The sequence below is a fragment of the Artemia franciscana genome, chromosome 1 (assembly GCF_032884065.1).
Source record: "Artemia franciscana chromosome 1, ASM3288406v1, whole genome shotgun sequence".
Taxonomy (NCBI): Eukaryota; Metazoa; Arthropoda; class Branchiopoda; order Anostraca; family Artemiidae; genus Artemia; species Artemia franciscana.
In genome coordinates, this window is record NC_088863.1 from 38,081,892 (window position 1) to 38,328,629 (window position 246,738).

Genomic DNA, 246,738 nt, shown 5'->3' on the forward strand with positions numbered 1-246,738 from the left:
GTTTCTGTCTTGTTGGTTTTGTTAGGTTTATGTTCTGTTTTTTTTTTTTTTTCCTATGACCTGACAGCTTTTTTGGAAATACACACATACATACTGACGCTTGATCTTAGTCACTTGAAAACCGTAAAGCAATAATTTTAATGCTATATTTCCTTTCTAACCTTCCACAGAAAAAAGAATAGTGACTTATTTTACTATAAAAGAAGTAAGCAAGAAAATCTGTATTTTTGCTTAATTTTGGGCTTTTTGGTTCATAAAAGGTGCACAAAGAACCATTTTTCTTTGAGAGTCTGTTGGTATCAAGCTTAAGGATATAGCTGAATTTTCGTTTTCTTAAGCAACATCTGTTGGTGTTTATAGCTTCTATTTTGTATATTTTTTTATGTTTTTCCGAGTAAATGATGCATTAGCAGGTACAAATAGAAGGTAGAAGATAGACTTTTGGAATAGCTTTTGTGCAGTCAAACCTGCTTTTTATTAATAGAAATAGAATTTAAAAAGAACCAAAAAAAGCACCTGGATGAATAGATCTTTCGTCTTCTTATAGATGTCTTATCATGCATTAATCACTCGGAAACTGCATATTTCTAGAGGGGAGTGCCCCGGCGGTTTATCACGAATGTTCGTTTCATGAATGTGGAAAGAACTATTTAACCATTTTAGATCTGAACATAGAAAGTGTTGACAGATAATTCTCAAACTTGGTATGGGGGATACCCCTTGGGTTCATTACAATTAATTCTAATTCACCGGTGTTTTTATTTCACTCGGATACACAAATGGCAACGGTATAATATGGTCACGTTAAGCTTAACTTACTTTACTTGACTTAATGCTCCTTCTGAAATGCTTCTGGCGTCGAGAATGATGCTACATAGCGCCTCCATTTAGACCGGTCTCTTGTGAGGATGTGGACATCCTCCTGAATATTTGCCTTGAAGGCACCTGCCGTGTCCTTCCATCTAGCTGGGGGACGACCTCTTGGGCGTTTTTCTCCATGCAGCACGGAACCAAAGTCAAAAATCGTTCCTGCGTGAGTGTCGGGGGGCATGCAAAGGAAATGTCCGTACCAACATAGTGTTCGCTGGGCGAGTTGGACTGAGAAGGGTTTTGAGCAGTTAACGCCAGGAGGTCCTCGTTGCTAACAAAATCACGCCACCGTAGTCCTTCAATGCGGCTAAAATGTTTTGTTGGGCTATAGATGTTTTGTGGCTCGCCAGGTTTCGGCTCTGTAAAGAAGCACGGATCCCACCGAAGCATTGTATAAGCGCATCTTGGTCCTACGGCTGATAGAATGTTTCCTCTAGAGGGCACTTAATCTTCCCACCACTGCTGAGGCTTTGGCGATTCGGTGCATTAGATCTTTGAGGACTGATCCGTCATTTGAGAGGATAGAGCCAAGGTATGTAAATTCCTCAACAATCTCATCTGGTTTGTTACCAACCATTAGCACCGACGGGGGACGCGGTGAGTTACGGGGTTCAACAAACATCACTTTTGTCTTCTGCCAATTAATCGACAGCCCTATCTTTGAGGCTTCATCAGCAAAGATCTGTAGGGCTTCTGTGAGCTTCAACGGTGAATCGGAGACAAGAGCGCGGTCATCGGCATAGTCGGCGTCTGAAAGTACTCTGTCGTCGTACTGCAACCCAAACAGGAGCCGGTTTATGGTCCGAATCATAATTTAGTCGATGACACAATTAAAGGGCTCTGGAGTAGCAGCACAGCCCTGACGGACTCCAGTGTTGATTTCAAAAGATCAGCTGCGTCTGCCATTGACTTGCACGCAGCTCTCAGTCCCTTCGTGGAGCTGCTCTAAAAGGCTGCAGTACTTCACTGGTAGTCCCGTTGTTTTCAGTATGAACCAGTGATTGCCGGTCAACAAAACCGAAAGCAGCCTTGAAACCCACAAAGGCAACAAAATTCTCGAGTCTTCTCTACCAGCTGACGAATTTTGAATATTTGTTCCGCAGTAAGCCTTCCTGCCATGAAGCCAGCCTGTTGGATTCTCCGATGGCTTCAGAGGAAAGTGGCAAAGCGGTCCAAGAGGGTGATAATGAAGAGCTTCCCTGGCACAGAGATGAGTGTGATACCACAACAGTTGGAGCAGATTCTGCGACTGCCTTTCCATTTCCAAAGAGGAAGAAGGATACCCACTCGCCAGTCTTTTGGAATCCATTCTGTACGAAATACTATGGAGAACAGTACTGGGAGCCAGCGAAGGGTCGCTGTCCCACCATATATTCCAAGGGCTCGGTTGTTTTTCATTCTTTTCAGAGATTTCAGGATTTCTGTAGAGGTGAAAATAGTTTGATATCATCAGAGAAAGTTAAATTATTAAGGTTGTAAGTTATGCCCTGGGGGCACACACAGATTTTACAGGAAACGTGGTCATATAAACTTCGGAGAGGGCTCATTGGATTGGTAATCCGAAGCTCTAGTGCCCTTTTCAAAAGTCAAAGTGATCGGAGGGCGGCTATCCCCCCCCCCCCACACACGTCGTATTGTCCCAAAATGCATTAAATTTTGAGATAGCCATATTATTCAAAATACCATATAACAAGGCTTTTGGGGTTAAAACAAACGTGCAGAGCCTGGGGGTAAGGGTTGTAAGTCATGATTTGGGGTATATAATGTTTTTTTGGAATGGGTGGTCGTATGAACTTCAGATGGGGCTCACTTGAATAGAAATTGGAAGTTACAGTGCAACTTGTAAAAGTTAAAAGTGATCTGCAAGCAACCAGCACCCCCCCCACGCTCATCACGTCGCAAAAGACATCCAATCAAAATTTGGCGATAGTAATTCTGTTCATTGTAGTTGAAAGGTCTGCAAATTATGTCTTTGAGGAAGACACCCCCGCCCCCACAGCTTTCAGGGCAACGGACGTAAGTTATTCCCCAGGGGCATATAAGGTTTTTATAGAAAGGGTTATCGTATATACTTCAGAGAGGACTCATTGGATTCGTAATCTGAATTTCTGGTGCCCTTTTTAAGAGTCAAAGAGATTAAAGGGCAGCTAACCCCCCCTCCCCACGTCATGTTTTTCCGAAATACATCGGATAAAAAATTTTAAGACAGTTATTTTGTTCAAAATAGTCCAAAGATCATATAACAAGGCTTTCGGGGTGAAAAAAAAACCACCAGAGACTGGGGGCGAGGGCTGTTATGTTATGCCGCGGGGCGTTTAAGGTTTTTACCGAAGGGATAGTTTTTTAACTTTAGAAGTGGCTCATTTAGTTTAAAATTGGAAGTTCTAGTTCCTTTTCAAGCATCAAAAGTGATAAAGGGCATTTAGACCCCTCCTTGACAACCCCTCTTTTCACCAAAACTATCTTATTGAAATTATAAGATGCCGATTTTGTTCAAAATAGTCCAAAGAACATATAATAATGCCTCTAGGGTTGATGCAACCCACCGGCGCCCTAGGAACAGGGTTGTTGTCTATACGCCATAACGGCATATAGTTTGTTTTGGAATGGGCGGTCGTAAGGGCGGTATAAGGTTCTTATAGAAAGGAGGGTCGTATATGCTTTGGAGGAAACTCATTGGATTGTTAATCAAAAGTTCTAGTGTCCCTTTTTTAAGAATGAAAGTGACCAGAGTGCAGCTATCCCCCCTCCCAACACACACAAACACGTCGTGTTTTCCCAAGATGCATCAAATAGGTATGTAGAGATAGTCGTTTCATTCAAAATAGTCCAAAGAGCACATGACAAGGATTTTGACAAGGTTTTTGTAGGTTATGCCACCGGGGGATCTAAGGGTCTTATGGAAGAGATGGTTGTATAAACTTTAGAGGTGGCTCTTTTGGGTGCTGCCCACTCTCACATGGAGCCTCAAGGTTGTTAGATGCAACTTGAAGACGGTCAGGGTCGGTCTGGCTTACAAAATCCGGGTTTAGTAGTGAAGAGAAGTGATCCTTCCAGGCAGAAAATTGAGCGCTCTCGTCTGTAAGAATATCTCCATCATAAGATGTAATAGGTCTAGGGAAGGTGGCTTTCCATCTGTAAGATCCAGAAGATATTTGCATGCAGCACATTGGTCACCCTTTCTGGTGCCCTCCTCAAGATCGGCAGCCTTTTTCTGGATACCAGCCTTCTGTCTCTGTGAAGGAATTTATTTCGTACACCGTTTAGACGTCTGTATGTAACCATGTCCTTCGCTAGGCGTGCTTTTTGACACTGTTTCAATGACATTTAGCATTTCCTGCGATATACAGGACTTTTTTTCTGGGCTTCAGACGACCGATAGTACTTTCAGTCGAAAGCAATACGCCGTTTTTGAATAATTGCAAGGCTCTTCAGATTCTAAAATTTGACCGGGACAATCAAAACGGTTCAAGATGGAGAGAACATAGACCTGGCACATGTTGGAGTTTGCGAGATTGTTCAGGTGTAGTTTGGGGGGACGGCGATCACTTCTCTGGGTTTTCAAGCGTAGTCTGAGGTTAGAGACGACAAGCCTGTAGTTGATGTTTCCCAATCCGGCACTTCTGTAACTTTGGCAGTTAGTTATAGAGGAACGCCAGCGTCGGGACACGATTAAGTATTCTAACATCTTTCTTGTTCGTCCGTCATTGGTATACCAGGTATATTTGTGAGTCTCTTTCCTTCGGAAGAGGGTGTTGGTGATCACAAGATAATACATGTTGCAGAGCTGAAGGAGCCTCAGCCCCATTGTCGTTCAAGCAGTCGGGTGTTATAGCTCCTAGAACATTGTTCCAAACGCCGTCTATATCTTTGACAGTGCCGTTGAAGTCGTCAAGAAGGGTTAAAACATCATGAGTGGATGGATTGTTAGGGTTAGATAATACTTTCCAGAGACTACTTATTTCTCTTATACCATAAGTAGCCAGCCCCTTGACTACTTATGGCATAAGAGAATAAAGCAGATACGATACATGTTGATCCAAAGTTGAAGTTTATACTTGGCATACCTTATGCGGCTGATGTCATCCTTCACGCTTTTTTCGTAACGGCATCTCCCTTTGGTTGCCGTTTCAGGGAAATGTACATCGTAGTTAAACCTGAGGGATTCACTAGGAAACCTTTCTTTTTTTGTCGCGTTAGCTCTCTTGGAGGTGAACGGTGGATGACCTTCCCCCGGCTGAGCGAAACACCACTTACTAGGAGTGCAAGGGCTGTGTTCGTCATATAATACTGCAAGGACATATGGTTTTTCAAATCTTTGCACAGTCTATGGTATAGCGGCTAAGCATGTGCAACATACTGGTCAAAAATGTAATAAACAATCCTCATAGGCCACTTTTGACCTTATGTCCGTGCAATACAGTTCAAGTAACATATCAGCCAAGTCCACACCCCTCCCCATCGACTTGTTGTACTCACAAACAGCTCCTGGCCGTTTTACCGCAATAAATTTCATGATGACACTATCCCATCTCTAACATTCATCAAGCGGCTACACAGGAAGAGGCAAAATGTTCCGCTCTGTTGTCATGCCACATTACAAAAGACATCTGACTTTGTCTCTCAGCTCTCAAATATACACAAACCACCCCTATTTCTTCGTTTTGCTGTCAGAGCTGAGAACAGCTTCTCCTAGCCTGTTGCTTCTAATGACTCCGCATGAATCGATTTCATATTCATCTCTTAGATTCTCAATGAACTCGAAAAAGGTGTAAAAGTTGTCAAAAAACACTCTATAGTTTATGATCTTGGGGATGTTCTGTGCCAAACACAGTTCAACATATCCACCTTGTCCCATTGTACAAACGGCAACAGTTCCTTGCCTAGTGTAAATATCAATGTCGTATACTACACCACTTATACCCGCACGAGTGAACACCTTTACTCCCCACGAATGGACTTTGTCTTTCAGATACTGTTTGAGCCCGATTATTTTTCGGAAAAAGATGTTCTATTTACCCAAGTTGTGTATTTATTCTAACGAGATCAACTTGAGCTTTTCCCTAAAGCATCATGTGATGGCCTTGTTTTGAACAGTTCATCATGTTGAGGATGCCTACTTGGTATGGCAAGCATATCGTCGCAGATGTGAAAGTTTGTGCGTAGTTGCAGAAATATATCTGGACTGACTGAATCAGCAACTGGGAAATACCTGATGGTCTTTTTCTAGTACATCTGGAGCGCGGGAAGCTGTACAATACCCATGAGAAGCTGTGTGGCCGAGACATCTTTTTATTTCTTCCAAGGAAGCCTTATGGTGCACGTATTCTTTTTGCTGAAAGCGTTCAAGTTGTTTTAATTGGATAAAATTTGATTTGGTTACAAAAATTAAGAAAACAGATTGACCCGAAGGTCAATTTCGGTATTCGCCGGATAAGTTCCCTTCCAAGTTGTGTCTGTTTGTACCATAGCAGTCTTTAGCCATCGGTACTCTTTCGTCTTCTGTTTTTCACCGCCAGCTGTTTTCCTCGACAAGGTACTGGCTTACCAGATTCAGGATCAGCCGCGTTTTGAAAAATAGCCTTAAACTATCTGGTGTTCTGGAAACTTTGAAATAAAACTTTTCTAAAATGTTAACTCAGCATCACAAAACACTAGAGATGAAAATCGGTCTATTACGTATTACTCATCTGCTGCTATTCCACCTAGAATTGAGGACTGTTGCTGGACTTTTCACTGTAACAACCTGTTAGCAACTGAAAACCAGTGTTATCTATCGAGCAAACACAAATTTATCAGTTGGCTTAATCTGTGAGCTGCGAGATGGTGTGTTTTACACGCTGCTAAGAACGATTGAAGGTGAAGAAAAAATAATTCAGAACATTTCATAGCTATATGGTTACGTACGGTCTGAAAGGGCTAAACACTTTTAAGGTTTTAGGTTCAGCTAATTTCAGACCTGGGGCGGCTAACCTTTCTTAATCACCTGAATTCATTCGTAACAGTGCACGTTCAAGCTTACGCTCAACCTTTAGCCTCTCTGGATCTTTAATTCCCTGTTATTTCTTCACAAGCCAACACTTAACTTGTTTCTTTTCTAGTTCTAGTCTTAGATTCACAACATTATCTCCCAGTAAATTTACCGTGCTTAGGAAATCGTCTTTATCATAGCCTAACTTTTAATTTAATCCTTTAAATAATGGTTACGCCATTTTCACTGGCTTACTATTCTCAAAACGAACATGAAAACAAACCCATAGAACTTAGGAAGCTGGATTCAATTTCCCAAGGGATTTTGTTTCTCCAGGACCAAAAAAATTAATGGTCCTAACGGCTTTATATACAAAAACAAGAAAATTTACAAGCTAGGAGTAAGAACTAAAACAAGAAAAAGAAACTCCTTCGACACTTGTCTCTGAAAATCATATCTTTATTTTTTTGCGAAAATTCATACAGAATAGTTTTGCAAAGCTTCATAGATCTCATTTTGTTTTGTGAATATCTGGGATGAACAGTTCTAAAATACCGATTTAATTCAACTAAGTTTTTGAATCAAGAACAGGCCCTAACTTTTCGCCTGAATTAGCAGGCCTGTTGTACGAAGGAAGCAAGGTTTTCTTACCAGAGGAAATACTCACCTAAGTAATCCGTTAAGAGTTTATTAGTTTCTCGGAGTTTTTGGGGGTATGTGTTCATGTGTGCATAGACATTAAGAGTGGCCCCCTTTCCCCCTCTTAGATAAAAAAATTTCCTCATATTTATAGCGAGCTTTTCAAAATTTATTGGAGTGAACATAAAAGAATTAAGTTGTAAAGTACTAAAATAAACTAACTTAGATACTAAATTAACCTGAGAAATGAAGCATTTTCCGCACCTTGTTGCTGTCTGTATGAGTATGTATTTCCTTGTGGTCTCATAGCAGCTAGTATTGAGTAAAGAGGATATGCTACATGTTTTGATCTTGATTTACACATAAAACCGGTAGTTTTACTCGATTGGTATTACGCCTAAACATATTGCTTCATAACTTGACGCAACTCTTTTTCGTATATCCTACATAAATTTAACCATAAGAAGGAATCTTGGAAAATATAGATTTCTTTTTTTAGTAAGAAAAACAAGAACATGCACCTTCTAGATACCCTTGTGAGAATTGCAATCTATTATATACTTACTGTCAACAGATTAAAAAAAAATGGACCTCCACTGGATCAGAAATTAATCACTCTACTAAAAACGGACACAGATTACCATATATATAAGGAAGGCACCTAAAAATAATTGCACAGGAAACCTTGATTTTATAATTTAATTAACCATAAACAGCTAGCCTTACCACGTAGACAGCGGTACAATTTACACATCCCCATGAAACAGCTTGGGGTAGCCTTCAATGTACTTGGGTTCTATATTGGTACTTCATAAATACTATAAATGTTCCATTTACTACTCTCGGTTTGGATCTAAAAATTCAAGAAAAAAACGAGAAAATCACGTAGAATAATTTTCGACTCGCAAGAATGTAAACTAGGCTAAAAAACCGAAAACCTTTGAGCGAAATTAAGAAACGTCCAACGTCAAAAGCTGCTAAACGTAGCAAACGCAGAGAGGTGTTTTCAAGCTACGAATATGAGGACCGTAAGACCGAACATGCGGTAAAGGAACAGATGAGAGGGGTGGGGGCAATCCTTATAAGTAGGACATTTGACAGCAGGCATTGTTGCAAATCAACAAAACCTTTTGCTTACCAAGAAATTTTAGATTGTTGATTTTTACAGTTTAGGCACGAGCCGACTTTAAAGTTTCAGTGTCTGTGGGTTTCTCTCTATATAGCAGAATTACTTACCATTCAAAATCATAAACCAATTTAATTTTAGGAAGATGGTCTTTACACGTTTGCAAACTGGTCCACGTTTTATTCAGTCTCAGAACATTTTAGGGTGGGAAAACTTATTTGTATGCAATGGGTTACGCAACGTTTAGGAAAAACAATACAACTCAGTGAAATAGTTTCGTAAGTATTTGTGAAGCTCTTATTTGGCAATCAGTCCGTATACATAGATTAAAACTGTTCTTACAATCAAATTGATTCAAAAAACTTTTTCCAAATAGCAAGTTTTTCGAAGGAAAGCAAAGAGCTCCATTAAGCCAAGAATTAGCAAAATAAAGTCAAATAATCTTCCAATCGCAAAATTACTATTTCGCGTTACTAACAATAAATAAATAAAACTCAAACGAACAGAAATTACAATAATTAGCCATGCCAAACTCAAAATGGGCAAAACTCAACATGAGTAGGGCTGATAACCCCTGTGCCTTCTAAAGACTAGAACACAATTTGCGCTTTACTAAAAAAAAACAAAAAAACAAAAAAAAACAAATGACCATGGATTGTCAGTGACATATACTGATATTTATTCCTTAAAGTTTTGATAATTTTCTAGTTATGAAAGTAAGATGGGGGTTATCAGTCCTACTCAGGTTAATTTTTACTCGTTTTGAGTTTGACTCGGCTATTTATTGAATTCTGTTCGTTTTGAGTCTCATTTATAATTAATTTCTGTTCGCTTTTTTTTGGAAACATAATATTTTATACCGTTCCAGTTTTATGGCAATTGGTATTTACCAAGTGACACATAGCAACCGCAATTTCTGTTCGTCTGTCTCTCTGTCGGTCCCGGTTTCGCTAGTTCGGGCACTTCCAGATAAGCTAAGACGATGAAAGTTGGCAGGCGTATCAGGGACCACACCAGAAATAGTCTCTTCATCGATTCGACCATCTGGGAGGGGAGCGAGCGAACAAGATAGTTGAGTAGAATTGCATTTGCAACTAAAACAAATGATTGTTCTTCTTAAGTGTGGCTTGCTAGTCTAAGGGTATGATTCTCGCTTAGGGTGCGAAAGGTTCAAATCCCGGACTACCCCAATTTTTACACAAAGAAGATCCAAAACTAGATACGTAATCAATATAGCGATCGCTGAAAGTTGGCAGGCGTATCAGGGACCGGACCAGATTATATTAGAAATAGTCACTTCCTCATTTCAACCATTTGAGGGGGGGGGGAGTGGAAGGACGGTTAATTCGAAAAAATGAGAGGTATCTTTAACTTACCAACGGGTTATCAGATCTTAATGAAATTTGATATTTAGAAGAAACCTCGTGTCTCAGAGCTCTCATTTTAAATCCTGACCGGATTCGATGACATCGGGGTGAGTTGGAGGGGAAAATCAGAAATCTTAGAAAAGGGTTGCGTGGAGAGATCGGGATGAAACTTGGCGGGACAAACGTTACAATACCTAACAAGAAGAGACTGCAGGAACACTGCATTAGCAAGTTTATCTTTGTAATAAATGCCAATAAACGAAGAACAGCAAAATCGACAACCCAAGTACCGAGTCTAATTTTAGGTTTTGACCTCGTCACAAGTACCATATGAGCTCTTGTTTTCTACAAGAATCCATAATATGGGTTGCTATTTGTATGTAGAAGAGACTTTTACAACCATTATGATCCTGACGCAAACAGTATTTTTTAATTTAATTCTACAGCTTCTCAAGTTGAAATAAAAAATAAACCTTGATATCACTCCCAAAAGATTATATCTATGCTCTTGGACAATGTGGAAACACTTACACTCTTTCTATTTATTTGAATGGTAAAAGCAGAAGCAATATCCCTAAAAGCTTCAACTTAATACCCCAATCGTTCTCGATATATTGCTGAGGCATTTTATTGGCAACCAGAACTACAATGTCTTTTGATTTATTTTCAAGCAACATATAATTTAAAGCATAATGGACCATTAACATATTTGTGGGGAGGGGTTGACATGCCTAATATCCCTAAATACATAGTTACTGGGCTGTTCTACTATTCTGAACAAAATGGCTGTCTCAAAATTTTGAATGTATGCGTTTGGAAAGTGAATGGGCTTGAGAGAGAGGCTGCTTGCCCTCCAATCTTTTGTTACTCTAAAAAAAGGCACAACTTTTAACTTCAAATTAGCTCTTTTAAAAGTTTCACTAATATTTACAGCTGTTATAGAGTGGTCCTGCCTATCATATTGCTTACATGTCATTTTGATAATCTGCATGCATACAGTTTTTCCCTCAATTGAAACTCCCAAACGTTCCGAAAAAGTTCCATCTTAATACCTTTAGCGTCATTAGTTGCATTAACTGTACTTAATACACCATCAACCGTTCCTGAAGCATTTCTGATGCGTCCGCTCGACTACTTGTTAGGGCACAGCATGTTCCGAATTAGCTCCATAGAGTTTCTATTCATTCCAATTTTTCGCCTTAATATCCTTAGTTTTAATAGTAGTAGCTGTAGAATTAACTGTTGTAATTAACCGTAAGCCTAAGCTTTAGTGCAGTAGTAGTAATAATAGTAACAGTAGCATTAGTATGAGTAGAAGGAGTAGCATAAGGATGCAAATATTTTCTTTTGGTTAGTTCAAGATTCCTCACAACAAGCCCTGTTAGTTTCAACCTCACATCATACTCTTTCTAAAATATTGCTGTTACACCCTTTTGACAACCTGTATACAGAGGGCGTGTTCTGATTCAGTTCATCTTCCCCCTCAGAATTTCTTAAAAATTTCACCTTCATGTCCTTAGGCATAGTTGTCATATTAGTTACAGTAGTAGCATTGATATTGCTAGCAATAAGAACTTTAAACTACGCTGAACAAAATGAATGTATCTGGGGAAATAGCGGGCGTGTGAAGAGGATTACTTCCCTTCACAATCACTTTTGATGACTATTAAATGGGACACTAGCCTCTTCAATTTTCAGTCGAATGTGCCTTTTTCGAAGTTTCTAAGACAACAAATGACCATCTCAAAATTTCTGTAAGTTGAATTTTGCGAAAATACGAGGCGTGGGGTGAGAGGGTATCCACCCTCCAATCACTTTCAATCTTAAAAAGGGTAGGACTTCTGATTACCAATCCGATGAGCCTAACCTCCCCCCCCCCCCGAAGTTCGTGCGACCATCTGTTCTACATAAACCTTATATGCCCCAGGGTATAACTTACAACCCTTACCCAAAAGGACTGTGGGGAGGGAGGGGGTTGTCATCCTGAAAGGTATAATTTCTAGACCTTTCAACTACGTTTAACAAAATGGCAATCTCAAAATTTGGATTGGATGTGTTTGGAGAAATGGTGGGCGTGGGAGGGGCGTTAGTTTTTGGTTTCTGATAAAAATGTCACCAAAAAATGTTGGAACTTGCATCCATACCTCTTACGCAAAGGGAACATGGAAAAAATCAAAAAAGCCAAAAACAATAATAGTTCGAATGAAAATTGGGTCTTAAAAAGGCCCAACAAACCATTTTTTGAACTGCTAGAAATTTAAAACTTAAATTCCTGGTCAAGCGGACCCTGATTTAGCCCACAGTTTAGTTTAGTTTTGGGGTACGACTATCCTCAAACTTGTTAAACAATAAAGGGTCAATTTTTTTTCAATTGCCGCAAAGCTTTCAAGGATCATTGACGGGGGTTAGGAGACCATTAGTTTTGTCTGGAGGAGGGAAACTAGGGGGCTTTGTAATGTTCCAAAAAATTTTTGGAACACTAATTAGTTTGAAGTTTGCAACCACAAGCCTGTGGGTCAAGTGGAGTCTAAAAACTAGCTGGGCCTTAGCTGGGCGTAAAACTAGCTGGGCGTAAAGAGCAGGGCGTTGAGGAGGGGATATATATATATATATATACTAGCTGTTGGGGTGGCGCTTCGCGCCACCCCAACACCTAGTTGGTGGGGACGCTTCGCGCCCCCCCCAAGCCCCCCCGCGCGCGTAAGTCGTTACGCGCCATAATAGTTACGCGCCATTGTAGTTGTGTCCCTATGTCCCACCTTTGAATATAGATATATATATATATATATATATATATATATATATATATATATATATATATATATATATATATATATATATATATATGGTTTTAACTACGTAAAACTTGCGAATATACAACATTCTTTGCTGTCCCATTGTCTTTGCATATAAATAGATTGTCAGGTTTACCGACTCTTGAACATGCAACATATAATGGTCCATGGGAAAACAATCTGTATTCAGATCTATACCTCATGATTCTAATGATTGCCCTTGAGCTTTGTTGATGGTTATTGCTAATCGACCATTCCCTGTCCCGGTGTCCCGGTCGTCATTTATATCCCCCTGTTTCCCCCGGTGTCCCCGTTGTAGTTGTGTCCCTGTGTCCCGGTCGTCATTTATATTCCCTGTGTCCCGGTCGTCATTTGTATCCCGGTGTCCCGGTCTGTATATACATTCGTTTTTTAGTTTTGTTTTTCTCCTTTATTTTTTTCCTTTTTTTTTCTTTTTTAGTTTATTTAGATTTTTAGATTTTTTAGTTTTTTTATTAGTTTTTAGTTTTTTTTCTTTTTAGTTTTTTTGTAGTTTTTACCTTCTTTTTAGTTTTGTTAGTTTTTTTTTTTACTTATGTCCTGGTCGTCATTTATACTCCCTGTGTCCCGGTGCTTTGTTGATTGCTAATCGAACATTCCTTTTGTCCTGGTCGCTTTTTCTTTGAGTGTCGTCATTTATTTTTTTCTTTTTTAGTTCTTTTAGTTTTTACCTTTTTTATTTTTTTTTAGTTTTTTAGATGAAAATTTTTTTTAGTTTTTTCCTTTTTTTCTTTTTAGTTTTTTATTGGTTTTTACCTTTATTTTAGCTTATTTTTCAGTTTTTTCCTTATTTTTAGTTTTTTTTTTATTTTTTATTTTTTTAGTTTTTTACCTTTTTTTAGTTTTTTTAGTTTTTTTAGTTTTTTAGCTTTTTTACTTTTTTATTAGTTTTTAGTTTTTTTTGTAGTTTTTGTGTTTTTTACCTTTGTTTTAGCTTATTTTTCAGTTTTTTCCTTTTTTTTAGTTTTTTTTAGTTTTTAGTTTTTTTAGTTTTTTACCTTTTTTTAGTTTTTTTTAGTTTTTTTAGTTTTTTAGCTTTTTTATTTTTTTTATTAGTTTTTAGTTTTTTTTTTGTTGTTTTTGCCTTTTTTTAGTTTTTTTAGTTTTTTAGCTTTTTTATTAGTTTTTAGTTTTTTTTGTAGTTTTTGCCTTTTTTTAGTTTTTTTAGTTTTTTAGCTTTTTTATTTTTTTTATTAGTTTTTAGTTTTTTTTTGTAGTTTTTGCCTTTTTTTAGTTTTTTCAGTTTTGACGTCACCTGATCCAGTTTTTTCAGGTGACGTCACCTGATCCACACATCCACAGACAGACAACTTATTTTTATATATATAGATTGGTATCGAAATTCTTTTTTTAAGAGTTTCGGTTACTATTGAGCCGAGTCGCTCCTTACTTACAGTTCGTTACCACGAACTGTTTGATAAGTTTTGTCGAACACGAACAGAGTTAAACCACAACATAAATATATATAAACAGTAGTGAAAAGTTTATTCAAACATGAGACACATCAAAGGGCGCTGACTGGGAAGTTGATAATACGTCAGAGCAATATATCTCCCATAATGCTATTGTAATGCTTTAAATAGTTGTCTTAGGGCATGCACGAAAGGCAGAGTCATGAAGAGAAGTGTGTGTTTGATGTTCCCCAAAAATATTTAATGGAGAGTACAGGACTTTTCGCTACTGTTTGCATATATATTTATGCTATGGTTAAAACCTAAAATAGCTGTTTAATGTCCGTGCGTTCATACAAAAGATAAGGATCCTCAAGAACCATTATTGGCATATAGGGCGTCAGATCAACGTTTCAGTTGTTGGGTCTTTTTCACAAGGACAAGTAGCAAACTTGTCATTGTGTGTTTAGTTTTTTCTTTTATTTGATTTATGTTTTTGTGTGCTTAGTACTTAGTTTATTAGCACTGATCAAATTTCTTCTAATGGTAAATCACTGGATTTACTGAGTTTACTCGTAATAGTTTCTTAAACGATAGATGAGACTCACAAAAACAAAATCAATTTTTTTATACATTTTTTTTTCAGAATACTGGGGCTTGAGGTGTGTCAACTTCGGCTGCTATTTAATTTTTCAAAAGAGGTAGTGACGTCTAGATTTTAAAATTAATATTTTTCTAAATTGTTGTCAATGAGAGGAGTTGAGGTGGGATTTAAAAATACTAGCAATAACAAAAAACTTCCCTCTAAAAGACTGAAATTGTTGAAATGTGCAAATTTTTAGAATTATTCTAACATTTATTGTAAAAAAAAAGAATATCGGAAAAGCTGTTTCCTCAGATACAATTGTACACATTACTTGAAAATATCCGAAATATTTAGCTCTTCTTAAAGTTTCTACAGGCAACTTTGGTGTCTTTTGAAATATTCTAGGATATCTTGAGAAAATTTCCTTGAGAAATTTCCTCCAATGCGGCTTGAATGCCAAAACATTTACATTTCTTGAGTGAAAATTGCAAAATCCAACATTTTTCACCGCAAGATATATCAGCGACATGTTTGTTTAACCTTATGTTGGTTTTTTCTTTTTCTCTAATTTTAAATTCTTTTTTTAGTTGGAAATAATCAAGTTATTGTTATGTGTATATCATTTGCTCATCTTATTCAGCTTATGCGACATTTTTAAAAGAATGATATCATCTTTACCTTTAAACACAAATTAATGTTACTTGAGTGAAAACCCGTTGAAAATCTCGCTATCAAACTGACTTCAACTCCAGAACATGTTTAAAATGATCAGGTACCAATCGGCTTTACAACATTTTTTTCTTTTTTAATTAAACATGTTTTTTTTAAACATGTTTTTTAATTTTTTTTTCTTTTTTGACTGCATTTTAAAAAGCTAATTTCAAAATTTTTTCGTCCTGGACCAACTTGAAAAAAATACTTGACAAAAAAGTTTTACCTAACGTGACCACACACGAACTGTGCACGCGAGGACAGTGTCAAGAGCACAGTAAAGCCCTGTTTTATTAAGAAAGCCTCATTCTGATTCAATCCTCACTTTCTAAGTTTTATTAAGGAACTAGCTGTTGGGGTGGCGCTTCACGCCACCCCAACACCTAGTTGGTGGGGGCGCTTCGCGCCCCCCCCCCAAGCCCCCCGCGCACGTAAGTCGTTACGCGCCATATTAGTTACGCGCCATTGTAGTTGTGTCCCTATGTCCCACCTGTGAATATAGATATATATATAATATATATATATATATATATATATATATATATATATATATATATATATATATATATATATATATATATATATATATATATATATATATGTTTTTAACTACGTAAAACTTGCGAATATATAACATTCTTTGCTGTCCCATTGTCTGTGCATATAAATAGATTGTCAGGTTTACCGACTCTTGAACATGCAACATATAATGGTCCATGGGAAAACAATCCGTATTCAGATCTATACCTCATGATTCTAATGATTGCCCTTGAGCTTTGTTGATGGTGATTGCTAATCGACCATTCCCTGAGTCGCCATCGTCATTTATATATCCCCCTGTGCACCCCGGCGTCCCCTTTGTAGTTATGTCCCTGTGTCCCGGTCGTCATTTATATTCCCTGTGTCCCGGTCGTCATTTGTGTCCCGGTGTTCCAGTCTGTGATTTCTCTTTGAGTGTCCCGGGCGTCATTTATATTCCTTGTGTCCCGGTGTCCCGGTCGTCATTTATATCCCCCTGTGCCCCCCGGCGTCCCCATTGTAGTTGTGTCCCTGTGTCCCGGTCGTCATTTATATTCCCTGTGTCCCGGTCGTCATTTGTATCCCGGTGTCCCGGTCTGTATATACATTCGTTTTTTAGTTTTGTTTTTCTCCTTTATTTTTTTCCTTTTTTCTTTTTTTTCTTTTTTAGTTTATCTAGATTTTTAGATTTTTTAGTTTTTTTATTAGTTTTTAGCTTTTTTGTAGTTTTTACCATTTTTTTAGTTTTTTTAGTTTTTTTTTTTTTACTTATGTCCTGGTCGTCATTTATACTCCCTGTGTCCCGGTCGTCATTTGTGTCTCGGTGCTTTGTTGATTGCTAATTTATATTATATTTATATTTATATTTTTTATATTTATTAATGTTTTTTTAGTTTTCTTTTTCTCTTATTTTTCAGTTTTTTCCTTTTTTTTAGTTTTTTCTTTTTTAGTTTTTTTTGTTTTTTACCTTTTTTTTAGTTTTTTTAGTTTTTTAGCTTTTTTAGTTTTTTTATTAGTTTTTAGTTTTTTTTAGTTTTTGCCTTTTTTTAGTTTTTTCAGTTTTTTTTAGTTTTTAGTTTTTTACCTTTTTTTATTTTTTTTTAGTTTTTTAGCTTTTTTAGTTTTTTTTTTCTTTTTAGATTTTTTTGTAGTTTTTACCTTTTTTAGTTTTTTTTCTTCTTTTGTATTAGTGTGAAATAATTCAGACGTCATATGCGGACAAACACGACGTCACTCGGCAGACAGACAGACAGACATAACCCACAAACAACTTATTTTTATATATATTTATTAATATTTTTTTAGTTTTCTTTTTCTCTTTTATTTTTCAGTTTTTTCCTTTTTTTTAGTTTTTTTCTTTTTTAGTTTTTAGTTTTTTTTAGTTTTTTACCTTTTTTTAGTTTTTTTTAGTTTTTTTAGTTTTTTAGCTTTTTTAGTTTTTTTATTAGTTTTTATTTTTTTGTAGTTTTTGCCTTTTTTTATTTTTTTCAGTTTTTTTTTAGTTATTAGATTTTTACCTTTTTTTAGTTTTTTTTAGTTTTTTAGCTTTTTTAGTTTTTTTTTTCTTTTTAGTTTTTTTTGTAGTTTTTACCTTTTTTAGTTTTTTTCTTCTTTTGTATTAGTGTGAAATAATTCAGACGTCATATACGGACAAACATGACGTCACCTGATCCACACACAGATCCACACACAGACAACTTATTTTTATATATATAGATGAATGGAAACGATTCCCTCCCTATCCAGCCAAATTAAGGAATGAGTTAAGAAGGGCCTCTTACAGTAGGAAATTTTTATCATCCCTCAACTTGATTATACAGGGAAGGAAACAAAAAAACAAAAAACAAAAAAATTACATATTCCTCTATAGTTAATTAAAGTTAACATCATTCCCTAATAAAACGTAAAAAATGAGAAACAAATTAGGCCTGAAATTCAATGTTGATGCAGCTCTGTGACGCTAAAATTTCAGCAATTAAACTAATATATTTTGGTTCAGGTTTTAACAAAAAAATTACCGCTGTTTTCAAGAAGTTTATCCCAAACTACCCGAGAAGCATCTCAAGGACGGATAAATTATCGGACATAAGTTTATTGAATGAAAAAGCAAATTTATTGCAAAATCAAGACAATTTTGTCATTTTAAAAGTACTCAAATACAAAGCACAAATCTTTTCAAATACAAATCAAAAATTATTCGCAAGGAGCGTTTTCGCAGAATATGACGTTGGCTATTTTACAAAAAAAGATAATAACAACAAAAACAAATAATACCTATGAAAAATTTTTTTTAGTGGCTTCTTCTACATTCCACGAGCATGATGACAGGGTAACCCTTGCAACATGCTCTTCTACCTTCATATTAACGAGTTGTTTCACCATTTTATCACAATCGGGGTCATTATATGGACCTGGAACAGAATAAAAGATTGTTCTTCAAATTAAAATTTACCAATAATTATTAGTAAACTGATTAAGCAAAGCAAAACACTCATGACTACTCATGACGTATAGCCTTGCTTCTCGGATTCTGTGTTGTTGTACTACTTTCACTAGATAATTTTCTAAACAAATAGGACAACGCCATAAACTATCTAACAATTTTTACTTCCGTATTTACTTAAGACTAAAGCTTTTTCTTTCGTTGATATAAGGGTTACATTCTTTTTGCAGTAGTGACTTTAATTTTTTCAATGACGTCATCAACCAGGTCTCAGATGGGAGTCTATCTTCTTGGCAGCACTGTGACTGTACTAAATAGAAGTGAATTACCATCCATACATATGGCACTTGGTCTATTTCTACATAACCACCTGGAAAAGGGTGAAACAATCAGACAATCTTTGACTTCAACTATCAAAGAAATAGCTACATTTTGGTATAAAGCCAGGATTCCAACTAGAGATGTGCAGAATTGTCAAACTAAACAGGAGAAGCTATTTGAAGGATGGTGCTTATTGAAAAAGAATAAAGGTAGGCAGTCAGTTAAACAACAATCAAGAGAAGCAGAGTTTCTATGTAAGCTGGACAACCTTTTTGACATCGCTCACGTGAACACCATGAACATAATGAAAATAAAAGAAGATAAACAGTTTTTACAGGCTCAAAGAGAAAAAGGTAGAAAATGGTTGGTAGGGATAAAAAATTAGCCAGAAAGGAGAAACAAGTTGTAAAAAGGCTAGAAAAGACATTAGCGAGACAACAGACCACCGAAGGAAGAGAAAAGGGGCAAAATGACAGCAAAATGATGGATATGATATTGTCATCTAGCAGTGATGAAGAAGATACAGACAATAGTGACGATGATACTGTGAGCTGCAAGGCAGGACCAACACAAGAAAATAGACAGAGAGGTAGAAAAGTAGTTATAACTCCACAACTTACAGCAACGTTAGACAGAACCAAAATATCTGACCGTAAAGCAATGTTCGTCATTAGTGAAACTGTCAAAAGTTTGGGACATAACATCACTGATCTAGCTCTTAATCGTAACTAAATTCGTCGATTAAGAATGAAAAACCGGTCCGTAGAGTCAGTCGTCTTGAAAGCCGGGTTTCAAGGTAACGTACCACTAGTAGTTTACTGGAATGGCAAGCTCACTGCTGGCTTAACAAGTAAAGAGCAAGTTGATCGACTACCCGTCATAGTTTCAGGAAAAGGGGTCTCCCAGTTATTGACAGTTGCAAAACTAACCAGTGATACAGGTGAAGCCCAAGCATCAGCTGTATACCCTGCAATAGGAGACTGGTGCATCACAGAAAACATCCGTGCAATTTGCTTTGACACAACCAGCTCCAACACTGGTCGACTGGCTGGAGCGTGTGTTCTATTGAAACAGAAGATTGGTAACGAGCTTTAGTCCCTTGCATGAAGACATCCCGTCATGGAGCTGCTCATCGGTGCTGTATTTCAATTTCGTCTTGGATCAACATTTGCTCCTCAAGTTCCAATATTCACTCGTTATCAACAGAACTGGATGTTTGTTGATCAATCCAGGTTTGAAAGAGGAATGTCAAGCGATGCCGTATCTACGTCAGTTCAAGATATCGAGGACAGTACCACTGAGTTTGCTAAGGGTTATCTTAGAGAAAATCAACCAAGGGATGATTATAGAGAATTTTTGGAGCTAGTTATAATCTTTCTAGACTCGGTTCTTGAGAGGGGAATTCGATTCATAGCACCTGGGGCTACACACCATGCACGATGGCTGTCAAAGGTCATCTATAGTCTAAAAATTTGGATGTTCAGAGGGCAGTTTCATTTGAGTAAGAAAGAAGAAAAGGGGTTGCAAGATGTGTGTATCTTCGCAGCACGTGTTTATCTAAGACTGTGGATGAGAGCTCCAAAACCAGCTAGTGCTCAATATCATGATGATCAATTATTAATATCACTGTTGAATAATTTGGCAATCAATTCAGAAATATTCAGAGTGACGTCCATGAAGATGGCTAACCATTTGTGATATTTATCTCGATGGTTTAATCGATGGCAAAGAAACAACCTGACCTTTGCTGACAGACCTAAATGGACCAAAAGCTGCTGCAATATGTAACGTTACCCAGGCAATGTAAATGTAATTTCCAGGTTTTAAGTTTGACATCTTACATAGGCTAATTTCAACTCGTTTCAAGTTTTAAATTCACTCTATACTTTTCACTCATCTATTTCAGTGAAATCCGTCTAATGGGGACACCAAAACATACAAGAAATGAAAGGTTACAAAAAAAAAATCTACTGTATGAGCCACAAGCCCATGGCCACCTGTGTTATTGGTACCGCTCCTACCAGTAGTTTGGGCTGTGGCAGTGCTACAACTTCTATCAGTACTGCTTTTGACAGTATACGATCTACAGGGAATGAGTGCCAGAATATTTGGCCCACAGGGTCCCAGGCCCGCTGTTGCTTTCATTGTATCGCTGAAGGAGGATACTGAGACTCCTCTGTTACCATCTAGGTAAAACAACCTATATAAATTGAGCCTTTAGCGGTTATTCCTAGAATTGATCAACTCTCATCAACTACACATCCCCAATGATCAAGGCCAGAGTGAAGAATTGAATTCCCCGACTCTAGCAGCTGGCGCTCTTATTCTAAAGCTTAATCCAGTTCCTGGGTTAAGCTTTCCTAAACTGTATCTTTCCTTGCAGAAGATCTCAGTGATATCTATACATGAAGCTCTCCCTGTACTAATCGTCCTTATTAACAATCTGAGACTATAGCTTGGTGAAAATAATAAAATGTAGCATAGATAAGAAAAAAGATAAAAATATTACGATTCACATGTTAACGGCTATACAAGAACTTAGCTGTTTTCCATCAAAGATACAAAAGCACGAGAAACCACCTGCAGGATTACGACCCAATCCGCGACATCGAAGGGAGACTTTGTGTACCCATCTACGCGCCGAATCGACGGCTTACTCTCATCGCTGGGACACTACAGACTTTAACCGCTGTAATATCTCCGTAAGTATGGCCGGTGAGTCATAGCTGGTCAGTCTATTCTAAGCACTCAGCTTTTTAGCGATCCTTATTAACAATAGACGCACGGAAAAAATATTAAAAGAATAGACCCAGCTAAAAAGAAATCAAATAAAAAAAAATAATAAAAATAAATAAATCAGACAAAATAAGAAACAAAACTCTCATAGAAAACATTAAGGAAGAATCGCAATCCAAGAAAGATTGTGCTCTAATTAACCCTCCGGGACTGTTATAGTTCTGTAGAAATAAATTATAATAATATTGAAATAAAATTGTGTTAGCAGTACGTTAATACAGTTAAAATATGTTTTTCTTTATTTATTTTTTATTTATTTTACGATTCCTGAACCTTGTTAAACCAACCAAACTCCTGTTATTTTCATCTGACGAACTTCTATTCGAACAAGAAAGACAGAAAAGAAGAAAAGAAAGAAAAAACAAAATATAACTAAAAAGAGACACTAAAACTTCGATGGTAGTCCAGAAATCCTGTATAACTTTTGATTGTCTGGAATTAACAGACACTTTGAAAAAAAACCCTGTGTTCTCTCTTTTACTCCACTATCCTCGCATTGTTTTGTGCAGTGGGTAATAAATAAATTATTATTATCATAAGAAATAGGCTTAATCCCTCTCCTACCTACTATAGTTTAGTCTTGCTTGTCTGCAAAATACTTTTTTATATCTTTTGTACTTGTAAAGAAATTTTTTTTCTTTTTGTCGAGACCAGAGGTGGCTACGTCATTGGTTTGTAAGACCAAAACGGGAACCAAAACTTTTTTAGGGCTTCAAGTCACATAGATGTATTACACACAGGAGTAACGTATGAACAATGGATCTTAAGTTCCACGACTTCCAGAGCATTTTCGTCAATCAGTATCATGTCAGAAGTACTTTAGAACAATGCTTTATTAATTTCTTTATAAAGCTGATATAATAGGAAATAAATAGTTAATAAAAGAAAAAAAAATATTATATTCATAGTCAATCGAGTAAGTAGCACAAAAACGAATAATTTCCCCAATATTTCTACCCATCATTAAGTGACTTCTCTTTCCAGAATTAAATTTAAAATTCAAATGAAGACCATTAGAACTAAAAATGAAGCCGATTAGTAATCGGCTTCCTTTTGACTGCCTGTCACAGCTCCCAAAATGCAAGTTTTACTGTTTAGATCAAATGTGAATAATAGACTCTTCTATTCATGAAACGCTGTGTATAAGGGAACTTTTTATAACATCACTCTCATAACAGAGCATTCGTCCCTGAAGTATTATGGAATAAAGTTAAACTTTATGCTAAAGAGTGGAGGGTTGAACGGACGGCAGCTCTCCTAATAAGCAGGTCATTTTACGATGGTTTTAGATCACTTTTCACTTTCATTCCAAAAAATTATTCTATTCCATTCCAGTTCTTTTTAACATCGTATTGAGAATAGGGAATTTACCCCCAGAATCATAGTTTACCTTAGATCAGTCAGATCACCCCTGTTTAGCTTATTTGGCGATTCTAGCGTATATGGTCATTTATTGATACGTTCCAAATTTTTTCTAGTAGTTTGAGTTAGATAATGTTTCATCAGCGTCAGTTCCGCACTGAAAAAAAAAAACTTGATAATGGCGGGTATAGCCAAATATATAGCCATATTTTAAAGCCAAATATATAGCCATAAACAAAAGGCATAAATAGCATAAAACTTTGGTCAGCATTCATCATAAAACACTTAAATGAAACACTACATTATTCATCAGCGTCAGTTCTGCACTGAAAAAAAAACAAAACTTGATAATGGCGGGTATAAGTACTGTCAAAATCCTATAAAAAAAAAACCGAGGACTTGCAAAAAAAAAAACGCACTTTGAATTTTTTTTTTTACATATAAACCTCCGTTAGAAAAAAAAAATTTTCTACTTACTACCAGCATATATATTATTCCAGTGTGCGGCCGTTTTTTTGTACGTTTCATAAGATTGTTTATACTGTCCAGCGACAATGGCATCTAGCGGATCATCCGGTTCTGGTGAAGCCAGTAGTGCTTGGATGCTCATAAGCACTGACCGGACTGTCATCGATGCAGCCCTGAAAAAAAGGCATAAAGGCATTAAATATGATCAAGGGAGAAAAGACAACAGAAAAAAAAGAAGACCCATTGACTAAGGATATATTTTTCTCACAATTTGATCATCTCATCACGTCGCAATTGTCCATCTATCCAATTTTGGTTTAAGGCAATAGATACATTATGCAAAGAATAGGCGATATAGTAAAACTAAAATCATATGGTATGATAATATAGTAAATATCTAATTTACTAAACGAACAATAATTGTATTATAAGTCTAAGTTTTCTTGAGAACGGCGCAATATTTTTTTTTTCTTTCTGAAAATTGACATACTACCATTTTCTGGTAAAGCGATCTAGATAGATCACGACTTTTGGAAAATTCCTTTTCCCCTCCCCGTCTCCTTGATATGACTGAAACTTGAGTTGACTGAAATTAGAGATTCCTGGAGGTTCAAGGCCTTGAGCATAATAAGGAGGAGTCAATCAATTCGAATAGCCTGTTTTTTAATCAGTTATTTGATCTAATTTTTGATCGATAAACTTATTTATTGCTGAGATTTTTAGTAACTTAGTTTTCTTTATTTTATATTATATTTCATAGACAACGTCTGTTTGTTAAACAGCCAAAATCATTCGCTTAAGTTGTATTCAAAAAATTCCTTGTTATCTTCTTTTATTTGTATGTGCTAAATATTAAAAAACCAACAAAATAAGAGTTGATTTGATTATCAGAACTTTCCACGTGGAGGAAAGGGGGAGGGGGAATTGGTCAGAAAGTGCGAAGAGACACTGGGATAAGGAAAAGATTAATTTCATTTTGCTAAAGTCGAATTTATCAGAGGATATAATTTCCAGCAGTAGTTTAATCGAAGAAGTATTTTTTTTGTTCTCGCGTTGCTGAACAAAGAGGCTTGTAATATTACTGCTAAGATCGTTGACTGTCTCCCAGGAGAATACAAATCGTATAAAAGGCATGATTCTGTGAAGTATAAACAGGAAGGAGGTGTCAAATTCACGTCAGAGTTTCTTCATGAGATTGAAATCGCTCATTTGCCACTCAAAGAATTAAAGAAAACAGATAATTTTTTCAGTTAATTAATACTATATATAATATAAAATAACATTAATTTCTGAATACGTTGGCAATTTTTGATTTTTCGACAATATAAACAAATAAAAAGTCAAATTTTATAAAATATATTTTGTTTTTGGATAAGCCCATGTGACGCTCTTACCCTTAGAAGGCCGAGGAGGTAGCAGCCCTATTCTAGTTAGTGGTAATTTCTGTTTGTTTTGGGCAGCGTTTATTCATTGAAACTAATATCTATTCTTTTTAGGTTCGAATTATTTATTACTGCTCGTCTTGGGTTTTAATACGCATATTTGAAAAGCTTCTTTTTTAGAAAACGTCTTTAAAAAATAATTTCACTTCAGTTTTCAGAGTTATATATTTATAACTGGTTAATATTAAGAGTATTTGTAACCGCTTTAAAGTTATTCTGTTTGAGGAAAAAAAATACTGGATAGCAACATAAATTTTAGACAATGTTTGAGCATTCAGTAAAATTTTTTGTAACCAATAGCTTTCTGCTTTTACTTTTTGACATTAGTTTTAAAACGGAATAATTGATGGATTCGGATGGGAGAAATTTTTGACTATAAGAATTGAAAATCCACGCAGAATTTGTCTTCTTTGAGGCTGAAACCATCCTTATCCCCATCTTGTAAGCAGACTATAATATAAATGTATCTTAATCCATTGTTAGATTTAAAGGATTTTGTTGCCTTAAAAAAAAGAAGAAGAATAAGACGGCATGAATCAATACAACCAGATTTGTTACCTTAATTTTTTGCCTTACTTTTGGTTCTGAAATTTTAATTGAAGTGTCTACACGGCTAGAAGTTTTAAAGCAGACCAGCGTAATTTCTTCTTTTTGAATTGATAGTTCTCGATGAGGTCTGATTTGTCCGGTCTACTTACTGCAAAAGTTTCAAGCCGATTGTAGAAAACAATGGCGTTGTCCAATCCGGGGTGTGACTTGGTCGATCCACTCCATTTTTTAAAACCATTTTTTCTTAATGTTTTTTTTTTTGTCCCAGAGCACATACCCAGTACGTTACTGGCCTATCAAAGATAGAATATTGGTCGCAATGAATAAAAGCAACCATCTTTTCCCATAACTTTTTTTCGCATTGATATCCCTTTGTATCCATCTATATATCTGTATATATCTATATATCTGTATATATCTATATATCTGCATATATCTATACATCTGTTTATATCTATATATCTGTCTATATATCTTAAAAATACTTTTGTTTTAATATAGTTCTACTTGACAATGTATACATCCACTGAAATTTGCGAAGCTCTTGGAGACAAAAAAAAAAAAATTCCGCTTATTTTTGGGCATTCCGGATCGACATAGCCAAAATAAGTTTAAAATGTGTTGTCAAAGTTATGAATGTCATTTTCAAGCTGATTGGAGAGAAAATTAAAGGTTCCATTTTTTGCGGCTCAAATAATTTGGTATGTAGAATGGTCTACACATCCAAAGTCAAGTAACAGGGCTGAGCCCTAGTCTTAGCTGATAAAAAAAAATGTTCTGAATTCATTTTCGGGCCAAACTGTTTTTGTTTCATGTTTTTCTGAGGCTTCCATTGACACAATTCGTTGACTGGCATAAGTTTCAAGAAAAATAGTCTGTTTTTTTTTTCGATAGACCATACAAATCCATACCCCACTTAGAATTGACCATGCAAAACTTAAAAGACAAAACACAATGTGATACGACTGTTGCAGAGATCTTCATTAAAGAGCCGCTTTCAAAAACTTACGAGTTTCTTGCAATACATTCTATTACTCTTAGTGATAGTATACATTTTTTATCCTCTAATTAAAAGCACGGTGAAGTATGCTCCATTGGTAGAGCCAGTTTGGCTGTAACCCTTTGTTCATAACCTTAAGAGATTGCACAGATTTGCCCAATACTAAAATACTAAACTAAATCTAGGGTATAGATATAATACCCCCCTCTCCCACCTCCTGGAGTTATGGTAGTTTCAGACATGAGTTTAGGTATGAGTAGGCTACAGCAGCTCCCTAGACAAAAATCCCATCATATTCAGAAAGTAAATAGGCTAAACCTTTGCATAAGATATTTTACTCTGTTAGAGTGATATACCCTATAATTTGTGTAAATATAGTTAGACTTACCATTGAGTTTTTAGAATATCTAAACAAATGGCCCCAGTAACGGACGATATATTTGGATGCCAGATTTTTGTCAAAAACTTCACCTGAAAGGACACAAGGAATTTTAAAGTGAGAAACACGTTGTCAGACTTATTAAAAAAGTAAAATGAGACTGGAGTATAAACTGTGCTATTAGAGAAAGTATAATCAATTTAATCTCTCCTTTATAGTCGACCTTCTTTATTTTTTTTCAAGAATATCGTTTTTTATAAGTAAAAGCAAAAAAGAAGCAAAAAATGAAGCATAGATATTTTTTCACTCCTATAACACATCTGTTTTCGCTTGGCTTTGCTGCTGCATAACCATGCTCCGTTTCTTCGTTGTTTTTTTTTAAATGTGGAAATATTTCAGTACTATAGCGTACATTCTCTCTTTATTTAGCTTTTCTGTTTATTTTTTCAAAGAAAACTTCAACTAAACTTTTAATGAAGTTGAGTACAAGAAAAAGCAATTTCAGCGCTTAGTCTAATATTTTGATTCTCTAACAGCTGTTCACGAGCTATAGGCTGCATAACACTAACACCATACGAGACCCTTGCAAGCGGTACGTGAAAGCTTTTGGGGCATTGTTTCTATACTCTTGGAAGAAACTACTATAAGGGTGAATTTATATTATGGATTTCTGTCTTGCTTTATCTGAAGGTAACAATATAACTATGAATTTCAAGGGCAAATTGTAGGGCTTATTCCCAAAAAACAAACAGAATAAGTATTCAAAATATAATTTATTAGTTTTTTATAATGAACAAGAGCTAAGAGCTCAAATGGCACTTGTGACGAGGTCGAAAGAGCCAAGAGATCTTATGGTATGAGCTCTAGCAAAGTTCTAAGAATCAATAGATTGCTTTAAAAGGAAAATCAGAGGCCTAACACCGGTCGGAATTTAAAATAAGAGCTCTGAGTCACGAAGTCCTTCTAGATATTAAAATTCATTAAGACCTGATCACCCACTCGTAAGTTAGAAATACCTCAATTTTTTTAATTTTTCCTCTCCTTTTAGCCCCCCCCCCCCAAAATGGTAAAATGGGGGAAAACGACTTTATCAAGTCAATTTGTGTAGCTCCCTGACACGCCTACCAATTTTCATCGTCCTAGCACGTCCAGAAGCTCCAAACTCGCCAAAGTACTTAACCCCAACACCTAACTCCACCAAAGAGAGTGGATCCAGTCTGGTTACGTCAATCACGTATCTACGACATTCATAAGCGTTTTCCAAGATTTCCAGTTTCCCCCTCTAAGTTCCCCCAATGTCAAAAGATCTGGTCGGGATTTGTAATAAAAGCTCTGAGACATGAGTTCCTTCTAAATTTCAAATTTCACTAAGATCCGGTCACCCGTTCTTAAGTTAAAGATATTTCAATTTTTCTGATTTGTCCAAATTAACAACCCCCAACTCCCTCAAAGAGAATAGATCCGTACCAATTATGTCAATCTCGTATCTATAACTTGTGCTTATTCTTCCCATCAAGTTTCACCCCGATCTCTGAACTCTAAGGGTACCTCGATTTTCACGTTTTCCAAGAATTTCGGTTTCCCCCTCCAACTCCCTTCAATGTCACCAGATCTGGTCGAGATTTAAAATGAGAGTTCTAATGCACAAGATCCTAATAGATAACAGATTTCATTGAGATCTGATCATCCGTTCGTAAGTTACAAATACCTCATTTTTCAAATTTTTCCGAATTACTCCCACCCCCCCAACTCCACCAAAGAGAGCGGATCCAGTCCGGTTATGTTAGTCACCTATCTTGGACTTGTGCTTGTTCTTTTCACCAACTTTAATCCCGATCTCTCCGCTCAAAGCATTTTCCAAGATTTCCGCCCTCCCCCCTAATGAACTGGATTCGGTCGGGATTTAAAATAAGAGATCAGAGTTCCGAGGTCCTTCTAAATATGAAATTTCATTAAGAAGCTATCACTCTTTCGAAACTCAAAATACCTCATTTTTCTATTTTTTTTAGAATTAAACCTCCCGCCCCCAACTCCCCCAAAGAGAGCAGATCCGTTCTGGTTATGTCAATCCCATATATAGGACTTGTGCTTATTTTACCCAACAAATTTCATCCCGATCCCTCCATTCTAAGCGTTTTCAAAGATTTTAGGTTCCACCCCCGCCCCCAAATTCTCCTTCACCGGATCCAGTCGGGATTAAAAAAAAGAGCTCTGAGATACGATATCTTTCTAAAGATTAAATTTCATCAAGATCTGATAATTTCTTCGTAATTTAAAAATATCTAATTTTTTTATTTTTCAGAATTAGCCCTCCTCCCCCGAAGATTATTTTTACTACCAAGTTTCTTCCCGATCCCTCCACTCTAAGTGTTTTCCAAGATTTTAGGTCCCTCCAATTCCCCCCGGTGTCACCAGATCCGGTCGGGATTTAAAAGAAGAGCTCTGAGACACGAGAAAAAATAAATAAAATAGCCAACTAGTTCCCCCCCTCTTTTTTTTCATGTGAGGTGCTTTTGGTCGTTACACTAATTTGCTCGCCCTCCGCTGTTTTGGTTTAGTTTCCCTTTTAAGTCATATGTGTTTTTCGTGTGTTTTATGCTTCGTTCTTTTTTTGTGAGTTTTTGGACTTTTTTTTAGTATCCCTTTTAATTTGTAGATATATATGTTTATTTCTTGACTTTTTTTTGTCCCCTTCTCTTTTTTTCTGACTTATATTTTTTGACTTTTTTTCTGACTTGTATTTTTATACATAATTTGATTATTCATTATTATTAGTGTTTTTTGCTTTGTTTGTTTTATTAGTCGACTCCGAAGTCCGAATTCGGCCCCCTGAGGGCTTGTGATAGTAATTTTTTGAAATAAATATCTTATCTTATCCTACGATATCCTTCCAAAAATCAAATTTCATAAGATCCGATCACTCCTTCGTAATTTAAAAATACCTCAACTTTTTCAAATTTTTCAGAATTAGCCCTACCTCCCCCCACCCCCAACTCCTTCAAAGAGAGCGGATCCGATCTAGTTATGTCTATCACGTATCTAGGACTTGTGTTTGTTTTTCCCACCAAGTTTCATTCCGATCCCTCAACTCTAAGATTTTTCCAAGATTTTAGGTTCCCCCCTCAATGCCCCCCAATGTCACCGGATCCGGTCAGGATTTAAATAAGCAATCTGAAACACGATATTCTTCCAAACTTCAAATTTCATTAAGATCCAATCACTCCTTCGTAAGTTAACAATACATCATTTTTTCTAATTTTCAGAATTAACCCCCCAAACAGAGCAGGTTCGTTCTGGTTATTTCAATCATGTATCTAGGACTTCTGTTTATTTTTCCCAACAAGTTTCACCCCGACCCCTCCATTCTAAGCGTTTCCCAAGATTTTAGGTTCCCCCCAACACCCCCCCCCCCATTTCCACGGATCTGATCGGGATTTAAAATATGAGCTCTGAGACAAAATATCCTTCCAAACATAAAATTTCATTAAGATCCCATCACCCGTTCGTAAGTAAAAATACTTCATTTTTTTCTATTTTTTCCGAATTAACCAACCCCCACTCCCCCCAGATGATCAAATCGCAAAAACGACTATTTCTAATTTAATCTGATCCGGTCCCTGATACGCCTGCCAAATTTCATCGTCCTAGCTTACCTGGAAGTGCCTAAAGTAGCAAAACCGAGACAGACAGACCAACAGACTAACAGAATTTGCGATTGCTATACGTCACTTGGTTAATACCAAGTGCCATAAAAACCAAAATCTGACAACCACCATTACTGCAGAATTGACTAGGTTTGTGTTAGCCGTTAATCCTAACTAATCGACAGACGACGCCGACTGCTCTAAACTACTTGTCCATGGTAACTTCAAGCAGAATTGTACAGCAAAGCCTAAGATAGTTCTGGTCTAGGACATGTTTAGTAGAACATAGATATGGGTCTTTCCTAACACTTTTTATAATTTATCTGAACAAAATGACGTACAATGTGGTTTGGTTGGAAGCATAGAAGTAGTCGGAGCTTCAGGTAGACTGAAAAATTTGCAATAGCAACTATAACTGATGATAACTGATGTTAATTGCTACACTCACAGATTTGTCTCGCATTCAGGGACTCTCTTCAGTGACGTACAGTTGCTGGAAGTAAGGAACTATAATCCTTGAAAGTAAAAACCTGCGTTATTTACCTGTTCTTCATCTAAAGCAATCTGCTTCACTGGTGCTGACTCTAAGACTTCTGGGGACTAGCTCCTCAATGCCTCCACAAACGTACCTGACCTTAATAAAAAGCTATTAAATACTTACTTTTGGGGGCTAAACTTCTGGGGACTAGCTCCTCAATGCCTCCACAAACGTACCTAAACTTAATAAAAAGCTAATAAATACTTACTTTTGGGGGGTCGAATGGATAATCATCTGGAATGACAATTTCTAAATTGTATTTGCCACCATCATATGGTGTATTAGGGGGTCCAGATATCATCCCTCTTAATTGAGAAAAATTGTCATGTATTGGTTCCAGCTCAATTGTCCATTTATTCAAAACATAACTGTCCAGAGTCTAGAAAAGACAGAATAAAAATCAAGAAACAACAGAGAAAAAAAAAAAAACACTTCAACAACTACAGACATGGGACTAACAGATATGACCAGAAATAGGAAGACTCCTGACATTCAGTAGCCAATGAAAAGAAATTGAGAGCCCAAAATTAAGGTTAAAAAAAAAATTGTCCCAATTTTGGTTAAAGAACCTGTCATGTATGAAATTGTTAATGCCCTGAAAATTAGGAAAGGGCTGATGTAGTAACTTGACACTTCCCAGGATAATTTTTGGGCCCTCGATTGATTCCTGAAAGTTCCATTCACCTAACTGAACTACTCTCCAAAATGGCAAGAAGCCCTTAATGTGAAAGGTACCATAAAAGTTACCAGCACTTCCTTTTTTTTCTTTTTTTTTTTACTCCACCCTAAACGGCTGCATAATCGGTGATATCAATTCACGAAAACAGGAAGAGGTGGCTTGGCTTTCTTTTCAAATCTGAGGGTAGGGCAAAGATTTTCATTGTTGAAAATCTTTCAATTAACTTTTTTTTTATAAAAGCATTTTTCAATAAATGTTCCGTTTTTCATACATCCCTATAATGTGTTTTTTTTTTATATATTTAAGGTGGGGATGGCAGGGCTAAACCTTAGCGTCTGGTTGATGAGTAGTATGCCGATAACATAGCACTTTAATTACTTTACATGTAATTTGCAGGTTATGTTAACTACATAAATAATTCTTCGCTTCCCTATACAGAAGAAAAAATGGCAATGAATTACTAAGGGTGGTAAATCAGGCCAAAACCTCTAAGAACGCTCTTTAATCCAATTTTTGTGAGAAAAAATATCCTTTATAGATATGTAGAATTATATAGATGTTACTCCTTTTTAATTACAGATTTCTCCTTTTTAGTTCTCTTTATAAATTTTTCTCTTTTAGTTCGTTATATATATTTTTTCTTTTTACTTCTTTGTTTAGATTGAATTTTCTTTTAGGTCGTGAACCCTATTTTTATTTATAGGAAAAAAAGCGTCACAAATTAAAAATATTATCCTACAATTTGACGGTTATCCTTTTGGAGAAGATTCAAAGGAGTATAAAGAGAAACACAACTGGATCAGCAAACATAACCTTGACGTGTTAAATAATATTACTGGCCTCTTAGGTAAGTGACCTCTTTTTCCTAATAGACTCCTCATCGTAAATTATCATTACAGTTCTGTCTAAAGGTCGTAACTGATATTTTCGTTAAATAGTGCAGCCAGTGTAATCTACACCCCAAAGGATAGATTAGGGATGTCAATGTCGTGATTTGGGTCGGTTTTGGGTAGCGATCACATCCAAATACCGGCCTAGTTAGTTGGTAAAGGGCAGACAAAACTTGTCGTTTTTTGAAGTGCTAGGTGAATCTCATCAGGATCATGTCTGTAGTAACGATGAGTTCGTTACTGGTGATTCTTAAAATCACCCTATCAGTGTAATTTACATTCCAAAGTCGTGGTGACTCCAGTCGTCTTCAAGGTAGCACCCAAAAATGTGGCCGTGCGTCTTTTTTCGGTATAAGAAAAGGAATGTCTAAGAAATAATGTTTGATGTATATTATCAGCGCTGTGGTTATAAGCTGTAACTGGTTGTTTAAAAAATCGTACAACCAGTATATTTCGTATCCTAAAGTATAGGTCAAGGTGATTTGAACCAACTTTAATATATGAATCCAGTTCTATTTATATTTCTAAAACATTACATATTTTTGTTCTTATTATGTCTTAATGACTTCCTGAATATCTCCAACTCAAGGAGTGAAAGAGAATAAGGGAATATTAAACATTTTTTGCGGGTATGGAGGTATTGAGGTATTTTACATTTTTTTGGATATGAATGGGGAATGGGAGAAAGTATAACTTCATTTTTTTTCATATTCTTTCTGTAGTTGAGATTTGAATTTAGACCTCATTTAAATTCTTTACATTATTTTCAGAGTTGGAAGACACAGACGCTTTTGATATCTATTGGCCTTGATAGTTCTGACCATTTGGGGTGATAATATGGGTTTTCCCTTGTTCGTTTCATCAAAACAGTAGTACTAATACCGCAGTTAGTTTCAAATCAAATACAAAAAAAACAAACATCAGTGGTACATGGGACGCTAAGCCTGCGAATTAATAATAAATACAGGGTGGGCCAATTGTCACTTTGGTTTTTGGTTTTCGCTGTTTGGGTTTCAATTATTGAGCCTTGATTTTGATAGTTAAGTTTTTACAATTTGTGTACGTTGTATGGTATTGAATTTATCTATTATTTATGCCTGTATTCAGTACTTTTGCATTCTTGGTGCAATACTTCACAAGCTACAATTTTTTATTTTTCATAGCCCTCCCAACTCCTTTGAATAGAATGAAACATTGAAACTGTGTTATCTTTGTTAATTTAGGTCTGAAGAAAGGTGGAACCAAGGAAGAAGTTGTTGACAAAATGATGAGCTTTCTCATGGCTCCGGAAGATCATGGAAAAGTGCCGCCCACACCTGGAAAGAGGGGAAGAACACCGAAGAAAGCAAAAGCGAAGGGAGGTAGCTCTCAAGACGAAGCTATCGACGAATCTCAAGAGGTATTATTTCATCCTACCTACAACTGTACCCAAATTTTACACAACTACTGAAGTTGTCAACCCCTTTAAACTTTCAAACTGGTATATCTCATGAAGGAATTTTTGTACAAAAAATGGATGACATATACTTTGATCAGCTCATCAAAAGCTCTCGACTACCGTCGAAAAAAAAAATCTATCTGTCTTAGTTCAAAAGTTGACTTTTTTGCCGTAGGCCAATTTTCTAACGTCATCACTTAGAAAGGAGCAAAGGATAAACTCTAATTTCTTTAGCAATGAGAGAACTTTTAAAGTTTAAGAGGCACATCTGATACCATTTCTCTACCGCAATCCCAAGTGCGAAAAACCGAATGATAAACTCAGCTGAAATCACGAACAGAAATGGGTAGAAACAATAGATGGCAGCACTTTCGGACCCGTGGGAAAATGCCGCTTTTTTGCTTCTCTAAATTTTTCTATTTATCACTCAAAGAAGATATATTGGCTGTGGGGCAGGGTAACTGTCGCATATATTTAACACTTATAGATTTTAGTCCATCTTCAATTTGAAACTGGTGCCTGCCTGCTTGCCTGCTAGAACGGAGCTTTCCACTCGAAAGCAGAAACATGGTTTGATGAAACGAAAGCTTGGCTGCATATCTTCAGTTAGTCCTCTCTGACATAGGCTATACAACTCCTCTTCACTTCACACACTATAGGCTCTGGCTCAAGGACAAGCAAAAACCATCCTTTTTGGCCCCAGGCAAGAGTTCTACGAAGCTTTCGAAAATGTAAAGTCATATTCATCAATCCGGCCTAAGGTCCACACTTTCCGTAAAAACCGCAGAGGTTAGACCCTTACCACTTTATAGGAATAAGCTGAAATCGGGGTGCTAGGAACAAAAAAAAAAAAAAAAAACCACGACAAAACCAAAGTGTTGCTCTCGCAACACAATGAAGCTATGGCTGTTAATTTTTTGTAATTTTTAATCCTTCACTATTTTATTGAAGTTTTTGAGTGCGCTACATTTTTATTTATTTCTTAATTTTAGTTTTTGAATTATGTTTCGCTAAAAATGGCTATTAGTCATTCATCTGAAATATTTGCTTAAGTTTAATTTGAATCCCTGTCTAGAAAATTCTTATTTTTCATACGATTTTGTCCTTGTTGGTATTTATTTGATTACATTTTGCACTTTGCCCTTTTTTATTCAGGTAGCTGTGCACCTTACATACACTACCACACAGACATTCAGATGTTAGTGCTAAAAAAAATCAATAGAAATTTTAGCCCACATTTTGTAAGGAATATTATCCTTCTAGTTCTTAATGGTATTGAAACAAAAAAGAATCATATTTATAATCTCGATAAAGTATTTTTGTAAAAATTTTATACATGCTTATAATTTTATAAGTAGAAGCGCTCGTTAAATCTCGTTCGCTCCTGAGAGTTGTCCATTAAATCTTGGCGGTGGGTAAACTCAATTGATAATAAGACTTGAGATAAGAATTGACAATAAGACAGGTTGTTCGTCAAATCGTTAAATCTTGTTCGCTTGTTAGAGTTGTCGTTAAATCTTTGTTGTAGCTAAATCCAATTGTGAATAAGATTTGAGATAAGCAGACGGGTTGTTCGTTAAATCATTAAATCTTGTTTGCTCGTGAAAGTTGTTCTTCAAATCAAGCCCAGTTCTTGGCAGAACTTGAAAGATACAGAAGGAATAAAAAAATATACCTTTCCATTGGCTAGCTGCATTAATTGCCTGGTCATATATGCAAAACAAGCTGGAGTCACACGGTAACCACCCAATGGTATTGGATGACCAAGGGCTGCATCAAAACCCGCTGATACCAGAACAATTTCTGGCTGAAAATCCTATTAATAGAAAAAGTTTAATCAATAAAAATTAAAAAATTTAAATAAAGTGACTTAAGAAACAAGAGCCAAGAGCTCATATACCACTTGTGACGAGGTCGGAAGAGCAAAGCGCCAAGAGCTTCTTCCCACTAAGTTTCATTACGATGCGTTTTCCAAGATTTCCGGTTTCCCACTCCATCTCCCCCCAATAGAACCAGATCCGGTCGGGATTTAAAATAAGAGCTCTGAGACACGAGATCCTTCTAAATATCGAATTTCATTACGATCGGATAACGTGTTCGTAAGTTAAAATATCTAATTTAAAAAAAAAATCGGAATTAACCGTCCTTCCAATTCCTCCAGATGGTCAAATCGGGAAGCGACTAGTTCTAATTTAATCTGGTCGGGTCCCTGATATGCCTGCCAACTTTCAGCGATCGCTATACTGATCACTTATCTAGTTTCGGATCTTCTTCATGTAATAATTTGGGTGGTCTGACATTCAAACCTGAGACCTCTTGTACCCTAAGTGAAAATCATACCCCAAGACCACAAGCCATACTTAAGAAGAACAATCATTTATTTTATCGACAAAAAAATTCTTTTCAACTATATTGTTCGCTCGCTCCCCCCCCCCCCCAGATGGTCGAATAGAGGAAGAGAATATTTCTAATTTAATCTATTCTGGTCCCTGATACGCCTGCCAACTTTCATCGTCCTATTTTACCTGAAAGTGCCCAAACTAGTAAATCTCCCCTAACTCCCCCAAAGAGAACGGATCAGGTCCGACTATGTCAGTAACATATCTAGGACATGTGCTTATTTTTCCCACCAAGTTTCATCCCCATCTCTCCACTCTAAGTGTTTTCCAAGATTTCCCCCCCCCAAATCTTCCCAATGACAACAGATCCCGTCAAGATTGAAAATAAGAGGTCTGACTTACGAGGTCCTTCTAAATATCACATTTTATTAAGATCCGATCACTCATTCGTAAGTTAAAAATACCTCATTATTTTCTAATTTTTCCGAATTACCCCCCCCCCCCCAATTCTCCCAAAGAGAGCGGATCCGTTCCGATTATGTCAATCACGTATCTAGGACTAGTGCTTATTTTTACCACCATGTTTCATCCCGGTTCCTCCACTCTTAAGCGTTTTCTAAGATTTCAGGTTTTTTTTTATATCTTCATAAGAAATTCAAAAAAAAACCTGAACTACAGTTCTTATGGTAGTGACTATTACGTTTGGAAGGAGTGTTGAACGGGGAAATTAAATGACACTCGTATTAAAGCATCAACACTCCTAGATTTTATATTATGCATAATTCGAGTGTCCTAGATAAAAATATTAGGAAAATAGATAAATTTAAGCAGTTTAGAGGCATCAAGGTTCGAGAATAGGCTTGAAAACTAACATTCAAAACACTATGTGGCTTAAATTGGGAATAAATGGGATAAGTTCGGTAAAGTGAAGGCTAACCGAGTGAATTACTTTATGGTTACCTTACGACCCAGTTACCTGGTCGTACTATTAGTATTGGATGTAGTGAAGATGTAAGAAGCAAATTAGCCAAGACTCGGAACCATATTCCTAAAAGAGGAATATGGTTCTGTCTACAATCTTGAAATCATATCTATTATATTTCTGAGTTTCAGGCTGACCTAAGAAGATCAATTATATTTCAGTTACAATTTAATCAAAAACGGCGAAATGGTTTATATTTTAAAGCAATTACAGTTATTGAGGCAAATCTATAAAAAGGCAGACTGCTTTCAATCTAACATTCCCTTTCATCACATAAAAAAAGAACATTTCAAGTTACCATTACTTCAAAGCCTGTTAATGTTCTCTTCTTATTGGCGTTTACATATACGAAATATTATCTTTATAGCTAATTAAGAGAATGCGATATGCGTCTATTGTAGCAAATGTATGCCGACAAATTTTGAACAACCATTTTTCTTTATATTAAATAACATCAAATAGCAAAAATTCTTTTTCTACCATTACAATTATCAGAATAATATTAAAATTGTTGCCTTTTTTCTTTTTTTTTGTCAGAGAGGATTCAATTTTTTATACTCTTTATTCTCTTTTGATTTAGTGCCTAATTTAATCTTAAGTCTTCCCCTCCTTTACAGGCCTAGGAACCTTCGGGGGATTAGGGCCAGGTATTCATTGTATGCTTAAATAATCATGAATTAATCGTGACTAATCTTTTATCATAGCCTTAATGTTTTTCATATCTTTATGACATTTTCTGGCATGTTTTAGGTATTTAGCTTTTTATTTTTTTTCGCTTTGCAATTGAAATAGCTTCCGCAGGTGAAGCCGCAACATTAGAGGTTTTTCTGCATGCTAGTAAATATGTTTTACTGTCTTGGTTAAACGTTTTACCCGTTATTTATATATTTTCATTTGATTTTATTTATAAACGGAAAGAAAGTGAGGTCAGAAAAATTATTTAACGCTCTACAACGGGCTCTAACACACATATTTCTTTCGTGAGAGAAGCCAAGTGTTAGCAATTGAAATGAAACAGTTGAGCTTGTCAGATTTAGGTGTACCTTACAATGATAACGTATGACAGGGCAGTAGCTGACTATGATGCGGAAAAAATTATTATCACCATGACAAAGAACATACACAGTATGTGCGATACGCATTACTATCGGACCCGATCAATATCAGCAATCAGAACAAAAGTCCTCGGGTTTTGATGCGCAAATAAATAATAAAGTTTTGAATTAGGCCATTATTATTCAAATCTAGCAGTAAACATAGCAGTAAACTTCTCAGCTTATTCCTGGAAACTGGTAAGGGTCTAACCTGTGCGGTTTTAAGGAAAGTGTGGATCTCAGGCCGGACTGGTGAATATGACATTACATTTGGAAAGCTCCGCAGAACTCTTGCCTGGGGCCAAAAAGGATGGTTTTTGCTTGTCCACGAGCCAGAGCCTATGGTGCGAAGTGAAGTGGAGTTATATAGCCTATGTCAGAGAGGAGTATCTGAAATTGTGCAGCCTAGCTTTTGTTTCATCAAACCATGTTTCTGCTTTCGAGTGGTAAGCTCCGTTCTAGCAGGCAAGGAGGCAGGCACCAGTTTCAAATTGAAGATGGACTAAAATCTATAAGTGTTAAATATATGCGGCAGTTACCTGGCCCACAGCCAATATATCTTCTTTGAGTGATAAACAGAAAAATTTACAACAGCAAAAATGTGCATTTTCACATGGGTCCGAAAGTGCTGCCATCTATTGTTTCTACCCATTTCTGTTCGTGATTTCAGCTGAGTTTATCATTCGGTTTTTTGGACTTGGGATTGCTGTAGAGAAATGGTATCAAATGTGCCTAATAAACTTTAAAAGTTCTCTCATTACTACAGAAATTGGAGCTTATCCCTTGCCCCTTTCTAAGTGGTGGCGTTAGAAAGTTGGCCTACGGCAAAAAAAAATTCAACTATTGAACTAAGACGGATAGAATTTTGTTTCGACGGCAATCAATAGCTCTTGATGAGCTGATCAAAGTATATGACATCCATTTTTTGGTACAAAAATTCCTTCATGAGGTATACCGGTTTGAAAGTTTCAAGGGGCTGACAACTTTAGTAGTAAGGTACACACTGAAACGAAATCTAGGCCGATACAAATTGTGAGACATATAGAGGACTTGTAAGCAACAGTCGGCTGTTAGGTAATAATCACCTTCGGCAATGAAGGGTTAGCAGCTTTTGCTAATTGATGTATCTATTATTTGTTTCCAGTGTATTGGATAGTAAAACCAATTTGGTTCCAGTGGTAAGACATGTAGGAAACTTGTAAGTAATAATCTGCTGTTAGGCTACAGTCAACTTCAGCGATGAGGGGTTTGCAACTATGCTAGTTGGTGTACTCATTTATTTGTTCCAGGTGAACTTGATGTCTATCACGGGAGAGGGACTTGTAAGTAAGGATCTGTTCACTTTGGGCTAGAAATTTTTGCCAATTGGTGTACTTTGTATTCGATCTCTTTAAACCTGACAGAATTAAGCGTTTACGCAACGGGTACAAACAATAACGTAAAACAATAAGATAGTTTCGTAATAATTAGTGTCACCTATGGTATTTTAGTCCTGAAAAGTTATGGTTAGCTTTATGATACCAACTAGATTATATAAGATATGGTTCCAAGTTTTCATCCGTCAAGATGTCTACAATTGAAAAGGATAGTTCAACTGGCTGCAAACTCAATTTAGTCCCTTCTTCCGATATTATTTTGTAGTTGTTGTTTTTTCAACGCTGAGGAATAGCCTTTGGTCATGTGATAACTGATTGCGTTCTTGTTTGAACATACCATTTTAAAAACTTCGATAGGCTGACAACTTCATCATTTAACCGATAGTGAAGAAACAAGCACAAACGAGAATTTAAAACAATGAGATAGTTTCGTAATAATTAATAAAATGTCATCTACGGTATTTGGATCCTGAAAAGTTAGGGATAGCTTTATAATACCAACTAGATTATATAAGATATTTTTCCGAGTTTTCATCCGTCATGATGTCTACGATTGAAAAGGATAAATTTCAACTGGCTGCAAAGTCAATTTAGTCCCTTCTTTCGATAATATTTTGTTGTTGTTTTTTCAACGCTGAGGAATAGCCCTTCATCATGTGATTACTGATCGATAGCGAAGAAACAAAACCAAAGTGTTGCTCTCGCAACACTTAAGTCGGCGAAGCTGGACAAAGGTTGCCACAACACTTCACGTTACCCGGGCAACGTAGGTCTAGTATTCATTGTTATCAACATTTGTTAATGGAGTCCAGTTGAGAAGGAGAATACTTGCCGACGGGCCACTGAAATAATTACAATCAAATCTTTCATTTTATTTTATGTTCATTACGTACATTACTTTTCAATTTATCTTTGCAGGTTTATTATATAAAATGGAAACGTCTGATTTCAACCTGTTCATATAGAAGAACAAGAGCTAAGAGCTCATATGGCACTTGTGATGAGGCAAGAAGAGCAAAGAGCCAAGAGATCATATGGTATGAGCTCTAACAAAATTCTATGAATCAATAGATTAATTTAAAAGGTAAATAAGAGGTTTAATGCCGATCAGGATTTAAAATAAGAGCTCTGAGTCACCATGTCCTTCTAAATATCAAAATTCATTAAGATCCGATCACCCACCCGTAAGTTATAAATACCTAATTCTTTCTAATTTTTCCTCTCCCTTTAGCCTTCCAGATGGTCGAATCTGGGAAAACGACTTTATCAAGTCAATTTGTGCAGGTCCCTGACACGCCTACTGATTTTCATCGTCGTAGCACGTCCAGAAGCACCTGACTCGCCAAATCACTGAACCCCTGCCCCCAACTCCACCAAAGAGAACGAATCCAGTACGGTTTTTCAATCACGTATCAATGACATTTGCCTATTCTATCCACCAAGCTTCATCCCGATTCCTCCACTCCAAGTGTTTTCCAAGATTTCCCCCTCCAACTCCCCCCAATGTCAAGGATCTGGTCGGAACTTGAAATAAGAGCTCTGAGACATGAATTCCTTCTAAATATCAAATTTAACTAAGATCCGATCACCTATTCATAAGATAAAAATACCCCAATTTTCCCGTTTTCCAAGAATTCCGGTTTCCCCCTCCAACTCCAACCAGTGTCGCAGGATCTCGTCGGAATTTAAAATTAAAGTTTAAGCACTAGATCCTTCTAAATATCAAATTTCATTAAGATCTGGTCACCCTTTCGTAAGTTACAAATTCCTCAATTTACAGAATTGGCGATTGCTATATGTCATTTGGTTAATACTAAGTGCCATAAAAACAAGTTTTTTTGACGGAAAGTAAGGAGCGACATTAAAACTTGAAACGAACAGAAATTACTTCGGATATGAAAGAGGATGCTTCCTCATCAACGCCCGCTCTTAACGCTAAAGTTTGACTCTTTCTCTTAGCTCTACTTAAAACAGTAAAAAACTTTAGCGTAAAGAGTGGGGCGTTGATCAGGAAGCATCCCCTTTCATATACGAAGTAATTTCTGTTCTTTTTAAGTTTTAATGTCGCTCCTTGCTTTCCGTCAAAAAAAACTTGTTTTTATGACACTTGGTATTAAGCAAGTGACACATAGCAATCTTTTTTCCCAATTTGACCATCTGGGGGTAGTGAGGGGCCGGTTAATTCGGAAAAAAATAGAAAAGTTGAAGTATTTTTTACTTTTTAACGTCAAAATTTTTTTGACGGAAAGTAAGGAGCGACATCAAAACTTAAAACGAACAGAAATTACTTCTGTATTCAGCATTCTAAGTCTTCTTGCCCTTTATCTGGAGCTGAACTCGATCCCGAGTGTATCTTTAAATATTGCAGAGGAAGTGGTTTTAAAACTCGGCTGCAGGTAACTTTTGTTTGGTGCTCAGATACTTGAATTGACTCATTAATATACTTTTGGGGAACTCTAAGCAAAATCTTTGCCTAAGATGCGATTCCTAAGGGTTCCAAAGTGATTGGACAGCCATAATCAAATGTGCCCGCATTTTTTACGAAACATTTTACGTTTACAATAAGTAGTTTGTGTCATTTGATGCAATTTTTTGGTTCTGTAGGGGTAATGTTGACCCTGGAGGTATACTTGTCAAACTTCCATTACTCTGAGAAAAATAGCCATTTCAAAATTGTGATGTGGATCCATTTGAGGAAAAATGACGACACAGAGCATATTTGACACACAGTTTTTAACCATGCAATAAGATGGCCCAGCTTCTGGTGTTGTGTTGTCAATTTCTTCCCTAATTTTTTGGCATTAAACTTAACCGAAAGTATTTGGTGAAGTCCTATTCTGCCAATTTTCCATTTCTGTGAAAACTTCAAATTTCTCTTTTTTAAAACAAATATGTTTTTCATTATTCTTAAAACAGATATAAATTTGATTGCTGATGGAAGAGAAATAGTCAATAAATAAGATTTAAAAATGAATAACAACCCTTGAAATGTTTTTTTGCACCGTTAATTATTCTCCCAGGAGTGTGTTCATGACGTCATTCCAGCAGAATACCCAAATACAGGATTAATTATGGCGTCAATCGAGCAAATCGGACATCTTAATTTACCATGACGTCATCCAGTGAATAAAAGTAGCTGCACTGATGGAATTGGTTCAGTATTAGTTAGTTAATAGAACAATGCTTTCATTTGTTAAATTTGCTATTTTTGTAGTATGTGCAGGATTATTATACTGGATGATTAAATGGTGGACGGCTAAAGAAGAGCCTTTTTTTAGTACTGGTAGCTTAGCCAATTCAAAAAAAGAAAAACGCAAAGCTTTATCAGAAACTTGTGCTGATAAGGAAGGGCTTGGTGTAGATAATTTGATACTGGAAAAATCACCTATAAGAGAGGCCGAAGAATCTAAAAAACAATCTGCTTCTACCGAAGCAAATATCAAAAAAGAAGAAGAGCGTAAGACGGAGGTGGGGAATTTAGGCATCTCTGAAGCAGTTACTGAAGTGAGCAGTTCTGTAACAGCTGAGTTGACCAGCGATAATAAATTAGCAAACGATTATGCGGTGGGCGTAGGAATGAAATCAGTTGAAGAAGATTCATTTAATACAACAGAAAATATTAGCCTTGCTACTGAAAAATCAGAGCAAAAAATGTCCAAGATTGAAGATAAGGAGACAGAAAAAATATTATCTGTCAGCTTAATAGAAACTTTAATAACTACAGGAGAGGCAAAAAAATCCGATGAAAAATTGGTGTCAACATATGCAACAATTGAAAGAATGGAGATAGTAAGAATGGCAGCTGAATTGAATAGATTTATCAGTACCCTAAAGATAACTACTGAAGTCAGTGATTCAGTAGAAGCTGACCTTACTCCTTTTGACAAACTAGTGAAGGATGATAAGAAAACAACAGAGGACTTTGCTAAATCAAAATATACAAGTGCCATTTTTGTTGAAGATTTAGACGTGGCAATGCTGCAACAAGAAAATATGAAGAAAGAAGGACACATTTTTGACAAATTAGAACAAGAAGAAATGCATACCAAGAAGAAGAAGAAGAAGAAGAGCAGTTCTGTAACAGCTGAGTTGACCAGCGTTAATAAATTAGCAAACGATTATGCGGTAGGCGTAGGAATGAAATCAGTTGAAGAAGATTCGTTTAATGCAACAGAAAATATTAGCCTTGCTACTGAAAAATCAGAGAAAAAAGATAAGAAGACAGAAAAAATATTATCTGTCAGCTTAATAGAAACTGAAATAACTACAGGAGAGGCAAAAAAATCCGATGAAAAATTGGTGTCAACATATGCAACAATTGAAGGAATGGAGATAGTAAGAATGGCAGATGAATTAAAGGGATGTATCAGTACCCTAAAGATAACTACTGAAGTTTGTGATTCAGTTGAAGCTGACCTTACTCCTTTTGACAAACTAGTGAAGGATGATAAGAAACCAACAGAGGACTTTGCTAAATCAAAATATACAAGTGCCATTTTTGTTGAAGATTTAGACGTGGCAATGCTGCAACAAGACAATATGACGAAAGAAGGACAAATTTTTGACAAATTAGAACAAGAAGAAATGCATACCAAGAAGAAGAAGAAGAAGAAGAAGAAGAAGAAGAAGAAGTTTGTTCAAAGTGGAATTCCAATGACGATTAATTTTGACCTCCAAAGGATCGCTAGCTATGGATACAAGCAGGGTACGACGACGGACATCGATGACGGACATCGTAAAGTGAATGGAGGGGTAAAAGGATTACAAAACTGTGATGAGCTTTCATGCTGTGCAAACTCAACTATTCAATGTCTCTTTAGCATACATAAGAATCTTTTCAACGTTCTTTCCCAATTACGAGGCCCTATTTCCAATGAAATAAAACGACTTGCATTTTCGTCCCTTGAGAAAACAGAATCAACAAAACAGCTTATAAAATTACTTCCGTCTAGGTATGGCTTTTCAAATTCATTCTATCAGTGCATGGCTGAATTTTGGGACACTTTGTTTGATTGTGTTGATAATGAAAACATCCCGAACTATGCCAACCGATTGTCATATCAAAGTCCACTTAGTGAAATTTTTCATTTTGAAAATCGAAAATATTTGATATGTGACATCTGCCGATGGAGCGAAATTGAAGATCATCAGATGTGTGGGAAACTTCTTTACTTAGCAGTTCCAGAATCATATAAGGATTGTATTCCTTTCAATAGAGTTCTTAATCCTAGTGCAGTTGACAGAAATTGCCCAAATGGACATGAGCTGACTTCTCGCATAGTATTTACCCAAACTAGTCCCTTTCTTGCTGTGGCTTTGAATAGAAATTTACCCGGTTTCAACCCTGGAAATTTATCCTGTATCGTAAATATTGATTTTGATAAAATCAATTTGGAACTTGCAAAGGATAACAGTGCTGAAGATAGCTGTTACCATGACCTCTTGTTATCATCAGTCAATTATAAAGCTGTTGCTATTGGAGTACGCAAACCTTTTTTCAAACATGCTCATTATTTAGTATATCGAAGGACGCCTGAATGTGGCTGGTATAAATGGGAATATTCGAAAGTGACAGAGGTTGATATGAACGATTTAAATTGTGATGATAAATATAATTTACAGAAAATGAATTTTCTCGTCCTTGAGAAGTGTTAAAGGTTTTGAAAAGCCCTATAAACCAATTCCTCTTCTGGATGACACTGGATTCATGACCAACTGGTGCAAGAGCACCTAGCCAGTTGGGACGAAAAGACGCAAAGAAAATAGAGAACTTTGTAAGCTAAAGTGTATTCTGGTCGAATAAAACAGAACAGTTGAAAAAGAGGTTTGTGTATTTTGTCAGAGATTCAATTAAAAGCCCTTCAAACCGAAGTAAACGATATGCAAACGACTGCTTATTCTATGGTCATAATGTCATCCTCTATGTCAATTTCGTCATACTAAAAACTTTAGTCGATAAGCTATTGAATTATGTGCTTTCCATACCACTTTGGGGCGTAACTGACATTTATGCCAGATTGGAAGGTCTAATCAACCACGCCGCCTTGATAATTTGAACTTCTTGGCGTGCACGGCGTTGCCGGTGATATTCTCGGGGAATATTTTTGGACCAAAATGAATAAATCCAAAAACCTAATCTGGAACGGTGTGTTGAACTATCTGCTCTGGTCAGTGCGTGGTGGTATACCGAAGGATGAAATAGTGAAAACATGCACCGACTTCTTCAAAAGAGAATCTATTAAGGAAGCAACGATTCTCATCTTTTCTATCATTCATAAAAATGTACGCCCTTCAATGCTGTCATGGAATCTTAATAAAATCACACCATGATATTCAGCGTATCCGAGAACCTTACTGTACAGCTTTCAAGCTCCGATCTGCAAAAATGTGAAATTTTGTATTTTTTCCTAGAAGAAATATCACGGATCCGTGTTTTATTTGTTTGTTTTTTCCCCGGGAGGATCGTATCAACCCAGCGATCCAAGAATATCGCGAGAGGGCTCATTCAAACGCAAATTAAAAGTTTTAGTGTCCTTTTTAAGTGACCAAAAAAATTAGAGGTCACCTAGGTTCACTTCCTCGCTCAATTTTTTCCCAAAGTCACCGGATAAGAAATTGAAATATCCATTTAGTCCAGCATAATAAAAAAATCTAATAAATATTTCTTTGAGGAAGACTTGATCTGATTGTTAAAAAAAACAATCAGAAATTACATAAAAAAATAATTGTTTCAACTGAAGGTAATAAACAACATTAAAACTTAAAACGAATGGAAATCATTACGTATATTTGGGATTTTGTCCCCTCTTCAATACCTTGTTATTTAGGCTAAAGTATTTTATCAATTTCAAAAGAGATATTTATTCTAATTAAACGGTCTTTATGATTCAGGGGTCATTTTTGAAGAATTGGAAAAAAAATTCAAACTTTAGCGTAAAGAGCGAAATACCGACGAGGGGGCTAACCCCCCTCATATTAAGTATATGAGGAGTTTGTTCCCTCGTTAATATCTCGCTCTTTACGCTAAAGTTCAATTTTTTTTAATAATGGCTGACATAAACAATAATTTGTTTGTTTTATTCTTCGGCCAGACTTGAGCATTTAATTTTATCTGCAACAGCTTAATGCGTGGTAATAAACTTAATGCGAATAGAAAATATTACATATTTGAGGGGGTTTGCCTTTCCTCAATAGCCTGCTCTTACGCGGAAGTTTTAACTTTTAAAACAGGTTATTATTCTAATTAAACTGTCTTGGTGATTCAGCGGTCATTCTTAAGGAATTGGAAGAAAATTTGAACTTTCTCGTAATGAGCAAGATATTGACGAGTGGTTGAGCCCCATCATATACGTAATATAAATATAAGAAATATAAAGCTTCGTTATGTAAGTTAATTCGTAAGCTATGTATATTTATTACTAATAAAACACTTTCGTAAATAAAATTAAAAGTTCTAGTTAGCTTTTAGCAACCAAAAAAATTGGACGGCAACTAGACCCCCTTCTCCACCCTTTTTTTCTGAAATCGTCTGATCAAAATTTTTAGAAATTCATTTAGCCAAAAACAGTAGAATTAGTATGTGAATTTTTTTAATTGTTCATGCAAGATGAACCAAAATCAAAACATGGATTAATTCAAAAACCTTTAGAAATTAAATACAACAAAACCCAGTTTATCTAACTGAAAGAAAGGAGCGACATTAAAACAAAACGAATAGAAATCATTCCTTATATGAAAGGGGCTGTCCCCCCTCAACACCTCGCTCATTATGTTAAAGATTGATGTTTTCTCACAACTCTGCCTTTTAAAACAATAAAAAAAAATTTTAGAGTAAAGGGGGAGGCTTTGATGAGGGGACAGTCCGTTTCATATTCAGAATAATATGAAATACCCCCCTTGCCCACACGGAAAAGTCTTCCGTGGAAATTTTATCGAACAAAAAGTACACCCCCCCCCCCCCGCCAAACTCCCCTCTGACAGATGATAGACACTGCATATATGACGGAAATATCTAGTATTTTTGGTGAAAATTATCACTGTCTCTTAAAAGGATTTAATCCCTATTTGAACTTTAATTTATTGCAAGGTGTATCCTTTATGTGGTGTATGGTAAAGTTGAACTAGGTGTCGTCTAAACTTTGAGCCAACAATGTTGTGTAATCGTCTTTAATTGGATGAATGTAATCTCCTGACATCACTCAACTAATAAGAGGGGTTTACCGTTAGTGTAGACTAAGTTAAAAAGACTGTGGCACCATCAGTCTTTGTCAAAGCGTCACTGGCAGCCAATGAAAATTTATTTTTCACGAGTAAGACCAGGAATCTACCATTGGTTCGAATTTGAAACCGCTGATCTCAAATTTGAGATATATGGCGAAGATAACAATACTAAGGATTACTAGCTTACTTAATTTCTGAGGGTACTGAGGAACTGTGTCGTGTGGAACCAATCGACTTAGGGATTATTTTTGACGGCCATTTAAATCTGCCAGCTACATCTCCCCCAACGGTCCTCTGCCAGTCTCTTTCTCATCTCCTACCATGCGTCTGGAAGTCTCCCTATGGCTCAGTATCTTCCTTAAATTTTCACTAATATTTTTTCTTATGTCCTCTGTGAGGTTGTCTCAAGGATGTTGCTGGTTCGCAGATGAGGGCGTTTTGAAACGTCATACCTTTAGGGTGACGCAAGGTTTGTCTAAAGAGTTTGGGGCGACGTCTAGTGATGATAAGACTACTGGGGGTTGTACAATTATGCCTGGCAGCCAACGTTCACCACCGTGATTCTTTTATATCTGAACTCTCAAAAGCTAATGGTGTCCCTTTTTGACGAATTTTAATTGTCTATATTCTGCCCAATTAATCTTTTATATATATTTTCCTAAAGAAAAAATCTCTAATATGAATGATGTATTGTTATTTAGTCTTTTTGACTTGGCACTTATTGATTACGGCCTGGCATACCTATTGAGGGAAGATATCTCATTTAGGCTGAATTTTTACCATTAGTGATCATTCATTTCCTTCTCCTAAAACAAAAATTCCATTATAAATATTTGGTGTCATTCTGGGAAACACGTGAAATCTGGCTGTAAAATTTGAAAATCTCGCTTCCATTTTTTCTGTCTCGATGGACCTGCGCTTTTAACTAATGGCCATTAGAGGAACCAATTTGGGAGAGAAGGTGACCCCCCCCCCAAGATTTAGAATAGTATTTAGATCTAGATTTGACTGGTGATCCAATGTTAGATCACGAAACATACCTTTAACTTTATTTTTTGTTATTAAAATATTGTCTTATTTAGTTTCAGCTATTCTGTTTGAAAATAAAAGTTTGACTTTAGATACAGTGATTCCTCATATCCCAGTGATGTCTTTTAAGCCCCCTGGTTAGTATTTCTTGTAAATATATCCAAATATGCTCCATTTACATCGTTGTAATTTTTTGTAAATACATATTTTTGTCAATACATTTTTCATCAGCTTCAATTAAGATCCTCTGACCACACAGTCAATTTCATCAGTCAATCGGTCAATAGGCTAGTTTGGTCTTCTCTTTTTTAGAACTGAGGATGGCTTGGCAGAGTTTCTAACCAAAATGTCGTCTTTTGTCCTTTTCGCTTTTCTTCTGTATACTTGCTGATATTATCCTCTTTATTTCAGTTATTATGTTTTCTTTTCTTGTTTGTCATGCGTAAGTGCTTGTTGTTTTTCAAGCAAATAGATCGATGTAACGTGATTACATTTTTATTATATTTTTTTTTTTGTTTCAGTAGAATTAAGCTTTGATCAAACGTAAAAATTTGATTTTACATTCCAATTAAGTTGTTATAATTTAAATTATAATGTAAGCGTAAAATTTTGTAATGATTAGTAGGGGCTGTGACACTTTTGAAGGGTCTCAAGGAAAAGGAAAATATGGCTTTAATATTATCTTTTTAATTATTGGTTTAGTTTTAATCCTATTTAATAATTTTAGTAGAATTATGTTTGAATTAAATGCTAAAATGTGTTTGAATATTCGAATTAAACTATAGGTAAAATTATAATTGTGATTACAATTTTATCATAAGAATTTAATTTTGTTGTTCATTAATCTACACATGGTAAGTGACTTCGCCATATTATTTCTGAGCAGTTAGTCAAATTAAAATAAGAATCTCATGTGGCTCTCCTTATGGAACGACATCAAAAGACAGAATGTGACACAAAAATTTTGCCAGCCCTTTGAATATGGTTGACCTGTGAAATTGACTAGAGCTGGTGACGACTACAAAAAACAACTGATGTCATCTATCGTTTGACGTTTCTAGTATTTGTTTCAGTCAAGTAATAAGGCAATATTAACGTAACTATTTTGATTGGTAAATTAGCTTAGCATTAAGGGGCTTGATTTCGGTTCTTTATTTTTTTTAAATGACAAGAGATGCCAAACACTAAATGGTGTTGATTGTTATACAACCATACTTAACTCTTGTAGTTAGCTACAATCTTTCGGTGTACCTTAAATCTATCTGTTATATTAAAAGGAGTCAGAGTCTAGACTTGTATCTTGAAGAGATGGCAGATATGTTTCATCGGAAGAATTTTATTCTTCAAGTGGAAAAAGAAAGAGAAAAATGGGCTCTGATATCAATGAAGTGTTTTTCTAACTATTTCCAGTGAGAAAAGAAGAAACAATTTTCCATTACAAATGCAGGAAAATTAAATGGTATCATGTTACACTTGATCAGCGCTATCAATGAAAACCCATCAATGTTCAGAAATTCACAAGTGAAAAATCTTAAGGTCTCAATTAGTATTAAATAAAAATTAATTTAAAAAATGTTTTCAAAGAAAAGTAAAGAGCTCCATTTAACCAAAAATGAGCAAATATAAAATTAAATAATCTACCAAGCATAAAACTGCCATAAAATGCCATCAATAAATAAATAAACTAATAAATAAATAAATATGAAAAAAGACGAAATTGCAATAAATAGCCGAGTCAAAGTCAGGAGCAGCAGAGATTAACATGAGTTAGGCTGATAACCCCCATGTATTCTTGAGATTAGGGTATGTTTTGCTGCTTACTGAAAAGAAAATGCATTTTAAATTTCGGCTTTTTTAACTTTAGTAAGTTGAAAACTATTACAACTTTAAGAAATATATATCAGTAAAGGTATAATAAACTGACAATGCACATTCACTTATTTTTTCAGCAAAGCAAAAATCATATTTATAATTTGCATATAGCCTTAATAGCACTAGTATTATAATAATTATGGTGGTAGAAGGAGAAGAAGAAGTAATATTAGTGTTGCATTGGCTGTAGTAGTAGTAGTAGTACCATTAAAAGTAACAGTATTAATAACAGCAGTGGCATATACATGTTACATACTAGACATGTTCATGTCCCCAAGTTATGAGGAATTAGGGCCCCCGTGTCAGATCATGTAAAATACCGTCAAATCTATTATTTTTTATGGCACTTGGTATTAACCAAGTGACATATAGCAATCGCCAATTCTGTCTGTCTGTCGGTCCCGGTTTTGCTACTTTAGGCACTTTCAGGTAAGCTAGGACGATGAAATTTGGCAAGCGTATCAGGGACCAGACCAGATTAAATTAGAAATAGTCATTTTCCCGATTTGACCATCTGGGGGGGGGAGTTGGGGCCCGGTTAATTCGCAAAAAAATAGAAAAAATGAAGTATTTTTAACTTATGAGCGGGTGATTGGATCTTAATGAAATTTGATGTTTGGAATGATATTGTGTCTCAGAGCTCTTATTTTAAATCCCGACCGGATCCGATGACATTGGGGGGAGTTGGAGGGGGAAAACCTAAAGTCCCGGTTTTGCTACTTTAGGCACTTCCAGGTAAGCTAGGACGATGAAATTTGGCAAGCGTATCAGGGACCGGACCAGATTAAATTAGAAATAGTCATTTTCCTGATTTGACCATCTGGGGGTGGGGGGCCGGTTAATTCGGAAAAAAATAGAAAAAATGAAGTATTTTTAACTTATGAGCGGGTGATTGGATCTTAATGAAATTTGATGTTTGGAATTATATTGTGTCTCAGAGCTCTTATTTAAAATCCCGACCGGGTCTGATGACATTGGGGGGAGTTGGAGGGGGGAAACCTAAAATCTCGGAAAACACTTAGAGTGGAGGGATCGGGATGAAACTTGATAGGAAAAATAAGCGCAAGTCCCAGATACATGATTGACATAATCGAAACTGATTCGCTCTCTTTGGGGTAGTTGGGGGGGGGGGGTAATTCTTAAAAATTAGAAAAAATGAGGTATTTTCAACTTACGAACAGGTGATCGGATCTTAATGAAATTTGATGTTTAGAAGGATATCATGTCTTAGAGCTCTTATTTTAAATCCCGACCGGATCTGGTGATGGGGGCTGGGAGTTGGGAGGGGGAAACCTAAAACTTGGAAAACACTTAGAGTGGAGGGATCGGGATGAAACATGGTGGGAAAAATAAACACAAGTCCTAGATAGATGATTGACATAAACGGAATGGACCCGCTCTCTTTGGGTTAGTTGGGGGGGGGGGTATTTCAGAAAAATAAAAAAAATGAGGTATTTTTAACTTATGAACGGGTGATCGGATCTCAATGAAATTTGATATTTAGAAGGATATCGTGGCTCAGAGCTCTTATTTTAAACCCTACCGGATCTGGTGACATTGGGGGCGGGGGAGTTGGGAGGGGGAAACTTAAAACTTGGAAAGCACTTAGAGTGGAGGGATCGGGATGAAACTTGGTGGGGAAAAAACACGAGTCCTAGATACTTGATTGACATAACCAGAACGGATCCGCTCTCTTTGGGGTAGTTGGGGGGGGTGTTAATTCTGAAGAATTAGAAAAAATGACGTATTTTTAACTTACGAACGGTTGATTGGATCTCCATGAAATTTGATATTTAGAAGGATATCGTGTCTCAAAGCTCTCATTTTAAATCCTGACCGGATCTGGTGACATTGGGGGAAGTTTGGGGTGGGGAAACCTAAAATGATGGAAAACGCTTAGATTGGAGGGATTGGGATGAAACTTGGTTGGAAAAATAAGCAGAAGTCTTGCATACGTGATTTACATAATTGGAACGGATCCGCTCAATTGCGGGGGGGGGGGGGGTAATTCTGAAAAATGAGAAAAAATGACGTATTTTTAACTTACGAAGGAGTGATCGGATCTTCGTGAAACTTCATATTTAGAAGGACCTCGTTACTCTGATACCTTATTTTAAATCTCAACCGGATCAAGCGTAATTGGGGGGGAGGCAGTTGGGGGGACCGGAAATCTTAGAAAATACTTAAAGCGGTGAGATCAGGATGAAACTGGATGGGAAGAATAGAAACCCTGTCTAAGATACGTGACTGACATTCGGGGGAGTTGGAGGGGGAACCCGGAATTCTTGGAAAACCTGAAAATTGGGGTATTTATATCCTACGAATAGATGATCGGATCTTAATGAAATTTGATTTTTAGAAGGAATTCATGTCTCAGAGCTCTTATTTCAAATCCCGACCAGATCTTTTGACATTGGGGGGAGTTGGAGGGGAAATCTTGGAAAAACACTTGGAGTGGAGGAATCGGAATGAAGCTTGGTGGATAGAATAAACAAATGTCCTTGATACGTGATTGACAGAATCGTACTGGATTCGCTCTCTTTGGGGGAGTTGGGGAGAGGGGTTCAGCGATTTGGTGAGTTCGGTGCTTCTGGACGTGCTAGGGCGATGAAAATTGGTAGACGTGTCAGGGATCTGCACAATTTGACTTGATAAAGTTGTTTTCCCGGATTCGACCATCTGGGGGGCAAAAGGGAGAGGAAAAATTAGATATTTATAACTTACGAGTGGGTGATCGGATCTTAATGAATTTTGATATTTAGAAGGACTTTGTGACTCAGAGCTTCTATCTATAAATATAAAAATAAGTTGTTTGTCTGTGGGTCTGTCGAGTGACGTCATGTCATCATGTCGTCATGAAGTTAGTTGTCGTCATGTTTATTATGACGATGACGTCATTAAAAGTATTCAAGAAAATCATTCAAAGTCTAATTTTTAATTGTAAGAAGATCGTGGACAGAAAAATCTTTAATTGTAAAATGACTGAAGAACCTACAATGGCAACAGCCGAGGAAGCTACTCAAAGAGTCTATGCCAAATAACTTGCGGCTAATAGAGAAAGTAAGAAAAGAAAGCGTGCCGAGGAATCACAAGAACAGCAAGAAAACAGGCTTGCGACCAAAGAACGCAAAACCGCGCAGTTAGATGAAAATCCACCTGGACAGCGAGAGTCAAAACATATCAAAACTGAAAATGATAGCGATGATGATTGGGTTTGGGATTTTAACTTGGATAAGGTCATCAATCCTTACCAGATTTTAGTTAAAAAAAAAACAAAGGTTCGGCGATATGTATTTCATAGTGACGCTGAAAAATAAAGAAGAAAAAGAAAACTGAAAAAAGAATAAAGGTAAAAAACTAAAAAGAAAAAAACACTCAAAGAGAAATTACAGACCGGGACACAAATGACGACCGGGACAGAGGGAATATAAATGACGACCGGGACACTCAAAGAGAAATTACAGACTCGGATACCGGGACACAAATGACGACCGGGACACAGGGAATATAAATGACGACCAGGACACGGGTATTTAAGAATATTGTTCAAAGACAAATTTTTAATTGTAAGAAGATCGTTGAAAGAGAAATTTCTAATTGTAAAATGACTGAAGAACTTACAATGGCAACACCCGAGGAAGCTGCTCATAACGAATGTATTCAAGCCGAAGTAGCTGAGTTGGTAAAGCGTTATGTTTCAGGTTCTAGGTCTGAGAGGCTCCAGGTTTGAACCTTGGCTTTAGCATTAATACAAAAGAAGAAAAAAACTAAAAAAGGTAAAAACTAAAAAGAAAATACTAAAAAAGCTAAAAAACTAAAAAACGAAAAAAAGGTAAAAAACTAAAAACAAAAAAAAAGAAAAAAAGCTGAAAAAAAGGTAAAAACTATAAAAAAAACTAAAAAGAAAAAAAAACTAAAAACTAATAAAAAAACTAAAAAAAAACCTAAAAACTGAAAAAGAAAAAAAACTAAAAAAGGAAAAAAACTGAAAAATAAAGGAGAAAAAGAAAACTAAAAGCCGGGGCACAGGGAATATAAATGACGACCGGGACACTCAAAGAGAAATTATAGACTGGGACACTGGGACATAAACAACGACAGGGAGATATAAATGACGTCCAGGGCACTCAAAGATAATTACAAACCGGGATACAAATGACGACCGGGACACAGGGAATATAAATGACGAACGGGACGCTCAAAGAGAAATTACAGACTGGGACACTGGGACACAAATGACGATCGGGATACTGGGAATATAAATGACGACCGAGACACAGGTATTTAAGAATATCGTTCAAAGACAAATTTTTAATTGTAAGAAGACCGTTGAAAGAGAAATTTCCAATTGTAAAATGACTGAAGAACCTACAATGGCAACACCCGAGGAAGCTGCTCAAAACGAATGTATTCAAGCCGAAGTAGCTGAGTTGGTAAAGCGTTATGTTTCAGGTTCTAGGTCCGAGAGGCTCCAGGTTTGAACATTGGCTTTAGCATTAATACAAAAGAAGAAAAAAACTAAAAAAGGTAAAAACTAAAAAGAAAAGAAAAAAAAAATATATATATATATATATATATATATATATATATATATATATATATATATATATATATATATATATATATATATATATATATATATATATATATATATATATATCTATATATTTATTTATATATATATATAAAAATAAATTGTCTGTCTGTGGATCTGTCAGGTGACGTCATGTTTCTGTGTCGACTGACGTCATGTTTTCGACTGACGAAATTACAGACCGGGACATCGGGAAACAAATGACGACCGGGACACCGGCACATAGGGAATATAAATGACGACCGGGACACAAGGAATGTTCGATTAGCAATCACCATCAACAAAGCACCGGGACACAAATGATGACCGGGACACAGGGAGTATAAATGACGACCAGGACATAAGTAAAAAAAAATTAAAAACTAAAAAAAAGGTAAAAACTACAAAAAAACTAAAAAGAAAAAAACTAAAAACTAATAAAAATTAAAAAAGCTAAAAAAAAACTAAAAAAGAAATTAAAATGAAAAAGGAAAAAAAATGAAAAATAAAGGAGAAAAACAAAACTAAAAAAAAGAAAAAAAAACTAAAAAAGGTAAAAAACTAAAACCTAAAAAAGACCAATTCAAAAACGAATGTATATACAGACCGGGACACAAATGACGACCGGGACACCGGGACATGACGACCGGGACACAGGGACACAACTACAAAATTGGCGCCGGGGGGCTCAGGGGCATATATAAATGACGATGGCAACACAGGGAATCGTCGATTAGCAATCACCATCAACAAAGCTCAAGGGCAATCATTAGAATCATGAGGTATAGATCTGAATACGGATTGTTTTCCCATGGACCATTATATGTTGCATGTTCAAGAGTCGTTAAACCTGACATTCTATTTATATGCACAGACAATGGGACAGCAAAGAATGTTGTATATTCGCAAGTTTTACGTAGTTAAAAACATATATATATATATAAATATATATATATATATATATATATATATATATATATATATATATATATATATATATATATATATATATATATATATATATATATATATATATATATATATATATATATATATATATATATATATATATATATATTCACAGGTGGGACATAGGGACACAACTACAATGGCGCGGTACTAATATGGCACGTAACGACTTACGCGCGCGGGGGGCTAGGGGGAGGGGCGCAAAGCGCCCCCACCAACTAGGTGTTTTTATTCTTCCCATCCATTTTCATCCTGATCTCACCGCTTTAAGTATTTTCTAAACTTTCCGGTCCCCCGAATTACGCTTGAAATTTAAAATAAGAGATCTGAGTCACGAGGTCCTTCTAAATATGAAGTTTCATGAAGATCCGATCACTCCTTAGTAAGTTAAAAATACGTCATTTTTTCTTATTTTTCAGAATTACCCCCCCCCCCCCCCCGGATTCGTTCCAATTATGTAGATCACGTATGTAAGACTTCTGCTTATTTTTCCCACCAAGTTTCATCCCGATCCCTCCAATCTAAGCGTTATCCATGATTTTAGTTTCCCCCACCTCAAACTTCCCCAAACGTCACCAGATCCAGTCAAGATTTAAAATAAGAGCTTTGAGACACGATATCCTTCTAATATCAAATTTCATTGAGATCCAATAACCCGTTCGTAAGTTAAAAATACTTCATTTTTTCTAATTTTTCAGAATTAACCCCTCCCCCAACTATCTCTAAGAGAGCGGATCCGTTCCGGTTATGTCAATCATGTATCTAGCACTTGTGTTTATTTTTCCCACCAAGTTTCATTCCAATCCCTCGTGATTATTTTTTCCACCAAGTTTCATCCCGATCCCTCCACTATAAGTGTTTTTCAAGTTTTAGGTTTCCCACTCCCAACTCCCCCCCCCCAGTGTCACCAGATCTAGTCAGGTTTAAAATAAGAGCTCTGAGCCACGATATCCTTCTAAATATCATATTTCATTGAGATCCCATCACCTGTTCGTAAGTTAAAAATACCTCATATTTTCTAATTTTTCAGAAATACCCCCCCCAACTATCCCAAAGAGAGCGGATCCGTTCCGTTTATGTCAATCATGTATCTAGCGCTTGTGTTTATTTTTCCCACCAAGTTTCATCCCGATCCCTCCACTCTAAGTGTTTTCCAAGTTTTAGGTTTCCCCCTCCCAACTCCCCCTCCCCAATGTCACCAGATCCGGTCGGGATTTAAAATAAGAGCTCTAAGACACGATATCCCTCTAAACATCAAATTTCATTGAGATTCGATCACCCGTTCGTAAGTTAAAAATACCTCATTTTTTTCTAATTTTTCAGAATTACCCCCCCCCCCCAAACTACCCCAAGGAGAGCGGATCCGTTCCGATTATGTCAATCATATATCTGGGACTTGTGCTTATTTTTCCCATCAGGTTTCATCCCGATCCCTCCACTCTAAGTGTTTTCCAAGATTTTAGGTTTTACGATCACCCCTGGGGAAAAAAACAACAAAAAAACAAATAAACACGCATCCGTGATCTGCCTTCTGGCAAAAAATGCAAAATTCCACATTTTTGTAGATAGGAGCTCGAAACTTCTACAGGTGTGATTTTCGTTAAGATTCTATGACTTTTAGGGGGCGCTTCCCCCTATTTTCTAAAATAACGCAAATTCTCTCAGGCTCGTAACTTTTGATGGGTAAGACTAAACTTGATGAAACTTATATATTTAAAACTAGCATTAAGATGCGATTCTTTTGATGTAGCTATTGGTATCAAAATTCCATTTTTTAGAGTTTTGGTTACTATTGAGCCGGGTCGCTCCTTACTACAGTTCGTTACCACGAACTGTTTGATCCTACGACTTTTAGGGGGTGTTTCCCCCTATTTTCCTAAATAAGGCAAATTTTCTCAGGCTCGTAACTTTGGATGGGTAAAACTAAACTTGATGAAACTTATATATTTAAAGTCAGCATTAAAATGCGATTCGTTTGATGTAGCTATTGATATCAAAATTCAATTTTTTAGAATTTTGGTTACCATTGAGCCGAATCGCTCCTTACTACAGTTCGTTACCACGAACTGTTTGATTGAGTCATTCAAAATTACTCAAACTGAAATATTGGCTTGAGGAGATGATGTTCCGTTTAAATTTCCAAACAAGCAAAAAAAAAAAAACACAAAAAAGTTCGAAATGATGGCACAGACATTACACATTCATGAACTAGGATTAAATGCGTCACTTTTACCGATGACCTGACGTGTTCCATCTTGAAAACTTTTGTACTAATGAAAAGCGACTACTGCCTAAGGAAAGAACTATGCGCCTTCAACGTAATATATATTTTCCTCTGGCCACTTCGTGTTAAAGGGTGAGGGGTCGTGAAAACCATGGAGGGGATGCCTGCGGCTGGTATTGAAATTTCTAGTGCTCTTTTTAGACAGTAAAAACGGATTGGAGAGCAACCAGCCCCCTGTTTTGTCTACCCAACTCCCCAGAACTCCCTATGCTTTTGAGCAGCTAAGCTGCTCAAAATAGCTGGAAGTCTCAATAAATAAACTTCCGGGGATGACATAACCCCCCAAGGTCCCTGGCATAAGGACCGTAAATATTGCAAATGCCAATTGTTTAAACTTAGCTTTAACAGCGGGGAAGGGAGGCTAGTTTGATGTTGGGTGGGTGATTTGGTCAAAAACCTAAGGGATCGTTCTCTGAGTCCCAAGGAGGAAACATTTTTGTTGGGGGAAGAGAGGGTAGGGGACCCAGAAATGGGCGAAAAAAATTTCCGTGATCAGTTTGGGATTTACAACAAGAAGTCCTTGGACCAAGAGTATTCTAATGTACACAAAAAATCCTGGGGGCAAGCAATCCCTAAAAAGTGGAGCCCAAAAAGACTAAAAATATTTTTTCCAGATCGGCTCAAAACTTATGTCCTGAAATTCTTTAGCAAAGGACGTTCCAATGCATAAGAACAAATATCCCTTCTCCTTAGACGGGCCAGAAAAGGTAAAAAATAACTTTTCCTGTTACTTCTCATGGAAGAATGGTCATAGAAACTTATAATGGGGCTCATTTGATTGGAAATTGAAGGCTATAATGCCAATATCAAGGGTCAAAACTGATTTGAGATTAGCCAGATTCCTCCTTCGCCTTTTCTGCTACTCAACCCCTGGCCCATGAGACTAGATCTAAATTTTGAAACAGTCATTTTGTTCAGAAATGTTACAAAGAGTAGCGAAGGGTCAATCTACTTGACCAGACCTACAGGGGCTGTTCTATTCTAAGTACTAGTCCCTAAAGACGTTGTGCGAACCTGAGTCTTACGCAATACTATAATGCACCTGCAACGGTATAGTACACCTGATTGTTACATAATAGGGTTTGTTTACTTTTGGTTGTTACATGATAGGGTTTGCTTTCTAAGAGATGCAGGTGTCTGTTATGTTATTACTTAAAAAACCCACGAGGCCCAGGAAAAAACCTTCAGTACCCCGTCAAATCATGATTTCTTTGGATGTTACGTAATACGGAAGGCTTTCTTCAAGACATTTCAATACGTTTTTTAAGACGTTTTTTCAAGTCATTCAAGACATTTCAATGTGTTTTTCCTAAGATATTTTTCAAGATTTTTTTGGTTGTTACGTAATGTGGGAATGTTTACCTGTATTGGGATGACGTATCCCAATGCTATTTATTTTTGCTCTACTAAGCGCACCTGCCATTTACACTCCATTAATTAAAATCTTGATACTAGCTAAATCAATGGTGGAAAATAAAACACGCAAACGAAGAAAAAGAGACAAATTTTTCCATTTGATTATTTTTGTGAGGTTTTAATGAAAATGCCACGTTTCTTTGAGCTACAACCATGTATATTTACGCCACCGTGACAATATGTGGCTGGCCCAACCTAGCAAGCGATTCCAGGGGGAAGGGTGGTTATTACTGTAAATTTAAGCCATATTAGCAGATATTTCTGAGAGATCTTAATGAAAGTGCCTCGTTTCTATTGCTGTATGAGATGCACCTGCCTTTTATATTCCGCTAATTTAAATCTTGATACTAGCAAAATCATATTTTGAAAAATGAAACCTTCAAATGGAGCAAATAGAGACACATATGCATTCGGTTATTTCTAAGAGGTTTTAATGAAAATACCACATTTCTTTGAGCCAACACTGTGTATATTCACATCACCGTGATAATATGTAACTGGCTCGCCCTAGCAAGCAATTCCAAAGGGGGAGGTTTGTTATTTGAGGTAAATTTAAGCCATATTGAGAGTATTTTGAGAGGTCTTAATGAAAATGCCTAGTTTCTATTGCTCTATTATATGCACTTGCCTGTTACATTCCATTAGTTTAAATCTTGATACTAGCAAAATTAAATTTTGAAAAATGAAACACAAACGAAAAGAAGAGACACACTTTTGCACTCGGTTATTTCTGAGAGGTTTTAATCAAAATACTATGTTTCTTTGAGCCAAGACTATGTATATTTACGCCACCGTTGCAATATGTGGCTAACTCACCCTATCAAGCAATTCAAGAGGGATAGGGTTGTTATTAGAGGCAACTTCAAGCCATATTAATATATATTTCTGAGAGATCTTAAAGAAAATGCCTTGTTTCTTTGACTTGGGGTTCGATTTCAGTCCCCCTCTGCCGAAAAAATTCTTTCAACACCTCTCATCTTAACTTTAACCTGTAGAAAGTGTTAATCCAAGGTAATTCACGTCAACGTGGCAAGCTTTGGGTGACATACGGCATTCTCTGGCACTGTTCATAATTCCAAAGGCACTTTTCAGATATTTTTATGATAAAAGTATTTCAGATAAATCCGTTGATTTGTCTTTTAGCAATCCACCCCTGACGTAATGCTTTTCAGGGCATTTCACACCACCGTGGCAAACCATGAATGGCAAACGACACTCTCTGGCACTCTTCATCATTCCTAATAGATTTTGTCAGGTATTTTATTATTAAAAATATGCTTTAAATCCATTTAATCGTGCTTTCGTAAGCCAACCTCAACATGTTACACCATGTCAATTCTCACTACTGTGCCACACTTTGACTGATTCTCTGGTACCTCTCATCATTACCGAGGCATTTTCTAGGTATTTTCTTGTTGAAAGTCATGCTTTAAATCCATTGGTTAGTGGCAACATGTCAATCCGCGCCACACTATGCACCCACTCATTTTCCTAAGACATAGTCCAGATAATTTCAGCTTTAAAATCATGATTCAAATGCATTGGTTGGTATTTTTGCAAGCCAACCATCTGTAGTAAAATATGTCAATTAACGCCACCCTGGCACACTATGGCTGGCCTATGACATCCCTATGACATATATTATCATTCTTAACACATTCTCAGATAATTTCTTGATAAAAATCGTGCTTAAAATCCATTTCCCTGTTTTTTGTTTTTTTAATAGCCGATCTCATTGCCCCCTAGCTATGTTCAGATATTTCTTTTAAATAAAACTATATCCAATTCTGCTTCTGCCCCTGGATTACAGTAATTCTAGTCCTAATTTCACATCCCCTGCTTCTGACCTCGATTACAGTAAGTCAATACAGTTCCAATTCCGCCAGTTCAAAAACAAAGGAAAATACACCTTCTTAGAGAATTTTTAGCGATGTTTTCTTAGATAATGATAAAAACTTGTTCTAAACTCAGGAAAATAGCCCTTCTTAGAGAATTTTTAGACATACTTTCTTAGAGAATGATTTAAACATGTTCAAAAAATAGAAAAATAGCCTTTCTTAGAGAAATTCTAGAGATACTTCTTTTGAGATAGATATTAACTAGTTAAAACATGTTAAAATCTCCTTCATAGAGAATTTTTAGGGATGTTTCCTTAGAGAATGATATAAACTCTTTCAAAATATAGGAAAATAATCCTTCTTAGGGATTATTTAGAGATTTTTCTTAGAGAATGATAAAAACCTGTTTCAAAAATAGGAAAATGGTCCTTTTTAGATAATTTTTAGAGATGCTTTCTCAAAGAATGACATAAACTTATTCAAAAAATATTAAAATGCTCCTTTTTAGATTTTTTTTAGAGATATTTTTTCAGAGAATGATATAAATTTTTTCAAAACAAATGAAATTTCTTACATGCCAGCAGATTAGGCTAGCCTAACCGACTTAACTTTCTTTTTAACTTACTACCAGTTAAGAAATTTCCTACATTTTGAAATTTCCTATGTTTTTCCTAAGTTTATATCTTTCTCTAAGAAAACGTTTGTAAAAATTCTCTAAGAAGTTGTTTCAAACAACAGAAGTTGTTTTTTATGTTTTGAACAAGTTTTTATTATTTTGTAAGAAAACATCTCTAAATATTCTCTAAGAAGAATTCTTTTTGCTTTGGTCTAGAATAAAAATAAAATATGAGAGAACCGAATTATTTGTTACTGGTATTTCTGAATAACGTCTTTTTGAGTCTTGCAAAAGATCTCTCAGTTCTAAATTCAAATTCCTGAAACTTTAACACACGGAAGAAAAAAATCATTGATGTAGCTTAAATTTCAACTCAGATAAAGGGAATTGTATTTTCAAACTAAAACCACTGAAAAAAAAAAACTCAAAAAATAAAAAGTTATCTCATTGCGCCGTATGCTTATATATCTCTATTACTCGTCCGTACCGGTTGATACAGCTTAAATGACATGAATTGTATTTTCAGAACTAAAACCAATGAAAAAAAAAATTCAAAAATAACTTTAGTTATCTCAAGTTGCGCCGTATGCTTATATATCTGTACTACTCGTCAGAACCGGTTGATACAGCTTAAATTTCAGCTTAAATGAAAGGAATTGTATTTTCAGAACTAAAACCAATGAAAAAAAAAATTCAAAAGTAACTTTATTTATCTTAGCTCTCTACCGAAGGTCATTTCCCTGGGACCCAGTTACGTAACTTATTTGTATACAAGCAAGCTACATAACTTGGTTTTTTCCAAAGGGAATGAACTTCGGTACGGGGCCCCGTCTATCTTGCAATCTACTCATAATTTGTATGATTGAAAGGCCCCGCCTTACTTATGCCCAGTTTTGGACCCCTTTTTGGTCAACGCCGCCTATGCTGCATCTTTGACCTCCTTTGGTTAACAGTGCAGATGCTACGTCTCGTGACTTACGTGGTTAGCTGTGATTGTGCCCTATTTCTGATGGTGTTAAAAAAGAGTTTGCCAGCTCTGTCTCCCGCCTTTCTGGTCCGCAAAAGTGTAAACCCTCTTCTGCCGACAGCACATATAGACACTAGTGCAAACTAAGGGGATAGTCAGCTGGAAATGGGATAAAAGGAGTTCCCTTCAGTTACTAGTAGTTTCCTCTAGACATGGCTCTGGCCAACTAGGCCCCAATAGGTTGGTACTTTAATTAACAACCTTACTTAATTTCAAGGTGTTAAAATCAAAGTTGAATTCAATCACTAGCTTTTTTATCTGAATTAAGCTTTTATTTCAGATTACCTGGTCCTCCAGGACCAGCTGGGCCTCAAGGACCACCTGGAAAAGAAGGACCACAAGGACCTGTCGGTCCTAAAGGTAATAATTAATATAACTTATTTATTCTAAAAGCTTGACAAGTAATGTCTTTAACCAGTGGTGTAGTTTGGAGGGGGCAAGGGGGGCCATTTGATCCCCCAACAATGTGGAGAAAAAATATTATATAGCCTATATCTCTTGACTATCCAGATATGAACCCTTTGTGCCCCCCCCCACATAAAAATGCTGTATATTTGCCCCTGTTATTGCCTGATTAATGTAGCTACTTGATAGGTAATATTGAAGCTTGTTATGCAATGTCATATTCTTATGCACTTTAATATTTAGATCATTTTTTATTATCTTATAAGGTATATTCTATATGCGAGCTGTTCAAGTTACTTTTTTGTAGCGATTATTTTCTTGGCTAGTCTTATTCTTGTAAAATTTATTCTGCTACGTATTTGAATTATTTTTCTTGTAAATGACCATTCTGTTGGCAAATAGAATCTAGGGGTGAAATAACAGACTCTTGCAGCGGGCCGACAGAAGGTATGCCTATTTGGCGAGTGCTTTAAACTTTAAAATGTTTATAACCGTGCTGGTAAACGTGTAATAACTTCAAATATACTAAATTAATCTCAGATAATCCGTCCATTCTCTTTAGTTCGTCATATTGCTTGGTCATATCTATTATAATAGGTTTTGTTGATTGTGTTAATAATTGTGAAACGTCTATCCAATCGAGTTTATTAATAAACAGTTGGGCAGTAAAGGGCTTCTTTAAATACGGTAGAGTCAAAGGTGAATCTAAATTAATATTTTGTAAGGGAGGGAGGGGGATTGACAAAAATTTTGATAATATTTTTTATTTATTTTTTTGATCAGCAGTTTTGTAGGTAAGAATTGTCTCTCCTTTTTTTGTTTGAAGGACAGATTCGTATGAATGCAAGCTATACAATAAAACTCCTGATGTTGATTCGTAAAAATATAAATAGAAAATCTATAAAATTTTACTAAACCCAAGCTAGGGGAGTCATCCTGAAGCATATGGCTGCGTTCAACTTCAACAGTTTTTCAAAACGACTTTCAATCGCTCCAGAAGCTTCAGATTAACAGGGGATTTAAGAGTAAATAATCGTTGGAATCAAGGCCGTATCCAGCGGGGTTAGAAACTTCCCCCTACCAAAAAAGGGTTTGTTCGACTCGTAAAAATATAACTAAAATGAATATAAAAAAATTTTGATGTGTTTTTTAAAGTTTTTTTCTGTAACTCCCCTCCCCCAAAAAAATTCTTTTGTAACCCTCATCCCCGAAAAAAAAAATAGATACGGCCCTGGTTAGAATGAAGTGATTTGTTCGGTAGAATCAACTCTGGCTGTTGCCGTCATAACCTGTCTGATGCAGGGCAGACATTGCGGCAACCCTCAAGGCAACAAAGAAACAGACAAAGCTCTGCTCTGGGGTGTTGGACATCGTAGCTTAGTGCTGCGATGATTTTTTTTCTTACTCGTGTTTAGAAGACTTTGTCAGAATAAATGACAGGCTGGTATGGAATATTTTAGTAACCATTAATGAAAGAAAAGGTAATTTAAAAAAAACATAATCTAAATGTAGTAGCATATTTAGAAAAAAAGCTGGATATACAAACAGTGAATATGCTACATTGTTTATTTAGGTATTGCTAATCTAACCATGATCTTTTTGTATATTTATTCTGTGTTGTTGTTAATTCTTTGCTATTTTTTTCAGCCATTAACTCTAGAATTAACTCTAAAACGTCCCAACTAACACATGGACTCATGACTAAAGGCCGCAGTTGAGTAATTTGTCTAAATGAAATGATTTTCTTTTACATTCACTAGCTTACCCCTTTGTACCTTAATTTTACTGTTAAAACAAACGAATCGTAAATAGAACTAATCTACTTCTCTCTTCAGAAGAGGACTTATTATCAATGCTAGCCCCTAAACGTGGCCCAAAGGGTCAGAAAGGGGAGCGAGGTTTTGACGGTGTAAGAGGTGCTCCAGGTATTTTAGATTACAAACTTGGGTTTGAAAGTAGTTACTTATTAGCTTCCTCTATCTCTGCGTTTTGTAGAATCTGATGTTTTTCTGCTTCTTCTTGTTAATTTTTACATCAACTTTGCTTCATTTTATATATATATATATATATATATATATATATATATATATATATATATATATATATATATATATATATATATATATATATATATATATATATATATATATATATATATATATATATATATATATATATATATATATATATATATATATATATATTATCTGGTTTATAGCATCATGTCATACTTCTCATATTAGCTATTGGCTAATCAGCATTACGGACACTTACAAATTATATAAAGTAAATAAAACATACTGGACTGCCGTGTTAAGTGTGAAACTTTAGGATTTTTAATTGGAAGTATGTCAGTTTGGCTGTGGATTTTTTTTTTTTTAAATTCATCTTGTCTATGTCGGATCGTGCTTGTACAGTTTCAGCGAGAATATTCTAGAATAATTCGGTAAAATCTGGTGGGTTTCTCCACCTGGTTTTGGTAAGTTTCGTTTCGAGTTCATAACGGGGTTGGGGCCACCAAAGTGGGAGTGGGATCGCAGACTAGAGGTGAAAGTCAGTAAAAATAAACCTCATTAATATAAAATAACATTTATTGTATTAATAAAAATATTCCAATTAAATATATGCAAATTCAAAAATAACTAGCATGTTTAATTTAAGAGCTGTTGATTCGACTCGGCCTTGCTGATGAAATACATAATTATGCTTACATTATAATTTATTAGAAGGGGCTCATGGGTGGCATATTATTCTTAACCTATACTTGAATGCCATGATACCAAAAAATTGAAGAGGTGACACAATTGGCAAAGTCTTTCATTTTTAGCAGAAACTGTTGTTTTTTGCTTGAAAACCCAGGATACTGGAAAACCAATAACTTATCTTTAATTAGTGTGTCCCTTATTAATGCCTATGAAAAGAAATATATTTACTCATATTATTGAGAACCTATTTGAAAATATGGAGCAATGAATATAGAAAAAAAAATGAAAATACGGAAAATATTTTATTTTGACAGTGAGAAACCAAATTAAACAATCAGGTATTATGGAGGAGTCTCCATGACACTTTTTCCTTGAAAAGGAAATTTAAATATATATTAACTAATTAGTCAGTCAGTAACCACTAATTAGCATCAATAATAATGCACGGTCGAAAGAAAATTTTAATGTCCTCCTTTTATTTTTATCCGAATTTCTAGGGCAGGGACAGGGTGGTCTTATAATCTATTTACTATGGTACGGGTAGTCATCGATTAAATTGTCACTTTAGCTCTTTTCGTAATTTTTGATAAAAATGTGTGAAGATGAGGGGGAGCAAGGTTTGGAGAAGGTCTTTTATGGACAAGAACAATGCTTAGAAGGTATTTAAATGGATCAAGTAAGAGGGTATATTGTCCCGTGAATACAAATGCTACTGCTGTCAGTAGAGGCAAATACGTGCACAAGAGAGGACACGGTTACCAGGATTATTCTTATATTACTAATTAGATTTTTCTTATCATTGCCCCCACCCCCCACCCCAAAAAAAACGTGCCTCTGCACCTGGTTGAAGAGTTTAAAAAATATCGGAAAAGGTCATTCAGAGGGAAGTCGAAGAACTAAGCTAAGAATAAAAGTTAAAAAGGGAAAAATAGGTTAACTATGCAGGAAATAGAAGGACCATCTCTCAAAAATATACATTTTAAAATGATTTGGGGGCTTCAGCCATCTACTCATGATCCCAGATAACCCTACAATCTTAGCACTCAAAAGCTAAGGTATAACCACATTGAAACGTAGGGATTACTTGAAGGAAATTTTCGACTCTAAAACATCGAATTAAAACCAACTGGGTGGACTGTGATGAAAAATTCAAGAGCCATGACTAGTTAAAAAAAAAAGCCATGACAGATAGTCTAAGCGAGAGGCAAAGCAGACATAAGCCTAAAATATATACAAATATTTTTGCAATCATCAGTATTTTTTGCTCTTTACGTAATTTATTATCTTTTCATACCGCAGTCCATTCAAAATAATTAATTATTGAAACTAGTCCGAAGAAAACTTACCCCGAATAGTCACCCCGGTTTAACATACAAACAAACGAGCAACTAGGGCTACCTCTGGACAATTCATCTGGAAAACATTTAAAAAATCTTAAAAGCGCCTTCAACAATTAAAACATTTAACAAAATGTTCGAGTTAACACTTAACAAATACTTTGCCTTTCAAAGCACCCATGTCTCAAAACCATACTTGAACTAGACCCAGCTTTGTATTATTCCAAACTTTTTGAACTGTATAAAAACACAATAGGGCTTGACAAATATAATTTTTACATCTTCACTGCATTGATCAATAACTAAAAATTTGGTCAACGCATCGTCCCTACTTCTTATAACCACACTATTCTTCCTCTTAAAACTTTAGAAAGGGCATCTCTTAGTCTAATAAATACCATCATGTTGAGCAATTTGCTTTCTACTGAAACCAAGCTTATGCCTCTATAATTACCACACACATCCTTGTTACCTTTCATATAAAGTAGTTTAATTAAAGCTTTCCTAAATCACAAAGTACTTCTCCTTTTTCAAGAATCATATTCATAATCCTTTCATAGTTGTTTGTCTCTATCTTTGCAATCACCGAACTACAAAAAATATCTCACCACACTATCAGCTCACGAGGCCTTATTATTTCCTAATCCATTTAGTACTGTCTCTAACTCCTCTTCGCAAATAAATCTTCTTTCACTTCCAAAGTGTCAAATGATCTTTCGTTCTTTTCTGTATCATTCTCTATAGCTTTTGTATCACCTAATTTTATGTTTCCTAACACTGGACGATGAATTTCTGAAACTCCTAACAAGTCCAGTTCCAACCGTCTGAACTCTAATGTAAAATTTCTATACGATACTTATTTTTACGACCACAAAAAAACGCAACGGATCACACTGGTACAGGTTAGGGACATACAATTCTTCTTAAGTCTACACAGGTCGCTTAAGCCCACGTGGTGATGCTCTTTTATCAGCAAGAGTCGACATCCTGCACAAAATACAATAAAAAAGCATATTTTCTGAAAAAATAAGTACTTATCGTTTCTATCGCACAGGAGGTATTTTCTCTACTGAACAAACACGCAGATTAAATTTCCACTATTTTTATATGAATTCCAAAAATTATGATATTGGATGTGAATTAGTCACTTTGTTTTTTTTTTAATACCCATTCTGAATACCCATATTCAGAATGTCTTGTTCCTGTCAGATTCCCTATCATCAATTCATCTTCTCAACAAGATAAATTATCAAGGTGATGATTATGACCTGAAAAATATACGCCAAAAGATTGGATATCTGTTTTCGATGGGATGTGGTACTTCATTCCTTCCTTCACATTCCTAGTCATAAAGAAATTTGGCAAATAAGGCTGCTGAGATCCCTCCGGCAAAAAATTTGAGAACAAAGAATTACAGAGATGTTGTTAGAGCTAGAACAAATATTACTTACCAGCGATTTTTGTATCCTCCTTTCAAGTCTAAGGATTTTAATATGATCTACTATAAGTTAAGAACCGGAACGATTTTACTGAACGCTGACCTTTTTAATTGGGAAATCCACCACACCCCACTATGTAGAAATTGCTGTCAGACGTTGGAAAACGTTCAACATGTGCTATTTGATTGCATCCCAGGAGATAATGACTCCAGGAGACTGAGGAATTACTGCCATCAATTAAAGACCCCTCCCAACTTTTGATGCTCAAATCAATTGCTCCCTGTCACATGAATTAGAAGCTATTATTTATAGGTTGTTGATATCAATTCTGAAAAGACGCCATTATTACTAGCAGAACGTTGCTTGTTGTCAACCGGCAGATTTTTTTCTAGGAATATTGCCAGAAGCTTTCAATAATCAGTGGAGTTTTTCCTGTAATATCTAATAGGTGAATGGACATCATACTGATCCACAGACCTCATGAACATAAGAAGAAGAGAAGACATAAGAAGAACATAAGAACGATTGTGCTTAAAGTTAACATTATTCCTTAATGGGGCAAAGAAAGTGAGGAGCTATCTGAAACAACACGTTCATGGTTGGAGCAATAGCTCCAATAAATTTTTTGTCGTATACCATTGAAATCTCTATGGCAAAAATCCCTAACCAACTTCTTTTATTTCTACTTCTTGAATGCCACCTCTTCTATCCCCTTGGGACATGAGTATGAATTAGAAGTTTCTAAAAAAACTTCGTGGTGAAAATTTTTTTCGCCCGAATTCAAAATTGGTTCTGGAATAATGATAAATGTTTTTTTTAATTCATTCTAACTATAAAAATGAGGAACAAAATTAATTTTTTGGAATTGTTATATAGATCTTGAAACCTTGATGTTCCTATTTAGAAAAACCAGTGAGCATGATTATTCCCTATACGAAGAGACTAGGTGCTACGTCAAGGCTGGGAAAGACCCAACCAGATTGTTCAAGATCATGTCTGGTTTGCATTAGGGATGTGTACTTTCACTATCTTTTTGCAATTGTAATGGACTATGCAATAAAACGAAACTCTGGATAGGGCGTAAAAGTAAGCAGTAAGTAACTATTGACTTGGATCTTGTGGATGACGTGATCTTGCTAAAAGATTCTAAACAGAGGTTACAGCAGCTAGTTGACGCAATTATAGAAAATTCATTGAAAGTCAGGCTAACCAACAACGTTGAGAAATCAAAAAGTATATCTATCATAAACTCAGTGCTTATTTTGCATCACAAGAAGACAAATATAAAACAAGTAAAAGATTTCTAATACCTGGGTTACTGAATCGATTGTGACGGCAAGAAAATGTCCGACATTAATGGCAAAATTTGTCAGTCTACCGGAGCTTTTAATAGACTGAGGCCCATAGTGAGGAGCAGCAAATATTTTTTAAGACTGAAGTTATGTCTCTTCAATAACTATGTGATCTCCATGCTTTTCTACGCTAGTGAGTGCTGGAAAATGAAACAACAGCTTGAAAATATAATTCTATCATTGATAAATATGTGCATAAAGAGAATTTTCGTAATATTTCGTAAATTTCGTAATAGAACTGGCAAGCCTCTCATTGCTATTGTTCTAAGAAAACGAGGTGGACCTACTTATGATAAGTACTCCATATTAAAGAAGATCGCCTTCTTTTGAAAGCCTACGAGTGAAAACCAGGGAACACAAAAAGACGGGGTCGCCCAAAGAACACATTTGTGGTGAACTTTTGACTGACATCTCAGGTTTAGAATCTGAATAAGCCTCATCACTCCAAGACGAGCGGAGAAGCTTCATCGACGCTCAATGCAACATTAATGGCATTGGAGGAAATATGGTAAGGCTTTCCAATATTTTGCCAATTTAATTTTTACTTCATCTACACTAACTCAAGGAAATCAACGTTACATCTGCATTAAAGTTATACAGTGTTTAAATAGCCTTTGAAAAAATCCAAACCGTTATTCTTTCAATAGAATGTGTTCATGACTATTGAAATTTTGGGTCTCAACGTGAGTCTTGTCACAGAGCAGTTTATTTTAAGTTTAGTTATTTCTTTTTTTTATCAAGCCCGATTGAATCTTGAACCTTGAAAACTGCATTTTTCCTTTTACCCCAGGAATAGTTATTGGCAAAAAAGAAAAAATTATTTTCGCCAGAAACAATTTGGGCGCTTTTAGCGCTACATAAAATTTTCTCCTAGATTAACTTCAAATTTTACTACTAACAACAGCAACTAATTTTAACAACTTTTCCCGCTTTAATTAATGTTAGGGAAAGTGAGGAAAGAGAATGAGCAAAGCGTGATTTGTATATTTTTATAGATATTAGTGGAATTCTAATTCATCATAGCTCTTCAGGTTTATGTTTACTTTTTTTCACTGAAATTCCTGCATTAAAATAATGAACATAGGCTTACTTAACCATGTGGTCAATATAGATTTAGGATAGCCTATTAAGCCTAGGCGATTGTAATGCTTGAAGCCATTATAGAAGAATTTTAGGCATGTTGTCGACTATTTTCTTCCTAATCCACCTTTAAGGACAACCATAGAGTTTGGTCTTACCATTCAGCACTCTTAAATGTAATATTTTCTGGTTGAGTAAGCTAGTTAGTAAAGACTAAGGTAAAATTCTAGTTAATTGACTTCTTTGCTATCTCAGAAAGGGTTTAGGTTAGGAAAATGAAACTTTCAGGGAGGAATCTACTGTCAAGCATGTCCCAGGAAGATATTTTGAAGCAACTACATCCACTCCTCCCTCTAGAGGGCCCTGATTTTTGATGACGTTTAAAAATATGTGTTATAAAAGTGAAACCTTGCAAATTAGATCTTCTGCTTAGTTGAAGTACAACAAAATTGTTTTCAGCTTCATAACTTTGCTCAATTCCATTTTATAAGGTTTTAAAGATCGGCTATGCAAATACATTTCCCAATTCAAAAAAAAACATTGATATGGCTCAAAATTCTACTCAAATAACAGGAATTGCATTTTCAGAACTAAAGGCAGAAAAAAAGCAACTAGTAACTAAAAATTAAGGTAAACTGTTGTTGAAACTTCAATAGGTATAGACCTGTCATGTAGGCAAATTTCAGGGCCCTCTAAAGGGAGAAGGAGTGGAGGTGGGTACTTTAAAATACCTTCCTGGGACATACTTTAGCCTTTAGTCCCTGAAAGTTTCATTTTCTTGACCTAAACCCTCTCCAAGATAAAAAGAAGTCAATTCACTAGAATTTTACCAAGACTTAAAAATTTACTCAAGAATTTAAAATAACATGGACAATTATGCATTGTAGGTGGGTAGTGGAAATGATCTAAAGTGCTAAAGAGTTTTGCCTTTATTTTAATGTATTATGATGAACAGAGGAGGTGACATGTTATATAATGCAGGGCTTTAATTGGATGAAAATAGGCAGTAAAGTGGCCACCATTTCCTCACAAAAAATCAAAACTTAAATTAATAATTTTTGCACTTCTCATACATTTACAAATATACAAATTTTATATTATATTATACAAATCCCCTAAAAAACAACTAGGCTATGTTGTAAAAGCCACCCCTTTTCACAAAAAAACAAAATGGACTGCCAAAAAAGTAATGATAGGCCTATCAATTTTTTTTGCCTCAGCACCATAGCAAGACTCAAAAACAAAGTTTTAACATTAAAAAGAAGTAAATATTTTGCTTTTCAGTCCATTTGTGACAGCACAATCCTGAAATATCATTTTGACAGCCTAAAGAAGTTAGGATTTTAAATTTGTCCTCCTTGTTATTATGAAATAAAGATTTTCACCTTGCAGTTGGCATTTGTAGTAATACAAACAGATTCCAATGATAAACCTAAATTTAGTTAAATACTTTTTGGTGGTATGTGACAATAGAAAAATCTAACAGACCACACAAAGTGACTAAAGTCTTGTTTCAAATTTGTTTGCAAAAAGAAACAGTCTTAATATTGAAAAATTTATGAAAAACTCAACTATTAAAAATCAATTAGGCTACAAAGAAAAATTACTATTGTCCAGACACAAACCAGAGCAAGCAGTCCCAACCACAAATCCAACACCTTGTCATGGCTGGGGGGGGGGGTGCACCCCTGTGCCCTCCTTGGACCTGACCCTGTTCAGATTGAAAAATCCAGCTGTTATTTGCAGACTGGGCTGCTTTGAGGTGAAGACGCTTACATGAATGAATTTCAGATGTTTAAAGCAAATTTAATATATCTTAAAACCATATAACATGTATTAAAACTATATAAAAGATAACATGTATATGAAAGGGATTGTCCCTCCCTCAATGCCCTGCTCTTTATGGTAAAACTTTGTATAAGAATTCTAGCAAATTCCCCTGATGTAAAATTTCTCATGAGAAATTCACCCCCTAGAAACTTGCCCCCCCCTCCCATGGGTAATTCTCCCCATGAAAAATTTCACTAGCAGAAAATTCCCTCCCCCCGCTCAAAAATGTATCTATACTTCCCTATAATAGGCTACGTAAGCAAGGGCAAATTTTATAGCTTAGGCCTATTCCCATGAGGATTGTGGTATCTCAAAAGGTATAATTGTTTGGCCTTTCAACTATTCTAAACAAAAGAATGCTTCTACTACAAACAAATTACCACAGCACCAAGCCGCCTGAGGCCAACAGGGCTAAGCTCAGTCCTCTTCCATCCCAATCTATTCATTGCTTCCTTATTCACACTCCCAGAAAATTCTCATTTCATTTAAAGCTTTCTTTATGAAATTCTCCCAACCCAACTATGGATGATCGCCTTTCTGTTTAACCCTAGACAGCTAGCCAAAAAGGACAATTTACAGCCATAGAAAGCAGGATGCTATCTCAAAATTTTGATTGGAACATTCTGAAAAAAAAATCTAGTTGTGGATTCCTTTCAGAATTTTGTTGCATAGGCCATAATTCCACCTCAAAAATAGCCTACTCCTTTATATTTAAAATTCCTTTATATTTTTTAAAAATGGCACACTTATATTTGAAGAAAGAAAATTTCTCATGAGAAATTTTAAACCAGGGGAATTTGCTAGAACTCTTATACAAAGTTTTACTGTAAAGAGCAGGGCATTGAAGGAGGGACAATCCCTTTCTTATACATATCATATGTTATATGGTTTTAAGACATATGTTATATGTTACATGGTTTTAAGATATATTAAATTTGTTTCTAAGCATCTGAAATTCATTCTTGTAAGGGTCTTTGCCTCAAAGCAGCCCTACTTGTTGAAAGCCTTCTAAAAACCATGTAACTTGTTTTTGAAGCATTAACAGCAAGTTTACTGAGTGTAACAAACGTATGTAGTCCCTTTAAAGCACTGTTTGCTTGGTCTATCAAGTCTGGCAACGATTTGGCAATAACAGTTATAGCAATGTCGTTGGCAAAAAATGTTAAGTAACCAGGGACAAAAAATCTCATACTATCTACATAGATAAAAATAAAAGAGGACCTAGGACAGAACCTTGTGGCACTCTGCAATTCAATGGGTAAGCCTGTGAAACTTCATTATTTATTAGAACTTTTACACTTCTACCTCGCAAATACAACTCAAACCAACTCAAACACTTATTCCTAATACCTAACTTCGACAATCTATCCAACAAAATTCCAAAATCAACAGTATCAAAAGCTTTCTTAAAATCAATGAAAATTGTCATGCAAAAATAATTTGTTTCCAGTGCGCCGTTTACCTTATCAATTAAATTTAAAGCGGCATGCGCAGTTGAATGTCTGTTTCTAAATCCAAATTGAGTTTCAGACAAAAATCTGCAATTTGTTAGATGCTCATATAGTCTTTTGTGCACTATTTTTTCATATAGCTTTGAAATGATGGGTAGTATTGATATATGTCTCAAATTTGAAAGGTCACTTAGAGTCCCAGACTTTGGAAGCGAGATGACTTTGGCCATTTTCAGCGAACAGGGAAATTGACCCTCTGCCATTGACAGATTTATCAAAAATACTAGTACTGGAAGAATAATCGGAAGCACTGATTTTAGAGTTCATAGGTTGAGGCCATCCGTCCCAGCACTGTTTGATTTTATTGAAGAAACAATCTTCTCTGTTTCTACAGAATCGCAGGGTTCTAATTTCATTTCAAAATCTTGACCTCTTAGGTCCTCAAAAGTTGATTCTTCTATCAGCAACTCGTTGTTCACTGCCGCTTCACTCTGAACAGTTTCATCAATCTTTGAGAAATGATAAGCAAACAAATCACATACTTTGTCAAGATCTCGAACTATTTCGCCACCAATATTTAGGCTGTACTGTTGTGGAGCATGACTACCTCTGGTCACTTCATTAATAATTTTCCAAGTGGCTTTAGGGTTTGATGCATTTTTCTTAAATTCTTCGCCTTAAAAGTTTCTCATTTTCTTTTGTATAGTAGAGTTAACTAGATTACATTGATCCTTAAACTGTGCAGAACTAAACTCATTCGGTTCCTTGATGTGTGCTGTATACAAATCATTTCTTATATCAATTACATAAAAAAAACTAGTTTTTTTAACTGAAAGTAAGGACTGACATTAAAACTTAAAACGAACAGAAATTACTCCATATATGAAATGGGTTGTCCCCTCTGCAATCCCTCGCCCTTTACGCTAAAGCTTTTAATTGTTTTAAAAAGCAGAATTGTGGCAAAGAGCCAAACTTTAGCGTTTTGCCCAAATTATGAGGAATTAGGGCCCCCGTGTCAGATCATGTAAAATACCGTCAAATCTATTATTTTTTATGGCACTTGGTATTAACCAAGTGACATATAGCAATCGCCAATTCTGTCTGTCTGTCGGTCCTGGTTTTGCTACTTTAGGCACTTCCAGGTAAGCTAGGACAATGAAGTTTGGCAGGCATATCAGGGGCCAGACCAGATTAAATTAGAAATAGTCGTTTTCCCGATTTGACAATATGGGGGGGGGAGTGGGGGTTGGTTAATTCGAAAAAAATAGAAAAAAATGAAGTATTTTTAACTTACGAACGGTTGATCAGATCTTAATGAAATTTGATGTTTGGAAGGATATCGTGTCTCAGAGCTGCTATTTAAATCCCGGCCGGATCCGGTGACTATGGGGGGGGAGTTGGGAGGAGGAAACCTAAAATCCTGGAAAACACTTAGAGTGGAGGGATCGGGATGAAACTTAGTGGGGAAAATGAGCACACGTCCTAGATACATGATTGACATAACCGGAACGGATCCGCTCTCTTTGGGGTAGTTGGGGGGGGGGGTTAATTCTGAAAAATTAGAAAAAATGAGGTATTTTTAACTTACCAACGGGTGATCGGATCTCAATGAAATTTGATATTTAGAAGTATATCGTTTCTCAGATCTCTTATTTTAAATCCCGACCGGATCTGTTGACATTGGCGGGAGTTTGGGGTGGGGGAACCTAAAATTATGGAAAACGCTTAGATTGGAGGGATCAGGATGAAACTTGGTGGGAAAAATAAGCAGAAGTCTTAGATAAGTGATTTACATTATCGGAACGGATCTGCTCTATTGGGGGGGGGGGGGTTAATTCTGAAAAATTCGAAAAAATTATGTATTTTTAACTTACGAAGGAGGGATCGGATCTTCATGAAACTTCATATTTAGAAAGATTTCGTAACTCAGATCTCTTATTTTAAATCTCAACCGGATCCAGCGTCATTGGGGGAGGGGTTGAGGGGGACCGGAAATCTTAGAAAATACTTAAAGCAGAGAGATCAGGAGGAAACTGGATGGGAAGAATAAAAACCTATCTAAGACACGTGACTGATATAACCGGACCAGATCTGCTCTCTTTGGTGGAGTTGGGGAGGGGGTAATTTTGAAAATTGAGGTATTTGTAACTTACGAAAGGGTGACCAGATCTTAATGAAATTTGATATTTAGAAGGATCTTGCGCTTTAAAGCTCTAATTTTAAGTTTCGACCAGATCCTGTGACATTGGGGGGAGTTGGAGGGGGAAACCGGAATTCTTTGAAAACTTGAAAATTGGGATATTTTCATCTTACGAATAGGTGATCAGATCTTAATGAAGTTTGTTATTTAGAAGGAATGCATGTCTCAGAGCTCTTATTTCAAATCTCGACCAGATCTTTTGACATTGGGGGGAGTTGGAGGGGGAAATCTTTTAAAACACTTGAAGTGGATGAATCGGGATAAAGCTTGGTGGATAGAATAAGCAAATGTCCCTGATACATGAGTGACAGAACCGTACTGGATTCACTCTCTTTGGGGGAGTTGGGGAGAGGGTTCAGTGATTTGGCGAGTTTGGTGCTTCTGGACGTGCTAGGACGATGAAAATTGGTAAGCATGTCAGGGAGCTGCACAAATTGACTTGATGAAGTCGTTTTCCCAGATTCAACCATTTGGGGGGCTATAGGGAGAGGAAAAATTAGAAAAAAATAGGTATTTATAACTCTACTTGCCTCGTCACAAAGTGTCATTAGCTCTTTAGCTCTCATTAACTCTTAGCTCTTTTTCAATATTGAGACTGTTTCTTCTTGCTAACAAGTTTGAAACAGGATTTTAGTCACTTTGTATGGCCTCTGTTAGATTTTATGAAAGTCGCATACCGCAAAAAAGTATTTAATTAAATTTAGGTTTATGAATGGAATCTGTTCGTATTACCACAAAAGCCAACTGCAAGACAAAAATCTCCGTTTTGGAATAAGAAGGAGGAGAAATTTAAAATCCTGACTTCTTTAGGCTGTCAAAATGATATATCAGGATTGTGCTGTCACAACGGGACTGAAAAGAGAAATTTACTTCTTTTTACTGTCAAATTTTTTTTTTTCGAGTTTTGCTATGGCACTGAGGCATAGAAATTGATAGGCCTATCATTACTTTTTTGGCAGTCTGTTTTAGTTTTTTGGGTTTTCCTTTTTTTGTAGAGTGACTTTTACAACATAACCTAGTTGTTTTTTAGGTGATTTGTATAAGAGAAAGTAAATGTATGAGAAGTACAAAAATAATTAATTCGAGTTTTTGATTTTTGTGAGGAAATGGTGGCCACTTTGCTGCCTATTTTCATCCAAGTAATGCTCTGAATTATATGACATATCACCTCCTCTGTTCATCCTAAAACATTAAAATAAAGGCAAAACTCATTTAGCACTTTGGACCATTTCCACTACCTACCTATGACGCATAATTGTTGAGGTTCCCTTTGAGTTGCGGGTATTTCTTTGTTCGCAAGTTTATCAAAGTAACCCATTATGCGTACCCCCCCCCCCCCAAAGAAAATCCTGGATTAACAATTTTCTCTCAGAAAATTCAATTTAATATAACAAATTTCAATATATTAAACTGTCTAATAACGAGACAAAGAGCCTGAGCCATAGATATCAGCAAAGAATGTCTAAACAGGTTTTTTGGAAGTAACCCAGAAAAATGTATAGATTGGGTGTCCAAGATTAAAGTTTTTTGTCCCAGTATTGAACTTGCAATCCAATTAAAGATTCTGTCCCAGAATAGGTCCGTGTCCCAGTACCGGTTGCTTTATCCTAGGCTTGTTGCATGACAAATCAACAGTACACAAAACAATAAGTAACAATACACAAAAGATAATGTACAAGAACTGAACCCCTGGGTATTGATTGGTTCTGCAATTAACCAACAAACTCCTTAGGCTGAACACATTGCAAAAAAGCAAACACACCAGAATGCACAAAGATGCAAATTAATTAAACTCTTTTTAGAGTCAATGAGTAAAATGAATCATACAAATGTCATAAATATTATGATACTGTATACTGCCATGTATACTTTCATAAGGCAAGCACTTTAAATAAGGAAAAAACTTTGATACTAATTTTTGCACTTTTTCAATAAGCTGTGAATCAGATGTTGGATACAGATATGCAATATTCAACTATTGGTTGTGTCATTGTCTTATACAGCTTTGCAGGTTAAATCTTCTAAGCCTTCTTTTTATACAAAGCAAACTGTAATTGGCTTTAGATGATGTAGCTATTAAACAACTAGTTTTCAGAATCTTTTAAAAGATCCTAAAGCCCCTCAAATATGACATCACTGCAGATTGTATTTTTTTAGGGCTACGTATCTCCTAAAAAAAAATTTGCATTTTTGAAGGAATTATGTTTACATAATATTTCTGCAAATTTGGCCCTCGTTTGGAACTAAAATATAATTTCTCTTTGATAGCAATAATTAAATTGTGACAGAGCATAAAAAAGACATCAAGTGATATTCACTTTACATCATAGCTAAATTATATTGCAAACTGAAAATCTGCCTTTTCAAATATCCATCCCCTCATCTTTTCAGCACAAAAAAGGGAAATCTTGAGAAATGGATATAGTCTACTGCTTATTAGAAACATAAAGGAAGGTAAATATTGAAGGATTCACATACATTACCCACATTTAAAGAGAACATTGGGACAAAATTTAAGCTCTAGTGTAAAGAGTGAGGAATCGACATGGATGAACCCCCTCAAATACGCAATAAAAACATACGAATATAGAAGTTCCTTACGTAAGTTAATTCGTAAGTTAGGTATATTTTTCACTAAACTTTCGTAAAAAATTAAAAGTTCTAGTTGCCTTTTTAAGTAATCAAAAAATTGGAGGGCTAAGCTTCCTCTCTCACTCCTTTTTTCTCTAAATCTTCTGATTAAAACTGAGAAAGCCATTTAGCCAAACAAAATTAATATGCTAATTTCGTTTTAATTATTTATGTATGGATAGCCAAGATCAAAACATGTATTAATTCAAGAACGTCCAGAAATTGAATAAGAAAACAAGTTTTTTTTTAAATGAAAGTAAGGAGCGACATTAAAACGAACAGAAATTACTCCTTACTTTCATTTAAAAAAAATTGTTTTTTTTTATTTAATTTGGATTTAGGGCAAACCTTTCGACAGAAAACGCAGTTGCAGCTCTTTTATTAGAAATAAATGATTGTTTAGATGATGATTTCCATGTGGCTACTGTTTTCTATGATATGAAAAAAGCATTTGACACTTTAAATCATGAAATATTTCTTGACAAAATGGTAAATTCCAGCATAAGAGGGAAAGGATTACAAATTATTAAATCATACCTGTGCGGACGCAAAATCGTAGTAGACGTATGTGGAAAAATGACTAATTTAAAGTCTTATTGATATTGGTGTCCCCCAAGGCTCAGTATTAGGTCCTCCTATTTTTGATTTATATTAATGATCTTCCACGAGGTTTGCATGAGAATATTAGCCATGCAATTCTATTTGCAGATGATACAGCTATAACAGTTAAAGCTAGGGATTCATCGACATTGATCGAAAATCTGACTATAAGTGTTACCTCAGTTAATCGATGGCTTGTTTCCAATAATCTAGTACCGAATTTTACGAAAACTAATTTTATGGTTTTTGGTTGTTCAAAATGTGTCACTCGAGAGATTTCTCGTCAGGAGCTTCAGATTGGTGATCAAAAAATTTGTAGGGTCCAATCATATCGTTATTTAGGAGTTTTTTCTTGATCCTCTTTTGTCATTTCATAATCATATTGAGTATTTAATATTAAAACTTTTCAAAATATTGGGTGGATGTATCGTGTCAAGAATATTTTTCCTTTTACCATTTAAAAAATAATTTACCACTCTCTAATTACTTCTTATTTGAATTACTGCTCAGTTGTATATCTTAATACATTTTGAGAGCATATAAAACCCTTACAGGTACTACAAAAAAAAGGCAATAAGAATACTTTGAAATTTCTTACATCGACCTTCAAAACTTGAAAATGTGTCGGAAACTAAAACATTATTCTTCTTCTTAAATTTGTTAGATTTAAATGATATACGAATATTGAATACTTTCATATGGCATTTTCAAATCCAAAATTCAAAAAATTATTTCTATGACAAATCTCTGTTAATTTTACTACCTCGTTCGGATTGTCGGAGGTCTGGGATGTACCGAATTCCTTTTGTAAGTTCTGAAAGGTCAAGGTTTTCGATTAGGTACTAAATTCCCTTCATTGCTAACAATTATTAAACAAAAAAAAGCAAGCTATTTTAAATGAAAGTACGGAGCGGTATTAAAACTTAAAACGAACAGCAGTTACTCCGTATTTGAAAGAGGCTTTTCCTCCTCAACGCCCTACTCTTTGCGCTAAAGTTTTGTACTGTTTTAAAATGTACAGTTAAGAAAAAGAGTCAAACTTTAGCGTAAAGAACGGGGTGTTGAGAAGGAAAAGCCCCTTTCAAACACGGAGTAGTTTCTTTTCGTTTTAAGTTTTAATACCGCTCCTTACTTTCATTTAAAATAACTTTTTTTTTTTAATTTCTGGACGTTTTTGAATTTATGCATGGTTTGATCTTGGCTCTCCGCACATAAATAATTAAAACGAAGTATGCATATTAATTTTTTGGGGCTAAATGGCTTTTCATAGTTTTAATCGGAAGATTTTGAGAAAAATGGAACGAGGGAGGAGGCCTAGTTGCCCTCCAATTTTTTTATTACTTAAAAAGGCAACTAAAACTTATAATTTTTTACGAACGTTTTCATAAGTAAAAAATATACGTAACTTACGAATTAAATTACGTAGCGAACTTCTATATTCGTATGTTTTTATTGCGTATATGAGGGGCTCACCCCTCGTCGATGCCTCGCTCTTTACATTAACGCTTAAATTTTGTCCTAACTCCTTAAGAATGACCCCTGAATCACAAAGGCCGTAGAATAAATAGTTGAAATTACTAAAAATACTTTAGCGTAAAGAGCGAGGTAATAATTTCTGTTCGTTTTAAGTTTTAATGCTGCTTCTCACTTTCAGTAGAAAAAAACTTTTCATATTTATTTTTTCATTGTTTTTTTAAATAATGCTAGAAAATCCTGCGCCCCCTTCATTGAAAGTCTTCCCCCCTGAGAAGTTCCTCCATGGAAAGATCCTCCCCGGTAACCCTCTCCCCTCAAATCCCCCCCCAAACCAAAAAAATCCCCCTGAAAACGTCAGTACACTTCCCAGTAACCATTACTATATGTAAACACAGGTCAAAGTTTGTAACTTGCAGCCCCTCCCATGGGGACTGCAAGCGAGTAAGTCGTCCCCAAAGACATAGTTATTGGGTTTTTCGACTATGGTGAATAAAATGGCTATCTCTGAATTTTGATCCGGTGACTTAGGGGGGAAATGAGCGTGGGAGGGGGCCTAGGTGCCCTCCAATTTTTTCGTCACTTAAAAAGGGCACTAGAACTTTTAATTTCCGTAAGAATGAGCCCTTTCGCAGCATTCTAGGACCACTGAGTCGATACGATCACCCCTGAAAAAAAAAAAAAAAAAAAAACACGCATCCGTGATTTGTCTTCTGGCAAAAAATGCGAAATTCCACATTTTTGTAGATAGAGGCTTGAAACTTCTACAATAAGGTTCTCTGATCCGCTGAATCTGATGGTGTGATTTTCGTTAAGATCGTATGACTTTTAGGGGGTGTTCTCCTATTTTCTATAATGAGGCAAATTTTCTCAGGCTCGTAACTTTTGATGGATAGGGCTAATCTTGATGAAACTTGTATATTTAAAATCAGCATTACAATGCCATTCTTTTGATGTAACTATTGGTATCAAAATTCGATTTTTTAGAGTTTCGGTTACTATTGAGCCTGGTCGCTCCTTACTACAGTTCGTTACCACGAACTGTTTGATAAGCTGAATGATAAAATTCTGTTTGATCCATCCCAAAAATCTCAGCTAAATTTAAAAAAGCAAATATTAAAGATCGTGTGCTAAAATTTTGATTATTCACCATTGATGATGGAAAATTAAATTATTTGTGTGTTTGTTTTTTTATCCCTGTGTCTGAGATGGCCTCCCACGCCCCTCCTGCCCGATATTTATTTATTTACTTATCCTTGTTACTTCTCTATTATGACTTTTTTCTATTTTGTTTGTCTTTTGCCGTGTTAAATTTTGGAATCATTATTACGATGAGATGTTGATGTTTCTTCTGTGTTTTTGCACTGTTCCAGCCTTACAAGCTCTGCTCTCTATTGGGGCATAATATTGTTTTTGTATTTTTTAAGTTGAATAAAGAAAAAGTTGAAGTTGTGGTAGGTGATGTCAATGCACCCTGCCTTACACCTTTTTTAATGGGAAGTACCGGGTTATTTGTCAGGTTTAGTGTTGTTGGTAGCTTAAGATCAGCTTTTAAATTCTGATACATGTCATATAAAGGATTTAACATACATGGGTCAACACCTGCTAGGCCCATATTTAAAATAATCTGCTCATGAATTAGTGAATCAAAGGCCCTTCTGACATCATGCGCAGTGAGAGAGATATTAGAATCTGACTAAATTATATAATCTGGACTATTAAATTAACCTAGAATGTGGTGCACATTGTGGAGGGAGTGGGAACTTGTTTTTTCATGTTTTAATTTGCAGAACCAAATGATAAGTCAAAGAAATCACCCTGCTCCTTCTAATCTAGGCCTATTAGATGGGATCCTCGGTGGAAGCTGAGGTAGTCTAAACAATCAGTGCAAGCTCTATTATTATTTATGTTTGGTTCTATTCTCTTCTTGTTGGGGCTATGTAAAAATAGAAAATCTTGGTACATAAAGCTAGCTTAGGGCTGTATGTTCTTTATAGGTATGCCCAAACAGAGTAATTGATGAAACTGGTTTAAAAAGATAAAAGTGGGAGAGGGGACAAAGAAATATAATTTATTGATACTTGGTACATCATTTTTGGTTATTTTTTAAAGGGCCTATTGTTATACAAAACCATTTTTATAAGGATTGAGGATGAATTGTAATAAATATGGACCAAACCATATGTTACGTTGGGGGGGGGGGGGCTGGTGGATAAAATTGAATTTAAGTGGTGTTTATTTAAAGGGGATTGTTGGGGGTTTCTTACTACGAGGTAAATGGAACTTTCCTTGTTTAAAATTGAAAGGTTTAAGCTCACTCAGTCTAGATTGAGGAGGTTCATTTTCGTCTTCTGAGGTTTTCGATATTGATGGGCGCGGAGTCCATGTTTCTGTGAATTTTGACCTTTTTATACGACTAATATGAGACTTATAAGTTTTTCCAGATTTAGGTTTTAAGAGTTTAAATGTAACGTTATTTTCATACTTTTGTTTATTCTATAAGGTCAGAATATCGATCAGAGACCTTTTTGCCGTCCGCTTTGTTTTCAGTTTTTAAGTGAACGCAATTTCCTATTTGAAAATTGAGTCCCCCCTTAACATTTTATAAATATTATAAATAAAATTTTATTTTAGTGGGAGTGGGCAATTCTGTTTTTTTTTTTTTTTTTTTTTTTTTTTTTTTTTTTTTTTTTTTTTTTTTTTTTTTTTTTTTTAAGTGAAATTGTAAAAAAGACACTATTTTAATATCTAGGTGAGGGAAAGGATCAAGAAGGTAATTGCCCCCTTGCCTATCAGAACCTCTGTATTTGAAAAGAGTAGAACCAGATTGAGGGGGGGGGTAATTTGGTTATTTGATTTTATTTATTTTGTTTGTTTGGATCAATTAAACTGAGGAAAAAGAATTATATTTCGTATTATTTATGTTTTATGCATTATAATTTGTTTTTTAACCGTTATACAAATTTATAGAAGCCATCAGTCAGTGTGGGCTTTGTTTCCTCCCATGGGAGTCCTTTAAGCTCATAGAAAGAAGGGGTGGTAAACATAATTCATAATCCATGCAACCCTTTAAATTATCTCCAGAATTCTAGCCAACAGTGATTGGTCAATGCACTCCAGAGTCTGTAGAAAATGTTCCAAAAATTCCATGCACTTTAGCTGATAGCCAAGTACAAAATAGATGTTGCAAACAATGTTTCTTTAATTTATATGAACAAATTTAGAACATTATAAAAATTGACGATAGGTCAATTCAAAACATCAAAACTTGTTAAATCTTTAAAATTTTGAGATATCTGGGTTTATAGAACTCCTGTGTACATAGTGGTGGATTGGAAGGGGAGTGTAATACCATCTTTGGCTTAGGGGGTAGTTTACTTTCAATGTTCTTTCTGCAAGTCTGTTGATAGAAAATATAAGGGAATTAATTTACTTAAAAGGAGATTCTGAGGCAGTAAATCTCAATTGTGAATTCAATCAAGTCTTCAGATCCGTCAGTTCATTAAAAACAACGCAAGATTCTAGCATTTCAAAATCCCTAGTGAGGCTGTGCTAGGTTGGATGCATGCTCATGAAAAATAAAGAGCAGTTTACATTTGACAGTTCCGATATTTTTGAATTTCAGTAGGATAGGCACTAATAAAAATGTTAATTGTTAAAGCTCTATTTAAGGAGATGACAAATCTAGGTTAAAAAAAAGAAAATCAGTTAATACTGGAATGGGGCTGGAAACCAAAAAAAAAATTAGTGAATCTTTGTTATTTTTAGCATATGCTGTCAGCCAGGAGCTTATCACTGGTATTTTTATTGGAGAGGGGGAGGGCAAAAGAGGGTCCCCATACAGATGGGCATGGTATATCTTTCAAGGGGAAAGCATTATTGTTTCTGGCCCCTTCAATTGGCTTTCTACCAATTATGTTAACTACTTGTTTTTGGATAGGGTGCTACTTGCTTGTTGTAGGATAGGGTGCTTGTTCATACAGATAAATCGTTTTATCACCAGAATTGACATTTCCAATTCAAGAATCTTGAATTTTGTCCTTACCGAAAAACTTTCCGAAAGAGATAAAGTGGTAGACTTTTTCTATTTAGAATGAAGATATATTCCTGTTTTGGGGGAGGGGTGATTCCTTGTGTCCTTTTTATTCTTTAGTAGTCTACTAAATGTGATATCCACTTCGTTTCTATGGCACTTGCTATCTACCAAGTGACATATAGCGATCGCAGTTTCTGTCGGTCTGTTTTAAGTTTGCTACTTTAGGCACTTCCAGGTAAGCTAGGACGTTGAAATTTGGCAGGCGTATCAGGAACCAGACCAGATTAAATTAGAAATTGTCGTTTCCTCGATTCGACCATCTGGGGGAGGGAGTGGAGGGGAGACGGTTAAATCGGAAAAATTAGAAAAAATGAGGTATTTTGAACTTACAAACGGGGGATCAGATCTTAACGAAATTTGATGTTTGGAAGGATATTGTGTCTCAGAGCTATTATTTTAAATCCCAACCGGATCTGGTGACGTTGGGGGGGGGGACCTAAAATCTTGGAAAACGCTTAGAGTGGAGGGATCGGCATTAAACTTGGTGCTAAAAGTAAGCACAACTCCTAGATACGTAATTGACATAACTGGAACGGGTTTTCTCTCTTAGGGATAGTTGGGGGGGGGAGTGTTAATTCTGAAAAATTAGAAAAAATGAGGTATTTTTAACTTACGAAACGGTGATCGGATCTCAATAAATAAAAATTTGATATTCAGAAGGATATCGTGTCTCAAAGCTCTTATTTTAAATCCCAACTGGATCTGGTGACATTGGGGGGGGGGCCTAAAGTCTTGGAAAACGCTTATAGTAGAGGGATCGTGATTTTGAACCTTATGGGGAAAAAACTGTGGTAAGAAAATGCTAGGGATTGTTCATTTCAAAAATTAAAAGCCAGTAAAAAGAAATTGAGAGCCCAAAATTAAGGTTAAAAAAAAAATGGTCCCAATTTTGGTTAAAGAACCTGTCATGTATGAAATGGTTAATGCCCTGAAAATTAGGAAAGGGCTGATGTAGTAACTTGACACTTCCCAGGATAATTTTTGGGCCCTCGATTCATTCCTGAAAGTTCCATTCACCTAACTGAACTACTCTCCAAAATGGCAAGAAGCCCTTAATGTGAAAGGTACCATAAAAGTTACCAGCACTTCCTTTTTTTTACCTTTTTTTTTCTCCACCCTAAACGGCTGCATAATCGGTGATATCAATTCACGAAAACAGGAAGAGGTGGCTTGGCTTTCTTTTCAAATCTGAGGGTAGGGCAAAGATTTTCATTGTTGAAAATCTTTCAATTAACTTTTTTTGCCCGTGAAGTTGTTTTGCCCATGAATTCATAATGTAAATGCTGTTAACTCTTAGAGTTGAGTCACACTTACCAAGTTGTTTTCTTTTATAAGTTAAAATTTATAAATTATGGATGCTGGTAATTTACCAGCTATTGCAAGGTAATTCGTCAATTTCAGACTTATGGGTGGGAGGGTCAGGAATTCATTTGAAACCGTTATTAGTTTTGCACCCAAAACTACGGTATTTGACTTGACACAAAGTAAAGTCAACTATTATGCTGACAAGGTCCATACATTGGAAGATTGCTTTGTTGCCAGTAAGGTAATTGTCAGATTGTTAGGAAAGAAATTCAGAGGATTTCAGTTGGAGTTTTATTTGACAAATCGTCATTTAATTTTCACTTTACCTCCACAATTCAAAGTTTTCCCCAACAGAGCTCTGGAGTACAAAGACCTCCAGGTGTACCCGCGAACGCCCGACACTGAGTGTCCTGGAGAAGGATGGTTTCTGATTTCTTAACGCTGGCGCTATGCTGGCAGAATAATTAAGTCAATCATAAAAATCAAAGTCAGATGTCGCACGGACGTGACAGCAGTTTCTATAAACTGGGTTAAGTGAACTCTATAAAAAATAAAAGAATAGGTGATTTGTACTAAAGATAGGAAATATTGGAAAAGTAGTAAAAATCAAGAGGTTTATGGGCAAATTGCCCCCCCCCCGAGTTTTCGTGGTTCTTAAGGTTGAAGCCTAAACGTCCTAATTTTTTTTACATATAAATAAATACGGTTCAATCTCGATAACTCAAAATCCTCGATATGTCGTATTAAATTCAATCCCCTCGGAACTAGTCTAAGTCGAAGAAGAAAACATTATTAGTAAAACTCTAATTTTACCTTAATTTTGTGTTATATTTTACCACTGTAAGTTGAAGTGACCTGAAAACTATCCCTACAACTCGAAATTCTGCGATAAATCATCTATTAATTTTCGCTTTACCGCCACAATTCCAAATTTACCTTTGTATCTCGGAAGTTTTTTCACCGGACTGAAGTTAGTCGAAAGCCCATGTGTGGTATGATGACATTTTCTGGAGAAACTTTTGCCTGATTTTTGATTTTCATTCAAGTTTTACCTAAAGAAGTTGTAAGTATATTACAATAATGTTGATTTTGCAGCTTACTTTTGTAATGAAATTAACATTTTAAAGGCATAACGGAAACTTAAATGTTCAATGCATACCTAAAAGGCTCTCATAACTGAAGCAGAGAATTACTCAAGTTTAGGTTTTACATCGCCAAAAAAAGTAATTTTTTTTATTATTTTCTTAGTTTCATAGAAATACCATCAGTTTGATATTGAAGATTTGAAGGTATTTGATATTAACAGAGGGCTCTATTTTGGCTCCTTGGCCTATTCCAGCTTCAAATGCTGCCTCTTTCAGTCTTCAACTTTATGTATATAAATACGTTGCTTATCTTTTGACTTGTGATTATGCAGGAATATTTACGGTCATAAAAAATGATTGAAAGTCAACAAATATAGCCCGTAGAATTATTGTTTGACCACCCTAAATCAAAACGTACCAAGTATATATTTCAGAAATTGCATTTAATTTTTATCAACTGCAAACATTAAGGGTCTGTAAGCTTATATGCTAAAGTCTCTGGCTACTATTTAATTATATAAAAGTGTAATTCAAATTGTGTTGAGTATAATTTTCACAAATGTTGTTTTATTTTCATTAAAGTTGATATTTAAAGGATTTCTAAGACTATTGACTAGAAATCTGATTATAAATATCGAGACAGAACACTACCCCTGTTAATATGTAAGAATTATGCTAACTAGAAACACCTTCAATGGGTTAAATCCCTTAATTAAATCCTTGATCCATGTCTAGTTTCTATTCTCTTTTTTTGCACTTCAGCTTCAGGCTTTGGCTATTTTGTTTCTCTGTTGTTTTTTCGCGGCTACTTTTCCTTGGTTGATTTTATGTTGATAATTGTTCTGTTCTCTATGACAGTCATTTCTTAAACCCACGTTCTGTATTAAATATGGATTAGAAAAGATATTTGACCAGAAGCAATAATTAAGTTTTAACAGGGTGTAAAAAAGGCATCAGGTGAATTGTTAATTTTCATGCTATTTAAATTATATTTTAAACTGAAAATATGCCTTTTCAAGTACCTAATCCCCCTCCCTCTCCTAGGAGCATAAAAAAGAAATCTTTAGAAATACATGCACTGCTGAAATAAAGCACAAAGAAAGGTAAATATTGAATAATTCACATAAATAACCCAAAGATAAAGTTTATCCATAAATTGAATCAACAATGAAAACTTAAGAGTCAATACATGAGAAATTGTGTAATAGGGCTATACGTTATTGGCCTATAGGCTATATATTTGGGCAAGCTTTGGTTAAAATTTGAATTTGTGGCAAAAAAACAAAAAACAAAAAAAAACAGTATTAAATTCAGAAAGAGCATCAAATGGTATGTTCACTTTATTTGTTGGTCAATTGTGTGAATTATTCAATATTTACCAGAAAATGTCCCTCGTTTTCGCCGCTAGATGGCATTCTTGTAGCGCACATTAAGCGGAAGTTTTGAATATTTGATGCCAAAGACAACTGAGATAAGAGGTACAGAAGTTCTTATATACTCTGGAAATTTTGACACCTGGAGTCCTCGTCGAATATTTTCCAAGTTATTGTAGCTATAGGGTCGTAAGTTAGAAGGATTATAAGAGGTATGTTTCTGATATTTTCATCAATAAAATCAAATTAATCAAAATCATAATTTCATCAAAGAACTATTTTTGAAATATGTTTTTTTTTTCAAAGAAGATTAGCTCAAGTTAAAGGCAACCAGAAGAGTCTACCAATTCTGAAGAACATACTCCAAAAGAAGAAATGGAAAAAGATGTTGCTCGTGGTAGAGAGGCTCAAGCAAAGGCGGAAGTTGATGAATCGGTATGTATTTTATTAATAACGAAGTAGTAATCAAATGTTGTGTCTATTTGGTGTGCAACTAAGGGTTCCTTTTAGGGAGATGACCCCCCCCTTACCCCCTAAATACTAAATATTTTCCGATAACTGCAAAACCTTGCAATGTTCCCAAAAAAATATAACACAGTAAAAAGAAAACTCCCCCCCCCTCTGAACCAAACTTTTTACAAGCTTGCCAATACGAGAATTTTTCCCTTGGTAAGAGGGCCACCTTCTGAACTGAAATTAAATATATAAAAAAACTAGTTTTTTAACTGCAAGTAAGGAGCGACATTAAAGCTTAGAGCGAACAGAAATTATTCTTTATATGAAAGGGGTTGCCACCTCCTCAACGCCTCGCTCTTTACGCTAAAATTTAACTCTTTCTCACAACTCTACTTTTTAAAACAATGAAAAACTTTAGCACAAGAGCAAACACTCCTTACGACACTTCGTTACCACGAACTGTTTGATTAATTCGTTGTATAGATAATGGTGTTCGCAATAGAAGGAAATTCTGACTGCAGGCACTTATAGAGAAATATAAATAGGGTGGAGCAAGGGAGAGGAAAGTGTAAAAAATACTCTGGGGGTATACAGAAAATGGAAGACGTTCTAAGAACAACCGCAAGATTTTCTCATAGGTCTTAGCGTTCCTTGCTCCTTGGTTCAGTTTCTATGGTATAGGATTTCAAATTTTAATTAAAAAATTTTAAACTCAGAAGCTGTTTCCATTTGCTAGTTTTTTGAAATAATTTAATAAGATATGTTCAAACAGTGCTGTAATACTGAGCTAGGCATCATCCCATTTTAAATAGATGTACACGGTGAAAAGACTTAAAGGCTGTTGTTGTTTTTTCTGGGTTGGGGGGGGGTGTATTTTGTAAAAGCTGAAAAAACAAAAATGTGTCAATATGCATCAAGTTACTATTGTTTTATAAATTTATTTTTTACAATTCGGCCAAAAATTTCAGAGATAGAGGTGGGCTCAAACTGGGTACCGCCGGCCCTCTGGATGTGATCTTGGGTGTTAGGAAGTTCCCCTCTTGTGAAATTGTGTTCTATAAAAACTTGTACTGTGACATGCTGTCAATTTATAGTAAACTTTCGACGATGGAATTCTCAACGTGGTGCTGTTTTGTTGCAAGGCCGCTTATTATTACGAAAATATTGGATCATTTGGCGCTGCAATGTAAACAGAACCTGGAACAAAACTAGACCTAAAATTATTCTCCAGTGAAAAATACTGATCAAATTTTATTCAAAAAGGTAAAAACCAATGGTGAAACGAAAGAGATGGAAGTTGAACAAAATCCCGACAGTTCAGAACCGGAAACGACGAAAGAAGTTGAAGAGTCAAGAAAAGAAGAAGAAGATCCCATTGAAGAAGTAAAAGGACTGGCGGTAGAGGAGAAAAAAAGAACCAATTGAAGAAAAAAAGGAAGAAATTATGGAAAAAAAACAAGAAAAGAAGAAAAAACAATCAAAATCACCAATTTAACCAACTCATTGTAGTACCAACTCAACTGAGGCATAAATATCCACATAGATGTACTGTATACCCCCTCCAACGAACTTTCCATTTTGTCAAATCTTTTCCAAGGTCTCTTCCTACTTTCTTTCGAATGCAGCCTCATTCTTGTTTGGCCTCTTTTTGTTTGTCCTTTTTTTGGCCTTTTTTAGATCGCCAAAGAACAATGTTTCTACAAACTTTAACCAACATAATATCATAGCTATGAACATGTGAGATTGAGTCTTACTGTCCTAGCCTCTTGTTTGGTATGGGTCGCTCTGAAAGCCTAAGACATTGTCCAGTTCTAGAGGCAATTCTTTTCCTAGTGTTTAAGTTTTCAAGGGGTAGTAGTTTTCAGGGGGATAATTTAGATCAGTTTTGAAGCCCCTCCGTCCGTCTGTTGTGCAGGTATGGCTTGTAAGTTTTGTCTTGCTCAGCTTCGATAACATGTTAAAAGAACAAGGAATTAAAAGGAGTTAAAATTAAGCAGTTAAATTAAAAGGAGGATACAAGGAATTAAAGAAGTTAAAAGAACAAATGAAAAGGAACATCAAAATTAACACACATTTAAATTCTTACACTATACTCCACACAGCAAAATAAAGAAATGCATGCTATCCTCTCCAGATACTGTTTAAAACTTCTAAATAAATTGTTTGAAATCAATCTTTAAAAAACAGTAAAGACGTCCTCTAAAGACTGAGATAAAGCAAAGCGGAGTTTCACCCTCTTCTTGTCATTTAGCTAGTATGGTAAAAACCGAGATTAGAAAAAGCAAAACATGAAGAGCCTCCCCAGAAAAATTCTTTTGGGGAGGGGATTAGCAAGTGCAACCATGATTTTCGTTTTTAGTGTTTTTTGATTGACTGCATTTAAAAATTACACATATGTGTTCATTGTATTTAAACTGCTTCTGCTTAGTTCTGGTTATTTTCGTACTTAAGAATGCAGAAAAGCTAAAAAAAAAATGTTTTGATGAAGTATCACCTCAGAAATACTTCAAATTAAAAGAAAAAATTCTTATGGTAAGCTCGGCAATATGTAAAAGATTGAAGGTTATCAACTAGACCTACGTTGCCTGGGCAACGTGAAGTGTTGCGGCAACCTTTGTCCGGCTTTGCCGATTAAAGTGTTGCGAGAGCAACACTTTGGTTTTGTTTCTTCGCTATCGGTTAAATGCTGAAGTTGTCAAAACTATCAAAGCTTTCAAAACGGCATATTCAAAGAAGAACACAATCAGTAATCACATGATCAAATTCTTCAGCGTTGAAAAAACAACAGCAAAAGAATATCGGAAAAAGGGACTAAATTGAGTTTGCAGCCAGTTGAACTTTATCCTTTTCAATCGTAGACATCGTGACGGATGGAAACTTGGAACATTATCTTATATAATCTAGTTGGTATTATAAAGCTATCCGTAACTTTTCAGGATCAAATACCATAGATGTGCACCAATTTGCACAAATTTGTAGCCCCTCATGAACCTCCTCTAGCAACCCATTCTTGCTTACAAGTCCCTCTTCCGTGAGAGACAAAGAATAACACAATCAGTTATCAGATGATCAAAGGCTATTCCTCAGGGTTGAAAAAAAAAAAAAATATTGGAAGAAGGGACTAAATTGACTTTGCAGCCAGTTGAACTTTATCCTTTGCACACCATAGGCTCTGGCTCGAGGACAAGCAAAAACCATCCTTTTTGGCCCCAGGCAAGAGTCGTACGGAGCTTTCCAAAATATAATGTCATATTCATCAATCCGGCCCGAGGTCCACACTTTCCGTAAAAACCACACAAGTTAGACCCTTACCAGTTTCCAGCAATAAGCTGGAATCGACGGCATAGGAAAAAAAAAACAAAAAAAAATGGGACAAAACCAAAGTGTTGCTGTGCAGTTTACTCTTCGCCTATAGTAGACGTATTTTGTTGAAATGTAAAAAGGAATTGTGCAACAAATTTTCGAATCTTTTTAATTCGACAACAAAAAAGAACTAGGAACAATATCTTGTATAATCTAGTTGGTATTAATTATAAAACTATCCGGAGCTTTTCAGGATCAAAATACCATAGATGACATTCTATTAATTATTACGAAACTACCTCATTGTTTTGTATTATCGTTTGTACCCGTTGCGTAACATCTTAATGCTAGGTTACAGTGATTGATAGACCATCGATATGAACTTTCTTACCGACAGATTTACAGGGATCGAATACAATGTGCACCAATTTGGACAAATTTCTAGCCTAAAGTGAACCGATTTTTACTTACAATTCCCTCTCCCGAGATAGACATCAAGTTCAACCGGAAACAAATAATGGGTACACCAACAAGCAAAAGTTGCAAACTCCTCATCTCTGAAAATGATTGTAACCTAACAGCCGATTATTACTTACTAGGCCCCTAAATGTCACTTTGCAGCCGGTTGAACTTTATCCTTTTCAATCGTAGACATCGTGACGGATGGAAACTTGGAACATTATCTTATGTAATCTAGTTGGTATTATAAAGCTATCTGTAACTTTTCAGGATCAAAATACCATCAGGGACCCATAAATTTCCTGTAATGACTCGCCATCCAGGATCGCTTATTATTGGATGGCGAGTCATTACAGGAAATTTATGGGTCCCTGATTTCATAGATGTGTACCAATTTGCACAAATTTGTAGCCCCTCGTGAGCCTCCTCTAGCAACCGATTCTTACTTACAAGTCCCTCTCCCGGGATATACATCCAAGTTCACCGGAAACAAATAATGGGTACACCAACTAGCAAAAGTTCCAAACCCCTTGTCGCTGAAGTCATTGTAGCCTAACAGCCGATTATTACTTACAACTCCCCTACATGTCTTACAATCGGGAACCAAGTTGTTCTTACCATCAATTACACCAGAAACAGATAATAGGTACACCAATCAGCAAAAGTTGCAAACCTCTCATTGCCAAAGATGATTATAAGCTAATAATCAACTGTTGCTTGGAAGTCCCCTACATATCTCACAATTGGTATCGGCCTATTTTTGGTTCAAGTGTGTACCTTACCACTGAAGTTGTCAACCCCTTGAAACTTTCAAACTGGTGTATGTCATGAAGGAATTTTTGTAACAAAAAATGGATGACATATACTTTGATCAGCTTATCAAGGTCTATCGATTGTCATTGAAAAAAAAATTCTATCTGTCTTAGTTCAAAAGTTGACTTTTTTGCCGGAGGCCAACTTTCTAACACCACCACTTAGAAAGGAGCAAAGGATAAGCTCTAATTTCTTTAGCAATGAGAGAACTTTTAAAGTTTAAGAGGTATATCTGATACCATTTCTCTATTGCAATCCCAAGTAGAAAAAAAGAATGGTAAAGTCAGCTGAAATCACGAACAGAAATGGCTAGAAACAATAGATGGCAGCACTTTCGGACCCGTGGGAAAATCGCACTTTTTTGTTTCTGTAAATTTTTCTATTTATCACTCAAAGAAGATATATTGGCTGTGGGGCCGGGGAACTACCGCATATATTTAACACTTATAGATTTTAGTCCATCTTCAATTTGAAACTGGTGCCTGCCTGCTTGCCTGCTAGAACGGAGCTTTCCACTCGAAAGCAGAAACATGGTTTGATGAAACGAAAGCTTGGCTGCACAACTTCAGATACTCCTCTCTGACATAGGCTATATAACTCCACTTCACTTAGCACACCATAGGCTCTGGCTCGAGGACAAGCAAAAACCATCCTTTTTGGCCCCAGGCAAGAGTTCTACGGAGCTTTCCAAAATGTAATGTCATATTCATCAATCCGGCCTGAGGTCCACACTTTCCGTAAAAACCGCACAGGTTAGACCCTTACCAGTTTCCAGGAATAAGCTGAGATCGCCGGCATAGGAAAAAAAAAAACAAAAAAAAAAAAACGGGACAAAACCAAAGTGTTGCTCTCGCAACACAATTAATTGTTTTGATTTGTCTTCCATAACATGCTTCTGCATCTCGCTTCTATGAAAATAGTCCAAATATAGTTTCATTTCTTTTTTTAAGCCTGCCCAAGCGGGACCCAAGCGGGCAAAGAAAGAAGTGTTTGAAGAAGGTAGAAACCAAACCAAAATGGAACAGTATGGCAAAGGAGAAACAATGGCTCGAATTCCCTTTGTGAATTTTGTCATCAACAGCGAGAAAAAAATGGATCAACTCAAACTATTGCATAAGATTCTGTATTCAAGACTGGGTGGTAAGTATCTGAAGTTAGGTTTCAGATTCAACTGCTGAGTTGTTATGGGTGACTCTTGGTTCACTTTTTTTTTAGGACAGAATTAATGATTCTAGAATCACAGAAACAGCAAATACCGTATTTTTATGTAAAAATTATTGGCTATATGGGAGAGGAGGGGTTCGTATATGCTAAGTTGGATAAGAAAGTAAAAAAAAATAAAAATAAAATTTGTAAAGATATCTTTTCCCGCTAAAAAAAACTTGTTCCGGAAGTTTATACTATATATTTTAAAAATTCACGGAATGCCGAGCATGGGTGGTTAAATACTTGAGAGAATTTGCTTTGATCTCAAATAAAGATTTTCCATTATTTACATAGATTACTATGTATATCATAATAGTTTTCTAGAAAAGGCTTTTGATCATCTATAGGGGAATATACAGGCACGTCATGTTCACCATTTTTGGTATATATACATGTATATATGGGGTGTGTCCCGGTCGTCATTTATATATCCCCCCTGTGCCCCCCAGCGTCCCCGTTGTAGTTGTTTCCCTGTGTCCCTGTCGTCATTTATATTCCCTTTGTCACGGTCATTATTTGTATCTCGGTGTCCCAGTCTATAATTTCTCTTTGAGTGTCTCGTTCGTCATTTATATTCCCTGTGTCCCGGTGTCACGGTCGTCATTTGTGTCCCGGTCTGTAATTTCGTCAGTCGACAAACAACTTCATGACGCATACAGCTCAATTCTTATAATGACGTCAGTCGACAAACGTGACGTCACTCGACACACACACAGACAACTTATTTTTATATATATAGATTTATGTATATATATATATATATATATATATATATATATATATATATATATATATATATATATATATATATATTTAGCTGTAGAAACCAATTATTTCTTGTTGGTAATGTTTGAAGAATTAATCTCCGTTCCGGCTTCTATCAATGAATATGAGAAATTCCTACAATTGGAAACTTTGACCCGAAGCAAACTTGGATTTTTTTAACCTGTAGGATTTTTTTTTTCCATTATTTTTTAGAGGTGTACAGGATAATATTGTGAAGTACACATTGGGAGGTAATAAACAAACAAAAAAACATAGGTTTATTTAAGGCCGGTGGTAGCAATGCAGCCGCCCGTTATCATTATTATATTGGATCCTTTTTTATGACCCTTCTGTGGAAATGATGGCTAATAGAAGTAAATACACGCTTACACACTTGGTGTTGAGTACGTTGACAACCGTTGGTGTTTTTGCAGAAAAAAATGGGTGTTTGCTGAGGGTACAACATGAAAAACAGTAGTGGAAGTCATGAGTTTCTTTTTCTAGGAAGGGAGAGGGAGATTTCAAAAAAGGCTAAATAATTTGATTAGGAAATGTTCAGGAAATTAAAGAAGTTTGAGGCCCCTTCAAGGCCTATACATGTAGTCAATTCACAATAATATTGGTGGGGGAACCAAATGTAATTTTCAATGCGTAGGGGATGGGCAATATTGTCGTTTTTCAATTGTTTTCAAAGAAAATACAAAAAAGCTTTCTTCAATGGACAAATACAGAATAGTTAGTCCTAAACTTGTTCATCCTAAAGGAACAACTGCTTCAAAAATTCAATTTACCTGAAGAATTACATCAATGAAGAAGCAAGGCCTTTGTGGGAGGTAACAAATACATTCTAGCTTCCATCAGACGCCTAATGCTTCATAAGGTAAATTTCTTGTCTCTGTTTAAGTTGCACAAGGAATTTATTTGATTGTTTGTATAAGCTAATTGTTAGGTCAGGTCTGTGAATGACTGATGTGGCTTTGGTAGAATGTTTACTGGCCAATGTATTGAATTATTCGCAAAATGTTGTGTTATTCTAGAGCAGCAGCTTTAAAAAGAAACGGATGGTAAAAATTGCAACATGTCTTTCAGACTTTACGGTAGGGTTGGAAACAAAAATGGTAAAAAAAAAAGCAGTAGCTTTTTCCCATCCTAGAAAATAGTTGAGTTCGGTCAGTGGAACTTTTAGACATAAATTCAGGGTCTTAAATACAACCTGGGAAGGTGGTTTTAATTGCCTACCTACTCTCCTTCTCCCTCCAAAGGGTACTGGCCTTTTATTATCTTACGTTTATTTTGTATAAAAATGGAACTTGAGGAATAGACCCTCTGCTGAAATGAGATGCAAGCAGGGGATTTTGAACCTTATGGGGAAAAAACTGTGATAAGAAAATGCTAGGGATTGTTCATTTCAAAAATTAAAAGCCAATGAAAAGAAATTGAGAGCCCAAAATTAAGGTTAAAAAAAAAATGGTCCCAATTTTGGTTAAAGAACCTGTCATGTATGAAATTGTTAATGCCCTGAAAATTAGGAAAGGGCTGATGTAGTAACTTGACACTTCCCAGGATAATTTTTGGGCCCTCGATTCATTCCTGAAAGTTCCATTCACCTAACTGAACTACTCTCCAAAATGGCAAGAAGCCCTTAATGTGAAAGGTACCATAAAAGTTACCAGCACTTCCTTTTTTTTACCTTTTTTTTTCTCCACCCTAAACGGCTGCATAATCGGTGATATCAATTCACGAAAACAGGAAGAGGTGGCTTGGCTTTCTTTTCAAATCTGAGGGTAGGGCAAAGATTTTCATTGTTGAAAATCTTTCAATTAACTTTTTTTTATAAAAGCATTTTTCAATAAATGTTCCGTTTTTCATATATCCCTATAATGTGTTTTTTTTTATATATTTAAGGTGGGGATGGCAGGGCTAAACCTTAGCGTCTGGTTGATGAGTAGTATGCTGATAACATAGCACTTTAATTACTTTACATGTAATTTGCAGGTTATGTTAACTACAGAAATAATTCTTCGCTTCCCTATATAGAAGAAAAAATGGCAATGAATTACTAAGGGTGGTAAATCAGGCCAAAACCTCTAAACTTTTTAATTACAGATTTCTCCTTTTTAGTTCTCTTTAAATTTTTCTCTTTTAGTTCGTTTTATATATTTTTTCTTTTTACTTCTTTGTTTAGATTGAATTTTCTTTTAGGTCGTAAACCCTATTTTTATTTATAGGAAAAAAAGCGTCACAAATTAAAAATAGTATCCTACAATTTGACGGTTATCCTTTTGGAGAAGATTCAAAGGAGTATAAAGAGAAACACAACTGGATCAGCAAACATAACCTTGACGTGTTAAATAATATTACTGGCCTCTTAGGTTAGTGACCTCTTTTTCCTAATAGACTCATCATCGTAAATTATCATCAGTTTTGTCTAAAGGTCGTAACTGATATTTTCGTTAAATAGTGCAGTCAGTGTAATCTACACCCCAAAGGATAGATTAGGGATGTCAATGTCGTGATTTGGGTCGGTTTTGGGTAGCGATCACATCCAAATACCGGCCTAGTTAGTTGGTAAAGGGCAGACAAAACTTGTCGTTTTTTGAAGTGCTTGGTGAATCTCATCAGGATCGTGTCTGTAGTAACGATGAGTTCGTTACTGGTGATTCTTAAAATCACCCTATCAGTGTAATTTACATTCCAAAGTCGTGGTGACTCCAGTCGTCTTCAAGGTAGCACCCAAAAATGTGGCCGTGCGTCTTTTCTCGGTATAAGAAAAGGAATGTCTAAGAAATAATGTTTGATGTATATTATCAGCGCTGTGGTTATAAGCTGTAACTGGTTGTTTAAAAAATCGTACAACCAGTATATTTCGTATCCTAAAGTATAGGTCAAGGTGATTTGAACCAACTTTAATATATGAATCCAGTTCTATTTATATTTCTAAAACATTACATATTTTTGTTCTTATTATGTCTTAATGACTTCCTGAATATCTCCAACTCAAGGAGTGAAAGAGAATAAGGGAATATTAAACATTTTTTGTGGCTATGGAGGTATTGAGGTATTTTACATTTTTTTGGATATGAATGGGGAATGGGAGAAAGTATAACTTCATTTTTTTTCATATTCTTTCTGTAGTTGAGATTTGAATTTAGACGTCATTTAAATTCTTTACATTATTTTCAGAGTTGGAAGACAAAGACGCTTTTGATATCTATTGGCCTTGATAGTTCTGACCATTTGGGGTGATAATATGGGTTTTCCCTTGTTCGTTTCATCAAAACAGTAGTACTAATACCGCAGTTAGTTTCAAATCAAATACAAAAAAAACAAACATCAGTGGTACATGGGACGCTAAGCCTGCGAATTAATAATAAATACAGGGTGGGCCAATTGTCACTTTGGTTTTTGGTTTTCGCTGTTTGGGTTTCAATTATTGAGCCTTGATTTTGATAGTTAAGTTTTACAATTTGTGTACGTTGTACGGTATTGAATTTATCTATTATTTATGCCTTTATTCAGTGCTTTTGCATTCTTGGTGCGATACTTCACAAGCTACAATTTTTTATTTTTCATAGCCCTCCCAACTCCTTTGAATAGAATGAAACATTGAAACTGTGTTATCTTTGTTAATTTAGGTCTGAAGAAAGGTGGAACCAAGGAAGAAGTTGTTGACAGAATGATGAGCTTTCTCATGGCTCCGGAAGATCATGGAAAAGTGCCGCCCACACCTGGAAAGAGGGGAAGAACACCGAAGAAAGCAAAAGCAAAGGGAGGTAGCTCTCAAGACGAAGCTATCGACGAATCTCAAGAGGTATTATTTCATCCTACCTACAACTGTACCCAAATTTTAACTGGGAGGAGAAAAGGAGAGCTAACTATGGAAAGAGGTCTTGTTAACCATAAAATAGTAGAAAAGAGCATGTTTGTGTCTAACTTTCTGCATTATGGGGGGAGGGGGAGTTTGAACCTCTAATCCTGCCCCTTTTCACCTAGGCATGGTGTCAGTCTTCACCTTTTTAAACGGAGCTGAGGTTTTACATGCCCAAATGACACGTGTTAGCATGTATAAAATTTTTACAAAAATACTTTATCGAGATTATAAATATGATTCTTTTTTGTTTCAATACCATTAAGAACTAGACGGATAATATTCCTTACAAAATGTGGGCTAAAATTTCTATTGATTTTTTTTAGCACAAACATCTGAATGTCTGTGTGGTATTGTATGTAAGGTGCACGGCTACCTGAATAAAAAAGGGAAAAGTGCAAAATGTAATCAAATAAATACCGACGAGGGCAACATCGTATGAAAAATAAGAATTTTCTAGACAGGGATTCAAATTAAACTTAAGCAAATATTTCAGCTGAATGACTAATAGCCATTTTTAGCGAAATATAATTCAAAAACTAAAATTAAGAAATAAATAAAAATGTAGCGCACTCAAAAACTTCAATAAAATAGTGAAGGATTAAAAATTACAAAAAATTAACAGCCATAGCTTCATTGTGTTGCGAGAGCAACACTTTGGTTTTGTCGTGTTTTTTTTTTGTTTTTTTTTTTGTTCCTAGCATCCCGATTTCAGCTTATTCCTAGAAAGTGGTAAGGGTCTAACCTCTGCGGTTTTTACGGAAAGTGTGGACCTTAGGCCGGATTGATGAATATGACTTTACATTTTCGAAAGCTTCGTAGAACTCTTGCTTGGGGCCAAAAAGGATGGTTTTTGCTTGTCCTTGAGCCAGAGCCTATAGTGTGTGAAGTGAAGAGGAGTTGTATAGCCTATGTCAGAGAGGACTATCTGAAGTTATGCAGCCAAGCTTTCGTTTCATCAAACCATGTTTCTGCTTTCGAGTGGAAAGCTCCGTTCTAGCAGGCAGGCACCAGTTTCAAATTGAAGATGGACTAAAATCTATAAGTGTTAAATATATGCGACAGTTACCCTGCCCCACAGCCAATATATCTTCTTTGAGTGATAAATAGAAAAATTTAGAGAAGCAAAAAAGCGGCATTTTCCCACGGGTCCGAAAGTGCTGCCATCTATTTTTTTCTACCCATTTCTGTTCGTGATTTCAGCTGAGTTTATCATTCGGTTTTTCGCACTTGGGATTGCGGTAGAGAAATGGTATCAGATGTGCCTCTTAAACTTTAAAAGTTCTCTCATTGCTAAAGAAATTAGAGTTTATCCTTTGCTCCTTTCTAAGTGATGACGTTAGAAAGTTGGCCTTCGGCAAAAAAGTCAACTTTTGAACTAAGACAGCTAGATTTTTTTTTTCGACGGCAGTCGATAGCTTTTGATGAGCTGATCAAAGTATATGTCATCCATTTTTTTGTACAAAAATTCCTTCATGAGATATACCAGTTTGAAAGTTTAAAGGGGTTGACAACTTCAGTAGTAAGGTACACACTGAAACCAAAAATAGACCGATACCAATTGTGAGACATAGGGGAGTTGTAAGCAACGGTCGGCTGTTAGCTCATAATCATCCTCGGCAATGAGGGGTTCGCAACTCTTACTAGTTGGTGTACCTATTTTTTGTTTCCGTTGTATTTGATGGTAAGACCAATTTGGTTCCAGTGGTAAGACATGTAGGGGACTTGTAAGTAATAATCGGCTGTAAGGCTACAATCATCTTTAGCAATGAGGAGTTTGCAACTTTTGCGAGTTGGTGTACCTAGTATGTATTTTAGCATCCTTACAGATTAACAACTTCAGCGTTTAGTCGCAGCGAGGAAACAAAACCAAAGTGTTGCTCTCGCAACACTTTACTCGGCGAAGCCGAGCAAAGGTTGCCGCAACACCTCACGTTGCCCATGCAACGTAGATCTAGTTTCATCTTAATATTTCAGCTAAGACTGAAAATAGAAGATTTTGATTCGCCCCATATAGTGCTATTAAAAATTCAAACGACTCCAAATTGCATTGTTTGCTTTGTTGAATGCGAGACTTCACAGAATTACACTTCATTGGCGATTGCTACTGATTTATTTCATAATACTTTAGGTCATTTTGTCATATAACAATATACAATAAAAAAGGGAAGGATAAAAAAAGAAGATTTTTTTTTGCCAGCGAAGGCAACAGAATTCTGCTTCGACTACTAATAGCAACCTACTGTTGGGAATGGTTATCCAATTAGTTTAATAAATTCTGTAATTGCAAAACGTATAAAAAATTGTCTGATTGTGACGCAGTAAATGCAAATTAAAGGGAAAATTCAGTTTATCTTGGTCTGCCCTACATTAAAGTGGTTTCAGACCACATTTCCAAAAATCGAAGGAAAAATAATATTTTCATTTACTATTGACCCAGAAACTATCAGTTTCCAAAATTTACCAAGATAAGGCCCTATCCTGATAGGTGAAAACTCTGGTGTCTAAAGAATTCCTTGCTCTTGTGGTCTTTTTTCCTTCGGAAGAACTGATCAACAACTTACGGATAGATTAAGTCAGCACTCTACCTCAATTAATAACACCTTTAAAAAGCGGAAAAAAAAACCAGAAAATTTTGACTCTGCTCTCAAAAAACACATATTTAGCTCCCCAGAAATTTCCTAAGTCTTGTTTTTAGTAGACAGGCAAGGAATTTGAATTTGTAACAATGCTCTTACTGTTTCAACGAACAAAGAAATTGAGGAAAACCCCCTGCCGTATCTTGATACAGGTTTAAAATGATGTTTTTTTAATTAGTAGAATAAGCAAGCTTACTAAGAACTCCCACGCCCGGATGATTTCCCAACTAAGATTTCCCACGCCCGGTGGCACATAAAGTGCCAATGATACGTCTCCACGAAGACCTCTTCAGTATCTTCGGCCAAAGATCATCAAGGGATGTTCTTGAGAGCGCTGTGTCTTTTTGTAGGCATCGTCCAAGTGTAGCCTTCTGTCGGCCCTGCCGTCGAACTCCTGGAGGAGTCCAACACCAAACATCAAGAGGTAGTTGGCTGCTCTGTATTCTAACCATGAGTTCCCAATATCGCCACTGACTGCTTATGACTTCATCAAATGACAAGTGGCTGTTTAGTCTTCTCTCTAATGAATGATTTGGTAATTTTATCCGTCCAGTCGATTCAGAGAATCCGTCAAAGACAATTATTCTCAAAACTTAGGATTCTTTTCTCTAGCAATTTTGTCAGTTCCCAGCTTTCAAAACCATACATTAGCACTGACAGGATATTACTATTCAACTCAATTTCAGCTTCAAAGAGAAAATGGTATTTCTCCAAACGTTTCTGAAATTATCAAAGGCGCTTCTTGCGTGCGTGATACGCGTGGTGATTTCATGCTCAGGGCTTCCATCGGTGCTTACTAGACTCCCAACATATCTAAACATCTACTCCTTCAATTTCATTTCCTTTAACTGTCAGCGGCTCAGCAGGTAGTTTATTCAAAGTATTGTTTATCATTTTCATCTTTTGTGTGCTTATTGTCAAACCTATTCGTTCACTTACTTTAGAAAAACGAAGCCTGAAGGTAGAGCCATGGTCAATGCCTGTCATCAACTGAAGATGAAATAGAAAACAATATTCTGGGGCCTAGAAGATCAGGCATAATCTATTGCTAATAATGACTGTTTAATATGATTGTGTGGTGGGGATTCTATGAAATTAGAACAGTAAATAAGGAAATATAGTTCAAAGGTATGGCTATTAAATAACAAGACAGTGTGTTAAATATGCTGGAAATTTTTTTTTTTTTTTATCTTTATTCATATTTATAGACACTCTTTATCCCCACCACGCTTTTAATCTCGTAGTTCTGGTTTGGAAAACTCTGTCGAGAACGAAACACTGCTGATAAACTTATCTTACCCAAATTCATGTTATCCAATTTTTGGATTTTGGCTACATTTGGAAACATTTTGGATTATTCATCCGAAATGATTTAGGTCTCCCGTTTGGAGACTTTCTCTGAATTATTTAGGTCTCTCATTTGGATCAGATGGCAAAACTACTATAACACTTGTTATCTCAGCATTGAAAGAACAGCTTAGAAAGTAGTATAGACTGCTTGCTCGAGTTAAAAGCCAGTTTCACAAAATAACCCTGGCCAGACTTCACAATGCTTTTTTTGCCTCACATGTCTTCTTTTCAGTCCCTTTGTGGAGTTTTTTTCGCAATATCTGAGAGGAAGAAAATAAGATTTCTGTTCTTCCAAATATTGCTAATTTCTTCTGCAGTTGCTGCTTTGGACTCGCATCCGGTACATTTCGAGTAGATACTGCGTTTTTTATATTTCTTCATAAATGGACCAGCTTGTGAACAGGTTCCTTAAGGGCCGAGGAAATGTTGTCGACTTCCCACTTAACTATAACTTAATTGTGTTCCCTAAGTAGCTGATAGGTTTTTTTTTTGTGAATTTTGTTTCGTTTATTATTTGCATTTTTGTTTTATTTTTCTGTGTTTTTGCACTTCTCTAAGTGCATTCCATATATGTAAAGAGGGTTGAAATAAATAATTATTATTATTTCGGAAACTTTCTCCCTTTCTCTATGTATGAATCAGCGAGCCCAAAGATAAAACTGAGATTGCATTATAGCGCAATATGGCCCCCTATTTTTAAAAATAGGTATGTAAGTCTTGTGGCTCTAATTACACTCAAAAATAGGTATTTTATTCTTCTTAAACATATTTTTGGCTAACATAAGCTTACTGCACACACTTAAAAAGTTTTTTTTCTAGGCTATTTTAAGCTCTTTTTTTTTTAAGATTCTCAAAAATGGTACTTTTTTGGCCGAACTTTTCAGAGTCTGTATGTGTTTTAGGGCGATTATTTCTAATTTCATCTTTGATTTTGCCATATGAACTAACCTTAGTGGAAGTGATTCTCAGTCCCCCCCCCCACCCCCTTCCAAATTGATATGCGAAAGTAAAGTTCTCCTAAGAATCCCTTTTAACTATATATACCGCTGATCGCGGATTCAAAGTTGGGACTTCATACTCAGGGTTTTGCTTGGAGTTTTATAAACCTACTTGATTCATTTTTTAAAAATTTCTTAATTGCCTTGTATTTATTTTGAATATTAACGTTTGATTTAATTTTAGACACCACGGCGTGCTGAGAAACGAAATACTCCTGTAAGCAAGACGTCTAAGTCTGCAGCCAAGAAGAGGAAAAACGAGCCACCTAGCGTAAGTAATCTAAACTATAGAGCTAGAACTAGAATTATAAACTTTTTTAGAACTATAAACTAGGCTGAGCTTTTAGAGTCGCTCCACTGACCCCCGTTCCGGACCAAATAACCAGCGATACCAGGAATCGAACTCTTGTCCTCACGGACAAAGGGTTTCAAATCTAGCTTGCTAATCATAAAAGGAATGTAGCTAAAATTATTGATTGTTAAACAAATGTTATTTGTTAAGTATTTGTTTAGTAAATTTTTGTTAAACAAAAATTTAATCAATAAGATTTGAAAAAAAAGTAATAAGAACTCAAGCTCTGTGTTTCCCATGTAGAGAAGCAGATGTGTTTGCTTTAAATTAGTCTCCTGTATTTGATGAAAATAATTTATTAGCTCTAAAAGTTGAAAAAAAGCATTATTTTCAGATGTTGAAAAACAAGCGTCTACAATAATGCGATCTTTGTGATACTGTTTTAGGGTGGGTGGCAAACCCCCTTACCCACCCCCTGTAACTTGCCAAATTTTAAAACTTTATGTTGTCTTTTTGTTAATTATTCTTTGTATTCTGGAATTATTTAGAAGGGTTTGGAGTACACTATAATTCTTTTAGTGCTTGGGGCTTTTTAGGGTCTAGTGTTTTTGTGTTTAGCCCATATAGCAGAGAAGAACTTTCAAGAGATAATATTGCTTTATGTAAGATACCCCCCCCCCCTCCTCTCTTTGTAGGTATTAAATAAAAAAAACAAGATTTTTTAAATTAAAGTAAGGAGCGACATTAAAACTTAAAACGAACAGAAATTACTCCGTATATGAAAGGGGCTTTTCTTCCTCAACGCCTCCCTCTGTACGCTAAAGTTTGACTCTTTCTCTTAGCTCTACTTTTTTTAAAATGAAAAAACTTTAGCGTAAAGAGCGGGGCGTTGAGGAAGAAAAGCCCCTTTCATATACGGAGTAATTTCTGTTCGTTTTAAGTTTTAATGTCGCTCCTTACTTTCATTTAAAAAAACTTGTTTTTTTTATTTAATTTCTGGACGATTTTGAATTCATGCATGTTTTGATCTTGGCTCTCCGCACATAAATAATTAAAAATAAATTTGTATATTAATTTTCTTTTTGGCTAAATGGCTTTCTCATAGTTTTAATCGGAAGATTTTGAGAAAAAGGGAGAGAGGGAGGAAGCCTAGCTGCCCTCTAATTTTTTGATTACTTAAAAAGGCAACTAGAACTTTTAATTGTTTTACGAAAATTTTCATTTGTAAAAAATATACGTAATTTACGAATTAACTTACGTAACGAACTTATATATTCGTATATTTGTATTGCGTATATGTGGGAGTTCACCCCTCATCGATACCTCGCTCTTTACACTAAAGCTTAAATTCTGTCCCAATTCCTTAAGAATGACCCTTGAATCACAAAGGCCGTAGAATAAATAGTTGAAATTACTAAAAATACTTTCGCGTAAAGAGCGAGGTATTACGAGGAGGTAAACCCCTCATATGCGCAATAATTTCTCCTCGTTTTAAGTTTTAATGCTGCTCCTCACTTTCATTAGAAAAAACTTCTCATATTTATTTTTTCCTTATTTTTTTAAATAATGCAAAAAAATCCTGCACCCCCTTCATTGAAAGTCTCTTCCCCCATGAGAAGTTTTTCCATGGAAATATCCTCCTGCGTAACCCCCTCCCCACCTCAACTCTCCCTCCCAAACCAAAAAAAAAATCCCCTGAAAACGCCCGTACACTTCCCAGTAACCATTACTATATGTAAACACAGGTCAAAGTTTGTAACTTGCAACCCCTCCCAGGGAGACTGCGGGGTAGTAAGTCGTCCCTAAAGACATAGTTATTAGGTTTGTTGACTGGTGAATAAAATGGCTATCTCAGAATTTTGATCCGGTGACTTTTGGAAAAAAATGAGCATGGGAGGGGGCCTAGGTGCCCTCCAATATTTTGGTCACTGAAAATGGGCACTAGAACTTTTAATTTCCGTTAGAATGAGCCCTTCCGCGACATTCTAGGACGACTGGGTCTATACGATCTCCCCTGGGAAAAAAAAAAAAACAAATAAACACGCATCCGTGATTTGTCTTGTGGCAAAAAATGCGAAATTCCACATTTTTGTAGATAGGAGCTTGAAACTTCTACAATAAGATTCTCTGATACGCTTAATCTGATGGTGTGATTTTCGTTAAGATTGTATGACTTTTAGGGGGTGTTTTCCCCTATTTTCTAAAATGAGGCAAATTTTCTCAGGCTCGTAACTTTTGATAGGTCAGACTAATCTTGATAAAAGTTATATATTTGAAATCAGCATTAAAATGTGATTTTTTTTTATGTAGCTATTGGTATCAAAATTCCATTTTTTAGAGTTTTGGTTACTATTGAGCCGGGTCGCTCCTTACTACAGTTCGTTACCACGAACTGTTTGAAACGGAGCGAACTTTAGTAGTGTTACGTTTTGCCTGTCTTCATTTTATATTATTTTTCCGTGTGTTGTTTAGTTTGTTTCATTTTGGCCTATTTATTTCTTTTAATTCGGTAGAATGATGAATTGGCTGCAACAGTGAAGAAGCTGTTAGACGGAGCTAATTTAGAGGAATTTACAATGAAGTCAATAGTGCAAAAGGTTTTAAATGCTTATCCAGAGCACAGTCTTCAAAATAAAAAGGGCTTCATCAAAGGAGTGTTTAAAGAGGTAGTTTCTACGCTATATTCTGACAGCTCATCTAATTACTACACAGCTGAATCTTCACCGCAGTGGTCCTTCTCTCCTGGCAGAGATATCCGGAGACTACTACCGCAAAGCAGCTCATCTCTTCAGTCTGTGAGTTTCTTAGAATATTAATGTAGGTTTTTATGGCACTTGGTATTAACCAAGTTAATTCTGAAAAATTTGAAAAAATGAGGTATTTTTAACTTACGAACGGGTGATCGGATCTCAATGAAATTTGATATTAGAAGGATATCGTGTCTCAAAGCTTCTATTTTAAATCCTGACTGGATCTGGTGACGTTGGGGGAAGTTTGGGGTGGGGGAACCTAAAATCATGGAAAATGCTTAGATTGGAGGGATCGGGATGAAACTTGGTGGGAAACATAAGCAGAAGTCTTTCATACGTGATTTACATAATTGGAACGGATCCGATCTATGGGGGGGGGGGTTATTCTGAAAAATAAGAAAAATGTCGTATTTTTAACTTACGAATGAGTGATCGGATCTTCATGAAACTTCATATTTAGAAGGACCTCGTAACTCAGATCTCTTATTTTAAATCTCAACCGGATCAAACGTAATTGGGGGGGGGGGTGGAAATCTTAGAAAATACTTAAAGCGGTGAGATCAGGATGAAACTGGATGGGAAGAATAAAAACCTGTCTAAGATACGTGACTGACATAACCGGACCGGATCTGCTCTCTTTGGTGGAATTGGAGGGGGGGGGGTAATTTTGAAAATTGAGGTATTTGTAACTTAGGAAAGGGTGACCAGATCTTAATGAAATTTGATATTTAGAAGGATCTTGTGCTTTAAAGTTCTTATTTAAATTCCGACTAGATCCTGTGTCGTTGGGGGGAGTTGGAGGGGGAAACTGGAATTCTTGGAAAACGCGGATTCGCTCTCTTTGGGGGAGTTGGGCGGAGGGGTTCAGTGATTTGGCGAGTTTGGTGTTTCTGGACCTGCTAGGACGATGAAAATTAATAGGCGTGTCAGGGAGCTGCACAAATTGACTTGATAAAGTCGATTTCCCAGATTCGACCATCTGGGGGGCTAAAGGGAGTGGAAAAATTAGAAAAAATTAGGTATTTATAACTTACGAGTGGGTGATCGGATCTTAATGAAATTTTATATTTAGAGGGATCGTGTGCTTTAAAGTTCTTGTTTAAATTCTGACCAGATCCTGTGACGTTGGAGTGGGAAACCGGAATTCTTGGAAAACGTGAAAATTGGGGTATTTTTATCTTACGAATACATGCTCGGATCTTAATGAAATTTGATTTTTAGAAAGAATTCATGTCTCAGAGCTCTTATTTCAAATCCCGACCAGATCGTTTGACATTGGGGGGAGTTGGAGGGGGAAATCTTGGAAAAACACTTGGAGTGTAGGAATCGGGATGAAGCTTGGTGGATAGAATAAACAAATGTCCTTGATACGTGATTGACAGAATCGTACTGGATTCGCTCTCTTTGGGAGGAGGGGTTCAGTGATTTGGCGAGTTTGGTGCTTCTGGACGTGCTAGGACGATGAAAATTGATAGGTGTGTCAGGGAGCTGCACAATTTGACTTGATAAATTCGTTTTCCCAGATTCGACCATCTGGGGGGCTAAATGGAGAGGAAAAATTAGGTATTTATAACTTACGAGTGGGTGATCGGATCTTAATGAATTTTGATATTTAGAAGGACATCGTGACTCAGAGCTCTTATTTTAAATCCTGACCGGCATTAAACCTCTTATTTTCCTTTTTAAATCAATCTATTGATTCATAGAATTTTGTTAGAGCTCATACCATATGATCTCTTGGCTCTTAGCTCTTCTCGCCTCGTCACAAGTGCCATATGAGCTCTTAGCTCTTGTTATTTTGGTTCACCGTACATGAATAATTAAAACGAAAGTTGCATATTAATTATAATTTTTTGGCTAAACGTCCTTCTCAAAGTTTTGATCGGGCGATCTTGAGAAAAAAGGGGCAGGGAGGGGGCCCAGTTGCCCTCCAATTTTGTTGGCAATTTAAAAAGGCCACTAGAACTTTTATTTTATTTGCGAACGTTTTTATTAGTAATAAATATACGTAACTTACAAATCAACTTGCGTAATGAACTTCTATAGTTGTATATTTTTATTACATATACGACAGGGTTCGCCCCCTCGTCAATACCTGGCTCTTTACACTATAGTTTGAAATTTGTTCCAGGTCTTTAAGAATGACCCCTGAATCACAAAAGCCGTTTGATTAGAACTTCCCAATAACCAATACTATATGTAAACAACGGGCTAAGTTCATAACTTGCAGTCCCTCCTCCAGGGACTGTGGGGGATTAAGTCGTCCTCAAAGATATAGCAATTATATTTTTCGATTATACTAAACAAAATGGCTATCTCAAAATTTTATCCGGTGACTTTGGGAAAAAGTTAGCGTGGGAGGGGGGCTAGTTGCCCTCCAATTTTTTGGTCACTTAAAAAAGCTCTAGAGCTTTCATTTTCTGTTAAAATGTGCTCTCTTGTTACATTTTAGGACCACTTGTTCGGTACGATCACCCTTGGAAAAACAACAACAAAAAAACAAATAATCCGTGATCTTTCTTCTTGCAAAAAACACAAAATTCCACATTTTTGCAGATATGAACTTTATAACTTTATATTACTACAATTGGGTTCTCTGATACGCTGAATCTGATAGTATTATTTTCATTAAGATTTTATGACTTTTAAGGGGTGTTTCCCCATTTTTTTGAAAATAAAGCCGATCTTCGCAAACGTGTAACTTTTGATGGGTAAGACTACACTTGATGAAACTTTTATATTTAAAATCATTCTGTATATATTGGTATCAAAATTCCAGTTTTAGATTTTTTGTTACTATTGAGCCTGGTCGCTCCTTACTACAGTTCGTTACCACGAACTGTTTTATTATAATTATTTGTTTTGTATTTGACTTTAAAGCTCTGAAATACTCTTATTATTGTTATTATCCGATATATCCTTTTGTTATTTGAACATAAGTCACAAATTATATATAATATTGCCTTCTCTGTTTGGAAAAAAATTTGTGCCGGAATCTATTCAGAGAAGGACGGTGTCAAATGCCATGAAAATAAAGCCGTGACATATATATCAGTAAGTTTCTTCTTATTGTTGGAATAGAAACATTTTTGGGTTTTGATGGATCTGAGTTGAGGTCTAAAAACCCGTTATCTTAGAAGTTTATTGACAAAGAGGGGGACGTGAATTAGGTGAATGGTGCTAATAATGCTAAGTAGAGCGCCGTTTTATTTTCTTATTCATCCTAGGTATATTCTTATTAGAATAGTGGTCTATTTAATCGTCCTGTATTTATTAATACAAAGATCCAAGTGGGATTTTATGGGCAAGACGACGAATAATATTTTTTTTTGTGATATTTGCTATTAAAACTGAATGTATGTCCAAATTCTTTGACATTATAAACCGCAACTAACCTGAGGACATCTGGTTCTAAGGGTAGGTACGAATGCATTTATGAAAGGATGAGTATGCAGTTGGTGGTTTCTTTACTTGGGCAACTTCCACCCCTCTTCAGAAAATCCTAATTTTCATAGCATTTCTGGCACTTCTTATTCGAATCATCCAAAAAAATACTTCATATTCCCCCTCCCACCCGATTTGTATTATTCTTTCTTTCCCTCCCCCCTCTCTGCGTGTACAAAAAAAAAATCGAAGACTTGACGCAGGCTATAGTTCACAAAATAAACAGAGAGGAAAATAAAATGCCGATAAAACTAAATTTTGGAATCACCATTACAAAAAGAAAATATGGAAAGAAATTAAAACACCTGTACTTGTAATGTTCTCCATGTGTTCTTCTCCATGTTCTCCGGTGTTCTCCATGTCTTCACATACCGCATAAAAATCTGCATAAATGTTTCCAACACTACTGATGCTATTATGGCATTTGCTAATGTGAAACTGGAGAAAATTTTAACATGTTAACCAATAATAAAACTTGGCAATCAATACAAACATAAATTAATTTTAAAAATCTTCCCAGAAAAATTTCTAAAGGAAAAATAGAGAGTCATGTTAAAATCTAAGACATCAATCAAAAAATTACTACGAGCGAGGAACTAGTTAAACATAAATTGGAAATATCACTTATCCTTAAAAGAATTTCTAGGGTTATTTCGGAAAAGAAATAATCAAGCTTTCCCTTTTCCCGTAATTTCTTCTTTTTTTTTGAATCTTTTGACTGTTTAAAACTAAAATTTAATTGTTTTGGAAAATTTTAGAAGGTAACTTACCTTCTATACTAAGTTCTCCAAACTGTTTTTAGCACAACGGTTTTTGCATTTCGTATCTAACATTAGGGATTCCAATAGAATGAAAGTTTAGAGAAATCTGTATAATAAGGATATTGATCCTAGAAAACTCGGCTTACTTTTTGAAGAAAAAAGAGAGTTGGATGCGATTTAGCTTTTTTACACTTCAAAATTCTCTATTTGAAAAAAAAGCTCGTATGAAATCGACACATAGCCTTTTCGTTATCCATGCTGTCGATTATACGAAATTCGAGAGATATATTTTAGATTTGTCTTAAAAAGCCCGGTTAGAACTAAAGATTATTGTCATCAGGCCAAAAATGTTTTATGTGCACCTGTTTATGTAATGGCAATGGTCTTCTAACTCATGTATTTATTACGCAGATTTTTTCCGGCAGCTCGTCGAGCTATACCACTGCTGCGTCGTCGCCAGGCGAGATACGAGATAGGTTCGTCAGAAAATGGCGAGAAATCCAGTAAGATATTTAAGATATTTAAAAATAGTTTTAGCTTTTTAACTGACAGAAATCACTACCAATGAATAAATGAAGCTCAAAACAGAAACTACATTGAATAATTAAGTGAAACTTCAAACGAACAGAAATTACCAGAAACAGGTGTAAGATGAATTCTTGTTTAACCCTATAGGATTAACGTGTTTAGCTAAGATCACTGAAAAACACTAATAAAAGTAGACGGATTGTTCAATATATACTGATATTAATTCCTGGGAGTCATCGCAACTTTTGGGTCCATTAAAGTTATAAAAGAAAGAAACTCTGAAAATATGGTTTTGTTTCAGTAAGTTCTAAAAGCCAGAGCGCTATTTGCGCTTTATACAGAATAATTTTTATTTACATCAATTTGTTTTTATTTGTCATAATATCGAGAAAAAAAAATCATTTTTACCAAGATTAATGAAATCAACCAGTGAAAGTAGACGGACTATTCAATATATATACTGATATTCAGTCCTGGAGGTCTTGGTAATTTTTCATTTATTAATGTTGTAAAAGAAAAAAAAACTTTTGTAATGTGTTTTGGTTCCAATATGGCCTCAATGACACTTTGGCGTTTAAAAGGCTTACTCCTGTTTGTGGTAATTTCTGTTCTTTTTAAGGTTGACTTGATTATTTATTGTAATATTTGCTCGTTTTGCGTTTCATTTATTTTGAAACAGTTTTAAAATTAATCTCTGTTGGTATTTCATTTACATTGTATTTTTGCTGGTTTATGTTTTTTTGGGGGGTCCTTTATTATAAACCAAAATAGAAAAGTGGTTTCCATTTGATGTGCTTATGCCAATTTGTCAGGAAGTGTGCTGTAAGATGAAACGTTCTATCGTTGAATAAATGCATGGAAATCTTGTTTTACTACCTACAAGTACTTTATTAGTCGCAAGATGTAAAGCAGCTTTCCCTGTCACTTTTAAGACAAGCAAAATCTTGCTTCGCAGACTCTTTGACATTGTTCCCATGGACAAATGTTTTCTATTCTAGGATGGTCTTCATTTCAAATAAGCCTAGTGATTTATGGATAGCAAATGCATTTTTTATTATATTGTATTTTTGTAGAAATATGATTTTCCCACCCTGTCTAAGTGGTTATTGGATTTGGCTTTTTTTTATGAGAATGACACCAACAGGAAAGAATATTGTCAATTTTTTTCAAAATTATCGCTTTCAGCATCTTTGTCTCTCTCTTTCCCTTCTTAGGAAGATCTATTTTCAAACGGTTCGTGGTAACAAACTGTAGTAAGGAGCGAACCGGCTCAATAGTAACCGAAACTCGAGTGGGTGATCGGATCTTAATGAATTTTGATGTTTAGAAGGACCTCGTGACACAGAGCTATTATTCTAAATCCTGACCGGCATTAAGCTTCTGATTTTCCTCTTAAAGCAATCCATTGATTCTTAGAATTTTGCCAGAGCTCATGCCATATGAGCTCATGGCTCTTCCGACCTCGTCACAAGTGCCATATGAACTTTAAGCTCTTGTTTCTATTTTTCCTCGTTTAAAATAACTCACTAAAATAGCTTCTCAAAACCAGCACACAATCTGCGTTTTACTGAAAAAAAAAAAATAAAAAAAAAAAGTTTTTTTAAACTGAAAGTAAGAAGCGATATTAAAACTGAAAACGAACAGAAATTACTCCGTATATGAAAGGGGCTGTTCCCTCCTCACCGCCCCGCTCTTTACGCTAAAGTTTGACTTTCTCTTAACTCTACTTTTTAAAACAGTAAAAAGCTTTAGCTTAAAGTGCGGTTTTAAGTTTTAGCTTTAGCTTAAACTTTAGCGTAAAGTAATGTGTTTGGGAAAATGGTTAGCGGGGGAGGGGCTTTAGTTACTCTTCAATCACTGTTGACTATTAATAAAGGCACTAGCCCTTTTAATTTTCAATCGAATGAACCCTTTTTGGAGTTTCTACTACAACTCCTTCGCTACGAAATGCCCTGGGCTAAAAAAATAAATAAATAATATATTATGCCCACATCGCTCTTTACCTAAGCAGCGCTATTGCGCTGCCTATGATGTATTTGCTTTTTATTCGTTTGGAAAAAAAACTGAATGACTGTTTTCCTAACTTCTACAGCTCAGTACTTTTTTTTTCTTTTTTGTGTGACTGCCATTTTGTCGTATTTCTTGTGTCCGTAGTTAAAGTATTGACATGTGAGTATGACCCTGTGCCCCCCGGTTTCCTCGTTGTAGTTGTGTCCCTGTGTCCCGGTCGTCATTTATATTCCCTGTGTCCCGGTCGTCATTTGTGTCCCGGTTTCCCGGTCTGTAATTTCGTCAGTCGACAAACAACTTCGTGACGACATACAGCTCAATCCTTATAATGATGTCAGTCGACAGACACACAAACAAACAACTTATTTTTATATATGTAGAAGATAGTGTTATGATATTAGTGATTGATATTAATTGTTATTGTCCTTCTTTTACAGAGAGTCAGAAGCACGGAAATACATAATTATAGAACATACAGAAGAATCTTCACTGAAGAAGAACAAGAAGAAGAAGAAAAAAACAGGTTTTTTTTATTTCTTCTTCTTTTTTGCTAAGAAAAATGTTAGGACTCTTGTTGTGTTTTTACTCCCTCTTGCCCAATCGACCATGAAAATTGGTATACTAACATTTCCTGGTGTGAAAAAAAAAGAGATCAAGATATGTGACGACTTTCGAGAAAATCGCTTCTCCCTCCCACTGCCATGAATATATTTTTCAGAAATCTTCTGCTGACTGAAATTAGACTTAATCACCAAAAAAAAAAAAAAAAAAAAAAAAAAAAAAAAAAAAAAAAAAAAAAAAACTAAGGGACGACCTGCTTTTGTTTGACCCTAGACGGATGGACCAAAAGTTAATACGTTATTCGCTGTATTTTTTTTTTTTATTTTATTTTTTTTTTTTTTATCATCAGTCATGCATCAAACGATTATTGATGAACAAAAAAATAACAGAGAAAAAAAAAGAAGTTCGGACGAGAACCCTATATGTTTCCATATAAATTTGTTTCTTTTCAAAGATAAGCATCCAAACCCTTTCTTCCATGGCTGTACACATTTTTTTAGAATGTCGGACATATAAGACTTTAAATTTCACATTTATTCCCCTTTATAGTTTAACATTCTTTCACTTTCTGACAGTTTAAGCTTCGAATTTCTAAAAAAAATTTAATTGTCAAAGAGTAGATTGTTGCAAACTTTTCTGAAAATTAAGCAGTCACAAAACACATAATATTGGAATTCAATTTTCACTGTCTCAATATAAGGGAAAGCTAGCATACATGTGCAAAAACAAAAAAAAAATTCTAATATTTATCATACCACACATATGTATTGCTATCCAAAATTCATGAAAACAGAAATCCAACTGAGCATAGGGATCAAAATTCATAAGTCCCATAACTTAAGTAAGAAACTAATTTGAAATAAAAATTCTTCTTTTATTTGCGGCCTTACGGTCTATCACCTTAACCTCCTGAGAAGTAAGTCTAACATGATATTTTATTTCTATATCTTTACTTTACAGCCCATTTTCAGACAAAAAGTATGAGATGGGCCCTTTTATTTTCTAGTACAACCAGTGTATTGTAAAATTAAGTTGCAAATACCTGTTTGATTATTAAAGATATTGACTTATCACTATAATTATTTGTGCTGTTTTGATTTCCTAATATATGCTTCGTTTTCTACAGACCACGAAATGCGTCATTCGGCTATGCAGTTGCTAGAACATCTTTTGGAAAAAAAAGAAGAAACTAATATTCAAACAGCCGAAACTGAGGAAACTGCCGAATCTGGTAATTTTTAAATGCTACTATTCTTCACTTCTAAATCAAAACTCATTTTTCAAGATTTGAGGTCAGAATATTACGCATTTCTTTAGGTCTTAGTGTCTTTATTCAAGCTGTGCGCAATTAAGCCATAATCAGGCCTTCACTGCCTGAATCCGACTTGGCGCAATATTTTGGATACCTATACCAGCTGACACCTTACATATGTCAGTCTACCTTTATTAAAATTTTATCATCCAAGTTGGAAATTCTATAGAACTAAACAAAATTCGGTTAAATGAAACTCCCTTGTACAGGGTTATGTTAAAGGTACTGAGCATATTTCCGTTGATGATCTAAAAAAATAAAGGTAAGGAAAAGGATACGGCATTAGACTTTACAGTCCGTATTGGCGGTGCTGATCTCCGTTTCTTGGCCCTTCAGCCAATGGGGCTGAAGGCCTTCAGCAATGGGGGGTCTGGGGCCAGCCATCCTGTGCTTTCGCACCACATCATGTTGATGATCTAAGTATATATTTACTAAATGTGTTTTTGGTGTTCCTCTCTTGGAAGTAATATCAACTGTACACCAAAAGTGTGGTTCTTCCCTTATGTAGAAATATTTTGGGTGTTTTCTTGGGAGTCTTAAACCTTTTTTAATTAATTATATAGAATTCTACCTGGATAGGTTAAAGATAGTGAAATGCCTTGTAAATCCTTGTCTAGAAAAAAATAAAAGGAAAAAATTATAAATAGGTGGCTAAAGTAACGGTAAATCACACAAAATTGCACATTTTTACCTTTTTAAAGAGCAATTTTGACAAAATTTGAAATTACAATCTCTGTAATACCTTCCTCACTGTTAAGAATATTTTGATGTTGTCGTAAATCCAGAAAGTTCAGAGGTAAAGAAAGTTTCATTGCCTTTCTTAGAGGAAGCGTTGGCTGATAAAGAAAAGATGTTTCTACGAAAATTAAGTGAATATTTTAAAATTTTAATCTTGTTAGCAATCTGTTGCAATGAAATATTTTCTATCAAGTGGAAATCTAGATTACAAATATAACTTACAACAAATTGGATTATCGACTAGAGACGGTAAATTTCAAATTTGACCGAATTTTGTAACTTTGAAACAGAAAATCAATATCGAATAGAAACAAGCTGATGCCCCTCCCGGTCCCCAGTTTGGTCTACCGACAATAAGGTTTATATTTGTTCGTATTTATAACGTGGCAAACACTGTTTTTTTTTGTGTTGAAGTATATTTTGTATTATACCTTTTTCCCTTTTTTGGTATTTTTTTTTCTTATCTTTTCCTGTTTTTATTTTTGAGGGGTTGGGCTCAGTATTCCCTGACCCTCCTTGAATTTGCCACTGTTTTAGTTTAATGCTTACAATTATGGTAATTAATTATTCGCCTACAGAGATAAAGCAAATGTCTCTGGAAGAGATGTTGATGATCTTGCGTTTTTTGTATTAAACTTTGCGGCCACTATGTTTTAAGAACTCATTTACCAAGCTTCCAGCATTCGAGACCTTATAATTTCTCAATCCTTCTAGCTCCTCTTTACAAAATAAATCTTTCTTCATTTCCAAACTCTCGATTTTTTTTGTATAATTAAATACAGCTTTATTCAGGCTTATACTATTCTTAAAATGTTCCGCATAACTCCCCTTAACACTTTAACTTCCCTTTTGTTTCATAAACTCGTAGGAGCCACAATGACTTGTTCCTTTCAATATCTTAACATGCTTACACAATATTTTACTAGTATGCATTCTGGCTGCACCTTTTAGGTTTTCGGCTATTTATTCATAGCTTCTACTTCACATCCCCTTCATTCATACATTAATTCCTTTTCTACTTCTCCCACGTTCTCTTATTCTCGAGAGAGAATAATATCACTCAGAAACCTCTTGGAGAAACTTCTTCTCTCTTTTACCAAGCCAAAGCGCGATATTCCTAACTCATTTTCTAACTTTCCTTCCTAATCTTCTGTGACTTCGCAGACCAGCTTCCTAAAATTATTATTCCATCCATCTTCTAAATCGTTAAATTCGTATTTCTTTGTTAGATAACCAACTATTCTTGGAAAGCTCCTATCAAATTTTTCTTGGTGTTTATCAGTGTCATAACTACCGGGACTACTTGTCTGCCAGAGATGCCCGTCATAAATTTCAGCTTTAAGCTGACTGTAGACTTTACTCGATGGTGATATTTACTTTTAGTACCAGTAACAGTATTTTTATATACCCTAGTCTTCCGTATCGATCCTGACAATCTTTGGTTTACAGTAACATAATCAATAAAGCTATCCGTCATATCATCATCTGAGTACGATATTAGCTTTGGCTCATTTTATGATCAGTACCATGTTGTTTGTAACTAGATTATTGTACCTAAAAAACTATGGGTTTTTTATTACCATTGCTCTTTCCTTGTCTTCTGCACATTTACCGAATCTAGGATATCATTTATGATTTATTCCTATTCATATCAAACTGGGCGTTGAAGTCACCTAATACACATAATCTCTTTCTACCAGGGATGTTGTCTCGCTTTGCTCGGGTGATTGCTCCTGTATATGTCCTTATATTTTTTATTTTCGGTTAATTAAGAGTCTTATCCAGATTTTCGTCATGTTCTGTTTTATATGGTATAATTTTATTACATGCAATTTTGCAGATAACTGCAAAATTGCATCTAAAAAGAAAAACATGGGTAATAAAATTGGTTGTTCTATGAAAAATTTGTTATTCGATACATGGTACCTTGTGGAAGCTCATGCTTGCTCCTTTCTATAGTATTTTGTTTTACATGGTGTTGCAGAATATTATTATATTTTCATCGCTTTTCATATCTAACGTTCTGTATAACAGTACCTGGCTATTTACGTTTATCCTTCTTTCATACTTGCATCTCGCTTTTTGTCTTTCTTTATTTTTTCGTCTAGTGTCTATCGATGTTTCTCTGAAGGTGACATATATTAGAAGATAATAGATTCTGAAGGTAATATGTTCCCACTAGTCTCTTCGCTTGTTCTTGACTAAAACCGAAAGATAGTGTTTGTCATAAACTTCAGCTTTAGGTTGACTGTAGACTTTACTCGTTGGTGATATTTCTTTTAATACCAGTAACACCATTCCTAAATACCCTTGTCTTTTGTATTGATCCTGACAATCTTCGGTTTACAGTAAGATTAAATATAAACAAGAGCTAAGAGCTGATATGGCACTTGTGACGAGGCCATATGGTATGAGCTCTAACAAAATTCTAAGAATCAATAGATTGATTAAAAAGGAAAATCAGAGGCTTAATGCCTGTCAGGATTTAAGATAAGAGCTCCAAGTCACGATATCCTTCTAAATATAAAAATACATTAAGATCCGATCACCTACTCTTTAAGTTATAAATACTTCATTTTTTCAAATTTTTCCTCTCTCTTTAGCCCCCCAGATGGTCGAATCTGGGAACACGACTTTATCAAGTCAATTTGTGCAGCTCCCTGTCTCGCCTACCAGTTTTCATCGTCCTAGCATGTCCAGAAGCACCAAACTCGCCAAAGCACCGAACACCTCCCCCAACTCCCCCAAGAGAGCAAATCATGTACGGTTACGTCAATCACGTATCTATGCCATTTGCTTATTCTATCCACCAAGCTTCATCCCAATTCCTCCACTCTAAGTGTTTTCCAAGATTTCCGATGTCCCCTCCAACTCCCCCCAATGTCAACAGATCTAGTCGAGATTTGCAATAAGGGCTCTGAAATATTTCCTTCTAATTACTTCTAAATATCAAATTTCAATAAGATCCGGTCCCCCGTTCTTAAGTTAAAAAGACCTCAATTTTTCTAATTTTTCCAAATTAATACCCCCCAGCTCCTCCATAGAGAACGGATCCGTTCCAATTATGTCAATCACGTATCTAGAACTTGTGCTTATTCTTTCCATCAAGTTTCATCCCGATCTCTCCATTCTAAGCGTTTTCCAAGATTTCTGTTTCCCTCCTCCAAACCCCTGTGTCCCCGGATCCAATTTGAGTCAAAAATCGAGCATCTGAGACATGAGACCCTTCTATATATCAAGTTTCATTAAGATCCGATGACCTATTCGTAAGATAAAAATACCCCAATTTTCACATTTTCGGAGAATTCTGGTCCCCCCCCCTCCCCAATGTCACAGGATCTGCTCATAATTTAAAATAATAGCTTTAGAGCGCAAGATCCTTCCAAATATCAAATTTCATTAAGATCTGATCACCCATTCGTAAGTTAAAGATACCTCATTTTCCGAATTACCCCCCCCACCCCCAACTCTACCAAAGAGAGCGGATCCGGTCCGGTTATGTCATTCACGTATGTTAGACTTGTTTTTATACTGAAAGTAAATATAACTGACATATGTAACAATGTCATATAACATATTATAACATAATATGACATATGTAAAATAACAATGTAACTGAAAGTAAAGAGCGAGATTTAAACTTAAAACGAACAGAAATAATTCCGTATATGAAAGGGGCTTTTCTTCCTGAGCGCCCCACTCCTTACGCTAAAGTTTGACTCACTCTCCTAACTCTACTTTTTAAAACAGTAAAAAACTTTAGCGTAAAGAACGGGGCGTTTTCCTTAATTCCTAATCTCTTCTAGAAGAAAACTCGGATTCTGAAGACATGTTCTTTCAACAGAAACAGGCCAAATTGAGACCACCAAAATCACAACACAAATTTAAACGTTTTCAGAAAAAAAAACATTCGACAGAACGCACTCACGTGTTGGTTGAGGAATTAGAAGATCCTCAACCAAGCACGTCGAGAGCTCGACGTTCTCCCGCCATCGCCTCCGGCAATACAGAAAAAATATCAAAAGTAAGTATGAAATTTATATCAGTAGGTATCTCCTGACCGCTTTTCGCTAGTTCCAGCAAGTCCCTTTCTGTCAGGTAGAACTAGTTGGGTTTGTTATTCTATTCACTAATGGTAAGAAGGATAATCATCTTTTGTATAACCTGCTAGTGCTACAGATGTGTCTCAGTAATAGGCCGACATACTGAGGACAACTCCTCGATTCTACCGAGACTAAGGTCTTTACATTGACCTCCTCCTAAAAAGCTCCGGTTATATTTTAGAAGTGTTGAAAAATTCAGTAGCTGAACGATAGATGCACCGTTTGATTGGCCCCATCAGTAATGAGATGCTACTTTCCTATCTCTCTGCTAAAAAGTAGATAATAGAGACCACTGGTGGATCCAGGGGGTCGGGGGAGCCCAGGCTCTTCAAGATTTTTTCTGGCGTCCTTATTCCTTGTTTTATCCGTTTTTCCCTTTTTTAAATAATAAATCGGTCAATTTGGTCAATTATTAGCGCCTTTGTTATATTGCCCCCCGTCCTCTCCCAAGACTGTGCTTATTGGTGCCCATGTCATATTGAGCACCTCCCCTTAAGATTTTCCTCTAATATCTGTCCTTGGCGGAGCAAACTAAGTGCAGCTTGGACGTGGCTCATTTGGTCACTTTCCCTTTTATCTAGCTCGTTTTGCGCTTAACCATTATTCTAAACTATATTGTAACTATATTCTAAAGCTATTTTCAATCGGTATTTTTTTAATTTAATCATCATATTCCTATTTATCATATTTATTCCTATACATTCTTATTTCAATTATCTCGTTAGGGCCCAAGACAGGTCAAAGTAGGCCTTTGAGAAAAATCATGGCAGGAAAGAGAGGAGAACTTTGAGCTAGGACTTTCTACCCAGACCTTTATTTTTTTTTTTTTTTTTTTTTTTTTTTTTTTTTTTTTTTTTTTTTTTTTTTAGTGTAACATTGTAATATTGTAAGTGCTAAAGTATGTACTATTGTAAGTGCTAGTATTTATTTTCGTAGTGTAATATTTCTGTGCTAAAGTATGCCTCCAGGCATGTGTACTGGTTTTTCATATCTATCTATGTAATTGTTACAAATAAAAAATTATCTTTCTATCTATCTAGGTTTGTACTAGAGATTTATATATATTCAGATTTAATTAAACTTGCATTATTAGAATTTTTTTTGTATTGAACGGGGTTGAATTTTTTTTTCGAAGTTCAAGAAAGGGGAGTCCCTAGAAATATTCTAGTATACCTGCTTGAAAAAAATAATAAAAATTCGCTAAAAATTAGTTTCATTGTATAATTTCACAGCTTTAGAAACTTTCTGTTGTGCTAACTTCCTTGATTGATATATTCGCAGACATAGGATGTAAATAATTTATCCTGTACGTACATAGATTAGACAGCGTTTTGCTTAACATTTAGTAAGAGATTTTCGGTTTCCTTTACTTTTTGAATTGTTGACAAATCTAAAATCCCCTATCAATTTAGACAAAAATTGCTTCCGAAGCTCCCTGTGATGCTGAGAAAATTTGCCAATTTTCTTGAGACTGCCAGCTGACGCCTTTGTCTTTGAGACTGCCAGCTGTCGCTGGGATTCGCAAAATGACATTTTGGTATCAAACATCCTTAAAAGATTTTTTTCTAAAATTAGATTGAAGATTCACTTCGTATCTATACACCTTTCCTGACAAGTCAGGTAACTGTAATAATAATAGCTGGGTCTTTTTTTTGGTCCCGAAATATCACCACTGATGAAGAGTGATCTTTAAAAAAGTAATTAACGATTCTACAGATGATAAATATATCACTTTCGTCAAAAATTTCGTCTTAATAGCTCCTCCCTGACCTCTTCACTATTACTGATTAAACGATCATTTTAGGAGAACGGATATGATTTAAGATCATCTCATCGAGCGTTACCCCCCCCTGGTAGTCAGATGACGTGGGTAGTCCCATCATCTAAAAGGTTCAAAGGCTACAAATTGGAAGAGACTACATGCCAAATATGCTTCGGGGTGTTTAGTGGAGCCCTGAACACCCTTGCATGTGGGCATATCGTTCACAACCAGGTTTGTCCAATTTATGATTTTTCTTTTAAGTGTTGCTTAGCTCAGATGATAATTATATTTATAGTTAACAAATACAAAGTAGAAACAATAGGGAAAATCTTTGACTGACAAAAAGAATGAAGTGAGATGATAAATTCATTCAAACTAAAGAGAACAAAGTGATTAAGTGCAATTTCTCAGAGCCAACCTTGCATTTTTAGTAGCCTGTCTCAAAGGCCTTTTCGTAACTGGTTCAGTACTATTATAAATCGATTTAGTAAAATATTTTGTTAGATTATTTTTAATTAAATTTGAGTATAAAGTATATAGTGAGTACTCCCCTAAGTCTCTGTTAAAAGAAATATTATTGTGTATTTTGAGACTAAGTTCGATTGATTCCCGAACCACATGTTTTACCCTCAAATCATTACTGATGAGTGAAGATTTTTCAAAAAAATATCGTGTGGGAGGGGTTATTAAATATATGCCAACCTAAAGCAGAATCAAAGGAGTTGTTGGAACTATTTGAAATTAATGTCTTGTCTATGTCTTTTTTATGCTGTTATAACCGTTTTTCTTGATTCTGATGGGTCCTGCCAACATAGTAATTTTCACAATCACAAAGTATTTTATAGACCCTTCTTTGGCGAGTAACTGGGGTCTTATCTTTACCGGAATTTAAGAAATAAATTATTTTAAAATTATTAGTAAAAACTACGTACAGATTATTTCTTGTGCAAATGTATGTATATATGTATTTATTTATAACCCATCATACAAAATAATGAATTGATGGAGTACATTGAAAAAAAAAAGAAAGAAACAATATATCGTAATTACATTCTAAAATACAAACAAAAATAATTCCACGTCAAAAAACAACATTTTGCCATTCACGGTCGGTTTGCTTATTGCACATATGTACATTCAGCTCAGCGAACTTAGCAAACAGGTCAGACAAGCTATATTTTGTCATCAAATAGGAGTTGTGGGTCCACGGAGGAATTCGCAACAGAAACTTAGCAAATTTGAAGATCCTAAGATGGTCAGATTCACTTAATATAGGCTAAAACGGTACTAAATACAGAATATGTGGCAGGACGACACTATTGTAAATCCTCGCAAGATGGGCTCTATTCAAATGAAACTGAGAACTAACAATTGTACCATATGCGCGACGAATTTTCGTTTCCGTACTTTCTAGCATCAATAGCATAGTTTTCCTCAGATTTTTTCCAATAGGAAGGCCAAGATATTTCAACTTAACACAAGGCTTTACTTCTGTACCATTCAGATCTATAGATATATTATCTGATCTAGTCGTATCTATTTCATTAAAAATCAAAACATCACATTTTTCAGCATTTAGGGAAAGTCCAATATCACTAAGTTTTTACATATCTCCAAAAATCGTTTTTCTAGCCCACTGATAGTCCTACTAATATTAAAATCGTCGTCTACATAACATAATATCGACAAATCAGTACCTTTATATATATACAGCACGAAGAAAGTTGGCACTGAGCTGGAAGCGTTGCATTATTATAAACTGTGGGAGAAGTAACCGCACCCTGCTTAACCCCGATATGAATTGCTATATCACCAGTCAGCAAATTGCTTCCAGGTATACGTATTTTTGCTTTCATATGGCGGTACATGTACAAAGGAGATCTAACTAAGTCTAGCGACACACCACGGTTCAAAAGCTCATTCATTGCTTGGGGATGCAACAACGAATTTAATTTTGTTGTGATTTTTGGGATATACGGAAGATATACAATATTTGAGGGCTTATCAGTAGCCTCACATTGTGAAATATCTTCTTCGATTTTTACAAGAATGCCTTTTAATTCTACAATCAATGAGGGAGGTTACAACTGCTCTTTTAACTTGTGGGTGAGGGGGCTGATTTTTTTATAGTTATAGTTTATTAATATAGCATGTATGACAAATAAAATACACTTGGTCACCATGGAGAGGCAGAGCTCGTGATATGGTGACCTATAAAGAGGCAGATTAACGTAGGTGTTTGGATTTAAAAAGGGCCGTATTTATGTGAATGTCGTATTTCGAGCCCCTCTTTGGAGCCAGCTCATTTGGTTTGGTTAATACTCATGTCGTGCTTTTTTAAAATGAAATTTTTATTTTTCCGAGTCAGAAAAAAAAGGATAAATACAGATACCCATCTTACTTTGTAAGCAAGCATAACACCTATCTAATCACTAATCTGAAAATAGTCACGTGATGCTATACAGCGGATATTGTTTTTTCCAGAGCATTTCTACAATTAGAGTTAATAGGTTTTCAGATCCTCACAAGAGAGTATATGTTGTTATTTTACGAAGTTATTTTTCCGATTTGGGTTACGGAAACTCAGAATTTTCTTTTTCAGCGAAGGGGACAATCCATTTTTTCTGCAGTCTGCTGCGAAAAAAATATATGCTTCAGCTGCTTTCTTTTTTGTGCCTGGTCTCTTATAGGTTCTTGGGCTTAAAAACAAGCAGCAGGTAAAATAATAGGGAATTTCTGAGACAGTGAAACTTGCCCATACCTAAAATAAATATTTCGGCCCAAACCTGTTGCTCGTCCTCGGAAAAATACATAAGCACATTACAGCAAGACTTACATTAAACTAAAAAGTGACTTTTAAAATATGTTTGATAATCAGAAATAATAATCTTCAGTTTTAGTTGTAAAATTCGTATGTCACTATAAATTTTATGTCATTTATCTGTGTTTTTCTGTGGATGCCCCATGGATATAAGGTTGAAATATTAATTTGAGCAAGTTTCCTTGTCATAGAAATTTCCTATTGCTTAACCTGTTATTCGTTTTTATGATAGAAAGGCAGTGTGGTCATTGTCGTTATTTGGCTCTTTGGCTAGTTGTAAATAAACAAGGCAATTAAATATCATTTGTCATGCCTTACACTCTGCTACACTAAAAATTTATTTTAGTCTCCCAAGTCTTACAAATTTGAAATGTTGTCCATGAAAATTTTTTATTTTTTTTTCTTTGAAAAAAGTGTGGTTACTGTTCCTACACATATAATCTTATTACGGTTGAATAAAACACCGGAAAATATTTTTTCTAAAAGGTTGACATAAAAATTAGGTAATTGAAAATTTTAAATAAAAATATAGTAGAGATTGGACACATGTTTAGTTATAAATGAAGCCAGGGTTTCGAAATATATTAGTTCAATTGCTGAAATTTTAGCGTCACAGAGCTGCATTAACATTGAATTTCAGGCCTAATTTGTTCCTCATTTTTACGTTTTATTAGGGAATGATGTCAACTTTAATTAACTATAGAGGAATATGTAATTTTTTTGTTTTTTTGTTTCCTTCCGTGTATAATCAAGTTGAGGGATGATAAAAATTTCCTACTGTAAGAGGCCCTTCTTAACTCATTCCTTAATTTGGCTGGATAGGGAGGGAATCGTTTCCATTCATTCCTTAATAAAACTTAGAAAGTGAGGATTGAATCAGAATGAGGCTTTCTTAATAAAACAGGGCTTTACTGTGCTCTTGACACTGTCCTCGCGTGCACAGTTCGTGTGTGGTCACGTTAGGTAAAACTTTTTTGTCAAGTATTTTTTTCAAGTTGGTCCAGGACGAAAAAAAATTTGAAATTAGCTTTTTAAAATGCAGTCAAAAAAGAAAAGAAAAACTTCAAAAGTCATGTATTTTTTCTCTTGTCGGCATTTAAATGTAAAACAAATAACAAAACAAATATGAAACCTTTTTTTTTGAAACTTCATTTAATGGAGTTATTTTCACCTTTTCTCGTGCGCTTTATATTCGTGATTAATAAATAAGTCCCTACTGGTTCCCTATTTGACTATTCATTAATTACTCTTTTATTGTTTTAGTGCGTTGCTAAATGGTTTGAGAAGAGGGGTTATTCGTGTCCTTATTGTCGACAGTACGTCTTACCGGAGGAAGAATACCCGACGCTGCAGTGATATTTTTCAATGCGAAGTGGCACAAGAAGTTTTTTTTTTCTATTTAATAACAGTCAAAGACGACAATAGCTAAAACCCTGAACAGTGTTTCAAAAAATTTCCGAATTTCTTGATGCTTGTTAACAGGGCATCATCCAGGACCACTAGCTAATAATTCGAACTAGTCATTGTTTGCGTCTGCCTATTTTGATATGAGTGTGTCTTTTTTACATAGATAGATAGATAGATAAGTGTATTTCAAAAGCCCATGTGCCATATACACACAAAAATATAAATAAATAACAAACACACACAAAAAACAGAACTCAACGTGTAAAGTGCCTAATCTAACAACAAATTTCTTTCATTTCTCTCATTTTTTTCTAATAAATCGAACTATTCATTGTTTGCGTATGCCTATTTTGATATGAGTGTGTCTTTTCTACATAGATATATAGATAGATAAGTGTATTTCAAAAGCCCATGTGCCATATACACACAAAAATATAAATAAATAACAAACACACACAAAAAACAGAACTCAACGTGTAAAGTGCCTAATCTAGCAACAAATTTCTTTCATTTCTCTCATTTTTTTCTAATAAATCGAACTAGTCATTGTTTGCGTATGCCTATTTTGATATGAGTGTGTCTTTTCTACATAGATATATAGATAGATAAGTGTATTTCAAAAGCCCATGTGCCATATACACACAAAAATATAAATAAATAACAAACACACACAAAAAACAGAACTCAACGTGTAAAGTGCCTAATCTAACAACAAATTTCTTTCATTTCTCTCATTTTTTTCTAATAAATCGAACTAGTCATTGTTTGCGTATGCCTATTTTGATATGAGTGTGTCTTTTCTACATAGATAGATAGATAAGTGTATTTCAAAAACCCATGGGCGATATACACACAAAAATATAAATAAATAACAAACAAGCAAGGAAATTAACAACAGTACGAATTACAAACGCGCACAAAAAACAGAACTCAACGTGTAAAGTGCCTAATCTAACAACAAAAGAAATTAGTCATATGAAACTTTTTCTTCTTATTAAGGATTGATCTATATACACTCCCACTCGAAATATTGTGGTTGGGTCACTATTTTGCAGAATACCCGGAAGCATCAAGTTAATCCCATGCAAGTAAATTTCCCGTAAATTCAAGAGCAACGGGGATTTCCGGAGAAAATGATCCAACTCTTCATCATCTTCTTTACAAAGGGGACAAACATACCGCCTATCAGGACCAACTATCATTTTATTTTTGTCAAAAGTGTTTTGCCTGTTCTGGATTGGAAGATAATTCACCCTAAGCTGAATCCAACGACGCAGAATCATAGCCGGTAAATTAAATTTAAAATAAACCTCCTCTCCAAAACTAGGTTTTGCCTGATTATAATGTTGTAGGGTTCTAAAACCAGCCCTTGCAAATGCTGAATTTATTGACTCTCTAATATAAATTGTACCTGGCTTGCTAAATTTGTTGGTACATCACTAGAGCAAAGACCATTATTCCATGAATAAAGCATTCCTACTTTTTCTAGTAATGATTTAATTTGGGATGGCCACGAGGTTTTTAAACCACATTTCAATATCTGTTCATATGCCGCTCTTAGTAGTCTATCTTCGTTACTCTTAGTTAACTTCAACCAGAATCTAAGCATTAAAATATACCTATGTAGCTTTAAAGAAAACAGGCACATATCACCTTTCTTAATCTGTGAATGAGTTGTCTGATGTAGACCAAACACCCTTTTATAGTACTGGAGCTGAAGGGACTCCAGTTGCTGCACCGTTTCTCCACCCCATATCTCTGCTCCATATTCTATCACGGGAAAAATTTTTGTGTTAAATATTCTTTTATGCATTTTTAGGTTTTTAATCCCCATTATCGTCGGGTTTCTAAATATTGCTGACATGGCCACCCTACCTCTCTTAATTATTTCATCAACATGACTCCTTAGGCTTCCATTTTCCGATAAGATAAAGCCTAAATATTTTATTCTTTTACTTATAAATAGTTCCTTATTATTAAATTAAATGTATATTTTTCACCGCCCCTAACACTCCTTTTTTTTTAAATATCAACTTCGCTCTTTTCAGTATTCAGCCTTAATTGTTTTATCTGCAAATATTCTTCTGTGAGATTCAAAAGTGTCTGTAGATCTTGCGGTTTATTAGCCACCAAAGCAATATCATCTGCAAACAATAAGAGAGATTGTTTTTGAGTCCCTAGGCTAACTTTCGGAGCCCATCTATTCTCTAGAAAGTCAACAACATCATTAATAAAAATATTAAACAACATAGGTGAAAGGGCTTTGCCCTGTTTTACTCCCCGCTTAATATCAAAAAGCTTCGAAAACCTATTACCAACTATTACCAGTTGTATGATTCCACTCACACAAGTATACATGCTCACTATCACTCTAACAAATGAATAGGGAAGGCCAATATTTAGCATGGCATCATTCAATAACTCTCTGTCGACACTATCAAAAGCCTTATGGAGATCCAGAAATCCCACATAAAGACAAGTTTTACCCTTTCCATATTTATCTATCCATGCCTTTGAAATAAACACACTATCTGTCGTCCCATACCCTGTTCGAAACCTCCTTGTTCCTCATGTATTAAATTATTTTCATTTAACCAATTGGAAAGCCTGGTATCTAATATTTTCTCCAAAACCTTACTCAAAGCAGGGGCAAGCGCTATTAAACGATAATTTTCACTAGCCTTCGGGTTTCTTCTCTTAAAAAGTGGTATAAACAATGTCTTCCAAGCGCTTGGCCATTGCCCTGACGTTAACACCTTATAACAAAGAAAAACAATTATTGGCATCAAAATGGAAAGAAAAATTCTTAAATAAAAATATTGGTATACCATCAACACCCGCAGCAGTACCACCTTTTAAATTCTTAAATATCGACTTAATCTCTTGGCCATTCACATCACCCACTAAATCGTAATCATGTTCCCTCATAGGATAAACAACCATCTCTGGGGTATGCGCTACCTCCTGAAGATCTACACAATCACCTTCCAAATTATTTAGGTAATCAGGCCATGAATCAGCTTCCGGAACAACCTGGGTATTAACATTTCCCTTTCTACTATCATTCTTTATATAGCCCCAAAACTTTTTAAAATCTTTATTTCTAAAATCATCAGCAATGTCAAGTTTCTTCTTATTCTCACAGTCTTTTTTTTATTATTAAACTTTTATATTCTCTTCTTTTATCTTTATATTTATCCTATCTCAGACTTTGATCTTCCGCGCTATCAAATTCATTCAAACGATTTAATAAATATTTTAGTTCTTCTTTCATTAACTTGCAATCCAAATCAAAATATCCCTCATTCTTTTTTAATTTTTTAGTTAGGCCACAGTATTCTGCACAACTGCCCATTATTTCCTTATGTACGTATACCTGAGCAATAAATCTATTGTAACCGATGTTAAAATGTTTCTTTTTCTTTAAGCCATGAAATATTCTTAATTAGGGTCATATTTATCTAAGGTTGTCTTTTAGTTTACCATCAAAATAGGAAAGGTTGCAAACGATTTTCATCAGTCTTTCATTCGTGTTCGTGGTGTGAAGACCATTTAGTCTGAAAAGGATATGACTAATTGGACTGGTTTGACTGGATTTTATCATTCAATCTAGGTCGCATTGCAAAGTGAAATAGCTAACCGGTTTTGGCTCGCCCGGAGATTTACTGTTTACCTGTGCTTGGTTACATGCTGCATTAAATCAATAAGGAAGTGGCTTCATTGCAATCATTATGGAAGTATCACAAAAGAACTTTGATGAAGCAGTGAAGATTTTATCGGAAAAAACTTAATGTAATCCGTTCTCAAAAAGACATCAACAAGTCCATCCAGTTCCTTACGGGGGAAATAGCTACGCTAAAAAAGGATGCTTCCGATAGAGATATAAAAATTGGGCAACTGGAAAAGGAGTTGGAGGATCAAAATTAACGTGTGACCAACTGGAGAATTAGGTACTGGAAAGTGATGTCAAGGACCGCAAATTGAATTTATTAATTCATGGCATGCCTACTGAGTGGCCGTCTCAAACAGTTGAAGAAAATGTTAAATTTTTTTTTATCTGTTACAATGGAGATAAGCGACCCCATTCAGATTACGAAGTGCTACCGCATGCTCGATGGTTCAAATGCTCCGTCTCGTCTGTCAGGCCACGTTAACTTTACGAATCGAAGGCCTCGTCCGGTACCTGTATTTATCTCGGTTGTAAACGAACAGAACATTCAGAGGATTATCAACTCAGTTCGTAAATTGAAGGGGAGCAGCATTCATGTGTGCACGGATCTTCCCCCCAAGCTAAACGCTACTCGAAATGAACTTCTTGCGAAAGCAAAGGATTTACGTGAATCAGATTTCGCAAAGTTTACGCGTGTTAAACAGAAGGGCTCGAAGCTTTGGCTTGAATCCAAATCCAAGGCCTCGTCACCCTAGGAAAGAGTGATGGGCTAGTTTTTGCTGTCCCTTTGCGATTATTATTAGTATTATGATAGAAATTTTGATTGATTTTATTACCACTTCTGTCACAGTGTTGTGTACATGTTGGGCTCTACAACCTCGTTTTTTGCGCATAATTTTTTTTCTAGTGTTAGTAGGTCTAGTGAAAAAAATCAGGTTTCGAGGTCATGTTTGTTCTCTGCCACTTTTTTACCTGATTTGTCTGATTAGTGGTGCGGTGCCATTTCCATTTTTCCGTCTTGTCTGTCTGGGACATAAGGTAAAGATGAAATTTATATATAACACGTGAGTAGTGGGGAGTCTGTGGGAAGATTGGGGAGCCACCTCGGTGATCAGCTTGATCTAAAAAATATTTATTATTATTTTTCCCCTTTTGCTGAAGGTGTCTATGATGATCATTTAGCTAGCCTTCCTGCAACTGATTTTTTATTTGAAGGGGATTTAGGAACACCTGTAATTGATGGGAACTTAAGATCAGCACTTTTTAACTGCATAGGTTTGGCTAGTAGCCACGAGTTTGTTTCGCAGTTACTTTGTAACCACAGGGTAAGTATCTTAGGCCTATGTGAAACGTTTTTAAGTAATGAAAATGCAGAATTTATGAATTGTGATGGATTTAAATTTATATCTAATAATAGGAAAAATAGACAGGGTGGCGGAGTTGGACTTTTTGTTCGGGATGATATTCCATTTGCTGTGAAGAAGCAACTATCTAAGCATGACCAAGAGATGACTTTTGAGAGTCTTTGCATTGAGTGTGTGACTGATAATAGGAAAGTTCTTGTCTGTGTTGTTTATCGATCACCATCGGCTTCGTTACAAGAGTTTTTGCGAATTTATGAATGCTTCATTGAAGATGTGACTAATTTGAATTCTGACCAAGTTCTGATATTACGTGTATTTTTCAACGTTATTTAGGGTACTAATTCCTTGGGTTTAAATTTGAATAGCTTCTTCTGAGTGCCAACATGGTGGGTAAGGGAATGGTTTTTTTTTACGCTTGCTTCCCAGGAACTTAAAATCTTTGTGATGTCTTGGGAACTAATCCATAGAAGAGGATTTGAACTGGCTGGGATACAAGAAGATTATTTGCCAGTAGGTCAGCTTTATGTAAATTGTAGCTAAGAAAAGTTCGTGGTAGCGTTGGTAATGAGAAGGTAAGAAAAATAATGACCAAAATCTGAGGAAAGTTGAACCTAGATGAGACTAGTGAAAGAAAAATAAATAAATATCAGAATGTTCTGCAAATTCAAAAGTCATAAGTCTACTTTAGCGTATAATTCAAATATAAAGAAATATTACTGAAGTTTGAAGATAGTACAACCTTTTAATAAGACTAATGCTATTAACAAAAATTAAAGTATACTCTAAAATCGAAAAATATCGTCTTTTTAATTAGCATACTTTATTTCAATTAAGAGAATGAACTATCCACCTTGATTTAAATGAAAATATGGCACATTGCCTTTAAAGCATCCACAGGCAAAGTTGCTGTAATACTCTGGCAAAAATTTTAAAGCCAGAGTCAATAATTGGCGGTATTATCCAGGCATATATTATGCGTATCCAACTGCAAGATGAAAGACAGTTTCAAGAACAAAGCTGCCTTTTCCCCGCGGAAACACATTTCACTTTATAATCTGCCTTCGCGATTGATTGACAAGAGAGAGCACTAATTTTTTTGCCAGCCTAGTTCCAGAAAATTAACATTAGTCATTTAAAAGAAAAATAAATATTTCATCATCTTACATAAATGAAACATGACAATCTATAAATATTCAATTAAAAATATAGTGTTTTGGAACTTTGTGATTTCCGTTTTTCCCGTTTTCTATTGTATCTGCCTCCATGGTATAGGAATAGGAGCCTCATATCTATTTATAGCTTCCCGGATATTGGGTCGAAGCTCACAGAGCTTGCTGGCAAAAGGCCCCAAGGAGGGCTTACTCGTTTGCCTTAGTTTCTTGTTTTTTCTGTTTTGTGTAGTGTTTGTTTTGTTTCTTTTATTGGTACTCCGCTTTGATTATTTGTAGCGGGTCAAAAATAAATTATTATTATTATTTAATCCATCTCCAGGAAGGTGGCAAGACTCACTCACTCACTCAAATCACTTCCTTTATAAGGGAAAAACAGATTCATAGTGTCTACGCAATAAATGTTTTACTTTGGTTTAATTTTTGTTGCTCATGTTTTGCTCTTTCATGGCTGTTCATTTTGTACTTGTAGTAAGCTTTTTTTCTCTGTAGACAACAATTATAAGAATACTGGTACTGGTCCCCTTTAGGAGACATAAAAGGGGGAAAAGAAAGATTATTTCTAAAGAAAAATGATGATATTCCTTTAATATGGGCTCAAACTAGATCTACGTTGCATGGGCAACGTGAGGTGATGCGGGAACCTTTGTTTGTAAACAATTTTTAATTGTTTTAGTTGGCTTTTTATATATTGGTGTGAGAGGGATAAGGCTTTCTTTGTCCCTTCCAGAGTCTTGCCACCTTCCTGGAGATGGATTAAATAATAATAATTAATAATAATTATTATTAAACTTTTATATTCTCTTCTTTTATCTTTATATTTAGCCTATCTCAGACTTTGATCTTCCGCGCTATCAAATTCATTCAAACGATTTAATAAATATTTTAGTTCTTCTTTCATTAACTTGCAATCCAAATCAAAATATCCCTCATTCTTTTTTAATTTTTTAGTTAGGCCACAGTATTCTGCACAACTGCCCATTATTTCCTTATGTACGTATACCTGAGCAATAAATCTATTGTAACCGATGTTAAAATGTTTCTTTTTCTTTAAGCCATGAAATATTCTTAATTAGGGTCATATTTATCTATGGTTGTCTTTTAGTTTACCATCAAAATAGGAAAGGTTGCAAACGATTTTCTTCAGTCTTTCATTCGTGTTCGTGGTGTGAAGACCATTTAGTCTGAAAAGGATAAGACTAATTGGACTGGTTTGACTGGATTTTATCATTCAATCTAGGTCGCATTGCAAAGTGAAATAGCTAACCGGTTTTGGCTCGCCCGGAGATTTACTGTTTACCTGTGCTTGGTTACATGCTGCATTAAATCAATAAGGAAGTGGCTTCATTGCAATCATTATGGAAGTATCACAAAAGAACTTTGATGAAGCAGCGAAGATTTTATCGGAAAAAACTTAATGTAATCCGTTCTCAAAAAGACATCAACAAGTCCATCCAGTTCCTTACGGGGGAAATAGCTACGCTAAAAAAGGATGCTTCCGATAGAGATATAAAAATTGGGCAACTGGAAAAGGAGTTGGAGGATCAAAAATTAACGTGTGATCAACTGGAGAATTAGGTACTGGAAAGTGATGTCAAGGACCGCAAATTGAATTTATTAATTCATGGCATGCCTACTGAGTGGCCGTCTCAAACAGTTGAAGAAAATGTTAAATTTTTTTTATCTGTTACAATGGAGATAAGCGACCCCATTCAGATTACGAAGTGCTACCGCATGCTCGGTGGTTCAAATGCTCCGTCTCGTCTGTCAGGCCACGTTAACTTTACGAATCGAAGGCCTCGTCCGGTACCTGTATTTATCTCGGTTGTAAACGAACAGAACATTCAGAGGATTATCAACTCAGTTCGTAAATTGAAGGGGAGCAGCATTCGTGTGTGCACGGATCTTCCCCCCAAGCTAAACGCTACTCGAAATGAACTTCTTGCGAAAGCAAAGGATTTACGTGAATCAGATTTCGCAAAGTTTACGCGTGTTAAACAGAAGGGCTCGAAGCTTTGGCTTGAATCCAAATCCAAGGCCTCGTCACCCTAGGAAAGAGTGATGGGCTAGTTTTTGCTGTCCCTTTGTGATTATTATTAGTATTATGATAGAAATTTTGATTGATTTTATTACCACTTCTGTCACAGTGTTGTGTACATGTTGGGCTCTACAACCTCGTTTTTTGCGCATAATTTTTTTTCTAGTGTTAGTAGGTCTAGTGAAAAAAATCAGGTTTCGAGGTCATGTTTGTTCTCTGCCACTTTTTTACCTGATTTGTCTGATTTGTCAATTTGACCATCTGGGGGTAGTGAGGGGCCGGTTAATTCGGAAAAAAATAGAAAAATTGAAGTATTTTTTACTTTTTAACGTCAAAATTTTTTTGACGGAAAGTAAGGAGCGACACTAAAACTTAAAACGAACAGAAATTACTTCTGTATTCAGCATTCTAAGTCTTCTTGCCCTTTATCTGGAGCTGAACTCGATCCCGAGTGTATCTTTAAATATTGCAGAGGAAGTGGTTTTAAAACTCGGCTACAGGTAACTTTTGTTTGGTGCTCAGATACTTGAATTGACTCATTAATATACTTTTGGGGAACTCTAAGCAAAATCTTTGCCTAAGATGCGATTCCTAAGGGTTCCAAAGTGATTGGACAGCCATAATCAAATGTGCCCGCATTTTTTACGAAACATTTTACGTTTACAATAAGTAGTTTGTGTCATTTGATGCAATTTTTTGGTTCTGTAGGGGTAATGTTGACCCTGGAGGTATACTTGTCAAACCTCCATTACTCTGAGAAAAATAGCCATTTCAAAATTGTGATGTGGATCCATTTGAGGAAAAATGACGACACAGAGCATATTTGACACACAGTTTTTAACCATGCAATAAGATGGCCCAGCTTCTGGTGTTGTGTTGTCAATTTCTTCCCTAATGTTTTGGCATTAAACTTAACCGAAAGTATTTGGTGAAGTCCTATTCTGCCAATTTTCCATTTCTGTGAAAACTTCAAATTTCTCTTTTTTAAAACAAATATGTTTTTCATTATTCTTAAAACAGATATAAACTTGATTGCTGATGGAAGAGAAATAGTCAATAAATAAGATTTAAAAATGAATAACAACCCTTGAAATGTTTTTTTGCACCGTTAATTATTCTCCCAGGAGTGTGTTCATGACGTCATTCCAGCAGAATACCCAAATACAGGATTAATTATGGCGTCAATCGAGCAAATCGGACATCTTAATTTACCATGACGTCATCCAGTGAATAAAAGTAGCTGCACTGATGGAATTGGTTCAGTATTAGTTAGTTAATAGAACAATGCTTTCATTTGTTAAATTTGCTATTTTTGTAGTATGTGCAGGATTATTATACTGGATGATTAAATGGTGGACGGCTAAAGAAGAGCCTTTTTTTAGTACTGGTAGCTTAGCCAATTCAAAAAAAGAAAAACGCAAAGCTTTATCAGAAACTTGTGCTGATAAGGAAGGGCTTGGTGTAGATAATTTGATACTGGAAAAATCACCTATAAGAGAGGCCGAAGAATCTAAAAAACAATCTGCTTCTACCGAAGCAAATATCAAAAAAGAAGAAGAGCGTAAGACGGAGGTGGGGAATTTAGGCATCTCTGAAGCAGTTACTGAAGTGAGCAGTTCTGTAACAGCTGAGTTGACCAGCGATAATAAATTAGCAAACGATTATGCGGTGGGCGCAGGAATGAAATCAGTTGAAGAAGATTCATTTAATACAACAGAAAATATTAGCCTTGCTACTGAAAAATCAGAGCAAAAAATGTCCAAGATTGAAGATAAGGAGACAGAAAAAATATTATCTGTCAGCTTAATAGAAACTTTAATAACTACAGGAGAGGCAAAAAAATCCGATGAAAAATTGGTGTCAACATATGCAACAATTGAAGGAATGGAGATAGTAAGAATGGCAGCTGAATTGAATAGATTTATCAGTACCCTAAAGATAACTACTGAAGTCAGTGATCCAGTAGAAGCTGACCTTACTCCTTTTGACAAACTAGTGAAGGATGATAAGAAAACAACAGAGGACTTTGCTAAATCAAAATATACAAGTGCCATTTTTGTTGAAGATTTAGACGTGGCAATGCTGCAACAAGAAAATATGAAGAAAGAAGGACACATTTTTGACAAATTAGAACAAGAAGAAATGCATAACAAGAAGAAGAAGAAGAAGAAGAGCAGTTCTGTAACAGCTGAGTTGACCAGCGTTAATAAATTAGCAAACGATTATGCGGTAGGCGTAGGAATGAAATCAGTTGAAGAAGATTCGTTTAATACAACAGAAAATATTAGCCTTGCTACTGAAGAATCAGAGCAAAAAAATTCCAAGATTGAAGATAAGAAGACAGAAAAAATATTATCTGTCAGCTTAATAGAAACTGAAATAACTGCAGGAGAGGCAAAAAAATCCGATGAAAAATTGGTGTCAACATATGCAACAATTGAAGGAATGGAGATAGTAAGAATGGCAGATGAATTAAAGGGATGTATCAGTACCCTAAAGATAACTACTGAAGTTAGTGATTCAGTTGAAGCTGACCTTACTCCTTTTGACAAACTAGTGAAGGATGAAAAGAAAACAACAGAGGACTTTGCTAAATCAAAATATACAAGTGCCATTTTTGTTGAAGATTTATACGTGGCAATGCTGCAACAAGAAAATATGAAGAAAGAAGGACAAATTTTTGACAAATTAGAACAAGAAGAAATGCATACCAAGAAGAAGAAGAAGAAGAAGAAGAAGAAGTTTGTTCAAAGTGGAATTCCAATGACGATTAATTTTGACCTCCAAAGGATCGCTAGCTATGGATACAAGCAGGGTACGACGACGGACATCGATGACGGACATCGTAAAGTGAATGGAGGGGTAAAAGGATTACAAAACTGTGATGAGCTTTCATGCTGTGCAAACTCAACTATTCAATGTCTCTTTAGCACACATAAGAATCTTTTCAACGTTCTTTCCCAATTACGAGGCCCTATTTCCAATGAAATAAAACGACTTGCATTTTCGTCCCTTGAGAAAACAGAATCAACAAAACAGCTTATAAAATTACTTCCGTCTAGGTATGGCTTTTCAAATTCATTCTATCAGTGCATGGCTGAATTTTGGGACACTTTGTTTGATTGTGTTGATAATGAAAACATCCCGAACTATGCCAACCGATTGTCATATCAAAGTCCACTTAGTGAAATTTTTCATTTTGAAAATCGAAAATATTTGATATGTGACATCTGCCGATGGAGCGAAATTGAAGATCATCAGATGTGTGGGAAACTTCTTTACTTAGCAGTTCCAGAATCATATAAGGATTGTATTCCTTTCAATAGAGTTCTTAATCCTAGTGCAGTTGACAGACATTGCCCAAATGGACATGAGCTGACTTCTCGCATAGTATTTACCCAAACTAGTCCCTTTCTTGCTGTGGCTTTGAATAGAAATTTACCCGGTTTCAACAGTGGAAATCTATCCTGTATCGTAAATATTGATTTTGATAAAATCATTTTGGAACTTGCAAAGGATAACAGTGCTGAAGATAGCTGTTACCATGACCTCTTGTTATCATCAGTCAATTATAAAGCTGTTGCTATTGGAGTACGCAAACCTTGGTTCAAACATGCTCATTATTTAGTATATCGAAGGACGCCTGAATGTGGCTGGTATAAATGGGAAAATTCAAAAGTGACAGAGGTTGATATGAACGATTTAAATTTTGATGATAAATATAATTTACAGAAAATGAATTTTCTCGTCCTTGAGAAGTGTTAAAGGTTTTGAAAAGCCCTATAAACCAATTCCTCTTCTGGATGACACCTGTGGATTCATGACCAACTGGTGCAAGAGCACCTAGCCAGTTGGGACGAAAAGACGAAAAGAAAATAGAGAACTTTGTAAGCTAAAGTGTATTCTGGTCGAATAAAACAGAACAGTTGAAAAAGAGGTTTGTGTATTTTGTCAGAGATTCAATTAAAAGCCCTTCAAACCGAAGTAAACGATATGCAAACGACTGCTTATTCTATGGTCATAATGTCATCCTCTATGTCAATTTCGTCATACTAAAAACTTTAGTCGATAAGCTATTGAATTATGTGCTTTCCATACCACTTTGGGGCGTAACTGACATTTATGCCAGATTGGAAGGTCTAATCAACCACGCCGCCTTGATAATTTGAACTTCTTGGCGTGCACGGCGTTGCCGGTGATTTTCTCGGAGAATATTTTTGGACCAAAATGAATAAATCCAAAAACCTAATCTGGAACGGTGTGTTGAACTATCTGCTCTGGTCAGTGCGTGGTGGTATACCGAAGGATGAAATAGTGAAAACATGCACCGACTTCTTCAAAAGAGAATCTATTAAGGAAGCAACGATTCTCATCTTTTCTATCATTCATAAAAATGTACGCCCTTCAATGCTGTCATGGAATCTTAATAAAATCACACCATGATATTCAGCGTATCCGAGAACCTTACTGTACAGCTTTCAAGCTCCGATCTGCAAAAATGTGAAATTTTGTATTTTTTCCTAGAAGAAATATCACGGATGCGTGTTTTATTTGTTTGTTTTTTCCCCGGGAGGATCGTATCAACCCAGCGATCCAAGAATATCGCGAGAGGGCTCATTCAAACGCAAATTAAAAGTTTTAGTGTCCTTTTTAAGTGACCAAAAAAATTAGAGGTCACCTAGGTTCACTTCCTCGCTCAATTTTTTCCCAAAGTCACCGGATAAGAAATTGAGATATCCATTTAGTCCAGCATAATAAAAAAATCTAATAAATATTTCTTTGAGGAAGACTTGATCTGATTGTTAAAAAAAAAACAATCAGAAATTAATTAAAAAAATAATTGTTTCAACTGAAGGTAATGAACAACATTAAAACTTAAAACGAATGGAAATCATTACGTATATTTGGGATTTTGTCCCCTCTTCAATACCTTGTTATTTAGGCTAAAGTATTTTATCAATTTCAAAAGAGATATTTATTCTAATTAAACGGTCTTTATGATTCAGGGGTCATTTTTGAAGAATTGGAAAAAAATTCAAACTTTAGCGTAAAGAGCGAAATATCGACGAGGGGGCTAACCCCCCTCATATTAAGTATATGAGGAGTTTGTTCCCTCGTCAATATCTCGCTCTTTACGCTAAAGCTCAATTTTTTTTAATAATGGCTGACATAAACAATAATTTGTTTGTTTTATTCTTCGGCCAGACTTGAGCATTTAATTTTATCTGCAACAGCTTAATGCGTGGTAATAAACTTAATGCGAATAGAAAATATTACATATTTGAGGGGGTTTGCCTTTCCTCAATAGCCTGCTCTTACGCGGAAGTTTTAACTTTTAAAACAGGTTATTATTCTAATTAAACTGTCTTGGTGATTCAGCGGTCATTCTTAAGGAATTGGAAGAAAATTCGAACTTTCTCGTAATGAGCAAGATATTGACGAGTGGTTGAGCCCCATCATATACGTAATATAAATATAAGAAATATAAAGCTTCGTTATGTAAGTTAATTCGTAAGTTATGTATATTTATTACTAATAAAACACTTTCGTAAATAAAATTAAAAGTTCTAGTTAGCTTTTAGCAACCAAAAAAATTGGACGGCAACTAGACCCCCTTCTCCACCCTTTTTTTCTGAAATCGTCTGATCAAAATTTTTAGAAATTCATTTAGCCAAAAACAGTAGAATTAGTATGTGAATTTTTTTAATTGTTCATGCAAGATGAACCAAAATCAAAACATGCATTAATTCAAAAACCTTTAGAAATGAAATACAACAAAACCCAGTTTATCTAACTGAAAGAAAGGAGCGACATTAAAACAAAACGAATAGAAATCATTCCTTATATGAAAGGGGCTGTCCCCCCTCAACACCTCGCTCATTATGTTAAAGTTTGATGTTTTCTCACAACTCTGCCTTTTAAAACAATAAAAAAAAAATTTTAGAGTAAAGGGGGAGGCTTTGATGAGGGGACAGTCCGTTTCATATTCAGAATAATATGAAATACCCCCCTCGCCCACACGGAAAAGTCTTCCGTGGAAATTTTATCGAACAAAAAGTACCCCCCCCCCCCGCCAAACTCCCCTCTGACAGATGATAGACACTGCATATATGACGGAAATATCTAGTATTTTTGGTGAAAATTATCACTGTCTCTTAAAAGGATTTAATCCCTATTTGAACTTTAATTTATTGCAAGGTGTATCCTTTTCCTTTTAAATTTCGTGGGTTGTTATTTTTAAGAACTGCTTGAATATTTTTCTTGTTGGCTAATACGGTCCACACATGTCACAGTCATTTTAAAAATATGGCCCACAAGTATAGGTACTTTTGACAAATGCGTCTGCGCCTTGTCAATGCGTTTGTATGGTGGTGCGTATGTGGTGTATGGTAAAGTTGAACTAGGTGTCGTCTAAACTTTGAGCCAACAATGTTGTGTAATCGTCTTTAATTGGATGAATGTAATCTCCTGACATCACTCAACTAATAAGAGGGGTTTACCGTTAGTGTAGACTAAGTTAAAAGGACTGTGGCACCATCAGTCTTTGTCAAAGCGTCACTGGCAGCCAATGAAAATTTATTTTTCACGAGTAAGACCAGGAATCTACCATTGGTTCGAATTTGAAACCGCTGATCTAAAATTTGAGATATATGGCGAAGATAACAATACTAAGGATTACTAGCTTACTTAATTTCTGAGGGTACTGAGGAACTGTGTCGTGTGGAACCAATCGACTTAGGGATTATTTTTGACGGCCATTTAAATCTGCCAGCTACATCTCCCCCAACGGTCCTCTGCCAGTCTCTTTCTCATCTCCTACCATGCGTCTGGAAGTCTCCCTATGGCTCAGTATCTTCCTTAAATTTTCACTAATATTTTTTCTTATGTCCTCTGTGAGGTTGTCTCGAGGATGTTGCTGGTTCGCAGATGAGGGCGTTTTGAAACGTCATACCTTTAGGGTGACGCAAGGTTTGGCTAAAGAGTTTGGGGCGACGTCTAGTGATGATAAGACTACTGGGGGTTGTACAATTATGCCTGGCAGCCAACGTTCACCACCGTGATTCTTTTATATCTGAACTCTCAAAAGCTAATGGTGTCCCTTTTTGACGAATTTTAATTGTCTATATTCTGCCCAATTAATCTTTTATATATATTTTCCTAAAGAAAAAATCTCTAATATGAATGATGTATTGTTATTTAGTCTTTTCTACTTGGCACTTATTGATTACGGCCTGGCATACCTATTGAGGGAAGATATCTCATTTAGGCTGAATTTTTACCATTAGTGATCATTCATTTCCTTCTCCTAAAACAAAAATTCCATTATAAATATTTGGTGTCATTCTGGGAAACACGTGAAATCTGGCTGTAAAATTTGAAAATCTCGCTTCCATTTTTTCTGTCTCGATGGACCTGCGCTTTTAAGTAATGGCCATTAGAGGAACCAATTTGTGAGAGAAGGTGACCCCCCCCCCCTCCAAGATTTAGAATAGTATTTAGATCTAGATTTGACTGGTGCTCCAATGTTAGATCACGAAACATACCTTTAACTTTATTTTTTGTTATTAAAATATTGTCTTATTTAGTTTCAGCTATATTGGCGGAAATATCAGTCCCTCTCCAACCAACTGTTACAATAGCTACGAGAGTCATGAGGTTGGAAGCACTAATTTTGCTGACAGTGCAACTTCTCTGTTTGAAAATAAAAGTTTGACTTTAGATACAGTGATTCCTCATATCCCAGTGATGTCTTTTAAGCCCCCTGGTTAGTACTTCCTGTAAATATATCCAAATATGCTCCATTTACATCGTTGTAATTTTTTGTAAATACATATTTTTGTCAATACATTTTTCATCAGCTTCAATTAAGATCCTCTGACCACACAGTCAATTTCATCAGTCAATCGGTCAATAGGCTAGTTTGGTCTTCTCTTTTTTAGAACTGAGGATGGCTTGGCAGAGTTTCTAACCAAAATGTCGTCTTTTGTCCTTTTCGCTTTTCTTCTGTATACTTGCTTACGAAAGGGTGACCAGATCTTAATGAAATTTGATATTTAGAAGGATCTTGTGCTTTAAAGTTCTAATTTCAAATTCCGACCAGATCCTGTGACATTCGGGGGAGTTGGAGGGGGAAACCGGAATTCTTGGAAAACCTGAAAATTGGGGTATTTATATCCTACGAATAGATGATCGGATCTTAATGAAATTTGATTTTTAGAAGGAATTCATGTCTCAGAGCTCTTATTTCAAATCCCGACCAGATTTTTTGACATTGGGGGGAGTTGGAGGGGGAAATCTTGGAAAAACACTTGGAGTGGAGGAATCTGGTGGATAGAATAAACAAATGTCCTTGATACGTGATTGACAGAATCGTACTGGATTCGCTCTCTTTGGGGGAGTTGGGGAGAGGGGTTCAGCGATTTGGTGAGTTCGGTGCTTTTGGACGTGCTAGGGCGCTGAAAATTGGTAGACGTGTCAGGGATCTGCACAATTTGACTTGATAAAGTTGTTTTCCCGGATTCGACCATCTGGGGGGCAAAAGGGAGAGGAAAAATTAGAAAAAATTAGATATTTATAACTTACGAGTGGGTGATCGTATCTTAATGAATTTTGATATTTAGAAAGACTTTGTGACTCAGAGCTTCTATCTATAAATATAAAAATAAGTTGTTTGTCTGTGGGTCTGTCGAGTGACGTCATGTCATCATCTCGTCATGAAGTTAGTTGTCGTCATGTTTATTATGACGATGACGTCATTAAAAGTATTTAAGAAAATCTTTCAAAGTCTAATTTTTAATTGTAAGAAGATCGTGGACAGAAAAATCTTTAATTGTAAAATGACTGAAGAACCTACAATGGCAACAGCCGAGGAAGCTACTCAAAGAGTCTATGCCAAATAACTTGCGGCTAATAGAGAAAGTAAGAAAAGAAAGCGTGCCGAGGAATCACAAGAACAGCAAGAAAACACGCTTGCGACCAGAGAACGCAAAACCGCGCAGTTAGATGAAAATCCACCTGGACAGCGAGAGTCAAAACATATCAAAACTGAAAATGATAGCGATGATGATTGGGTTTGGGATTTTAACTTGGATAAGGTCATCAATCCTTAACAGATTTTAGTTAAAAAAAAACAAAGGTTCGGCGATATATATTTCATAGTGACGCTGAAAAATAAAGCAGAAAAAGAAAACTGAAAAAAGAATAAAGGTAAAAAACAAAAAAGAAAAAAACACTCAAAGAGAAATTACAGACCGGGACACAAATGACGACCGGGACAGAGGGAATATAAATGACGACCGGGACACTCAAAGAGAAATTACAGACTGGGATACCGGGACACAAATGACGACAGGGACACAGGGAATATAAATGACGACCAGGACACGGGTATTTAAGAATATTATTCAAAGACAAATTTTTAATTGTAAGAAGATCGTTGAAAGAGAAATTTCTAATTGTAAAATGACTGAAGAACTTACAATGGCAAAACCCGAGGAAGCTGCTCATAACGAGTGTATTCAAGCCGAAGTAGCTGAGTTGGTAAAGCGTTATGTTTCAGGTTCTAGGTCCGAGAGGCTCCAGGTTTGAACCTTGGCTTTAGCATTAATACAAAAGAAGAAAAAAACTAAAAAAGGTAAAAACTACAAAAAAAAACTAAAAAGAAAATACTAAAAAAGCTAAAAAACTAAAAAAACAAAAAAAGGTAAAAAACTAAAAACAAAAAAAAGAAAAAAACTGGAAAAAAGGTAAAAACTACAAAAAAACTAAAAAGAAAAAAAAACTAAAAACTAATAAAAAAAAACTAAAAAAAAACTAAAAACTGAAAAAGAAAAAAAAAACTAAAAAAAGGAAAAAACTGAAAAATAAAGGAGAAAAAAAACTAAAAGCCGGGACACAGGGAATATAAAAGACGACCGGGACACTCAAAGAGAAATTACAGACTGGGACACTGGGACATAAACAACGACCGGGAGATATAAATGACGTCCAGGACACTCAAAGATAAATTACAAACCGGGACACCGGGATACAAATGACGACCGGGACACAGGGAATATAAACAAATATATATATATATATATATATATTTATACATATATATATATATCTATATATATAAAAATAAGTTGTCTGTCTGTGGATGGATGGATGGATGGATCAGGTGACGTCACCTGAAAAAACTGGATCAGGTGACGTCAAAACTGAAAAAACTAAAAAAAGGCAAAAACTACAAAAAAAACTAAAAACTAATAAAAAAAATAAAAAAGCTAAAAAACTAAAAAAACTATAAAGGTAAAAACCAATAAAAAACTAAAAAAAAACTGAAAAAACTAAAAAAAGGCAAAAACTATAAAAAAAAACTAAAAACTAATAAAAAAAGTAAAAAAGCTAAAAAACTAAAAAAACTAAAAAAACTAAAAAAAGGTAAAAAACTAAAAAAAATAAAAAATAAAAAAAAAACTAAAAAAAAGGAAAAAACTGAAAAATAAGCTAAAATAAAGGTAAAAACCAATAAAAAACTAAAAAAAAAAGGAAAAAACTAATAAATGACGACACTCAAAGAGAAAGCGACCAGGACAAAAGGAATGTTCGATTAGCAATCAACAAAGCACCGGGACACAGGGAGTATAAATGACGACCAGGACATAAGTAAAAAAAAAAAAAACTATCTATATATATAAAAATAAGTTGTCTGTGGATCTGTGGATCGTGGATCAGGTGACGTCACCTGAAAAAACTGGATCAGGTGACGTCAAAACTGAAAAAACTAAAAAAAGGCAAAAACTACAAAAAAAACTAAAAACTAATAAAAAAAAACTAAAAACTAATAAAAAAGCTAAAAAACTAAAAAAACTAAAAAAAAGGCAAAAACTACAAAAAAACTAAAAACTAATAAAAAAAATAAAAAAGCTAAAAAACTAAAAAAACTAAAAAAACTAAAAAAAGGTAAAAAACTAAAAAAACTAAAAACTAAAAAAAACTAAAAAAGGTAAAAACTAAAAGAACTAAAAAAGAAAAAAATAAATGACGACACTCAAAGAGAAAGCGACCAGGACAAAAGGAATGTTCGATTAGCAATCAACAAAGCACCGGGACACAGGGAGTATAAATGACGACCAGGACACAAGTAAAAAAAAAATTAACAAAACTAAAAAGAAGGTAAAAACTACAAAAAAACTAAAAAGAAAAAAAAAACTAAAAACTAATAAAAAAACTAAAAAATCTAAAAATCTAAATAAACTAAAAAAGAAAAAAAAAAGGAAAAAAATAAAGGAGAAAAACAAAACTAAAAAACGAATGTATATACAGACCGGTACACCGGGATACAAATGACGACCGGGACACAGGGAATATAAATGACGACCGGGACACAGGGACACAACTACAACGGGGACACCGGGTGAAACAGGGGGATATAAATGACGACCGGGACAAAAAAACTAAAAAGAAAAAAAAACTAAAAACTAATAAAAAAACTAAAAAATCTAAAAATCTAAATAAGCTAAAAAAGAAAAAAAAAGGAAAAAAATAAAGGAGAAAAAATAAACTAAAAAACGAATGTATATACAGACCGGGACACCGGGATATTATATGTTGCATGTTCAAGAGTCGGTAAACCTGACAATCTATTTATATGCAAAGACAATGGGACAGCAAAGAATGTTGTATATTCGCAAGTTTTACGTAGTTAAAACCATATATATATATCTATCTATATTCACAGGTGGGACATAGGGACACAACTACAATGGCGCGTAACTATTATGGCGCGTAACGACTTACGCGCGCGGGGGGGCTTGGGGGGGGCGCGAAGCGCCCCCACCAACTAGGTGTTGGGGTGGCGCGAAGCGCCACCCCAACAGCTAGTATATATATAAAAATAAATTGTCTGTCTGTGGATCTGTCAGGTGACGTCATGTTTCTGTGTCGACTGACGTCATGTTTTGACTGACGAAATTACAGACCGGGACATCGGGACACAAATGACGACCGGGACACCGGCACATAGGGAATATAAATGACGACCGTGACACAAGGAATGTTCGATTAGCAATCACCATCAACAAAGCACCGGGACACAAATGACGACCGGGACACAGGGAGTATAAATGACGACCAGGACATAAGTAAAAAGAAAAATTAAAAACTAAAAAAAGGTAAAAGTACAAAAAAACTAAAAAGAAAAAAAAACTAAAAAACTAAAAAACTAAAAAAACTAAAAAAGGAAAAAAACTAAAAACTAAAAAAAAAACTGAAAAAACTAAAAAAAGGCAAAAACTACGAAAAAACTAAAAACTAATAAAAAAGCTAAAAAACTAAAAAAAACTAAAAAAAAGTAAAAAACTAAAAAAAACTAAAAACTAAAAAAGAAAAAAACTAAAAAAAAGAAAAAAACTGAAAAATAAAAGAGAAAAAGAAAACTAAAAAAATATAAATAAAAATAAAAAAAAATAAAAAAGATAAAAACTACAAAAAAAACTAAAAAGAAAAAACGAAAAAAAACTAAAAAAGCTAAAAAAAAGGTAAAAACGAATAAAAAACTGACGTCATGTTTTCAACTGACGAAATTACAGACTGGGACATCGGGACACAAATGACGACCGGGACACCGGCACATAGGGAATATAAATGACGACACTCAAAGAGAAAGCGACCGGGACAAAAGGAATGTTCGATTAGCAATCAACAAAGCACCGGGACACAAATGACGACCGGGACACAGGGAGTATAAATGACGACCAGGACATAAGTAAAAAAAAAACTAAAAAAACTAAAAAAACGTAAAAACTACAAAAAAAAACTAAAAACAAAAAAAACTAAAAACTAATAAAAAAACTAAAAAAGCTAAAAAACTAAAAAAACTAAAAAAGAAAAAAAAGGAAAAAAAGAAAATAAAGGAGAAAAACAAAACTAAAAACCGAATGTATATACAGACCGAGACACCGGGATACAAATGACGACCGGGACACAGGGAATATAAATGACGACCGGGACACAGGGACACAACTACAACGGGGACGCCAGGGGGCACAGGGGGATATAAATGACAACCGGGACACCGGGACACAAGGAATATAAATGACGCCCGGGACACTCAAAGAGAATCACAGACTGGGACACAAATGACGACTGGGACACAGGAACAAAACGAAAAAGGGGACGCCGGGGGGCACAGGGGGGATATATAAATGACGATAGCGACACAGGGAATCTATCTATATAAAAACGAGTTGTGTGTATGCATGTTTGTTTGTTTGTAAAAAGAGCGTTTGAATATGACGTCATTATTAGTGCATACGGCTTTGTATATGCACAGACAATGGGAAAGCCAAGAATGTTGTATATTCGCAATTTTTACGTAGTTTAACTCCTGCAGACGAAATGAATGCTTGCCTGAAAAATTCTAATTTATGGGCACACGTAAAAATATTAAAATTAACTACAAATATGCGTGTCCGATTGCAAAACGATGACTCTGGTCAAACTTTTTCAGATCAATTGCTGGCAATTGGAAACGGAAAGCTCCCAGTAGTGGGAAAGCCAAAAATGTTGTATATTCGCAATTTTTACGTAGTTTGAAACACATATATAAATCTATCTATATTCACAGGTGGGACACAGAGACACAACTACAATGGCGCGTAACTAATATGGCGCGTAACGACTTACGCGCGCGGGGGGGCTTGGGGGGGCACGAAGCGCCCCACCAACTAAGTGTTGGGGTGGCGCGAAGCGCCACCCCAACAGCTAGTATATATTAAAAATAAGTTGTCTGTCGGTCTGTCGAGATAAGGATTGAGCTGTATGTCGTCATGAAGTTAGTTGTCGTCATGTTTGTTATGACGATCCTTAGTATATGGGGTCATTAAAAGTATTTAAGAAAATAGTTCAAAGAAAAATTTTTAATTGTAAGAAGATCGTGGACAGAAAAATTTTTAATCGTAAAATGACTGAAGAACCTACAATGGCAACAGCCGAGGAAGCTGCTCAAAGAGTCTATGCCAAAAAACTTGCGGCTGATAGAGAAAGTAAGAAAAGAAAGCGTGCCGAGGAATCACAAGAACAGCATAAAAACAGGCTTGCGGCCGATAGAGAAAGTAAGAAAAGAAAGCGTGCCGAGGAATCACAAGAACAGCAAGAAAACAGGCTTGCGGCTGATAGAGAAAGTAAGAAAAGAAAGCCTGCCGAGGAATCACAAGAACAGCAAGAAAACAGGCTTGCGGCTGATAGAGAAAGTAAGAAAAGAAAGCGTGCCGAGGAACCACAACAACAGTGTGAAAACAGGCTTGCGGCTGATAGAGAAGGTAAGAAAAGAAAGCGTGACAAGTCAGTCGACACAGTTTTGGAACCAAATGAGGCGGTTAATTATCCATCTGAATTTTTAAATTCCCTGGATCTTCCAGGGTTTCCACCACACGTGCTACAACTAAAAATAGGCATACCAATAATATTGTTACGTGACATAATCTATTTATATGCAACGACAATTGGACAGCGAAGAATGTTGTATATTCACAAGTTTTACGCAGTTAATTTGTATTGTTTCTATCTATCTATCTATATAAAAATGAGTTGTGTGTATGCATGTTTGTTTGTTTGTAAAAAGAGCGTTTGCATATGACGTCATTGTAAGTACTTAAGGCTTTGTATATGCACAGACAATGGGAAAGCCAAGAATGTTGTATATTCAAAAGAGTATACACAGCAAATTATTTAGGTATCGTTTTTGACCCTACCATGAATTTTAAAACACATATTTCGTTGTTGAGACTAAAATTATCAAGAAATATAGGTCAGCTCCACCGACTAAAATTTTTATTCTCATATAAGGTTCTAAGAATCCTATATTTTTGCCTAATTGATGCACACCTCCAACATTGCTCAGATATATTTTGCTGACTTTTAAATCACATATTAAACCACTACAAACCCTGCAAAACAAAGCTATTCGAATTCTAGGTAAGCTTTTACAACACCCGAAGAGTACAGATATATACTCTGAAACACGTACTTCTTACCTGTTTCTAGACATAATGACTCTTACACAGAAATTTCATCTGCTATTATCTAGTTGGTATTTTTAAGATTCAACATGTACATAATTTCTTTTTTGACCAGAATTTGTTCATTAAATAAATTTGTTGAGTTACCAAAATGATCTTTCAAGAGACGATTAAAAAGTTATATAATGGAATCTGCTTGCAATGGTTGGTAACAATTTTTTATTTTATATTTTATTTTGGCCTCACTCCACTTACTCCACCTGAAATACTCTCATTAAAAATATTTTTTATTTATTTTATTGATGAAATAGTGGTTCATTTTTCGTTTGTTCTGTATCAATAAGAATTGTTAAATTTTCTTTATATGTCTTGCCCAGTAGTCGAGCTTGTCTCTCCATTTGGGAAAGTTGAAGATTTTGATGAATATGAATTTTTGAATAAATGAATCTGAATATAAAGCACAAGATCCTTCTAAATTTAAAATTTCATTAAGATCTGATCATCCTTTCGTAAGTTGAAAATACATCATTTTTTCTAATTTTTCCGAATTATTCCCCCCCCCCACTCCCCCAAAGAGAGCGGATCCCGTCCATTTATACGAGTCAAGGATCTTGAACGTGTTCTTATTCTTCCCACCAAGGACTAGAAATCCCCCAGCTCCCCCAAAGAGATCGGATCTGGTCCTATTATGTCAGTCACGTATCTAGAACTTGTGCTCATTTTCCCCACTAAATTTCATCCTGATCTTTCCGCTTTAAGCGTTTTCCAAGATATCCGCCCTTCCCCAACTCCCCCAATGACACTGGATCCAGTCGGGATTTAAAATAAGAGATCTGAGATACGAGGTCCTTCTAAATATGAAATTTCATTAAGATCTGATCACTCCTTCGTAAGTCAAAAATACCTCATTTTTTTCTAATTTTTCAGAATCACCCCCCCCCCCAACTCTCCCAAAGAGAGCAGATCCGTCTCAGTTATGTCAGTGACGTATCTAGGACTTGTGCTTATTTTTCCCACCAAGTTTCATCCGGATCCCTCCGCTCTAAGCGTTTTCCAAGATTTTAGGTCCCCCCCCCAACTCCCTCCAATTTCACCGGATGTCAGGATTTAAAATAAGAGCCCTGAGACACAATATCAATCTAAATATCAAATTTCATTAAGATCAGATCACCCGTTCGTAAGTTAAAAATACTTCATTTTTTCTAATTTGTCCGAATTAACCGTTCCCCCACTCCCTCCCAGATGGTCGAATCGGGGAGACGACTATTTCTAAGTTAATTTGGTCTGGTTTCTAATACGCCTGCCAAATTTCATCATCCTAGCTTATCTGGAAATGCCTAAACTAGTAAAACCGGGACAGATAGACCGACAGAATTTGCGATGGCTATATGCCACTTGGTAAATACCAAGTGCCATGGAAACATTACGATAACCCAGATTGCAGAAAAAAAAACTTATGAATGCAAATTCATTCATTCCTGAAAGTCTAAGCAATTACGGATCTATTAACGTTATAAAAAAGAAATACATTTAAAAGTGGCTTTATTTTCATTAAAGCTCAAATGACGTCCTAGACTTTCGAAGGTATAGGGAGTATTAGCCCTACTGGTGTTTTTGATGATTTTTGCTCCTTTGAGGTTTCACTGGGTTATTAATCCTCGTTTAGGGTTTTATTACCTTATTGGCTGTGATTTATGTTCATTTTACGCTGGAATTATTTTTACGAAACAGACAACAACGAAAAGATGCAAAAATAACTGCTGTGGGCTACCTATCTTTCGACGCCCCTCGTCTTTGTCCTACCGATCCTCCCCTCTCTAAACAATTTTCTCCGTTAGGAAAAAAATATCGGAAAGAGAATTCATAGATAATATCTTCAAGAACTTGCAATATCGTAGAAAAAAAAAAAGAATAGTAGATCTTGCTTTATTTACTACCTTGCATTTGAATTACATTTTTGCGAGGAAAAAGAATTCAAAAACGATGTATCCAATTTTATTATAGGTTAGTTATTTTTCTGTTTCTGTAAATACAAAAAAGTAACATATCGACGGCGCGACATTTTAAAACACATGGTTCTCAAAAGAAATTCTCCAAGGATTCTAATCGACCAGCACATACATTATGTCCGTAGATTCTTATGTTAGCATGATCAACAGGGCAAGATTTACAAGTGGTTATTTAAGCTTTAGGATCAGCAAGTGCCAATCTTGCGCGTGCTTGGGTAAAATTGAACTTGCAAGAGTTGAAACTCACTTATGAAAGTAAATCAATTACAGTAAAGGCGGATAAAAACAAGTTCCCATACTTATTCTATTGACGGAGCTTCATGATTAAGTTGTAAACTTTTCAGCTACAATAAGTTATACCTTTATAGCTAAGATTATACTTAAACACGCATCATTACATTACAATTGTTCATGGCATTCACGGTTAGCTCTTGTGACAGAGAAAAAATTCTCCATAAACAGCAAAACTTTTATCAGAAGAAGAACAACCCATTGCATAGCATTTACAAATACTTATTTACAGCTTAAGATTTTTAAGTGTCATACTACCAATTCAATAGCTCCACAAGGTTTAAAATAATCGCACCAATCTATTAGTAACTAATAGTAACATATGAAGGTGAAATTTCTCACAAAAATAATAAACACTCAGTTTTGTTATATATTTCTGTAAGGTAAAATTGTGTCAGCAAAACATTAAATAATTTTGAATTGTAATAAGCGTTAAAAACATAATAAAATTCTTGTCTATTAAATCAATAGTTACATTTTTGATATTCAACCAGCAACTGTGCAAGGAATTCAAAAGAAACAACATTCAAAATATTCAACACATCTTGGTTTTGTAGAGTAGATCAAACTTCAGCAACAGTTTCGTAGCTAATAGATTCCTGCTGCACTATTGAGTCCTCAACATATTCAAATCCCCACTCCTCCGGATTAATAACATTCTTTACTTCGCCTTCTTCGGTGCAATAAATGATCTGGGTATTACCATCATCAACACTGTTATATTCAATCTCCCCCTCTTCTTTAATCGACGGGTTGTAATAGTCTGGATCATGAATAACAGCGTGCTGGGCAAACTCTTCTTCATCGCGGAACATTGCGTCACAATGCGAGCACCCGATTCGAAGCATGTTCTTTATTTCCTTAGCAGCAGGATTACTCTTTGTCACAGGTAAGGATCCTGTTTGATGGAGTAGTTCATGAGCAATGCGGTCCTCAGCACGCTCAAAACACTTCCTACAGTAGATACATCGTTCTCTTCTAGCATGTACAAGACGATGTTTCTGTAGGTATCTATAGTTTAAAAACACTTTACCACAATCACAGACGTACTTAGTACCATCTTTAGTATGAAGAAGAAGATGATTTTCAAGCTGTGACTTGAGACGAAATTCTTCTCGACAAAACTCACAAGTAAACACTTTGCTTCCAGCATGAGATTGCTCGTGGCAAGTAAGCCTAATTTGATCTTTGAATTTTCTGTCGCACTGACTGCATTGGAAAGGATATTCTCCAGTGTGCTGCATTATATGATTCTCAAGAGATCTTTTACTAATGTAACCACGGCCACAGATGTCGCAAGTGTAAATACTAAAAAATATATATGAGAAATCAGCAACAATAATGGTAATAACATACTTCACATACATAAAATTAGATGGGCTTCTTGTGAGGGATATTCGTATTGTGAAAATAACACTAGTATTGCTGCTATTAAAGACAACTCATCGTACAACCAAGCCACCCGAGGCTAACAGAAGCGGAGACTCCTCCACCCTACCCTGTTGACTTTCACTCTTAACCCCCCCCCCCAAGAAACTCCAACTTCCTTTAAAAAGAAAAATGTTTGTGGCATCTTTCTTTGATGTGTAAATGGTATTTAACAATCTAAACTTAATGTGTGTAAGTCATTTTTCTATTTCAAGCAAAAGCAAGGCTATTTTTCCTGAACAAAATATTATCTGTTACATTTTTCCATTTTTAATTCCATTTTAGATTGTCAAAGAGAGGGAATTCAAACGGTTTTAGAAGTCCTATCTTTAACACGCCATTTTAAAGTTACACTAATAACATTTACTTAAGGCGTACACATAAGGCGTATATATATATATATACTAGCTGTTGGGGTGGCGCTTCGCGCCACCCCAACACCTAGTTGGTGGGGGCGTCGTTACGCGCCATATTAGTTACGCGCCATTGTAGTTGTGTCCCTATGTCCCAACTGTGAATATATATATATATATATATATATATATATATATATATATATATATATATATATATATATATATATATATATATATATATATATATATATATATATATATATATATATATATATGTATATATCTATCTATATAAAAATAAGTTGTCTGTCTGTGGATGGATGGGTCAGGTGACGTCACCTGAAAAAACTGGATCAGGTGACGTCAAAACTGAAAAAACTAAAAAAGGCAAAAACTACAAAAAAACTAAAAACTAATAAAAAAAATAAAAAAGCTAAAAAACTAAAAAAACTAAAAAAAGGCAAAAACTACAAAAAAAACTAAAAACTAATAAAAAAGCTAAAAAACTAAAAAAACTAAAAAAAGGCAAAAACTACAAAAAAAACTAAAAACTAATAAAAAAAAATAAAAAAGCTAAAAAACTAAAAAAACTAAAAAAACTAAAAAAAAGATAAAAAACTAAAAAAACTAAAAACTAAAAAAAAAGGAAAAAACTGAAAAATAAGCTAAAATAAAGGTAAAAACCAATAAAAAACTAAAAAAAAAACTGAAAAAACTAAAAAAAGGCAAAAACTACAAAAAAAAACTAAAAACTAATAAAAAAAGTAAAAAAGCTAAAAAACTAAAAAAAACTAAAAAAACTAAAAAAAGGTAAAAAACTAAAAAAAATAAAAAATAAAAAAAAACTAAAAAAAAGGAAAAAACTGAAAAATAAGCTAAAATAAAGGTAAAAACCAATAAAAAACTAAAAAGAAAAAAAGGAAAAAAACTAAAAAAAAATTTCATCTAAAAAACTAAAAAAAACTAAAAAAGGTAAAAACTAAAAGAACTAAAAAAGAAAAAAATAAATGACGAAACTCAAAGAGAAAGCGACCAGGACAAAAGGAATGTTCGATTAGCAATCAACAAAGCACCGGGACACAGGGAGTATAAATGACGACCAGGGCATAAGTAAAAAAAACAAACTATCTATATATATAAAAATAAGTTGTCTGTGGATCTGTGGATCGTGGATCAGGTGACGTCACCTGAAAAAACTGGATCAGGTGACGTCAAAACTGAAAAAACTAAAAAAAGGCAAAAACTACAAAAAAAACTAAAAACTAATAAAAAAAAATACACCGGGATACAAATGACGACCGGGACACAGGGAATATAAATGACGACCGGGACACAGGGACACAACTACAACGGGGACACCGGGGGAAACAGGGGGATATAAATGACGACCGGGACAAAAAAACTAAAAAGAAAAAAAAAATAAAAACTAATAAAAAAACTAAAAAATCTAAAAATCTAAATAAGCTAAAAAAGAAAAAAAAGGAAAAAAATAAAGGAGAAAAACAAAACTAAAAAACGAATGTATATACAGACCGGGACACCGGGATACAAATGACGACCGGGACACAGGGAATATAAATGACGACCGGGACACAGGGACACAACTACAACGGGGACACCGGGGGAAACAGGGGGATGTAAATGACGACCGGGACACCGGGACAGGGAATGGTCGATTAGCAATCACCATCAACAAAGCTCAAGGGCAATCATTAGAATCATGAGGTATAGATCTGAATACAGATTGTTTTCCCATGGACCATTATATGTTGCATGTTCAAGAGTCGGTAAACCTGACAATCTATTTATATGCAAAGACAATGGGACAGCAAAGAATGTTGTATAAGTTTTACGTAGTTAAAACCATATATATATATATATATATATATATATATATATATATATATATATATATATATATATATATATATATATATATATATATATATATCTATATATATAAAAATAAGTTGTCTGTGGATGGATGGATGGATGTGTCAGGTGACGTCACCTGAAAAAACTGGATCAGGTGACGTCAAAACTGAAAAAACTAAAAAAAGGCAAAAACTACAAAAAAAACTAAAAACTAATAAAAAAAATAAAAAAGCTAAAAAACTAAAAAAACTATAAAGGTAAAAACCAATAAAAAACTAAAAAAAAAACTGAAAAAACTAAAAAAAGGCAAAAACTACAAAAAAAACTAAAAACTAATAAAAAAAGTAAAAAAGCTAAAAAACTAAAAAAACTAAAAAAAGGTAAAAAACTAAAAAAAATAAAAAATAAAAAAAACTAAAAAAAAGGAAAAAACTGAAAAATAAGCTAAAATAAAGGTAAAAACCAATAAAAAACTAAAAAAAAAATGAAAAAACTAATAAATGACGACACTCAAAGAGAAAAAAAAGGCAAAAACTACAAAAAAAACTAAAAACTAATAAAAAAATATCTATATATATAAAAACTAGCTGTTGGGGTGGCGCTTCGCGCCACCCCAACACCTAGTTGGTGGGGGCGCTTCGCGCCCCCCCAAGCCCCCCCGCGCGCGTAAGTCGTTACGCGCCATAATAGTTACGCGCCATTGTAGTTGTGTCCCTATGTCCCACCTGTGAATATAGATAGATATATATATATGGTTTTAACTACGTAAAACTTGCGAATATACAACATTCTTTGCTGTCCCATTGTCTTTGCATATAAATAGATTGTCAGGTTTACCGACTCTTGAACATGCAACATATAATGGTCCATGGGAAAACAATCTGTATTCAGATCTATACCTCATGATTCTAATGATTGCCCTTGAGCTTTGTTGATGGTGATTGCTAATCGACCATTCCCTGTCCCGGTGTCCCGGTCGTCATTTACATCCCCCTGTTTCCCCCGGTGTCCCCGTTGTAGTTGTGTCCCTGTGTCCCGGTCGTCATTTATATTCCCTGTGTCCCGGGTCCCGGTCGTCATTTGTATCCCGGTGTCCCGGTCTGTATATACATTCTTTTTTTAGTTTTGTTTTTCTCCTTTATTTTTTTCCTTTTTTTTTCTTTTTTAGCTTATTTAGATTTTTAGATTTTTTAGTTTTTTTATTAGTTTTTAGTTTTTTTTTCTTTTTATTTATTTTTTTTATTAGTTTTTAGTTTTTTTGTAGTTTTTGCCTTTTTTTTAGTTTTTTTAGTTTTTTAGCTTTTTTATTAGTTTTTAGTTTTTTTTGTAGTTTTTGCCTTTTTTTAGTTTTTTTAGTTTTTTAGCTTTTTTATTTTTTTTATTAGTTTTTAGTTTTTTTTGTAGTTTTTGCCTTTTTTTTCTCTTTGAGTGTCGTCATTTATTAGTTTTTTCCTTTTTTTTTTAGTTTTTTATTGGTTTTTACCTTTATTTTAGCTTATTTTTCAGTTTTTTCCTTTTTTTTTAGTTTTTTTTTATTTTTTATTTTTTTTAGTTTTTTACCTTTTTTTAGTTTTTTTAGTTTTTTAGCTTTTTTACTTTTTTTATTAGTTTTTAGTTTTTTTTGTAGTTTTTGCCTTTTTTTAGTTTTTTCAGTTTTTTTTTTAGTTTTTTATTGGTTTTTACCTTTATAGTTTTTTTAGTTTTTTAGCTTTTTTATTTTTTTTATTAGTTTTTAGTTTTTTTTGTAGTTTTTGCCTTTTTTTAGTTTTTTCAGTTTTGACGTCACCTGATCCAGTTTTTTCAGGTGACGTCACCTGACACATCCATCCATCCATCCACAGACAACTTATTTTTATATATATAGATAGAAGATAAGTTGTCTGTGGATGGATGGATGGATGTGTCAGGTGACGTCACCTGAAAAAACTGGATCAGGTGACGTCAAAACTGAAAAAACTAAAAAAAGGCAAAAACTACAAAAAAAACTAAAAACTAATAAAAAAAATAAAAAAGCTAAAAAACTAAAAAAACTATAAAGGTAAAAACCAATAAAAAACTAAAAAAAAAACTGAAAAAACTAAAAAAAGGCAAAAACTACAAAAAAAACTAAAAACTAATAAAAAAAGTAAAAAAGCTAAAAAACTAAAAAAACTAAAAAAAGGTAAAAAACTAAAAAAAATAAAAAATAAAAAAAACTAAAAAAAAGGAAAAAACTGAAAAATAAGCTAAAATAAAGGTAAAAACCAATAAAAAACTAAAAAAAAAGGAAAAAACTAATAAATGACGACACTCAAAGAGAAAAAAAGGCAAAAACTACAAAAAAAACTAAAAACTAATAAAAAAAATAAAAAAGCTAAAAAACTAAAAAAACTAAAAAAAGGCAAAAACTACAAAAAAAACTAAAAACTAATAAAAAAGCTAAAAAACTAAAAAAACTAAAAAAAAGGCAAAAACTACAAAAAAACTAAAAACTAATAAAAAAAATAAAAAAGCTAAAAAACTAAAAAAAACTAAAAAAACTAAAAAAAGGTAAAAAACTAAAAAAACTAAAAACTAAAAAAAACTAAAAAAGGTAAAAACTAAAAGAACTAAAAAAGAAAAAAATAAATGACGACACTCAAAGAGAAAGCGACCAGGACAAAAGGAATGTTCGATTAGCAATCAACAAAGCACCGGGACACAGGGAGTATAAATGACGACCCGGGGGAAACAGGGGGATATAAATGACGACCGGGACAAAAAAACTAAAAAGAAAAAAAAACTAAAAACTAATAAAAAAACTAAAAAATCTAAAAATCTAAATAAGCTAAAAAAGAAAAAAAAAGGAAAAAAATAAAGGAGAAAAACAAAACTAAAAAACGAATGTATATACAGACCGGGACACCGGGATACAAATGACGACCGGGACCCGGGACACAGGGAATATAAATGACGACCGGGACACAGGGACACAACTCCGGTACACCGGGATACAAATGACGACCGGGACACAGGGAATATAAATGACGACCGGGACACAGGGACACAACTACAACGGGGACACCGGGGGAAACAGGGGGATATAAATGACGACCGGGACAAAAAAACTAAAAAGAAAAAAAAACTAAAAACTAATAAAAAAACTAAAAAATCTAAAAATCTAAATAAGCTAAAAAAGAAAAAAAAAGGAAAAAAATAAAGGAGAAAAACAAAACTAAAAAACGAATGTATATACAGACCGGGACACCGGGATACAAATGACGACCGGGACCCGGGACACAGGGAATATAAATGACGACCGGGACACAGGGACACAACTACAACGGGGACACCGGGGGAAACAGGGGGATGTAAATGACGACCGGGACACCGGGACAGGGAATGGTCGATTAGCAATCACCATCAACAAAGCTCAAGGGCAATCATTAGAATCATGAGGTATAGATCTGAATACAGATTGTTTTCCCATGGACCATTATATGTTGCATGTTCAAGAGTCGGTAAACCTGACAATCTATTTATATGCAAAGACAATGGGACAGCAAAGAATGTTGTATATTCGCAAGTTTTACGTAGTTAAAACCATATATATATATCTATCTATATTCACAGGTGGGACATAGGGACACAACTACAATGGCGCGTAACTATTATGGCGCGTAACGACTTACGCGCGCGGGGGGGCTTGGGGGGGGCGCGAAGCGCCCCCACCAACTAGGTGTTGGGGTGGCGCGAAGCGCCACCCCAACAGCTAGTATATATATATATATATATATATCTATAGACAATGGGACAGCAAAGAATGTTGTATAAGTTTTACGTAGTTAAAACCATATATATATATATATATATATATATATATATATATATATATATATATATATATATATATATATATATATATATATATATATATATATATATCTATATTCACAGGTGGGACATAGGGACACAACTACAATGGCGCGTAACTATTATGGCGCGTAACGACTTACGCGCGCGGGGGGGCTTGGGGGGGGCGCGAAGCGCCCCCACCAACTAGGTGTTGGGGTGGCGCAAAGCGCCACCCCAACAGCTAGTATATATATATATATATATATATATATATATATATATATATATATATATATATATATATATATTTATATATATATATATATATATATACATATATATATATATATATATATATATATATATATATATATATATATATATATATATATATATATATATATATATATACTAGCTGTTGGGGTGGCGCTTCGCGCCACCCCAACACCTAGTTGGTGGGGGCGCTTCGCGCCCCCCCAAGCCCCCCCGCGCGCGTAAGTCGTTACGCGCCATATTAGTTACGCGCCATTGTAGTTGTGTCCCTATGTCCCACCTGTGAATATAGATATATATATATATATATATATATATATATATATATATATATATATATATATATATATATATATATATATATATATATATATATATATATATGTTTTTAACTACGTAAAACTTGCGAATATACAACATTCTTTGCTGTCCCATTGTCTGTGCATATAAATAGATTGTCAGGTTTACCGACTCTTGAACATGCAACATATAATGGTCCATGGGAAAACAATCCGTATTCAGATCTATACCTCATGATTCTAATGATTGCCCTTGAGCTTTGTTGATGGTGATTGCTAATCGACCATTCCCTGAGTCGCCATCGTCATTTATATATCCCCCTGTGCACCCCGGCGTCCCCTTTGTAGTTATGTCCCTGTGTCCCGGTCGTCATTTATATTCCCTGTGTCCCGGTCGTCATTTGTGTCCCGGTGTTCCAGTCTGTGATTTCTCTTTGAGTGTCCCGGGCGTCATTTATATTCCTTGTGTCCCGGTGTCCCGGTCGTCATTTATATCCCCCAGTGCCCCCCGGCGTCCCCATTGTAGTTGTGTCCCTGTGTCCCGGTCGTCATTTATATTCCCCGTGTCCCGGTCGTCATTTGTATCCCGGTGTCTCGGTCTGTATATACATCCGTTTTTTAGTTTTGTTTTTCTCCTTTATTTTTTTCCTTTTTTCTTTTTTTTTCTTTTTTAGTTTATTTAGATTTTTAGATTTTTTAGTTTTTTTATTAGTTTTTAGTTTTTTTGTAGTTTTTACCATTTTTTTAGTTTTTTTAGTTTTTTTTTTTTATTTATGTCCTGGTCGTCATTTATACTCCCTGTGTCCCGGTCGTCATTTGTGTCTCGGTGCTTTGTTGATTGCTAATTTATATTATATTTATATTTATATTTTTTATATTTATTAATATTTTTTTAGTTTTCTTTTTCTCTTATTTTTCAGTTTTTTCCTTTTTTTTAGTTTTTAGTTTTTTTTTTGTTTTTTACCTTTTTTTAGTTTTTTTTAGTTTTTTAGCTTTTTTAGCTTTTTTAGTTTTTTTATTAGTTTTTAGTTTTTTTTTTAGTTTTTGCCTTTTTTTAGTTTTTTCAGTTTTTTTTAGTTTTTAGTTTTTTACCTTTTTTTTAGTTTTTTTTAGTTTTTTAGCTTTTTTTCTTTTTAGTTTTTTTTGTAGTTTTTACCTTTTTTAGTTTTTTTTCTTCTTTTGTATTAGTGTGAAATAATTCAGACGTCATATGCGGACAAACACGACGTCACTCGACAGACAGACAGACAGACATAACCCACAAACAACTTATTTTTATATATATTTATTCATATTTTTTTAGTTTTCTTTTTCTCTTTTATTTTTCAGTTTTTTCCTTTTTTTTAGTTTTTTTCTTTTTTAGTTTTTAGTTTTTTTTTAGTTTTTTACCTTTTTTAGTTTTTTTTAGTTTTTTTAGTTTTTTAGCTTTTTTAGTTTTTTTTATTAGTTTTTATTTTTTTTGTAGTTTTTGCCTTTTTTTATTTTTTTCAGTTTTTTTTTAGTTATTAGATTTTACCTTTTTTTAGTTTTTTTTAGTTTTTTATCTTTTTTAGTTTTTTTTCTTTTTAGTTTTTTTTGTAGTTTTTACCTTTTTTAGTTTTTTTCTTCTTTTGTATTAGTGTGAAATAATTCAGACGTCATATGCGGACAAACATGACGTCACCTGATCCATCCACAGATCCACACACAGACAACTTATTTTTATATATATAGATATATATATATATATATATATATATATATATATATACATATGTTTTTAACTACGTAAAACTTGCGAATATACAACATTCTTCGCTGTCCCATTGTCATTGTGTAAATAGATTGTCAGGTTTACCGACTCTTGAACATGCAACATATAATGGTTCATGGGAAAACAATCCGTATTCAGATCTATACCTCATGATTCTAATGATTGCCCTTGAGCTTTGTTGATGGTGATTGCTAATCGACCATTCCCTGTGTCACCGTCGTCATTTATATATCCCCCTGTGCCCCCCGGCGTCCCCGTTGTAGTTGTGTCCCTGTGTCCCGGTCGTCATTTATATTCCCTGTGTCCCGGTCGTCATTTGTGTCCCGGTGTCCCAGTCTGTGATTTCTCTTTGAGTGTCCCGGGCGTCATTTATATTCCTTGTGTCCCGGTGTCCTGGTCGTCATTTGTGTCCCGGTGTCCCGGTCTGTATATACATTCGTTTTTGAATTGGTCTTTTTTTAGTTTTTAGTTTTTTACTCTTTTTTTTAGTTTTTTTAGTTATACCTAATGATTCTAATGATTGCCCTTGAGCTTTGTTGATGGTGATTGCTAATCGAATATTCCCTGTGTCCCCGTCGTCATTTATATATCCCCCTGTGCCTCCCGGTGTCCCCGTTGTAGTTGTGTCCCGGTCGTCATTTATATTCCCTGTGTCCCGATCGTCATTTGTATCCCGGTGTCCCGGTCTGTATATACATTCGTTTTTGAAATGGTATATGATGAAATGAATTTTTGTATTTTTCCCCTTTTTTTCTTTTTAGTTTTTTATTTTTATTTTTTTTAGTTTTGTTTTTCTCCTTTACTTTTCATTTTTTTTCCTTTTTTTCTTTTTTTTTCTTTTTTAGTTTTTTAGCTTTTTTAGTTTTTTTATAAGTTTTTAGTTTTTTTTCTTTTTAGTTTTTTTGTAGTTTTTACCTTGTTTTTAGTTTTTTTAGTTTTTTTTACTTATGTCCTGGTCGTCATTTATACTCCCTGTGTCCCGGTCGCCATTTGTGTCCCGGTGCTTTGTTGATGGTGATTGCTAATCGAACATTCCTTGTGTCCCGGTCGCTTTCTCTTTGAGTGTCCCGGTCGTGATTTATATTCCCTATGTGCCGGTGTCCCGGTCGTCATTTGCGTCCCGATGTCCCGGTCTGTAATTTCGTCAGTCGAAAACATGACGTCAGTCGACACACAAACATGACGTCACTCGACAGACACACACACAAACAGACAACTTATTTTTATATATATAGATTTTTCCTAGAATACGGAAGCTAGCGAGTTAGTATCCAGAGTTTGGATGTATTTTGGTTTTAACATACCAGTCACTGTGGAAAAAAGTTTAATAGTTTCTAGTGTTTGCTTATGTGTTCAAAAAACTGTGCTCTTTTCTAATTCTTTGTTTATCATTGAAATTAAGGTCCTTTAGCTAAATTTCTTGTACATTTTTGGAACAATTTTGTTTCTGATGTTAGATCAAAATGAAAGATCTTGTCACCCTCATCCTAACTGAAATGTGTTCATTACAATTAAGAAGCGGTCGCCTTCTGAACAGGTTCTTGGCAGACCGAAGGGACATAAATACCTTAAAGAAAAATAGCACGCTATAGGATACAAATTAATTCCTGACAAAAAAAAATTTCAACAAGGAGAAAACTTTTAGGGTCATACAAGTAGACAAAACTATGAAAAAAAAAGATTTAAAAAATGTCTACTGCAGAAATAATAAAATAATGATATATCAAGTGAAAAGATAGAGATAAAACAAAATTTGAACTGTACAATTGTACAAATTATCAAGACTCTCGTCATACTTTTTGCTAGTTAAACAGGAAATACAGTGAAGAAATTCACTGCTACAAACAACTCGAGTCTTTTTCGACAAACTTTAAAACAAGTGTAACTGGAGGAGGCGGAAAGTTTTTCAAATCTTGGCTCTCAGGTCTGTAGCGATGGATCTTCAGATATTGATATCCAGCAGAGAGTACAAAAATGCACAAAAAAGCCTTTGCCACCCTTCACAAAAACTTTACCATACCATGGCAGAATCAGTGTTCGTAAAAAAGTTCAAAAAACAGAATCGAAAAGAACAAAAGGATTCCCTGGAGGTGTATGCACATAATTGTCTGCGGACAATTACCAGTACACATCTGCTCGACTGCAAGTCTAACATGGAAATACAGCTTATGTGCAGCAACGAGAGAGTCACAGGTTTACAATCAAGAAACGGTAGCAATAGTATATCCTCCTAGCTTTTGGATGAGACACCAAGGAGAAAAAAGAAAAGAAACGGTAAAACCAGGTAAAAAAAATCTTGATTCCATTGATTGGTTAAACCAATGGTCGACCCAGCGGGTCTCATTCGCAAAACAGATGGCAGCGAATTGTTCAGCATGCATTAAACACATATTAGAGATTCTCTATTTCGACAGATGTGGAATGACCTTATCCCTCCAAAAGCAAGTAGGTAAGTAGCTAACTGAAGTGGAAAAAGGAAAAACAATTCTAGACATAACTTACTTCCTTTCTTCATGAATTCCCATATGAGCCTTCAGTAGGTATTTGGTGCTGAAGCCTTTCCCACAAACTTCACACAAATTGTCTTTAGGCTTTTCCTTTTTCTCGAGATGATAAAACCTGTAAAATTAACTACTATAAAAGTGTTCATAAAGAGACAACAATAATATTATAAAATGAATACCTGCTTTTAAACTATGCCCCATCACCTAGATTGAAATAGCAGCTAAATTCAATCTGCCAGTACCATCTCCGTAACATGCAAAATCAACATAGCTATCGGCCACAATTGCAAATTTACTCCTAGTGAACTAATGTTACGTTGCTCGGTAGAAAAACAGTGAGTCGACAGAGTTGAAACTCCCCTTATTGGAGATTATGCGTGACAATTCCTTATCTGTACTTTTCAGAATTTTTTTTTGACCTGCATTTAAGTAGAGCTAACTTGTAAATGCTGGTTCAATGGTCCAGTTTTTCTTTTTACTAATCGAACTACTAAGAGCTGACTTCTCTATAACACTGTCAAACTTATCAAGCAAATGATTAGCATTGACATTAGTTCTCTGTCGATGGTGGTATTAGAGGGTACGTTTGGAATTTTTACTTGTGCTTTCAAACTTGGTGCTAAGCATGAAAGGAAAAAAAAAAAAAAAAAAATAACATTCTTAAACCCAAATTATGGGTCTTCAAATGGGTGCCAGGTCTTCAAATTTTTTTCGGCAAAAAACTTTGCCTCAGAACTATTGTTTCTGAGGTTTTTTATTAGTTCACGTTTTTCTGTTTAGGAGTAAATAGAGACGACAGTTAATACTTTTTTGTTACATATTAACACTCAAGATACCGATCTTCAGTTCACATTAGGACTGGAAGATTATCGTAAACTGCCCTCTCTGAAAGTTTAATTTTCAAAAAGTTTTTCAGCATTAAGTTTGCAATTTATAAGCAAAAGCCAAACACAAAGATAGATGTTTGCACTTTTCTTCTAGTCACCCCCCCCCCCTGTGAAAAAAATAGGAGTGGTAATCCTTAGTTAATTGGTGTTACAATTATATTCTGATGCTCAAATTGTCCCAAGATTGAATTAACTCTATATATTTTATTTTGCATTAAATATTCCATCAAATCATTGAAGTATATTATTACCATGAGAATAAACAGATGGGTCTCTCTTGTACCTTACATTTCTAAAACTGAACTACAAGCTGAAAAGTAAAGAGTAACACACAATTATAATATCACATTTAAAAATTTAAACATTATACAGAGCTTTTTCGGACAAAACAAGCACCATCGTGTGTAGTTGTGTTTCTAGAAGCTCCTGTTCTTGGTTGTCTCTATATTAAGCACCCTTCTAGAACTAGGAGAGACGTTATTAGAACATAAGTCTTCAGTCAACGAAGCCATGAATTTACGCTGAATGCCCGGGAATTTTGACTCTGCTTTGACCCAGTACGTCAAAGACAAGCCAGAACGTTTAGTTTTGCTAGATAGCGGATCAACAACTGATCCGCTAAAGGTCTCGCGTAATTTTTAGGAGGCGGTCGAAATTAAGGATTATATTCACCGAAATGTGACCTTTAATAGAAATACTATGGAAACTGATCTTAGCCCTATTTACAGTGTTCTTATTGATTCTGACATTTCACGTTCGCAACCTAATGGAGAGCTCCGATTCTATCACACCAGATAAGAGATAAACAACCAGGAAAATTTTAGACACAACAGGCCTCAATTGAAAATTAGTTCCGCAATTTAGCATGGAGTTTTATTTACTTGCATTTTCTCTGTTATCTTTTAATTTTGCGTATTTTTTTTTTTTAGTTCAGTGTGTTAGGTTTTTTTCCCGAGTTTTTTTCTTTACTTTTTAGTCTTTTCATTTACAATGAGAGTAGCTGAGCAAAGGGGTAAGCCAATCACTTTAGTTTTATCGAAAAGTTATATTATTGAACTTGTGAGTTTATGAGGCAATAACACCGCGTAATGGCTCATTGGCTACTAAAGATGTATGTAGTCAATACAAAATCAGCAGTTTATATAAATATATATATATATATATCTATATATATAAAAATAAGTTGTCTGTGTGTGGATCTGTGAATCAGGTGACGTCATGTTTGTCCGCATATGACGTCTGAATTATTTCACACTAATACAAAAGAAGAAAAAAACTAAAAAAGGTAAAAACTACAAAAAAAACTAAAAAGAAAAAAAAACTAAAAAAGCTAAAAAACTAAAAAAAACTAAAAAAAAGTAAAAATCTAATAACTAAAAAAAAACTGAAAAAAATAAAAAAAGGCAAAAACTACAAAAAAATAAAAACTAATAAAAAAACTAAAAAAAACTAAAAACTAAAAAAGAAAAAAACTAAAAAAAAGGATAAAAAAAGGTAAAAAACTAAAAACTAAAAAAAACTGAAAAAACTAAAAAAAGGCAAAAACTAAAAAAAAAACTAAAAACTAATAAAAAAACTAAAAAAGCTAAAAAACTAAAAAAACTAAAAAAGGTAAAAAACAAAAAAAAAACTAAAAACTAAAAAAGAAAAAACTAAAAGAAAGGAAAAAACTGAAAAATAAGAGAAAAAGAAAACTAAAAAAATATTAATAAATATAAAAAATATAAATATAATATAAATTAGGAATCAACAAAGCACCGAGACACAAATGACGACCGGGACACAGGGAGTATAAATGACGACCAGGACATAAGTAAAAAAAAAACTAAAAAACTAAAAAAATGGTAAAAACTACAAAAAAACTAAAAACTAATAAAAAAACTAAAAAATCTAAAAATCTAAATAAACTAAAAAAGAAAAAAAGAAAAAAGGAAAAAAATAAAGGAGAAAAACAAAACTAAAAAACGAATGTATATACAGACCGGGACACCGGGATACAAATGACGACCGGGACACAGGGAATATAAATGACGACCGGGACACAGGGACACAACTACAATGGGGACGCCGGGGGGCACAGGGGGATATAAATGACGACCGGGACACCGGGACACAAGGAATATAAATGACGCCCGGGACACTCAAAGAGAAATCACAGACTGGAACACCGGGACACAAATGACGACCGGGACACAGGGAATATAAATGACGACCAGGACACAGGGTCATAACTACAAAGGGGACGCCGGGGTGCACAGGGGGATATATAAATGACGATGGCGACTCAGGGAATGGTCGATTAGCAATCACCATCAACAAAGCTCAAGGGCAATCATTAGAATCATGAGGTATAGATCTGAACACGGATTGTTTTCAAGAGTCCGTTCAAGAGTCGGTAAACCTGACAATCTATTTATATGCACAGACAATGGGACAGCAAAGAATGTTGTATATTCGCAAGTTTTACGTAGTTAAAAACATATATATATATATATATATATATATATATATATATATATATATATATATATATATATATATATATATATATATATATATATATATATATATCTATCTATATTCACAGGTGGGACATAGGGACACAACTACAATGGCGCGTAACTAATATGGCGCGTAACGACTTACGCGCGCGGGGGGGCTTGGGGGGGAGGCGCGAAGTGCCCCCACCAACTAGGTGTTGGGGTGGCGCGAAGCGCCACCCCAACAGCTAGTATATATATATATATATATATATATATACATATATATATATAAGCTTCATCTAACTTAGTTGATTCATTCAAGGCTTGCTAAAATTGAGTACTAGAATTTTTCTCTCTAATACTTATTCTGGAGTCTACCAATGTCATAACTTTCCGGAAGGTGGTTACCCTTCCTAAACTTCAGCTTTAGATTAACCTTAGACACAACTTGATACTAATCTTCGCTTTAAACATCAATAACAGTATTTAATTGGCTATTTTATAACCAAATACTGTATTATTTATAACCACGTTGTTATACCTTCAAAATTGCAGAAGCGTATGACCATTAGTACTTCCTTTTCCTACACCAAATTTACCTAAGCTAGGGTACCATATATTCCTATTTCTTTCAACCTGAACATTAGAATTCCCTAATAAAAATTACATATTTAATCCTGTACATATATTCCTTTTACGGTAAGCCAAATTTATTTGGATAGTCCAACTGAAGTTTTAACAATGTGGAGCTACATCGTTTATTTCTATATTGTTCTTGATAAATACATTGGATGAAAATGCCTCTACAGGAGTACTGACCTTCAGAAAAGTAAAAGATAGTTCAGGGCTTTATCATGAATGCTTTTACGTTCTTTCGTTGTTACTGCCCAGAACTGAGTAAGATTTGTGAGTTTAAATTCAGAAGACATAGAAGAATCTGTTGAAATTGCAGTTAATGTCTCTTTATATGAGATTGACAAATTGGTTACCTACTTAAAATAGGTTTCATCAAAGAAATTTGAAGTCCATTTCTCTACTATTCTGTTCCAGGAAGTACTTCATGAATAACATTTGATGTGCTTTAAGTGTGATACAATATCAAATTTTACTCCATCTGATAGTTTGCGATAAAGTTTTATGTAAAATTCAATAGTATCAAATGTTACCCCCTTTGATAGTTCGAGATTGTTTTCCATCAGGAAACAGTGAAGTGTGCCGAAAACATCACACTGATGCTTAATGAGACAGGGCTCGAAAAATTGTAATTTCTCTATCATGGACTAAATAGAGCCAGGTACATTGGAAATGTTAGTGGAATTGTTCAGTAATCCTACATTAAGTTTGTTAATTTCTTACAAGTGTCACTTAAGCACGCAAGCTCCTGAAACCAATCACAATCTTGAAACTTGGAAACCAGCTGAAAAGATCGATTAAAAAAAAGACTTGTGCTTCATTTCTTTCAAACAACCTTGCCAGTACCTTTCCTCCAGATGTGTATGAAAAAGCAATGCGACAAGTAGGCTACCAAAATTTTCACACAACAATTTAAACTCTTGATTTCGTTGCACTTCCCTTTTTATAATTAACAACTTTGACTCCTTGGCGGAAAATTGCCTTCAATATTTGTACTGGCTTATTTATGTATTTACGTGTTTTAGCTCTTGTAAGCCATAAAACAAATTTTGGTATCCATATCAAAGTTAATTATCAAAGTTAATAGCCAAACTTTAGCTATAAGAAGCCATAAAGTATATTTTTGTACATGTCAACGTTAATGATCAAACAGTTCCTAGAAACTAACTATAAGTAAGGAGTGGCTTGAGCTAATAGCTACCACAAGAAAATATCTGATATCTGTAATTATTAGTTAAGTTACATTGCAAGTCGTGCACTCCAAAACAAACAAGGCACTGCAGTAAACCGAAGATTAGTGTGTTGAGTGAAGAAAGATTGGATGGGACACTAGAAAAAAACACACAATAGTTTTGTGTCTTCGTACGGTAATTTAGTAAGGTAAAGACAAATAGCGGTTGCCTGATTGCCCTACAAGTGAATATGTGTAGTATGGGGGCAATCCGGAGCTTGTACGATATTCACCTTGAGCAACATGACAGACTCTCATAATAAAATCTTACATGTCTTGTGATCGCGGGTTTTTCACCCGAATGGTTTTCCAGTGCTTCCCTCAGTTATTAATAGCATGCACATGCTTTCACAGAATCGCCCCGATTAACGAATCATCAGCTATGCTGCATAATTGTTTAATGCCAATGGCCAAGATGGTGAATCCATCATGACTGGTTTTTTTCGCGTACTCTCTCCACCAGAGGCTTCCACGTACATTTAAGGGTGCAGATACCACAGATCTGGGAACCGCCAATCAAGTGCCTTTTTTGTTGTCAAAAGAGATGACACCACAGAAAATTGTCACGTTTTAACATTGCAACCCATAAAACAGTTATTTTGGCAAGAAAACATTAGAAGTAAATTGGAATTTTATAAGAGGGAGCAAAGATTAAAGCTATCAATACCATTGCAGGGAGGGGGGTTCATTATAGCTGCTTTAGCCTCAGGAAGCCCTTCACATCGATCATTTGTCAGTAGTACTAGTGGAGTCTATAAAGACTAAACTAACGTCCTTACCTATGATGAGCGTATCCCTTTTTATTGAAAAACTTTCTGCCACAGTCTGGACACGTATATCTTGGTTCACTTGACTCATCATTTTCAAAATACGGTGAAGAACATCGATGATACTGCAACTTCTTCCTTTGAGTAAATGCAGCACCACATTCATCACACTTAAATGGCTTATTGCCTGGAATTAATGCAGTGGTATATTGTGATTGTGATTATTAAAAAGCTCTAAATTGTCTTCCTCCAACAAACTGTGAATTAATACAAAGCCTCGGAAATGCCAGGAGACATAAATTGTTCAGAGCACACATAGCTCAATAGTCGAAAAACGGGAGTGTTCATGAGAGGTAAAAAACTAGTTTTTGCCTATTTTTGTAGCGTGTGACTCCACATCCAATTTTGCAATGTAAAAATACTCCCCAGAAAAAAACACTCGACATACGTAGTGATGATCCCTTTTTAACTAAATACTCTAGAATGGGAGGCTTCTTAAAGTACTACAAACAGGAATTGGGTGATTTATGTAAAAAGTGAGGAAAAATTGCAAATATCAAAGAGTTACAATGGACCATTAAGGGGAGTGGGCCGAAGTTTAACAAAGGGGGGGGGAGCTTGTGCATCCGTAGTGACGGTCAAAGAATGAACATGGTAACCGAGTATGTGTATACTACCCTGGGAAGATAAATTAAGTCATAAGTGTTAAATTTCTCCTTTTGAGCTCGTTATAATATCTGAAATTAGGAACCGTCTTTGGTGGAGCCCAAAGTAACAAATAAGAAATATACAGAGCACAAATAAAAGGATATTAACTCTCTTCAAACTTATCACTGACAAGAAAAGAACGAAGTGGCCTTTATTCAATATTTTTTATAATTATTTTATTTTCAGCAGCGCACTTCGTATGGAAGATGTCGTAGAAACTTCGGAAGAGGCTTATTAAGTAAGAAATTGAAAATTCCAGTGCCCTTATTAAGAGTCAAAATTGATTGCAGGACAACCACAAACACTACCAGGCCCCCTTTTCCCCCAAAGACATCAGGTAAAAATGTTAGATAGCCATTTTGATCAACATAGTTGAAAGGTCCAATAGCTATGCCTCTGGGGATGACATCCCCACAGAGCCCCTAGGGCAAGAACAATAGGTTATACATTTGTTTTTTTCTGCTTACATATGAAAAATTTCACCCAGAAAAGGGGAGAAGGCATATTCGAACCTTGATGTTCAAGGGCAATGGCATTCAGGTGAAGCTTTAAGGTAATACTGAATGGAGTGTCGAATTAAATTAAAAAAAAATACTAATTGCATGCAGGCTGTCAAAAGGGCGTATAAATAAATGCCTTAGGGTATTAATTTTGAACTTTCGGGGAGCGATGAGGGGGATGACCAATTGATCAAAAAGCAATATGTGCACGTTACTACTATTACTTGCTAAGGCTAATGGTTTTAAGGAAAAAATTCATGGAATATGGAGTTGGAAGTCGAACTAAATCAAAACTCACTATGAACATGATGGTAGTCAAAGGAGCGAGTAAACAAAACCTAGTGAATGGCTTAGAGTATTGAGTTGTAACTTACAGGGTATATTGTGGAGGTTGTTGAACTAACTAAACGGTAATGTTTGCACGCTACTACTACTACTTCTATTGCTACTGCTACTCCTACTACAGCTAGCACTAAAGCAAATGAGGTGAAATTTTCAGGGAACGTTGAGGGATTGCTGAACTAAACCAAAAACAATATGTACATGCAGGTTGTCAAATGACGTACCAACAACGTCCCAGTAGCTGCTTACGGTATCAACTTATAACTTTCAGGGTATATTGAGATGGATGTGGAAGAAAATAAAAAAACACTATGTGCATACTGCTACTAATGTAACTACTATTAATACGTCTATTAAAACTAATTTTGTTAAGAGTGTTAAGGTGAAGCTTTCAGGAAATGTTTGGGGGATGTTGAACTAAATAAAACATACTATTTGCATATAGGCCGTCAAAAGAGTGCAACAGTATTATCTCAGGACCAGCTAAAACCCTTTAGTTGAAACTTCCAGTGTACAACTTGAAGGGGGATGTTAATGGAAATACTGAACTGACCAAAAGACACTACGTGCATACTACCCCTCTTGCTATAACTACTACTGCAACGACTACTACTACTACTGAAGCTAGGGTTGCTAAGGCAAGTTTCAGGGAATCTCTAGGGGATGTTGGATAAAATCAAAACACACTATGTACATGCTGGATGTCAAAATCCATATTGTCATCCATATTGTCAAAATGACACAGAAGGGATATTTTAAAACTAAAGTAGGACACGAAGCAGAAGCTTTCAGGAAAAGTTTATTTTGCTACACAGCTAAATCAAAGGCGCTATGCGCATGCTGACTGTCAGTAGGTTCTGTCAGTAATATCCCAAGAATGAATAAGGATATTAAATAGAAACTTTCATGGCTAATACTATTACTGCTACTGCTGCTACTACTATTGAACTAAATCGAAAGGATTACAGTGAATCCACGTTGACAAAATGGCATAGATAAAATATCTTAGGAGCCAAAAACGGAATGAAAGTTTAATTTTTAGGGAATGTTGAGGGGGTTTAAAACTAAATCAGAAGGTAATAAGTGCATCCAAATTGTCAAAAAGGCGTATTTGCAATATTTCAGTAAGAGCTAAGGGTGTTACGGTGGAACTTTCAGACCATTTCATTGGAAATGTTGAAATTAAAATAAGAGACGTTATTTTTCATCCATGTTTGTCACAGGGAGTATTTATGATATCTTTGGAACGGTTGGAGTATTGCGCCGAAGCTTACAGGACATGTTAAAGAGAATGTTTGATTAAATAATTAAATATATGGTTGTGAAAAGAGTGAATCTACAATACATCCGGAATTGTTAAGGGTGTTAAGGTGAAACTTTACGAGGATATTGGGGTTTATTTTGAACAAAACCAAAACGCACTATATGCATGCAGGTAGTCAAAAGAACCAGTCAGGAATATTTCAGGAATGGCTGAGGGTACATATTTATCTTATGTATCTGAATTGGTAATACAGATAATTACTCATACGGGTATTAATGATTAATAAGACTAAAAAGGTCTTTTATAACCTCCCATTTCACATTAACTAAATATACTTTTAGTTACAAATATACCATAATATAGCAGTAGCCCTCATACTGGGAAGTTACAAGGTTACCTTATTAATTTATCTAAATCCAACGAACTTCTAACAATATTCATCCGCCAGTCTTTTGATTTTTTTCGAATAAAATTGTGGCCTTACGGCTAAAAATGGGAAAAACCAGCTCCCTTCTGTTCCGTGATCTTTTTGGTGCTTAAAAGGGCTTAAGAGCTTTAAACTTCCGTCAGAATGAAACATATTTCAGGAATGACTGAGGGTACATATTTTCCTTATGTATCTGAACCGGTAATACGGATAATAAAATTCAAATTGGCAAAGAAATTAAACTAGGTTAGGTTAGGTAATCAACAAGAGTCACTATTTACTTAGTTTTTCACTATGACCTGTTTGGTATAAAAAAGAAAAATAAAGCTAGTCACACAAATTTTATTGAGTAGGCTACGTTGTTTAGGGATCCAAGATTTATTCTTGAATTGGTTTGAGCCTTATTTTAGTGGACAAAAAATTTAGAGTGAATACTCAATTAATTATTAATGATTAATAAGACTAAGAAAGGTCTATTATAACCTCCCATTTCACATTAACTAAATATACTTTTAGTTACAAATGTACCATCACATAGCAGTAGCCCTCATACTGGGAGGTTACAAGGTTAGCTTCAACGGGCTTCTAACAATTTGAATCCGCTAGTATTTTGACCCTTTCTGAATAAAATTGTGGCCTTGTGGCTGAAAATGGGAAAAAACCAGCTCCCTTCTGTTCCGAGATCTTTTTTGTAGCTTAAAAGGGTTCTAGAGCTTTTAACTTAGGTCAGAATGAAACCTTTAAGATATTCTTTGAAACAAGAATTCTTAGAAAAGAAATGAACATGCATCCATAACTACCTTTCTCCATAGCCACAGACGAGAATAAAAACAAATATGCCTAGACCATCCATCGAACATTTCGAAAATACCTAATTTTTGCATTTTCGTAGTTACGGGCTTTGAAATCCTTTGACAAAAATTTTGTACATCCAGAATTTGATCGTGCGATTTTCATCACGATTGGATCACTTTTGGAGGGTGTTTCCACCCTTTTCTGAAATTATGCAAGTTTCCTTGTGCTAATAACGTTGGGTTAGTAGTTATAAGCTTGGTAGTTTGAATGCACCTCATATAGCAGATTCTTTCAACGCATGTATAATGGTACCAAATTTTCGTCTTCTAGAGTTTCGTTTACAATCAACAAGAGTCACTATTTACTTAGTTTTTCACTATGACCTGTTTGGTATAAAAAAGAAAAATAAAGCTAGTCACACAAACAGTTTAGACTCCTAAGCTAATGTTTTTTGTCAAGCCAAGCTCAAGGCTAAGTGAATGTTTTTACTTATCGTTCACTCAACGTTTTTACCTCAATAACTAATCAAACGAAGAAATTTTCAAATAAATACATGTTGTACGTATCTCCTTAAAAAAAAAGAATTCAGGAGGTTGATAATGTTGTTTTAAGATTTTATTGAGTAGGCTACGTTGTTTAGGGATCCAAGATTTATTCTTGAATTGGTTTGAGCCTTATTTTAGTGGACAAAAAAATTTAGAGTGAATACTCAAGTTTGCATTTCAAGAAGTTATAGTATCCATTGCGGAATTCAACAAAGTCCGGTGCTTGGGCCTCTGGTTGTACCTAATTTATGTTGGTACCGTGCGTTTGTACATCCTTGGGACATTAATTAAATCCTTTTCTAATCACACTATGTTTACGGTAACATAATCTTTTCATTGAAAAGGCTAACAAAGACCTAGATGAATTGGTCAGTTTTATTAAGTTTAGCTGTTTATCAGTTAATGTTTCTAAGACAAATTTTATGACTTTAAGCAGAGATAGTACTCCCCATGTTTTAGAAAATGAAGTTCGTCTGAATGGTGTAGTGTTAAATCAAGCTTTTATTGTTAGATATTTGAGTTTTATCTTGATTATAATTTGACTTGGAAACTGCACTGTAATGCAGTAGCCGCAAAAGCGGGAAGAAGTTTGCCTCTTATAAGAACACTAAGGAATGAGTTTCCACCAAGAATTCTAATGGTCCTCTACCATCCTCTTATCAGTCCCAATATATGGTTGTTTACTCCACACCAGTTCTTTTGTTTAAGTTTCAAAAGAATTCTAATTTTAAAATCAAGTTGTTCGTGTTTTAGGAGATTATATGAGATTTGAAAATGATGCCTTGATTTGTTTACGTAAACTAATTTTTTTTTCAATATTTACATATTGAGAGATTATTGACTAATTATTTTTGTTTACCAACGTTTGAATATTTATTATTCAGAAGAGTGCTTTTGGGAAATTTTTAGGTCCTATTCTTTTCATCATTGTTACGAAACAAGGAGTTCTTCAGGAATAAAGTCTGACGCTCAGAGCACTCAACGAGGATCTTTGTTTTCACCCTTTGCGGGACTACAGGTGGGTAACTCCATCCCGAATAATATAAAGCTAGCACATAATTATACTCAGTTTAATAGTAGGTTAAAACATTACTTTCAGGACTATACTTAACAACTTCAATAAATATTTAATTATTTATTTTTTATTAATTTTGTTATCTGGTTTTTAGTTTTGTAATTTCTTACCTTCCAGTGAAGTATCGATATTTATTAGTAGGTTATAAGGATGGATACAACCATCATATACAACCCAATTGGTTTCCCTGATGATTGCTGAAACATGGTGTAATCGTTGTTTTTGCAAATGTAATCGCTGTTAATGTCTTGTCTTGTCTTAAATGAAAACAACCAAAGAATTTTACTTCATGGTATTATTTCATTTCTTTTAAACAAATTAAACATTCACTGCAAGGCTTTAAAAAGATAATAATTTTTTTATAAATAAACCTAATATAAGCTATTTTAATATTATATGGTTCCATTTGGCAATGCTATACTGCCTGCGGGGGTAAGCTGTATATGGTATTTGGGTAGGCATGTCAATCTTTGGTTTTTGTTTTAAAACACTAAACCTTCCACGCTCTTGAATAATGTAACAATCTTTATCCAAAAAATATCCCCAAGTGACGAAAAACCCAAAACAAGGCCGACTATGAGAGATATATTTAAAGGGAGAGACTGAACTTCATAAGTCATTACATTACTGCAATTGTTAGTTTTTTGTAACAGATTCATCACCATTTCATTGTCGGAATTTAAATCATTAGGAGAATTATTAGATTTTAAACTTGGAAATAAAATTCAAATTGGCAAAGAAATTAGACTAGTTTCATTGTGATACATAATCCAACCTTACTTGGAATCTTAAACTTTGCTTCAGCGTCCTAAGGATTTTCTTTCTTTTAAGGGGGGGGGGGGGATACCGTTCAGATTTTGAAGTTTATCGCGGGAAATTCACATTCAAAAAAATATCACTGCTAAAGTTCTTAGACGAGTTTCAGCAGTGATTTATATTTTAAAAGAAACTTGACTGCACATTCAAATTTTTAGTCCTAAGCTGCTAAAAAAAAACAGACAGAAATTGTTTCGTTTTATCAGTTTTCACGAACAAACAAAATTAAGAAAAAATATTTGGCAAAAACTCTGAGGAGAAAAAACTGATCACATACAGAAATTCAACGTATTCAGTGGCGTCAAAAACAACATTTGAAAAAAGAATTGTTTTGTGGCTACCACATACTGAACTTATGTGCTTAAGAATTGGACTTATGTACACTTATTTGTGCATATGATAAAATGGTACGATGTCCAAAGACTTCTTGGCTCTCCTGCGAAGTTGTCTTTCACAAAAATTGTGCAATGTATTTGCCTTTTTAGGTAGCCCTCTATAAAAAAAAAAAAAAATTCTGTCTGTTTTTTTTTTTAGCTGAAGAGAAAGCAAAACAGCAGGACTTGTCCATTTTCCCTGCAAGCAAGGATGATACCGGTTTGATTTTAAAAGGCTACTGCCCTTTATAATCCAATATTAAGCATAAAATACAAATATTAAAAAAAAACTTACCAGTGTGTAAATTCATATGTTCGTTTAACGTGCTGTTGTGGCTGAATCGTCTTCCGCAAAATTTGCATTCAAATGGACGTTCTCCAGTATGACGCCGACGATGTGTCAGAAGTGCGGACATACTGTTCGTCGTATGATCACATTCTGGACAGAAAAATTTGCCGTCCTTCTTGTGAGTCTCATTATTGTGATTTCTCAGGCTTAGAGTACTGTCAAATTTATTTTTGCAGATTACACAAACATGTTCACCAATCAGTGGCTCTAAAAGCAGGGAAAGATTTAGATCACAGTCAAAGCATAAGGGAAAGAACAATGCGTCTTCAATTTATATTTTTGCCTCATCATATTGAACAGATGGTCGTGTACAGTTAAAGAGAAGCTTATTCACTCATAACATTTCAGTTCTAGCGTCCCTTTCGAAGGACGAAAATGATCAGAGAGCAATGCACCGCCCCTTAAGAACTCATGTGCCCTTAAACGTTCATATGACGCCAATATTTTTATGATAACTATTTTAGTCAGAAAAATCAAAAGGTCCGAAAAGTTTTGGTCAACAGCTTGATGAAATTAGTCATAGAAGGATTTTCAGTCAGTAAAATTGTAGAGCACAAAACGCCCTGCGACCCTTTCAACCAAATAGTCCTATTTGATGAATAACTATAAATCACTAGGGTCACAGGGTGTCTCTCCTAAATAATAAATTGCATTGAAAAAATATAATGAGTAAATATTTCATACATGGATCTGGGACTGTCATTATTTCATACAAAACTTGGGTCTGTCCTAAATAAACAAACTAAGGGCATATTTCACAAATGATGTCTGATTTCCACTGAAGTGGCATTAGACAGTTTCTGAACTTGTCGGTCACGAATCTGAGGCCACTATTGCGACAAAAAAGTACAAAATTAAAACTCTTTAAGAATATACTTCCAAATTTTTGATTATCATAAAGGTTGGTACTGAAATATTTAAAAGGTTGATCACAAATCTTTGGCTAATATTGCCACGCATAAATTCAAAATTGATACAAATTAACAAAATATCAGTTAAATAGTTTTTTTTTCACCTTAGCTTCTGAGTTTATTCATTAAAGATCTAAGGCTACAGTTACAAAATAGATTCATAATCAAACAAATTCAAGGTGAAGTTGGATTGTCATCAAAGTAGTTTTATAGTCAGTAGTCCGGTAGTTCTACACTCAGGAAGACTAAGCACAGTACCTGAGCAGATAGTACAATTTTATGCCCAATCCTGTGTTATTTATGATGTTATTGATGTTATTTATGACTATTTGATATTAGTTTATTGTTTCAATTTTTACATTTATTCTACGAAAAACCAACGAATTGTTAGAGAAAATCAAAGTCAGCAGATTTTCAAGAAAAACGTTCAGGGAGTAGCACTGACAAAGTAAAGAGCAACGTTTCTCTGATGTGATTTATTCCATTTACCTTTCCTGACCAGTTCGTAAAGACAAAATCGTCGAAGAAACGAATGATGGGGTCCATTCTATCTGAAATTGCAAATTCCTGAGCTCCTTATAAGGACCGAGAGTCCGAGTTGTGAACTGACTAGGTCCAAAAACTAGGTTAGTCCTGGCTTAGCGCAATAACGAGCCAAATCCTCAGTCTGGACTAAAATGAGCTAAGACCTAGGCTATCTCAGTGTGAAACCAAGTCCAAGCTTAACTCCTAATTCATTGCAGAAACAGGATAAGTCTTGATTCGGTGCAAAAAACGAACCAAGATCTGACACGGTGCAAAAACAACCTAACTTCTAACATAATACAAAAAAAGACAAACAAAGCATTGAATCGGTACGAAACGAACTAAAAGTCGGTGCAAGAATTGCCGAAGTCCTAACTCTGTGCAAGACAAACAAGCGACGTCCTGACTCTGTGTAATAATATAATAATAATAATATTTACTAAAAAATAATATTTGTTTGGTAAAAAACAATGAAAACAAAAGTGAAATCCAAGTTGTAATAGGTACAAAAACTGAAACTAGTTAGTAGTGACTGGATGCACAAATTAGCAAAGTTCAAGAAACTAACTGACTTGGTACAAAAGTATTCAAGTTCTGAATTGACGCAAAAATGAGCTCAGACTTGACACGATCACAAACTTTCCAGGATATAATAAGCAATCGCAGACAAAAAATAATCAAACAAAGTCTTCTTCAGACCTATCTGTTTAAAAGTTTGTCTATTAGAATAAGGAGCCGACCACGGAGTGACCAGCAACAAGGAAGGTTAAGTTCTAAGTGAAATACATTTTAAAAGTAAGTAAAATAATATTTACCAAGTACGCTATAACTTAAAAGCCAGGGTATATTAAAAGCCCATGTAAAATTAAACGAACGGTTAAAGATCAAAATGCTCGTCAGTGACGTTTTTTTACTAATCCTCACATGAGCGTACGTAGCTTCTTGTCTAGGGGGGGGGGTGCATCCAGTTCTGTGGTGAAGAGCGGAGAGTGGGGGGCTGAAGTTATATTGGCAGTTCACGAAGCCTTACATTACCATTAAGTTCGATCATACCTATAAAAATTTTGTTAATAAGAAATCACAAAAAAATCATAGAAATCAATAAGCTTCAGCATTAATCTTCTTGGATTAGATTGGAATCATGATTGAAATTTTTTTTTAAGAAGTAAAAAAGGTCAATAGTTAATAGTTAATTTTACCAGTCATGCGGTCGTAATCTAAATGAAAATTATTATCTACTATTTCCTTTTCACAAAAACGACAACTTTTATTAGTTTTACAGTTCCGCTTTTCTCTTACTTTTTCTTGTGTATAACCATGATCTCTGTCTATCTTCATACTCATTGGCTATTTCTGTACACACTTCTGTTATGGTAATTACAATTAGTCAACTAGCATTTTCACCAAAGTGTTCGTAATATTTATTTTGTGTTGTATCAAAAGAACAACATACTTCGAGTCCATAAGCAAATGGCCTTTGCTCTGCTACTTTAATTGTCTTTTTACCCCTCTTTTGATTAAATTCTTCATTATACGATTCAAAATCAGCTATTATGCAATAGGGTACTTTCATTTATTTAGCTACATTTTTAAATTCAATTCTAGATCCTGGTTTTTGGCATAATGATATCAGGATCTTCAAAATTTTCTTTTTTTTATGTTTTTCAAATTTTTCATGTTCATTAATGTGTCTTCCACGAATTTTATGCCCATTTTTAGTTATTTCAGATGCAAGTAAACTACTTAAACCTTTAATTAAAACTTGATGATTATCAAAATAGAGTGAAGTAATAACATCTGTAGCAGTTTTTCCATTGATCTTAATTATAGGAAAATGAGCTTTAACCACTTTATTCTCACTTATTTCAAATAAACAAATTCTAATATTATATTTGTTTTCAAATTTATAAATATCTCGAAATCCACAGGAAAACTAGTATTCTCTTTAAAGTTGAATTCATTTTCATAGGGTTCATATTTTGATAGTCTATTAACATTTCTATCATTTGCCGGGTAAAGATAAGCGAGTATTGACCAAAGAAAGCATTTAGTATCATTATTTTTTATATTAATGGAAAGTTTTTATTTTTTTACAAATTCAGGTAGTTCTTTATAAGTACCTACAACATAATTTGGTAATCTTTTCATTCTATAATCCATTCCATTGACTCTTTCAAATTGTAAGCCTGATCTGGGGGTATTCTCTATGACTAATGTATTTATATTCCTGTGGTTACTATTTAGATGGCTTCGATTGATATCACTATTTTTATTAAGAATCCAGGAATAGCTATGATAAAGGATAGGTTCGAGTTCTTCATTATCCTCCTGAGATTAAATATTACACGTGTTGTCAATTGAACTCTGTAATTACCTCTATCAGTCATTCTACTTTTTAAATATCTAACAACAATGTCAAAAAGTGTTCCAAAATTAGCTCCATTGGCATTCATTGAAATATTAACCGTAAGGGATTTTCTCTAATCTGTTGCATACTTGAATTATTATCGTGTTCTTTTTCTTTAAACATATACACTGGGATATCTGGAACTCCTCGTATTTTTTTTCTTATTTATAAATAAATTCCCCTCTCTACAAGTTACATCTCGAATGAATTGTCAATTTTTATCAGCATCCTTTTTATTGAGTTCTATTTGGTTATTAAAATAACTTTTTACTTTATTTTTCACTTAATTGTAAAATTCCAACTGTTGAAATCTGTTTTGATTTAAAAAAAAAATTAAGTTCATTAATAACTTTATTTCGAACACTATTAAATTGAAATTTTGAATCTGAGATAATTTATTCTTTTCTTTGATTTCATTTTTTAATTTTACTTTTAATTCAGGTTCAATATTGTGGTGATACTGCTTTTTATCTTTTTCTCATTCTACATTTCGTGACCATTGAATATAGTGATCGCAAATTAATATTTTATTATTAAGATGATCATTGATGGTACTGAATATTTCATATTTTTATCCAATAATCTCTAAATTCAGGTCTTTGGCAATTGACCACAGTTCATTAATTGTACAATGTAAACGATGGTGTTTTTTAATGAAAATCCATTTTTGTTATAACCAACTTTTAATCACTTCTACAATGTCTGCCATTTATTAGGAGCTGATTTTATTAAACAAGATTCCAAATCTTAAAAATATTAAAAATAAACTATTCTTGACACTTTCTTGAGAACGTGGAAATCAGTAACTGTTTATTGATATGTTTAATAGTCCAAATTTGCTTAATATATTAAATCTGTAATAAATGGAGATTTATTGTATGCGATGTAAAAGGTTACCGCAGCCAAGTCTTTAACTCCAGTAATTTCAAAAAGAAATGATGTGCCAATGATTAAAGGTATTTGTACACATTGTGGTTGCAAGAAAAATCGTTTCTAAAAAAAAAGAAGCAATGAGCAAAAACCCTGGACATAAGGAAGTGGCATTTGTACTGGCAAGAGTAGAGTAGAATATAAACTTTTAGAGCTCTATTATTCAAACTTTTCAGGGATTGACGATTTATACAGAAAATCAAAAGAACATGGTTTTACTGTGTCAAAAACTAAAATCAAAGAAGTGTTGCAAAATCAAAATAGTTATTCTTTACACCATCCAGGGTATCATATATTTAAAAGAAGACGCGTTTACATGCATAGTGTCGATGAATAGTGGCAAGCAGATTTGATTGATATGCAGCAGTATAAAAAAGAAAATAATAATTTTAATTACGTTCTTACAGTCATCGATTGTTTTAGTGAATATACTTGGTATATTCCTTTAAAGGGTAAAACGGGTAAGGAAATTATTAACGCTTTTACGGATTTTTTTAAAAATAGGAAACCCCAAAAACTACAATCAGATAAAGACACAATAATTTGTTATGAAAAACGTTCAAATATTTTTTATGAGTCAGGAAATTCATTGGTTCTCATCTGAAAGTTAATTGATCTGAAAGTTCATCTGAAGTTAATCTGAAACTCAAATTGTAGAAAGGCTTAATAGAACAATCAAAGAGAAATAATGGAAATATTTTACTCATCACAGCACAAAACGTTGGATAGATGTATTATGCTCTTTTGTTGACAATTATAACAATTCATATCAAAGATTTATCAAAATGGAACCAATAGAAGCGAGTTAAAAAAGGAAATGAAAACAAGGTGTGCAATAATTTATTTCCTGATGTCGAATTTGAAAAACCGTACATAAACAAATTCAATGTTGGTGATTTGGTTAGAATTAATAAAGCAAGGGTGTTTTTGATAAAGGTTACCTACCAAATTATAGAACTGAAGTGTTTCAAATAGCTGCAGTGAAACATGCAACCCCTATAACGTACGAACTGTCGGATAAAACTGGTGAACACATTATTGGTGGTTTTTACGAAAACGGACTTTCGAAATTTATTCAATAAAAAACTTTCATCCTATAAATGGATCCTATAAAGCTGAAACATTTGTCAGCGAGTATAGTGAAAAGTAGAGAAAACCAAAAAAATATAGTTCAAGAACGTGCCTTAGAGCAAGCTGGATTTAGTAACTATGCTAAAACACTGGGTGCTTAAATCGTTGAAGCAGAAGGTAAAAATATAACTATGATTACTGATAAATTATATGAAAATACAAATATGATTACCGATAAACTAAATGAAAATGACACTAATTTATGGAGACAATGACAACGACTGGATCAATTTTTAAGCAACACAGTAATTTTTCAAGCTCAATGAAGTCACGCTATTTTACCCACGAATAAGCCAAATTTCATTGCTAATGTCGATTCTGGGATAGATGAAGAACCTTTGAGAGAAATCAATTATGACTATTATCCTAAGGGATGCTATTTTGAAATGCCTAGTTTTTATTTAGAAAATTATCAATATTTAAAAGATGCCACAGATGAATCAGGAACACTTAATCAAAGACATGGTGGAAAGATGAAAGCTGTGACATCTAGCGAATTAGAAAAAAGTCTCGGTTTGTAAAAATCTACAGAAGAAAGTCAAAAGCTATTATCTCAGAATCAGAATTTTATGAATAAAAATGTTTTTTCTAATAAATGCTTTTGATTATTGTTAGTGGTAACAAAAATGAAATCGAACAGTCCCATACAAGTAATCCGACAACGTTAGATCAAAACTCTGATTACGAAATAGCTTTAACTCAATGTACACTACGGTATTCATGGTATAACATCACTGATCAATTTAAAAACAATAAGTTTGAATACAGGCAAAAGAATTATGATGAACGGGTAAACGTCGTTATATCCAATGAGTTGTATGATGAGGAGGGTTCAAATTATTTCATAAACCGTTATTTCAATTCATCACCAGATCGATGTCCAATCAGTATATCATCCAATGTAGCAACAATGAAGTTTGTTTATTATTTTAAAAAGGAATTATAAATTTCGGTTTAATAGTGATATTATGTTTTATTTCAGGATTTGGAAATGGAGCTGAACTAAAGTACTGATAGTTCAGTATTAGATAGTTCAGATTCATTGGATAGTTCAATTGTGAATGGGAATACAACCTCTGGTGTGATCTGGAGTTATGCTCCAAAATTAGAACCTGGAACGCTACTCTGTAAGATTCCTATAGAAGGGCAATATATTCCAATCATTCGAAACGGATATATCAGCGCACAAAAAAATAATTATACCTAATTAATTAGGTAGGTTAACTGATCTGAAGGGAGAGAACATTGAATACGTTTTGGATTCTAAGAAAGTTTAATGGAATTGTTTAATACAATTTATCTATAATAAATGTAGAAAAATAAGAAACAATTATTGTATACAAGACAGTATGGTAGTGGGATTGGTAGTTTCTTTAAAAATATCGTCAATTCCAAATATTCAAGACATCCATAAAAAATATAGAAGATGTTTCATGTATAAGACTATGATTAAACCTTGACTGGATTTATTCAAAAATAGAATGATCGGAAATGGAAAAGATTGGATAGATTATAATCAAAGAAAGTTAAATGATGTGAGATCTCTAAAAGATATAGTTTCAAATAACAAGAGATGTTTCAATAAACATATTATTGAACAGAGGAAAGGCTAACTGGATGCAATGATTTTAGGGTAGGGACTATAACTACATTCCCGGTGATGCTCTTGTTGACACCCTCGGTGACAACCAAAGATCCATCTCCACTGTTTGAAAATAATTTAAAGTTTATTAAATAATTTTCTCCATATATAAGTGGCAGTGAATCAAATTGTTTCTCTTTGTTGGAAAATATTTGAAAAGCCTATTGTTGATGATTCTATAACCAAATATAAATATACAGAAATTAGAGAAAACAATATGAGTGTATCTCAACAATAAAATTATAAATTCATTTTAAAAGATGTGGAATCTTGGATTCTTCCAGTTGAAAGTTACCTGAATGCAAAAGGGAAAATGATACATTGCCATATAAAAGGCAACGAATCAAGTTCTTGCTCATTCTTGAGAAATATTTGAAAAGTCTATTGTTGATGATTGTACAGCCAAATATGAATATACAGTAATTAGAGAAAACAATGTGAAAGTATCTCAACAGTTGATTTATTGTTTCATTTTAAAAGATTTGAATTGTGGATTCTTCCAGCGGATGGTTACCTTGTAAAAGGGAAAATAACACGATTGGATGAAACAAATATTTGAAATAATGATGAAGCTACTTTAACAAATAATTGATTTAATTTGTTCAGAAATGCTGAATATATTATGAAAGGAAAATGTATTGAAAGTACTGACTGGGTAGGTATAACGACTACTGTAGATCCATTAGAACTTCCAGATGACTATAGTCGAACCGCAGCTACTAATATGTTTTTTTATGAAGATAAAACCCAATCCGTTGATTCCTTTAAAGCAGAAAACGAGTTTGAAAGCACTTTTACACCTGTTGCAGTTGGTGGTGGAACAATTACAACAAAACGAAATAATGCCTTCAATACTCGTTTATTTAAAAAATTAACGTGGTTCAGCATGTATTTACCATTGTCACGATTATTTGGATTTTGTGAAGATATTAGTCATGTTTTTAGAGGCGTTACATATCTAGAAATGATTTTTCCAATATGATTATAAAATCTGGAGCTCAAAATTTTAAAGTAGATGAAATGCATTTATCATACATGTTACCAAAGTTCAGCCATAGCGACTTCCTGATCTGTATTAACTGAAGAAGAAGACTGGATTAACGAAGAAGACGGAACAATTAAAAGCTAGACTAGGAAAGGGCAGCTCATTTGAATTAAGATGGTAAGCGGGTAATACCTATGAAAGTGATATTGAAACGGATAAAGAATTAACATGGAGGGTAGTCAGTGAACACGAGAATACAACTAAAATTGTCATTGAGTTACAGAAATCGGAAAAAGATAGCAGTTATACGCAAAACAAGATGGTATTTGACCATATGAACAGTAAGAGAACTGAATTGAGAGTAAATGGATACAAATATCCACAAGAAGATTTTAAATGCGATCTCAGAGATGCTAATGAAGATTATTCTAACGCTTACCAACAAATTTTACAGTTAGGATATAAACATAAAATGTTGATAGTGGAATAATTGTTAAGATATAATGATTTTAAAACAGTATATCCTTTATTATTTTTTTTTTTTTGATGTTTCAAAGCGCGAATTGAATATTTATCAAAGTGGATCAACTGCTGATATAGAAACTAAACTTTTATTAGATCAAGTACCAGCTAATCCATACAATATTTACCGCCTTGTATTTTCAGAAAGAAAAGCTATCATGGAAATCATTGATAGTATATAAAACGTTAATATAAAAATTATTTTTGATTCGGAAGCTTGTTTAATAAAACTATTTAATAATAAATGGAGAAATTTTTAAGCACAATGAAAATGGAAAATAGATGTAATCGGACTATTAGGAAAGAAGATCGAGACATTGGAATGGAATACACAATTAAAGCATTAAAGTGTGCTACAACTAAATATGCAAAGAAAATCATATTCATTATTGATTTTAAAGGTGAAATGGTTGATCTATTTGCACCTAAGCCTTTTGATTCTAAAGCAGCTGATCTTCAAAAGAAATTAAAAAAAAAATTAGATAAAGGTATGATCTTACAGGTTATAGAAAGAAAATGGAAAAATAATAGCAATTATTTAGATATTGGTATCAAACTATCCACTGAATATTAAATCCTATTAAATTATTACATTTCTTCAGTCGTATAGGAAAAACAGAATATAATTAAACACTTTTTCATAAATTCTTATTCCACAAACCTATTTTTATCGTAAGGCTAATAATTTATCTAGAAATGGCCTAAAGCCCGTGCTCACATTTTGAAAAAGTATAAAAATGAGACCAAACTTTGGTTTCAAAGGACCTGTTTTCAAGTTGAATGTCGGAAAGCAAAATGTTCAAAATATTTGATATTTGATGTAAAATGATGTAAAATGAACTGAAAATGATAAAAATTGGATGGATGAGATAGATGAGGCAGAATCGGCAATTACTATACTACTAAGGTTCATGCATACGAAGGGGCAACTTCAAACAATCCTTTCCTCTGAGGTTTGATGATATTACAATTGTCGATACAAATCCTTCGTATATTACAAACAATACTTTCAACATATTACTAACTTCGTATAATACGAATCCTTCGTTTGGCTTCCTAAATAAGAATTCTTACAAATGTGTCTTTCACACGCAAGCTTCCAAAAATAAGTGGAGCCAGCTCAAGCAAATTAAAAACCCCGGAAGGATGAATTTACTTTTTTGAGGCTTGACCACTAAATTATTTTTTGGTTAGTAAAATTGATTAATTCAGAAAACTATGGCTCAGGTTTAAGCCAAAGGTTAACCTGTTTAATAATAGCAAGAAATTAAACCAGATATTCGCATTGAATACATTTTTAACTAGAAATCTGTATAGTACCTTTTCTCTTCCTTGGCGTTTTTGTACTGCTTCCTGCATGTGACGGGTCAAAATCTTCGTCAGTGCTACTTTCTTCTTCGGGATCTTCTTTTTCATTCCAATCAGAGTCATTATCATCATCAGCAGGCAAATCTTCAAGGGGCATGCCATAACCTCGACTGTCAACATCATCATCGATTAGCTCCTGATCATAATGATATTCTAGCTCAGGAGCTGGTACTGGACTACAAAACGGTTCATAATCAGAATCATTCTGTACACCTTCATCCCCAATAGTTATTTTTACATCGCTTGGATTGATGGTATAGACTGATTGATAGTCAAGCATCTCCATTGATCTAAAATCGATCACTTTTTTTCTAGTTGACGGTCCTTTACATTCTTCTTCATCCATGCTAGGTCTATGAGCATTAATAGCCTCAATAGGTACTTCAGATCTCTTCGGACGCCCTCTCTTACGCTTTGGCTCTGCTTCGCCCAAAAATCTTTCAAAAACCAGTACAGGTGTATACATATCTTCTTCCTCTTCATTTTTAGTAATATTTGTCTCCTCAAGTGATATCATAAACGTCTTGGCCACTGATTTAAATTCTTCTATCTTTGAGCAGGAGATACGAGTTTTGCCCAAATATATTAAGTCGACTATGTGGCGAAACATGCTGGCACTAAAAAACAAAAAAAAACTCTATAGCTAATGCATGAATTCGGTATTAAGAGCTACAAGAAGTCAAAAGCATCTTGTAGCTTGAATGGGAGGTTTGCCAGTTGGAACAGGATGGTGTTCCAACTGGAACTCATAAACTGGAATATCATCCTGTACTCTCGAATGGGAGGTTTGCCGGTTGAAACGGGATGGTGTCTCATTCCATTCCCAGTAGAATGGGAGTAGGCAAGACCAAAAAAGAAGCAAGAACAACTTTATGTTTCATTCTACTGCCTTTGACTGATTGCTGCTGCCTGTGCTTCATTTTTCGAGCGAGTGGTTATATGCTAAGAGATTGGCTTCGGGTATACTAAAATGTTTACTTTATTTTCCGTTAACAAAGGACAAATAAGCTTAAAATCTTTCTCTTTCTTCGTTTTCCTTTTGTTAGGAATACTAGAACAAGAGCTCATATGGCACTTGTGAATAGAGATCGGATCCGGTCCGGTTATGGCAATCACGCATCTAGAACTTGTGTTTATTTTTGAACTCGCCAAAGCGCTAGAAATCCCCCCAGCTCCCCAAAAGAGATCGGATCTGGTCTTGTTATATCAATCACGTATCTAGAACTTGTGCTTATTCTTCCCATCAAGTTTCATCCTGATCTGTCCATTCTAAGCGTTTTCCAATATCTCTGGTTTCCAAGATTCCCGTTTCCCCCATCCATCCCCGAATGTCCCCAGATCCGATAAGAATTGAAAATGGAGCATCTATGACATCTTTCTATATATATCAAGTTTCACTGAGATCCGATCACCCATTCGTGAGATAAACATACCTCAATTTTCACGATTTCCCTCCCTCCAGTCCCCCCCCAGCCGGTTGAACCGGGGAAAAGACTGTTATCAAGTCATTTTGTTCATACCCCTTACATGCCTACCAATTTTCATCGTCCTAGGACGTCAAGAAGCACCGAACTCGCCAAAGCACTGGGAATCCCCCTCCAAATCCCCCAAAGAGAGCGGATCTGTTCCGGTTATGTCAATCGTGTATCTAGGACTTGTGCTTATTCTAACCACCAAGTTTCATCCCGATCTCTCCACTCTAAACGTTTTCCAAGATTTCCGGTTTCCCCTTCCAACTCTCCCCCAATGTCACCAGATGCGGTTGAAATGAGAATTAGAGCTCTGAGACACAAGGTCCTTCTAAATTTTAAATTTCATTAAGATTCGATGACCCATTCGCAAGTTTAAAATACCTCATTTTTTTCTATTTTTTTTAAATTAACCGTCCTTCCACCCCCACCCCCCTCAGACGGTCGAATCGGGAAACGACTATTTCTAATTTAATCTGATCCGTTACATAATTTAATCTGATTCACGGCCTCATCAATTTTGATAAATGTTCGTAGACTACTAAATGAGGGCTCTTTTCATTGTGCATGCTTAAATGTGGTGGCCTATTTAAGTAAAAAAAAAAGAGGAAGAGAGACCGCCCAAACCCCTTTTGTCCTCTTAGTGCCCTTGTGGCTATAGACATATTCAGATTAAAATTTCAAAATAGTTTTTAGTCAGAATTGTTGAAAAACTCCAAAATTTACATTCAAGGACGAAATGGACGAGTGTCTCCTTAAGTGCAGAGGCACCAAATAGCACAAACAGCAAATATAAAAAGCAAATATTATAAGTTCATTTTGGTAGAGAGGTGGACATACTAAATCTTATTGAAATTAGAACCATGCAAGGGTTTCTAATCAGTAATAATATATATCCTAAAGTGGGGTTCTGGTGTCCCAGGTCAGGATTATTTAGATATCAATACTAAAGTATTAAATGTTAGTTGTTATAAGTTTAATCAGCGAGTTAATGCACCAGAAATTTATTTAATTTAAGCAATACCAGTGATGCCCCTAGGGCCCCACTTTGCAGGAAAATAGATAAAAAATGAGAAATTCCAACTTCATTGTAAGCATGAAAACACCGAAAATCAAACGAAAAGTCAAACAAAAAGCCATTTAAGTTATACATAAAGTAAATTATAAGTTTCAACGTGAAATGTAAGGACTTTTAGCTTTACAAATGATGGAGTATCCAACCCCCCCCCCAAAAAAAAAATTAGAAGCATCCAACTGATAATAAGTCCCAAGATATAGTAACTACATCTGCATTACTCTATGTTACTGAGTTATGTAAGCCACTAGAGTATATATTGTGTCACTTGAAGAAACCATCCAGCACACAATGAATGAAGTCGCAAGCACCAACATTTTTAAGCATGATCATTCACAGCTACAATGTGAAGTTTGAGGGTATTCAACTTTACATAAACCATCAAATGAGGAACTCTGAGGTTCAGGAAAGGCATCGAAGACACAAAGCCTATAGCAATTTTAGTTAAGTTGTTTTTGGTCACAATTCTAAATTCCTAGCTTTTAAAAAAGCATCCAAGCAACAAAAAACAAGAATGTGTAGCCACAGCCAATCCCAGGGTTGGTGGTTTCTGGGGCAAAATTAACTACGGTACTTACGTATTATACGAGAAACAGTCAAGACATAACCCGGTTTTCATCCCGGTTAGTTTGAAATGCATAGTGATAGAATATAGTCTCTGACCATACACAGCTATATTTTAATTAAATATTTAGTTGGTATTTTGGTTAAGTTAGGTTAGAATCAGTTTGTTTAGGTTAGGCCAACTCCCTAACCTAACTCCCCCTACTGAGCAAATATAAAGCCCAAGTTTGTTTCTGAACTATTATATTTTTACCTTACTTAGGTATATCTCATTAGCACTAACAAAACTTCAGTTCCGGAATGTTTCTCGCATAATACTTAATTACACCGCCCTCCTCCCGAATCAAACGTGAGCAAAAAAAAATCAAAGTAAAAATTTTGATCAATGTGCCCCCCTCCGCCATGGCACCCCCTAGCTGTGACACTCGGGGCAGCTGATCCAGTTACATACCCCCTCCCTTAAACGGCTCTGTGTATAGCTCTACAGAAAGGATTCAAAATTCAAATTTTGAACTGTCAGCTATAACACTTTTATGTATAGCTATTCAGAGTTATCATGTGAATTTTAAAAAGATCCAGTTTTACAGAAAGCGCCCACGGCATAAAAAATAAGATCATCTACATTATTTATAGCACCTAAACATCTATAACATCTAGAATACCTATAAAACTTTTACTTATAGCTATTAGAGTTACTGTATAATATTTGAAAGATCTTACTTTACATAGAGCTTTCAACTCGGGAATTCCTGGAAATGAAAAGGTTATTAGTTTTTTTGTTGTTTTTTTCTTTGATTACCTACGAGTCCCCTTTTAGATTCTTCAGTTTCAATAGAAAAAATATTCAAACGTGGCGACGTTTCCAGGATTTATTTTACGGCACCAATTTTGTATATTTACTATAAAAGCCTCGATATTGTCTTAGAAAGAAACAGAGCTAGTGTCTTTACCTTGCACTTTTAACCTATCTTATTTATTTTATCCAAAATATCAGCAAAATAAGCAGCTCATTGGATCTCTGTCTCAGCATTTAGCAATCTCATAAACCCATGTTTTCCTTTCATATCTAAAAAATATCCAAGTTTATTTTATAATTCGAAGAATAGACTGATAATATTTCCGTTTGATAACCAGCAAAAACAAGTGCAGAACAGAAGAGCGTCATTACAAGAGTTCACACTGTTGCACAGTTCATTGAACAGACGGGTATTGAGAACGTTAGATTCTATATAACTGACAACTATCATCAATGAGTCGAGCAAGATTTTCGCAATAATCAAATATCATGATAAGATAATTAGACTTTTGAGAGAGCTTTGGTAGCAACAGCGTGTTGATGAATAATGCAGGAAATATCTCAATTTACATTTAAATTCCAAGACTCTGCCGAGTCTTCTTGAAATTAACCAGTAACAGCACAATAGAGAAATAGAGCTATTTAATCAAAGTTCATGTTCTTGCAGAGTTCTTTGAACAATCACAGCACTGTGAGCACTAAATTTTATGGAACTGACTATTGTTACCAAAGAGTCGAGTAAGATTTTATATAATCGAGAAATTGTCACCAAAGCGTCGAGCACTTTCAGCAAAGTTTTGGAGAGAATCTTGATAGTAAAGACAAATCAGTTAATATTGCAATGCATTTTCCTTGCTTGTGGTGCACGCTTTTTGAGTTTCTTTGGAATTACCAACCTCATTCCAAGCATGGATAGTGCTCCATCGGTACAGTCACAAAAAAGTATCCACTATAAGCAATTACTTTCAAAGAATGAATTTATCATCTCCATGAAATCTACCTTTCATAGTAGTTTTTGTCAACAAACAAAAAAGAAACTCTTCTTTGAAATCCATCAAGCGAATATCTGAAGGATAATTATGATAGCCGTAAACGTTGTTCCCGTAGTGCAGGTGGGTATGAATCGTTGCACGATTCCCGTGCCAAGCTACCCCCTAATTTGCTAATTGTCCCGGCAATCATGTATCATTTTCTTTAAATGCCAAATTCTTCATGATGCAATGGCTAATCGTTCTGGTCAGCCCAGAAAATCACTGTTAAAATTGAATTTTCTGTATCATCTTTCAACATTAACGGGGTGAAGGGTCAGGACGATTCTTTGAACGAGAAGCTTTTGATATTCTGTTTTTACAAGAACACCTCTTGCCCTCGGTAAGCTTAAACTCTCTTGGCATGAGCAATAAACATTTGGTTTTTGCTAGAAGTGCCCACAAAACCTCCTAAAGACCATCAAGCAGGCAGGCCTGCTTTTTTCCTTCTTCCTTTTTGAAAACTGAGCCTAGCCTTACTCTCTTCGTGTGTAATCGTCAAAGCGATTGCTTCATTGCAATCTGGATTGCTACCCTAGTTCCCGTCAATGTATAACTCCTTTGCGACCAAAGATCTTTTTCTTCTGTAACAAAGTTCAAGAAAGCGTGCGCATCGCTAAAGACTCTTCAAGTTGCAGTTGAGAACAACGAATTCGATTGGATTATGTTAGGCCATATGAACTGTGATATAAACTCTACCTCAGCACGGATCAAATTATTCTTGGACTCACTAGCTAATGGCTATCAAATTTTGGACAAAGATGCAATCCCATTCATGTATATATAATAATAGCTCATTGTCGGATACCGGCCACTGTACTATTTCTTCTGGTGTTTTTATTAGGGATGTTATTTGCTAAGAGATTGGCTTCGGGTATACTGACATTTTTACTTTATTTTCCGTTAACAAACGACAAATAAGCTTAAAATCTTTCTCTTTCTTCGTTTTCCTTCGGTTAGGAATACTAGAACAAGAGCTCATGTGGCACTTGTGAACAGAGATCGGATCCGGTCCGGTTATGGCAATCACGCATCCAGAACTTGTGCTTATTTTTGAACTCGCCAAAGCACTAGAAATCCCTCAAGATCCCCAAAAGAGATTGGATCTGGTCCTGTTATATCAATCACGTATCTAGAACTTGTGCTTATTCTTCCCATCAAGTTTCATCCTGATCTCTCCATTCTAAGCGTTTTCCAATATCTCTGGTTTCCAAGATTCCCGTTTCCCCCATCCATCCCCGAATGTCCCCAGATCCGATAGGAATTGAAAATGGAGCATCTATGACATCTTTCTATATATATCAAGTTTCACTGAGATCCGATCGCCCATTCGTGAGACAAAACATACCTCAATTTTCACGATTTCCCCTCCCTCCAGTCCCCTCCCCCCAGCCGGTTGAACCGGGGAAACGAGTGTTATCAAGTCATTTTGTTCAGACCCCTGACATGCCTACCAATTTTCATCGTCCTAGGGCGTCAAGAAGCACAGAGCAAGCCAAAGCACTGGGAATCCCCCGCAGCTCCCCCAAAGAGATCGGATCAGGTCCTGTTATGTCAATCACGTATCTAAAACTTGTGCTTATTCTACCCATCAAGTTTCATCCTGATCTCTCCATTCTAAGCGTTTTCCAATATCTCTGGTTTCCAAGATTCCCGTTTCCCCCATCCATCCCAGAATATTCCCAGATCCGATAGGAATTGAAAATGGAGCATCTATGACATCTTTCTATACATCAAGTTTCATTGAGATCCGATCACCCATTCGTGAGATAAACATACCTCAATTTTCACGATTTCCACTCCCTTCGCCCCCCCCCCCATACGGTTGAACCGGGGAAACGACTGTTATCAAGTCATTTTGTTCATACCCCTTACATGCCTACCAATTTTCATCGTCCTAGGACCTCAGCACGGATCAAATTATTCTTGGACTCACTAGCTAATGGCTATCAAGTTTTGGACAAAGATGCAACCCCATTCATGTATATATAATAATAGCTCATTGTCGGATACCGGCCACTGTACTATTTTTTCTGGTGTCTTTATTAGGGATGTTTAAGTCGATCAGGATGAGCGTGATTATGACCACCTGCCACTTTCAGTCACTGTCGCTATAAATAGGACTCGGACTGATCAGATCCTATGTCCTAAATACCAAAAGCGGAAAACCGAAAGAGACTGAAATGAAGCGGATCGGCCGCTTTACTTACCAATGCTCACTTTTTTTGTCAGCAATCAAAGTTGCATTTGATTTGCTGCAGGCTCGAATTCAGCTTCATACATATAATACAGCCAGATCGTGTAATGTCTGAAAAAAGCTGAAGAAGTGGGTGTCCCAAGTTGCCTTTTTAAGTACAAGACTAGAAGCTTAGTATGGAAATCTGACCTATGTTTTAAATCTAAAAGAAAGATTAGCGAAATTGTGGCTTAGAATTTGGGTAGTGTGTGGCCGCCCTCTAAGGGGCCATTTGTTCGACATAAAACGGAAATCGAATTTAAATTTAAAGGTTATCGCGTTAAAGTAAGGTATAATGGTGCTGAATTTCCGAAGACTTCTAGCCAGTGGAAAGAAGTGATTAATGTCGCAAAATTTGATTCACCTTATACTGCTAATCGGGTTCCTAATGCCTTTTGGATTAACTATTATAACAAGATTTTCAATATTATGAATTTTGCAGTTACCTCTCAGTTTACTAGCCCATGTTTTTGTGTGTTAAATTCAAGGATTTCGCAAGGCCATATGCCTCCTGTGCCTATTAACCGTGTTATTGGTTGTGTTAAGCATTTAAATTCAGATCGTGGGATATGGATGGTATAAGTATTTTTCGCCTTCATACTGATTCTAAAGATTTGATTCATCACTAGAAGTTATTATTTCAGATTTGTGTACATCTTTGGTGCCGGATTCTTCTTTGTGTGGGAGTGTTATTTCGATTCTTAAACGTGGGAAAGATCCGACTAATTGTGCTTCATATATGTCTATTACAGTGACTTGCTTGTTGAGCTAAGTGTTTGCCTTGCTCCTGCTTCCTAAAACTGTTGCAAAAAATAATTATGTGTCGAATGGATTTTAATTTAAACCATATATAGTATGCCAGCATGCACATCAAGTTCTTACTAATTTATCATTTCAAGCACAAAAAGATGGGTCGTAACTGCATTTATGCGCGTTAGATGTTTGAAAAGCTTTTGACTCGGCTTGTAAAAGCCTAATGTGATATTTTCTTATCCAGCTTAGAGTGAGAGCCCATGCTACTTTTTATGTTCGACTCCGGTCAGGAAAATACCTTTTTTGGCAATTTTTCCATTCGTTCTAGACTTAGACAGGGGGGAGGGGTGTCGCCATATCTTTTTAATGCTTATTTATATCCTGTGTTAACCATTATTTTCCTTCATTTTTTATGGACCTAACTAATTTATCTTACATTACATTTACAGATGATCTGTTACTTATTAACCGTTCAAAATCTACCCTTGTCAAACCGACCTAGTTTGTTTATAATCTGTTTGAAAATATTAGATCTATCTAATAGGAGTCAATAGGCAATGTTGTATGATTATTTGTCTGGCACTAGCAATACATTATTTAGGTCAACTGGTAACACTTTTCTTCTTGTTGACAAGGTAAAACAATGAACAAACACCCTTATTCGTTTAAAATATTTCAATTTTGGTCCCAGTACAACCGCAAATTTTATTAGAGAAAACTACTTGGGAATTCGTTGGAACTGATAATTCTCGGCTAAGGGTTAAATTAAACCCTTGTCTAAGGACTGACAGTTAAGCTAAATTTAACAAGCTTTTTTTTACGTATTTTTACTCTTGGATACAGGAAAAACAATAGAAAATGTCATAATACCTTGAGTTACATCCGTAAAATATTCAGGTGTTATAGTAGAGGAAGATGGGTCTTTCAAGGATCCTGTTAGGATGGTTAGTTGAAAATTACCGAGAACTTTAGGAAGTGTAAAAAATAACAAAAAAATTATTTTCTTTGTGTATCCTAAGAACCTTGTATTTCTCACTTATGTAACCGTTTTAGTATTTACAAGGGCACTTTCTCTACAATAGTTAAACCAATAATGCCAAAATAATGCAAGTCGTCTCTTTATACGTAAAGCACATATCCTTAAGCTGGTGAATCAAGTCAGGAAAAAGGTGAAAACTTCAACCAGTAGCAATTAGCATTTTAGCATTTAATGATTCATCATTAGCGTTTAGCGTTTTTCTCTTTTATTTATCGCAGGAATTTCTCTTTAATTGTATTTCACACGTGGGAGTTTGAATTTTTTGCAATTCGACTGAAATCGATTGGTTCGGAATTTTCTTGAATTTACAAAGGTTGTAAAATAAAAAATATGCATTATAATGATGACAGGAATAAGAATCTTATTTGTTATTCGAAAATATTTCAAGAAAAAATTCTATCGTCATTACATCTAGTAATGGAGTTATATTTTAGTTTGTTCTCAAGCATCATTATTTTTTTGCTTATTTTTTTTTTTTTTTTTGGTCGAGCATCAAGACCTATTGTGTTTATTCCTATTTCCCCTTATTATTATTATTATTATAGTTAATTTCTATAATCCTTGCTTTTATTCCTACCATGTAATAATATTATTATCTATATTAGATGCTTGAATATGCAGTGTAAAACCTAGATAATTTACTTTAAGTGGTCACGGGCTCCTTGGACAAGCGTAAGGTTCTAGAGACTATGGTATTCTGTATTTCTTTTTTTCCAAACCTTTTATGTTAACAAACTTAATTTAATGCAAAAACCTAACTTTACACAAAGCATAGTCAAGTCCAGGCACCTTTTATCCGGAAACAATTTTTTTAGTGTACCCTGAAAGGGTATCTTCGTTCTCATGTACAAACAATCCTTGATTAAAGAGGTCATATGCGGTTGCTTAGCTCTTTTCCTGAAAATATGGGATAACGGAAATACCGGCCATGGAATGGGATGTTCTCCTATAGAATAGTATGAAGTATCTATACAAAAAGGCTCCTTAATTGCGACAAGTTTTCATATTTATTCTTTGAAATTTCTGGAAATTCATAAGTTTAATTTCTATCAATATAGCCATCATAGGTAAAACTTAGCAATCACGATCAAGGTGGTCAAACAGAACAGAAGTTTTTACTATTATCCATAGAATAGAATAGCACCATATTACAACAAATCAAACAGTTCGTGGTAACGAACTGTAGTAAGGAGCGACCCGGCTCAATAGTAACCAAAACTCTAAAAAATGGAATTTTGATACCAATAGCTATATCAAAAGAATCGCATTTTAATGCTGGTTTTAAATATATAAGTTTCATCAAGTTTAGTCTTACCCATCAAAAGTTACGAGCCTGAGAAAATTTGCGTTATTTTAGAAAATAGGGGGAAACACCCCCTAAAAGTCATAGAATCTTAACGAAAATCACACCATCAGATTCAGCGTATCAGAGAACCCTATTGTAGAAGTTTCGAGCTCCTATCTACAAAAATGTGGAATTTTGCATTTTTTGCCAGAAGGCAGATCACGGATGCGTGTTTATTTGTTTTTTTGTTTTTTTGTTTGTTTTTTTTTTTTTCCCCAGGGGTGATCGTATCGACCCAGTTGTCCTAGAATGTTGCAAGAGGGCTCATTCTAACGGAAATGAAAAGTTCTAGTGCCCTTTTTAAGTGACCAAAGAAATTGGAGGGCACCTAGGCCCCCTCCCACGCTAATTATTTTCCCAAAGTCAACGGATCAAAATTCTGAGATAGCCATTTTATTCAGCGTAGTCGAAAAACCTTATAACTATGTCTTTGGGGACAACTTACTCCCCCACAGTCCCCGTGGGAGGGGCAACAAGTTACAAACTTTGACCTGTGCTTACATATAGTAATGGTTATTGGGAAGTATACAGGCGTTTTCAGGAGGATTTTTTTGGTTGGGGGGAGGGGTTGAGAAGAGGGGGATATGCTGGGGGAACTTTCCATCGAGAATTTGTCATGGGAAAAGAAAACTTCTATGAAGGGAGAGCAGGATTTACTAGCATTATTTAAAAAAAATTAAAAAATAAATGTGAAAAAGCTTTTTCAGCTGGAAGTAAGGAACAGCAATAAAACTTAAAACAAACAGAAATTATTACCCATATAAGGGGCTCACCTCCTTATGATACCTAGGTCTTTACGCTAAAGTATTTTTAGTAATTTCAACTATTTATTCTACGGCTTTTGTGATTCAGGGGTCATTCTTAATGAATTGGGATAAAATTTAAGCTTTAGTGTAAAGAGCGAGGTACTGACGATGGGGCGAATCCCCTCATATATGTAATAAAAACATGAGAATACAAAAGTTCTTTACGTAAGCTAATTTATAAGTTACGTAAATCTTTTACCAATAAAAAGATTCGTAAAAAATTAAAAGTTCTAGTTGCCTTTTTAATTAACCAAAAAATCGGAGGGCAACTAGGCTTCGCCCCCGCTCTTTTTTTCTCAAAATCATTCGATCAAAATTATGAGAAAGCCATTTAGCCCCCCCCCCCAAAAAAAATATTTAAATTTCGTTTTGATTATTCCTCTGCGGAGAGCCAAAATCAAAACATGCATTGATTCAAAAACGTTCAGAAATTAAATAAAAAAAACGAGTTTTTTTAACTGAAAGTAAGGAGCGACATTAAAACTTAAAACGCACAGAAATTACTTCGTATATGAAAGAGGCTGCTTCCTCATCAACGCCCCGCTCTTTACGCTAAAGTTTTTTACTGTTTTAAAAAGAAGAATTGAGAGAAAGAGTCAAACTTTAGCGTAAAGAGCGGGGCGTTGATGAGGAAGCAGCCTCTTTTATATACGAAGTAATTTCTGTGCGTTTTAAGTTTTAATGTCGCTCCTTACTTTCAGTTAAAAAAACTCGTTTTTTTTATTTAATCATAAAAAAGGATGAAGATCCATAAAGATCCTCCTGTGCCATTGCTGGCGCATTGGGCGTCGATTCAACGTTTCAGTTGCTGCTTTTTCTTACAGGTATAAGTAGCAAGCTTGTCGTCCGATCTTGCAGCAGCAGGGATCGAACCCTGGTGCTCCGTATTGCCAAGCAGGGCATCAATCCACTGTGCTACAACAGGGAATACAACAAATCATATTCTTCATAAAACGATGCTTAATTGATAAGATTTGATATGCTGGTTTCCAGTCTGACACTTTTCACTTTTTTTGTAATTTTATCTAATAAATTGACACTCGAAGAAAATAATAGTATTTCTTGTACACGAACACACGTCGAATGACTCCTCGAGTAATTTGCAATAATCGACTCACTAAATCAAAAGCTTGGAACATTTTATGTATTTCATATATTAAACTAGACGTGATGGAATGTTATTCCTTTTTAAATGTACCTTCAGCCCCCTTATGCATAAAAAGAAAGCTTTTTCAACCCAGAAACGGCTCCCTTCCAAGTAATTGTTATTATATCCACCTTGATCCGGGGGGAGGGGGTAAAGGGCTGGATGCTGAAATACTTTTGAGTATATAGTGGCTTCAAAACCAAACATTCCCTTGGTAGCTCTCTTGAAGAAAAAGGAACGAATTGGGTGCAGCACGATTCTGCTTTTTAATGAATTGTGTAAATGCTGTTTCATTTATTTATTCTCTGAAGTTCATGTTTTTAAACTGCACAGGACTAGGAGGAGTTAAACCATAGAAAGGCCGTGTTTAGCCATTGAATAACAGGAAAAATACGCAATTTGTTTAATTGTCGTCACTAGATAGGGGAAGGGGAAGTTTTTTCTCTTCCTTGCAAAGCATTGTAGGCAAGAAACTGAAATTCATAAAAAAAGTGATCAAAACATTTGAACTTTAAACGAGTCAACAATGTTGAAAACTATTCATCTCAAGTTTGTTACCTAGACAACATACACTTGTATAGCAATGAGCAAGAAAATTACCTGACATCTGGGCAGCTAAAATGGAATTCAAACCCAGGTGGAAAATTTCTGATAATAGAAGCAATCAAAGGGCTTTTTGGGCATAAAGCAAGTTTGTGGCCTCTCAAGTCTCCTCCGTCAAGGTGGAATACCAAATCCGCCGTTTCACCATGCATTTCTTCGACCAAAATTTTTGAAAACTCTTCAAAAGGGTCATCTTTCTGAAGGGTTAATACAGAGTCTGGAAACGGAGGAGCTTTTCTTTTCACTAAAAGAAGACAAAATAATAAAAGTTTTTAGTCTACTTTTATACGACTTTTAAAGCAATTTTGTTTCTTCCTGGGCAGCTTTTTAAAAACTAAATCAATTTCATGATGCAATAAAATTGATATTTTCATGAGAAGAAAAGGTTTAGGTAGATCAAGTCTCCAGCCATCTTTTCAAAACTACTTCTGAGTAATTATACCAAAAAGAGACTTAAATTATCGCCTACATAAACAGACATTTTAAAGAAATAATAATATTCCTCATCCTTACATATGTTTGAGCGAGAACCTTTTCTAAAACTAACATTTTAAAGGAAATCACATTGATTTAACATGATCTTTTGTGTACTCTTCACTAACTTCTTCAGCAAAACTAGACTTACTAAGAATCAGGCATACCATGTTGCATAAGATTGAAACGTCAACCTTGCTTAAGCATAGACTAAGTTTACTTTTGTCCCATACAGTTTGATTAACTTGAGTATTCCTGGACCAGCTGTGTGTATCATGGTGGATAGTAAAATATCAGAAAAAAACACCTTTATTTTTTAGTATTTAAACTGCATTTTAAGAATTGAGGGGATTCTTAAGTTCTTGTATTCAAATTCTTTTCTTCAATTAAGATCTCCACCAGACACTATTATAAGGGTACGAATAGGAGTTAGGCAGGGCGGTGTTCTGTCCCCTACGCTTTTTAAGATTTGTATTTCTAGTGTGCTGGCTAAGATTTCAGGTAGATACCTTTCTGGTCTTACGGATGTTTCTTATCTTGCGTATGCTGACGACTTGCTTTTGATTAGCCCTTCCAAAAAGGGTCTTTCCTAAATAGTCTACAGTTTCTGATGCTTTCTCTAATCACTTAATCACTTAATTAAGCCTTTCACTTAATATAGATAAATGTGAGTTTCTTCCGTATAACTGTACTACTGCTACTCCTCTTCACCGTAATAACTTCACTACCCCTCTTTTTGATTGTATTTGTTGGTTTGGTATCTCTATTAATAGCAATCTTTCGAGCTTTCGTCAGCGTACTATTTGTGATATTAGTAAAAAGATCCAGATTAGCTATGCGAAGATTGTTGCAAACAGAGGTAAGTATAATAGACGTGCGATGGCCAAACTTAATTCTACTTTCTGTGATCATTCTGTCCTTTATGCTTCAGATCTTTTCTCCCTTCCTAATAATGGTAATTTGAAAAGAATTCGGATAAATTATTTCAAATTTTGTGCAAATTTCTTCTGTATCTTCCACCTTGGACGAAAAACCAGATTCTTGTTAGAAAATCTTCAGTTCCTGATTTAAGTTTATAGTATGACATTCTTCAAAGAAAACTCTCCAGTACAGCTTCAGCGCGCCTATCCCACACCACCGTCTTATCCTTTTTTTCGTTAATTTTTTTGTGTATTTATTTTTTTCTTTGTGTTATTTTTATTTATTCTTACTCCACCATATTTACTTTATGTATCGCGTGGGTGAAAAATAAAAAAAATAATAATAAATAAATATATTTGTATGTTACAAATAAAAAAAACCTTTGTCGTGCATATATGTACGAATTTATTTTGTGGGTCTTCATTCAAAAAGAAAACACAGACAAAAAATAGGTAGTTACCAAGAAACATAGTGGTATAAATAGCAGTTACATTGTGTTTTTCTTTTTCCTATGTTCCGTATTGTGTGAGTTTAACTGTACCAGATTTTTCAATATTTGTTATTAATATATTTCTTGTAAGATTGTTTAGACGTTATTATTCTGCATCATATATAGTATGTCACCGTTTTTGAAGCTTTTTTGCTTCTTTTTTAATTCTGGTTTCTTTCGTATTATCTGTTTGCCTTGTATTTTACGAAGCATTTAATTGTTATCTTTATTGTTTTATTATTTTGTTTTCTTTTACTGCTCCGTCTTCTTGCTTTTGTATGACGGGTTTTAGAATAAATAAATAAAGCTGTTGATATTTGGGGCAGCAAAGGGCCAAAAGTAGAATTTTCCATGATTGACAACAAATTAATATATACCAATACAGCAATTTTGAGCCAACCTTACATTTTTAGCTTTGTGTATTTACAAGTACTAACAACTTTTTTTGTTTGTTTTTAAAGATTGCCGGAAAATAGAATTTGATAAAGAAAAATTCTCAATTGCATAATTTTGACTTAAGACATAAGGATATATTGAAAGCTCTTCTTATAGATAAATTGTTTAGAAAATTAATATTGTATAGCATTACTTGCTTCATCTTAAAAAAAGAAAATAATATTAAAACTGAGAAGAAGTACAAATTGCCTTAAATATCAGAGTGCTTCCACCCTAATATCACTGCTCTTAATACTGCAGTTTATTTTTGATTTAAGATATCAAAGTATTCATTAAAAGTAATATTTTAAATTTTAAATCACTGAGGTTCATTGAATTTTCATAATCAGTAAATCAATTATATGCTATCCTTTAATACAGCACAAGTTAATATCTATCATAAAGAGGAGTGGATTAAAGAGGCGGCAGCTCAATACGCTGACTTTGCCGACAACCTGGTGCTCATGACGGAGTCCACGGAGCAACTGGTGGAAGCACTTCACATCCTACAAGAAAAAGCTGCAAAAGTAAGACTACAGGTCAACTGGGACAAAACCAAGATTATGGTCGTTGATCCATCCTCTAGCATCGCCAATCCCCCTGCGGCCCTGGACCAAAGAACTACTCCCGACATGGCCCAACAGTTCACGTACTTGAGCTCTGTCATTGCTGCCGACGGCTCCCTTCTCCCTGAACTACAAGCAAGAATAACCAAGGCATCTGCTGCCATGGGGAGGATAAATCGTCACCCATGGCGGAAATCAAGCAGTAGTCGAAACACAAGGCTGCGAATCTTCAACGCCCTGGTTGGGTCTGTAATTATTTATGGGACAGAAACCTGGCCGGCCTTAATAACAGCTCTCAAGACCGTAGACGTGTTCCAAACGAAAAGTCTTAGGAGGATAGAAGGCCTGTGATGGTTCGACTTCGTCAATAACGAGAAGTTACTACAGACAACACAGCAGACGCTGTTTTTCATCCAAATTACGGAGCACATTCTACGATGGTACGATCATTTCCTTAGAATGCAATCACACCTACCTGCGAAAATCGTGTGAAAATTGTTCCTACACATTTTAAAACATCTATTCAAGTGAATTCCTTAAATTCCTTTAACTGTTGAACTGACAATTTTATGTAAGATCTATTTCCTTTTTGAGTAGTTTTTGGGATTTGCTAGTTGTTGTCTATTACTTTCAGGATCCCTTACAGGACCCTCAGTACTGTTAGAATACATTGCTGTTTCAGCACTCTCCAAATGGTTGTCAGTTATTTGTTGAGCTTCCTGTGTGTGTTATTTTGAATGAATGCAAGTCACTTTTGTATAAGTATTCTCTCCAAAATTAGTCGAAATCATTTTTTAAATCATTCATGGCTACCAATTTCACAACTGTTTCTGGAATTGAGTTCTAGTAATCTACAGTTCAGACACAGCCAAAATCCTTTTTTTAACTTGACGCAAGGAGAAAATTTGGCTCTATTATGGCTCATGCCAAACTTTTAAAATAAATATTATCTTAATTGGCAGTAAATCTCAAGCCGATCCATGTACAGAAATAACAGCAAAACTATGCAATTCTATGACTTTCACAGGATCTGCTTCCCATTTAGGCAAAAACCAATGTTACCTTAGCTTGAAATTTCTTCCTGCTTAGATAGTAATAATTAAAGAAAAACTTTTTCTACAAAACAATCTTTTCAAAGAAAAAAAAAAGATTTACATTAAACCAAATTGAACAAAAATAAATTCAAACAATTTTATAAGAATAAAACTACGAAAAATAACCATCAATAAATAAATGAAACCCAAAACGAGAAGAAACTACAATGAATAACCGAGTCAAACTCAACAAGAGCAGAAACTAAAAAGAGTAGGGCAGACACCCCCCCCCCCAATACCTTCTGAAGATCAAAATATAATTTGCACAATACTGAAAACATCCCTTATTTCAATCTGTATGTTTCTATTTCTCATAATATATAGAACAAAATTTAACACCATCATAGCCAAGATTACTGAAAAACAGAAACAAATAAATGTGGATTGGAAGATCCACACTAGCTCTACTCATATACACTAGCTCTACTCATCTTAGTTTCTGCACGTTTTGAGTTTGACTCGGTTATCTATTATGATTCATTTTCGTTTTCGGTTTCATTTATCTAAATAATGCCGTGAAATCTGGCTCCACCTCCACGGAAAAATCCTCCCCATGGAGATACCCTCTAGACAATTCAATCCCAGTGAAAATTTACCCCGGGCAATTACCCTTAACATCTCCAAATGTAAAATTGAATCAGAAAAGATAAAGTAAGACAAATAGAAGAATTTCGCATAGAAATTTGTGGCAAATTCCCCAGTGTAAAATTTTCCCTGAAAAATCCCCATCCCATGGAAAGCTTTCCACATAAAAATTCCCCAGCAGAAAATTCGAACCCCCTCCCACCCGAAAAATGTATGCATACTTCCCAATAAAAAATACTATACGTAAACGATGGACAAATTTTATGACTTAAAGACCTTTTCCCAGGGACTGTAGGGGATCATATTGGTTCTTCAACTATGATGAACAAAATGGCTATGTCAAAACATTAATCCTAAGATATTGCTGTTACAACCTTCTGACATTCCACATGCTCATAATTCGTTTTGATTAGTTCAACATTCGCCTAATAATTCCTTGAAGCTTCATCTTAATATATTCAGCTTCAGAAGAAGCAATAGTTGTAGTAGTGATAGTGGAAGCATTATTAGAAATACGAGAGAGAGATATTTATTAAATCAAAAAAACGAAAATCAGTGTAAACAGCAACCCCGAGAAGCGAAAAAACATGGCGGGGGAGGGGTGGCAAAAATACACTAAAAAAATACAAGACTAAATAAATTACAAAACAACTAATTCAAACCGCACATCCTAATCAGCACCACAAACATTATAACAAAACAAATTAAACTTTACTGTTAAAATCATACCCCAAGAAACCTTAGTAAATTATTCAATTATTTATTTACACCCTCACCTCCCCACCCCCAAAAAAATAGAACTAAGATTCATTCTTACTAAAAGCATTTCTTTAATTTCTCTTTAAAATATTTTCTATTCTATTACACCACTGTTTCGGCTTGATGGAAAGTTGGAGCCAATTTTCCCAAATGAAGTGAAAATGACAGTAAAAAATAAAAAAAATAGCCATCTGGTACCACAAAGGTACTATTTAGTACTGTAAAATTACTATAAAGGTACTTTATAGCACTATAAAGGTAAATATGTACTACAAAAATGAACTGTTTCTGTTGATTCTTGTACTATGCAGGTTTATCATAGTTTTGACAGGACTTTGGAAGAAACTAAATTTCAGCTGGGAGGGGGGGCAAACTGGGATCGGAGGGGGAGCGGGCAAACCGAGGTCTGGGAGGGGCAGTTACCCCTTACCCTATAGCAAATTACGCCCCTGCCCCTAAAGGGGGTAAAAGGACTGGTGGACTAAAGAAAGTATGCAAATTTGTGCAAATCAAGGGTAGAATTTCCTAGCATAGTTGGTATTTTATTATCTGTTTTAAATTAAAAAAATTGCAAAAGGCATATAATTTTTAGTCATTAACATGCATCATCTACCAGAAAAACACATGTATTTGGGAATCAAACAGTTCGTGGTAACGAACTGTAGTAACGAGCGACCCGGCTCAATAGTAACCAAAACTCTAAAAAATAGAATTTTGATGCCAATACATACATCAAAAGAATAGCATTTTAATGCTGATTTTAAATATATAAGTTTCATCAAGTTTAGTCTTACCCATCAAAAGTTACGAGCCTGAGAAAATTTGCGTTATTTTAGAAAATAGGGGGAAACGCCCCCTAAAAGTCATAGAATCTTTACGAAAATCACACGATCAGATTCACTGTATCAGAGAACCCTACTGTAGAAGTTTCAAGCTCCTATCTACAAAAATGTGGAATTTTGTATTTTTTGCCAGAAGGCAGATCACGGATGCGTGTTTATTTGTTTTTTTTGTTGTTTTTTTTTCCAGGGGTGATCGTATCGACCCAGTTGTCCTAGAATGTTGCAAGAGGGCTCATTTTAACGGAAATGAAAAGTTCTAGTGCCCTTTTTAAGTGACCAAAAAAATTGGAGGACACCTAGGCCCCCTCCCAAGCTAATTATTTTACCAAAGTCAACAAATCAAAATTCTGAGATAGCCATTTTATTCAGCGTAGTCGAAAAACCTTATAACTATGTCTTTGGGGACGACTTACTCCCCCGCAGTCCCCGTGGGAGGGGCAACAAGTTACAAACTTTGACCAGTGCTTACATATAGTAATGGTTATTGGGAAGTGTACAGGCGTTTTCAGGAGGATTTTTCTGGTTGGGGGAGGGGTTGAGAAGAGGGGGATATGCTGGGGGAACTTTCCATCGATAGTTTGTCATGGCGAAAGAAAATCTCCATGAAGGGAGCGCAGGATTTACTAGCATTATTTAAAAAAAATGAAAAAATAAATATGAAAAATTTCTTTCAGCTGGAAGTAAGGAGCAGCATTAAAACTTAAAACAAACAGAAATTATTACCCATTTGAGGGGCTCACCTCCTCCTAATACCTCGCTCTTTACGCTAAAGTATTTTTAGTAATTTCAACTATTTATTCTACAGCTTTTGTGATTCTGGGGTCATTCTTAATGAATTGGGACAAAATTTAAGCTTTAATGTAAAGAGCGAGGATCTGACAAGGGGGGAACCCCCTCATATATGTAATAAAAATATGAGAATACAAAAGTTCTTTACTTTAGCTAATTTATAAGTTACGTAAATCTTTTACTAATAAAAATATTCGTAAAAAATCAAAAATTCTAGTTGCCTATTTAATTAACCAAAAACCGGAGGGCAACTAGGCTTCCTCCCCCGCTCTTTTTTTCTCAAAATCATTCGATCAAAATTATGAGAAAGCCATTTAGCCAAAAAAAAAATGCAAATTTTGTTTTAAATATTCCTCTGCGGAGAGCCAAAATCAAAACATGCATTGATTCAAAAACGTCCAGAAATTAAATATAAAAAACAAGTTTTTTTAACTGAAAGTAAGGAGCGACATTAAAACTTAAAACGACCAGAAATTACATCGTATATGAAAGAGGCTGCTTCCTCATCAACGCCCCGCTCTTTACGCTCAAGTTTTTTACTGTTTTAAAAGGAAGAATTGAGAGAAAGAGTCAAACTTTAGCGTAAAGAGCGAGGCGTTGATGAGGAAGCAGCCTCTTTCATATACGAAGTAATTTCTGGTCGTTTTAAGTTTTAATGTCGTTCCTTACTTTCAGTTAAAAAAACTTGTTTTTTTTATTTAATTTGTAAAGGACCAAGTCAGCACTACTCTGCAGTTTCAGCGTGTTGAAACTTTCAGCGTGTGTTGAAGGGGATGTTGAAGAAACCAAAGGTGCTACGCGCATAGTGCTTCTGATGCTGCTACAACTATTGCTACTGTGCAATCTAAGTGTATTGATGTGTAGCTTTTAAGGAATATTTAGGCAGTGTTGAACTAAATAAAAACAAACTATGAGCGTGAGGACTTTCAAAAGGGTGACAAAGCAATATATGAGGAACAAATTATATTATTAAGTTAGACATTTAAGGGTAAGAAGTGGGGGATTTTGAACTAGTTAGAAGATACTGTGTGTACTTTTAATACTATCACTACAGTTAATGTAACTAATGACGCTAAGGTTATTAAGGTGGAACTTGTAGTGAAAGTTTAGGAGGAGCTTTAATTAGACGAAAAAACTGTATACATGCAAGATTTCAAAAGGACATATAAGCAGTATCATAGGCAGCACCACTCTATAATAGCTAGAAATATCATTGGAAATTCTAATGGAGCTAAATCAATTCACAATTAAAAGTTCTGTCGCCGTTTTTAAGAGTAAAAAGAGATTGGAGGGCAATTAGCATTTCTTTCGAGTTCATTTTCCAAACACTTCCAATCAGAATTTTCAGACAGCCATTTTGTTCGGCTTAGTAGAACGGTCCAGCAACTATGTCAATAGGGATATTGGGTATGCCAACCCCCCACAATCATGCAATTGGCCCATTTTGCTTTAAAACTAAGTGACACTTTAAACTAAATCAAAAGGCATTGTGTTTATGGATGCCAATATATCGAGCAAATATCGAGAACAACTGGGAGTATTAAGTTAAAACTCCTGGGGCTAATACTATTACTACTTCTGTTCTTAAAATTATAAAAAAAAAAAAAAAAGAATAAACAGACTGCAAGTGTTTCCAGGTTGTCAAAGAGCATAGATAGAATCTTTCGGGAATGATATTGTTTTATTTTTCAGATCAACTTTATGAGTTATAAAATAAAGTTTAAAAATACTGTTTGTGTCGGGATTAAAAATTGTTGAAAAGTTTCTACAACATACAAATAGCAACCGAAACTATGGATTCTTATAGAAAAAACTGAAAAGATATAAAATATTTTTTCCATAAAAAAGACAATGTCAATAACAAACAAACAGAAATTAATTTTAAAAACTTTTTCCACAAAATGAGTTTTTCAAAGAAAAGTAAAAAGCACCATTAAGCCAAAAAAAGTGGAAATAAAGTCAAATAATCTTCCAAGCGTAAAAATAACACAAATCACTAGCAATAAATAAATTAAAGGCACGGTCTTGAGAAGGCATGGGGGTTATCAGCCGCACTAATGTTAATTTTTTATCATTTTGAGCTTGACTCGGCTATTTATTGTAATTTCTGTTCGTTTTGAGTTTCATTTATTTATTGATAGTGATTTGTGGTGGTTTTATGCTTGGAAGATTATTTGACTTTATTTTCATGGCTATGACCCATTGTTCCCTGGTATTTTGGAGACTTTTTCTAGGGACCCAATTGTTGCGGTAAAAAGTTTTAGAGGGACAGAAGTGCAAGAATTTCAATGTGTCGTGAGTTATTGATCAATTTTGAGTTTTTTATTTTTAATTTGTTCATTTCTTTTGTGTGTACCCTCAACCTAATATGGAACAGTTGAGAAGGCTGCTTATATGATTCTAAAAGATGGGGCGTCAGTCAAAGAAGCTTCAGCAGTCTTTAGCATAAAAAAATTCAAAACTCCATGACTACATGAAGAGGGCATCAACTGCAAGCCAAGAAAGCACAGAAGAGGAAGAGACAGTGCACTATCAGTTATCAAAGAAAACAGAGCACAGCAGTCAAATTTTCAAGGCAGAAGAAGAAAGAATTCTTGTGGAAAATTTAACAATACGGTCTCTTATCAATCATGGATTAAAAATTAGTAAAGCAAAGACATGCGTTTTCCTTCCCAAGCACAGACTCTGTTGTTACTCCCATAGGCTGATCACAGAACTAAAGTATATCAAAAGACTGGTTGGCTTCCTTTTTAAAGAAGAATCAGGATTTATCACTCATATTCCCTGCAGCAAACAGCCAATCAAGAGCACGTGGCCTTAACCACATAGTTATGGAAACTTTTTTTTAAACAAAAGCTTGAGTGTTGATTGACGTTTCAAAGCAGAGCTCACACCTGACAGGATATAGTATGCTGACAACACGGGAGTCTAATGATGGGGTTAAAGAAAATTTCATGCACTACCTCCACCGAAGGTGGTCAAGACATGACAATAGCCTGCCTTTGTTGTGTGTTTGGAGCCACTAAGTCTCAGTCATATATTTTCCCGCGAGTCAACCATCAATCTTGTATACTAAATAGTGAGCCAACAGAAGTGCTAGATCTAGCAAACCAAAGCAGAAAGGTCTAAGGTAACACCTTCCTTGAACCTAATAAGCATTTAGTGAAACACCCAAAACCAGCCAAAATGTACCCTATTCTTTTACTTCTGGATAGCCAGAACAACCATTTGGATATGCAGTATCTCAGCTATCAAACAGTTCGTGGTAACGAACTGTAGTAAGAAGTGACCCGGCTCAATAGTAACCGAAAATCTAAAAAACAGAATTTTAATATTAATAAACACATCAAAAGAATCGAAATTTTATTCTGATTTTAACTATATAAGTTTCATCAAGTTTAGTAGTATCAAAAGTTACGAGCCTAAGGAAATTTGCCTTATTTTCGAAAAAAGAGGGAAACCTCCTCTAAAAGTCATGAAAATCTCAACATTAGATTCAGCGTATTAGAGAAAACTGTTGTAGAGGTTTCAAGCTCCTATCTGCAAAACTGTGGAATTTTGTTGTTGTTTTTTTTTCCAGAAGAAATATCACGGATGCGTGTTAGTCTGTTTATTTGTTGTTGTTTTTTCCCCATGGGTGATCGTATCGACCCATTGGTCCTATAATTTCACGACAGGGCTCATTCAAACGGAAATTAAAAGTTCTAGTGCTCTTTTAAGTGACCAAAAAATCAGAGGGCAACTAGGCCCTCTCCCATGCTGATTTTCTTCCCTAAGTCACCGGATAAAAATTTTTAAATAGCCATTTTGTTCAGCATAGTCCAAAAGTCTGATAACTATATCTTTGAGGACGACTTAATCCCCAACACTCCCCGGGGGAAGGGCTGCACGTTTTGAACTTTGCATATTGTTTACATATAGTATTGGTTATCCGGATGTATACAGACATTTTCAGGGTTTTTTCTGGTGGGGACGGGTCGTTGGGAGAGGTTACCCAGCCTCACGATTACGTGGGAGGACTACCCAGCAAATTAAAAAAAAAACGATCAGAAATTAAATAAAACTAATGTTTTTTCGATTGAAAGTAAGGAGCAACATTAAAACTTAAACAAACAGAAATTTTTACGTATATAAAGGGTTCGACCCCTCGTCAATACCTCGCTCTTTACGCTAAAGCTTTTTACTACTTTCAAAAGAGCTATTTATTCCAATTAAACAGCCTTTGTGTTTCAGGGGTCATTCTTAAAGAATTAGAACAAAATTCAAACTTTTTAAGTTTTAACGTTGTCCCTTACTTTCAGTAAAAACAACTTTTTTTTATTTAATTACAAGCGAAAATCCTGAGAACCCAAGTCCCTTTGCTTTGTCCGAGGCTCCTCAAACTCAAAAAGAGACCTATAGGGTTAAGGCACCGAAGATTCAACAGTGCAATTTTGGACCCACTGTCGAAATTTTCCTTCAAAACAGGGTAACTCTGCTTATTCGTGACTTGGAACATCATCACTAGAAGCCGTCATTATATTTTGACAATGCGAAACGTGGACACTATATCCGATACACCCAGATAAAAAAAAAATATTCAATTCAATCAGTTTCCTGTTTTCGACACAAAATGAGCTCCCTACAGGATGTAATGTTCAAACTGTCATTACTTGCTTATTTTTTGGTAAAAAATCAACATCGATGCATCAGATACATCTGATCTTCTCTAAAATGTAGCCACATGGCTTTTTCTTGATAAAATTAAGTCAAAATGGCAGCTAATATTATATTGATGAAACTATGTTATATATATATATATATATATATATATATATATATATATATATATATATATATATATATATATATATATATATATATATATATATATATATATATATATATATATATATTCAAACCGATAATATCAGCAAAGATTTGTAAATAGTCTAGGGCTAAACCTAGCCACATTGTGGGGGGGGGGCATATTTGCATGGGTGGGAATTAATATATCTGGAATCATAAGTAAAAAGGTACATTAATCGGTATGGTCAATGTTTAGCTAAAATAGCTATCTAAACATTAATAAGCTTACTAAGGTTTCTTCATAGAAGGAGGACCCAATAACCAAGACTCATTCATCCCTTCTTTTGAACTAAGTTATAGCCTTGAGCCTAATAACAAAATTAAGCAAAATTCCAGATAAGATGTTTTTGTGACCTTGGAAAATAAGTAACTAAGATGAGCAAACTGTCAGGAATGTATCAAGCGCCTAAACAATCCCCTAGGAGATATATGGTAAAGTCGTTGAGCACGACCACTTATAAAGGAAAAATTAGTAAATTCTGAGAACTACTTTAAATGTTTTAAGATATTTACTTATATCATTGCTAAGGGTTACATTCCTTTACTTTGCCTCACCCCCTAACGAATAGATATATAATTCAAACTACACATACTCATTGTGTTTTCGACAGTGCAATTCTTTTCTCTATGTTAATATAACAGAAAATGCAAAACAAGCAATGGTAAGCAAAGAGTTACACCATTGAAAATGCAACAAATATATATAATTTGGGCAATACATTCGTCCATTATGGATGCGGTTGAGCTTAAAGAGAAAGAAATCAACCTTTGGAAATGATATAGATAAACATTTTAGAATGTTTAAAACGATCTTTGCTATAAAGCATTTCCTTTAGAAGTGGTCATGCACAACAACTTTGCTAAATATATCTCTGGGTTAATCCATATCAGAATTACAGGACTAACAATCCAACCTTTCAAGAGATTAAATAAAAAAACAAGTTTTTTTAACTGAAAGTAAGGAGCGACATTAAAACTTAAAACGAACAGAAATTACTTCGTATATGAAAGAGGCTGCTTCCTCATCAACGCCCCGCTCTTTACGCTAAAGTTTGACTCCGTCTCTCAATTCTTCTTTTTAAAACAGTAAAAAACTTTAGCGTAAAGAGCGGGGCGTTGATGAGGAAGCAGCCTCTTTCATATACGAAGTAATTTCTGTTCGTTTTAAGTTTTAATGTCGCTCCTTACTTTCAGTTAAAAAAACTTGTTTTTTTATTTAATTTCTGAACGTTTTTGAATCAATGCATGTTTTGATTTTGGCTCTCCGCAGAGGAATAATTAAAACGAAATTTGCATTTTTTTTTTTTTTGGCAAAAGGGCTTTCTCATAATTTTGATAGAATGATTTTGAGAAAAAAGAGCGGGGGAGGAAGCCTAGTTGCCCTCCGATTTTTTGGTTAATTAAAAAGGCAACTAGAACTTTTAATTTTTTACGAATATTTTTATTAGTAAAAGATTTACGTAACTTATAAATTAGCTTACGTAAAGAACTTTTGTATTCTCATATTTTTATTACATATATGAGGGGGTTCGCCCCCTTGTCAGATCCTCGCTCTTTACACTAAAGCTTAAATTTTGTCCCAATTCATTAAGAATGACCCCAGAATCACAAAAGCCGTGGAATAAATAGTTGAAATTACTAAAAATACTTTGACGTAAAGAGCGAGGTATTAGGAGGAGGTGAGCCCCTCAAATGAGTAATAATTTCTGTTTGTTTTAAGTTTTAATGCTGTTCCTTACTTCCAGCTGAAAGAACTTTTTCATATTTATTTTTTCATTGTGTTTTTAAATAATGCTAGTAAATTCTGCGCTCCCTTCATGGAGATTTTCTTCCCCCATGACAAATTATCGATGGAAAGTTCCCCCAGCATATCCCCCTCTTCTCAACCCCTCCCCCAACCAAAAAATCCTCCTGAAAACGCCTGTACACTTCCCAATAATCATTATTATATGTAAGCATTGGTCAAAGTTTGTAACTTGTTGCCCCTCCCATGGGGACTGTGGGGGAGTAAGTCGTCCCCAAAGACATAGTTATAAGGTTTTCCGACTACGCTGAATAAAATGGCTATCTCAGAATTTTGATCCGTTGACTTTGGTAAAATAATTAGCGTGGGAGGGGGCCTAGGTGCCCTCCAATTTTTTCGGTCACTTAAAAAGGGCACTAGAACTTTTCATTTCCGTTAGAATGAGCCCTCTTGCAACATTCTAGGACAACTGGGTCGATACGATCACCCCTGGAAAAAAAAAAAACAAAAAAACAAAAAAACAAATAAACACGCATCCGTGATCTGCCTTCTGGCAAAAAATACAAAATTCCACATTTTTGTAGATAGGAGCTTGAAACTTCTACAGTAGGGTTCTCCGATACGCTGAATCTGATGGTGTGATTTTCGTTAAGATTCTATAACTTCTAGGGGGCGTTTTCCCCTATTTTCTAAAATAACGCAAATTTTCTCAGGCTCGTAACTTTTGATGGGTAGGACTAAACTTGATGAAACTTATATATTTAAAATCAGCATTAAAATGCGATTCTTTTTATGTAGGTATTGGTATCAAAATTCCATTTTTTAGAGTTTTGGTTACTATTGAGCCGGGTCGCTCCTTACTACAGTTCGTTACCACGAACTGTTTGATACATGAAATTTTATGCACTAATCTAGGCTTCAGATTTTTACTCTTATGTATTTTTTAAGTTATAAAACTGTGAAGTTTGAAAACAACATATATTTCTGGGAAAATACATTCTTAAAACAAGAATATTAATTAAGATAGGGATATGAAATTTTTTCCAATTAAAGCTTTTTAAATAGTCTTTAATATCATACAAACCAAGTAGCCTACCTGAGAATGAACAAAATGTTTGCCAAAAAAAACTTTCTTTTAAGAAGCCTACCTATTAAAAGTGCCTAAAAAATTTATGTTGCTGATTGATGCAAGCTTCATACACACACAAAATTTCATCTTAGCAATCTGAGAAGCTTTAAATTATTACCCAATAAACACCGAGAGGTTGCTGGCTTGCAGAAATCCTACACACTGGGTGGTTTGTGCCATGCATGGCAAAAGTGGGCCGAGCACTGCAGGGACAGTGCCATGCATGGCAGAACTGTGCCATCGGACTTTTGAGTAATACATCAGGCAACATAAAGTGAGCAACATCTTAAGAAGAACAAGTTCTTAGGTTCTTATCTATTCAAGTGTATATATATTTCATTTCAAATTCTATTGGAAAACAAGTTATTAGCCTGATATTTTTCTACAATTTGGGCAGGTCTATCACTGGTTTGTCAATCTACTTGTACTTATCAAGGGATTCCTAACTTTCCGTCACCTACTGTAGCCTACATCTTGGACCGCCAAATGGGGTGCACAGTTCTACCATGCATAGTACAGTCCCTGCAATGTTTGGCACAGTTTTACCACATTCAAGATATTTCAGCCATGCTTGGTACTTGACACGTAATGTAAATCATTTCTGAAAGTCAAGAAATCTTTGGCACTTATTTGGTAAAATTTAGAAACTTCTCTGTTGGATCAATTGAAAACTTGCACATGTTTTAAGCTCACACCTATCAATGTTATTTTTTAAAGTTAAGCATTCAAATATTAGATGACAGAAAAAATCTGAAACTTTGCAAACAAACCAATTTGGTAGCCAAGAATAGCTATAGAAAGTTTCATAGGGTTCTAGAAATATCAGAGGGTAAAAACTGATTAAGTGGGTTGACTTCTTAAAGACCAATGTAGAGAAATGTTACCAGTACAATCATAATCAAAAATATTCGTCTGCTACAGTCTTGGTGCATATAAAAGCTCCTCCCACTTTCTTTGTGCAAACGTGGTTTCAACAATCCAGTGTATATTTCTCATTAGCCTGAGCAAGTTTAAATAATGGTACAAATTTGTATTATTCATGATTGCAAAAGCAGAAAGAAATGGGGCGAGCTGGCGAAGTGGTTTGCTACTGTCCATTTCACAGTTATGACTTAACTGAGTGGCCTATCCAGGATTCAGCAAATAATTCACCAGAATTTTAGCAAATACGGAAATGTGTAGTGCCAACTTATAATCAACACTGCAAGGAGGGAATAGCCAGAATTTTATAAATAGTGGGAGAGGGATCCACAAAGTGGTGGAACTATTTGAAATTTGCCACAAAATGTTTTACCACAAAGGGACAACCTAATAGTTTTAGCACAGATTATCTATTAGGTTTCACAATAGTCTGGGGTTTTAGATAGTAATATTGCACCATGGAGTGTCAAACCTTTTTTGTTCATGGTGATATTCCATGATAAAATGTCCATTGAAATATAATGTAGGACCTTAGTTTTTTTTTCTAATAACTGGTGGAATAGCCCTATCCAAGAAACTACCAAATGTGTGTGAAATTCTTAATAAATTTTCAGAAAATAGAAGGATATCAAAAGAAATGCATTTGTATTATAAGAAGAAAATAAAGTAATGCTTGTTGTTATTATTCTTGTAAATATTACGCCACAAGCTTGCAAATCACGTTAAACTTCTCATCAGAAAGCATTTTTTAATGACTCATTAAGTTAACCCTCACAAGTCTTTTCATTATCTTTCGAGTTTCAGATCATGTCCAAGTTTGGTATATAGCTTGGAACGTTTCAGAGTTGTGTTAAGATTATTTAAAATTATTTAATCATTCTAGTTACCAAGTTTATTGTCAGTTGCTAATCAAACTTTTTCTGTCCACTGCATGTTTGGAGCGAGAAGGAGGGGGTATGGCCCTTGTTAGATCTACCAATGACCCTGCTTGCATAATTTGCTGTAATTTAATTATAAACATTAATATGACATAGCGAAAGACTTTTGCAGATGCCAGAATATATTATTTTAGAGGACTACCCAGCAAATTTTAAAAAACGATCAGAAATTAAATAAAAATAATGTTTTTTCGATTGAAAGTAAGGAGCAATATTAAAACTTAAACAAACAGAAAATTAGGGTTCGACCCCTCGTCAATACATCGCTCTTTACGCTAAAGCTTTTTTAGTACTTTCAAAAGAGCTATTTATTCCAATTAAACGGCCTTTGTGTTTCAGGGGTCATTCTTAAAGAATTAAAACAAAATTCAAACTTTTTAAGTTTTAACGTTGTCCCTTACTTTCAGTAAAAACAACTTTTTTTTTATTTAATTACAAGAGAAAATCCTGAGAACCCAAGTCCCTTTGCTTTGTCCGAGGCTCCTCAAACTCAAAAAGAGACCTACAGGGTTAAGGCACCAAAGATTCAACAGTGCAATTTTGGACCCACTGTCGAAATTTTCCTTCAAAACGGGGTAACTCTGCTTATTCGTGACTTGGAACACCATGTCTAGAATCCGTCATTATATTTTGACAATGCGAAACGTGGACACTATATACGATACACCCAGAAAAAAAAATATATTCAATTCAATCAGTTTCCTGCTTTCGACACAAAATGAGCTCCCTACAGTTTTTAAGCTATGTAATGTTCAAACTGTCATTACTTGCTTATTTTTTGGCAAAAAAGTTGGGATCGACATTGATGCATCAGATACATCTGATCTTCTCTATGTCATGTGCATTTCTTAAGATTTTCTTTTGTGGAGAAAGGGAGGGGGTTGAGTTTTTTGTTTTTTCTTTTGATTCTTCACATTAAGTTCTTGTTTTAGCTTTCTGGGCATAATTAACTTTGCTTTCTAAGAAAAAGGAAACGACTAATATTTGATTTGAATCTCCAGGCTGTGAATATCAATGCCATGTGTGTGCATGCCCAATGAAAAAAAAAAATCTAATGCCACTTATGTTTCTTCTGGTTTATATATTCTCTGGAGCAGCAACAAATCAGTCTGGCTTTGTCTAATAGTTGAGATAGAGAATGATTGCACTGTTTATGTTTTGCTGTGCTGATAGGGAATGCTCTTCCAAGGGCACTGACCTTTCATGACTTTTGACAAACTTTATGCCATAAAAGTGAAACTTTCACAAATAGATCTACAGCAAATAAAGATCCTAAGGAAGTATTTACACCTTACAGCTTGTTTAAATCCTGATTAATAAGGTATTAAAGAGTATAGAAAAAAATGGTTCATATTTCAAAAGAAAATCTGGTAAATCTGCAGTAATCAACACAATTTAGCTAGGATGAAAGCAAATACATCACTTGATACCTTTTCTTATGCTATTTCATACTTCTGTAATCATTTCTGAGGGAAATTCCATTTTGAGCCCTTAGTGAGACCCCAAAAGGTAAAAGAGTGCATAGTAACCAGAATTTTAAAAACATATTTAAAAAAAAACATTTAGTCAGAAATACCATTTGTAGCAGATTCAGGAATGGTAATTATTATTTTCCTTGGTCTTAATAGCAATGTGGCTCTTCTAGAGAATTATTTAAATTTATGAGTTAATTGGGGTAAATTAAATTCAATGTCTATTAATCAGGGAAAATGCCATGTGGTGAATTATTTAGTGAATGCAGCAGCATACCAGTATTTCATTGGTGATGTAGTGATATGTTCTATTAATTCTTTTAGTGACCTTGGTATTATTTTTGATAACCAATTGAGATTTTAAAAAAGACATTATATGTATTGCATAAAGTATACTACACTTTACTTTGTATCAAGTTTGGGCCTATCATCTCTGGAATTCACTAGAGATAGATTAGACATAGTTAAACATTTCAAATTCAAATTGTTAAAAGAACTGCTAACCTCTTTGGGGAAAAGAGGTTGAAACCTCTTTTTATGAAAGGCAATATATAGAACCATAATATTTATGGCATTTGTACAAGCTGTTTTATTCACTGCCCCTAAGAGGAGTATCATGATTTTGTCTCTTTGCAAATTCTGATGTATTTCCTTAACTCCATAATGTGTTCAGCCTAAGAAATTTACTCATTAATACAAGACAAGACAAGCCTGTGGGTTACTCTATTTTTATTTCAAAGAAAAAAAAAATTAAATAAAATTGTATTTTGGAAACAAATCTGAGGAATTTTTTAAAACAGCCTGAAACCCATCAGAAATATTTACAGATTAGGGGGTGGGAGTAAAGTTCAAACTTATCTCTATTCTCAGAATTGCATCCTGAATCTGAATTGCATATTTATTTGCATCAGAAATGAGCTTTAACATTACCCCTACCCCTAATGTGCAAATATATACCCGGACTCGGTATATACAGTGGTAGAAGTAGAGTTCATTTCTGATGCCAAATGAATGTTAAATTTGGATTCAGGATGCAATTCTTATGGATATGGTTTATATTAAAGGACTATTTAGGTAGCTAAGAAATAAACTTGTCTCTAAAGTCAGCATTGCATCCTGAATCCAAATTTAACATACATTGGCATTAAAAATGAACTTTACCCTCGCCCCTATTTAGGGTAAATGTACTGATGATTTGACAGTGCAATTTTGGAACCACTGTCGAAATTTTCCTTCAAAACAGAACAACTCTGCTTAGCCATGACTTGGAGTGTCATGTCTTGAAGCCGTTTTTGTATTTCAACAATAGAAAATGTTGATATAAAATCTGATCCAAACAAGAAAAGAACATTCAATTCAGTCAGTTTCCTGTTTTCGACAAGTAAGGAGCTATTGACAATTTTTCAGATATGTAATGTTCAAACTGTTGTTACTTGGTTATTTATTGCAAAAAAAAGTTGGGATTAGCACAAATGCATCAAAAAATCTGATCTGAATTCTAGCCACATTAGGTTTGTCTTGATAAAATTAACTGAAAATGGCAACAAATATTACATTGTCAAAACTAGGTTCCAAGTGTCGAAAATTCTTGTTTAATGTGGTGGAATACCAGGTGCGCTAAAATGTCCCCTCAGCTGAATTCAAATGTAGATAATGACTTCTAAAAATGGATTTACTTCTTTTGCAAATATCTTGTAGTAACCTTGTAAAAATTCTCAACAGACAGAAATAGGCCCTCTCGAAATATATGTGACTCTGTTGAAACTTCAATGAACATGTAAAACAGATGAGAAATAACTGCTGTCAAATTCCATGGCCCACTGACAAAACTATAGCTGTCAAGGTGCCCAGTACAGCCAAAAAAAATTGCAGAGGTTCAAATGGAAGTCATATTTCCTTTTCCTTAGCACTTATCAATGAAACTAAAAAAAAAATCTCAAATTTTGAAAACCTTGTTTTCTGAGGGGGGAGGGGTAAACAACAAAAACCATGTCATAGAAATATCATAAGTAACCCCCTCAAAATCCTAACCTATATTATGGATGAAGCTAAGAATCTACATATGAAAATAAAATCTACTAAATCAAATATAATGACAATAAACTTCTTAAATTTCTAGAAATCTACTCTAATTTTCCTAGACCCTATCCCTTCCAAAATGCTAGTGAAACATGTTAAACTCCTTTGTTTCACAACTTCTAATAATCTTGAATAAGAAGTAGGCCTACGGTTCTAGGTCTTTACCCTCTGCAGATAATACCCTCATGGAAAATACCCCCTCCCCCATGGAAAACAGGCTTTCCAAATTTGACTATTTTATTTGAGTTTTTTTCATAGAGTGAAGGAATTTTGGTGCTTGTGCATTATATGCCAATCACTTAAGTTTATGATATGCAAAACTCAAGAACAAACACATGTGACACTGTGGCACTGAAAGCAGCTACTTCAGGAATGGTAAGGAGGAAGTTCTATCAACATATTTCCAATCTTGACTATTGCCATGCAAAAGCCAAAAGAGGAAAAAAAGTTTGTAATGAGGCAATAGTCAAAGATGGCAAGTCACAATCATTTTTCTGGATCCAATTCTAAAATTCCACCACCCGCTGGGCTGGAAGTTGAACTGCAGCTTGGCAAATACTATGCCATTTTCTTTAGCAACAAAAAATGCAATGTGCCATATTTTGTTGGTAGGATGCTCGACTTTCCTGACAAAGGACAGTGCAAACTAAAAATTTTCAAGTGAATTCTAATTGCAGATCACACTTCGAAAATGGCCAAATGTTGATGACATTTATATTGTCAGCAATGAACAAATGTTTGCTGGACTATTAACTGACAGGAAGTGGGCCATTCCAGTTATCATTTGGAGATGCTATTCCTGTGGTATATATGCGATACTTGGAAAGAAGAAGATTAATGTGATCTAGGCAGGGGCGAATCCAGAGTTTTCGTTAGGGGGAGGCGCATAATAGGTTGCTTTGATACACTTTGTGAACAAAGCAATACCCACAATTAAAAGGAAACCTTTGACAATTATGTGTTGTAGGTAGGTAGTGGAAATGGTTGTAAATTTAATCTAGAATCTGGTGAGGGTTTTTAAGTTCTAAAGTCTGTTGAAATTAAAATGACATAAAAATATTGATATAAAAAATAGTAAGCTATAAAAACCACCCTGCTATACAAAAAAAATGCTCTTCACCATCTATAAAAAAATATATTTAAAATGTTCTGCATAATTTTTTGCCTTTGCACTTCTGACCACTATAGCAAGTGAGTTAAGCTTTTTATTGTAATAAAAAAAAAATGGTCTTGAACTATATTTTGGTGTCCTGCACTCTTTGTGACAATTTGTACAGGTTGAACCATTTAGTATGTTGCCTAACTTTGTGGCATTGCTTGGTAACTATGATAGTAATGAAGAGTGGGAAATGCAGATAAAGACAACTTGTGTAGGCTATTTGTAAAAGATATATTAAACATTAAATACTAGTTCTTTTAGCAGTGTAACCAGAAAAACGGAACAAAGGAACAGAAATGCATAGAAGACATTTAAAACGAGGGTTTTAAGTATAGGCAATAAAGCATTAACTAATCACTGTTTCTTTCTAAAATAGTGTTTCAATAGACAGTGTCAACTTTGACGAAATCTCAAAAATTTACTAATCAAAATTTTACTTTTCATAACAACTTAGCATATCTTTCCACTTTTTAAAGTTCAATATATTTCACTTAAATTACAGAATTCACAACTTTATAAGAAGAAGTCAAGCTGTGGAGATTTCTAATTATTTTTTTTTTTTAATCTTGATGTTTTCAGATATTCAATTCAAACGTTTAAAATTTTGATATGTCTGTTGAGTACAAAAATAAAAATTTGACTCAGGTCTAGCATTAAGTAAGAGAATTTTCCTGTAAAAAATTTGATTTATAAACAACTAATTGTGGAAATATGATTGGATGGCATGAAGCATAAAAATTCTCAGTGCTATATATAGCAGTTTAGACAATTTTATGGACAAATATATGCAATCCCTATACAAAAACATAACTATATTTTGTGACTGTTTGGTATTGAGAACTTGAGAAATTCTGAAGTAATATTGCAGTTGCATTCTGTTTCCATGGTTAACTCAAGTTGTGTGAATTTCCCCTTTTTATCATTTTTATTTTTATTTTAAATGTTTGAAAAAAATCAATGCAATTCCACTGATTCAAACTGAGGATTTAGAGACCAATATATACCAGCTAGATAAAAAAAAAAACAAAAAAACACATAATTAATTGCCTTCTTTTAGAAACAATTTTTTGAAAATCTATTCTTCTTAAATGATAACCCCAACCTTTGAAGGAGTATTTTGCCTTATATACTTAGTTTCAAGTATATACTTTACAAACCTTTATTAAAGTCGAAAGAGTATGGCCTTTATTCTAATGTTTTAGGATGAACAGAGGTGATTTGTCATATAATGTAGATCTTAAATTAGATGAAAATAGGCAGTAAAGTGGCCACCATTTGCTCACCAAAATCCAAAAATTTAACTAATAGTCTTTGCACTTCTCATACATTTACTTTCTATTATAAAAATCCACTAAAAACATTAATGTTGTAAAAACCACCCTGCTTTGCAAAAAAAAAAAAAAAAAAAAAAAAAAAAAAAAAAAAAGAAAAAAAAACAGACAACCAAAAAAGTAATGATATCAATTTCTTTGCCTCAATACCATAGCAAGACTCAAAAACAAATTTTTGACCATAAACCAGAATTAAATATTTTGTTTTTCAGCCCTGTTGTGACAGCACAATCATGAAATACCCTTTAAACAGCCTAAGGAAGGTTAGGATTTTAAGTTTCCCCTGCTTGTTATTATGAAATTAAGATTTTTGCCTCCCAGTTGGCTTTTGTGGTAAAACAGACAGATTCCCTTGATAAAATTATATTTTATTAAATAATTTTGGCAGTATGCATCATTAATAAAATCTAACAATGACACAAAGTAACTAAAACCTTGCTTCAAACTTGTTTCCAAAAAGTAACTGTCTTAATAATTAAAAACTAAACTACTAAAAACCAATTACAAAAAAATAACTTGCTTCCCAACCAGAGCAAGCAGACCCAACAACAAATCCACCACTACATTAGAGGGAGGGGGGCCTGTGCCTACCCCCTGGATCTAGGTCACAATATCACACTGCTTATGATTAACCAATTTTGTCAAACTAAATACTACATACTTGGAAAAATTTTGTTAGTTTTATTACTCATATTTTTTATTCTTTTAGACATTAGATGAAGCTGAAGAAAAACAAAGAAACAAGAATATACATCCAGGTTCCACCCATAGGTATTCCCCAAGTATTTTGACATGTGCTGAATTGGGTTCTGACTTGTGTTAAAAACAGGTACCTTTTTGTAGTGTTGAATTTATAGGTGAATATGTTTTTTTTTGTGTTGAATTTGTAGGTGAAAATGCTCTAATTTTGGAAAATTGGAGTTTTGAACCATTTTCAGAGAAAACTTCAAACTTCCCATTAAACAGTTAGATTCCTAGATGTTTTTCCTATATACTGAAACCTTTTTTAAACTAAAAGTTGTTGAATTAGACTTCTGGAGAACAAAAACTCTCAAATCATTGGTACCTTTACCCTATACCAATTCAGGGTATATATTTGCACATTAGAGGGGTGGGGTGGGGTAAAGTTTAAACTTACCTCTATAGTCAAAATTGCATCCTGAGTCCAAATTTAACATTTGTTTGCATCAGAAATGAGCTTTTTATTCCCTCCCATAATGTGCAAATATATATGCTGAATTGGAATTTACCCTGAATTGGTATATATAGGGGTGTTGGTAGAGCTCATTTCTGATGCAAATGCATGTTAAATTTAGATTCAGGATGCAATTCTAACTATGGAGGTAAGTTTATTTTTAAGCTACCTGAACAGTCCAGTAATAAAAACATTACCTTCTAGGTCTTTTTAGAAATTCCTCCAATTTGTTTTCACAATAAAATCTTATGATGAAGATTAAAAAAATAATAGGCCTAAGTACTATTTCTGAATCAGCTACAAAAGACAATATTTTTATCACCAGCTAGTTTTTTTCAGAAATATGTTTCTAAACTTTTGGATACTATGGGCTGTTTTGTGCCCTTTAAGGGCTCTCAATGTAATTTACTCCAGAAGCAATTGAATTATGAAAGAGGATAAACATAGGCATCATGTTATGTATTCACTTATATCCTAGCTAAATTATGCTGTAAACAGCAAATTTACCAAAAATCCTAATGTGGCTTAGAGTCCTATTTCAGTTAATGGAAGTATGCCTACAAAACCTAGAGTCAAGGAATAGCAGAATAAAACCAAAATTAACTTAATGAAAAACATATTTTTCTAGGGTTGACCTAGGTGGACTAGGTCTTCCATGAACTTTTCTAATTTTACAAAGCAGCCAAGCAAAACACGGAAAGGAGCTTGAAAAAATATCTAGTATAGATGTAGGCTATTGCAGTCCACCACATAAGGAGACACTTTAAGAAAACAATTCTTACTTCATAGAATGCAGAATAATCCTAGTTCATATATTTTGCAGCAGGATAACCCTTATCTTTACTGCTTTCCTTGTTTTTTCTAAGAAATTCATACATTTCTTAGAACCTATATACAAACAGAGCAAAAACCCCACCCCTACCCATAATATGCAAATAGGTAAATGTTAACTTTCATTTCAAGTGCTCTAAACTTGAAATTATGCTGCATAGAAGCATATTTTCTAGTTTACAGCACTTAGAAATGCTAATTCTAGAAGCACATCCATTTTTAGTTGACCCTCCTCCTCCATGGGGTAAACTAGAAATGCCTAAAGTGGGCTTGTTTACAGGTAACATTACCTATAGAGCAAAGCATATTAGTTCATGAGCCCTGTAGGCAGCAGGGTGAGGTCTGTATTCTATATTTATTTAATAAGCCTTGTTTGAGGTTTGTTTTTAGTTTTATCACTCTTTCTTAAATAAATATAGGCCTAGTATACAGACCTTGCCCCACTGCCTGCAGGGCTCATGGACTAATATGCTCCATTCTATAGTTAATGTTATCTGTAAGCAAGCCCACTTTATGCCTTTTTAGTTTGCCCCATGGAGGAGGGTCAACCAGAAATGGATACACCTCTCTAATAATGACAAGGAAACAATACATGATTGTCAGAATCTTGCTATACATAGTAGGCTAATACACACTTTAGAGTACTTGGAACAAAAGTATACATTTACCTGCATACACACAGAATTGCATTCTGAATCTAAATAGGCAATAAGCTTCATTTGCATCACAAATGAACTTTATCCCCACCCCTAAAAATATCCAAATAAGGGTTTATATTTGCACATCATGGGGTAAAGTTCATTTGTGATGAAAATGAATGTGATATATATATATATATATATATATATATATATATATATATATATATATATATATATATATATATATATATATATATTCACAATGCAATTCTTGGTATATATTTGCACATTAGGGGGGGGGTGTATCTAGTCTGTTAATATATCCTATAGGTTCTAAGAAATTCAAAAATTTATTAAATTCATAAATTTCTCATAAGAATTGTTTTCTTAACATGTCGTCTTTTGGATGGACTGCCCATAATCCATTGGCTACCAAATATCCCTCTAAGGAAGAGGTAGTACATCAAGAAGGAAGCAACTCCTTACTCTGATCCGAGCTAAAGAAATAGAACTTTTCTGGGTTAAATATTTAATGATTTGCATCTTCTGAAGCAATTTAACTATTCATAAGAAAAAATTCTAGAAATTACTTCAAATTCTACCTCAATTCTACAACCTCAAGGCTAAATTTGAAAGTTAGCTGCGGTTCACTTACTTTTTTGTTAGTGATTCTAGAAAAAATTGGAAGGATTTTAGTTATTTCTTCTGGAATTAGCAAAGAGATTTATTATTATTTTCAGTTATAGGTGGCGTTTTACATGTTGGGGCTTGTACTACATTATAGTCTCACTCATTGATAAAAGCATAGAATTTTTTACTTGTCGAGGCATAATTATTTGCAATTAGAAAAGACGGAGGCTTAAATTAGCTGTTTTTCTAGCTGCCATAGGAATCTGAAAGATAAGAAGTCGTTCTATTAGTAGAGAATAGTTTTGAACAAATTTGTATTGGTGCAAACTTTTCAAACCAATATCTGGCCATTTTAATTCTCATCATTAGAAATACAAGTGCGACATTAAATTCAAGCAATACTTCATATCATTCTTAAAACTTGGCTTTTCTGTCGACAGATGTGACTGATTCAGATTTAAAAACATAGCCATTACCACATCAGTAAATAGCCCATAGAAAAATCTCCATAGACAAACCACATCAGTAAATAGAAAAATGAGTTCTTGGCACATTGAGCTACGATATAGCTGAAAATAATGACTATTGTTGGAATTTAATTAAACTGAATCTTACTGAATGAAATATAGCCATTTTTGAATAATAGCAGCACATTACTGAGAAGCAGATAATTTTACATCATATTAAAATTTCAAAACGCAATGAATTATGATTTTTCTGAAACTAATGTAAATTTCCAAGCCGCTTTAGAATTTATGGTAATATCTAATCTGGTCTCTTAAAGGCTAATTTTGCAGGTTTAGTGCGACACAGCAAACCCCCCATCCTATATTATAGTGCTAGTTTATAATTGGTGTTTAGTTTTTGAAGTGTGTTTATTGTTGTTTATTGTTTATGTTTTTTCTTTTTTCTTCCTTTGCTTGAAATACAAAGTGAGTCCCTCTGTATTAAATCCAATGATGGACTCTTTGAAGTAAATACTGTCTAATCCTGTATTAAAAAAAGAAGAAAAAAGAAGCCCAGATTCTTCAAATTGCGGTTAGGTTTTTTCGTTAGTTGAAGTCATGCTATGCTTTCAATATATAACAAAGAGCAAAAACTATAGAGCCACACTTCTTTTCGTTTTCTATCTATGCGCTTCTACTGTCTTTTGGCTTTAGTCTCCTTGTTTTTTTTGTTTTATTTTAGGGGCAACTTTTCCTTTATATCTTCAACAGCCTTTGCAGTCCGTTCAGACGCATGAAAGAAAAGCTCAAAAACCAATCAGCACCATTGGAAAGCCAATTAGTGTTTCCCGTGCTTCTGATTGGTTTTGGGGCTAGAAATTTTTTTAGTTTCCTTATGGTATCGATCGTTTTTTTCGTGTGTGGTCAAGCAAAAATTAGCAAGCATTTATAAAAATGGAAAGCATGAAATTGTTTAGCACGCAAAAGTTCTAGATTTTGTGGTTCTTATTCAGAACCACTAGCTACTGCAACAACACAAAAAAAAAAAAAAAATTGCCAAAGAAAACGTGGCCAAGTACATGTTTGGGGAAAATCTTGCACCTATTGTTTGAGAACTCTTTTTTCGTGTCCATCAGTTTTCCTTTGCGTCTGAACAGACTATCAGAAGCACAAGCAAACCCGAGAAATGGGTCTTTGAGTGATAATATTAAACAGATAGGGATAATAAGTTCTAAGTTTTTGAACTGATGTCAATAGTATCAGAGATTTTAAAAACTGAATATACAGTAAGGAATTTCCAGTTCATCTCAAATATGTATCAGCATTTGGTTTCAAATCAGAAATGAAGGGTACAAGTAGTTTTTCATAATTTTCACAAAAGGGGAAGGACCTCTTTAAAAGCGTCCCACCCTGTTGAAACAGCACCTTCCAATTATGATGCTCAAGAGCCAATTCAAAGATTATTCCCATTTATTAATCTTTATCATTAGTTTATTAATCATTAGTTTTTCATAATTTTCACAAAAGGGGAAGGACCTCTTTAAAAGCGTCCACCCTGTTGAAACAGCACCTTCCAATTATGATGCTCAAGAGCCAATTCAAAGATTATTCCCGCCTTTAAATACGAAAATTTCATATTTTGTATCATGGGTCGCTTTGACCCATGAGAAAGCCCTGGTGGATTGTAATGAACCAGGGGTAATAAAACCCCCGAAATGCTATCAATTGAATGTATCTGTCACTTTCAAGGCGCCTTTTAAGATTAAAACGTCCGGAGGGCAACTAGACCCCCAATATGCCCAGCCTGGCCAACAAACTTTGCCAGCCAAGTCCAGCTTGGCCAAACAAACCACTCATATGAAAATTTCATCAATAAAATATTTTAAAAAGATATGCTCATCATTTCTCTTGAACTTAGGATTGCAAGGATAGTCGTTTATGTTTAGGAACCTAGGTCTTCAAAAGATATTTCAGGGAAACAACCTCAACTTATGAAAATTAACTACAGATATTAAAGTTTACCAATGAACAGCATAAGATGAAACGGAATATTATGCCTAGTAACAGTTTTGATTGCACATAAACTGTATCCATAAAATTTTGGGATTCCCAGAACCTGCCTTTTAAAATATATTCCGGTAAATTCTGCTTGTGCCACATTGCAAATCTAGAAAATAATTGGTTAACTTTAGAATAAACATGACTATATTAAAAAATTTTGAATCAGATCTTGAGAGAAAATGTAGTCCTAGGTGATTGATGCTGTCACTCTCATGTCTTTCTTATGTTGCCTTAAAATTATTATCTCAGTGGCGGTACGAATCCAAACGATGGTCTCAGAAGACTAGAAGGGTTTGTTTCCAGAGCTTTAGTGTCTTTTGTATGATTTGGAAATTATTTTGGGGTAAAAAAGTCCATTTTTTGCCTCTTTGACAGGAGATTCCGTTTGGAAAGCAATGGTGTGAGATTGAAAGTCAAAGTAGCAATTCTAAGGAGAATGGATGAGATATTCAGACTATATATCGTGAGGCAAACCCATTGAAAGTTTCTTAATATGACATGAAAAAAGAATAGAAATCAAATTTAAAAAGCTAATTTTTTAAAATAAAAATAAATAGCAAGACCTTCATCTTCAAAATCTGAATGACGGGGAATTGGATATCTTCATGTCTTCTGCACCGAAAATTCACAATGCCATATCAGGCCAAGCAATCCAAAAATTGACCTAAATGTTAAAATGGACGTCATCCAGAACTCAACACCTATAGTTTTGATGTGGATGATATTGTCGCAGTCACTGCACCTTCACTTTACTGTGCTAGAGACTTTATTCCCATTCCTAGGAAGGAAATTGCTGATTCTCAGTGCACCTCTCTTTGACCAATCACTATTGCAACCTCGCTCTATAAACTTTTCGACATGAGCTGCGAGCAATTTGTTATAAGCCCCCACAACAATTTTGAATAAAACAAAGAACTGACTAATAGTGCAGTCAGACGCATGGGAATATTTATGAGAAAAATCGATCGGTAAAAAGGAAAAAGTGTTTAAACGACAGGTGCAAATTTATTCCTGGGAATCACAAATAATATACACTTGTACCTACCAAGTCTCTAAGTTTAGTATATTTCTTTCCAAGTGTCTTTCTCTTTTCACGAAAGACAATGGGAGACCACAGAACCAAGTGAGAAGGAAATGCTCTCCTAGACTTTGATTATGCACATGATTTAAGCATCCTAGATGAAAGAGTGAGCAAAATGAATTAACTTTTAGAGGTTTTGCGAGTCCAGGATGCTAGGAGAGGTTCGAAATTAATGTTAAGAAGACTAAGTCGCTAAGGCTGGAATAAGTGAAGATGAAAAGGTGACGTTGAGTAACAAAAAGATTGATCAGGTGGGCAGCTTCATTTACCCTAGTATTATTATTAGTAAAGACAGTGGGAACAGTGAATATATTAAAAGAAGAATAGCCAAGGCTTAGGTTTTTTTTCATAGTTGAGTTAAGTTTGGAAGAATAGGAAGATAAGTCTGCAAAGAAGATTAGAATATTGGAAGGCACATTGATGACAGTAGTCAAATATGGCTCTGAAGTATGGGCGTTCCGAAAATTTGCTACATTTATTAGATGAAAAATTACTAAATTTACCAGATGAAGATTTACTAGTTTTTTTCTAGAGAAATTGCCAGCGAATTGTTCTGAGTAACTGGTTGAATGACCGTATTCCAAACAGTAGGTTGTATGTAAAATGTGGTTTAATCCTGCTTTCTAGGGCTAAAATGAGAGAAAGGTCGAGATAGCTAGGGCACGTTCTGTGGATTGGCCAACCGTCTAGGGCTAAACGGAAAGCAGGCTGTTCTCGTCTGGGGTGGGAGGATGTCATAAAGAAAGATCTAAAGAAAGTGGGAACTTTCTTTGAGGGTGTAAAGATGGAGGCTTTGAATAGATAGGGATTGAGAAAGAGCGTACCTAGCTGTGTTGGGCTCAGGTGACTTGGTGCTCTGGTGAGTTGTCAGTAGTAGTAGTAGTAGTAGCAGTATTATTTTCCTATTTCTTGTTAGTTCTATGCAAAGCATGGTTTGTTCGAAGTTCTATCCTGATGGATTTGGATAAGAACCACGAAATCTCGAATTTTCGAATGCTTAACAGTTGATAGGTTATCCACTTTCGAAAATACTTGCTCATTTTCGCTCAATGACAAATGAAAAAACCGATCCGTAACAAAACGAAACTAGAAAAATTTCTTAGCCCCAAGACCAATCTGTAATACGAAAATCGCCAAAGGGTTTACCAGTCGGTTTTGAGCGTTTCCCCGTGCCTCTGAATTTAAATTCAAATTTACTTTATTTTGCCTTAATATTCATGTCAATTACAAAAATAGCAGCGGAGGTCAAAAACAATTTAAAACACCTACAAAGTTAAATTATTAACACATGGTTTATTAACAATTATTTTCCAAGTTACCATGATAATGATTTACGAAGTACGGACCAAATGACTTCGGGTACCGCTCAGATGAGTGGATCGGCGGTTGATCCAGCTTTGAATATTTTTTTTTCTCTCTGATGAATTTGATCTAATATTGAATTTGTCGTGTCTCAAGACCTGAAAGAAGATCACGGTGTGTTTCCGAGTCAAGGATTTTTCAACCGAAACCCACAACCAATTCTCTCTTTAAGAGACTCCAACTTTAGAACTTTGAGGCTCGTCTCGTAGTCAACATAACCTTTTACCAGTATTATTTTGCAGGCCCTTTTCTACAATCCTTCTATTTTGTAGCTTTGGTTGATGGTCAGTGCCCTGTGCCACACTGGGCAAGCATATTTGTAGCATACAACCATGACATGAGTTGCCATGACAAAACGGTTAAGAGGTTGGCAGTTTTAGAGACAATTGACAATACGTGGGTATTTTATCTGAGGTCAGGGTCTAGTTTGACACCTAGAATCTTCATCAATTTTACAGATTTCGGTCCTTTGCATGGCGGGTGTAAACTGACAGTTTAAGGAAGATAACCCTAAACAAGATTATTTTCTCCTGGTTGAGTGTGAGCTGCGACAGTACTAAAAGGAATAAAAAATAATAAGGCCCCAGGTGCTGATAGTATGATTAATGAGTTTCTTAAATATGGTGGCTCTGAGGTTAGGAATAAGCTACTGAAAATTATGAACATGATTTTTGAAAAAGGGGAAGTACCCAATGATTTTAGGAAAACCTTAATTAAACCATTGTATAAGAAAGGTGACAAGAGTGAGTGTTGTAATTATCGAGCCATTAGTCTGGTCTCTATAGATAGCAAATTACTGAGTAATATGATACTTTTTAGACTGAGACATGCTGTAGACAAAGTTTTAAGGGAAGAACAATGCGGTTTTAGAAAAGGTAGAGGATGTGTCGACCATGTTTTCAGTCGTAGGTTAATAATTGAGAAGTCCCTTCGTTGTCAATCACCTTTGGTCCTCAGTTTTATCGATTATGAGCAAGCTTTCGATTCTGTTGACAGAAGAGCATTAACAAAGGTCTTATCGTTATATGGTATACCAGAAAAATACATTAAAGTGATTTGCGCTATGTACGAGAATAATACTGCTGCGGTTAAGGTAGGAAATGAGGTTAGCAACTGGTTTTGTATTAAATCAGAAATTAAGCAGGGTTGTGTTCTATCCCCCTTTATATGGATCATTTTGATGGACTTCGTCTTAAGGAGCACAGGAAAGGTAATTGGAGACCATGGAATCAAATGGGGAGGGAGAACGCTCCTGGACTTAGATTATGCTGATGATTTAAGCATATTAGATGAAAGTGTGAGCAAAATGAATGAATTTTTAGAGGTTTTACGAGTTCAGGGTGCTAAAATGGGCTTGAAAATCAATGTTAAGAAGACTAAGTCACTAAGGCTAGGAATAAGTGAAGATGAATAGGTGACATTAGGTAACGAAAAGATTGATCATGTTAGGAGCTTCAGTTACCTTGGTAGTATTATAAGTAAAGATGGTGGGAGCAGTGAAGATGTCAAAAGTAGAATAGCTAAGGCTCAGGGTGTTTTTTCACAGTTAAAAAAAGTTTGGAAGAATAGAAAGATAAGTCTACAAACCCAGATTAGAATATTGGAAGCTACAGTGATGACAGTGGTCAAATATGGCTCTGAAAAATGGGCACTCCGAAAAGCAGATGAAAATTTACTAGATGTTTTCCAGAGAAATTGCCTACGGATTGTTCTGGGTACCCGGCTGACTGACCGTATTTCAAACAGTAGGCTGTACGAAAAGTGTGCTTCAATCCCGCTTTCTGGGGCTATAATGAAAGAAAGGTTGAGATGGCTAGGCCACGTTCTACGGATGAAGGATGACAGATTACCGAAGGTTGTTTTTTTTGGCCAACCGTCTGGGCTACACGGAAAGCAGGTCGTCCTTGTCTGGGTTGGGAGGATTTCATAAATAAAGATATAAAGGAAATGGGAACTTCCTGGGAGGGTGTAAAGAGGGAGGCTTTAAATATATTAGGTTGGAGGAGGAGCGTGCGTAGCTGTGTTGGCCTCAGAAGGCTTGGTGCTGCAGTGAGTTAGTAGTAGTTGTAGTAGTTTATTTGGTTTGCTTCTTCTTCGATCTTTTGTATTACTATAAGGACCGGATCTGGCTTTATGTTCTATGAGAGTAGTCTGGGGAGGAGAGTGAAGAGGTCATGTGCGAATTTGTATCGTTCAGTGGTTTCGCTTCGAAGCTTGTTGATTACTTTGAGGAAATCTAAAGGGCCTAGCTTCGACCCCTGTGATGAACCGCAAGTCAGCTCCCTGAGATCAAATACTTCACCATTTGGTAGTTGGACATTCTGTTTTTGGTTCTTAAAAAAACTGCCAATCATTTGCAAGACGATTTGCCTTGCATTAAAAGATGTTGCCCTACTCAGAGCAACTGTGAGGTTGAACAAGTCAAACGCTTTCACGAAGTGCACGATGATGCAGTCAATGTAAGCACCGTTTTTCTCCAGATGCTCCAGGATGTCTCTAATGAGGTGGACCAGGTAGTGCATTATATTGTGGCCTGAACGTAAGCCGTATTGTCAAGGATCAAGCTGATCGCCAATATCTTCTAAGAGCCATTTGAAGACAATTCCTTCCAGGACTTTAGAGAAAATTGATGTCTTTGAGATGGGCCTTAAATCATTTACAGATTCTACGGCTGATTTTTTTAGGATAGAGGTGACAACAGCTGTTTTGAATCTTGTTGGAAAGTTGTAGTAGCAATGGCATTTGAAGACAATTCCTTCCAGGACTTTAGAGAAGATCGATGTCTTTGAGATGGGCCCTAAATCATTTACAGATTCTACGGCTGATTTTTGGGATAGGGGTGACAACAGCGGTTTTGAATCTTGTTGGAAAGTAGTAGTACCAATGGCAATTGCTGGTCAAGGTATTGGAAGTACAATAGATACACTCTACAATGCTTCTTAAAACTGGCAAGCATAGCCTGAACACAGATATAATTCACATACTCGGGTATATCATGGTTATTAAACCACCTGAAGCTTCCACCACATAAAAATACGGCTCCCCTAATTTGAAGAAAGTTGATATCGGTCTTAAAAACAGCACGACAAGATGCAGTTTCCTTGCCTGTTCCAGTCAGTAACGATGTCCATAATTATTAACTAAAGTTATATTTAAAGTAAATAAATCAGTAAAGTAATGTATTTAACTCATGGATTGATATACCGTATAATTATACTCTTATCTATATTTGCTATATGTAGCGTCGCCTGCTATTTGTTTGTTTTTGCTTTGTTTCGTTTCCTTTCTAGTTTTGTTTGCTTTTGTTTTTCTTTTCAGAGCTCCATCCTCTTTTGGTGAGGCTGGTTTTCTATAAATGAATAGAATAAATTCATTAATAAAACTTGATGGAGGCTTCCATTACCTAATCCTTGCATTCTTAATGCTAAAATTTGACTTTCTTCTACCATTGCTTTAGGAATGAATACTCTAATAGAAGAGAAATTTTATAAAAAGTTCATTAATTCATTCAGACTGCCTTAAAAAAAATTAAAGATCTATTTATTCGTATTTGCTTAAAACAATAAAGTTTTTAGTTAAAGTGTATGAAAGGCAATTGGTAAGTAAATCATTCACAATTACCCACTATTTGTATATGTTTTACTTTAAAACGTTTTCAGTTTACAGTGGGAAAAACTACAGTGGGAAAAACAGGTCTTGAAGGACCATGAGCCTATTTCAAATTGAGGATAGCTTCTATTCGTTTTGGTTTCTGACGTTGCTCTTTACGTTAATAAGAAGGGAAAATATTTTTTTCACTTAATTAATTAAAAAAAAAAATATTATTTTACATACTCAGGACATAGTGGATGTAAATTTAGGTGCTATCAATTGTTTAAATGTAATAATAAAATAACACATCTACATTTGTCATCAAAATTACAAAAAGCATGTGCATAAAAGCCCAGCATACTTATAAAAAGTTTAAAAGAAGCTTGAATTGGGCTTTGATAGAGAAAATATGTATTCAATGTTTTATTATTATTATTATTCAAGGAGACTTAGTTTATTTTTTATTTCCAATCAAGCCTTGCCAATAAATCAACAGATTAGTGGGAATGTCTGTCCCATTTTTCAACAAAACATATAAATACAAGTGACAACACCATATGGATGACAATTGTTATAATTCATTCTAGATTTAGATTTCTGAAAAACATATGATAGAAATAGAACCATTTTTCCGCTGAATCTACACATTAAAATGTAAAAGTTAAGGAATGACAATTTCCATTCCCTTTGTGCATCCATAATGTTGTCAATTTCAAGCCACTAAAATTGAGTCTTAGTCTTTGTTCTAATTTAGCATTTAACAGATATAACTAAAAGCTTATAAACCGATGAAACTGAGACAAGGCAATTTTTGAACTCGGCATAAAAACTGTTTGTAAATGGGTTTTTCAAAAATTAAAAAGATGTAACCTATTTGGTTTATAAAGAAAATTTTGGAACTATTCTAGGTGAATTGAGTTTGTACTCCAAATGGTGAGTGACAGCCTTATTAAAATGTGTCGTCTGTCTGATGATAGCACTCCACGTTTTGAGATGAATAGGAACATTGTTCTCATTCTTTAACCTTAAGGATGGAATTTTATGACAAGGGCAATAAAAAAACAGGTTTTGTTAAATAAGAAAGTCACAAAGAGCTGTAAAGTGGGGCACATATTGAATTCTATGATAATTCCAAGGGCTATTGTTTTCACTTAATAGAAACACTGTATGGGGTAGAATAGGACAAAGAAAGGCCAACGCCCGCTTTTTTTGTAATACAAGCGTTTTGAATATGTCAGAAAAACTTCATTTGGAAAGTAAATTGAATGCAAGACTTTTAAACGTGGTAAGACGTATATATTACGAATCAGAGAGAAAAGGGCCTTCAAATGAGCAACTAGTCAAGCAATTATGGTTTAGTCACCAAAAACAGAATCTGACCCCTGAAAATCGCCTCTGCTCTAAGTTAATTGAGTTTGTGCCCCAAATTGTGGTGAATGACAGCTCATTTGAAATTTTTCATCTGTTGGTTGATAGCACTCCACTTTTGGAATGAATAAAAATCTTGTTCTCATTCTTTGACCATAAAGATGGAATTTTTTGACCAGGGCAACAAAAAACTGGATTTGTTAAATAAGAAAGTCACAAAGAGCAGTAAAAATGGAGCACATATTGAACTTTATGATAAATTCTAGGCTATTGTTTATCAATTAATAAAAACACTGTATAAAGTATATTAAACAAAATCAGGGCCAACGCCCACTTTTTGTAATACAAGAATTTTGAATTTGTCAGAAAAACTGTATCTGGGGAAAAAAAAATTCAATTCAAGGCTTTTAAACGCGTTAAGACATATATATTGTGAATCACAGAAAAAATGGCTTTCAAATGAGTTGCTAGTCAAGCAGATGTGGGTTAGTCCCTAAAAATAGTAGCTGACCCCTGAAAATCGCCTCTGCTCTGAACTAATTAAGTTCGTGCTCCTAATTGAAGCAAGTGATAGTACATTTGAAATATTTCATCTGCCTGATGATAGCACTACACGTTTTGGGATAAATAGGAACCCTTTCCTCATTCTTTGACCTTAAAGGTGAAATTTCATGACCAGGACAATAAGAAAAACTGGTTTTGTTAAATAAGAAAGTCACAAAGAGCTATAACAATCGAACACATATTTAATTTTATGATAAATCCTAGGACTATTCTTTTTTACTTAATAAAAACACTGTATCTGGCATAATAAGCCAAAGCAAGGCCAGCGTCTGTTTTTTTGTAATACAGGCATTTTTAATTTGCCAGAATAAAAATTATTTGGGAAGTAGATTGAATTCAAGACTTTTAAACGTGGTATGACGTATATATTATAAATCAGAGAAAGAAGGGCTTTCAAATGAGCTGCTAGTCTAGCAGATATGATTCAGTCCCTAAAAATGCTATATGGCTCCTGAAAATCGCCTCTGCTCTGAGCTAATTGAGTTTGTGCTCCAAATTGTGGCGATTGAAAGCTCATTTGAAACGTTTCATCTCTCTGATGATAGCAGTCAACATTTTGAGACAGATAGGAACCTTGTTGTCATTCTTTGACCTTAAAGATGGAATTTTACGATCAGGGCATTAAAAAAAACTCGTTTCGTTAAATAAGAAAGTCACAAGAAGCTGTAGCAATGGGGCACATATTGAATTCTATGATAAATCCTAGGGCTATTGCTTTTCACTTAACAAAAGCACTCTATAGGGCTTAAGAAGCCAAAAAAAGCTAACGCCCACTTTTTTGTAATACAAGCATATTGAATTTGTCAGAACCCGAAGCTGAATGACATATTCGGAATGTTTGTAGCACCCAAAGTTGGTCTCTCCTGTAACTTGATACGTCCTTTTATGAAATGCGTTTGCTGACAGAAGCTAAATCTCCCATTTTGTAACTTGATATGACCTCTCTTTGTGAAATGCCCCTTGCCAACACATTGTATTTGCTGACATAAATTGAATGTGTCTTTGTGACTAGTAGACTTCTTTTGTGTATGCCCGCACCTGTGTTGTACAAACCTAAGCTATGATAATTTTTGAAATTGCTATTTAAAGAAGAAAACGGTTATAAATTTACTGTATTAAAGGTAAACTAACTTAATATTTAGTTTTATGAATTGATACTTTGGTGTAAGATGAAAGACAGTGATTGTGTGGACAGCTTCACTTGCCTTGGTAGTAGTGTTAGTAAAGATGGTGGGAGCGGTAAAGAAGTTAAAAGTAGAATTGCAGAGACTTAGGGTGTTTTTTGACAGTTGAAAACAGTTTGGAAAAATAGAAAGATAAGTCTGCAAACCAGGATCAGAATGTTGGAGGCTAAATTGAACTAGCTTCAATAATCAAATAGCTTCCTTTTTTTGATCGCCGTTTAATCACCGTTTTGCTTGAAATCCGTTTTTTTATGACCGGCAAGTTCACCGTACTACTTATTTTCGTTCTTGCTCGAGTAAAACTCTGAACACCTGCCAGCTCCGCTGCGAATTGCAAGAGAACGTCAAACTTTGATTAGAAGAACGCTGGAAGTTCACTTTGGAATCAGCTTGGACAGAATTTAGAGTATAAACTGAACAATATGAGGGAGCAGTTTTGCACTACGAAAATGATCGCTTTCAAGTAAAAGGTGAAGGTTTGAAGATATGTTTCAGCATGAACAGTATTATGTGCAAGACAAATAAAAATGCATTGACCCTCGACTTGAGAGTTAAGGGTATCTGGCTTATTAGCCTTTAGGCTAATTTCAAATTAACCTGTTCTGTAAAATGACTAACAAAAGATTCAATACATTTTTTTAAATTTTCCAATCAATTAAATTTGTCTGCATGCAAGTGAAAGAAGGTAGACATAAAAAGGCTTTTCAGGGTAAGGAAGGATAGATCCTCCTGAAATAATTTATCAAGGTTATATGTTTTCATTTGATGGAAATGAAGAAAGATTTTACCAGGCTATTAGAGGCTTAAGCTTTCCTTATAGGCCAGAGCAAAATGTTATTTGATGGGCCCCCTCCTACCTTGAGAAGTAGCTGATTTGATTGAACGTTCAGAAATTAATTGTAGACTGAAAGTATACCCTGGGAAAGCCGGAAGCTTAATAAAGAACAGAGTACTGTACCTTCAAAGAATAATTAGGATTGTCACCACAAATTTCCCGCGATAAGGATTAATATATGTGTGTATATTTAATGGGAAGCATGTCACTGGGCAGTAAACACAATGATATTTTTTTTAGTGTTGGTATTTTAGGGCACTGACCTTTCACGTCCTTTAAAGATGTATGTTTATGCAAGTGAAACCTTCCAAAATAGATCTTCTGCTTAAATGAAATGCAACAAAATTATTTTCAGCTTCACAACTTTGCTCAGTCCCAATTTATAAGATTTCAAAAATCTGCAATTAACTTTGATTAATAAATAACACATTAATGTTGAAGTGAGAGTAGAAGTGAGAGATGTCAATGGTAAACCCCTGTTACCTAGCGAAATTAATGACTTTTTTGCATCAATTTGTAAAATTCATCAAAAACTAAGAAAATTACCACCGAATGATCCAGTTTCAAATATCCCTATACTAGAGATTTGTTCAGTTGCTAAAACGTTGAAGGCACTTGATTCTCGTAAATCTAGTTATCCTAGTGAGATACCAATTAAATTGATTATTGAGTGTGCTGATCTTTTATCTACTCCTTTAACGGCAATTTTTAACCAATGTTTTATAGATGGTGTTTCCCATGTATTTTTAAACAGGCGTATGTAACGCCTGTTCATTATTTGATTGCATTGCTGGATACTATCCTTAAGCACTTAGAAAATAATGGGGCCTAAGTTGATGCATTATTTGCAGACATAATTAAGGCTTTTGATAGTCTTGATTATAATGTAGTTGTGGAAGAAGCAAAGGCTATGGGTGCCCGTCCATTTGTTTTTCGAATGCTCGCTGGTTTTCTTTTTGAAAGATTTAAGTGTGTCCAACTCCCTGATCATGAGCCATCTGAATTTGTAAATGTCTTTTGTGGTTCACCACAAGGGACTAAATTAGGCCCGCTTTCTCTTCTTATTGTTTTTAACCGTGTTTTAATAACAATTCGTGAGCGCTTCAAATTTACTGATGATTTAACAGTTTTATCACTTTGACTAAGCCCTCCGACTATTGAACAGTCTGACTTGATCGAAATCTATCATGATCTAAAAGAGGAATTATTAAAACGAAATTTGCATATTTTTTTATTTTTTTGGCTAAATGGCTTTCTCATAATTTTGATCAAATGATTTTGAGAAAAAAAGAGCGGGGGAGGAAGGCTAGTTGCCCTCCAATTTTTTGGTTAATTAAAAAGGCAACTTCCAATTTACTGATGATTTAACTGTTTTACCACTGCGACTAAGCCCTCCGACTATTGAACAGTCTGACTTGATCGAAATCTATCATGATCTAAAAGCTGAATTAGGAAAGGTAAAACTGACGGTCAGTGAAACTAAGAGCTCTTATTTGACGTTTTCCTTCCTAAAGGGTAATAACCACTCTTCTCTTAATTCTATACTGTCAACAAAGAAAACTGTTAAAATACTTGGGATACTTTTGGCCGATGATTTAAGATGGAATTCGCACGTTGACTATCTGACTAAAAAAGGCACCTCGCTTTTACATTCATTTTCCAACTTAAAAAGATTTGGTGCACCAACTGAGGTTTTAAAGTCTTTATACTGCAGCTATGTTAGACCTTTTCTTGAGTATGGATCCCTGCTTGGCATCAGGGATTGACAAAAGATCGAATAGATAGACTCGAGACGATACAAAAAAGAGCTGTAAAAATTATACTTGGACAAAACTACTCAACTTACGAGGATGCACTGAGACAACTCAATTTGGACTCACTTGAAATTCGTAGACATGGCTTAACATATAAATTAAATAAGAAAAACAAGTTTTTTCAACTGAAAGTAAGGAGCCACATTAAAACTTAAAACGAACAGAAATTACTTCGTATTTGAAAGGGGCTGCTTCCTCATCAACGCCCCGCTCTTTACGCTAAATTTTGACTCTTTCTCTCAACTCTTCTTTTTAAAACAGTAAAAAACTTTAGCGTAAAGAGCGGGGCGTTATGAGAAAGCAGCCCCTTTCATATACGAAGTAATTTCTGTTCGTTTTAAGTTTTAATGTGGCTCCTTACTTTCAGTTGAAAAACTTGTTTTTTTTATTTAGTTTCTGAACGTTTTTGAATCAATGCATGTTTTGATTTTGGCTCTCCGCGGAGGAATTATTAAAACGAAATTTGCATATTTATTTATTTTTTTGGCTAAATGGCTTTCTCATAATTTTGATCGAATGATTTTGAGAAAAAAAGAGCGGGGGAGGAAGGCTAGTTGCCCTCTAATTTTTTGGTTAATTAAAAAGGCAACTAGAGCTTTTAATTTTTTACGAATCTATTTATCAGTAAAGATATACGTAACTTATAAATTAGCTTACGTAAAGAATTTTTCATTCTCATGTTTTTATTACACATATGAGAGGGTTCGCCCCCTTGCCAGTACCTCTCTCTTTACACTAAATCTTAAGTTTTGTCCCAACTCGTTAAGAATGACCCCTGAATCACAAAAACCGTAGAATAAATAGTTGACATTACTAAAAATACTTTAGCGTAAAGAGCGAGGTATTAGGAGGAGGTGAGCCCCTCATTTGGGTAATAATTTATGTTCGTTTTAATTTCTAATGCTGCTCCTTACTTCCAACTGAAAAAAACTTTTTCATATTTTTTTTTTTTTTTTAAACAATGCTAGTAAATCCTGCCCTCCCTTCATAGAAATTTTCTTCCCCCATGACAAATTCCTCGATGGAAAGTTCCCCCAGTATATCCTCCTCTTCTCAACCCCTCCCCCAACCAAAAAATCTTCCTGAAAACGCCTGTACACTTCCCAATAACCATTACTGTATGTAAGCACTGGTCAAAGTCTGTAACTTATAGCCCCTCCCACGGAGACTGGGGTGGAGTAAGTCGTCTCCAAAGACGTAGTTATAAGGTTTTTCGACTACGCTGAATAAAATGGCCATCTCAGAATTTTGATCCGTTGACTTTGGGAAAATAATTAGCGTGGGAGGGGGCCTAGGTGCCCTCCAATTTTTTTGGTCACTCAAAAAGGACACTAGAACTTTTCATTTCCGTTAGAATGATCCCTCTCGCAACATTTTAGGACAACTGGGTCGATACGACCACCCCTGGGAAAAAAAACAAAAACGAAAAAAACAAACAAATAAACACGCATCCGTGATCTGCCTTCTGGCAAAAAATACAAAATTCCTCATTTTTGTCGATAGGAGCTTGAAACTTCTACAGTTTGGTTCTCTGATACACTGAATCTGATGGTGTAATTTTCGTTAAGATTCTATGAATTTTAGGGGGTGTTTCCCCCTATTTTCTAAAATAACGCAAATTTTCTCAGGCTCGTAACTTTTGATACGTAAGATTAAACTTGATAAAACTTATATATTTAAAATCAGCATTAAAATGCAATTCTTTTGATGTAGCTATTGGTATCAATATTCCATTTTTTAGAGTTTTGGTTTCTATTGAGCCGGGTTGCTCCTTACTACAGTTTGTTACCACGAACTGTTTGATTTGAACTAAATTGTTTGAATTCCCCAACTCATTGTCGTCTACTACCCAACCTTGAAAGCCCCCCAACTGAAGTACCAGTTACTAGACTCCGACAAATAAAAAAGAATTGTCCACAGTTTATGACTTGCTCAGCCTATGGTACTGCGAGATATCGTAAATCATTTGTCCCATATTTTACCCGTCATTTTAATAATATTGAAAAGACTAATATTTAATATTTGATTAATATGTATTTGATTAATATAATGTTTGTTTAAATTTTCCTTTGAGTGTTTTTGAAGGTATAAACTATTTTTGTCATGACATGCTAATGCTAGCTCCGGCTATTATAGTGAATAAATATATTCTATTCTATTCTATCAATATGGCCTAAAATTTTACTCGAGTAATGGGAATTTTATTTACAAAATTATATTCAAAGAAAAAGAAAACTGAAAATTAAGATACAAAGTTATTTTGTTTACATTCCAATAGATATATAGACTTGTCAAGCAGGCAAAATCCTAAGATCCAGAAATCAGAAGAGGGTTAACATAGTAGCTCGGTAATACTTTCATGAAGTGTGTTTTTGCTCTTGAATTCATTACTGAAAGTTTTGTATTTCTAATCGTACCACCTTTCAAGATAGCTAGAGTAGCTTGTATAGAGTTTTACCAATTTTCTTTCTGTAAAAGGAAAGTAGTAAGGCACTCCACCTGTGTTCACAGAAGACCAACGCATACATCTTTTATTTAATAGTATTTTTGTTTATTCATTTGTCTTTTTTCTTTCCTAGAAGAATATTCTTGTCTAATTTTTAGATTGATGCTCATTTTTTTATAAGTGACTTTTTCATACTAGAAGCTAATTTAGACTACAAATCTCTAACATTCATTGGGCTCCCTGGCTAGCCCCAAAAGTAAGATTGAAATTGCCAAAGCTTGGAGTTTAAAGCTCCTGTCTGTTTGAAGAAAACAGATTCATAATTGTAGCTTTGTTCTTTTCTAACTTACATCTAGTGGGTCTGTAAAGACTTTCTTTCCTAATAAAAGGATATACTAATGCCAACATAAAACATAATTTTTATAATTTTGAGTGAAGACAATAGGGATAATAATTATCACAGTCCATATGGAATTATTATACTTGCAGAACCCCATAAAGCATTATTAACAGACAGTTACCTATTTATATTCCTGAAAACGAGGTTGATTCTGTTTTTGGAAATAGCATAAAAAGAGGCAAAAAAGCTGTCGGGCTAGCCATGGAAAGAAACGGACACCCTTTCTCTCCTTTGGGGATATTTGAAACATCAAATTTGTGTGCATTATTTATGAAATATGTGTTATCCATTTTCAGTCCAAAAACTAACAATTTGCGCGAGGCAAAAAAGCTATCGGGCTAGCCATGGAAAGAAACGGGCACCCTTTCTCTCCTTTGGGGATATTTGAAACGTTAAATTTGTGTGCGTTTTTTATGATATGTGTGCTATCCATTTTCAGTCCGAAAACTAACAACTCAATATCTTTGCATAATCATGACCCTTACTTTTGGAATAATAAAAATATTACTAATGTTTCAATATGAACGAGAAATTTTTGAAATATAGAGACCCAAGTAATTCCCGTCACTTATGCTTGCTGAATAAAATCTGAGGTTTAGGTCTACTCCCTTATCCATGGCACCCCTCCTCTATGAACCTTAAAATAAAACCTTTTGGGGACACTTTTTATGCATAATATCTTTTTTGGCATTTCTCTTGAAAAAACAACAACGATTTTGCTCCCCAAAATCAGGTCAAGGTTCTATTGACTGCAATTTAAATAAAAACCTGCATTACTTTATTTTGCCATTCTGTATTCCTTTTTTTTATTGAAGAAAGTTGAACGGCCTCATTAACGTCAACCGTGAATTAAGAACGACAACTAAGCACAACTGCTTCAATGAACGATGAACAAAAATACAACTAATATCTTTTAACAAATTCCAGTATGAAAAGAAGTGAAATTGTGTCAAGAGCAAGAAACTCCTAAATGCAAAAATATTTGTATATATCTTAGGAAGGGATTACAACAATTCAAAAACCTTAATAAATAAGTTTGAAGCTTAGTAGATATTATGTTTAGAAATCGGAATTGCTCTAAT

The 246,738-nt window shown here is 34.9% G+C and overlaps 4 protein-coding genes and 1 long non-coding RNA gene across 13 annotated transcripts; 3 read left to right on the forward strand and 2 right to left on the reverse strand.

The window, feature by feature from the left end:
• Positions 1 to 8,165: 8,165 nt before the first annotated feature.
• Positions 8,166 to 112,659, reverse strand: LOC136029216 (ubiquitin-conjugating enzyme E2-22 kDa-like). 2 transcript variants are annotated; one of them, XM_065707432.1, is made up of 7 exons: positions 112,615 to 112,659; positions 35,639 to 35,779; positions 31,165 to 31,335; positions 26,784 to 26,866; positions 23,414 to 23,577; positions 18,289 to 18,425; positions 8,166 to 8,333 (listed from the first exon to the last, which is right to left on the reverse strand). In XM_065707432.1, the coding sequence occupies exons 1-6, from the start codon at positions 112,642 to 112,644 to the stop codon at positions 18,289 to 18,291; spliced, it is 726 nt and encodes a 241-aa protein (XP_065563504.1). In that variant the 5' UTR covers positions 112,645 to 112,659; the 3' UTR covers positions 8,166 to 8,333. The 2 variants fall into 2 exon arrangements, with proteins under 2 accessions (XP_065563504.1, XP_065563495.1); XM_065707423.1 differs by lacking the exon at positions 8,166 to 8,333 and having other exon boundaries at positions 18,105 to 18,425.
• LOC136029209 (protein DEK-like) lies at positions 71,727 to 117,394 on the forward strand. 2 transcript variants are annotated; one of them, XM_065707364.1, is made up of 9 exons: positions 71,727 to 71,867; positions 90,267 to 90,395; positions 95,942 to 96,131; positions 99,191 to 99,334; positions 100,598 to 100,773; positions 106,002 to 106,088; positions 108,623 to 108,904; positions 113,476 to 113,567; positions 116,040 to 117,394. In XM_065707364.1, exons 2-9 carry the CDS (start codon positions 90,336 to 90,338, stop codon positions 116,305 to 116,307), a joined length of 1,299 nt encoding a protein of 432 aa, XP_065563436.1. In that variant the 5' UTR covers positions 71,727 to 71,867; positions 90,267 to 90,335; the 3' UTR covers positions 116,308 to 117,394. The 2 variants fall into 2 exon arrangements, with proteins under 2 accessions (XP_065563436.1, XP_065563447.1); XM_065707375.1 differs by having other exon boundaries at positions 71,733 to 71,867; positions 90,270 to 90,395.
• On the forward strand, positions 71,891 to 186,787 carry LOC136029233 (uncharacterized). Its single transcript, XR_010617997.1, has 4 exons — positions 71,891 to 72,092; positions 173,049 to 173,199; positions 177,645 to 177,753; positions 186,236 to 186,787. It is a non-coding gene; the product is annotated as an uncharacterized LOC136029233 (long non-coding RNA).
• On the forward strand, positions 117,291 to 128,299 carry LOC136029229 (uncharacterized). The gene is made up of 4 exons (XM_065707445.1): positions 117,291 to 117,394; positions 122,020 to 122,237; positions 124,121 to 124,309; positions 128,163 to 128,299. Exons 1-4 carry the CDS (start codon positions 117,298 to 117,300, stop codon positions 128,253 to 128,255), a joined length of 597 nt encoding a protein of 198 aa, XP_065563517.1. The 5' UTR covers positions 117,291 to 117,297; the 3' UTR covers positions 128,256 to 128,299.
• On the reverse strand, positions 154,209 to 228,638 carry LOC136029177 (zinc finger protein 436-like). Of its 7 annotated transcripts, none has more exons than XM_065707326.1 (7): positions 228,530 to 228,638; positions 202,629 to 202,875; positions 189,723 to 190,387; positions 179,296 to 179,556; positions 172,167 to 172,341; positions 166,152 to 166,268; positions 154,209 to 155,160 (listed from the first exon to the last, which is right to left on the reverse strand). In XM_065707326.1, coding segments are annotated over exons 1-7 (2,211 nt in total). In that variant the 5' UTR covers positions 228,531 to 228,638; the 3' UTR covers positions 154,209 to 154,415. The 7 variants fall into 7 exon arrangements, with proteins under 7 accessions (XP_065563398.1, XP_065563407.1, XP_065563423.1 ...); XM_065707335.1 differs by lacking the exon at positions 228,530 to 228,638 and adding an exon at positions 228,465 to 228,511; XM_065707351.1 differs by lacking the exon at positions 228,530 to 228,638 and adding an exon at positions 228,477 to 228,509.
• Between the last annotated feature and the right edge of the window lie 18,100 nt (positions 228,639 to 246,738).

Coding starts and splice junctions, on each gene's coding strand:
- LOC136029209 (XM_065707364.1), top strand. CDS start 90,336: ATGGAAAAAGATGTTGCTCGTGGTAGAGAGGCTCAAGCAAAGGCGGAA. Junction 108,905..113,475: donor GCAGCTCATCTCTTCAGTCT/GTGAGTTTCTTA, acceptor TTTATTACGCAG/ATTTTTTCCGGCAGCTCGTC. Junction 113,568..116,039: donor AGAAAATGGCGAGAAATCCA/GTAAGATATTTA, acceptor CTTCTTTTACAG/AGAGTCAGAAGCACGGAAAT.
- LOC136029229 (XM_065707445.1), top strand. CDS start 117,298: ATGCGTCATTCGGCTATGCAGTTGCTAGAACATCTTTTGGAAAAAAAA. Junction 122,238..124,120: donor ATACAGAAAAAATATCAAAA/GTAAGTATGAAA, acceptor CGATCATTTTAG/GAGAACGGATATGATTTAAG. Junction 124,310..128,162: donor GGCATATCGTTCACAACCAG/GTTTGTCCAATT, acceptor TTATTGTTTTAG/TGCGTTGCTAAATGGTTTGA.
- LOC136029177 (XM_065707297.1), bottom strand. CDS start 228,300: ATGGATTATGGGCAGTCCATCCAAAAGACGACAT. Junction 202,876..228,266: donor GTCCATCCAAAAGACGACAT/GTTAAGAAAACA, acceptor GTCTTCTTTTAG/TGAAAAGAAAAGCTCCTCCG. Junction 166,269..172,166: donor AAGGGATACGCTCATCATAG/GTAAGGACGTTA, acceptor TTAATTTTACAG/GTTTTATCATCTCGAGAAAA.
- LOC136029216 (XM_065707432.1), bottom strand. CDS start 112,644: ATGGAGAAGAACACATGGAGAACATTACAA. Junction 23,578..26,783: donor GATATTCTAAAAACTCAATG/GTAAGTCTAACT, acceptor CCTTTTTTTCAG/GGCTGCATCGATGACAGTCC. Junction 18,426..23,413: donor GAATAATATATATGCTGGTA/GTAAGTAGAAAA, acceptor ATTCTGTTCCAG/GTCCATATAATGACCCCGAT.